We start from the raw sequence: 288358 nt of genomic DNA on the forward strand, positions 1-288358 counted from the left end.
GGAAATGTGAAGTTAAGCCCGGATGGGGAATAAAACACATTTTCATTAGGAATGAAAAATTACTAAAGAGTCTCTCACCAGTCAGATGCACAAATGATGCTACATTTAGTATGTCAGGATGAACACAAGCTGCTGAAATTGCTGGCATGATGTCATTGGCCATTTCAGGAGCACAGTCCACTTCAGTAAATATAACAGCATTTTGGTAGCTTTCCCATTCTGTTCCACATTCATGCGTCTTCTGGTTTGGGTTAATATGATTTTCCTCACCCATTTTTGATTGCACAGCAATATTACACATGAGCAACGCTACATGTTTTTGAATCAGAAATTTCAATAGCACGTCAGGCATCTGAGGAGAGGATAAGGAGAGGATTTTTATGAAGAGATATTGAGAATGTATTACCTTAATTTTCATCATTTCTGTTAAAAATTACAGTCCACACAGTGATAATTACCTTGCAAGTTTTGAACACGCTACCTTTCAGTTTGGAAAATGAGCAAGGTCCATATTGCACACAGGGTCCCTAGCACTCCACGTGCAGCTTGAGCACTCTGAAACAACAGCGAGTGAGTTCATCTCTCAGGCAGAAGGTGGAAACTGCTTTTTGATTTTTAACACTGTATGTAGAGACAGCTGAGTTTGCCTGTACTCTGACTGCATGAGAAGATGCTAAATGTAAACTCCAGGATGCCTACAGAAGCACAGTAGTCAGCACTGAGGTGAAGATCTTCCCTTTCTGTGCTGTGAAGTCACCATATGTCTAGTTACCAGGTGGTAACTTCGTTAATTTAAACATTGTAGGTTGTATGAAAGTTAATTGGTAGGTGAAAGCCTGGAGCCACTAAAAGTCCAAGGCAAAACTCTTCTATAAATTCATAAAAATGGGATTTCTTTGCTACGTTGGAATTGGGTATAAAGTCACCACACAACAAACTAGTGATGATTTGTTATCACTGGACAGTGTAAAGCTATCACACGAGACTTGCCACGTGTGAAATCAGTACACATCAGTTACTCTGGTGATAGATTTGTGTGTCCAACAAGTGAAAACGATGCATACCTTCTTTGTATTTACAGTACCTGGTTAGTCAAATTTGGCCTGGAAGTACCTTTTTCATAAATAGCTGTGGTACCAGCTTTTTGTTGTTTTTCAAGTGGAGGAAAAAAAGTGTTTCTACTGGAATAGGAAAAAAGGTGAAACAAAGCCCTTCTCAAGTTCCAGCGTCATAACATTGCCTGAGAATATCAACATAAAAGCTGTTATAAAACAAAAAATTGGTATGGTGAACTATCTTATTTTTCTTTTTTTTTTTTTTTTGGACAAGTCATAGTGTTATTTAAATGCATGAAGTAATATTATTTCTCAAGTTATTTGTTCAGCTTTTCAGTGTTCTTTTCTAATCAGATGTACGAACAAACATTAGGCCAGCAACAACCATCAGTTCTAATAAAAGGTTTGCAGTGCCTTCATTGGAGTTGTGCTTAGCTCTCTGTGGCAGGTATGGCTTAATGACTGTATTGGACTTCTAGAGAGGAGACGGAGGCAAAAGGAGGGAAGTTTTACAGAGCATGACAAAGTTCCGTTTTTAGACTGGATTCTATGTGCTACCATAGCAGAAGTCAGTTATAAAAATAAACAATCCACAAAAATGTAAATCCAAAGAAAATTCAAGGATTTAGCTCAAAAGCCGTTGCAATGCTAAAATTCTAAAGCAAAATTTCAGAGCACAAATACTCTCTTGCTAAGCACAAATTGTTATATATCTTTAAATAAGTGTAGTACATGCCTGCCTGGTAGAGAGAAATTACTCTGATACATTTTCCTGCATGAACAATACAGAGGAGAAAATAACCAAGGCAGAGACATAGTCACGCCAGACTGTTCCAGACGGGCCTAAGTGGATTAAACTGAAGGCCAGTCATTTTGACATTGAGTGCATTTTAATTCGACAGCATATGAATCAGAAACTGCCTTCCCTTCAGCCTCTCCTCAATAACCAAGACTGAGCACAATATCATGTTTGCACGTATTTTGGGCAAATGAAGTGCAGAATACAATGCCTTTTGCTGATACTCTAGCAGTTCTCAGTCAGCACAGAACGTGAGTGTTCATTAGGATTTGAATAGTCAGCTTGCAGAACACAGATATGGTGTGATCGCAGTCACAAGGTAGTATCTTAAATAGATAAAACTCAATGCAGTTCAGTATATCGGTAAAAGAAGACAGGAAAAACTAAAAAGGATGCTTCTTTTTAGATGCCTGTGGAGATTGCGCACAAAGATACAGGTGGCAGCCAACTCCCAGATCTGTTTTCATTAGAAACCACTGTGAGCAGCAGTGTTTGCATCTACAAGCAGATGCAGAGTGTGTTCCAGTGTAAGCACTGATGAGGGAGATGAAGCCAAATCAAAATCCTGTATACAAGAACACTTCATCTTGGGGCAGATGAAAACCTGCAGCCAATCGGAATTGCAGAGTTTATGGAGAATATGGGCTTGGCCCACAATAGGAAGACTGGATTTTAGCTGTGAGGTTGTATCCGGATTCAGGGTTTTGGTTCAAAAGTCATCTCTGTTTTACAAAGTTGACACCAGGCATATGGTCTAAATGAATATGGTATTTAGAATCTCTGAAGAGGAGCTGAAGTGACATGAGCCAAAATCCCAGCAATAGCAGCGTTTTGGAGATATAATTGAAGCCAAGGGTCTCTGTCATGTATTAGCAGATTATAGTTTAATAGGGCTTACGTAATTTAAGAAGATGTAAATTAAAATTAAAAGCTTGTAAAATTATGTACATCTTTACTATTTCTCAATAAATACACTTGGAAATGTCATTTTCTGCACTATACCATGTTGTAAGATGTTTGGTTTGTGGTTGAAATCCTCTGTACACAATGTCTCTTATGGGAACTCAGCGTGACCTTGGGATCTTTTTAAGTATGCCCTCACTGCCTTTGTGGTTCATGTCTGGAGCAACACGGTGCCCTGTGGTCTGGTAGAGACTGGCTCACCTGCAGGGTGGAGCCCCTACAGGGAACCTCACCAAGAAACCAGGTGCCGCACTCCATATGCAGCCTGAAACAACTAACGCCTTTGTTGCGGTGTCCTTGGGGCAAAATACAGATCAAACTGGAGCCGTAGCGTATTCATTTAAATTCCCTTACGAATTCAGTTACTAATATTATACTAATATTATTCTTAGGGACGTGGGTTGTTCAGGAGACAGACTGGGCTACTGAAGGGAATCAGCCATTCCAGTTGAAGCTGAGCCTCACAAAACTCAGAAATGTCTTTGGGAGCAGAGCTTCATGTCTTAGTATTGTGGTTCAGCCCCAGTTGTCAGCTACTCACCACGCAGCCCCTCGCTCACTCCCGCCACCCCTGTGGGAAGGGGGAGAGAATCGGAAGATCAAAAGCAAGAAAACTTCTGGGCTGAGATAAGAACAGTTAAATAATTAAAATAAAATAGTAATGATAATAATGATTATGATAATAATGATAATGTAATAAAAAGAGGGAAAAGGGGAAAAAAAAACCACAAGCGATACAACCACTCACCAGCCGCTGACTGACGCTGCTGGACCCTGAGCCGCGATTGCTGCCTGCCTCCCCTGGCCAGCCCCTCCCAGTTAACATACTGGGCATGACATTACATGATATGGAATATCCCTTTGGCCAGTTTGGATCCTCTGTCTTAGCTGTGCCCCCTCCCCTCACAGCTTCTTGTGCACCTGGTGGAGCATGGGAAGCTAGATTTTTATTCACAGGAGTTAGATTAAAGCACATCTGTTACAAAGATCATAGAATTATGGAGTCATTTAGGTTGGAAAAGACCTTTAAGATCGTCATCCAACCATTAACCTAGCACTACCAAGTCCACCACTAAACCATGTCCCTAAGCGCCGCAGCTCCACATCCTTTTAGATACCTCCAGGGATGTGATGCCGCCACTTCCCTGGGCAGCCGGTTCCAATGCTTGATAAGCCTTTCAGTGAAGACATTTCGCCTAATATCTGGCTCATGTTCAGCCGGCTGTTGACCAACACCTCCAGGTCCTTTTCTGTCGGGCAGCTTTCCAGCCACTCTTCCCCAAGCCTGTAGCGTTGCTTGTGACCCAAGTGCAGGATGCAGCACTTGGCCTTGTTGAATCTCAACGGATAACTGTTCTGTATGTACATTTGCCTTCTACTCCAATTTTAGGAATGAAAAGGGAGATACATCAAAAATAGGGTGGAGAAAATACAAAGGCGGCCCATCTGCTGAGCATACTAACCCATAGAAAACAGTAGTTTTAACACTCTGTCTCCCAGATGGGTTTGCATGTGACTCAAGAGGAACCAATATTCAGTACTATTCCAGGAGTGAGATAAAAGGTAGTCAGGAAATGGGTTTCCTCCCCATTAAAACTGTGGGAGATTTCAGAACTTTTCGCTTTTCACATCAGGATAAAAATTAGATATTGAGGGCTTTTACTTACAAGATTTTGTTGGGGATTTAGCACAATACTAGCTTCATTTCTCATTGCTGACAAACTCAATGCTATAAATGGCTGTCAGTGTGTTCTGCACATGACGATTCACAGCACTGAAGTAAAAACATTACACTGAGAGAAATTATACTGAGAAATAGCTTCCTCATTTAGGTGCAAAAATACCCCTTCCTCATTATCCATTACCTATAGTGAAACCCAAGGAAAACCAAGCAGAAATTCAGTATGGAAGTATGTGTCACATCCATTGTTTGCTGATGTATTATTATCTCCAGAGCATGCACCTTTAGGGTTGACTTTGATCTGTTTTCTTTTTTCCAAACAAATGGATTCAGAAATATTTTGCCAATATTTATAAATTTGGGGGAATCATTTCAGTTGCTAAAAGCCCAAGCAGTAGGGCGAATGCTGAGAAAGTCAAAACAGCTCAATAATTTGTTTTTGCATGTTAGTTTCTCTACCAATTTCAAGGCTTGGTTTTTCAAGAACTGCATGTCTGACTTGAAACCACTAATAAAAAAATTAAGAAGGATTTTTTTTTCTGGTTGGGAAGAAAAGGGAGACAACACCAGAAAGTTTCACGGATTTATTTTTAAGTGGACAAGCAGAGAAAATCCTTTGTTGCACAAAGCACCATTTCTCAATTTGCTGGATGCATTAGTCATCAAACATCCATCTAAACATGGGTTATTAGAAGTTCACATATGCACATCAATAAACATGAAGCAGGAGAGCAGAGAAGCATAAAGGACAGGATTTAAATGAACTATATCATATCAAGGAGTCAGGCTGAGAATGGAGGTTAATTACACTTGATCTTTCTGCTGGGCTCTCAGTGTCTGGGAAAACGAAGGGCTGCAGAGGACCAACAAATGGAAAGTGATTCATGTTTCCTAGGCTACTATACAACCTACTGTGACCTTCACCAGAAAGCACACGCTTTTTGTACATAGAAAAGCCCAACTGGAGCTATTTGGAAAATATTAGAAATTGTTGACTCATTGAAACCAAAATGTGTTTTGGGACTGCATACACCAACGTTGATGAATGGACCATTTTTAGTCCTGTTTAGAGAAAGACTGAATCAGGAGCCCGCCAGATCAGCCAGAAAAAAAGTCAGAGCCATTGCAGGAGTCTGGTGACTATGGCTCTCAGCTGGCCTATCAAGCCCCTGTTCTTTGCTTTCAGATTGTCTGGGTTAGGATCTTGGTTTCTAGCTTTCTGACTCAAAAAGTTCCCTGTTTAGTCCCAGTAGTACAGAGGAATGTTTCTGAAATCAGGAAAAAAAGAGGAAGGGAAGAAGAAATGAAAAAAAATAATTCCCCTCCTTACCCAGCACTAAAACCACTATGCCCATTGTGAAGGGTTCTGGAAAAAAGAAATCTTCCTGGAAAGGATTTTGCAACTGAGAAACTGTGGTTGATTGGTTGGCTGGAGGGTGAGGCGAGGCAGGCAAGACACAGGGAAAGACCAGCAACCAGAAAGGGCGTTTTCCCTAGACAGTGTGTGTGGATCTTGCCTGTTTTACAGCACAGCCTCATCTGTGTTGTCTGTGTTGTGACCTCCTACCCCATAGAGCTACCCCCTCCAACTGTTCCACAAACTCTAGTCCAGGGTTTTTTGCAGGCTGATCTCTCTGCTTCCTTGTTTTTCTCTCGTTTTACACCTTTCTGTTACCTCATTGCAGCTGCAGCCCTTTGCTGTCTGTGAATTTGCTAGGATCCCAAATAATAGCCTTCCAAGCATAGCAGCTCCTCACAGCTTTTGCAGGAAAAAGAAAGAGGGCTCCAGCAGTGTTGTGCTACATGGGCCACAGAGGCAAGTGAGTCCCTGCAGCCCTGCTTCCCTGCCCAAGTGGGATAGCAGGGAAGTAGGAGAAGGAGATCCACACGTGGGACCAGCCACAAGCAGCAGCCCAGCCAGACGTGCCACTTCCCTTGGTGGGCAGGGCTGCAAATGCTTCCCCCACTACTGTTTACAGCCAGCATGATAGGAGCAACTGTCGCTCTTGTAAGAGCAGGCAGGCAGGAGATGTCATATGCTTTTACAGAGCAAAAGGACTCACGGCAAGCAGAGTTGTCCTTCCAGGTGGAAGCAGAAGCAGAAAACTGAGAGCGAAGGCTTGTGCACAAAGATAAATGTAAGGGGTCGTGGAAGAAGCATGCAGAATGGATGTGTCCCTTCGTGGAGTTGGGGGTGGCACACTGAGTACAGCTTGCCAGGTTAGTGTAAGGAGATCATGTCTAGTATTGTAAGCCTCCTGGATAGCCGAGAAAACTCCTGGAACTTAGCAGCAGGACTTCTTTGCAGGGTTTTGTGGGGGGGAGTAGTGGGTTAGCCTTGGTTGGCAGCCAAACTCCCACCCAGCCACTCGCTCACTCCTCCCGTCAGTGGGATGGGGGAAATGGGAAGAACAGTAATGAGAAAGATTGTGGGTGGAGACGAAGACAGGAAGATTGCTTAGCAATTACTGTCACAAAGAAAACAGACTCCACCTGGAGAAAACTAATTTATTGCTGATTAAAATAAATATTGAACCACTGCATTGAGGTAGTGGGAAACAAAAAGGCAAATCTTAAAACAGCACCTTTCCTTCCCCCATTCCCATGCCCAGCTTCACTCCTTCACGGCCAACTCCTCTACATCCCCTGAGCAGCACAGGCGGGATGGGGGAGTATGGCGGCTGCAGTCAGTAAGCACGCAGCAGTTCCTCTCTGCTGCTCCTTCCACCTCACGCTCCTCCTCTGCTCCAGTCTGGGCTTCTCTCCAAAGGCCACAGTTCCTTCAGGCAATGTCCACCTGCTCTGGCACGGAGACCTCCATGGGCTGTGGTTCAGATATCTGCTCCACCATAGAGCTCTACCTCCTTCTCATCTGGCCTCGGTGTTCCCTCTGCTCCTTCGTACTCTTTGTTCCCTCCTCCTCTGCCTGTGTGGTGTTTTCTGCCCCTCCTTACACAGGCTTTCCCAGAGGTGCTGCCATTGTGGCTTCAGGGCTGCCCCACAGTGGGCCCACTGGAGCAGACTGGAACTGGCTATGGCCCACACGGAGCAGCCCCAGCCTCTCCTCACAGAGGCCACCCTGCAACCCCCTCCCTGTGCCAGCACCTGGGCACCTGCACCCAAAATGGGGTGGTGGTGGGGGAAGGTGTATCTCAAAAAAACCCCGACATGTTGCAAATCTCTAGTTCTGCATGGTTTTCGTTAATGGTAGAAGCCTGCTGGAAGAGGACAGGTCTCAGCAGGAGGAGACACACAGACTGAACTGCAAGCAGGAGAGCAGAGGGAGACACAGGGTTTTCTTCTGCTGCCCAAATTACCCACACCCTATGAAGAGGTCCCAGCACATCTTAAACCTGCTGCTGGAGAACTGCCGGATTAGGTCTCAGCAGCTCTAACTCCTGATGTCTGGCTGAGGTAGGCATGGCTACACCGTTTCGCCTCCTCCCCATCATGTATGCCCCCCGCTCACCTGCCCCATCCCCATCCCTTCCCTATCCTGCACCCCAGCCCCGGCCCCACTCCCAGTCCCTTCATGGCCAGCTTGCAGAGGAGCACCTTGTCTGCCCCAAGACACTGAGGCACGCCTGAGGTCCCATAAAAATTCACACATGTCCAAGAGACTTCTCATGCCCTGCACTGACACCAGGGCATCAGGATCTGAATGTTTAGCAGAGAACCTAGCAGGCTGTTTGAAAAGTGCCACCTGAGCATGTAAGAGCCATCCCAGTCATTTGGCAACTGAGCTGTTTGCTTTTAGGAACCCATGAGGGCATGGCAATTCACAGCCTCATGATGTCTGCCACATGCAGACAGTTAAATAAATTAATTCTCCAGAAAATAGTTAGCTGTTGTGTTGAAACCTTAGTAACAATCAGCTGCAGTTGATTAATCCATTGCTATTGCAACACACTAGTGGGCTAAAAAGATGGTTCTCATTTATTTATCTGTGTGTATATATATTATTTTTCTCCTGGAATAAACAGTTTATTTGGTGGGAATGGGCAGTAGTGAACAGGGACTGAAATGGATTTTTTTCTGAGTGTTGTTTTTAACAACGTAAGAATATTCTCTTTCACCCATGCAGAGTGCTCTCCCAGTGATGACAAATGTGTGCATATCACTCTGTGAAACTTGCTTCAGTATAAAAGCTGTTGCTTCTGATGGTTGGTTGCTCGTGGTTCTGCACGGCTCTTTCTGTGTCATCTCCTTCAGGCAGTCCTGACCTGTCACTCTGGGACTATGCTTCGCATAGGGAAGGTTTTGGACACGACTGGAGGTGCTGCTCAAGCTGCCAGTTTAGTCCCTCCATATACAACTCATTCCTGTTGGCAAGAAATGAGAGAGCACAAATGAAATGGTTTTTTCATCCTGTTTTAGCTTCAGGGTGTAGGAGCTGTTAGTGTAGCTCAATGTATCCCTGCAGTACCTGATCCCAACACCTCTATTCAGGAGCCCTGTTCAGGGAGGACAAGGTTGTCCCTGCCACTACCCCCAGCAAGCCCAGGAGCAGCTCTCCTGCCAGAGCAAGGCTGCACGTCTCCATACTGGGGAGGTTTGGTGCCATGGGAGGCCTCTGCCTGTATCTATCTCACCAGCATAGCCCATGAGCAGCCTATAATGCTATCTTTACAAGAGTGCATCAGCTTCAAATGCTATCTTTCATGTGCAACTTTTAGTTTGATTGAGTTTTACAGTACAAGCCATGACTGGAGCACGTATTACACTTCTGCAGCCCATGCAAAGAGGTTTTTACCAGAAACCCACAGTGACATCTGTGCCTCACGAGCACTCATACTTAAAGCAAAACAAAACATGGAAATAAAAGGGGCGGGGTGGGAATGCAGCCAAGCGTGGGGGCTGCTCTGCTCAAACAGCATATGGACACTGATTTATGAAATGCGATCCTATTCTCAGCAATCACCACAGGCCAGTGACGCATGGCGGCTGATGGAGGTAACGTAATTAGCAAAACCTAACTGCTCCTGTTACTCCCTGGGAACTAAAATGAATGGTTTATCACAAAGCCCTGAATAGTCTTGATGAAGAACATATTCATGTTCAACATCAAACTGCCTGGTGGCCAAACTGGAGGCTGTGTAGACACTGGGCCCCCATGGCCAGTTTAGAGGGGAAAGAGCCAAACTTGTCCAGACCCTTTCTCAAGGTGGGCACCCACCCCACTCACCTGGCCTGTCACCTTGCCCACTGCAACCTCACTTGCCACCATCCTAGTGGGAAGAGGGCAATGGCCCAGGCAACACTGCCTCTGGGGTTAGCCGTCAGGGAGCAAGGAGTGCAGCTCCCAGGGCTTTACTGATTATCTCTGAGTGGTTTTTACACCCTCCTTAGACTAGTTGATTCTCAGTGGAACAGGGGTCCCAGCTGGGAGGAATCTATTCACAGAGGAAAAAAACCCAACACCTAATTTGGGCTCTCAAGAGGTCAAGAACTGCTCAGCCCAAAGTGTAGTCAAGCACTTGCTAGTGTTTTTATTTTTTCACTTTACCTAAATGCTCCGAGTGAGTTTTATTCTCTGGTTAAATTCCAGTTCCTTAAAAGCAGTTTATTTATAATGGAAAAGCTGACTCAACCTTCACTCTAATAACCAGGAAAACACAACAGTAAAATGAAACAACAAATCATTGCTCTGACAGTAACGAGGCGCTTGCTTAGACATTTATCTGTCCTTTTACAGGGCAGTAATTTTATGGTTGAAAAGCCTTGTTTTTAAACTTCATGTCTGGGAAGAAATTGCCAAGCCCTGGCCAAAATTGCCTCGTTTAGCAGATGGTAACACTGTACATAATTAATGCATTCATTTTCATTCTTAAAAACTAGTAAATGCAGCTTATTTGAATTTCCTCCTGAAAGCTAAATTTATTAGCTACAAAACATAGAGACTGTGCCAACTGTTTCAATGAGATTATATCCTGTAGTTCCCCCCATTTCCTAACTGTTTTCCACCAATATCACATGGGTGGCTCTTCCCCTCTCTAGCGGAAACTTCAGAGTGGGCGACAGCTTTCTCCTGTCCCTTCTATGCCTCCATATGTTTTCATGATAAAGGTTTCTTTCCTTCACTTCCATTTAAAAAGCAGAAAGGCTACCACTTGTTTGCTGAAAATGACTTTAAATTCATCAGCTCCCCCAGACCTAATAAAGTGACATGTTTACAATGTTAAAGGAAATCAGGTGTTTTAATGTTAAATGAAAAAAAACATATTTATGTAGTGTTATAATAATACCGTTTGCCTGGCCTTTCTCAGTCTATTCATCATGCAGCAATCTCCCCACAAGATGCTGTGGAGCCTGCGTGCTGGAATGCCATGCAATAATAAGCCCAAATTCACTATAAATAATGTATTGCAGCAGCCTCCCCGCTTGCTGCTGGCAGCCGCGGCAGAGGGGCACATGTAGGGAAAGAGTCGGCCCCCAGGCACATGGCAGCATGGAGGGAGCAAAGGAAACTCACTGGCAGGTGGGTACTGCTGCTATAGGCCCCTTGTGCTGCTCAGGCAAATGCCCTTCATGCTTCTGGTCCCACCACAGACGTGCTGCTGGTCCCTTCTGTGCTACTGGTCCCTTTCACGCTGCTGGTTCCACTGCAAAGAGCTGGAAGCCGAAAGCCTGGACTCTTGTTGGGCTCCTGGGTCACAGCTGCTGCTGCCCTCTTCATTTTGAAGGCCAGTGTCCAGTGCTGCCACTGGAACAGGGGCAGTTTGCACAGGTGGACCGTCACATTTTTTCTGGCATTCAGCCATGCCAGCCCAGCTCCATGTGCACTGCTAGCCATTTTGTTACCTAAATCCACGGTGCTAAATAGCATTACTGCCCGAAGTGAGAAGTGTCCGTGCTGGTAGAGATCCTTCCTTTAAAGGACAGAAATCTGTCCTGCCCTGGACAGTGATGTAGGTGATGGGAACCTCCAGTTTTATGATGGCTTTTTCTTGAGAAGAAGAGGTTTTAATCTCCTAATCCAGTTTGTAAATTCAGTGGTTAGGTGTGCACATCTCAGTGAAAAATCAGTGGAATGCAGTCATTGCCATTAAAGTGGATAACAGCAGACTCTCTTTGGCAAGTAACGCTTGCCAGGCTATGGTTTATATGTGGTTTCCCCAGCCAGCTCCTACCTCCCTGCAGCTGGGCTGAATGCACTGCTCTCCGGGCGTAGCTTTGCAAGAGAAATGCCTTGTTTACTTCTTACACGTCACTTATTCCCACACTCTGAAAATACAGCATCACCCATCACCGTGTTCACGGAGGTCTGCTCAGAGGTGTTAATGGCATGGGTGAGTTTAGCCTTTTCCTGGCCCATTTACTTCCTCCTGGGTTCCAACATGGTTATTCTCACAAGTCTTGTAGAAAAAAGCAGTCAGAGTAGGCAAGTAGAATCTTAATGTTTGTATTTAACCTCCAGAATTTTTCCTTTCTTTTCTTTCCCTTTGTATTAAGTTACCCTAAAAGGAAATCCTCCAGTTTCCCAACAGGCTGGAGCCCTTCATGGGACTCCCTTCCAAGAGGTGTGGTGCTCTACTACTGAGCAAGCCTAGAGAGAGAGCTTTCAGGGTGAGAGGCACAGCTTGCTTCTTCCCTGCTGAGTGGAAAGGCACTGTTATTCTGTTCTAACACATAGGTAACTGAGGCACTAAGTGATTTATGGTGGCACAGCATGGCAGGATATGAATCACATGTCCCAGACTAACCTCATCCCTATGTCCTTGCCTGTTGCTAAATCCAGTATCTATTCTTCTCTGGCCAAAGCCCCATGTAACTTCTTTTATCCTGTTGAACTTTACTATTCTGCTCCATGTGCAGAGATTGGCATAGGTCTATAATAAAAACATTCTGTTTTTTAAGAATTGCTGAAGGAGATACTGAATTTCTGTCTAGTAATCCAACCACTTTCATAGAGGTAGGTAGAATATGTGTCTTTAATTGGTAGCCATCTCTTGTTCCCCCACCTGCTGAACCACCACCAGACTCTACTCTGTGGTTTTATGCTAGAAAACATCTGGAGAACAGGTAGAACACTGGTGGTCCTGAGCTTAATGTCTTTCCTTGCACCTGTAGGTCTCAGAGCCAGCAGTTTCTGCATTCAAGTATGCAAAGCCACAGACACTTGGCATTCAAACTGACTGTGGGGGTTAGTAAAGGAATCTTGTCTCTGCTATGAAGACTCTGCAGTAGTGATCTTTGCAGTGACACAATAGCAGTGATCTCTGTGGTAATGCAATAACACCAGGGAACAAAACATCTGGCTATAGAAAGCAGCCACTAGACTCTGTGACAATAGTTCCTTTTAAATGGTTTTAAGAAGATGGAGTGTGTAAAGAAGTAGATGACATTTTTTTGGCATATTTCTGAGTTAAAAGAGGGTGAACCTCTTTATCTCTGGTAAGCATTGATTTCAATACTGAGATGTACTACAAGGAAAAACGTGTCATGATAAATCATCCCATAATACTCCTAGCCTTATAACTGGAAGCCTTTTTTGCCATTACATTTTCTTTCTCAACTATCGCAGTAGTAAATTCACAATCAGTCTCCATGACACTTTTTTATATGGAGAGGCAAAGTTTTCAGAGCTTTCAGGATAACATAATGAGTAGAAGAAGCCAGAACTCTCGTCACATTGTTGGGATTTATTAGAACGGTCAGGAACACACCGTCATTAAAAACTGCAAACTGAATAACAGAGCATGCAGACTCTGTAATGTGATGCTGGCTGATACGCTTCTTTCCTGTTTCTCCACCTTTGTACTTAATCCAGAGTTCCTCGGTGGTTTTCAGTGTATAGATTACTTCCAAATGCAGAGAGCTTTTCTCATGGTCCAGCTTACCTTTCCATGACTGATCACATACCTCCCCTTTCACAGCAGCTTACTGCTATGTAATGTTAATGCCTGGTTTGGAAAAGCCACATTCAGTCATGTATGTTTGGCTTCTTCAGTGTAATAAGGCTGACCGAAGTAAAGACGACTGCCTTGTTTTCTACAGATGTAAGCAGATGCTTGGAGCACCACCGGCACTCCCAAACCAGTAGTTGCGGGAACGGCTGCTCTCCACTTGCCTACTTGAGGCCATTTCTTCAGATAAACTGATCTCCCCTGTAAAAGATTCTTTCTGTTACTGCTCTTAAAAACAGAGAAATCATTACATCAGTTGTCCATCGAGAAAACCATCTTTAATGAGCCTAGCAACAAGACAAGTGAAAGGCCAGTTCTGTGGTTTAAAACCCAGGGCCAGCAATACTGAGAGCTGCACTTGCTCACCAGCTTCTTGCAGTCTGCTGTGGCCCGGGTGTTCTAAGCTTGTCCCCTGGGCATTTTCCTGCTTCAGGGCTCTCTGGTTGCTTTCACAAGTGGAAGTCTTTTCAGTCTTTGTTCCAAAGTTATTCAGGAGAACCTAGGTAGGTGTCACTTGTTTTATGAAAAGTGGTATCAGATCTGATTAGACCAACTGTCCATCAGGTCTAGCCTGTCTCTGACAGGGATGAGCACCAGGTATTTCAAGCAAAATGAAAAACTTTCAGGAAAGATGAAGAGTCTGTGCTCCACCTCAAACAGGTTTATTCCAGTCTTTCAGCAGCTACTGGTTTAAGAAAGCAGGCGGGCAACTTGTATAACTAACTGCCTGCACTGATGGAATTGATGGTATTATTATTCACCATCTTAATCCCCAGCCTTTTCTGAAACTTCTCATGCTCTTTCCTTCAAAACTTTTCTCAGCAGTCAAAATTCCAGGTCTGCCATAACTGTTTTGAAAACATATCTCTTCCTGTTATGAATTTGTTGCCTTGATTTTATTTGGTATTGCCTGCCCAATATTATGGGGAAGGAAGAATTGTGGAATGTAGAGAAAGTAAAATAACAATAACTATTGTCTACTTCTGTCACGTGGGCATGGCAGGACAGTAGTACTTGGCGATGACACTGTGTTTTTTCTGGCCCCTTCTTCCTACTCCCACCTTTTTTGAGGTTAATTATCTTGTATAGTCTGTAGTGCATAGCTGTACCTTCAGCAAAGATGCCTGGGATAGCTGAAACAACATTTAGATATTTCACCATTTCTCTGCCCTTGCTGATGGAGCATTTCTGTTGATACAGTATTTTTACAATTCATTTTGTTGCTAATCCATAACACACTTTCTAATCTGTTTTGTAACTATTGTGCATTAAGCATTATCTTTCTACTTAATTCTAATCAAGTACATGTGTTATTTCTGAATTACTGTTTTCCTTTTAAAAACAATGCTAACCATTTATTTCTATTGATGTGTGTACTAGCTGCTTCCAGTCAATAGAGAACATTAGATCCAGGGATTTAAACAGAATTCCAGCTGTCTGATGATGGCCCTTACAGTCTAAGTTTGAGGGACACCAAGGGATAATACAATGGCTGAGCAAGTTTGGGGGCTGAGGGATTAAAAATCCATTTTGCCTCGGAATTTGTCCACCTTTGGGACTAGGTGGACATCTCCCTAGGATGTGGCAATAATGTTTTGGAGGCCATTTGAAGAGAAGATTATGCTGCATGGCCCATTTGCTGAGAGGTAGCGAGTGTCTGAGAGAGTTACTTGAGAAAACCTCCTGGAATTGCTATCTCTAAAGCTGAGGGTCATCCAATAAACTGAGGTCACACATGTGTAACATTACTGAAGTGTCAGCTTCGTAGCATGCTATCTGCAGCGAAGTTTTCTCAGAGTTGTGTAAGCAGTCTTGTGATTTGCTTGAGAGATGAGGGGGGACATGTGCACCATAACATTTGGCCTCGGCCGGAAGACAATGACTTCAGTGATGGTAGACAATCCAATAAGTACATTTGTTGTTACAGTACACCTCTCGGCCAGGCAAACACTTCTGCTGTAAGCCAAATTTATGTCTCAGACGAATCGCATAATTTATCAGCAAAACAGACCAGACCTATTATTGCCTACAGAAGTAACAGAATGAGCCTTCAGAGATGAGAGGAGTGTGGTCCAAAGAGTTTGCACTGCAGCGTGTGGGGCTTTTCCAGCTCTCAACGTGTTAGAATAGGCAGAGATAAATGTGCAGATTGGGATCTCTGTAACTTTATCACCCCATGCTTAACAAGGCAACAAGTTGGCCACAGAGACATTCCCAGGAGACATTCCATAAGATCTCTGGAGCCAAGACTGGATTTTCAAAGAAGCCAGGAGAAAACCAGTATTTTCACTGAATGAGTTTCCTTTCTACTGAGGTCATAGCATATTGAGAGAAGGTAATTCAGCTATCTGCAAAATGTTCCTGCACTCTCCCTGGCTTAAAAAAAGAACCAGCATTCCCATGCTCTTCCTTGTATAGAGGCTTTGTGCAAAACAACTTGCCAGCAACCTTAAGCAAGCTGTGTCCCTCTCTTCTTTTAGATGCCTGTTTGAGCTCACAGATTTTCTCTGTATTGATTCATTCTAGGAGAAGCAAGTGAAATGGAGCTGGTGTGGCAGTCTTGTAGGAATCTGATACCCTCAAATTCCCTTATGGGAATGGACCTCAGCCATTTAAATAGTAGGCTTAGTCATAGCATTATTCACAGTAGTTGGCGGTCTCCAAAAGGCTTTGCCAGTGCTATCACATCTTTCAGCATACTCCAGTTCAATTGATTGAGAGCATCTGTTGGTCTGAGGAGAGATGTGGGGCTAGATATATTCATTTCCTGAAAAATAGGGTATTACTGAATGCTCTTCTCCAAAGGTTTCTAGCTACAGTGACTTCTTGAAGTCTTTCCTACTGCTCAGCATTTCGGTAAAACTGGTGGAAAGAACAGCAAATGAATGTGGGCTGCAAGGCTGCAATGGCAATCCTTCCAGGGTTCCTTAAAAAAACTGATACTGTTGCCGCATTTTTCCATTGCGTATTTTATTCTCGGAGCTGACTGAAACTTACTGGCAATAACAGAAATCTAAATGTTCTGAAACATAAGATAGAATTTGTATTTGTAGGCTATAACAAACTTTTCAACAGCTGCCTCAGTGGAAGACATGCAAGCTTTGGATGAATGTTTTATGTTCCCTACATCCTTTGGACTCACCGCTGTTCGGCCCCTGACAGAAACAGGTTGACACAAATGGCAAGCAGGTTATAGCTTTTCATTTTGGAAGTAGGACTGATCTTAATAACATGATGCTTCAGCACAGGAATTTGTGAAATGCTTCACCACCTCTGACACCAAAATCATTAATGGAAGCACTGCCTAATGCACCCATTCACTTTTTGGGTGGACTAGTAGTCTCAGATAGATGCCTTATTAATGTTGGTCAGAAAATGCCAGTTCTCTTTCTCAAAGGTGATTTGGACTATCTGTGGAAGAGTCCTGAAAAATCTGGGGAGAGAAAAGGGGCAGATAAAAAAGACAAATCCAGAGATCGTTCTCCTGCTTTTGAAAAACAATTCCAGGAAGGAAGGAAAGACCTTTGCAGATAGCTTTTTTTGATGTTGTTGTTAAAGAAAAGAGAAACTAGAGGGTCACAAGGACTCTCCCACCTTCACCCTGGATGTCCCTGGGACCTGGGGGTGGTGGAGAGGAGGAGATGTGATATGGGACTGGCTAAGGGAGGAAAGATGCTAAGAGGGAAGAAGAGGTTGGGAAGTGTGGACCCTCCTCACTGCCAAATTGAACCGGGTGCACTGGGCATGCAACTGGGATGAGAGAAGCACAGAGAGGAGCCGGGGCAGTGCTGGGGGCTGATACAGATCAGGGCTTGAGATCTGTATAGTGGTTATTGCAGCAGCACTCAGGGTGTGAGCTGCTCCTGAACTGCTGTGCCACTGGAAAGTAGTCATCATCTTCTCCAGCCATGGGCTGGTGCTCAGATGCAGAATGTTGGCCTCCCTTTCTGCCTCACATTGAACCCCCCTGGAAAAACCTAAGTTATCTCTCCTATCCCTCAGCTCCTGGTAACAGAGATAAACCATTACAGGTGAAGGTGAACAGCTATGTGATTGTTCTGGCCTGCAATAGTGATGCCCATGAATATTTACAATGCACTATTTGTCCACATTTCCCCTTCTTTCATTTAGGCTGATCCCAAGCAGATATTGCTGCGATTGCTGAAACTGTGATTCTCAATACCCGAACTATGGGAATGTTTGGATGGAAATGTGAAGCTTCTGCTGCTTAAGCGCTTATCTGGTTGTATGTAGTATTTACAACCAGTTTCATTTTGCCTGCTGCGAAAGACAGGAGGTACTGCCCGTGTGCCCGCCTGCCTTGCGCCAGCTTCTTGTTTCTTGGTGCCGTGTGCAGCAGCAATTGCTACCTTCAGCTCACCAGCCAAGGGGAATTTCTAAAGCTCTCTGCATTGGTCTGACAATCAATACCTTGGGCAGACTGGTGTTACCAGCACACAGCTCAGAAGGAGCCATTTCAGCCTGGTTTTGGGCCTGTGTAGGTCCATGAGAAAAAATTTCTTTCCTGTGAGGGTGACAGAGCAGTGGCATAGGCTGCCCAGGGAGGTTGTGGAGTCTCCTTCCCTGGAGACATTCCAAACCCGCCTGGATGTGGTGCTGTGCCCCTTGGTCTTGGTGTGCCTGCTCAAGCAGGAGATGATCTCCAGATGGTCCCTTCCAACCCCCACCATTCTGTGATTCTGTGATTCTGTGTAAGGAGCAGGGAGCTGAGGGTCCCCACGCTCCAGCAACCAGCCCTTGCCCCCATCCCACAGGCAGTGGCAGCAAGGTGGGCAGGCAGCCTGAAGGCTGGAGAAGAGCGAGAAATGCTCTGTCGTGTGGTGAAGCACAGGCTGGTCACTCCAGCTCAGCGGGTGCCATAGGCTGGTCCCGCTGCCGCTCCCCAGGCTCCAGCTACCAAGTTTCTCCTCCAGCGCCAGCTTATCGAGCATGGGTTGTCCAAACGCGCAGCTGAGCATATTTCAGGGGAGAGCAGGACGAACGTGCCCTGTGGCTGTGGTTTGTGCTGCCACAGCCGTGTTTGATCTGGCTGCTGTTTGAGACACCGTGCAGCTGGAGGCTGCAGGGCAGCCGTCGGCAGGGAGACACTGCCATCTCCCGACACCGGGCTCCTGGTGTATGGAGCACTCTGCACGCACATCTCCTGGGGAAGCAGCAGGTGGTAAGGTGGCTGGGGCCCTAAGGCTGGTTCACGCTCACGTTTTGGTTGCAGGGGAGTTCTGGAGACCTGGCCACAGGCAGCCTGGTAGCCAGCAGTGGGAGGTCACGCTCCAGGCTGCCGAGGCAGTCACGGGCTGATGTAAAAGTTAGCACGGTGAGCCAGAGGTGGTACAGGGAGATAAGCCCAAATGCAGCATGGAGCTTGCGAGACATACAAAAGTGTCGGTTGATGAAAACTGAGTAAGTTGTCCCAGGCCATAGCTGGCACCACGGCTAACAGCAGGGTAGACAGGAGTCAGTAAATGGCCTGCGCCTCTTCCTGTCTGCACCCTCTAACCACACACAGTGACCACTTTCCTGAAGAAGGAAGGTATTTAAAGGAGGCAATAGCATAATTGTTTTCCTCCAAAACGACCCTAATATGGGTTGGAAATCAGCAGAAATTCATGCACCTCTACATTTAGATGCTAAAAATACCATTCCCAATCAATCAAACCAAAGCTTGGGAGGCAGAGATGCGAAAGAAGTTCTGCTTTTCCTGTGTGTGCAGCCTCTGTGCCTGTCGCGGCTCCAACACACTGGACCATCTGTGGGACACCGGTGGAAGTGCAGTTCGGTGCTAATCTGAAGACCAGTAATTCCCAGCCAAAGCACCAGGGGTCATTCCACTCTTTATCTCCACTTTAGCTCAGCTTCTCAGCACAACAGCGCTAGCAATACCTCTCCCCTTCTCTTCTCCCTTCCGACTGCCTACGATAAACCTGAACTGCAAATAAGGTTGTGTTTAGACAGGAAAGTGGTGGGAATTTTGTCTGAGTAAAGACAGGAGGATCTGTCCCGGTGGAAAGGCTTTTGAGTGGTTTACAGTATTTGCCTGTAATTGTACACATTCCTTGAACAAATCACGTCCACTCATTTATTATCCATGCTAAACAGCCCAGTAGGTCTAGAACACAGGTGTGTCACTCACCCTGCTTTAGGCTAGAGACATCCACAATGGAATGTAATTTTTCCACCCAGAGATTAGTTATGTTAATGCAACGTCAGAGGTGACTGCTTTGGGGAGATGGGGAGAGAAGGGAATACGGGAGGAAAAATAAGTTGAACAAAATGTTCACACAAACTTGGAATAAAATTACCAAGAACAGGTGTTCGCTTTCTCCCCTGACATATGCAAAATGGTGATGGATTTTTGGTTTTAATAATAATCCTTATTTAAAATTTAAGTAATTCTTAGCTGGTGATGATTTGGTCTAAAAGGCATGGAAATCAATGGGGACTTTGCCCGGGCTTCAGATCATGCCACATGTGACAGCTGGATTTAATTGTCACGGGAGTAGTAATGAGGAATAGGTTGTTTGAGGCTGGAATACCTAGGACTTTGCTTCTGGTTAAAGCAGGTTACACATCTCATAAATGTGCACCTCCTGTCAACTACTGTGAGTGTTTTCTATGTTAAATGCAAGGTGTTTGAGGCATAGAATCCCACAGGAACAGAGGTGCAAGTTTAGAGGAAAGTAAAACCTGCACACACACACGTTGTGTGCCAGTTTTCTCTGGCTGAGGATTTCATCTCATGCACGAGCAGTGCAGTACCCAGGACTGATGTGCTTTCGGCAAAGAACAAAGCCCTAAAGCCGAACCAAACCCACCAGAAAGTTAACCCCTTCCTTCCTGACCTTCCTCTGTACTTCACCAGGTAGGAGTAGGTCGCTCTTCACTCTTCCCATGAACCTTTTTTTTTTTTCCCAGGGAGAATGGCTAGAAAGAGACAGAGTTTTGCTGTTCTCACAGCCTTAATATTTATTTGCTATAACAGGCTCTGGTGCCTCAGTCCATGTCTGCCCAGCACTTACACAGATAATGTAGCCTGAAACCTTTAATGCATGCCTAAGATTGCACCATGTCGGCACTCACTCCCTGGCTTCTCTGAAAGTTTTTCATCATCTTGGCCAAGAGTTTCCATTCTTTTTAGCCCCTAGAAACAACAGGCAACCCCTGTGCAATTTATTGCAGTTTATAGTTTCTCCACATGGACGTAACTTCCAAAATATTCATTAGAAAAATTAGTCATTTACAATAAATGTTACATTTTTACAAGAAAATGCAGCTATTATTTATTAAGCATCTGGACTTTTTCAGCACCACTTCATAATGGGGATGAGCCTGAACTGGAACACCTGATCTAAACCCTCTTCTGGCTTTTGGAGAATTTCAGATCCAAGTTCTTGAGGGCTGGGATTGTCTTCAGTTCGAGTCTTCTACAGCTCTGAGCACATTGTTGGCACTTAACAAATAAACAATAGTAATCCAAATCTGGACCAGAAATTAATGGTTAGGGTGTATCTGTACTTTATAAAAAATGTATACATCTTCCACGTTACCCATGCTACATCAAATGCAATGCCTTTTTTTCTTTTGTAACCATAAATGATCGCAATTAGGAAATACAGCCTCCAGCCCACAGCTCACAGTGTTGCCAGGGAAAAACACAATCCTTCATGGTAGCTCCAGCCATGATCCAGAGGTGCAAACTGGGGTGATGAAGTGGCTTTTAGACAGGTGCCGCAGGGCAACAATAACTTGAACTACGGTAGCACCAGCTGCAAAGTCCACCCAGGCTGGGGCCCGGCCTCTGGCCAGCAGGCACACCTAGCAGGGAAGGAGGAAGCAGCATGTGATGGCACGAGGGAAACATGAACTAGTGGCTGTGTCTCATGACAGAAACTGAACCAATTCTCTCATTCACTCCCAGCTCTCAGAGAGGACAGAGAAGGTGGCTCACTCAGGCTGGATTTACAGGGATGTACCTTCACATCAGCACTCCTGAGACAAAGAGCACTTCGTATACGGAGAGAGATCTTGGGGAGCTGCCCCTCACAAAGTTATCATCTGCCAAAGCCTTCCTACTAACATCACCTCTGCTTTACATGAACAGTGGACCTGGGGTTTAGGCCACTGTCTGGAAGTGTTCAGGTTTGTAAACTAAAAAAAGAATGACTGAAAAGCATCTTACATTGTCCTCCCTCAGGAAAGAGAAATGCCTTTATTTAACAGGGACAGGCCCAAGTGCAGTAAGTAGTACAGTAGCATTTGTTGTAATCAGTATTGCTTTGGTCCAAAAGCTATGCTATATTTTCCTTAGTGTCTGCTTTTGGATATTTGGCCTTCTATGTGCTTCACAGTGGAAATGAAGAAATGGTGAAAACTTCTGGCAGTTTGCAGAGAACAGAAGGAGAGAACATAGATGGAAAAGCGTTCCAGCAGAGGTGGAGTAATGGCAACTGATATGCAAGGGGAAGTCATAGGAAACAATGCAATCTAACTTGTTCCAGCTGCCTAAGCAATCACAGGGACATTGCCAGATGTAATATAGCTCTGGTTAGCATGAGCTGAAATGTGGGATAGCCTCCAAAAACAAGGACGGGGAGAAAAGAAGCAGCAGCTTGTTTGTGAACAAAAGACTAAACTATTTGGTTGCTAAAATACATGCAAAGGAGGTATCCCCTCCCTTTGTCCTATGTGCAAATCGTATCTAAGCTGGGGAAAAGACAAAAGGAAAAAATATCCAGTTTGCGGTTGTGCTGAATTCATACAGTAAACACTGGTGGCCATGCTAAATGGGGAGGAGAACTTGGGGAGTGTTATTTTGGTTGTGCAGCAATTGAGTCCAATGTTTCAACAAACTACTGCTGCTCTGTTAGAGAAACTGCATTTTTAAAATGTGAATCAAGAGGGGCAATTTACAACAAAAAGCAGCTCTGAGAGCCTCTCCATTAGGTGTAGGCTATGTTGACAGTCAGCCTGTCCCATGATTATGTTATAGGATGGAAGGCCTGAGTTACCTTGGAACTAGTTACCTAAGGACTATGGTAACTGAGCCCAGCCTGACTGACAACCAGAGCAAATATGCTTATTCCGCACTCCCTTCTACTGATATTTAATCTAAATCCATCTTAAATCACTTTATATTATGTTCAGTCATGTCTATGTTGAGTTTACCTTTCCCCCAGGACATTAGGCAATGAAGAAAACGCAGGAGGACCATCTAGATCAGATTGCCTCGTCCATCCCACCGCCTCCTTGAAACTGTTCCCCAACCTGCGAGGGCATGGGCAGAGCACAAAGTGGGCCAGACAGGCAGCAAATTCAGTGCTTCTCTAAACAATTCTTCCTTGGTTTCCACAGCACATTAAGAAACACCTTCAAGATGTCTTTCCATTTTTAAATTCCTTGTGTTTTCCCCATGAGGGGAGGATCCCGCTGTCCAAATTGCTCAAAGTAGCAAGTCACTCTCTATAATGTGGTTTGAAGGAACGGATGCTGTTTTGGCTCCACTGAATTTCAAAGCAACTTGGCAATGATTGCAATTATTGGTCTATATTAAAGTGACAAAATAGCAGAAGACAGGAAGCATTATTATCCCCATTTTACAAAAAGAAAGGAGGACACGGGGAACTCAGACAATTTACTTACTCCAGGGTCTTGGTCCAGCTCCATCCTTTAACGCAGGAGTCACAGCTCTAAGGAAGGCAGCAGGCGCTGCACTAGCATGGGCCTGCCACTCATCACCATTCTCAGCTAGGAAAACAGGGCAGGACCAGATCGCTCAGCTTCACAAGACGGTGAAAAAAACCTGAAAAGCAGAGTTAATCCTTCAATTTAACAACAGAATGAGCTTCAACAGCAAAATCTCTACTCTGTTCGCAGTTTTTGAGCACTGCTGTGGTTGTCCTTCCTGCAAATATGATCCATTATCATATACTTGTTAACATTTATAGATGTTGCCACATAATGTAGATATGGCTGTTCCTTCCCCCACAGCCACAGTTTATTTGAGGGATAAAAGCTGTTGCTTTCTTACAGTCAAAATGCCATCACTCTTATGAGTATCAGATCGGCGTTGAGTTCTTGTCACAGAAATGCTTTACATTTATCACCTGGCATGTGCCACCTCTGTGCCCTTTTTCCCAGGGACACCACTTCTGTGGAAATATTAATAAATGACAAATTGCTTTTGTGTAATCTTGTGAAATGTTTTGACTACTAAAGTCGTTCCATAGCAGTTCATTAAAGGACACATAAAGTATTTAAGTTTACATTTTATAAAAAGATCAGGAATGCTCTGGCTGATCGCTTTCTTTCTATTGAGCATCTGTTTCCTATTTTTGTAACGGCTTACAGCAGTGGTTGGCCAGTTCTGTACTAATAGTTGATCTTAAGTGGATCAAAACATTGTAATTTCTTAACAAAGGTTAGAGAGTGTCCGTCTAACACAGCTTCCTATGGCTGCAACCAGCATTGTCTGTGCATCAACATCTGGTTTCAAAATATTAAAAATTATAAACACTTCCAGATACAAACCATCTGGCCTCCCAAAATTCTACATCTGCATAATTTTGCTTTCCTTTTAAAAACCAAACACAGACTTAGTTCGGCCCTGCTACATTACTGAAGAATCTTCCTCCTTCTAAGTGCAGGGCAAAGCCTGTGGTCGAGTTTTGCTGGAAGCAGCCATCTGTATCTGGCCGGCTGTTGTGCCTGACGTTGGCTGTATTAGTAAGTGATAAGCCGAAATTCTTTGCTTGGTTAGCATACGGTATCTGATTGAATCACAAGGGAGGCTGCAGTGAAGAAATCATGGTGAATTGAATGAGCAGTGAAGTCTGCAGTGCTGGCTGCGATCAGGGTTTTGAAAGCTGTTTGCTTGCTGCCCATCTGCATTGTGTCAGTCCTCTCCAAGACAGCACCAAGCCTGCGGTGTTGCTGCCACTGCAGATGCAATCATGGTGTGTGATTCACTGCTTCACTCCAATGTCTCGGGCTTTCTTGAGCCACACATTCCTTGGCTCTAACACCTGCAGACAGGTCTGCAACACTGCAAGGGTCAGAGCAGTGGAAGGAGAACCACCCCTCTCCCTTTTGGCCAGAGAAACTTCCTGTGGGATGGCTGCTGCCGCTGTGACTAAACAACACCGAACTACTTCCTCTGGCCTCTTTCCCCTTCCTTTTCATTTTCCATGCCAATTCAAGGAGCTCTGTACTGTTGAGTCCCTGACTGCTTTACCCAGATGGAAAGATCATTTGTATTTCAGATGCAGAGAGAAATAACAAGTCGTTCTTACGCAGATAGCTGTGTGCAGAGTATGAAATGTCATTGGTTTCATTAGCTTTTAATTAATGATGCTACTTATTGTTCAACATTGTGTATTTAAAGGAATGGTGAAATTAATAATAACATATGAAAATTAATAGAGCTGTGGGAGATAAGTATTCCAAGTTCAGTCAAAGTCAGAAGTTCATCTTATCATTTTTGTGTCCTTCAACGGTCTAATTTGCAATGAAACAGTATTTTTCCCTGAGCTTTTCAAAAACTGAACAGGTTCCAGTAAGCTCTGAAGGCAGGACACTGAACAGGCCTTTCACCCCAGCTGGAGTGCTCCAGCTTAAAGCTGAAGAGGTAACCAAGATGGGAATTAACACTTCTTTCACTCTTCCAAGATTTTGCGGGCTCTAATGAGAGCACCTTTATGATACAAACAGAAACAGACAGCATCTTTCAGACCAGGAGAATGTCCCAGAGAAGTCACTGCAAGGACTCTGCTCTTGGTTCATAGATACCTGGTATCCCACACAGTCTGTTGCACATTACCCCAACCAAAAATATGCTGAGGATCATGGCCAAATCCTGCATGGGATGGTTGATTACAGCAGCCATGAACCACATAGATAACAAGATCAATTACAGGTATTCATTTCACTATGGAAAAAATTCCAGTAAGGCCAGCCAGTCTAAATGTTTAATTCCATTTTTATGCTCATTAGTTGCATATACTTCTACTTTCAGTTTGAGACCAACTTTTCTGCATCAACCAGAGACATCAAATACCATCCTAACACTGTACCTGATCTGTCATGACTGATGTGGCTTTTGCTAATGTTTCCTGTAGTGATGATGGCTTGCCAGGTGGTGAGGAACAAAAGCACAGTCAGACCATATAGTAAGCTGAGTAAAACAAAGGTCTATGGCTGCACTAGTTATATATGCTGCTGTTGTCATGTCTTAAATGTAACTGCATCTGTAAATACGTGCCAAGTGCATCAGCCAGAAGATACCCTAAAAGGTTTGGGAATGTCAAATCAATGAGTAAACCCCATAGCAAACTACTAGCAGTTGGTGTCAAACAACCCCCCAGTCACTTGCAGCAGACCCTAGAAAGCCAAAGCAGAGAAGGCAACTCATTCCTCTCTTGGCTGAGATCTGAGGCAGCTCCTTTCTTCACTGTTCACAGCTAAAGCTTCCTTCCTTTTCCGTCTGTATATTGAAAGAAATTCAAGCAATGTTTACCCTCATTCTGAGAGACATGATAGTTTTTTCTTTATAATAATTCTTTTATTTTCAACCTAAGCAGTCAAAATAGAGTTTTCTCACCAGTCAAAACTTCTCAGGAAAATATAAGTGCTGTCTGTGTTTCTGAATGACCCTGAGCTGCCAAAGTCACAAAAGACAACCATCCCAGCAGTATCCTTGCGCCACACTGGAATTTAATTAATTCAATCACTTGATAACCAAACAATTTGATAACCATACATCATTCTAAGGGTGGCAAGTAACATCATAGAATCATAGAATCATTAAGGTTGGAAAAGACCCTTAAGATCATCGAGTCCAACCCCTAACCTATCACTGCCAAGTCCACCACTAAACCATATCCTCAAGCACCACGTCTACCCTTCTTTTAAATACCTCCAGGGATGGAGACCCAACCACTTCCCTGGGCAGCCTGTTCCAATGTTTGACAACCCTTTTCGTGATCATCACGTGCATCATCCCTGGTTTTCACCTCCTTCAATGAACACCTTTTAATGTTAGTCTTCAAAGTCTCTCTTTCCTTCTTTCCTTCTCTTCCCTACTTGCATCTTCCCTGAGTTCTTTTGTCTCCACTTTTCTCAAAAAGAACTTTTTCCTCCATTTCAAAACCAATAATTTTCCTGTGATAAGGGCAAGTCGTTATACAGAGATGGTCATGACCCTTTTGTTTCCCATCAGCAATTGAGGAAAAAGAGCTCTGGAGATGCCTGGATTAATTTATTAAAAATTTTCTGTAAAAGAAATCAGAACCAAATTACGTTCTTTGTTTTGGTTTGGTTTTTTTAATTTTATTTTATTGTAGGAGGAGGGAGTAGCTAGCCAGTATGCTCTTAAGTTGTGACTGCTGCTTCTAAACACCTGCTATCCCACCTCGCTCCCACTGCTTGGAGGTGCACAGGGCTCCACTCTCTCTGGCTTGGATGTGAAGCCATTTCAATGTAAGGGAAATTTCTTTTCCTGAGCAAAACTCCTCTGGGCATGAGAGGCTAGCAAGGAGTGCAATGGCTGTCAGGGAGGGATGCATCAAATCCCTAAAAGGGACATACAGAGGGCTGAAGCTGGGGATGAGGCTGTGAGATGAGTCAGGGTGCAGGATTCAGAGGAAACCAGATTTTTAAGCAGTTATTTCATTATAGCCATGAGGCTGAAGAGCCTGTCTTCCCAGGCAGAAAGTAAAGGTTTCACCCCGTGATTCCTGAGAAATAACATCGCAGTGGTGAAATAGTTCTTTCCCTTTCTTTAAGACACTGTCACTCACTGGAAAGAAAAGATTTCGAGAAGCATTTAATGAATCCTAATACTTCTATCTGTTTTAAAATATAGGTAAAAATATTAAAAATAAAATAAATAAAAGATGAAATTGAATAATGTAGTCTTACCTCAAAGTCTGCCTCACAGACACCTTTATCTGGTTGGCATGAGTTCAACAAAACATGATTGACCTGCATAGAGGCATATGCCCTGTGTTGAGACAGAGGGAGTACTGCCTGGAGCTACAGACTTACTACCAATTAGTTTGCTTGTGTAGACACTTAGATAAAACTGAACTAATTTGAGATTAAGTTTGGCCGACTTCATGGTCATGGTTTTTCAGCTGAATAAATCTGGATTTGAATAAATTTGCTACCATTCACCGAGAAAAGGATGTAAATGCAATATTAGATATTTTATTTGATATCAGAGAATAATCAAGTACACTGCATATTTGATTGTGTCAGCCGTGGAAACAGGAGTCCGAGAGTTATTCATTGCACCAAGACAATGAAACTTTGCATGATCTCTGTAAGAAAAATGTTATCAACACAACTTAAATACTTCAAAGAAGCTCTGAGGCATAAATAATTGCATAATTTAATGTAGCAAACAAGCTAAGAAAATAAAATAGCCTCAGCAAATAATTTGTTTTTCCTAGGCAGTTCACAAAAAGGAAAAGAACCAAACCAGATAATTTGCTGTGACTTATTCTCTAGCCCTTAAAAGGTTTTTTCTCTTTATTAAACAGAAATAGTTGAGTCAGAATCTGGTTTTGTTTCTGTTGAGACTAATAGAAATATAGCATGATTTCCATAGTAAGGAAGCAAATCCATTTTGCAGAGCAGTGCTGCAAGAATTTATCCACGCTGTCTGACATGTAGATAACATTAGCATTTACTTTTCCTATCTGATAGCATTATTTTAATATGAACTTCTTATTGTTTTGGAAGGTTTCATGGTCTGACCTCAAGATCCCTGAAGAGTGATGGCCTAAAACTATTTCAAATAAGGTTGCCTGAAAATATGAGCAAGGGAAAAGAAAATTATACTGGCTTCAAATTCATCTGCTCAAGTGCCCAGGTTGCCATAAATCAATTTTAAATTGTGCAAAAACATTTTAAAAATAAATAAATTGCCTCTTTAGTTTTGATTTCCACAGTCTGCTTTCACTCACACTTTAGTCAATAACTAAAGGCTGGGAGGCAGAATAATATCAATATATATCAGAAAAAAATATTTCCAAGCTATAACTCAGAAGAACAAGTTGTAGATGCAAATGTATAATCCAATTGCTGGGAGACTTTATGGATGCTGATGGGTATGAATGCACAAACCAATATTAAGAACTTAAAGGCCTTAGTAGTTCAGTGGCGCACTTAATTAAGCTCTCCAGTTCCCATTTAATATCATTTTTCTGTTCATTCCATTTGTATTACATGTTCCTTCAATTGTACACGTTCAGTCTTATAATAAAGGAATGTATTTCCTCCTCTGGGTAAATATGTAACCTCTCAGGGAGCATTTACATTTGAAAATTAGCTTGGCACAAATGCAGGTGGGAAACTAAACACACTATTTCTGTGTAATTCCACATGTAGACCTTGTTATTGCACATTAAAATTGTCTGCTTATGGGATTATTTAGGAATGCTGATCCAGGATTGCTGTTCCAGAAAAACTATTCAGGTGCAACACCACATTTGGAGAAGTCTTTCTGATCTATATTCAAGTCACATAAACCAGAAGAGGAGTCAAGACAGACAGAAGAAATTCTGATGCCCACATTGGCTAGGCTGGCAGAAAATCATTAACAGAGATGCCCATAGCCCAGCCAAGTCTTAATGCTTTAATTCAAAAGGATTTCACTCATTTTTGGAGATTTACTGCAGCGAGCATGTACAATGATTCCTTGAAACCAACTCTGCCCTTGCCTACTTGCATGTTATGTCTCCTCAGAATAGCTAACAGAGGCAGATGAGAAGGTAAAGTGCTTGTACCTCACACAGAGAAATTATATTGAGCAGTAATCAAGGGCTGCAATTTGATCTCATGTTTAGAGGCAATTGCTTAGAAAGGTGAGGAGGGAATCATCTTGCAACACTCAACTGGTGCCAATTGCCCGTCATCTTGTCCAGAGGGAGGGCTTCCTATTCCTTCCCCCCAAAACATTGGATGCTGAACTTGTCTGAGGGCAAGACAGCTGACTTAGATCAGCTCTCTGCGATGGGAAAAGGGTTGCTGAATCTTGATCATGTGCTTGAGTTCAACACCTAGACCAGAAGAATTAATGATCCCTTCTGATCTTAACCACTTGGAAACTATGCAGCTCTCAAAATGCTCCTTTCTTACAGGGATCCCAGAGGATGGTGTGTTCCACAGTGTCTTCTTCAGCTTGTAGCCATTCCAAAAACCTAACACGGACTTTGGGCCTGTCCTGGTGACTGCATTGTTTGCAGACATCAAGTTAACTACTGAGAAGTCTTGAAGAGTTGCAGGACTGTGACAATTATGGAGGCACAAGCGTTGAACTGAATGGGTTACAAGACCATGAAGTAACTACTGGCAGTTAAGGCTTTACAGCTTATTGATGGTCACATGTACCTTTCTTCTGCCCATTTCAGGCAGGAAGAGTAACAGGAACATTTATGTGTTTGCTTGCCTAAAGACAAAAAACTCTTTGTAAAAATATAAAATCTGGAAACAAGCTGGCTGGTGAGGTCTTAAAATATTGGCTACAAATCAAACACTAGAAAGGTATTGGTGAAGGCCATGTCACACACAAAGAAGAATGCAGTGATATTCAGCTTTGGAACCTTCCTTGGGCTGTGGAAACAAATCAAGCCACATTTAGTCAAAATACCTTCACAACTAGACAGAGTTATGCTTTGTTTTTGTATCTTAAATGTAAGCATCGATGTAAAAGGCCATTGATGAATAAATGAAGCTGTATATTTGTTTTTTGTACAAAAGGACTGTATTTTCCTAAGGCCTATCCCAACCACATCACTCAACAAAACCCTTTACAAATACTGTCTCCTCTTAAAAATAAAAAAGGATGCAATAATATTCATATGGTCACTCTTGCTGAAGATACTTCTTGCCCATACAAAGGTTGGACTACATGATCCCTGAGGTCCCTTCCAACCTGTGATTCTGTGATTCTGTAATTCTGTGATAGACTTATAAAGCTAAGAGTTGTATAATAAATTGACCTTGACCTCTAAAGGTCAAATTCATCATCAGCTTAACTTCTACAGAGAACATGCTTACACCAGCTATTGTTCTTCTCACTGAGTGCTTGCCTAGGCTGAGACTGTGGCAAATCTTTAAACATCAATGAGGTGACTCTAGGATTATTACATCTCCAAATATATGCCTGAAATGTCATCTTTACTCTCCATTAAGAAAGAGTTAAACAAAATGTTTGAATGGAAAGTTTAATAACAAAAGGCATTTATGATGTTTACTTAAATTTTCTGGACCATTAGGTCTAAATGACATGAGTTATAGGATGCTATATCTGGCCAAAAAATCTTTTTGACCAGTCTAAGTTTTACTACATGCTAGGCTGCCAGCATCCCTATTGGAAAAAAAATAATAATAATAATAAAAATAAAAAAATCTGTGGTCAAATCCTAGTTTTCTCAGTGAAATCTGGATTCAGAATAGCCATTCATGCCAGAAAGTACCTTTTGAAGTTTACATTAACATGGATATTTATTTATTTTCCCTCTGTAACAATGACAGTGGTTGAGATAAACTGTTTAATTCTAAATAGAAAACACATCTGCTGTTTCTGCATTGTTTGTGGTTGCTGGAGGGGTGACAATTTAAACCAAGTAGCACACATGACATTTTAAGTGAGATGTTGTATGAGGATTTGCAGCTGCTGCACTTTCTTATTTTCCTCTTGCCTGACAGCACTGCTCCATTGCAGGGCCTGTAAACCTTTCCATCCCCAACACGGCTCTCAAAGGGAAAGTTTATACATATCCTTACATATGTGCATGCATACCTGCATGCATGTGATATTTCTGACACACTCATTTCAATTTCTTTTGAGCAGAAGAGCATTTTCTACACCAACTGAGATTTTGGTGGCCAGCACAGCCCCGAGATGATCAAATTAGGCCAGACTTTGCTAAAAGCTAGGTGACGAGCAGGCATCTCAGGTCTCCAAAATTAACCTTCAGTTGAGTCCTGACCCACTGGCATTAGACATCATGGCCCACTTAAGGACCCAGCGTGTTTGAATACGGAGATTTGTTTGGTGCTGGAGAGCCCCGAGGCCAGGCCCAAGCTGGCCCCGTTCTCTCCAGCAACATCCCCATTATCTCAAAGCTGCTGGAGAGCATTAAGCAAACAGAAAGGGCTGTGGGATTGGACTGAGCAAGGTAATTGGAGGTTAGAAAGGCTGGACCCGCTCCAGCCAAGGGAGCTGTGAGAGTGGATGCAAGTGCTGCCCCAGCTCCCCGCTAGCATTCTCTCCTGCCTGCGGAGGCTTTAGTGCAGGGCTTTATCTATTCTCCACCCCGGTAAATGCTGGCTGAGTAACAGACTTCATTCATGCCCAAGCAACGCAGAACTGTAAGCCCTATTCACAAAGGTGGGCGCCGCTGAATGGCATGCTGCAGTGCTGACACCTAAGCTAGGGTTAAATTATCTTTTTTTGGATCCCTATAGTGGCTTACTCACAAGGACACGCTGCTCCTTTCAGGTTAATCAGCTTGGCCCTAAATAAATGGGGGTTACATTTCTAAATCATTTTGATAGTTTGGCAATTTTGCCTGCTTACTAGGCTGAGACAGTGAAACTCCCTGCTTCCTTCACTTCAGCATTTCTACACTGCTTTAAGCTATATAAAGCCGTGGGGTTTGACGTGCAGCAGTGCAATCCATTAACCACAAAAACAGTGTGTGCTGATATTATTATGGTGATATTATGACTTTAGAGACTAAAAATCTCCTGAGCAGTGTGAAAAGCTTGGGTGAGCGTCTGAAGGAGTGATAGGGCCATGAGCTCTTGGTACACAGCCTCCACTGCATTTCCACTGACTTTTACTCTTCAGTTCAAGCAAGGGTGCTGTTATTTTATTTTGCTATCGCTTGCTAGAGAAGAGGCTTCCTCCTTCCTGTCTTGAAAAATCCTGCCTTGGATCTGAAGGGAAAGTTATGACGTTCTCTCTGCCATTGTGTGATATTGCGGTTCCTACTCTCTCTCATCCCATCAAAGCAAGAGCTTCTCTTTGAAGCTTATAAAATGCATTGAGTAGAGCAAATTATTTCCTTTGGGAGGGACCAGATTACAACAAACTGCAAATATTAAAAGAAAAAAATTCCCAGGGAGGAGCCTTGGTGTCAACCTCCAGGTCATCTTCCCCCACAGCCCTCTTTGCATCGTACAAACTGAACTTTGTCCTGAGCTAGTAAAGTGCCCAGTGCAGCTTTCAGAAACAAAGCATAAACACACCCAGCCAAGTGCAAGGTTAATATAAATGTGCTGCCTCTTCCTCTGGTTACAGTTGTGAGAAATTGCTTGTGTTTTAAGAGGGAGGATGGAGAAATCAGTTCCCAGGTTGGGCCTCGCTGCAGCCACGCAGGCAGGGAGGAGAGAAGCCAGATACAGTGCCAGGTGCGCGCACACGCTCGCCTTCAATTGCTGCTAGCAAGCCACATGCCGACGGGATGTGCAGGCCAGTGTGCTTTCACAGGGTCATAGCATGTTTGAGTTTTCTTACAACCATGTGGCAGCAGCCATGGAGAGTGAGGCTGTGGTTTTCTGTCAGTTCAGGGAATCACTGGGCTGCCAAAGAAACCACATAACAGCTATTCAGCAGATGAACTCAAATAATGCCACAGCACTTGGGTGGCCATATTTATACTGGGCTAGCCAGGAATGTCAGGATTTCAGCATTCACAAAAAATGCACTTCTGGCACAAACTACCTCTGTCATTTCAGCTCCACTCCTCAGTCTCAAATGATCCATATTGTTAGAAGAGCCTCAGTGTTTGGACTAGCATGTGTTTCCCCACTCCATAGGCTTCGGGAGTAAGGAAACAAGCCCTTCCCAGCCGTCCTCCTCGGCAGTTCTGCTTTTCTCTAAGTAAGCAATGGCAAACATGAGATGGGAGAGAGATACATCTGAACTCATGCAATCCGTCACAGCACAGCATCTCCCAAGCACAGGCTTTTTACCCTTGGATCTCTCCCATCTCTGTCTGCACAGCCATATTTCAAGGATTTGTCATGGGTCACATCTGCCAGCAATCATGTGGAAGAAACAGAAAAAGAGCAACACACATTAGCTCCACTCTCTTCCTCCTGCAGCCCTCCTGTGCTCTTGACAAATGGACAAACTCCCATCCCCAAAACAACCAGCCTAATCCCCACCCCAGAGAAGTGACTGGGAAGCTACCACGAGCTTCAGCAGCCTTTGACCACAGGATCAGAAACCTGTGAACCCCCCTTACACAGGAGGAGGTGAGGAGCTGAGGCACAGCCCCACAGCTCCCCAGAAACTTCAGTCCAACAAGGAGGTTCTGAGCACTGAAGTGGACAAGGTCACCATGAAAACCATTTTACCACTCAGAAGTGTTGTCTAGGAAGAATAGTAGGGTTTTTTAGACTTGTTCAGGATTCCTGGGCATCTGGCAGGCCAGGGGAAGCAGCTCTGTGCTCCTTCCTACCTAACTGCTACATGCTTCAGAGCTCTGGGCCTCCTTGGCAGTGGAAGAGCAGATCAGCTGCACCAGTCCTCCCTGTGAGTCCAACAGCTCCCGGCAGTATCAATTTAATTGCACTTGAGCTATACAGTTCATTTACACTTAAGCACAAAGACTGTTATAGTTGGAAAGCCTCAGATTTAGTGCACATGTGCAACCTACCTGCAGATCAGACATCTCCTGGGAGGAGCATATTCACCTGTACATAGTTCCTAGTCCAGGAAGTCCTAGATAGCAAGATAGGAGCCCTGACTGTGCTTAAAATGGACAAGTAAAGATAGCCCTGTGAATTGAAAGAGGAGTGGCAACAGCCTTTCAGAAGCAAAGGTAGATGAGAGTATTCTTGTGGATCTTCCAATCTCAATGCTCTGTCCACTTGGACTATGGTCCCAGGAACGTTTTTTCAGAATTATTCCAGCTCTCTATGCTGTCCATACACTAGGACTATGGGACAAAATAACCAAGGAAGATCTGTTAAAAAAGAAAAAAAAAAATCTAAAATCCTGCTTTAAAAGAACTACAAACTTAAATATTGGAGTACCAAAAGCAAGCACTTCCAAGTTAGGATTAATTAAGACTTTATAAGTGAAGTTCTACTATTACATAACACCAGCTCCATAAAACAGTACTGATGTTCCCTTTGATCATTTAGGAGCAGTAACCACATCTGCAGAAATCTTTCACTGCAAAGTTTTCTAAAGTATTAGAGGACTTCGTAGGATCTTTTCCTATGTGTGATCAATGAACCACCAAAACCAGGTGGTGCTGACACAAAGATATTTTGAAACCTGGAGGTCTGACACACAAACCCGTCTCTCTTCAGCCAAGGCAGTGGGCCAGGTGTTTAAGACACAGGATTTGCCAAAGTGCTTGGAGCTGAAATGGGAGCAAGACCAGTGAAACATTCAATCTGTTTGCAGTACTTTAGTGTCTCTTTTACAGGTTTTCTGGTTTTTTTGTTCTTTGATTTGGTAAATTCAGTGCAGAAGAGAGGCTTGCACAATTTGCATTGAACACCTCCTCAAAACAAGCAAGAGTATCTTAAAGAAAGCACCAAGGCTTGTTGAAAGATTCATACCAAGGCATTATTTTCTATTAAGACATTCCATAAATATGCTATGAACAGGAAATATTGAACAAAAATAATATACAAATAAAAAACCCACAAAATCCCAGCAATGGGAAACTGATCCCAGTTCTATTCAAGTCAGTGGAAAGTTTGCCAGATATTTCCAAGGAAATCCAGATCTCACCTGTCTCATGAGGGGTCAGTCCTGAACTACAAAGGATAATTCACTAAACACTATGGACATGAGGAATAATAAATGAAAATCAGGGAAACCCATACACTGTTTGGTGTCATGTTTACAGGTGTTATTCTGCAAATAGGGCAAGGATAGGAAGGCTGATTGATTCATTCAAGCCAACTATGTTCGCTAAAAGCCAGTGTAGGTGTGCTCAGTGGTAACAGTCACAGGTCAGCCACCCATCTGATAACTGACAACACAATTTGTAATTTGTGTTGTTTGCCCCTTTGAGGTGGCTTCTTCCAGTCAGTAACAGTATATTCAAAGAGCTGGTGGGCAGGTGTTACAAATAGGGACAGAAGCACATCACACACACCAGGAAGTCCCTTAAAAATCAATCCCCAAGAGCATTCAGGGGCTGTACATGTTACCCAGCCCCACAGGCTTCTTCACCTGCACATTTCAAGCTGCTCTAAGCAGAGCCGCACCACTAGTAATGAATGTGGCATGCAAAGCTGGAAGATTTTTGAAACATGTGAATTGCTATCAAATCTTTGATGATATTTAGATTAAAGCCCCTTTGAAGTATGGACAATATCCTGCTGTATTTATGCAGTACCTATGAGAACTTGGGAGGGAGTGGAGAGAAGACTGAGACTGTGATGACTTCCCTGGGTCTATTTCAGTGAAAATTTCTATTTCTGTTGCTCCTACATCTAATGAGGGTGACTCAGACTATGCTGAAAAAAGCCTAGGAGCAAAACTGGTTATCCATGGTCCTTTTCCATATATAGGTAGGATACTAATATGACCTAAATTTTACAAACTCCTCTGAGTAAAGAGGTATCAAACAGAGTGGCTGCATGGCACCAGGATTAGCCACAGGAACTGCCTCCACATGCTGCTTTTCTTTTCCCAGGGCCCTGTAAATTTGGGGCTAAGCCAGAAGGACCTATTGCCTCTTTGCACTGGATCCACAGTGCTGGTGAAGGCAGAGAAAGCCTTGGACCTTCTTTGTGGTGCTGCTCTGGTGTAAGCAAATTTCATGTAGGACTGCAGTCAGTGTTCCAGGTAACTTGACTAGGATGCAAAAAACCCTTCAGCTTTCAGACTCAGCCTCCCTAGTTTGGTACTGTGAAAGTGGGTTCCGCTCTGTGTTACAGAGGGTGAAAAGAGGGGGTGCAATCCACCTTGCAAACTCCTCTGTGCCTGCTGCTTATGCGTCATGAAGAGAGCCTTGCTGAAAGGATGGAGCAGTCGTATGCAGCCCCATGTAAATGGGAGCTCAAGGCATGCTATGGAGCAGGCAGGGCTCCTTAGCCTTTAGCCTTTCAGCTTAATACAGAGGGCTCCAAGAATTATTTCAATACACCCAAATGCTTTTAATCTCTTCTCACCCTAATACCTCCTCCTTAAGAGCATGTCTTCTTTGAGGGGTGTGGAAATACACTCCTCGAAGTCACATCAGTTGTTCTAGTGATTTCATAATTGTTGTAGAAGCGGTAATCCCCTCTCTTACAGATGATGAAACGTCTGAGTGGTACTATATGATTGGGAGGATTACTGGATTAAGAAGTTTGTAAACCTCAGATTTTCTAAAGCCCTTCAGTTTTACCTACTCCTGCCTCTATCCATTTCAGATGATAATGTGTTTTTAGGCTTGGCTGGATGAGTTACTGAGGTGGGATTCGTGGACAGCTGCAGTGTCATTTGTTCAGATTATCCCCAGTCCTGTCCACTTGTCGCTTGTTCTGAGTTTTCACATGTACATTACACTAGAGACTGTAGAGCCAGTGAGACTCAAAAGGTGTATGCAATTGCTTGGATATTATTTGCATGGATGTGCGTATGCAATTGGTTAGAAACGTGCTCCCAGATCTAGGCACTGCCATGATGATTAAAGGGGAGACAAGACTCCCAACAGTGGGGTTAGCTACCCATCATTCTTTTCCCTGATCTGACTTATGTCACAGCAAAAATGGAAAAATTCCTTTGCACCAAGGTATTTTCTCTGGTAACTACAGCACTTTTACTGTACAATATACATTTCCAGTCAATGGAAGACATTTGCTCCTGGATGGATGCAGCTGCCAGAAAGAAATAATGATACATGGAGGTCTGGGAGAAGACTTTAAATCCTAACAGAACATGCCCAGGAAATATCAATCAATTCATATAGCAACTGATCATCTTCACCCTTAAAAATCAAGCTAACAGCTGTGCATTGTCTCTTCTTCCAGAAATCAGTCCAGATCCCTTTTGACCTGGTGTACACTATTTATTTCTATTGTAGATTTTGGCAGTTTGTTTCATCGTTTCAATTATACCCTCTGAGCAATGAAAGTCATCCTGAATAGTTTACAGCCCATGCCTCATCTGCAAGCTGTAACCTCTTTCTTTGGAATTAGCAACAAGTCACACAACTTTTTATTTGAAACAACCCATTCCTTTTCTGCTGTATACTGTACTGTATTTCCTGAAAATTCCTATCCCTTCCAGCTGCAGCAGAACTTCAGTCTCCATTGACTTGAATGCAATACAGTCATTTACTTCATGGTTCCCAGATTTTTAAGGCCTGAAGGAAAAATTGCAAACTAACTTCCTGCAAAATTAAGGCCATAAAATTTCATTTAGTTACTGCAATGTGAAGCCTAACACATTGCACTGACTAGAATGTATAGTCTTCTATTTTTACTAAAAGTTAATAGGAAATACAGTGGTCCTGACTGCATTCCTCAGTTTTATATTCCCTATACATGCCTGGAAATTACTCTACAAGCTATTAGGCAATGAAGAATCAGAACAAAATGGTCAAATGGCCGTGATCTTTCCTGATCAGTTTTCATATACCCCTATGCATAACGATTTCATTATCTCGTTTCAGGTTTCAGCAGTGTTTTACTGCAATCTGTATGTACTTTCTGGAAGAGAAAATTAAATAGTTACATAATAAATATGATTATCATACTATCTATGGAGCTTGGAGGGGATCTTGCTACACCTCATTTTCAGTAAAAAACTATTTTAGATGGAGATTATTTTTCTGATTCTTTGGTTAAACCAGTTGCTGTTTATTGATGAAAATATTCACCTTCAGATGGCAGAAAGCATAAGAAATAAATAAGTTATTGGGTGTGAAAAAAATTTAAAATGGTTCCAAAATTAGAAAAAAATATATTGGAGTTGCTTCTGAGGAGGAATTTCATGTCCCTCATCTGAGACCTTGCACTGTGAACAGCATCTACAAGGGTGGCAGCTTCAGATTCTTGGGCTGACATTACTGACTTCATGAGAAATTTCAGAATGGCTTTTGAAAAGCTATCTCAGTGTGAAATATCTTTTCCTAAAAATGCAGAGACAGTTCATGTGGAAGACAGAATTGAAATATGAGAATGATCACTCCCTGTCCTGTATTTAGATCACAGTTCTCAAGTATCCAGATTGAGTGACAGAAACAAGTCAGAGGAAAACAGTCAAAAGCAGGTTCTTGTAGGACTTGGTATTTTTGCGATATTTGCCATAGAATTAGAACATAAAATATTCTTCATCCTCCTCTATCCCCCACCCCTGGGTTGTGTGTCCTACTTTTGTCTAAAAAACAAATGCTTAGATATCTGTTGAAGTTCAAGTTTGATGTTAAAAGTCACTTCCATTTTAAAAAATTTTCAATGCTTGAGAAAGTTGTCCCAACACACTGGAACTTTGGAGATTATCTCCAGCACAATTTAATACACAGAACCGCAGCATAAAAACCTGCTTAAATCTGCAAGAGAAGTAAATACACCATTCCAGCGGAGGGACCCGGAGGGCTTATTGGGTGTGATCAAGGGAGTGTATTGCACAATCTATTTCTATATCTGAAAGACACGCTTGTCCTAATTTGTTTAGGAAACTTGGAGGGAGTAGGCAGCATTTTGGTATGGATTGAGGCATAAAAACCTTTACAATTCTCTCCCCAAAGCTGTAGAAATCTGACACAGGAGTGGCTTAGTCATGCAGTGTTAGAGCATTCTCTTCCCCAGAGGAAGCATCAAAAACAGCGTAATCCCATATAAAGATTCTGTAGAACAACCATTTGCAGTCCTGTTATTTTTCTTCTTCTTTTCTAGTACTGATATGAACTGGTTCCCCAAAATTATCATGTGATTAAAAAAGAAATGTAAAGAATTATACATTATTAAATGATTATAGACTGACTCTTGCCCTCTATCTTACTTGTTGTAAGCTCTGTTATGCAACCGAGTGTAGTGACATAAATAGTATATAGGCCCTCTTTATCTTTTTGGAAGAAGTTATAGTGTATTCAAAAGATTTTTGGTATGTGTGTTACTTTATCTTCATTGGAAAAAAAAACTTGGATGTGGGCTCTGGGGAAAATTTATAGTCTCTCCATGACACAATTAAATTACAAATGTCTCATTAGAGACTGCCAGTGTACCTCAGATAATGACTCTAAAGCATTCATCTCAAAGCTCATTTCCAGACTGTTTTTTTCTTTTGAACTCATTGTACTTGAGGATTGTACTAACTTTATTAATATGTTTTTAAGGGGCACTGTCCTTTAGGGCACACCATAAATACTGCTGTGCTCGGAGTAGAAGTTGTTAATAGTCCAGAGAGGAGAATAAGAAGGGAGGCTGCAGAAGGGAAGCATAAACCCAAATAAAACAGCTAAGCCCAGTTATGAAAACTTTTATCAAGCACATGATCAAGAGAAAGAAGTCTTGAATACACAGATACTTTGCCCATTGCAAACTACAATGAAACCACAATTTCAGAGGATGAAACAAGTACGAGAGAATATATTTGCCGGGATTCACTTCACAAAGGACGTTTGACACTGGTTATTTCCGATACTGGCCAAGCTTTACAAAGTAGCCCCTTTGGTGAACGCTTTCTTATACTTTGGCTTTTTGCCTTTGGCGCTAATAACACACTTGATTACTGAAAAAGTAAATATCAATGAATTGGAAGTTATCTCTTTTCTCCCAGCTCTGACATTATGTAATAAGTCTAAACATCTAACGGGATGAATTTAGATTACCTGTTGGTCTTTTTTAATTTTTTAGTTCTTACAAAATACCAGAAAGCTATATTATTCTGGTTTTCATGAATTCCAGGAAATGGAAAAATCAGATCAATGCATTCTTTGTATGAACACTCAAGAAAGAATTTCTGTCTCTGTTCATGTAAAGCATCCTTTTTACAAAAACCAATGCCTTGTTTCTAAAGAATGAACTACTGTTTAACATTAAGTAGAGGTAACTTACTTAAATTTAGTTCTCTTTAATGACTGCACTGGTGAGGGAAGACACTGGTCATGCTGAGCTGCTTTCCCTTCCTGTGTCTCTCCAAAGAGAACATAACGTATCATTTGTGTAGAAAGGAAGAAAGTGGTTCTGGCCTCTGTAGTTCACCTGGCAAGTGGAAGAGGTTCTTTATGTCCTAATGTCTCTGCTCCCTTCCTCCTGACATCAAAGACTTGAGCCCAGTAATAGTAAACTAAAGCTTCAAACACAGAGATGGAAGTGCATTTCTCGTTGAGAAACAAAACGTAGCAGCCAACAAGAAGCCAAAAGACTCTTCTGCCCCAGTCTTCCAAACAAGTGATCCCCCTTTATTTTTGTCATGGTCTCATGAGGTACAAACAGAAGAGTGTTTGGCTCTTCTCCTGCTTCTGACTTTATCTCTTAAACTGGATAATACTATGCATACTTCCCACTTCGGAAGAATCAATTGTAGCACAATCTATGTCATCATATGTTTCTTGGAACAGTCATAAATGAATGTAAGGAACACTATGTGTTAAAAAAAACCCCTGTAGGGCACATAGAGTTGTTAAGCTTATGATGTCTCAATTGTGTCTGAAATTTTCCCTGAGTTCATAGACTCTTCAGAACTCATGGGCTGGAAATTTTATCAAAATTTCCTACTGTTAACTTTAGGTATCATCTTTTTTATGAAGAATGATTAACTATAGCTGTGAAAGAACAGGCACTAATTTTTGCAGTGGCTTATGACCTCTATTTTTCATCCATCCTTTCTATTTTCAGGAACACAGCAGGACACAAATGTTCAACCAGTGTGCCAGGAGAGCGCGTCAGCATTGCTTAAACTTATCCAGAGTGCATAGATATGAAAATAGAAACTCAGAATACAGATATGTGTGAGTGGGGAAATGATTCATGAATAGCTAATATGCAGCACTCTACTGTCCAGTAACTCTTCATTTCTGGTGCACTCAAGCCCACATGGCTGTGGAGAAGAGCTGACACATTAAAATCTCAGAAATCAGCAGGCAAACGGAAGGAAGTAAAGGTATTCCAGGCTCATAGTCATCTGTGAGCCTGACATATGAATGCTAGAAGTGAGCAATACTGTATCATTATCTCTTAACAAAACGATAGCTTTTCCTCCCCTCCGCTGCATTTGGTAATTCCAAGGGAGGTTGCATGTGTTACATCAGATTGTGGCTAGTAGTGACAAGTGTGATATAGCAGTAGGCTTTATTAAGGAAGTTAGGAATGTTTAAAAGTGCTAAGCAGGCCAAAAAGGCATTTAGAATATCCCAAAGGCAAGCTAAGAGAAATGGCCTTTTAGACGCTTCAGACCAGGTACTCCAAACAGCTCAGTATCTGACAGCTCCTTCTTAGGCACTTAACAGCGAGGCTGGGGTTTCAAGAGTACTAAGTTCCACAGCCCAATCACTGCAATTAAGAGCCCAGCCCAGGTGGAATTGGGACTTTAATTTTTCAGCCCCGGATTTCTTTGCAAGTCCAATCTCAAAACCTCAAGGAAATCTTTTCCTAATTTGTTTTATTAAAAAACAAAAAAAAGCCACTGTGTTTCCTGGAAGTCTGGCAGGTCTCACCCTGTAATAGTAGATAGCTAAACATCTCTGCAGCTCAGGTCATTCACTGTAAAGTAAAACTAGATGAGGTAAGAGTTACCTATACTACTCACGGCAGTTTGATTACCTGGATATTGTATTCAAATATTCACATACAAGCAAAAAAGTAATCATTTAAGTAAAGGAAAGATTTATACAGCTATAAGTGAAACCATTCTTCTGGAATGAATATGATCCTGAAGTTTAGAAATCCTCAGACTATTCTTTAAACAAAGATGTGGGAAACTATTACTGTTTATATTAAATATTCCCATGTGGATCTTTTGGTCCTTGAGGAATATGAATAGTAATCTTTTGTAAAATCCCTACTGGAGCTGTCAACACTTTTTATATGAGGTATCCCAGATACAGAGAGGAGTGGAACATGCATGTGGGTGGGTGGGACATACCTGTTTCCTTAGGAATTGCTCACTCCTCTGGTGGCAGACAGGTTTTCTGAGGCTACCTGGATATCAGAGCAAAGACACTGAAGTGATTCTTCATAGGGGAGAGAATGATACACTCTTCCTATTACCAGCCTGGTGAAACAGGTTCTTCATCAGAACTGCTCCTGATTTAATGCAGAGGAATTTGAAACTAAAAGGATGCTCTTGTGCCACAGAGTGACTCCCCATTCTCATAAGCCCCATCTCCTACAGTCTGCACACACTCACCAGGCTCCACCTTGAACCTTCCCATTTTTACCTGCTGCCTTCAAGGAAACCTGACCTAGAAACAACCTTCTGCCTTGAAGTTAAAATTAATTACTGGACTGTTTATAACTATTTCTCCTTGTGACAATATTTCCCATCTGTTTAACCTTCTCCTCTTCCTAGTGTTTCTTCTTCTATTCCTCCTTCGTGTATTTATGGCAAGTAACCTTGTCTTCCCTCAGGTTTCATTGTATTGCTGAACCATGCCAAGCTCTTCTGGTCTCTTCTTCTAAGATGGGATCCCCAGTGGGCACTTTGGTAGACCTGTTCAATGAGCTCTTAATCACAACATGAGGTCTTCTCTGATCTTATCTCCTGTGTATTAGTCTGGTTACAGATAGTAAAAAAAAAAGATGGGTTCAAAGTATAACAGAGAATCTCCTGCCACTACCTTGGAGAAGGCCAGTGCCTATCAGAAATCCTTCAACCGATAAACTGCAAGCTTGCGTTCTTGTGGTCAAGACCCCATTACAATTTCCACAGTATATTTTCATTCTTTTATTATTTCCAGATGATGAGATCTGACTTTATCGCTTATAGCACTTATACAATTAAGTGAGAGGTGAATCAGGGCCAGGTTGTTTGCCAAAAAACAAGTAAAACCCAAACACTTCGCGTCACTGTTTATTTTCACACTCCTCTTGAAGAAATATCTAGGTCAGCTACACCAAACTTAGACTTCAAGATGCTTTGAATAAGGCTTATGCTCAAACTAGCTTGTTTACACCTTTCTGAATGATTTCTCCAGAAGTATTTGTAGTTCAAAGTATACTTACTAGTGAGAGTTAAAATAAAAATCAAGACTAAAAGTTCTCTGTTGTTTCTGTATATGGAGAAATGAAGCAGTAACTATGCATATCTGCGACTAGGAAAGAGATGTTAACTTTATTTTACACCTACACAAAGAAAAGTTATTATTTTATAGAGATACAGTGAAAATGTTGCTCCCTTGAAATCAATGGCAAAATTCCCACTGAGTTCAATGGACTAGGATCTCTTTTACAGAGTCTCATTTACTACTTTGCTGCATCAGTTGTATGCCAGGGTAACTCTACTGAAATCACTGTAATTCCCTGGGCATGAAAGAACTGAAATCAGGAAAAAGCTGAGTACAAAGAATCATAATAAATTTATTGGAATAAAAGGATTGCAATTGAGGGATAACTGTTTTGGTAAACACCAATTAACTGAGATGTTCTCGACTGGCTTGTTAGACAGTTGCATACTGCAATAAAAGCCAAGTATAAATACATTTCATGTATTCATATTGTTTTATAAAATCAGAATCTTGCATAGACAAAACAGGGAAACTGCAAAGACTTACATCACTGCTAAATGAGTTTCTTTTTAAAAACTGCTCAATGTGTTTTAGAACAAGAGCCAAATTCTGCCCCTTGATATACACATGCAAATTCCATTGAAGTAGCTGGAACTGTGTATTCATACTTGTGGGAATGATTTGGCTGTTTAAAGGCAATTCTGGGAGCATTGACTGCTAGGGCTGCTCAAGAATTTGCCAGTGAAATGCTTTTTTGTTTTATTTTGTTGTCAAAAACTGTTGATTTGTCAAAACTAAACATTTCTGCACAAATATATATAGCGTGTCTGACAACGATCGTATTTCTGGTCAAGGAGAAAGAGAAAGCTAATATCCACAGCACAGCCAACAAGCACTTACGCCAAACTGAGGGCTAGTGTTCATATTTATGTTTTCCCAGTCCTAATCCTTTCTCTCCCAGTCCATGATGAATCCCTTGACCGGAATAAGTCATCATCAGTCTCCCTCACTGGAGCTATTTCACACAGTTTTATAAATTCAATATTAACTGGGCAAAGAGACTGCCTAATCATCACTTCCCATCTGGTAGCTTTGTGTTCCTGTCAGGAAAAGCAATTACTTGAACCCCTCCTCCTTTCCAGGGGATTGTCCTCTTAACAGACACTGTTGTTCTTGATCAAACAAAGCATTGACTTATCCAATGCCTACCATGAAAGAAGTAGTGGGAAAACTTTTGACTCATCAGAAATGGTCATGAGATAGGAAATTTGTTTTCCTGTAAGCTCCGCCCACCCCATAAAAATACTAGTGAAATAGTACTTGGTTTTGGTTTTACTTTGAAAATGCATATTTTTATCTGTACTAGTAACTTTTGATATATTTCCTTCCCACCTCTAGTATTTCAGACGTGGTATTGATACTTCATTAATACTCAGCTTTCAAGGTACCTGGGGATACAAACTAAGTGACAAACTTTACATGCATATGTGTAAGACCACCAGCAGGAGAAACACCATGCTTCTGCTATACTGTTTGCCAAAGCAGCTGACGACTTAGGTAGGAGGACAAGTTGGGAAGAAGGCAATTTAACACTAATAGTGCCTGTCATGGATGGCTTACCTGGCTGGCTTTTGGAAGGCAGCATGATAGAGTAAAACACAACTTGTCAGAAGTGCAGCCGGTGGCTTGGGATCTAAGTCCATCCCCACCTCAGGGAGTGAATCTAAAACAATGCCAGTCCTGCTTAGTCCTTTCTGCGGGACTTTTCCAGTGTCTGAGCCTCAGGGTGGTGATTTTGTGCCCTGCAGGTGGGAATGCCCTCGGGGAAGTGCAGCAGAGGTTGTTATGAGACATGAATATTGTTGTACATTGCAATACTTCTTTGGCATGAGAAATAGTGGTGCAATCAAACCTGCCTCCCATTTCTCAGTTCTGGCAGCTTAGAAAGGAAGTCTTGGACCCTGTGAGCAGATTTTGCTGGCTGGCAAACATAGGGGACAGGGCTTACAAGATAAACAAGCTTAGTGCTAGCTCTTTGCTCAGGCTGAATTTCATTCCATGCCATTAAAAGTAGCACTGGTGACTTCTGACTACCATTAACCCCTTTAGGAGTCACTCCTTAACTGTTTTTTGACAAATCCTTACTGCTTGTAAATGAAGTTCAAATTAAACATTTTTCCCCTCTCTGTTTTTTCCAAAACTATTCTCTTGCTCTGGAGTGATGGAGCTGCTCTTTTGTACTTTGAAGTTCATTCATTCTTCTTTCATTCTTTCTTTCTCTTTCTAGCTTTCTCCTTCTGCTTGTTCTTTTCTTTCTTTCTTTCTTTCTTTCTTTCTTTCTTTCTTTCTTTCTTTCTTTCTTTCTTTCTTTCTTTCTTTCTTTCTTTCTTTCTTTCTTTCTTTCTTTCTTTCTTTCTTTCTTTCTTTCTTTCTTTCTTTCTTTCTTTCTTTCTTTCTTTCTTTCTTTCTTTCTTTTCTTTTCTTTTCTTTCTTTTCTGTGTGTTTTCAGTATTAGCAGTTTTACTTCTAACCAAAGTCCAGAGCCCATAGGGAAATGCTTTCCCTTCAGCTGGGCCTCTTCCTATCTTATCAAATAATATTAGCTTGCACTCCATTTATACCACATATAGCCTTAGAAACTCTCATAGCTTTTAACCTGTCACATAGATTAAGACCTCATTAAATTCCATACTACCTTCAGCATGATCATGTTACCTAATGCTAAAGATTTTGGGGCAACATAATCAGTACTGATACAGAATGAAAGCAGAGGGATCTTTCATCATATGGCTGTTTGTGGCTTCATTTGCTAGAAAGAGAATTTACTGTATGGTAAATTCAGTTCAGTCTGGTCTGCTTTTCTGCATGTGCCTTGTCTGGACAAAGCATGCTTTGCTTTTCCCCTCATGAACTGATTGTGTGACCTATGCTTCTGAATTTGAGTGAACGTGTCCATGCTCATAGATTAAACATGGATATTTGAGAATCAGTGAAGTCTGTGTGTATTTACATATACAGAAGTGCATACACCTATGCATGTTTATATAGGTACAGGACGAAAGAGCATGAATAGGTACAGGAATAATGTTCACCTACATTTTTTCTGGCACTTCTCACATGCTTGCAGAAAAAGTTGTTCAGAGAGGAATAACTGGAACCAAAAGAGGGAATACACTCTTCAACTGCTTCACTGTTTGCAGCACAACAGCAGCTATAGGTGAGTTGTATCCCAGAGGCTGGAATTTTTTGGTGTGAGCACTGTATACACAGTGTATACACCAGCCCTGCCGTAGGACCTTTACAGTTGAAGCAGGTTAAATGATAAAATGCCGTTACTCCACTTTTATTGGTAAGAAACAGAAATACCAAATGACTTGTTCTCAGGCATGTAGGAGATCAATGATAAACTCCTGTCACAGCTAATGTCTCTGCTACTAGTCCTGTCTCTGAGCTCTGCTGTCCTGGAAACATTTCTAGTCCCCTTTCACAGAAATAAAAAATCCTGAGAAAGAGAGAAAAAAAGATGTCTCGGTCTTACACAGCACACGTCCCTCGAGAATACGAGTATCTCACAACAGTTTTGTGTTTGCCCTAATAACAAGCCCCTTTACGGAGATGTAGCCCTCTGCTGATGTACAGATGGGGAGCGGAGGCAGGAGCTGCCCATGGCAGCTGAGGGAGTGCAGAAGCTGAATGCAAGTTTTCCCCAGATTTGACCTGGAGATCTAGCATTTTCTTCACCCCTTCTTGCCTGGGTGCCTACCTAATTACCCAGAAGTCCTTATCAGGGCATTACAAGACCTCCCTACAGGAAAGCATCAATTTGCAATCACTTTGATGAATTTTTCTACTTATTTTCTTTCACTTTTAAAATTGCACTTGCTCTTGCAAAGTGCCACACAATGAAGTCGTATCATTTTCCTCTCAAAAGTACACCTTGTTGTTCTGTGGAACTTGTTTAGGGAGAAGGAAGGGTGGGAGAGGAATAGGAGCAACGCCAGCTCTCTCCCAGTGCTTGGTGCAATCCCCTTTCTGGTAGAGGCAGGACAGACTGCCCCTCTTGACCTGCCCCATCTCCTCAACATCAGTGGCCTTTGGACCAGGCAGGATGAGGCCCTCCCTCTGCCAAGCCCAGATAGCTACTCGAAAGGCTTCCCCATGTCACGTCTGTTGTAACTCCACCATGCTTTTCCTGTGTCTGCACAACATCTCAGCTCATTAGGAAGACATGAGATAGGAGAAGGCCCGATACGGCGCGTTTCGGATCCCCCGAGCCTGGGAGATCCTCCTTCCTGTACCACGCATGGGACCCTTCACTTTAACCCAGCCGTGCCTTTTGTCTGAAGGGGAGAGACTATTTATGGGGAGTCATACAAAATAAACACAAAGAGTTCACCATAAAATATGACAACCACTTTAAATAATGTTGACTTAATTAAACTTTAAACTTTATTTATATATTTTATGGCCATAGTGTGAGCTCTTCTCGGATGTTTACTTCAGTGAAAAATCCATCATGTGAGGGCCTTGAAAGGAATTAATCCCCTTACCCCTGGCACAGAACTCAGCTCCAACAATTCAGATCTAAATATTTAGTGATGGATGATACATGTTTATAGAACAGAGGGCAGCATGACATTTAAATGGGATCCGGGGTTGCTATAGTGAGCGGACGTTGTTGAAAAGAAACTGGAAGCTGAAGCTATGCCAATTATCGGAAGCCAATAAGTCAGCCCCTTTTTGTCTGATTTTTCCCTTCCGTCTATCCCTTCTGGGTTTTTGAAGGCTTCTTCACAGAGGGTTACAAGCAATTTTCAGAAGGAAAAGTTCTGCTGACTCTTGTACATTTGGTAGTGCATCCCATGGTTAAACTAATAGCCTCGTTGGGTGTCAGCCAAAGGTTACAGGCCTCTCAAAATATTCTTGGAAAAAAAAAGAGTTTATCACTGAACTGAAGTTTCTCATTAGTAACCCTGTGTTGTCTAATCTGTGAAATTACATGATTAACTCTTTTGCAGAGACAGCTTCAGCCAGAGTTTGCAATCCCACAGGAAGTTATTAAAAGTATCACCGAGATAATTTCCCTGCTTTGTACTTGGCCCTTAGGGTAAAGGAAATACATCATTAGATGAGTACTTTATAATAAAGCTATAGATCACTAACAATTATTAAATGGCTGTCAAGAATGATTATTATTTTAAAAGTTGAGCACTGTGCAATTTGAAAAACAAATAAAAAACCTTGAAAGAAATTACTTCCTTTGTTTTTGTATAGAAATTAGAAACATGCCTTCCCCCCATTCTCTTTGAAGTGATTATTGGAATATCATCTTTCTCTGTACACAGCGATCTTACCTTCAACATTTCTTTCTGCAATTCTAAAAACACTCTTACAGAAAGCAGCCGCTTGCTATTGACAGAATATTCCTTGGTGACCCAGAGGACTGTGGAGTCTTTTTGCATGCGCTGAGAATGACACCTTAACACATGAGCCCCTAACCCCTGATGCTTCAAGTCACTGAAGCAGAGGTGGTGGTCTTCACCCGGGAGCAATCCTTGCTTTTGGTGAAAGTTGAACTCAGGGTTATCTGGGACACAGAAAACCCTCCCATGATGTATTTTAGCTGAAGTCACTTGCAGATGTTTTCCATGATTTGTTGCGCTTGGTTTTGGCTTCCTAATGAGTTCCTCCCAGATCAATGGGTGGTTTAATTTGCATTTTTTGGGAGGAGAGGTAACAGTTCAGATCTTTATTAGCTTCCCTAGCTAGTTACCAAGGCTTTCCCCTCCACCCCCTTTTTTTTTTTAACTGTTAGTGAAAAGTGGAGTAGTGAGAAGAGGGAGACACTAGCAATGCCTGCATGATCAGCCAGTCTGTGAGCCTCAGCCGGTGACACAGTTACTCTGCAGGGATGGCAGTGGAGCATCTGGCTGGATTGTCTAAAAGACAAATAGTCATGAGAGGTTTGACAAAGGTGAAACATGGGGAAGCAAGAGTCAACAAGCACTCTATTGGTCCTCAAATCATATCCAGCCAAACAATTTTGCATTATAGGGTTCAGCTATAAGCCAGCAGAAAACGGAGCTGGAATTTTTAAAATATCATCAGAATGTTCCTCTGTGCATTCAGAAAAGGAACACTGCTACCAGACACCTGTACAAAAGCTTATTTGTGTTCCTGTGATAAAGCCAGATCTTTCAAACAAGTTGGTTTTACAAATTAACCACGCAGCTCTAAAGGCCCAGCCCTGAAGTGCACTGTAGGACCATCCTTGCAGCACAGCTTTTGTGATTTCATCTCATTACAGTGCTTCAATATGACTAATGCTGGTTGATATTTAAAACTTCAAACAAAATCATAACAATTAAAATATGACTAATTCGGTACAAGCTAGGAGTTAAGAAACAGTGCTTCAAATCAGGAGAGCTGAACTCTAGTCTCAGCTGCATAAATCTGCTACCAGGTCAAGAGATTTGCTCTTTCTAGGATGCTTTTTTTCTTTCTCTAATAACTTCTTCTTGACCTTAAATAAGCCATGGTCTCCTAGGAGACAAGTCATTGAACTGTATAAACATGATACATTTCTACATTTTCAATAAAAATGCAGTTTCTGAAGAATAAAGCACTTAGAGCTACCTTGTTGCTCACTGCCCTTTTTCATTCTCTATCACTTGCACTGGTTATAACTGGTATCCTTTTTAAGTGTTTAGAATAAAATTCACTCTGATCTGCTCATTCTTATTTTTGAAAAGTGATCTGAGAATGGCCTGGATTAATCCTTAATCCTCTTAATGCTTAACCTAAGATCTACATGTCTAACTCTTTTTGAAAAGCTTAAATAGGGGAGGAAAGTTTGTCTAAATTGGTGTATGCATATGATAATATTCTTATTCTAGTTCTAGTTTCTAAGAATAATATGACTGGAGTCATTCTGAAGTGCAAGATAGGATAACTCAGTCTCTGCAACCTTCCATGATCCACAAGTGACAGAGAAATATTTTTTACTGTATTTTGTAGTTAGTTAATAGCATTTTCCCTAATGTTTGTTAACCAATCAAAAAGTGACGACCTATTCTTTCCTCAAAAACTTCAGACACAAAAGGTTCTGGAATATATTCAGACTCATGGCGCTTAAAAAAGTGCAACCTAAATCTTTTGAAGTTTGTTTATTACTAGTGTAAGGCCTGAGTTTTAACGTGAGGTCAGAAAACTCTTGAAGACCATGGTGAAGAAGGTTACTGTGGGATCTGCAAAAGGTAGCTACAAAAACAAGCCTATAGCCAGATAGGAATAGTTTAAGCTGTGCATGCAGGTACCCGCGTTTCCATGGGAAAACTTTCAGGGGTCCACAAACTGGAAAACATTGAAAATATTTATGTACATGCTACGTGCATACCTTCAGAATGGAAAAGCATTGCAAGACAAAAGGCACAAATGTTAACAGAAAATCTCTCATTCATATCTCTTACTCTGAACTGGGATTTTATAACAGAGAGCTCTGAATCTGCAGGCGATAACCAAGCATGTGCTCCAGAGCTGATCGCGAAAACAGTATCAACACAATTCTGACTTGGGAGATGACTGCAGAATGCAGTGTTTTTGCTGTAGTTTCTCATTCTCAGGAGATGTATTCTGGCTGATATTAATGATAAAACACTGATTTATACAACCAGAGAGATCTGCAACTGCATATAACAATCAATGCAATTGGTGACCAAGAAAATGCCAGTTCTTGCAGAGACAGGTTTGCCATCATCGCACAGAATGGCAAGTACCTCATTTTGCCATTCATACCTGCTGTGCATGGGGTATGTCCAGAAGATATATGAGTCTTCCTTTGGTTTTACTGTGGATTCTGTCTTTACACCTCTCTGAACAGCTGTCATTTGGTTTTCATTTGAAAAACAGCTTGTCACAGATAGGAACTGAGCAATATGCTCCTTTCCGCAGTATTGACTCATTTTCCTTCTTGCGCTACTGATTTTTCTTATTTCTGTCATCCAAGAAAGAGATTACTCTTTACACATAGAAAATATAACTCTAGCTTCTGATCAAAGTTGTATTTTAAATCACCACTGCTCCTTTTTCAGAAGTCTTGTGTAACTGTCCTTTCATTAAATAAAGTATATGGCCCTATTAATTTTAAATTGCTTTTGCTGGTCCCCATTCTGTTTTAAGAGATGTTGTCCCTGGCTACTCTTGTCCTAAATGCAGTTTTATCAACCAGTGAAGAATCATGTTCTGTTTGTGTGCAAGGCATTTGCAAAAAGTACTAATATCTCTCTGTTTCTTCTGCTGGAAAAGGAGGAGGAAAGCTCTCCTCTGACAGGGATGGATGTTTCCAAAAGCATTTCCTTTTCTTTCACCGAGTGGCTCTTCTGCATCGCTGGAGGCAGCAGGAACACAGCATATCCCAGCTTAGGGTGATCCTCCCATATTCTAATCATGCTGCTTCAGGTAAAGGTGAAAATGTCATCACACCAAAGGCTCATTCCTTAAAGTGTCAACATCCTCAGTCCCAGAGATGTAGGAGTGGAGGGGCTTTCTTCTCTGCTAGCGTGTGCTCGGCACTTTTTAGTGCCATAATTTGAGTGAAACATCAGAGATGAAGAGCAGTGGAGGAGGAAGATTCAAAGAAATAACAGCTAGAACAGATGTGCAAAAACCTCCCTTCACCAAGTATTTGTTTTACATGCTACCCATTTTTTAAAGCAAAAGTATCAGTTTATTTCTGCACTTCATTGCCAAATCGGGAAACAGAATCAAGCAAAGCATTATCATTACTTGTATTCATATTTGTAATTGTTCTTACACTTCAGATGTGGGGAAAATCCATTCATAATACTATGTTTTAGTTGGTAGAGCACCAGACTCACGGATGATTAGTGATAGCTGATGAAATGAACTTTCTGTAAAGTTCAGGGGTCTTGCATTATATAAAATTGAATTTCTAAACTCAGTGCCTTTGATGTCTTCCCAGTACAAATATTTTAGTCACAATTAAGTACTTGGGACAAAAGTCTGAGAGAAGGGGGAGAGAGAAAGGGGATGGGGAGATGTGGTTAAAGGCAATCCTCAGCAGGACAACTTAAAAATATAACTATGATTTCTCAATAGCTGCTACTGACTTTCCGGTTTATATGAATTTGCCAAATGTATTTTCTTTGGGTCAGAGCTTACTTGTCTTGCTTGCACAAGTATTCTTATTGACTACCCCGGAGAATAAAGCAACCCAAATTTTGCTTACTCTTTCTGTTTTGCTAATTCCCTTAGGATCAGTTCAAATAAACTAGGGTCCTATGTTACTGGATCAGTTAACAGGCTGTGAAACTATACTAATGTTCATGTTAGCTAAAATTTTTCAGGGGAAATACTTGTGCTATTTTCCTTGGTTCTCTCAGAACAAAAACAAGAAAAGAAGAAACATTTGCCTGTATTTACAGTGGAAGCCCTGCTACCCACAGGCCAGGCTAATCCACACACTGTGATTAGCCCAGCTCTAGACAGATGCTGCCTTTGCAGTTCCTGCCACTTTTGCTGCCATAATTTTGTTTGGAGTTTAACAGATTTTTTTTCTCTTTTGTTTAGTCTTTGGCCAAATTTTTCATTTTCAGTGCGAAAGCCAACAATGGCCTATCTGAAAGCTAACGCTTTATGCTGACAGCCACAAAGGTGCAATGAATTGAGTGTTTGCAAGTCCCAGCACTCATGCAGCCTCACAGTGCACTGAATAGCTATCACTTGCATTTATACCTGAATCTGTATGTGCACCTGCATGTCTATCTGTACTTGTATTATCAAAGCTCTTTTTCTACCTCTCTATGCTCTATTTTGCACATAACACCCATCTCAGATAGTTCAGGCTATACTCCTGAATCTCTTCGGGGTAAAAAAAGAATTTGTAAGGACATAATGTATAGCCTTCATTGCAAAGTAAATTAGGAGCAAGCATGATGGATGAATTACAGTGTAAGACTGCAGAAAGCTGTGAGTCTGGTCAGGAGGGAGCTGGGCTGAGATTCCCGCACACGGGTGTTATTTCTAGTGCTTCTCGCAGCCTCCTTGGGGAGGCTGGGTAAGTGGCTTCCCACATTGTTTTAAATCTTACTTCGCATGGGGACTTGACTATCTCTTACTCTATAAGCCTAAAGTAGTGTCATGAACACCCAAATTCCAGTGCGTGTCTTAAGTGACGCTATGATGTAATTTCTTCCCCTCAGTATCACCACCTTCTTTCCAATGCACTGCACAGTGTTTTCAGCCCCTGCTGACTCTTCACTAAAAACTTGTGATTTTTTTCTAAAACTCAGTTGTTTTCCATGGGTTATAAAAGCTCATTAGCAGGAACTTTTCCTCCTTAGGTAGATATAATGCTGAACTGGTTAAGACATCTATTTATTTCAATTTATTCGTCACTACCTGCAATTGGATCAGACCAAGGACTTTGACCTTTACTTGAACATGCTGCCTTGCCCTTGCCTCCCTTGGCTAGTGAGTAGATCTGCTGCAGACGAGTGCATGTCTAGAAGAAGGCCTCTTTATCTTGGGTGGTAGGAAGTTTTCCCTTGACATCACACGAGTGGCCTCATGGACATTGTCAAAATCCCACAAAACTTGTCCTGCAGAAGAAATTAGTTCAACTCCCAATCTTTCTCCTGGGGAGCTGTTACTGAGCTCAGGGCAAAATAGTTTTCAGTCTATAAACAGAAAGTTTGACCTGCTCATCTTAGCCAGCTTGTGTAAACAGATCAGTTCTTCAGAGAAGTGATGCAGGTTTCAGTAGGAAACAGGGCACCCTCTGCACATCTGGGACAGATCCTGCCTTGATGCCCTGCTCTTCACCAAGCAAGTGACAAAGCCCTTGAGACACCTCCTCCTTCAGGTCACCTGGTGCACAGTGGGAGGGGAGAAAAGAGGACTCCCTGCGGGTGTCTCTGGGTCAGTAGGCACCAGCTGACTAATGGCAGGCAGGGGAACTACCTCAGGGTACTTGGCTTTCAGCACACTCAGAGGGGAAATAGTTACAGAAGATGGAAGAGGGGGAGTACCTGTTGCCAAATGGCTGTGATTCCAGCGGTGGCAAACTTCCAGGGAAACAGAGCCTTGGTTCTGTTTTATCAGGATCCTTTGTAAATTGCTATTAAGAACTATTTTTCAACAATTTCATTTTTATTAGCCGTTTGTGCCCATTACAGTTTTCTAGTTGCTAGTTTGTTATGGCTGTAACATAAATAAAGTTCTAAAAATGTCTCATTTGAGGAATTGCAGAGCTGGGCATGCCATGTAGACACAGATAAAAGCAGATGCAAAGGGCTTTCTTTGTAATAGGTCTATTTTATATTAAATAGAACTGTCATATAAACCTATACTAGCATTTAAAATGCAGTTTCTAGGCTATAAAATAAACACCATTTCTAATATCGCTGTTGGCTTTCACCTATGGGACACAGTTCGTTAAAAGCTCTACAAGGCACTTGTGTGGGGCTGCTTTATGATTTACAACCTAGGAGCCACCCCAGGCAACAAATGTATTTCTCTCCCACCTTAGGAACCAGTTCTTCAAAAATATTAATGATACCTGCAGGATCACCCAGCCAGGCAGGACCGGTGTGATCGGTGGTGCAGTGTTGGGGGGGAGGGGCGCACCTTCTACGGCAGGAGCTCGAGGTACAGATGCCTCCTTCACGAAGACTGTGCAGTTCTTCCTCTTTGAACTTCTGATGTTAATAGATTTCCTCAAATCTTCAGGGGAAGGAAGTCTAGGGAAGAGGAGGAGTAATCTGTGTCCCAATTCTGTGTGGAGTGCCTTGATTGATCCCCAACGGGTGTGAGCTGGCACGCACTGACACCGTGCTGCTTGCCACTACAAAGCAGCAAGGAAATACCTACACTGACACATGCCTGGAAGTTGCTATCCCCTGTGGGGACAGCCCACCTGTTTGCTGGCCTTAAGGGGAGCGTTACTGTTATCAGAGGCGATGCTGTGCATCTCCTGTGAAAGTTCCTGGGATCTCTAACTCTGTCCCTAGCTGCTTATAGCTTTGTCAGACTTTAACAGGCTGTATTGTTGTTTTCCATGCCTCAAGCCGGTCTTTATTTAATGGAGCAAAATAATTCAGCCATTTCTGAGCCAGGCGCTGGGGGAAAAAAAAAGCATTGTTTCATTCTTTCTTTCTTTTTTTTTTTTTTAATGTTGACAACCTCTTCCCCAGATGTCCCCATACTTTCCATAAAGCACTTTAGACTTGGTAGGGAAGGGGTCCTTTGTGCTGATCAGGTGTGCACCATTTTCTGTTTCAACTCAAATCTAACTGGATTATATTGCTTTGAAAAATCAGACTAAGTGTACTGAATACCTTGATTTTAGCAGCTAAAATTTTCTAAGAAATCCATTCTCACTAAGTAGTCTTAACCTCTTCCCAGCAAAATGGTCACATACACCCATGCACCTTGCCCAGTAATACCAGGAACTTGCCCAGCAACGCTGCTCCATGCCTGGTGTGACCTGAGCTGCAGGTGGGATCCAGATCTGCAGGGTGGCACTCAGTGTCTCGGGATCTCACTGTCACAGAAAGACAGGGTGAGGACCTTGGAAAGGTAGCCTGAGACTCAATGGACAGAAAATTGGCTGATGAGGTGGGGGGAGCAGGGCCTGACACAGTGCATGAGGACTATTTAGGCAAAGAAACTGGGAAGCGAAAGGAAGGTCTACAAGATCTGGACTGGGCAGGTGCACAGAATAAACCTGAGAGAAGGATGCAGGCACATACAGGAGAAAGAAGAGTGTCTATCAGGAGGGAAGTGGCATACAGGAGGAGAGGACTTCAGCAGCTGGGGTGGAATCCAAGCAAACTGAGGTTTACTATCCTACTGTCTTAGATAAATATTTCTGAAACCCACTGACAAGGCACTTGTCTCATCCTCTGCTAATAGTGGTCCACAAGGAAAATAAAAAGCAACAAGTTCTGTCTGTTCCTCTGTTAACACAAATAGCTTAAGTATACACAGTGAAAGTAGTCTCCAAAAGCAGACACATGTCAAACTATATTGGTCTCAGTGCGGTATTTCAGCGGTTTTGCAATTTGAAGTAGGAATGCCTCCCTACTTGAACTTTATAAAAAGACTTAGAAAATTGTTACTGTATCAAGCAGTCAGAAAGTAGAAAATGCTAGAAGTAAGGTGGTCCATGAGACTTTAGCTAGGTTCCCCTGTGCTTGCACCTTGTAACAGGTTGTTAAATACATGGTAGTGTTTTAACAAGCTTTCTAGGTGAGCCTGGTGGGTGAGTGCTATGTACACGTGCATATGTGTGTACATGTGCATATGTCTGTGCGTGTGCATCTGTCTGTCTTTATGCAGGTCACTTACCCTGTTACCCAGTAACTTTCCAGTCCCTTGGCTTATTTGAGCTATATTTGCCTGAGGGCCAGTACCCCTGAGATGTTAGCTTCACACACATTTTGTGGTAGCATGTGACTTCTGCCCTAGCCTCTAGCATAGGACTGCCTGAGGAGACACTGCAGGTCTAGCTACAGGTGGGCTGAGCAATTTTAGTCTGAGGGAACTCTGCTGTGACAGTAAAAAAAAAAGTGAGAAAAATTAGGACTCAGGTATTTCACACTAGGCCCTGAAGATGAGTGGAAACTCATGAGTTTCATCCCCTGGGGCCTCAGTTCCCTATCTGTCCATTAGGCCCTGTCACTGAACAGGAGTGTTGCAAGAATAATTTAATATTTGTGGGACAATAAACAATCAAGACAATAAGGATTTAAGTTAATTCACAAAGGAAGCCACAAGGGGAAATTAATAATTTTCTTTCCGTAAGAGTATTCAGTGTATTCAGATGTGGAGATAAATAGTTAAAACGCCCATTCACTTAATGTTAGACACTTCACAGCAACCCATACGTTAGGATCCAAGTTGTTTTCAGCTCCCTTTAAAGTAGGTGATGATCTCAAGTGGCCAGAGTCACCCTCTGGAGATATGTTTCTCCTCCAACTACAGAAGGAGCCTATGGTAACCAGGCACATCTCTGGAGTGCCTGAAGTGGATGGAATGAGCTCAGGATGCAGTGGCCGCTCTCCAGGCTCTTCTTTTAACATCTCGCAGTGGTATGGGAAAAGCCTGGACAGCGGTATTCGCTACCAAGCGAGAGGGATGCCAAAAGGGTTTCCAGCAGTGGTATTCATCCTGCCACAACTTTTAACCTTTTTTCTTGGAAAGGATCTTCTAATGCCATTTCTTTACAAGTGATATTTATATTACAGAAGTTCCTGAAAGCCTCCAGCTTGGTCACACCAGGCATTGAACAAACAGAGTTGTGAATTATTTTCCATTCAAGACAGCTGCATAGAAGTCTGAATCTGTATTTGGATTAAGTATCTTAATCAAAAATGGCATAGAATTCACTATATCAAGCACTGTGAAGGCTCAGAAAAGTTAGCTGTCAGGATCTTTCCAAAATCAGGCCACTTTTATTAACAATTATATATGCCAGGAAAAGAAGCACGTGTCACGGTTTTGGCATATCCTTAAGTCACATTGAAGGCAATGCATGATTAAGAGCCGTGCTTGAGGTCTAACGCAGGACTGCCTGGCAACCAGGACAAATCGTGCAGAAGCCAGGAGCGCTCATGAAACCGAGGAAAGCTGTAATGACTTCCTTATGACCCATCTCCAAACTGCACTGAGTGGAGCTCTGGCACAGGAGAGAGTCTGGCCTATGGCGTGTAAATAAATAACAAATGAGCAAGTCAAAGCAAAGGCAGAGATGAATGAAGTGGTTCACACAGCACGGCTATAGTTTTACGCTGTTTCCTGGCTATGGAAGGCAAGCCATCATACTTTGGTTCAGGTTCTCAACATAATTTTTAGTGCCATAAAGGGTGACTTTTTTTTTTTTTTATAACTGACAGCCCATATTCTGGAGCTGTTTTCTGAAGATGAATAGAGCCAAAAGGGATAGTACTTTTCAACAAAATCATTAATAATTGACTATCTCTACATGGATAAGTGTAGTTTTGGACTGAAAGCAAAGTATAATTAATTTTAAATCTACAGGTTAATCTTTAAATTAATTAATAAACTTCAAAACCAGCCTGCACATTGGATTTTTCTAAAACCTATATGAAAGTCCATTTTCTATCTAAAGAGATCAGGAATACAATTGCCAGCAGGATGAAAGCAACATTTATAAAATGGTAGGTTTTAAAGCAATTACAAATCAAAGTTGGCAAATTGTTCTCATGGGTTGCATGAATTGCTTATCATATTCAAAAATTAAGTTCTTGGACTAATGGAATTGGGGTGTTTAACTCTCACTTGCCAGCAATGGACAAACTAGGTCCAGACACCTGCTGTAATCTCACCAGCATGTCCAGAGAGAGGTGATGATCAAGGAATACACTTCATAATGTTATGAGCAGGCTGAAAAATATGGCTGGGGACAGATGGCATAGAGCTCAGATGGCAGATGGCTGGTATCCTTCAGTGTGGAAAGAGGGAATACATGTAAGTGTCTAGGAAGGTGGATGGTGGGTTTCTCTGCATAAGAAAAAGTCAATTTAAGTATGTGTTACCTCAGTAAAAAAAATACTGAGAGAACATGTCAAGTCTTTTAATTCTGGCTGAAAGAGCATCAGGGCGATATGGTGCTCCACTGAGCATCTAGAAATATCTAATCTGGGCTCCAGGCCTTCCAATGTGGAGTCCACTTCGGTGTCCCTTTGGCTTGCCATGCCACGTCTGCTTACTGTGGAAAACTGGCATGTAGATGGGAGATTACAAGGACAGGGCTGATCCTGCCCAGGCCTTGCCATCCCAATCGGGAAACAAACTGTCAGGCCAAGGACCCAGTCCTTGAACTTAGAACTGACCCAGTAACACACAAATAGCTGCACAGAACCACAGAAAACAAAAACGTGTGTCATCCAGTAGTCAGAGGACCCCAAATAACTGAGACCCCTGAAATGTCAGCAAGTTATTAAATTTTGCTGCCTGGTGGCTGGACAGTGAAATAACTCAGAGAAAACTATGATGGACGGGGTAACTCTGGGGACCGTGTTTATAGATCTTCACCCTAACAAGCCAAAGCTGAACAATGTTTTCAGCCTCTACCAGTTAAGGCAGTGGTGACAACTGAAGCCTATCTGGCAGTAATAACTGAAACATTGGGTCAGAAAGGAAATATCCCAATAGAGAGATTAGCGAGGCAGCGTGTGCCTGCTCAGGACATTGCCAATCAGTCTGCTGAGGAAGATGGCTAGGAGGATCCCCAGATCACGATGCCCAAAAGAGACCCCCCAGCTGTTCCCTCAGCTCCCCCAAGCCTAATGGCAGCTCGGTAGCAGAGGCTGCCATGGGAATGCCACGTGATCACTTAGGAAGCAAGGGACCTCAGGAAGGCTCTGGTCCCACCTGCAGCTCAGAGCTGGCTCAGCCAAGATGCAGACCAGGCTGCTGGATCTGCTCAGACTACAGAAAGGACTGTCTCCTTCTAGAGGGAGGACATGCAAACTGCTGTCTCCAGGGAAGGCTGCAGATGGTCTGGACAGGAAGAGGAAAGCACAGGCACCAGCTGGCAAGGGGATGCTGATGGTGGGACTGCTAAATTCAGGGGGAAAGGGAATTGCCTACTGGCATAGTAGATTAACATATTCACGAGCACATATTTTGTGTGTTTACTGAAGCATTACAATCTCCTTTCCCAGACTGGGTGGAAGGCAGAGAGTTTATATTTTCACCTGGGCTTTTTTTGAGGAAGACTAGGAGAAATTATGAAGAAGCTTAAAAAGACCTTCCTCTGTGAGCTGAGGAGTGAGGATGAATGAAAGGCTGGGCTGGGAGAGGATGTCTCCTTACCAGAAATAATAAGAATAATGAAACACTAATCTGACTTGTCTGTACAGATGGATTTCCAGCATAACATAGCAATGAAATAGCATGCACCCACAACGGGAGCTCCTGAGCAGTGAAGCATAATTCTTGCCTGAGAGTTAAATCTTAGTATGGCTCTGTGCTGTGAAATTACTGTGCTGCTGAAAATACACACACAGGCACACATGCATACTGACACTGGAAGAAAAGCTGTGTTGGCATTTATAAGATTGTAAGGTCAAAGTTAATTTTGTCAGATTTACTAATTGTTTTCAAACCATGTCTTTTGTTTAACCTGATTTAAAAGTAAACTCTGACTTACTGTGATTTGGTTTTAAATACCTTTTGGTAACAGTCATTCTGAATTATAAATAGCTTCATCCTTCTTCCTTCTTATCAAACTTTGACATTTGCAAGATAATAAGAGGGATTTTAGAAATATTGATGCAAACCAGCCACCCCTGAATCATGTTAAGTCAATAGTCCCTAAGAGTTAATGTTCAGATCACAGAGGAAGTGTGTAGTAAGGGGTTGGGGAAGGAAGAGAGACTTCTGTGGTTTTTGAGCCTGAACTGATTCATTATTCACTCCATTTAAAATTGTCAAAGACAATTCTTGTAAGCATGTGTCCATTTCCCTTCTGTTTAGAGAGGTATACGGTAGTACGACTGCAAGTGAGCACAGTTAAAAGAACAGTCATGGCTTAGTGCATGCTGTAAGTGGATTGCTGTCATCACTAAAGCTAAACTAGGGGGACTAGGGGGAAGATGAGATTTCGTACTAGCATTTGTCCGCACTTGTGTTCCTGCGGGTATTTCTGTGCTCTGCTTTGTTCCTTGAGATAATAATGTTTTCATTCTCTAAATAAAGATTAGTTAGATTTGCTTTCCTGCAAAAAATCTTCCAGGGAGTGGATCAGGGCCTCCCTGTCTGCTCATGTCCTTGCCCTTAGATATACTACACCAGATTCAGCAGAAAGGGGTGGCACAAGAGGCAGGAAAATTCCAGACTCCCACTTGGGTTTTTCATGGTGTTTTCTCTGAAGTAGCTTGGCCCAAATCCTTCAATCACCAGTTATGCAACCAAATTCTGTACGCGTGAGCATGATCATTGACTTCAATGGGAATGCTCCCATTGGTAAAATAGTTCATATAACTTAAGTATTGGAGGGACTGAATCCTGTGTAGTATGTTTCATTTTCCACAACTTCTCTGCCCTCTGTGTGTTTTCAAGTCATGCTCTGTCATTTTATTGGTATGTCAGGCTTTTCCTTCAAGAACCAATGGAGCTATGAGACAGCAAGTTGATTCTTGTCTATTGCAAAAAGATGTGACGTATCTGCAGAAGTGTAGTCGAAAAGACATGTAAAATAATTGTCCTATGCTACCTCAGCACTGATACAGTCTCAGCTGGAGTACTGTGTCCAGTTCTGGGCATCATACTTGAAGAAGGGTACAAATCAAGTAAACAGAGAGTCCAGAGGTGAGCAAGTAGAATAATCAGAAGTCTAGTAGACATCACTATGGATGCAGAGGATGTGGAGATGGCACAAAAGGATTTTCTTTAATCTAGAGAAGACAAAGAGGGAGACATGACAACAGTCTGCAAGTATGCAAGGGGCTATCACAAAGAGGGAAGGCTTAATCTATTCTCCACGCGCATATGACAAAAAGAGACGAGCCTCACTTGCAAAATGGGAGACTGATATCATTTAATACTTCAATAACTTTCTAGTTTTAGAAATAGGACAGCAGTCAGCTTTTTTGCCTGGAGAAGGAGGGAGATGGTGGAATCTTCTTCACTGAAGGCCTTCAGACAAACATCTCCAGCTATGAATAGCTAATCCTGTGTACTGGCAAGGGGTGGTTAGAAGACCTCATGAGGTCCTCTCCAGCCCTATCTTTTACTAATGTAATCAACAAAATTCACAGCTACATTCTAAGAGGGCAGGAGTCCTATTACTGGGAGTAGAGAAAGGGCAGAAAGGACCAAAACATTGTTTTCAGACCTCAAATAGAGCTCGTAAAGCATAGCTAATGTTCTCTTTTGACTAGTGAAAGGAGAAACAATTTGAAAAGAATAAGCACAAAGCTGTAATATGATGCTTTTGGGGAAGGATTTTCTTCTTGCTCCAGTATCCCTTTATAATTTTTCATCCTGATTGTTGGCTTTTTTCTCGAGGTGGAAAAATGGAAATGTCATCACCAAGATGACAGTAAAGCAGCTTCTTACTTCAAGCCCTTTTTGTCAAATTCATTTAAAAACTATAATTTGTAACAACGATGTTTATAAGGATGAAATTTATATTCTTTGCCATGTCCAAAACACAAGTAACAGAGCTGAGAACAAGCAATACCCACTTTCATGCTGTACTAATTTGACAGGAATAATATTTTGCAAATTCCAGCGGAGCTCTTCTCAAAAGTGAATGGAAATGGGATCTAATGACATTCAAGTAATCCACTCAGGTTGCTGAGGCTGAGTGAAAGACACTTTTCATGGAAATCTGAGACTGAGTGAGTATATAATAATACAGAAATGAAAATGTAATTTTCCTTTGTTATCATGTGAAACAGCAGCCCCATATTGCTTATGGAGGAAGAAAGCTGTAAAAAACTAGGGAGAGAAATTGATGCAAAAGACTATAAAGAAATGAAGCTGTCTTTCTCCTTAAAAAAAAAGGGGGAAAAAAAAAGTTCAGCATGGATCCATATGGTGTGAGATTTCTCTTCTGTGACATTTTTATTAAGGTTATGTATATGACCGTTCATCTTCATTCTGCTGGTGCTAATTGCTGTCTATTGGACCCTTCGCTACTGTGTACAGAGAACACATGCTTCCCCTCGACACTGCCATCACTGCGAGTGCACTGGATTGTTCTGCTGTCCTCAGATAGGAACCTGCTGCTGCTGCCTGACCGCAACAGCTGGGAATATTCTGCTTTTAAAAGCTTATCTTGTTGATACTTGAGTTGAGCTATTACACAGTGGAACAAGCAAACAGAATGAATGGACCCTCTGCGGGCAACTTATGGTAACAAAAAAAGCTTCCATGTGCTTTTGAATGTGTCTCTTGTCTTGGAATTGACAGTGATGTTTAGCATAGATGTTTCCTGCGAAGAAAACATGATGGTATAGAGCCAGGAACAGGCTAAAAAGAAACATGCACAGAAGACATGTTCAGCACTTAAGCTTCTTTGCAACTCTAAGCAACATTTAGAGACCAGTTTTGCAAAGGTTTACTCATGTGTACAGCCCCACTGAAATGCAAGGGGCTGTTTTTTTTCTCTAGAATGGCTAATTTGATTAAGAATTACTTCTATGCACAAAATGTGTATGTAAAGCACATCCCCTCGATCTTCTATGGAGCTTTTAAGCAGACTGAGAATAAGGTTATTTATTTATCAGCATTAAGTCCATGCGCATACATCTATATTGCATGTACAAGCAGATCAGAGCAGAGAAACACAAATATTCCCATGTTACGGATGGACCACCCAGAGAAATATAGAATCTATTAATTTTGCTTATCACTTAGGCCTCAATTGAATGAAACTTCTAATAGCGTCATGAATTTTTCTGTCATGAAGGAAGTGTTACAATCATCTAATCTGACTTCCTATAATACGCAGACTTCCCCAAGCAATTCTGACTTGCACGTCCATGCATTTTAGTTCAAACTGTAAAAGTTCATAGCAGCAATAAGCATAATTATCAGATTTAGGGTCATGCAATTAGTGAATCTTAAACTGTTACCTTCTTAACACATCGCCTTTTGTGAATGGTGCTGTGCCTAGCCATGCCCCAAACTACACACCAGCCTGACTAGAGACTCCACATGACCTCTAGGCAGGAAAATCTCTCTTCTGAAGCCTTAATGGAGGTGTTGTCTGAGCAAGCACAGACCCTGAATGACATGTGCATTATTCTGTGCGTGGACGAACATCTGAGAAGTTGGCTTTCAGACCACACTGGGCAATCTGTGAGAGTTGAACTTGACACCTAACAGCCAGACTTACTTGTAACTTTGGTCTCACAGCGGTGGTGATTCTTGCTAAACGACCGCTGTTTTAACCCATTAACCTTAGTTAAGTGGCCAGTTCTAGTTGGTGTAGGTGACCTGTGGATACACGGTTCCTTGTGCTGCATTCTTGGTGGCAATTCTGGCTTAAGGAAGAGCTATTCTCTTCCCCTTCCCCACCACTTCTGCTTTGTGCCACTTTCTCATTTGCACTTATGCAACTGCTTAGAGTGTTATGAAATAAACTGGATGAAGCTTAGGAGTAAATCCATCTATTTATATGTTCTGTTACAAAAGTAAGAGACCTTCAAGGGGCATTGATACATTCGGAAAAAGAATGATTATTTGGAGTCAATACAAAAATAATTCCTATTTTCCGCCTTTTTCACTGTAATGAAAACTTGAAAATTATCTGCATCTATTGAAAAATAATTTCAGTAGGTGTAAAGCCTGCTTTCACTCCCTGGCACTATCTAATCACTTTATAATTACTATATTTAGTTGATATTTGAAATGAAACTGTTTCCAAAGAAAGCACTGAGAACACATAATTTTGAAAATGGAACATCCTGATCATCCTGCAATTTCTTTTCTTAGCTAAAAAAATTACTTCAATTCAATGAAAAATTATTAATTCGGTTGGACACTTTGTCTGAAATGAACCCATTTTCTTCATTTATATGATTATTATGACTACTATTATTTGCGTAGACCTCATTAAAGTAAGTAGCGCCTCAAGTCAGCAGTAACAAACAAATAAATTTGTGCACATGCATATATAAAGTCAGGCTGGAGATGGCTTAACAGGTTACTCTGAAGAGGAGCTTTCACTTACTGGTCAGAGAGATAAATTTCTGAAGGATACCAAGGTTACTAACAACTCCAGAAATAATTACCAAAACAAAAAAACCACCCCAAACAAAATAACAACAACAACAACAACAACAACAACAACAAAAACCCATACTTTCCATTTTAACTGAGAGATAAAACTGCCCCGGTCAAAAGACTTCCTTGTCACTTTCTGAGTGCTGCTGTAGGGTCCTGGCTAAATTCCTTGAGGCATGTTTTGATTTTGGGGCTGTAATGCTGCCGGGATGGGGCTAGATGCAGCATCCCACACATTTTTGCCAAAACCAGTTGTTTTGTGCACTCTCCATCTTCAGGTTTGCCCCAGAGTTGGCTGCATTTTAGATGACCAGGGAAAGTGGTTCTTGTGTTCACCTTTTTATTTAACTGGTCAAAATTATTTGCTGTTTCTCTAGGACAATGCTATGTAATCTTTAAATTTTCGGGGCTACAAATGCACCTAAACGTTAAGCTTCAGTAATATTTTGCTGTCCTTTTCTTCATCATCTTTTCTTTCTGGTCCCTACCATAACTCTGCCTTTTGTTCTTATTTGAAAACTTCTGCCCCACAGACTTCTGGCATGACAAGTCAAATTATTACCTTTCTTTGTTCCCATGTACAAGAAAACAAGGATGGTGTCCTTACTTGGGGAAGCGAGGACCAGACAACACATTTGGATAAATGCCTTGCCAGCTTTGAAATGTCTTGTAAAATTCTGTTAATGTTTCTCTGCCATGCATGAGGCTTGCATCAAGTGCCTTTTTCAACAGCATCACTGTAGACAACCATTTATCAGGTGTATATTGTATGGCAGCGCGGTGTTTGGAAATTCCATTTGCCATATGTTATTCATGATCCTTGCTCACAGCCTTCATTTGTCAGGGGATTTAGATCTCAGCTGTGTTTAGTTTTTGGGGCTTGAGAACAAGTTGACCCACAGGCAGACACCTAATGATATAATTTGTTCAGTGCAAAAGGTTTGACTGCCCTCTATCAACCTTTATGCAGACAACTCCTTTGAATACAGTAATGGATGACAATATCAAAAGCATAAATCTCGGCAAACTTCAAGGTTTCCTGGAAAACATGACTCTTAAACTTTAGGCACATAGACATTTGGCACAATGTCAGAAACTTTCTGGACTATTCATTTATCCAACCCTGGCCAAAAATAACCAAAGACTCTATGTGTCTGTTGATTTGTTTTGAAATCCATTCAAAACGGCAAAGAAGTTAAAAAGTAAGAGACCGGCAATTGAGAAACAAGACTTCTGAAGTATGAAAGATCCTTTTCTGTATCTTACAACATGTGGTGCTAACAAGCCAGGTCATGTCCCTCGTACAAAATGCTTTCTGTGAACTTCGTGTGGTTAAATTAGCAAGCAGAAATGACACAGTTCAGGTTCCTTATGGTTTTAGAAAGTAGTAAATAAAGGCCTTGCTGGAGGAGCCGCTGCAGAGAACAACGCGCTTACGACTGTGGGCTCGCCCCCGTGGGCAGGACAGCACATCCAGGGTAATGGTCATCTTCTTAAGCCCTGTTGACTTCAAAGGTGCCGGTTTCCCTTTTTTTAAATCTGTCCCATTCTTAACTTTATGCCCTCTGTGTGACATCCCCATGCTTTTTATTCTTCCTCTTCTATGCATGCTGCTGCTGCTTTCCCCTGCACTACCCCTACTAGTGGGAGGAGGAGAAACCCATCCTCCTGTTCTCTACTCAGCCCCCTCCTTGTTTTTCTCTTTGGCAGGTGTCTGCTTCTTCTAAGCAGAGGGGGTGATCAGGAGACACCACAATGCTGCACTTTCTTCTCCCATTTTGTCTTGCGGTTTAGGCCTTTTGTTGCCCTGCCTGGCAGGGCCTGTTGCTGTGCCAATGAACATCCTCAGCTCCAGACTGGAGACATGCCCTTGACAGCACAAGACGTGTTGTCACTGGTTGGTTGGACCTCAACCTTTCCATCACTATTGGGTTTCATTTTAAATTATACGGAAATGGGAGAAAATTAGGCTTTTTTTTTTCTCTCTAATTTTTGTCAACACATTCTCTTTAGGCAATGTTAGTAGCATCATAGACACATGAAGCTGGCTGCTCTGTTCCTCATCTTTCCTGCTACATACCCAGTATCTCTTTTAACAGTTTGAGGTTTTCTTCATTAAATCCTTCTTCACTCATGCCAGAATGCTTACATATCCCAACAGGAGTGACCAGAAAAGAAGGGCAATTATTATAATTTATGAAAAAGTAATTTGCTTTGTTACTGCTTCATGTTATTCCTCTTGTTTGACTAGATGAAGGATTTACAGTATTTTGCATGTACATAAGCCTTTTTAATTTTTATCTGTGTAATGTCTACTGAAGAAAAAGAAAAGCCTTTATTTCTGTTTGGAGCCCTTGTATGCACTTTATAATCCCTGTAATAGCACCAATAGCAGGAATAATACAACGTAACATAGAGCAGTTTTCCAAAAAACAAAGCACACAGACTGCACAAGTTCTTGCAGGAGATTTGTGACAAACTGGCTGGCAAAAGGAATGGTATCTTCTGAGTTTCAGCTGCTTCTACAGATGCAGATCTGAAGATGCAACAAGGCCCCTCTCTGAAAGCCAAGCTGCCTGTGAAAGAGGAAGGAAGAGAAACTGTGCTCTACTCTTGGACAGAAAATACTCTGTACACTGCAAACGTTGGAGTATGGTGTTTAGGTACCTTAAGGGAAATCACACTTTTTTCAGCGTGACTGTTCTACATACATGAAACAAAGGTGGGCAAGGAAGGCCAGCTGGCTGTGAAGAATAGACAGTGGAGAAGTAGTAAAGACAGGAACAGAACAGATTGGAAGGGAGATATGGAGAGAAGAGGGAAAGCAGGCAGCAGGTTTTAACTTTCAGAAGACAGGACAGTAACTCCCAGCCTGTACATAGCTTGTAGACTGCTGTGTCTGTCTCAGAAATACATCTTCACACTGCTGAAGAAGAACTTCTGTGTTGGAGAGTTTTTAGTTTTCTCCAGCTATAGGAGCTCCTTTTCTAACATTCTAATAAAAAATACTTATTATTTCTCCCAATAAAAGGTGCTTAATGTTTTAAACAAGCAATAAAGGTTATATAAATAAACATACAATGGCAATACACATGAATGAGAGATGGCTACTCTTACTTTTCCACATCAGGTGCTTACTGCAGCTGCTATAGCTGTGTTAAAAATTCACGAACATAGCTGGGCTTGTGCATGAGGGTGACACCTTCACTAAAGAAATGGTCTGGTACATTAGGCCCAGAGAAGAAGCATCCTGTTGCCAAACAAGAATATCCATCTTGCTGTGTGGTCCTATCAGGAATTCACTCTTTTACCAAAATGTCAGGTTTTGAGGTGGGAAGATAGTGAACCCATCAGCCACTGTGAGAATAAATCAGTTGTCAAATGCTTTCAACGTGTAAGTGGCTAATTAAGAAAAAGCATCATTGCTGCATTTTGACATTTGCAAATGGGAGATGTAGACCTCCAGAATTTGGCACATCTGAAACTGCAGAACATGTGTGTAGTTTGGCTCTGCTCAGTGCACAAGTTAGCCCAATCTTCTTCTGTGGATTATTTGGCAGGCCTCCTTCCCCTGCCCCCACAATACTGTCTATTTTCAATAGTAAATCTCAGCTCTGAATCATATACTCCATCCTAATTCTACATCCAGGTCTGATATAAATTAACTAGTTTCCTCCAGTGGACCTATGGTAGTTTCTGCCAGCTCAGCATCCGGCTCCAAGTATTTCATCATATGCATTGTTCTTTCTGTTTTGACCAGCCCTTGCTCCTCTCTCTAACTAGGCAGAGTGATAAGTTGTAATAGGCATGCCCTGATTTCCTTATTGCAGAGAAACCCCTTCTTTTCCTTTCAGACTCCCTGTACAGTCTGGCACCCTACCCTCATTCATCTCTGTCTCATCCTGAAACCCCCACTAAGGCACGGTATTGCCAGGCAGTTTCATATGTTATGGGGAAACCTTAACCCAGAAAACAGATGACACTGTGGTAATTGGTTTTGGGTAAAACAGTTCTCCCTAATCAGTGTCAGGGCAAACCTGAGGTACACCGAGGGGTCCATTGCAGAGCAGTGGCTGCTAGCCCATTCTCATGTAGAAGGCTTTGGTCTCTTCCAGAGGGAAGGGGAAAACTCACTGAGAAAAAAACCCCATTTATTCTTGTAAATGTAAGTGGGAAAGCTCTAAAGTGAATCAAGATGAGAGCTGAAAGACTCTTACAGTATCTGGTTCATGAAAGGTATTAGAATGTCATATTCATTCCAGATATCAAATACTGAAAGCTGCTGGAGTGACAGCTGGCAGCAGAAGGGATTGTAGCTACTGCCATTTATGGAGATCAGGCCAGATCCTAGCCCCAGCAGCACTTTCTTTGTGTGCTGACTACCTTTGCCTTCAAAGAGGAATGATGGAAGTTGCCACCTGCAACCTATAAGAAGTCAAAAGAAAAGAATCTTTTTCTGAAACAACCTTTGGGAACCCCAAAGTGAGGGGAGTGGGCACAGAGGAAGCAGAGGTATGAAAGACAAGAAGTACAGTCCTACTCAACATTTCTGCTCTGGACTTAGTCTGGTTAATAGGCCTAAAAACCTTGGGTTAGGGCCTATTTGCAATTCTAAACAAATATTTATTCGGTCTTGTCAAGTTCATTAACTCTTCACATACGTATCCTAACACAGTGTACAGCCAAATCATCAGAAACTGTTGGCTGAAGACTGATAAAATGAAGAAAAAGCTTGTTTTTAACATATATTTATATATGTCAGGAAAGTGTAAAATTTTAATTTCACCCAGGTTTTATTTAACAGATTTGGCATCTTTGGACTATGGTCTGTAAGTTGGCACACCAGCACTGCAATCAATGGACCTAAGCCCAGAAGTTCTTCTGAGTAATGCAGGCTTTGGCTATTTACCTTTCACTGTGTAGTTAAACAATTTAAACTCCTGATGCCTACTGTGTAGTAAAGCCCATCAAACCTTCCTTTATTCTTCAAATCGCTAGGATTGTTACTTTAGGTAAAAATCATAAGTCATGACAAAACAGAAATGCAGTAAATGTGCCATTATAAAGTAATCTATAGAAAATCACATGAAAATATTATAAGAGCCAGAAACATGCAAATTTAACACCTATACATTGAATGGGAGTGCCTAGTAATGGACTATTACATTGGAGCCTAATAAAAAAGTCCTCCAAAGGAAAGTTTTCATAAATCGTGCCCTACCTTAATGACCTGAATCTGGGAAGAAGTGAGCATCGGGAAGCCTTGCTTCAGTTGCTAGCCATGAAAGGAACTCAGCACCTCACCCTGTGGAAGGACTCTGTAACAGAAGAATATTTTTTTTTCTATGTACTTATCTAAATATTAATTCAGTTGCACGATAATTGTGTGCACTGTGGAGGGGTGAATATATTACGCATTTAGTATCTATTGACCACTAGCATCTTCTGCCTTTACAAGAACCCTCAGCTTCAATTTTTCTTCTGATTCACACAAAACCGAATAATTCTTTCCCTCAGAGGTTTGCTGCAGGAAGGGTGCTGAGGCAAATCCTCAGGGCAGTGATACGCAGTAGTTTAGAACCACCTTTACTAAAGCAATGAACTATGGGCAACTTAGATTTCATATCCTTCCAAGGAAAGTTTGGAGGATATTCTGTCTGGATGACTGATGTTTTCTCTGTCTCTTTTGACACAGAGATCTGAGCTACTTTTTTTTTTTAAATTGCTCTTCATTTTGTTTGAATTGGCTAATTCTGTTGGAAACTGCAAGGATAGAAGATGCTCTGTCTCCTGCTGTCTCCGAAACCACACAAGTAACAGGATATGCAGACAGGCTGTGAACAGTTTTTGAGCAATGGTTGTAGCCACTCTAGGAAATTTGGTGCGGGTTCCCTCATGAAGAAGACTTTCAGTGGGACATATAATAAACAACTGAGCTTTTGTGATCAAGCTTGCTCCTCTGCTGGGAAGTCCCTGTCTCTCTCTCCAGCTGGTGCACCCCGCTTCTCCTTCCCTCACTTTTTAGAGGACAGCAAATGCACTTTAGCACTAGTCAAGCCTGTAAGAGGAGATCTGTGGGGAAACGGGGAGGGTCTGTGTGTGACGGGACAAATGGCTGTGATTCTTGAAATGGACCAGTCCTCCGCAGAGGGAGAGGGAATATAACCAGTGCAAAGGTGAGTAACCATAACTGTGTCCTTAGGCACCTTAGGCAAGGCGGATTTTTTTCCTCATGCCTTCCCCTAGACTCTGACTGCCCCCTGTATCCTCACAACCATCCCACAAGAAGGGCAGCCACCCTGCCCTGCCAGGCAATGCAAGCACCACGGGCTCTGCCTCCTCTAGACAGACTGAAGGGGTGGGAGCTGGGAAGACCACATGCTGATCCAGGGGAAGCAAAGGAAAACAGAGGGAGAGAAATGTGAAACCTGATCCATTTAATAACATCAAGACTGATAGTGATTTTCCACTCTATCTACTAGGTCAAATGATCTTATACTGCAGTGTTAGAGAGAAAGAAGATGGAAATATTTTCATTTTCTCTCAGAGTCAATATTTCCCTAGTTGGAAATTAATCACTGTAAAAGAAGTTTAAGGGGAGTCTGTCAAGGTTTATTTAGGCTTCAAAATAACTTCTTAAAACACTGGCTTTTGTTGTTGTTGCAGGTTTAGAGGTCAGAGTTTCCCTCCACAGCATTCTTCTCTTGACAAATTATCTCGGCAGCAGCCAGCCAGGTATTTTTTTATTTTAAAGTGACTTCTTGTGTGTCCTGCCATAAGCAAAACCATGCAGATACAGCGGAAAAGGTAAAGCATCAACAGCCAGCTCTATTAATGTCTCATGAATCAAACAAGATGTCTTGCTTGTTTCAGATTTTTTAAAAAAAAATCGTTGCAGTGAATCTTCATCTACCAACCTGCCAACTGATTTTGAAGCAACTAAATTTTGAATTTAGGTAATGCCTTCTGAAGTTACTGTTATTAACTCATGGAAAAGTCCAGCAGAATGCCTGGATTAATGGCAGCTGGCCGTTACCTGTGGATGTGCAGGTTATTGAAGTTTGTCATCTGGAAACTAGTTGTAAATTGCAAGCTGAGCCTGAAAAAATAGATCTCAAGAAAGGGTGAGAAGAACTTTTCTATCTATGAAATAGTATTTTTCAGTCTTTTCACTAGACTCTTTGCCCCTTTCAGACACAGAAATTCTAGAAGAAAAAGATATACCAAAACAATTAGTCTCTCCCCATAAGTGATGTCTAAACTAGATTACTCAGGCAGTTTGGGCTCCATTATATGGCTACTTTTAGAAGCAGCCTGGACCTGAAAATGAAGGGAGTGCCTCAAGGAAGGACCAAATAGTGCAGCTTTCCCTCTGTCACTTCATTTTCGAAGCTGAATCAGATTCTGCCCCACACCCCAGAAACAGCCCCCAAAAAAATGTGAACAATTCACCAGGAGGGCTGTTGAGATCAACAGTGGGAGCAAAGCTGGCTGCACCTCCCTGTGACTTAACCACCATGGAAGGCAGGAGCCTCACTGAGGGCCTGGGACTCTGAAATGTTATTTCTTCTTATCATACATCAGAACACATCTGTAGAAGCTTTCTGGCAGAGATGCCAGATGTTTTGGTTCCCTTTATCATAATGGATTGTTTACTTCTTGTTTGTTCAAGGCTTGTTTATGGTTTTACATTTTGTTTCTTCAGTGGCGACTTTAATTATTCAGTGATAGGCACTTGTTATTTTGCTATACACTTTTAATATTCTGCTGTTATACTCCAAGGGAGCTTTGCAAGTTAGTAATAACAAAAATATTAATGAGTAAATAACATTTTAACTCCAGCTATTGTTGCTGCAATTTTTTGGCACTCCTTATTTAAGGAACAGCTTCCCTTGAAAATCTACCTAAGAACTACAGATTTTGGTCCATGTCTATTTTAAATTTTGTTCACTGTAAACATATTGACCTTTCTTTATCCTATACACACTGGAAGATAGTAGATGTTTCTCTGGGAGGCAACGGGCAAATCACTACGACATTCTTATCTGGAGGCTCAGAATCAAACCGGGACACAAAGTGCCTCCCAGACTGCCAGAGGCTCCCTTGACAACAGCACTGGGCAGCTTCATACAGGTTGATATAAAACCTGTTTTCTACAACTGACAGCCACTGTTTTACGCTGAGGGCTTAAAGTCTAATCTACCAAAATCCAGACACACAAAAGATCATTGCCTGTGCTTCCGTGTGTGTCTTGTTTGTTTTGTAAATATTCATCTATCAGTGAGTTTCTGACACCCGGCAAGGAGGGCTCTCTGTTTCATAGACTTCAGCAATTATTGACTGCACGATGTATGGGTGGGCTGTTTGCCATAAAGCACCATTACTCTATAGGGAATATGGTTTTGCCTCTCTATAGTTGGATGTGGGCAGGGAAGGGTGAAATGGGGAGCAGGGGAAGGGTTGAAATGGAGGACCAGACTTTGAGTTCTCTGGAAACCAGGGATCACAAGCCATGAATCATGCAGTAAATACAGAGCCAAACGTTTGGATGAACAGAGCCCTTAACAATTAATTAATTGTTGACTTTAACTGCCTGTGCTGCAGATGTGCTATCATTTCTACAGAGCAGTCCCTCACCAATCTCTTTAAGTTGTTTACAAAGTAATTGGTAAATGCAAAAAGGAAAAAAAAATTCTTGTATGAAAGTCACTTCCACAAATGCACGGATGCGTAGGCGTGCACACAATGAAAATAGGAGAAAGGTTGAAGTCTACATGACGTTTGGTTTTATGAGAGTTTATGAATGTCCCTTGGAAAAGATTTCATGTCTTATTCTCCCATGCTTCTTGGATTTTGATGTTTCCCATAAAAAAAAGCAGAATATCCCTTCATTTACAAAATGAGTTGGATTTAACTCTATAATTTGTAAATATTTATACATATTTCCAAAGAATACATGGGCTGAACTGCATTTTTTCCTGATTACTTATATGCCTCAATATATCATCTTAGCTCCCACATCTTGTACTTGCAAAACTGAACTTTCAGATGAAAAGTCTGTACAAGATGACAACAAATTGGCAGACTGTTGCAAGAGGAACAATCTAAGTGGCATGCAATTCAGACCTGAACAAATCTGTTGTGAAGTTATTTTCCATTACAGTTTCTCAGGTTTGTGGCTGCAAAAGAACTTTCTAATATTACCCCCAAGTCCTACAAACACTAATGCACACGCTTAACATTTCACACTATATTTAGAGATAAAGCTGTCCCACTGCATTCAGCAGAATTACTCTTGTGCAAAGTGCCTTCAAGATGCTCAGGTGATTTGAAGCTTACATGCACACGGACTACAGAACAGTCATTTCATTATTATAGTATACATTTCTTCCATTGATATTTCCTATGCCACTACAGCATTGAGGTATAATTGCTTTTTTTAACTTGTAACACAATTATGCAAACGAAAAATGTTACAAACAATGGCAAGAGGAAGTTGAAACACGCAAAACTCTTTGAAAGGAAGCTGAGGAAGGTGTTCAGAATCAAAGACATCATGTGTGCTCAATCCAGGATTTGCATATAAACTCTGTTACTTGAGACAATGTCCGCTTACGGTACTGGGTAACCTCACCCTAAGATCTTAAAGTACTTAATTCCTTTTTCACTCAGTCACTTTGCAAATCCTTCTGAACAGGATAGGATATGGTAATCAAAGCATTTACTGAAATGCAAAATCATTTCACTTTGATTTTTACATCATCAACCTATGACTCTTCTTTCACTCCAGGCTTTCTGTTTCACTGCATTTGTGTGTTTTCCCTCACTCTAATCATTAAAAGGGTATCAGTGTACATGTGCATAAATGTGCATTTCTGCTAGATTACTAAGAAATGCGTAGAAATCTGAGGAGTTTTGGTTGTTCAGCTTGAAAGGTGTTCATGAGCCTGACTTAAAGGAGGTGTGATTTAAAGAATGCTCATGACATTTGGAAAGTGAGATCATATTTGCTAGTCAGTTTGAAGACATTTAAAAATAGATTAGGACCCTACATTTGTAACCATTTCAGAGAGCACCCATCATTATCTCCCTTTTTCTCCCCCTTTGGTACATGTGCGCAGAGGAGGACACGTCTCATGACTCACCATGCTTGCTCCTGCAGCTCTGGACTGCAGAAAAGTTCACTGGTGTTTATAGGATGTTTGTGGTGACCCCTGGGATACACTCTCGTAATGAATTTCAGACTGTCTACCCAAGCCTTTCGACTATCTGTCCAATCTCACTGAATTCTTAACCTCACACTTCCTCCTACTGCACATCCTTCTGGGAGACACTGGATACTTGGGATGAAACATTTTAAAGCCTGGGCCCGTGGCCTTGTCAGTACGTCCAACACAAGACCCTACTTTGTTGTTTATTTTAGAGTAAATCTCCACCCCCTTCACTTGCTCATAGGAAGTGCTTTTTCTTACAGATCGTAGCTCTGCACTTGAGAGAAATATTCCTTCCTTTCTTTTTCTGGGTCTTCTTTTTTTTCTCACCAAAAGAAAGAGAATACTGTGTAAGAACAGTTTCAGATCCTGTTTCACTGGGGTACAGGGATAAATATACTTTTTCTGCCACTATGTTCATCCCAATGTCAATTATTATAATTTGAAAAAGGAACAACCCCTGCAACCTTACTTATTCAGAAAGCCAGCCTTTAGTAAGCTGACCTAACAGAAACTGGAAGCCCTAACTAACCCCTTGGTTGATTCATGAGTTATCTATGCCAGGGTGAAGTGCTCCACATATTAGCTGGAGGAAATACACTTTTAGTTTGTAATCTTGATGAATAGTTACTGAATTTATTTATTTTTAATGCTCATTTTAGCCATTAATCATTATTTTGAAGACCTTTTACAAATATTGCCTTGAAACTTCCAATGAGTGATGTATCTGCAAAAGGAAAGCTGCACAAATGGGCAAAGTTAGAAAGAAAACTCCCTCAAAGAAAAGAGCTGATGCCATCCCACCAGACAAATGAACACTAGCGCTTGACAAAACAGACTGCACAAAAAATACATTAACATTGCAGGTGGTTTTCCCTGGTCATACTTCACGCTACATGCTTATTTTGCAAGTGTCTTATGAAGGGTTAATGAGCTACATCAACACCAAGCCAATGTAGCTTCCCCCCAAACCCAAAGCCAGTGAACAGGAGGGTCAGTACATGAGAAGGGAAGGTGAGTGCCTCTGGCTTTATAGAGGAGACTCATGTAGAAATTGTTAAATGATTTCTATACCCAGAAATACTTTTTTTCCTTAATGGCTTTATTAATAAACATTCTTAGAGCATAGACCAGCTTCACCTGATTTCAGCAGAGTACTATAAGCATCAGTAATCTGTGTGATCAACTAGCAGGTTTTTTGAACCCTTAGAAGTGCATTGTCTCAAAATGCATAGTTATTTTCCTGTAGAAAAACACAGATTTGAATCAGGTCTACTACCCTGTTGCTTTTAAAGCAAATAATGCAATGTGAAAATGCTGAATGATCCAGCATGATATTTAGGTCTCTGTCAAAAAGTCAAGCTTCACCTATTTCTGGATATGAGACACAGAGTTTCTAAGCAGAAAGTGGTGGAGGGGTTCTCCAGCCATTATTTTCAGGGAACACTTTGCTACCTGATATTTAAAAGGTGGTGGTAAATAACTCTAAATCATTCTCTTTTAATCAACTCTGCAATAATAGGGAGAGAAGCTTAGATGTTAGGAAGGACTTTTTTCTTCTCCTCCGAGAATAATGAATTGGTGGAATGACCTCAGGGGCAAAGTTGTTGGGACAAGGCAGAAGGTCAGTCAAGGAGCAATTAAATGCTGTCCTGTGGGAAAACAGTAAGTGCAATCCCAAAGAGTGGGCTAAAGAGGGGCTAAGAGGAACAGAGGTAGAGGAGAACATCCCCCTGCCAGCACCATTATGTATTCTCATGATCTTTCAGGAAGAAGCCACAGAACAGAAGGTCTGTTAGGACTGTAATAAATACTGAGTTATCAGAGTAAAAGGGGATTTGGATATAAACTCCAGATGGATTTAAAGCACAGGCTCATTACTCTCACCTCTCACAGACTGTAAGAGGCCAATGCACATAAGTCCAGGGCATCAGTCAGCTCTAACTGTTCACATCAGCATGCCACAAGCAGGTAGCTGCCTGCGGATGCTTGGTCCGTCACAGTCCCTTTAATCTCAGTGACCCTGCCAAAGACAGTATCCATAAATCCAGAATGAAAAACCATAATGTAGTGGCAGACACTGCTTCTGCTGTGAGGAAGAGGCTAAAGCAAGTCAGCCTTGTTTACACTGAATTTGCTTGCCCCGTGTTACACACCTGTGCAGGGGTAAGGAACACCAGAGCTATACAGACCAAGCACAGGAGGACTCTGCAGTCTCTGCCCTCGATTATGCAGCCATATCTATATTAGTAAATCAATGCCAAGGACGGTTCCTGCAGACATGAGTCTGGCCAGCCAAGCTGTTGTTAGAGCTTTTTCTGGCCATTTGCGGGAGCCTGATCCAGCTAAAGCTAGCCCTCTCCTCTCGTCTTGGGCATTACCTGGAAGTCAGTATGTCGGAGAGCACTCCCAGGTACCCTGGGGGTGTGTGCGTGCGTGAGGGAGTTCAGACTTCCCAGTACTCCCTGTTGGCCCCATTGCCAAGGAGTGGGTTTGCACACTTATAATCTACCTGTGCAGGCACAGTCAGAGACTTTCTAGGAGATAAGGCATTATGAATCCCAGTCTGAAGGTGAGATTAACCTCAGTGAGAATGGAAGGAGTGCTCTATCTCTCTGTGATGAGAGACACAGTGCAAGACCCAAAACTTGACCTGGTCTGGTTTTTTGTTTTGGGTTTTTTAAGACTTTTGAACCACCTGCAAATCTTTCTGACGGGTAACTCTGGTACAGCACTGTCTTTGAAAAAAAAAAAAAAAAAAAAGACAGCCACACAGCATTACTTTAAAGCTAAGGGGTAGCAGGGGGGGTAACACCATAGCCTCGTACCACACCGTACCACCTCTAGGTGGACAGCAAGTCTAGCTCAGTCAGCCACCAAGTCTAGTTAGATCCACAAACCAAGATTTAGGTTAAGAGGAACCTGCTACCCAGGCAAGGTAGTACACTATGTTATCCCCAGCCTAGCATAGAGACATTGGTCTAATAAATAGCTGCAATAGCATAAAGCTTGGTATAAGCTGCAGAGCCCACCTGGGAAGAAGCACATACACAGGAGCTGTGACTAGTCCACATACGAGCAGCTACCAGGGCCTGAACCAATCTGTGTCAAACCAGGTCAAGAACATCTCCATTAAACTGCAGTACTGATATGCCTCAAAAGCTCTGGATTTCATCAAACCAGTTGATACTTGGATGGATGAGTATAGACACACATTGGATGAGCAGAACCCTGACAGCATATTTATCTATGCAAATATTAACTTCCTTCCCATTTCTCCTTCCCACCCAAATAAAAACTAAACAAAAATACATGGCTCAGTGTTCCCAGAAGGCTTCTTCCTTCCCATGGAAAAGGATAAGGTAACCCAGGTGTTATCCAATTTAACTGCTCACTAAATTTTCCCACTAGAAGTTCAGGGGCAGACAGGCATCTGAAGAGGTACATGATTACCTACATGCTGTTAAAACCCCTGCCATGTTCTCCATGGCATATGAAAGCAAATAGAAGAGAGAATAAGAGCTAGAACCTCCTCCAAGCACAGCTGTGGAGACCTACCCTCAACACCTTGCATTTTCTTTCCCCACCATTTTTCTGGTGAAGGACATCTCAGCCCATACCACTACAATCCTTCTATATCAGACCACCCCACTATCACTCCCACATATGACCTAGAAAACCCTATCCATAAGATTTACCTTCATACTTACACACCTAAGTATACATTTGCCAAAGCAGCTTCAAATCTCTAGCTCTTATAGATTTCTGGAATTTAAAACCAATAAAAAGATTAGCACAGAGAGCAGTCAACAAACAAATCCAAACTACCTCTATTATCTGAAGTCCCTACGACAGCCTAAAGAAGAGTCCCCCTAAACAAAAATCCAGACTCTCCCTACCAGCACTCAATCTACTTCCATCTATTTCCTTTTCCTTTTTCTAATCCTCTTTTATGCCCATCAGCTGGTCCTGTTAGTCTAACATGGCCCAGCTGCATCTGCACCACTGCTGTTTAACTCCTCATTGTCTGGTTCCATACCTCAGTATGTACAGCAAAGAGGACAGAAATAAAAACCTGTGGGTTGCTATGGGCAATCTTATCTGAATTATCATTTTTTAAAAATATGCTGAAAGTATAGGCTATTTTCTCTCACATTTTGGCATTTATAGGAATTAAAAATAAGCATTATATTTGGGCATAGATAAAAATCACCTTAGGTCTGAACCAGGAGCATAAGAACTGGGTGCCAACCTCGCCAGTGTTTACTCCCGGGCTGGTGATGCCCTCAAAAACGGGAACTTAATCACAGATTTTGCTGCTTGAGGTTATCGTTAATTCAGTTTGTTAGTCTTGATGTGCTACATACTTGCTTACAAATTTCTGCCCTTCTTTGTCTACGTTACAGATTTAACAAGTAGAAAATAATCATAACCAGTCATTAGAATATACTTGGATAATGAATTTTAGAGCTTTTCTTCTCTTCTGAGGATTCACTAGGAAATTTAGGTCCAGTTAGGCTCCTTCCTGGGAGGAACAATTTGAATGGTTGTTTGAAGCATCCCTGGATTTGACAAGTTAGTGTGTCCAAACTAACAGGGAAGTAAACATTTCATATATTGTTATAAAAGATTGAAATCTTCTCATATAATTATTGCTTTATCATAAGGATTTTATTAGTAATTTAGCAACACATGCTACAGCTAACACATTTAATACCTGTATTTAATTAACATAACAACCAAGTCATTAGGTGAGGTGAGATATGAGGTTTTCTGGGATATGAGTATTAAAACTGATCCCAGATACTTAAGGGAAGTCTTAGGTAGTTATGTGATTTGGAAATCTTTACCACCAAGTCACTTCACACCTGAAAGTGATTCACTTTGGCTTGCAGGGTTCATGCAATCCCAATTCAGGGAGCAAATTTTCTGGGTTTTATCATTATCCCATATTGTACCTCTGTTTTTGTATTTGACAACACTAGGATTCCATAGCACAGTTTAAGAAACATTGAACAGAACCAGAAACACAGTCCTGGCCCTGGGGGTATTAGTTTGAGCTCCTCCTTGTATAAAGATTCATTCATTTGCTTAAGATGTGGGATATGAAAGGTCATTTTTGCTCACCACAACACTTCTCCTAACTTGCACAGTAAATCCAGGTTTGAATATAAGCAGGACTCTAATAAGGTAGCCAGAGCTACTGACTGGACTGAGCTCTAACCAAAGATCGGTGTTGGGATCTGCATGTTTTTAACCATCAGGCTATCTGAAGCCAGGGATTATTTTCATCAGATTCCAGCACCGTTCTCAGCAATCTAAGCTGAATGTTCTCAAATTATTCTGAAAGCTAGTCAATGCAAAAATGTGTTTCTCAGGTATAGGTCCTGACCTACTGATTTTTAGGCACGTGGGTGTGATTTTTTTCACATGATTTTTCCCTTCTTTGCACTGTACAAGACCCCATACAAACAAGGGAGAGCTGATCATCTTAACATGTATAACAGTGACCTTTCTATACACAAAATGCTCTCAAATGTATAATACAAAGAATTTAAGAAAGATATTTCTTAACTATCTAAATTATACTTATCAGCTTTTTTAGTTGTAAGATAAATGTTATGTTTGTTATGTTTATCTTGTGTTCTAGATAACTAAGGAGTTATACTAAAACCTTCAAATAAACTAAATTTAATCCCAATCAAAAAGTCATGCTTTGAGTCAGATGTGATGTCAACTTTGAAATAACAGCGTTTCATTATGAGGTATTGTTTACGTTTTATAGAGTTCATAGGATCTTTGTGAAAGCAAAAATCATGAAAGCTCCTTTCTGAAAGCATTTATGTGTATTATATATATTTAGAGTTAAGCTTTGAGTTGCTTTCCGCTGCTCTTTTCATCAAAAAGAATAGCATGCTCTGATTTGAACAGCAAAAATACCATGTTGCCTGAAACGCAGGCTCTAGTTCTCCGTTTGGTATGAGTAGGGCAAAGTCTGTTGCAAATGTACTTGTACAGAGATTTAATCAGCTCTTTCACTGTAAATTATGAAGAAAGATATTCTCAACAAAGCTGAGATACAATATTAGAGTGTGATCCACCCACTCACAGCTGTCTTTTAAACCATGTTTCCTGTCTAGAAGCTACTGTTCCAGTGAGTTAGCATGACTTGATGTGAACTACCTCTTGTTATTTGCCTTTTGTGATTTGTTCTGCATTAGAACAGAAGTGGAGATAGCAGAGTCAGTGGAAACCATCCTGAAGCCCGCAAGACGGCAGTACTGCCACTGCCCCTGTGTTAATAAGGACTCAGTATAGGCAGGACTGTTACAGAACTAACATTTCCCTGAGTTTCTGAAACAACCGTCTCTTTAGACAAACCTGAGTGTTACTCTGTAGAGGCAGTGAGTGCCCAAACAGTTGTGAAATCTGAATGATTTAGAGCTATTTCTGAAAACTAAACCTTGAAGAGAAGGTGTCCTGGAGGTTCTTGTAAGCAGAACGGTATTACATGCTATGCTGCACAGAATACCAGGCTTTGACCAAAAAAATCCCACAAGATCAGCATATTTTAAGGACTTTTTTTCTTGCTCCCTGTTTTTTTTTTCCTTCTAGGAGCAGTAAGCCAACCACCAAGCACTGATATTTTCGCTTCTCTGCCAAGGAACGCCCCTGATGAGGAGCATAGAAACAGAAGAGAGCTCTGAAGATCTAAAAAATAGGTGAATTTACTTTAGATATTTAATGAGCTGTGGTTGACTGGGACTTCATTCCCAGGCCTAATTAATCCTCCTCAAGAAACACAATGTGTTTGTTATGCTCCCTCTAACTACCACTTCCAAGAAAGTGAAAATAAAAAAAGCAACAGCATCCTCAAAGGGAGGACTATTACGTATTTTTGGCACTAATCTGCCTCCAGATTGCATCTCTTTTTTAAGTATTTTCAAGGTCCAAGAGTATGGGGACTCCCAGATCCCACATTAGTTCAAAGAGTTAAAACATTCAGCAAGCTCAACTCCTTGCTTTGGCATGTCTATCAAAGTCTTTGAGCCTTTAATGTAATTGAAAACAATTGTCCCAGTGGGGAGGTCTAACAATCTGACCAGTTGCAGTTAAATGCTTGAACTGCCTGAGAAAACTAGAGGGATTATAAGAATTCAAGGGTAAACTACATGACACGGTTCTGGTGATAATAATGTTCCAGAATTTATATTTATTAATATTGCCTTCTTTTGGTCAGACTCCCACAGGAAATCCTGAGGAGTACATGTCTCTGGCATGTTTTATCTTAGTTAGTCCCGTCGTTGCGGTATTGCGTGCTGATAGCAGGACAGAAGGATACCTTTGAAAATCTCTGGTCTTTATAGAAGTTGCAGATGACAACAAACAGGACCTTCAACACTCTGGGAAGACAATCCATCTACTTTCCTTAGTTATCATTAAAATGTCTTTTAGACATAGGTCATAACTGGAAACCTATAAAGGATGTCTGTGTATTAGGCATTTCCCACAAAGCCTGGTCCCTTGCGATTAAAATTTATCACATTGTTCTTCTGGTTACAAATACTGCTGATATGTGTCATTACTGCAGAGCACTGCTCATAACATTTTGACTTAACTCCAAACATTTTTTTAAATTCTGAGCTTCCCATAAAGAACCCACTCCTGAAGTTTCTTAAAGACGCCCATTACTTTAAAGTTTTTAAGCCTATTTTAAAGGTTGTTAACTCTTTCGTTTTACTGTTAAACACTCACTTACATTGACAAATAGCTTGATGGGAAGCTTCACGTTCCCCTTTCTGGTCCCTGGGATGTAGCAAAGAGCAATTATGGTGCATAAAATCATACAGCCTTATCAGTTTATAGGGCAGTTTATAAATACTCCATCTTCTTAAAAGCCCTGTCTTGACTAAGACCGGTGTCACTAACATTGTATCTCAGTGGTGTTCTCTTTGAAAGACTTGTTAGTTTTGCTCTTTTAAAGAATTCAAACAAATTTTTCATTTGCATGTTTACTGGAGAGGAAGCACAGCATAGTTATTGTTTTACTCTAACCTTCTTGCTAGAGTGAGCTTCTTTGCTGTGAGCAATGGTAGATCTTTAGCTGTGGGCTCTGAAGACCATTTTTTGCCAGTCTTTCTGAGAAGAAAATGTTTACAACATCACACCACATGTTGCTTTTCTGCCTATGGGCATGTTCAAGTGTGTGTGCCTCTGCCCAACCCCTTACCCTTAGCTGTTGAACAAAATTATAACAAAAATTAATTTTAACAAAAATTGACCAGGCAACAACAGCCTTAATAATAATAATAATAATAATAATAATAATAATAATAATAATAATAATAATAATAATATCACCCTTCAAGTTTCATGGAAATAGTCATCTAGGTAGAGAAAAGAAATTGTGTTATGCTCTTCCTGAGGGGAAGGCTGACACTTGGCCTTGTCTCTTACGGGACATGGAAGAACCCACTTCACAACACAAATCATCTTTCTCTCTGCTGCCCCAGACCTTCTCCATCTGCGCAGCTGGAGCATGTAAAGAAGCAACACAAGTGTTCCCTTCACCTGGTTTGTTCTGCTGGAGACAGAGGGGTGTATTTCAGTATTGTTTACTCTAATTAGTACCAATTTATTTAACTGCACAAGTGGGTCACAGATTTCTACACCCACGCTCTGGCATTAGAACAGGTTAGGCCTGGATGCTATTAGCATTCAGACTATGCTTCTGCATCATGCAAAGCACAGATCTTCACAAAGCCACCCCTGTCCTGAGCTCATAACTGAGGCATAAAATACTTGAGCATATGCTCAGGACTATGCATCAGGATCAGCTGGCTTTAGGGGCTCTGCACCAACGTGTCTCAGGTGGGGATGTGGACAACCGACACCTTGCTTCCTGGGACCTTGTTCCACAGGCCACTCTGTAAGGAGTAGCTGAGTCTGCCAAAGAACAGACACAGGACAAAATAAGGACTGACACTGAAAGGGAACATTCATTTCAAGAAATATCAGTTTGCAGGCATGAACAAAGCAATGTTACATACCTGAAAAACTGATGTAGAAACCAAGTGAAAAAGGCCATATTTTGCATTCAGCACTCACCATGTTATTCTGAGAAGCACTATAGTCAATTGATTTCTTAGAAAGCTAACTTCTTTACTTGTCACTCACCTTCTCCTATCTGCTACTTGCTGTCTTATCTGTCTTTTCTACTTCTTGTTTTCCTTCCTTCGACCAAAAGAAGTCACAGTTCCCATCAGAAAGACATCTTGTCTTATGCAAGTTAGGGGGTACTGCACGGGAAAGAAAAAAAAAAAAGCTGAAAATGACAATGATCTCTGCCCCATCTGTCTGATTCTTTTCACCAAACAATATATTTGAGAACTAGAAAAAATGAAAAATGAAAGAAAAAAACTAAAGATAAGCTGTGCTTTCAGATATTCGAGCAGAGAGAGAACTGTCTCTTCTTGCATCTTTGGATTTCACAGCATCTTAAAACAAACAAGAAAAAAAACCCTTCACCTATGCTCAGGAAATGGAAATATTCCCTCTCCTTGTTCCCAGATGGCACTGCAGCAGTTTCTGTAAAACTAGTGACAGTAAAAAAAAATCGTTTTGTTGATGCGTGAATATGCTGAAGCCTGATCCAAAGAACTTTAAAGCCCCTCTGGCAGGACTGCCAGTGCCTGTAGTGGGCTTTGGATCAGGCTCCACAGGATACTCGAAAGCACTCAGAAGGAAATTATTTTCCCCTGTCATGCCCTCCTGGCAGCAGTTCCCACAAAGAGCACAGCTCGCTGCCTATTTTGACAGAAGCCCTGGAAACAGCATGTATAGTATTAGAAAGCCAGATGATAGAAGGTGCTGGATTTTGCCCTTTGATACATTTCCAGTAGAAGTGTGTTGGTTCCCTTCCCCTAAATGTTTTTGGACCAATTTCATGTAGAATTGGGGGCCTTTACAGGGACAAGCAGCCCCTCTCCCTTTACACCAAAGGTGCTCCTGTGCCATGGCTGTGCTGAGCTCCGTTGAGAAACGCGGTGGATGGTGCCTTGGGGACAAAGGCTGTGTGATGGCCAGGAGGTCCAAATTTCAACTTCACCCAGAAACTCTCAGGACTTCCAGTAACTCAGGCTGGAACAGGACTGCTTCAGAGGGAGAACAAAATAAGGTGGATGTAAAGAAGAGAGGGAAACTCAGATCCAGGCTGGGTTGCATGGGGGCCCCCAGCACATGAATACAAGAATTCCACTGGCCTTGTGATGTTTTGAAAAGTAAACTATGGAAGAAAGACTAGAAACTTCAAAGAAATTCCTGATTTGGAAATTGTCTGATGTAAAAGGTGTTAGCATAGAGGAGGGCAGAGAAATAGCCTGTTCTCAAAAGCACTCTACAGGAGGTCAAATGTTGGGCTGGCTCATATGGCCATTTTTTCCAGTTGTACAGTATATTGTGTAAACTAAATATAATGTAAAGATGCAAAAGCTTCCAGAAATGTCATCTTACAGACATTTGCTTGGATGCAATCCATGATTATGTGAAAACATTTACTTTGAGATCTAAAAGCCATGGGTTATGTGGGTGTTCTGTACATTTTGCGCTAGAACTTGCACTATAGAGCCAGAAAAAGTCCAAGAGTCTTAATTTGAAATTACTTGCGTTGGTACACTGGCCTGTGCTGTACCCGCATAGTAAATGTGGGTGAATATATGTGACAGAAGAGGATAGTTCATGACCTATTGGAAAGAACTGACAGAAACCTTTACATGGGATGGGACCTCAGTCAAACCTCCGCTGCCAATCTCATACTTGCAACTGCCCTCAAGAATAGGCTACTAGGAAACCTCTAGAGCAAGATACAGGTAGATTTTTCAAAAAGGGTGATACTTTCTGTCTGACTTTTGAGCTGGACTTACCAATAAGTTCTCATACGACAGGGCATGCATAACATTAGGCTTAGGTGAGGTTGTGCTCTTCAAGGGACAGAGGCTAGGAAATGCCTTTTTAGAGACCACAAATTAACGGCAGAGTTATTCTATTAAATCATTATCTTGCCTTTCCTGCAACAAGTACCAAAACAATCTGCAATCCAGACTTCACTGCTTTGCAGTCTTAAGCATATACTTGTGATAGGCTGGACCAAGCAGCTGTGCTGCAGGGACAGCAGGTTGCAGGGCATGAGGTATGTACGTATCAGGACTCAGTGACTCATCTGGCTCTACTCTTGAGACTATTGAATTTCTCACTTATAAAAGTACCTTAATATCCCTTTACTGTTTTTAATTTGCTTTATGTTTAATAAAAGAAAAAAATAAGGAGCCATCCTCCCCATGCATTCAATACAGAGGTGCCCTAGAGCTGACTGTACTAGTTCCAGAATTGCAAGCTGTACAGCCACCTGTTTTAAAGCTCAGCTAAATAGATTGTGCCGTTGTGGTTAAACACACTCTCCGGGGACCTCACCTAGGGTGATTATACAGAGTTGTACTGCTCTAGGTAATGCAACCGTTCTCTTGTAGCCAACTGGAACATCTACAGCATCTGGTGTAAAGATGCCCTGAAAAGCACTCAGCAGTCTTCCACGCTGGACAATAGTATGTCCTTGGTTCCCCAGTGGTTTTGGACCTCAAATATTCTTAATGTAATAATACCCACAGATCACCTGTGCAAATCCTGAGGTCTGCTCCTGTGACTGAGAATAAAATGGGTCTGAGGGCAGTTTGTACGTCTCTCATCTTGAATGAATACCAGAGGTACTGGGGAAAGAGAAGATATCTTCGGACAAAATGTATTTCATCATTACATCCTCAGCCTGGAAACTCGCTGGATTGCTATGAAGTCACTGTACCCAGCTGTGGCATGGGAGAAGAAAGAGTTTAGGGTTCTGGCAGTTTTTTGAAAGACTTCAAATATAAACAGAATTCCCAGACACAGATTTTGGGAGTAAAATTAGCACAATAGTAATTATTGAAAATTGAAAGCAATTAAAGAAATGGGAGGATTGAATTAATTTGCACCCATAAAATATCCAGAAATCTCATTTGGATGAGGTTTTGAAGCCCTTACTGCTGGTGTCAGTGCAGCTGTGTGTGGGATAAGCTGCTACACAAATTGAACCCAGGGTCTGGGTTCTGGCCCTTTGCTATCTGCGTGCATGGGGAGATGAAGTTTTAGCAGGATTCAGAGTCCTCCAGGCATCTGGACACAAAACAGATTCAAAAACTGCAGTCTCAATATCCTGATAATTGAAAAATTAAAAAGGTCACATTTAATCTATTTATTGAAATAATAATATAAAAACATCAGGAATAGATTTTGGCTCTCTTCCAGTCAAAAGATTCTTACCATTTCTGTTAGTAGATAGGGATTCACACAGGAACTTATTTCAACCTAAGAAAGTCAGTCACATGGCTTGGCCAGTGCATAGTCTTTCTCTTATTATTGTTTATGCCAGCCAATTATGAACTGAAACTTATGCACTTTGTTTCTTTCAAAATCAGAAAATATATTTTCCAAACAAAAACCTGAGCAGCCTAAGGAATATAAAATCAATGAGCCAATATCTTTCCTGATGTCATAGCTAGTATTTATATTAGAGGTATGAATTTAGCCAAATAGCTTTTCTCAAGCTGATGAAATAAATTAAATAGCATGTGACATAGTAGAGAAATTTACTGCATAAGAATTGATCACCTCTTCCAGTGCTGGTTGTCAAGAATTCCTATTCACGTCTTACTTTTCCCTTAAAAAAATGCCACTGCATTGCAGATCTCATCAAAAGCACCTCTGCACTTACTGGCAGTGCCTGTACTGTATTACAGATATCTGTTTGTGGAGAAGGAGGTCAGAATTAATTCAAACCCCACAGGCATTGCTTTAATGCATTAACCACTTATCTTCACAACACACTGGGGCAAACATTGTTTACTTCACATCCTCAGAAATGGGCCCGGGATTTCCACTGGAGGCTGTGAGAAGATTTAATCATAACTGTGAAAACTGGCAGCACAAGTGTGCCCTTCCATTTAGTGAATGGACTTGTGACAGGGAAGGGAAAAAAAAAAGGGCCCAACTGGCACAAGTGAATGTTTTGAACTCCCATTACACTCAGGCATATATGGATTTGGTTTCTAATAGAGCAGGCTAAAATCTATACCGAGGCCTTCGTTTTATGTTCACTTCAACATATTGAGCTAACATTAGCTGAGGTCGCAGCTGAAAATAAAACAGTCCTGTTCTACTTCTTCATGTCCCAAGAACTTCTTCACCTTTTGTACGAAAGATGCAACAGAAATCTAATCAAAATTAAAACTATTGGGTTTTTATCAAGCAGCAGGGGCAGGACAGCACAGGACTGCTGGCTTCTGTGGTAGTTCTGGCTTATTTTGGTTTGGTGTACATGCAGCTACAGCCTCTGTTTCACCAACTTGAAATCTCTTGATGTCACAGTGCCTGCAGGGTACTCTCATTTGCTGCACACTCTGGTCAGGAGCCCTCCTATTTCAGGAGCAGATGACTGCTTCTCAAATTTGATATATGCTGTGGAAAACGTTCTATGTAGGGGAAAAATATATTACCTCTAGAAATTAAGAAATTAATTAATACCTGAAGGGCTCACTCACTCTCCACAAGGAAAATAGGAAACTGAGAAATAAAATTTGATCATTTGGACTAACGCTAGCAACACTGCTGACGGACATGAATCTCAGAGGGAAGTCACTGCACCTCTATGTCTAGTCAGGACCACTGGTAGCAACATACGAAAAAAAAACAGGGGGAACTGGGTGTTATTAAAACTTTGATTAGTTGAGGGTTTGTTTAGTTTCAGTTTTCCAAAACCACAACCCCCACTTGGCTTTGAAATTACATCTGGATCTCAGTTCTGTGTAATTTCTTAGCTTCTTACTGGTGCCAACCTTGTGTTTTCACTACCGGTATTGTGAAGTTTGGCACTGCTATCAAAAACTCAGTTCTAGAGATAGCTTGCAATAAGAACAGCTTACATTAACACTAACCAAAATAATTCTTACAATTGCAAAGAGTAATTTGGAGTCCAAATGTATCTTTGAAGCTCGAAGACCTCAAAGCATATAAGGCAATGCCACCTAGTTATCACAACCAATATTTCCCTACAAAATACAGCAACTCAGATAACTAATAATGTTTCTAAGCTGGATTGTCTTTCTAATTTAAAAGTGGAGTAGCAAGATTACTCTTCATTTTGCAGTTGATCCTTTTTAAATACTATTAATTAGGTGTTTTTCATGTTTATTTTACAGTTATATATAAACACTACTACTTTGTGCTTTTAATGATCTCTTTGCAGTTTCTATATTTTCATGCATTTTACAAGATTTCATTCCTGGCATTTCTATCTGCTTCCAGACGTACACTTCTATTACTAATGCTAATAAATCTTTCTTCTTCCATTTACACCATGGACAAGTAGTAAATTCCTTTAAAGTGGGCAAGCCCAAGACCTATGGACCACCTCTGTTCCCTTATTTTAAGGAAGCTTTATAGGTTATGCAGTCTTGCCCTCTGCCTTGACCCTCTGCCTAAGGTTTAGATCCACACCTAATATTCAGCGCAAAAAGGCTGCATTCATGTCAGTCAGCACAATCCCACTCATGTCCACACTAGCTGATGAATGCAAATGTTCCCTTTCTATGATGGCATCATTATGCTACAAAAAAAAAAACCCACCAGGCTTCTTTCTTATTCCTCAGTTACAGGTCTAGACTTACAGTTTACTGCAGGCCACTCAGCTATGAGAGCTCTCTGAAAGAATGACTAGGCTATGAACTAATCAACGGCTGGGAGATGAGGTCAGGGTGGGCCCCTGATTATCCATACTGCTTAAACGCTTGCTCAATCCCTAATTTTACTTTTCGACTGCTCCAGGGAGTTTTCTGCTGGGCTGTGCTCTGGTACAGTTATGTCATTTCTTCACTCCAGGGACCACTTCCAAATGCCTCAGGATATACCACCCTCACTTTTATGCTCTAAAGCACCAGTCAGGTGGCCATCACAACATTTTGGACACCTGAAATGAAAAAGCTTATTAAAAAGGACATTTGTATTTTAGGGCCATAGAGGACCCACAGAACTGTTACATCATGTGGATGTGGTCTGTCTAATCCAGAGCAAGTGAGCCCTGAGCAGGGCAGACACAAGCCTGTACATACTGCCTGGATCCCTGACCCTCTTTTACTTAGCAACATGGATATGGCCTACAGATGATACAATTCAGTGCTGAAGCTCTCACCTTGGACATTTGCAACATTAAGAACTAAGATTTCTTTTTGCACCGCGAAAGAAAACATTTTTTCCCCCTTTCACTGTTTTTTCAAAATGGAAACGCTCCCTTTCTATCTACTTAGGACTCTTCTACTCCAAACCCTTGATTTCCATGACTCTGATGGATCATGTTTTTCTCAACTCTTTCCTGAGCTTCTGTCTTATCAGGCTTCAGTGCAGGTCATTAGTGTCTAATGAATTTTATAGGTATTCTGGAGAATGTTTCTAATATGCTACAAAGATTCTGATAAGCTCTTTATTCATTATCTATCCTAAAGCTTGACTCTCCAGGGTTGAAACCACTTCTCAAGGTTGTTCAGTTGTTTAATGTCCATGTATTTATTTCTTAAAGGTCAATAAGAGCAAGCAGGCTAGCCTGTAAAGAAGTAACATAATTGCACCCATTGTTTAAAACCTGATGCAATGCTGATTGTAGTCAATAGAAAGACGGAAATTGCCAGCCCTCTTTCAGTGAAGATATTCTGAGAAAAATAATGAGCACAGAGAGCTTCGCCTAAAATAGTAACTGCTCTCTTTTCAGTGAGATTTTCACTCCCTTGTGTTACATGCTGTACAAAATTGACTGAAGCAGTCAAACAATCCAAATGACAATAGGTGATTTTTCCCTAAGTTTTTTTTTTCAGAACAATCTACATTGAAGTGGGGCGGCACCACTTATTTTCGACCCTATCCAAGAAGCTCTCTCTGTGACTTTTTTTTTAGAAATGTTCTGAAGCTTGAAGCTGTGAATTGGGGGAAAATATAGTTAGTAACAAAGAGTCTCTAAGTGATCTTGGTTGGGAAAGGAAAAGTTTTACAGAGTTTGTTCTAGTGAGACATCTAGCTGCTCTTGTGTGCTAGTATCAGTGTGAAGCAGAAAGAAAATTGTTGCATCCAAAGCTAAAAGTTTCAGATGCAATTAGGAATAATCATATTTTTATTTATCAGTGAGAGTAAACTGAACAATCACATCACTGTTGGGGGCCCTTTAAGTCTAATACATGCCTAAATTCAAATGCACAGGTTCCAGCAAAAATAATCAGATTATTCTCATCCTTAAGAGTTAAGTGCTTTTCTGGAGTAGGATCTGTGAAGAGAAAAAGGGCCAAGTCTACCCAGCTGCAAGCCTAGTGAGCTTACGCCAGGTTTGAATCTGCTCCAGGAAAGATAAATGGCTGCATATCCATAATTTACAGGACTATAAATATCAAGAACACTGCTGATGTCACACTGGAGCGCGCAGTCCTCCATCAGGTAACATTTCCGTTGGCTATGAGTGCCTTTTAGAAAAGGACTACAGGACTGAGCTGCCACAGCTTATTTTAAAATCTTCTCTTTAAAACCCCATATGTCCCAGTTACTATCGGTTTTCCCATTGATGGGTTTTAGTTTATTCTAGCGGTGCTTTTTTATTAAATGGTGTGACTGTACCAGCTTTAGCATTCAGAAGATTAAATGCTCTCTATCCTATTATCCACATGGATCTTTGCACTGGACCCTTTATTGAGATTGCTAATGGCTAAATTTTGGCCGGACCCATTAAGTTGTTGGGCTCACAACAGAAGCGTGGCACTTGGAGGGGAAGACAGGCACAAGAGGTGCAAAGGGGCAAGTAATATTTTGAGCTCATTCATGGTCTGAAGTTACTAAATCTTAATTAGTTAATGACTGCTTTGGTTCCAGTTCTTGGCATGTTCAAACTGTGCCTCCAAAAGAGAACATAAGAGGTCAAAAACCTAGACATTACTTCTTCATTGTAAGGATGAAGTTTTAAAATGTCCAGGGCTTTTATTCTGAAATTTATTATGCATTCTTTATTTTGGCAGGTCTGAGATAAACCAGCAAACATACTAATGAAGACAAGAACTGTCCTGAGGAAATACCTCCTATTAGTTAATAAGCAGACACAGTGGCCTGGATTAGGAAGGAACATGACAGCATTGTTGAAAATGAAGATGTGTATCCTAAGTGAAGCCAATGGGTTCACAGAAGCCAGGGCTGTGTAACCTGCTGCTGCACATCAGGATTCCAGGAGAGGAAATGAACATTATGCATGGTGAGAGCAATAATACACCAGGGTGAGATAAATTTACGTCTTAACTGCATTTCATCTTAGAAGTTTTAAAGTAGCATTTCTGTACTGAAAGAGGCCTCAGAAGATCGGCTGCCCAATGCATGCTGCCTTCCAAATGGAAAGATGATTGTCAGCTCTCTGGTTCGCTAACTTTTATCTTCACTGATAAATGAATGTTAAGCGGTCAGTTGTTGACAAAAGCCCTCTTTTTAATTGGATATGTGAACTGGACCTTACATAACCTGGCAACGTACTATCATCCCTGGACCTTGTCACTCAGATAAAACCATCTTGGCTCCCTCAGGAATGTGGGTGTTCAGTGTCTACATTTTTGTTTTTTGGAGGGGAAGATCACAGATATATATGCTCTGATCTAAAGACAAAAAATCTTCCAGAGTTTTGGTTCAGTAGGAATTTGACCAAAATAGGCAATAATGAAGGAAACCACATTTGAACCCAACTAGATAAAGTTGCATAGCTCCCATGTTGTCCCATTGGAACTGATTTGTCCATAGGTCTGACCAAGCACATGGAGAGCTGTTTGTAAGAGACCAGGGAAAGGCTAAGAAGCCCCTTAGCTGGAGAACGCTGCTGTCACTCAATCTCTCCATAGGCCTCCTGGGGAAAAGAAGTTCAAGATATCCCTAAAGAGACTGTGCCAACAGCTGCCCAATCTTTCTTCACTTGTGGTGGGTCCACTTGTAGAAGGCACTTGCCAGCAGTGTCTCTTTTTTGAACAGAGCTCCAAGATATATTCTAAGAGAATCTCAACTGCTGTGAAAGCTGGAGTTCATGAACTGCATACTTTATCTTCCTTTTTGTTGTGTCTTCTGGATTTCTTTTTAGCTGTTGATTTATCTCTAGCTGGTAAATCTCCCAGTCTTTTTAAATACTTAAATTTTTGTTGTGGAATTGCTGCAGGTCTGTATGAGGGTCAAAGTCCCCATCACAACAGATAATACTGCAGACATTCCTCCTTCAGCCTCAGAACAGCTTCAGCTGTTCCCCACAGAGATGACAGTTCCAACCTAGCCCCAAGTTGTTGCCATCACCCCACTGCTACCAGCCCTCAGCCCCTACACAGGAGGCAGCAGGCTGTCCAGTGAGCTCTCCTCACCCAGAACTACTTAGGACAGCCAAAATAAAACTGCTAGTTTCACTTATATGTCATTGCTAACTTAGCTCATTTCATGGGAAGCGTTCACACAAGATGGGCCACCAGAAGACCTGAAAGAAGCATACCTTCTAGCAGAAGGATGGTGATGAGCAGCTGGGAGATAGTAAGGGAAGATTCCATCTCCTTTAACATCGCTGGAACTGGAAAGGACCTACGACCATGGCCAAATTGTCCCCCTGTTTGAAACAATGCTAAGCATTCACTAGAGAGAGCTGAGCCTGTCCCTCACTCACAACATGCAGTTGCCTTTTCATGCCTCGTCACGATGTTTTTGAGCTCCTCAGTCCTCTATCTGTAAGATATACTTCACAAATTAAGAAGGACTGAAATAGAACCTGGTTTATGGTTTGTGTTTATAGTCCATGGAGTTCTGAAAAGACAGCTTCTGGGAAGGAAAAGTTACCAAATTCTGCTCATCAAGAGTGCTTTCCTGGTGTCTCTTGCGTCATACCATTGCTTGATGCAGTTCCAGGAGGCAAAATCATCATAACCAGAACAGAGTTCAAAGAAGGGAGACTAAAATAGAATAGGAATTAAGCAATGCAGCTATCAAATCAAGACTAGGCCAATTATCAATGTTAGTTTTAATGGCCGAGACTGAGTGATAGTCTGGGGTTTCTTTGCTGGGTGTTGATGGATTTAAGTTGTTGGGTTTTTCTTTTTGTTCTTTTTATCTATTTTGTTATATTTCAGTTTGTTTAACTAACATATTAAAGTTTATTAATAAAGTTTAATCATTTCTGTCATTGAACAAAACAGTCCAGAACCTTTAAAGAACTGAGTAGATATCATCCAGCCAACTTAAAAGCCTATATTTAAATCTTACTTCGTAAACTCATTTAAATCACATGTTGTTACATGTTCGGTTGCTTGAAAGTTGTTTCCTTTGAAACTTTCCTTTTTATGCTTCCATGCAGGAAATATGATAAACTTGTTTATTTCATTTGTCAGTTTTGTGTTTCTGAATTTCTTCATCAAATCTGTTATCTTCCTTAAGTATCCAATCCTTGCCCAAGTTATGTGCAGAGAGGGGAATGGTTTTACTGCTGTACTTGCAGTGCTAGAAAGCAAGACAAGAAAAAAGCAAGCAAAGGTGCTGGCTTCTGAGAACTACAGGAAAAAGAAGACATTAAATAGGCATTTTATTTTGAGGACAATCTTGCAGGATGAGACAGCCAAATGTTTTTAGGATCATGGGATAATTCAGGTTGGAACAGACCTCCAAAGGTCAAATGGTTCAACTTTTACAGTCCAGTGATGCACCGCAGTCAAATACTTGCTTTTTACTTACTGCTTTTTCTGGCCTTTTATTTTCTTAGTTAAGTCTACCTTCTATAAATTTTTAATTTGCAACTTAGCAAGTCATTAGCATTTGCATAACGGGAGTACATTTTATTTATCAGTGAAGTGGAAGCAGCTAATTAGAAACAAACAATCTGTAGGTTAGAAATCTGCTGAAATCACCAATAAGGCTAGTTTTTAAAATGTGCTTGTGAAGGGGATCCCAACACACATAGAAACCTCTCTCTTCTTGAGCAGTGTGGAGCTCTTAAAATTCTTCAGCATTCACAGAGGGGAAGCGGGTGGTAGGACTCACAGTAACAAGCCCAGATGAAGAACAACAGCAGCAGCTTTTCATAGCTCCAGTTTGAAGGGGAGAGAAGGCTAGAAATCCCCAGGCTCTCTTCAAGCAGAAAGAGTTAGGTTAAGAAGCAGTAGATGACAACTGGTGGAGAAATATGCAATTTCAGAATGGTTTTATCATGCCATTGTTCTCTAGCAATGAATCTCTCCACTTACTGCCCTGAAGAGGGGAGACATTTTCTACTATGGAAATGTGGTAGGGTTATCCATAACTTTTGTTCTTTGGAAAAGACAAGAAATGCTATGTATATATTTTAAAATGCCAGCCAGCTGATGCTTGGTTTTCAACAAGTATAGGTGCCCTTTCTTTCCCAAGGTCTACTTTACTGGGACCATTTCTTCTGCTGTAACGCCTCTGGTGAGTTTTCAGAGATGAATACCAAAGTTATCTCTATTTTCATGACAGTAGCAGGGAGTGGGTACAACTATAGTGTAAATGAAGTTATCAAGCTTACTGTTGACCAGCGCTAGGAAGAAACGTGCCAGCAAGTCTGTGCTTGAGCAGTCTAGGAGCAGATGAAAAGGTACCAGAAGTGTTCAACAACATGCACTGTCCCTCAGCTAGTTAGTGAAGCAAGGCTGTCAAGCAAAACTGGACAAACAGCACCCCCATGATTTTATTTTGTATTGTGTGGGTCAACCTTGGTGCTACTGTTTATGTGGCTAACAGCCAAAAATGTTTAAAAGGCCTTTTCAGACTGTAGCAAGGAAAAAATATTCCCTTCCCTGCTTGAATGTGGGGGTCTAACAGACTCACCCTTTTTGTCTAGATGGCAGAAATTTGGGATTAGGACTGCTTGTTTCCTTAGTGTTTGTACAGCTTGTATCGTAAATACTTATTGATTAATGCCTAGGACTCTACACACAGAACCAGTCCAAATTTAATAATGATTGTAACAGGATTTTAACAGTCATTAACCATGAGTATTTATTTCTACTATAAGTTTTCTTTCCCATGCAAAACATACATACATGTGGATGCATTCTTAAGAGGTTGGGAACTATTCAAAACAAGAGTTATTTTGAGGGTTAGGAAATAGCTTGTCTTGCAGCTGCCAAGTGATTTTGGAATAACTCTTTGCATGATGGAGTGGAGGGAAAAATGGAGATAAAAACATCAGTCCTTCAGTTCAAAGAGACTATATGCTTAAAAGGAAAAGAAAAAAAAAAAGCAAGCAAGCATTTCACCTTATGCTTCTGCATCCAGTTCCCCTTTTCCATTGTGAAGCTGGGCAGAAGAGGTCCAGCCACATTCTCCTGACTGTGCCCCTCAGCAGGCTAGACAAAAAAGGCGGGCAGACTCTCTCCTCTATTTTTCCCTCCTCCACCTTGAGCAGGTTTGAAAGAGAGAAGGAACATGTTCAACGATGGGCATGTGGAAATGTCATTAGTCACATTTAGATAAGTTTATAAATGTATGAAGTAGTCTCAGGGCCAGACCATAGGGTTGAGGTGAAACATCTGAGCCTCATCCAAAACTAGGGACCTTCAGCTGGTGTAAATCAGGAATCGTGATACATCCCAGCTGAGGCTCCAGTGCCAGGACTCATCTCCGCAGTCGGTAAAGTTCCTGACTTAGATTTAGGGTATTATAAAATGTTCATAAATAGCTGCAATGTGTGACGACTGAATAACAGTGAAATGCAATCCTTCCTTTGACTTATTTTCTGCTTGCTCTGTATTCTAAAGCAGGAAAAAAGGATCCTTTACCTTCAAGCGCACTTTATTCTTTCTCAACAGGGTGAGTAGCTATCAAATTGCTCACAGGGTCAACTGAGAAACGAAAACTCTTAGGATGAGCAGTGCCATCCATGCTGAACACTTGCTGTCTCCAGCCTTGCACACCTAAGTTTTCATAAGCCTTGATGCTGCTTTAACTTAATATCTTAGGATAAATTAGGAGATAAAACCGCTCATCACTCTTCCTTTCCTTTCTTCACCTTGAAAACCAACAGGCATTTTTGAGAGAAGGTATGATAAAACTTGTGCTTTAGTGATTCCTACCTGAGGCCAGGACAATATGTTGGAACTTCCCCAGAATAATATTTTCATCTTAAAACATCTAAAATATAAAAAAAATCAAACATTAATACTTATAAATATTACAGTATAAGATTGTTAACAGTCAAAGTCATGCCATCTGTAAGTCTTTTCCCTTCCAGATATTATTATTAAATCTGAACAAAATCTTGGTGACTTCTTATCTTGATACCTGATATGGTATCAATCTTGTATCCCAAAATTATCCTTTTCTCCCAGACATAAAAATATACTTTCTGAAGGTGGATGATATATTTAGGATTGTTAAGCCAAGCAATCCTGTGGACAGGTTAATTTTGAACTACGTTTTTAGGCAGTCAGATTTTCATATAAATTGGTTTTGAAAACACTCTCTCTTTCCTCCCCCAAAATCATCTAGAAAATTAAGCTCTGGGATAAAATTTATCAGTATAAATTTTCCAAAGTTTTTCAAAGGAGAAGGGAAGAGGAGGAAGGAGAAAGAGTATGTGACTGAGAGAAGAACAAGCAAGCAAGCTTTTTAAAATTGTGCTTGGGTGTTGGGTGAATGGCCACTGCTACATCTCTACTGGTTCTTGATATCAGGGTGCATAGTTTATGGTGAAATTAACTCCTTTGCTTTGCCATTAATGGGAAACATTATCAGTTTACCTGGATGTTGCTGCAGAGCCAAAAGTTGGAGAAGAGACATATTCTAATTCTGCAAGCACATAGGAACAGGCATGTAGGGCCTCAAAAGAAATCTCACCGAGTCTTTTCACCTGGCATTGTGAGGCCAGGGGAAAATGATATGCTGTGGGAAGCCCACTGCATGGCATTTCATGTTTATCAAAACCAGGCCGCACATGTAAAATCTGACCTGTGCCAGGCAGAGCCCTGTCAGAAATTGTGGGGACAGGCAGTGTGGGGTCTCACTCAGCTCCACTGTGCTGCTTACACAGTGAAGCACTCCTAACCTTAGCAGCTGCAGCCTATTTTCATAAATATCTGATAAGTTTCTTTGGCTCCCTGCCAGTTTGAGCTGTACCCAACACTTCTTCTGTCCTTCCCTTATCTCTACAATCATTTGTAGCTGCTGCTCAAAACTTAGACATGTACCAAATGAAACTCCTTTCCTCCCCTTAATGTGCAGGCATCCCACCCCAATTAATTAACCCAACAGTGGCTTCACTTCTACGAAGCTGTGACTTCCCACACTTTATCCCCCTCATTCAGCTTAAAGACATCAGCACATTCCTGACTTCATCACTTGTTAACTCCCTTTTGCTAATGGCCAGTGCACCCTCTCTCGCTGGCCTGCTTTGATTTGATATGACTTGAACTCTCGCGCAAAAAGTCTTGAAGGCTGTTTATGTGCCCGATTGTTATGACGGCACACAAAAATCTCTAAAGCTGTGTTTTAGCACTACTTCTGTATCCTGAATTCAGAGGCTTTCAGACCTTCTCAGACTGTGTTGCCATGCTGTCCATCTTGCAAGTACCTGATAAAAAGCAGCAAAGCCTGAGCGAGAGCAAGACCTCTGCTGTTTTCTGTTTGATTACCAAAGGTTAATCCTTTGGCAAAGTGCCAGAGGATTTAATGAAGGTGGTAACAGCATCATTATACAAAAACATCAAGTAATAAGCTTTCTTCAGCAGCCATTAACAAAAAGAAAAAAAGAAAAAATCATGCAATGTAGCAGAATTATGTATCTCCAAATAGGTTTTTAGCTATGTAGCTATGCTACCAAATTCTAGAAATTATTTTTAAAAATACTTATGGAATTTAAATATTTATATTTTAGAATGATAGAAAGTATTTCAAGAATCAAAGGGATCTTCAGACATCATCTGCAACACTCCTCTGCCTAAGAAGAGGTTCAATTACATCTGTTTCATTCCAGACACTTGCTTGTTCAACAGCTCCTTAAAAACCATCACTGATGAGGCTCCAGTCTTCTTTTGATGGAAGTCCCCCCTTCTCTTGCAACAAATAGTAAAGTGTTTAGCATTGCATTCAATAGAGGGATTTTAAGCTGTTTGCTTGAAGAAGCTAGTGTGGAGGTAGACAGAGAGCAGCAATAGCTGCTTAGAAAAGAAGTCTGGAGGACAGGGAGCTAAGAAACTGTAAAGCCATCAAACATTGAAAAAAAACAAGGTAATAGCATTCTACAAAATGTCAGGCATATCCAGCTTGGAAATTCAGAGGAAACACACAAATGTCTAGCTGTTTGACTTGAAACCTCTTTGACTAAAAGTACTTAGATGATCAGACAATAACAAGCATTCCCATAAGATTTCTTTTAGCAACCTTCACATCCAACTATACAAAAAAAAAAAAGTCACCTGAAGTATTCAAAATTAAAGTTCTTGGAATCAGGAATGTTTTAAGGTAAAAAAATGAGTTCTTGGTCCTTTCCCCACTACACAAAAATATTCCAACCATTTCTTCAACTGATATAACCAAGCATATTTTGCTCTGACTTAATGCATACATGAGGTTGTTCTAGGTGATTTTTTCACCTGTTCACAGGAAAATCTAAAGAAGCCATTGTTTGTTTCTGAATCAATAACCTTGAGTTAGCACAGCTACACAGCCCTATAGTCATTGAAGGCTGTACTTAAGCAACATGCTTGCTTATCTCATTTTCTCTTTTTATAGAACTAATTATATTCACACTTGAAAGTCACTTCAGAATCAATTGAATAGATGGCATTTTAAAGTGGTTGCTAGAGCTTAGGTTTAATAGGTATTTTAGTACACAACCTGTTCATCTCCAAGCCAAATGGTCCACGCTACTCCAGTGCTTGTCATCCCTCCCTGAGTTCACAGGACTCTTCATTTCATACAACATCACTCACTGTATTTCTCAGCTCTCAATATTCATTGCCATTTTGCAGGTATTTATCACATCAATGTTACCAGGTGAAGTTGGTAATGTTATTAGCCTTCCTTTCTGCTGTGGGATCTCTAGGCTGCTTGAGGGGGAACAAACTGCCTCTGAACAGGATCACCTCAAGCTCTTCCCCTTCTTTCCTTTAAGCCTTAGTTTCTGCCAAGGACTGGATTGGAAGGAGGAAGAAACACATATGGGAAAGCTAGCAGTCCTGCCTGCTGGTTGCTAGTAAGCCTGCAGACAGCTGTAAATTAGAGCAGCCTCTGTCTGTTGTATATTACAGCAATATTCCTTCGAGCAAGCCAAACCACTAAGATGAGATGGTGCTGCTCACTTTGGGTTGTGAATAGGGGGGCATCACAGAGCTGTAACCTAAAGACCCCGAGCCATTTTTTTCTCCCTTCTTTTAAGACAAAAGATTGCCAGGACAAAGCTGTGAGGGTTGAGTGGTCGAACATTGACACCTTTCACCCCAAAATTCCATCTGTTTGTAGCATCTGCTGTGACATATCTCAGAAATGGTTGTACTCCTGGTGCCACCAGTTGTGACAGGAACTAGGACTGCAGGAACAGGTCAGGAGCTGCCATGCAGTTTGGGGAAAGCTTCTGAAATGGAGAAGCTATGTTCAGACTGAGGTCCACATCTCAGCTCCTAGACACTAGTTTTCAGGCATTGAACATGGATACACTTTGTTTCATGCTCCAGGCAGCCAAGGCATTTACCCCTCCAGCCATCCCCCTTTTTGAACTCCTGGAATATTCAGGTTTGTATGTAGTTGCTAAAACCATATCTTCCATGTGATACTGCAGAGAGCACCAGTCAGAAAGCTTTTACTGACGAGTGTTTCACATCTCTAGAGTGAAAATGAAGCCCATGGCCCCAAAATGCTTACTTACAGTCGAGGTAGATTTTGCCCTATGAATAGTCCTTCCCATTTGTACTTCATTCTTCCTTCTCTGGAACGAACAGCAAAACTTCTAAATAAATGAGACCTGCATACTATTTGTAACTTGTGTGCCTTCTGTCAGAAACAACTGGGCTCAACAGTAAGAAAAGCTTTCACCATACCTGTAACTAATATATTTGCTAGGAAGCAAAAGCTGAGTTTGACTTCTGATGACCAGTATGTTGCCTTTTCAATGTAAAATGTAAGTAACAATAACATAAACCAGCCCTGTTTAAACCCTTGTTTATAAAATTCAAGTAGTATTACGTTTTTTTTTAATAGCTGGCCTAGAATAAGCATTAAAGTAGCTTTCATACAACCCATAATGCCAAAAAATAAATGCAATTCTGCACATTCTTTCCTGAGAGCATCCACAAATGACGTGCAAGGCATACACATTGGCTGGAGGCCATAAGCAAAAGCATTGTGTTAAGACTTTGTATGACATCAAGCCAAAAAACTACTTAGCATTTGTATCTCAGATCTCAACTGAATTATGAATTAAATAACCAAATCAAAACAAAAAGCATAAAGCACACTACATCGCGCAACTTTGGTTATATACACACACATGCGCATAAGTGGTGTGGATCTGTGGTGGTTGATATAACGTCAGTGTGTGTGCGCGTGTGTGTGTGTGCATGTGCGTGTGTGTGCGAGAGAGAGAGAAAAAAAGATCAATATTTGGAGGATATATTCAGAATAAAGAACACTCCCTTTGCCAACAAGTGGATGATATCCCAGATGAGCTCCCTCTGGTGTTGAGAAGATTATGTATTTCCCCATTCAACCTTTTATCTTTGTGTCCATCAAAAAGGGTATTAAAAAGGGCCAAATGTAATCATGGTATTATTATGGCAGAGTCCCTTATTCCACATAGGCTCTTATGGATGGGATAGTATAGCTTTTCTATTACCTCTCATCCAGTGGTCATGAATACTATATATAGCGTATGCATATATATACACACACATATATGTATATATAAATCTGTGCATTTTATTACTCTCCAACAGCTTTCCATGCATGTGCAGATCACTTCTAACCCTGAGAGACACTGAAACATCATACTGTGAAACTTGTAACCCATAAATTGGCAATGTAACTATTCACAGTTAAAGATGAGAATCCTAATGCCCAGAGAATGGCAGGCCTCTCAACAGCCAGGATCCGATTCTCCAACGTGTGAAGCATTTTTATAATGCCTCTTAAGCTCAGATCATGCCAAGACTCTTGCTGAGATCTGTGCACTTCTGCAAGTCCAGCCTAGGAACCATGAGTGGCACCCCGGCAAATGGTGGAATACACAATTATCTATTTAACTTTTAGATTCTTGATTTTGGAAACCAAGGATCCAGCATTTCTTAGGAGCATTCTGGCACAGGCAATGGGTGGAATAATTTTTGTCATGAACATTAACTAGGCACTTTAATCTTCTCCCACCTTATTTACCACCCATTTACCACCTTCTGCCACACTAGGTCCTGTAGACTACCCTGTCCTGTGCTGCAGAGCTATCATTCAAGATGAGAGTGTACCATCCTTTATGGTATTTCCTGGATGGAAAATGCTTAAATTTGTCATCTGGATGCCCTTTTAACATAAGTCTCTTTGGTTTTTGATGCAATCCCTTCCCTGGAAAAATATCATATCTGTTTTTGTCCTGAGATGCCAGGAGGTGGAAGAAGGGTGACCCCAGCTTGGCCTGCTGGAAGAGCATGACCCCCTTGCAGTCACAGCGCATCTCTCCCCTGCTGAAGTTCACAGTAGAGCCGGGAGACTCTTTGCAGAATGAAACAGAAGGGAGAAGGAGACGAGAAATACACATTTCCAGTGGGTGTTTGCAGATGTTTACTGACAGCAGAGGAGTAAGGAGACCATCCTCAGCTCCCAGCCAAAGAGATAGTATGTCGTCATGGTTCCAAATCTCTGCTCCTGCTCCCAGCTTGCCCAACTTCCCCTCTCTTCCTCCCCAGTTCCTGCGAGCCCTCCCTCTCCAATTTTTTCCTCCCTTCCAGCCTGCGGTTCATTCATTGCCACCCACGCCCTGGCTCCTGCCTCCTCCGTCCTCACACCCTGAACTGATACGTGTTAGCAATACAACGCTTGGGCCAGATCCCAGGCCTGGTAAAAGCAGGAGAAAAACTCACTTTTACTCTTGTGGCCTTCTTGGACAGGGTCCTGAATGCACAAAAGTAAAGCTGGTGTTAATTTTCCTTTCCCTCGGACAGTGCTGTTAGAGTTGGCACGTTCTCCTTCGACCGGTGAAACAAGAAGCAGGGGGTGGGAGCTGGGGGAGCAGGAGCAGGGGAAGAACAGAAAGCATACGTAAAAGGAGGAATGATTGCACACATGTGCTCTGAATTCTTCAGCCCAGATTAATGTTTTCCTGTGAATTTAATTGGCTGCCTTCTGGTTTCAGCCAGATGACCAGTTACATTTCAGGACAGCTATAAAGTTGACTCTAAATGAAATATTTGGACAATGGGAGCCAACGTCTGTGAACTATTCCAGAAAATTATTAAATAAACAAAAAACACTGGAACTTCTAACTGTAGAGCATAACAATTATTATTGTTCATTCACATGTAGTATTAATTCCTACTGCACCAACTTGACTGACAAAAAAAACCCCAAACCATCCCATTGTAACTTCAAAAAGTAAGTTGTCCTTGCATCTCTGTCACATCAATGGCAACATGGCATTTCTCAATGGATGATCAAGCATCGTTAGCTGGAACATCTACAGGGTTTCATTGCAAATTAGCTATATTTAAATTTGCTTGTTATTTAAATGTTCTTCACCCCAGCACCAATCTGTTGTCAAGTAGCACTGAAAAAAACCCTATACTAATGGTTAGAGTGGTATGACTATATTTCAGTCCCAAGGGTGACAACAAGATATTAACTGCTGTCTTCACTTGAACGCAGATTTAGTCCTTTTCACCAAGCTGTCTGCTCAGTTATGCTGGTGGATTGGTTCTGGTGTAGCCGGTTTCCTTCATGGAAGTAGCACTGAACAACCTGTGGGCCAGGTTCTCCCCTTCCTCCCTACCCCTGTCTGGGCTGATCTTAAATAGCTACTGAGAATTCATCATCTGCAAAGGAAAACTCCCAGTTGGCATCAGCCCAGTACAGCTCCCTCCTAGGCCAGCAATTCTCCTTGCTCTGCATGGGAGAGGACACATGGCACAGCGCATTTTCTCATGCCTTGCCAATTCTTCACTGGCTTGTGGCATAATCCACTGGGGAAAACTCCCCTGATCCAACTCACAGTCTGTCCTGGCCTCATGAGCTAGCAGGACTAAGCAACACAAGAGAGAAATGTGGACAGCAGCTGTTCCTACCTGGGGACAACTATGCATGGGAGTAAAGAGGTCTGAATGCCTACTCCTGCATCTGTTATGAAACATCCTATCTATCTACCCTGCATGCTATGTCCCCAGCAGTCTAGCAACCGAGGCAAGGCAACTGACCCCTGACAACTCTTTTGTCCCTGCTCTGGCCCTCACAGGACTGTGGCTTTTTGAGTTAGGAAAATAGATCAGAAGAGGTAGTGCCATAAAGGGTTATGGAATTATGTTTTGCTGCTTAAGTACTCACACTACCACTTCTGTTCCAATACGTCTTTTGAAAACCTGTCTTCAATTTCCAGATCTCCTCCCCCAGTGGAAGATGCACCAGTGCCTATAGCAGAAAGCAGTTCAGGGATCAAGCACGCATGCTTTGTTTCTTTCTCCTGGTCTTTGATCTTCGAGTCCCTCTTTTTTCAGATTTCTCAGGGACTTCCCATCCAAAGACTCTTAAAGAATCAAGTCTCAAGAAATACTCAGGGAACTCTTCTCAGTGCCAGTTTAGTTTCTGTTACAGGAATGATACACTGCAGGCTCAAAACTTTGTCTTCCCTTCACCTCAGCTGAGGACAGAAGTAAAGGAGCCTTCCCACAGAGGAGATTAGCCAGATCAGTCACCAGGCAGTGGAGGTTTCCCTGTGTTCCCCCAGATTTCCCAGATTACAGGAAAAAAAGGGCAAGAGTATTTGTGATCAAAGGGGACAAGGCTCAGGAGAGAAATTATTGGTGTACAATTGGTGTACAAGATGCGGCAATAGCCAAATCCATAGCTGAGGAGCAGAGGCCAGGGAGCATAACAATAACTAGGCAATGAAAATATTATACGTAACTAGAAAATTAAAATATTATATGTAATCAGATCAGAAAGCATCATCTGAAGTAAATATGGTTCAGTGCCAGTGGATGTTCCCCTAGAAAGAGTAAGGTTACATAATACTGTCAGAGAGAATAATTAAAAAGGCAAATTATGGGTAATTGGCTGTTCTGGATCCTCCCAATTTACCTCTGCCATCTTCTCATGCTTCCCTGGGTATGGACAGTGTTTGAAAGAGCATCCTTGGGAAAGTGGTCATCACATCAGAGAAACATCTTGTAATATCATGAAAGCACCTTTCAGAAACAGATCTCAAGTCCCTTTATCAACTGTAATTCATACATTCATAACACCAGAAGTCTGATAGCTGAATTCACTTTGGTGAATTCACTTGCTGAATTCTCTTTCCAAATAAAATATTTTGGTCTAATTCAGCTGACAACAATGGCAAATGTGGGTCCTCTGCAATTCTGGGTAACAGGCCACTTCTCATTTAAAAATTCACCTAGCGATCCTTAAAAGCAACTGCTGGGAGTTACATGTCCACAGATATTGGAAAATCATATGCCTGTAATTCAAATGACAGCAAATGTAAACAGTATTTGGAATGATAATAAATTCTAATCTATTTCTCAGAAAACCTTTAAATTACTCCGTTCAGACCCCATTGCTGCTCAGGAGGCAGTCTGACTGAAAATATCTCTAAGTGATATATATGTGCCTAATTACCACCCCATTCTCTGAGCTGACTCCTGATGGAAATCTAGGGTTACAAAGGCGCAGCAGGGATGAGAGCCAATGGCTGGGAATTGAAGCTCAGCAAATCTAAACTGAAGTACATGGAAATTTTTCTAACAGATGGGGTAACTGACCATAAGAACAGTTCAGAGAGTTGTGATGAATTCTCTCCACCACTCACAATCCTTAAATCAGGACTGGATGTTTTTCCAGTAGATAGACCAAACAAGAATTAAGTCAGAGAAAGCTAATGGCCTGGGTTGTAGCAGAGGTCAGACAAGAGGATACCAAAGGCCTCTCTCGGCCTTATAGTCTTTGAGTCTCCTAAATAAAGAGTTCAGGGTTTGCAGATCATAGCATAAATCCTATTCTATTTCAGGCTGCTTTCAAACTTGGGCAATGAAAGAAGAGGGAAAATAAACAGATTCTGCAAGACAAAATCATCTGAGTGATGAACAAAAAGCCCTATCCATGCATCAAGTGTGGCAGAACATCTTCCCAGGGGTCTGTCTTATCAGTGATCTGGTTTACTTTGGCCTATTTGTCAGTGGCAGAAAAAGAAAACAGCCCCAAATCCTGATAACTATATAGGACTGATTGTATCATGCAGTGATAATGAATTTGAATAGTTCTATTAGAATAGCAGTGTGGCCTGAAATATCCCTCCCCTTTTCATGGACTGTGGCTTTTCTGGGTTGCTCCTTATCTAACAGGAGGGTGTTTTTCCAGGGCATGAATTCTTTAAAAGCAGAGAAGTGTTAAGGGATTCCTTCCTTGCTTGACAGGGGTTACCTCCCCTCGGTCAAGCCAAATCGATGGCTGGGGTAGCTGAACTCCAAACCAGACCTGGGGAATGGTCTGTTTAAAAAAAAAAAAAAAAAAAGAAGAAGTAAGAAAAGAGGCATCTTTCTCTTCTGTTTTGAAAGCAGACACTATGACGAATCTGGTTGGGAGCACAGCCACCCAAACAGTTGACTCATCACAGTGGAGCAGACCGTAAACTCCAGCACTGCAGGGAGGAGGATGGGAAGAAGCAGCAAAGACTCTCGTCTCTTGGGGATCTTTTCAAGTGGGTCTGCCACCACAGGGTTTGGCATGTGGAAGAACCACGTCTGGGGTAGCAAAATGCACCGCTTTATAAGAGCTCCCTTGGAGGAGGACTCATTTTGGACTTTTGTGGAGCCTTAACAGTTGATGTGTCATGGCTTGCTTCATTGACGTTTTCCCCTCCTAAATTCCCTGCCATGCCTTTTCCAAATGAGAAGGACTTTCTCAGAAATGTTAAAAAGGCTGGGAAAAGATGTGGATGTTTCACCCAATTCCCTGACATCCTCTGTTATTCTGCCCCTTGTGTTCCCATCTCCACACCACCAGCATACACAGTGAGGAACTGTGACATTTAGGGGGGTGTTTGGGAGGGGACCTCTTGGAAGACAGCTTTCTGAATGTCCCTTAAGTACCTGCTAGAATATAAGAGGGAGAAGGAAGAAGGAGATGGAATTTTACACTACATGGAACTGCATTTTCAGGATCGTTTTCACTATTTCATCCCCAAACATAGTGTCTTCCTTGAGCAGTGAAGACATTAGTAGATTGGTGCCACAAACAGGCTGGGCGTACCTCTGAAAGTCTTGTAAAGATCAAAATTAAATGAATTGATTGCAATGGCGAGTTGCATGAGCAAAACCCAAAGAAATTCAGGATGCAAGCTGTGTCTTTCTGTCAGATACTGTATAAAATTACTATAAGAGTCCTCACCTAGACAAGCTAAGATGGAATGGATGACACAGAAAGACATTGGATGAAGGAAAGCCTATTCTTACACTCATTTTGAGAGGGGAAGCTAATGTGTAATGCAGCTATGCACGATTTACTCATGATCACATTGCAAATGTCTGGGCATTAGGATGTGAACCTATATTCCTTAAATGCCAGTGCAGTGCCAGAACCACAGCACTCACAATCAGAAAACTTTATAGGAATAGTAGATCAACCTCATTACATTTTCATTACAAAAATGACAAATCACAACCCACTACTGGCACCAAACCTTCAGACACGTCCACAGGAAGTTCCAGTTCACATCAAACCTTTGAAATATTGCCATGGTCTTTGGTGGGAGCAGATACAAGCAAATAGTCTGGTATCCCATGTCTAATGGTGCCCTGTCTCTTAGGTGTCTGAAGAAGGATTAAAACCACCTATCAGCTAACTAGGCAATTATCTGGTCTTTCCTGTGTCCCAAAGGGGTTTATTCCATGCTGTAAAATATGAGGTTGGATTACCATTATAATGATCTTCATTTGCATAGTTACAGATATTGCTGATGATCATAAAGTTATCTAGCTCTTTTAAGAGTCCAGCCACAATATATTATCTTGATGACCACTTCTGGCAGTGAACTCCACAGATTAGATAAATATTGTGAAAAGTGGGGATTTCCTTTTATAGGGACAAAATTTACTACCTTTTAATTTTATTGGGCAGGGGTATACCTCTCACAGTTTAGATTACATGAAAAGGTACGTCTCATTTCTCTGCTTGATCAAAAATAGTTTCAGAAATCATAAATGCAGATTGATACTTATCAGACCAAAAAATGCACTCATTTGCCAAAGTACAAACCAGAATGAGACTTACAGCTCCTCACATGCTGGTGGCCTCCTGGAATGGGTTTGCGGCTCTGACACCGCAGCCCCCCTGCCCTCTTCCCCTCACCGCCATCCCCCCCGCCTCCAACCTTCTGCTTGTCAGCACTAAGCTCTGTCCAATTATTCACCTTTTTGAAAGTGATTTATTTTCAGGATAACCTAATAATGTCAAAACCAACACTGTTATGCTCTATCACCCACCAGGATGGGCCAGAGAGGGAAGGGGGCAACTGTATTGATTCGCTTTGCCTTGCACTTTTTACCTGATAGGCTGATGAATTGTACGGCCAACAACTTAGGAATCATTTGGTCAGGTTATCGTAAACAACTCCCTTCTACTCCTTCACACTTCCTAATAACATCGCTCTATAGCAGTTGCAGCACTGTTCCCTACCTCCTGTTTCAGAGGTAATTATTTTTTCATGCAACTCCATGGCAGCTGGTAAGGCATTATAAAAGCTGACTAATGTTTTGTGCCACTGTAGCAATTAGGTGCAGTTTGTCAGATTGTTTGCTTGTCTTCCAAAGGTTTTGTTAACAAAAATGAGAGCCCTCTTGGAAAATTCTTCTTTTTCATCTTACAAGGGACTGGTCGAGTCTCAACTCTAAGATGTGCAAACTGAGAGTTTTACCTCCCAAAAAGGTGATTCAGGAAAATCAAGGACTTGCAGAGGCATGGTGCTGTCTCTGCTCCTGTTTTCTTCCTTGGAAGGAATAACTGCCACTGCTGGTACAATCTCTGTCCATCTCTACCATGTGCATTACCTGGCTGATACTGTCAGAACCTAACTCAAGGCTGTTTACTTCTCTCTTTAGTTTTTCAGCCAGTGCTCACCCAGTTGTTGAGGGGTGAGCTGCAGCACAAATGATGCAGCTCATGCTCTCTCTGCTCACTTCCCAGCTCAAACGTGGTACACAGAGGAAAACTTTGCTTGCCCCCTCCTCATAGCTGTGTTAAAACCAGGCAAGACTCTGCACAAAGATATGTGTTGCTTTTAAAAAAAATTGTAACTGCAGCTGAAGGAAGGCTGGGAGAACTTACTAATGTTACATTCATTTATATACACAGGCAAAATCTCATAAACTCTTGTTCCCTGGCTGTTAATTCCTTCTTCGGTGCAACAGCCAATTCACACAGTGGCAAGAGTGTCCTTAAGACTGCATGTATATAAGGGCTTGCAGCTCCTGGGGAACATGGAGAGATCCCTGTGCTCTGTTTTAAGTAGGAGTCAGCAGATGAATTGGGATAATCTAATTTGTGCAAGGAATATATTTCATTTACATTTTGCTCTCAGAAAAAGCAAAAGCACAGTAAACAACATCTTATCTATACCCATATATTCAGCTCAATTCCATGGAGTTTTGCCATTGACTCAATTGGAACAAGATCAGTCCTTAATCATTAAAAAAACACATTTTTACTCTTGTTCTCCTGCACTTTATGCAATATATTATGTCAGGATGGAAGAGACTTTTTAAGAAGTGAACAAGCATTCTGGCATATTCTCCAGGACTTTGGATGACAAATTTCTAGTGCAATAAATTGCCCACTCCATAGCAAAGTCTTACATGCAGCCATTTTGTAAAAATTTCTTTTATGGGTTCTTTTTTCAGTCAGGGACAAAAGAATATTTGTTTGTGTATTACTTTTTATTTAAAAGATTGAAAGGAGAAAGAAGTCAGCTATTCTGTTTCCTTCATGACGAAAATTTAAAAAGACAAAGTTCCTTAAATAAAATTAAGTTGCAATCCAATTATAGGGTCCTGAAATGAGTCCTTGTTATTTTATCCTTGCACTTAGCATCATTAAACTTACATAAAAGGCAAGATTATCTATTTTATTTAAGTAAATATCTTTATTATTTTTCCAATTATTATCCTGGAGGTATTGCCCATATTATGTATTATAAGGCTAAATGAGGAAATGAGCACCTAAAATGACACTTTAAAAGAGTGGTTTTTTTCACTCCTTCCTGAAGAACTCCTTCTCATGTATCCCATATGATGATTAACAAAGCTCATTATATTGCAACACATTAAGATAAAGCAATTTGCTCATCATTATATAAAGTGTATGAACAGCCAGAGAGCACAAATAAAAACCAGAAGTAGAACGGGATAAAGTGTCGAACCAAGACGTTCCTGATCAAATTCCAAACACTGACCCACTTCTTATTGCCAACACAATTCCCTAAAAAAGTGATGAGGAACCACCACAAATGAAATGTCTCTGCCTTTTTGTTTGCACGAGTGATACTGAAACCTGCTTTTTAATTAACTCTTTTACTTGGGACTGGATCCTGATGCACTCACTTACACCCTACCACTGAAAGATGCTTCTTAACGTTGTCAGGCCTTCATATTAGGTATTATCCTATCTGAAAAGGTGTCACCAGTCTGATCATTATGAACACTTTGGGTCAGGTTAAATTACTCTCTTTCTCTCTCTTCGCTGAGCTGTGAGCAGAGGTATCTACCCAGCAGCCTGTTAACCTGACATAAATTACTGGACGAGGCTACCACAATGGGAGGAGGAAGCTGAGGAAATGTGTGGGCTAGCAATCACCAAGTCTATTAAACCGCTCCGAAATCCCAGCCTTCAGATTCCCGATTTCTCATGTTTTGGCTTGACCAAGAGGCAGGTTGGTGAAGCAAGAGGATCTGTGGGGGTGTGAAAGGGATGACCCTGGAAACAAAATATTGGTTTTACATCGCAGGGTATCCGTTACAGGAGAATTTCCTCTGGCGCCAGCAGGTATTTGAGTAGGCATCTGGATGGATCCCAAAGGGGGGAAGGAACTGGAGAAGGAAGTTTTTAGAGGGGATCAAGATGTTAAGCCTTAAGACTGTTTGAATGACCCACGATGACTACCCTGCAACGTTTTATCTGTGTGATGAGTTTTAGTGGTGGTGGGTTTTACAGTTGATTTCTTTTCTTTTCTTTTCTTTTCTTTTCTTTTCTTTTCTTTTCTTTTCTTTTCTTTTCTTTTCTTTTCTTTTCTTTTCTTTTCTTTTCTTTTCTTTTCTTTTCTTTTCTTTTCTTTTCTTTTCTTTTCTTTTCTTTTCTTTTCTTTTCTTTTCTTTTCTTTTCTTTTCTTTTCTTTTCTTTTCTTTTCTTTTCTTTTCTTTTCTTCTCTTCTCTTCTCTTCTCTTCTCTTCTTCTCTTCTCTTCTCCTCTTCTCTTCTCCTCTTCTCTTCTCTTCTCCTCTTCTCTTCTCCTCTTCTCTTCTCTTCTCTTCTCTTCTCTTCTCTTCTCTTCTCTTCTCTTCTCTTCTCTTCTCTTCTTTTCTTTTCTTTTCTTTTCTTTTCTTTTCTTAAGTTGGTGGGGAGTTCCAGCCAAAAGTGCAGAAGGGCACTAGTAAAGGAATGCGAAGTCCATCCCCGATCACTGATGAGGAAAATCAGCTCATCCATTGCAGCCTCTTTTTCTCTGCACTGAGCACACTGATCATTCAGATACTGAGAGCTCTTTGCTGAAATCCCAGTGCTCTTGAAAACACTGTTAGTGGTTTTGGTAACTGCAATCACAAAATATCACAGGCTGGATTGATAGAGTTTTACCCTGTAAGCAAATTTTGGCACTTATTTGTTCCCCTTGGGCTTGGGAAAGAAAATCTTCCTTGGGGGTCTGAAGGCTGATTCATTAAATCTGAGCTGTCTGCTGAAGTGCTCAGTAAAAGTGACTCTGATTTATTTGGATTTGTCACTATAAAGGTCTCTGGAGACAGCTATTTATCCTATGGGATTCTTGACAAATTGGCTGTGCGGTCTGGGCAGTCCAGAGGGAGGATGGGCTTCTCTGACCCCTCACATGGCCAGAGAACAGGTAATCACTCCCCCGATCACAAACATGCACAGAAATCACATAGTTGCCAAGACTTCTCTACCCACCCAGGAGCTGGTCATCTGTGGCTTAGACAAGCACTCAAATCTATGCTTGGTCTCACCAGAAGGCAAGTCTGAGTCTATAGCTATAGGAATAGGCAGGTAACAAAGAGCTCATGGGACGGATTTATGCTGATGAGGGTACGTCCCACTGAACTGCAGCCTGGCAAAGGTGTTTGTCAGTAATGCTGCAAGATCGATTAGGACCCTAACTTTAACTCCCTCACAGTAATGCAGACTAGTTAGGCATCCCTCCAACTGCAAAAGAGAAGAGATTGAGCATGGAAAAAAGCAGAGGAGGGAACCTGCTGCTGTTTTCTTCCGATTCCACCTGTGTGACTTCCCCCGTGCCGTAGTATATAAGGTGGTGTAGCGTCCCATGTCAGTTCTTCCCTTTAATTACCCGCTAGTCTGCCTAAGAGCTGTATAAACACATTACGGTCACCTGCAAGTAATAGATACTGCAACTGCAACCATCTTTCCCTTTTAACTCTTTCTGTCTGTCCTGCCTTTTGTGCTCCTCTGAATTTTATCACACAGTTCAATAATGTGCACTTTGGCCCAGTTTCTCTGGAGCTGACTTAAGCTACGGATCCATTTATAGTTGTCACAGGGAAATAAGCACCATCAGAGCATGATTAAGGCCACTTAAGACCTATGTTGCCTCTCAGATGTAGATGGAATAAATTCAGGATGTCTTGTCCGGAAGTATTGTTCCAAATGACTGGAATGGAGGTGATATAAGAAAAATACAACTAAAGGGAAGTGCAGGAAAAACCTGGGAGAATGACAGCCCACCTTGGAGTTAGCTTGCCATTACATAGGGATTTTCTCTTCTGGCACACAGTTCCTCTCCCCGTTCACACCCATGTAGTGAAAGAGAGGTTTGGCTGATACCAGTATAGTGGTGCTGGCCTGAAAGGTGCAAAATGGAGGAAACCAAGTTCAGTGGCAGCTGAAAGAAAGTAGGGGGGAGATTAAACACAGCACAAGTGGGGATTCTGTGGCAGTGACTGCCGTTTGCAAGGGATGCACAGGGATGAGCTGGTCTTAGCCTAACAGCAGAGGTTTCGGGCCCCAAATGAATCATTCCAGGTTGCGTTGAGCAAAGAAATTGTGTGAAAGTAACTAAAGTTCATGTTACAACCTCAGAAAGAAACACCATAGACTTTAAAAAGGCACTGGGGGTGGGGGTGAGTCCTAGAAAGGTAACAGCAATGGTCTCTTTACTCTACTTGGTGGTTGGATGACTTCAACCCAGGGGTTTTGTCTGGCAATCTGTCTTGCTAAAAGTCAGGGTAAGATAAACTGTACTCTGTCTCTGATTTCTGCAAGAAAGAAAACAATTGAACGACTGGTCATTCATCACTGAACCACCCTCCCCCCTCTCCAACACCTTGTATAGGGTTGTATATCCTGGAGCTGTTTAGCTTTCCTCATCCATTTCTTAAAAGGAAAACAAAAGAATTTCAAATAGAAAGATATGTATTTTACAGCTTTCCTGTAATAAAGATAGGTCAGAATTGGAAGGGACAAATCAATAAAGAAATTACTTGGGTGTTGTTACAGTTGCTATATTCAACAAGTATCAGCACATGCCACTTACGTTAAAGTAAGTTTAATACCAAAGGGCCTCCTTTTTTAGCCCTGCCTGTACAATTGTGCTCATAAATACATTTACCTATTCATAAAAAAACGCATTCTTTTTTGTGTACCGAGGAGCTCAAACTCAGCTCAGATGCAGCTTATGGATTTACACATGTGTGCTTTTACCATTCAGTTGTGGAAAATAGAGAATATTATTTGAGAAGTTCCTTTAAGAGTGCAAGTTATATCAGCTATTTAAATCACTGAGAAACAACCCTACACGGAAGAAACCTCAAAAATTTCAAATCTGCTGTGAGACAAGCAGACTGAAAAGGGGAAGGGTGGCATACAGAGATGGGAAACAAAAGTAGTCAGTACCTCGGGTGAGAAGAAACAGCTAGACTTCCCCTGAGGAGCTGAGCGTATGCTCTGCTATCAGGGAAGAAAATGAAGCTGAACTCCTAACAGATTCAGCTACATGCTGCTTGTGGTACAAAGCAATTTGCTTTGGGTACTGAGCCTGCCTGGCTGCCTCACACGCCCGTACAAAGAGATGCTTCAGAGCATGTTATCCTGCACACAGCTACTGCCCAGCTAAGTACCGAGGGAGTCTTAGAAACCAGTGAGGTGAAGCGGGGAGCTAAAAAAGAGGACACCGAAAGAAGATGGGCTTAAAAGATGACTTTTCTGCAGCCCCAGTGCACCATGACAGTCCGCAGTGGCTCTTGATTCAAGGAAGTAAGGCCCTTCATGGAAGAGACAATCAGTTACAAAAAGGCATAAAGAAGCCTAGTAATGGATTTTAACTCTCCTAAGGGAATCCTGTGTTTTTACTGAGGAAGGATTACAGGAAACTAAAGTAACACTTTATTTTTCTTCACAGAGAGCCTGGGGACTTAGGAGTAATTTAGTCAATGGTGATTTGCTACGTGTGCTATAGTGGATGGTACTCATGGTCTGTTTATTAAACTTTCGGTTTGTCACTCATTACTAACATGATCAAAACTCATTGTTTTTCTTCCTATAAAAGCAACATTTCTGTCTTTCAGAATTACTATGAGGTTGAGGGACAAGCGCTTTCATCTAAAATCAAAGTCAGGCAAGTATCCATTTTGTAAGACATGTGAGTGTAAAAATGCGCCAATGTAAACATCAGGTATCTGAGTGAAAAATGTTAATTGGCATTTCAAGAAATGGGGAGACATCACAAAGATATTTTAGGCTTTCAACATATTTGTAGTATTCTAACATCAATCATTTTCTTGCAACTATCAGGTTATTTATCTTAGCTACCCTCGGTATCCATTACCATAGTGCCTAAGCCCCTCATAATGTTTCTGTAGGGCAGGGAAGTGTTCTCATCCCGTTTTCACCACCGAGGCGCTGCAGCAGAAAGGATCCCCCTTTTATGGTCACCTAGAATGCCAGCAATATAGCAGAAAATCAGCCCAGATACCCTGGGTCTCTGGCTGGCACCTTAATCAAAGAAGAGTCTGTCTCTTTTAAATTAGCCCAGTTTGCACTTCATTAATTTGCACCACAAATTGTAGAAGCAAGGCTGTGTTACATGTATCAGTGAGCCATTAGCTGTAAGACTCATTCCACTGACATCTAGAAACACAGGAACGACGTAGCGCTTGCAGCCCAGAAAGGGCTCTGGCTACATCCTGCCAAGGAGAGGTGAAAGATTACAGTGAGCTAGGGCATGGGGAGTGGAGAAATAGAAAGATGATGTGATGTATTGGCATGGGTGCTGCACCAGGCAGTTCACAGAGGATTTACCTGGAATTTCTTGTTCTTCAGGACAGAACATGGCTCTCGTCCTGGGAAGACCAAGCTGGGCCCAGATGTCCTGTGTGCATTGGCACCCTGTGGAAGTTTGCATTGTGAATCCCCTTAAAGCCCCTGTGCTTGAACAGATTGACTAAGCAGCTCCTCAATGAGGGTTTTGCATACATTGAAAGCCTTTCTGAGGAATCCATCCTCAGTATTGAGAGAAAACTTGTGGATTCTATGTCACATATATATGCCATCTTTTCCACTCTGTGGAAGTTACAGTCAATACAGCTCATAATGATCATATGCACATCTTTGTTCAGTCCTTACAGAGTACAGATCAAGATAGTTCTGCCACCAGGTTTCAGTGTATGGTAAATGGCATGGTATATGAAGTCTGGTAAATTTACTATGTAATCCAAATGGCCCATGTGCAAAATTTGGCTAACAGAGACCTATTGTGCATCACAGAACAAGCTGAAATGATATGGAGATTGAAACAAGGCAGCAAAACAAAAATCCTTCAGCTAGACACAAAATCCTTTGTTACTGTTTTAAACTGGGAGGTTCTGGATAACATATCTCTCTTCACACCACCCTCAGCCATCATCCCATCTGATCTTGAAACACAAGCAGGTACATATCTGAGTCCCATACCATTCTTTCTGAAAAGAAGAGGCTGCTTTAATGGTTGGTCCCTTGGAACAGAGGCCTTATCTTGCCAACAGCTTTTAAAAACTTGGCCTTTCTGCTTTGGATGGACTCAGAGCAGCTATTAGGCATTGTTTTCCATTTCCCCTCACCAAACCGCACAAGCATGCAGGGCCTGCTAGTCCTGGCTAGCAGCAGGCCTGATGGCTCGTCTCTCATTTTTCTCCTTTAACCAGCTTTCCTTCTGGGTTAGTCACACCCCCAGTTAAGAACCGAATACGAGGCACCCTGAGCATCACCCCAGATCTTTACACACAACAGAAAAGAGAGGAGTAGGGAGAGAAAAGCAAGAAAGACTGCTTTCACAGTCCATGATTGGGGCTTTTTCTCCCCTCGCTTCTGTAGTTTCAGTTCTTTGGTACCTTCTCAGTCTCGGGGGACTCCACCGCAACCCACGTTTATGGTCTTCTTTTTATGCTATCCCGTGGTTCATTGTTAAAGCTATTTTATTTCCTCCAAATTACTTAAATAGACTTTTATTATGTGCTTTTGCGATACCACTTTCTAAAACAACACCATTTTCTACATGTATTATGAACTACGATACGCACCATAAAACCAGAGGACTGTGCTGTGGCAAAGTGCCATGACCCCACTTTGGGGATGTTCCAGGAGCTCTGAGAGTCACAGTTTGTGAGGCATGTATAAGGCCTGTCAGAGGCAAAAGAAATGCACAGTTACTGTAGTCTTTCTATGTCACTTGAGTAGGATGTGTAATCTGCTTTCTCCCTTGCCTTGCCAGCTAACATTCCCATTTTAAGATTCATCTGCAACACATACTATCTTCAGCATACTACTGTGCTGGGTGAATCCCTATGTGCAATCACACATGTGGATAGCTGAATAGTACCAGTTTGCTGTTTTCTTATATCAGTATTTGTGGCCCAAATATTTTAGCAGCTATGTATCGTCACTCCTTTTGATGTCACTGCAGTTAGGCATATGTATTCAGAGGTTTAATGTGGCCACCTATCAGAGCTTGTAAAGTGCAAAGCCCCCACAACAAATGGAGTGCAGGGAGTCCAACAGCACAAACTGTGGCCAACTCGATCTGTAAGAGCATAAAGCAGCCCACAAAGAGTCTGGGTCCCAGCATGTGATGTTTCATTTGGAGGGAAATGGAGGACACAGGCCAACCTACTGCATTTAATGATGGATGCTGTGAGAACCCAACTTTCAGAAGCTGAGAGTACTTTAAGTGAATAGGAACTTCAGAAAATCTGTCTCTACATGCATGTATATCATGCCATAAACAGTACAAGTAATAAAAGCTCACCAGAATACTTGACATTCTTCCTGCCACTCCCCCACAAAGTGTTCGTCTTTTCCAAATTTCTCTCTGAAGAAAAATCTTTTATTTTTCAAAACTTTATCCAATGTGCTAATTATTGGAAAGCAAAAGAAAACTTATTTCTTATCGACTAATTTCATCTTGTCTGAAAACCACAAAAATGCAAAGGATTAGCCAACAAAGAAACATCACGGAAAGTTATTCAAAATAAAACAGTTATGTCTGCATTTTAATCCTTCAGTGATAACTTTGCATATGATATATTGGCTTTTTTGCATATTTCTCTTTTGACCACTTCATAAAAGAGTCTGCAGTTTACAATGTCAACTATTGAGTAATATTTCAGAGATGCATTCTGGAAGCAGCGGGTAGTAGTAGTCCCTGCAATAGAGATGGAAGAGGATACCTCTCCTCGCTGTCTGTGAGTCTCCTTCTGTATAGGAATAAATGTGCATTATAAACCAAACATGAGTCTGCCACTTAGGTTTGCTTCCTACAAGCACCTAGCGAAAGGAGATTCACTTGCATGTCTGTGAAAAGTTAATTGAAAGTTTGGGCTCAGTGCTCATGTCGAGGATTAGCTGTCTTGTCTCTGCTTCGATAACTTCTACAGCTTCTTGCTTCTGGTGTACTCCACTTCTAGCTGACAGATCCTTTGCAGGACACTGCTTAACGCAGCAGCAGTACCAGGAACCCTCACTAGAGACTTGGCATAGGAGAGGGAAGTGACTCACACCAGGATTTGATGCATCCTCCATGATTAGGACACTGCCCTTGTTCTCTCTCTCTTAGGCATTAGGATATTTAATCATGACTTTGTTTTCACACAGTCAGCTTTTGCCATTCCTGTTCTTACAGTCTGTTTTGCTCTGTGAGCAGCCTTTATGAAGCAAAAGGTACCAGATGGTCAGGGTGGTAGAAATCATCCAGTTGTTATTATATATACAGGTACTTCCTGAGGTAGACAAGAGCACTACTTACATGTGTCATAGACGTTATCATCAATGTGATAAAAAGGATTAAAATATAAAATCTGGTATTAAATATTTTGAGTTTCATAAAATATTTTTTCAATATCCACTGAAGAAATTTTTTTTGGAATTCCATTTCCCAGAGTTTCAATGTTTTGGGGTTTGTGACTTTTCAAGGTTTAAAAAGTCATATGAAATGGAATTATGGTTGCTGCATAACTTTCTACATACATTTTCTTGAACCTGCAGTCTATTTCCTTTTAAATTTTCTAATCTGTAATCAATAAGACTGAAATTTTTTCCGTTCCAGGTATCAGAAACACTTTCAGATATTTCTAAATGAGAACTGAAGGAAATATTGTTGGGTTTTCCCCCCACAACTAACTATTCCAGAAAACAGTTTCTCAAAAAGCTCTGATTTATCAGGGCTTTGAAGCAAGACATTGGGATTTCTTGGGAAGGGGTAGTGATGCTGGTGTCACATACAAATATGTGCCTTTTGGGCCATTTCTCCAGGACAGCTGTTTTACTGTCTTGGCAGTGACATTATTCCTTTCAAACCAAAACTGTGACCAGAAACAGATACACAGCACTGGAAAGGACACGTGGGAGGGTTTCAGTGCTCTGGCCCTTCCGAAATGCTACAAACAATTTTGTACGACTGTTACAAACAACTATGATCCATTTCCCCAGCACTGTCCATCCTCCACAATGGACAAGAGAGAATCCTATTGCAAAAATACCACAGGATTATTATATTATTAGTAGTATTAGTATTATAGTATAAGCTATTATTAGTGTTCTTCATATATAATAGTATAGCATTATGTCACTTCAGGTATGTAAAAGCACGCTTCTGAAGTTCCCCCACCATTTTACTTAGTTTCCAGGTGAGACCAAGAGTGAGCAGGAGAAATCTCAGTGCAACCAGACTTTTTTAAAAAAAAATTGCAGCTTCAAAACAGTAATCTGGTTGTACTTTTATTCCTGATTATTCTCAAACCTGGCTGAACACGATTCGTTATCAGCTTGCTGCCTGTGGGTGACTTCCTTGGTTATTCTCCAAATATAGGAAAACACCTGTATTATACTTGGGCAAAGAGTTTTAAAACCAGCTACTGATTATGTTTTCCTCAGCTGTGAGTGATGTGAGGTTTTTCTTGGGTGGCTCTTCAATGCACAGTGAAAATATGGTGCCTTGATAAATGACAAAGAACATAAAAAAAACCCAAAGCCAAAACAAAAACCCAAGCCATGCCACACAACATCATGAGACACTTGCAGAAATCTTGGCCTCGAGTTCCAAAGCTGCTCTCAAATTACTGTGTTATTCCAGCCCAGGGGAGGGAAGGTTGGAGGCATAAAATGTGGGGCTTTTTTTCCAGGGGGAAATCTGTAACTTGCCATAGACCAGCATAAGCCTATGTGTGACATGTCCCCCATCTGACACCCTTCAGACCAGGCATCCTGAATCTCTGCCCCCAGCAACCCTGACATGTCCTAAATGACCTTATGGCTTAGTGAGCCTCAATTAGAAGTAAAAGAGAGATGCACTTCCCTGCGTAGTCACAGCAATGCAGAGGAGAAAGTCACCTACAGGGCATATTCACACATTTGTACTGATGTTCCCCATGCCAGTATTTCAACTTCCTTTTTAAAACATGAATGAAGAAGTGAATGTACTGGAAAGGCCAAAAGGACTTCAGCTCCGCCTTTCCCAGCCAGTTATTAACCCCGTGGCTGGTCTGTGGTTACAGTTGTTTAACTGGAGAAGTTAAGTGGCCACACCATTGGGCTGGTCTCCACCCCATCGGTCTCTACCCCAAACTGGGGTTGCAGTTCAGAACAAGAGTCAGGAGAACTGGGCAAGGCAATTCAGGTGAGAGGAGAGGGATCGAAACTGGGAGCCAGATCAGAGGTACAAGCCCTGGGCTTGTCAGGAGGGACACAAGGAGCAGGAAGGTTGGAAAAGGGGAGGTTCAACTCATATAACAAACAAATAAGGAACCAGGCATTGCCCAGAGATGAGAGGATACAGTATTTTAGGTCTGCCTTTGCTGGCCCCTTTGGAAAAGAAAAAAGGGATTATTATGTTGTTAAAAGAGTGTGTAATAGTCTGTATGTATGAAGACTCAAAGTACATTATACTACATGCAAGCATGTATCAGGCACACACTCCAGAAAATGAATACAAAAATGTGTCCTGTGTCTCCACAAAGGTGTGTGGTCTGTATTAGATCAATTTTACGGGCTCTGAGGCCTCAAAAACGTATTTAAGTCAGTAAAAGCTACAAATGTGAAGCAATTCTAAAGGCTTGTAATGCACAAGTATGCATACCTTCATTTGCAGAATGTACATATAGCAGCATACTGAAGGTATTTATAAGAAGTCAGATCATTCCTTCTGCTTTTTACAACAAATTTTTAGAAATTACTAAATTAAAGTTAAAACTAAGTGATAGAAATGATATTAGTATATTTGTATTTTATTCTTCTGTGAGCTTCTGATGCTGAAATTTTCATAGGATTTTGTGCTCTCTGGTCATTCATGCTTAGAGACACAAGCAACTTCAACTTGGTTTTCTGTCATCCTTGCTCCAGCAGGAGTCTTGTAGCTCATTTCTAACATCAATCACTTGGACTATAAATCTCTGCAGTGGATATGGCCATTTAAATCTCCACCTGCACAAACAACAATCAAGCCTAGAAAATAAGGAGACTCATAAATCTCTGTGCTGGTGATTAGTAATATTTTGGATCTGCAACAGGGAAATAAGGATCTGCAATAAGGAAAAAATAAAAAATTAAAAAACAATAATAAAACCAAAACAAAACAAAGCTAATTCATTAATTAGGACTGGTATGCTGACAATCTGTTTGGTTTATACATGGAGAAAACACAAACAGGGCACAGTTAACATAACACGGTGCTAGAGGTTAGTGAATTCCCAAGAGCCCAGGGCTTGGAGATATGATATCTTAATGTACCTATCCTATTGTGAGTGGGAAGGTGTTATCTTCCAGCCAAATGGTAAAGAGCTGGTTTAAAGTTTAGATCTGCCCTTTTTCTTCTGGCTTATGTGAGCCAAGGAATCAAGATGGATCAAGAGATGGGAAAGACTTTCTTGTTAGTTATCAAAAAATGACACTCTGCCTCCTCCTGAAACTTTAACCTGCAGATTAATCTGCATAGCACTTGGGAGACATACCAGTTTGGCCCTCCACAATTTTCAGCTTTTTGTTATTTTTTTCTTCAGAGCATGCAGAAAACCTTATTTGACGCTCACACAGATCAGTAGGAGACTTTCCTGTGGCTCCGGTGACCTTGGATTAACTCCAAAGCTACCGTGTGCCACGGTGACATCTCAGGCTGCACATTTTTGTCCAGAGCTATGTGAATCCTCAAGTAAGCAGCTGAATAAGTGGAGTTGCTCCTGCAGTCGGATCAGTCACTGTGTCCAGAAAGGTCCCATGCACAGATCATGCCCAGCCCTTTAGTCCCCCATGTTCAAAACCCAGGTGGCCGGGGGACCTGTGAGGTTTCAAGAAGCGTGTGAGGAGGGAAGGAGCTATGGGAGCAAGTCCAAGCTTCACAGGCCTCTTTCGGACTCTCCTGTGGGTTTAGGAGAAGATTTTATATGGGGACGAAGAAGAGCTAGGCCAAGATTAACTGCTTTTAAAAGCCTCCTCTGCAGAGACTGAATACACGTGTGCATAAAGCTTGTAACTGCGCTGTATGTCTGCTCATTCAAACTACACCGCAGTCTGCTCATTCACACCAGTAGTCAAATGACTGGGAACGTTTGGCTTCAGCAGTTGCAGAGTATGACCTGATGCCCTCACTCCCACCGCTCCCACAGGAGGGGCCTTATCTTGCCTCTTTATTCAGGCAAAACTCCCTGACTTGAGCATGCACAAATCAGTCAAAAAAGTGCTCCAACGGGTACAGCAGAATGAAACACTGACGTCTGCTCTGCAACTACACACCAAGAAAAGGGTTTTTTTCTGTGCTATCTCTACCATCCAATAATGCAACCCCCTTTCCCTTCAATTCAGTGCACACCCTGGGCACCCCATCCGCAGCCTCACTGACCCTCCCCAGCAGCACGGGGCTCTCCCTCGGCTTGGTTGGGCTCTGTGGACCGCCAGGATCTCGGCCACCTGGCACACCTGCGGACAGGGCAGCCCCCGGGACGCTTAGAGCTGGGGGGACTCAAAGAGTGAGAGGGGACTGGGACTTGTCAGAGGTCACCCAGGAGGGCTGGAGGAACCCAGATCATCCTGCCTCCAGCCCCTGGGCTGTGACGGCAAGGTCCACGCTGCCGGTTGGGCAGTGGAGCGCTCCCTTCCTGGAATACACTAGTAGCTGGACAGGATGTGTTTGCAAATATAATCATCCACAAATCTTCCCCAGATTAGGTTACAGGACAGCGTTTCGACAGCATGCATTACAAAGCTCCCTGGAAGGCTTGGCTGGTAGATCCGCTGCTCTCTCTGCTCATGACCCATTTTGGCTTTCATCAAGAATCATGACACCAGCTGCCTGGGTCATCTAGGAGGCAGGGAGGGGGAGAGCAACCCTGGGCTGGAAAGGGAAGTGGGGAAGGAGAAGAGGAGAGGAGGAGGAAGGGGGAGGATAGAAAGACAGCGTGGGGGGGGAGAGAGAGTTGCTTTGCTCCAGTTGTGAAGATTTGAATCCCAGCTCCGAGCTCTCGGCAAAGGCTTGCTGGGATACCTCATTCCCAGTCCTGTGCAAAGGTCTGTGATTGGGGATGTGGTGTGCTCAGCGGGCAGGGCCCCTCCCCTGGGCTGGATCCGCCTCTCTTATCCCCCAGATAAATTACTAGTGTCCTCACTAAATTCCTCGGCTCTCTCTCTCTCTCTCCCCTTCTCTCACACACGCTCGCTCCCTCCCTCCAACACGGGCAAAGCGGGGTTCAGGGGCGGAAGGGCAGGGATCCTCTCTGGACTGGTATCGTGCCTTAGTGCTGGGGGGGGAGAGGGAAGGGGAGGAAAGTACTGGCACCCCTTCTCTCCTCCGCCGCCTTGAAGTAGATTTGAGGAGCTGCCCTTCCTCCCCACCCCCTCCCCCCTTCCCGCTGGTCCCTTGGCATCTCCAGACCATGTCCACTGGGTCTCTCAGTGATGTGGAAGATCTGCAGGAGGTGGAGATGCTGGAGTGCGATGGCCTGAAAATGGATACTAACAAAGAGTTTGGGGCGTCCACTGAGAGCAACGAAGAGGGATCCAATGGCGAGAATGGCTCCCCTCAGAAGGGGAGAGGGTCCTCGGGCAAGAGGAAAAAAGCTCCCCCCAAGAAGAGCCCTTTAAATGGAGTGAGCCAGGAGGGAAAGCAGGTCCAGAGAAACGCTGCCAACGCCAGGGAGAGGGCAAGGATGAGGGTCCTTAGCAAAGCCTTCTCCAGGCTTAAGACCACCCTGCCCTGGGTGCCCCCAGACACCAAGCTTTCTAAACTGGACACCTTGAGGCTGGCCTCCAGCTACATCGCTCACCTGAGGCAGATCCTCGCCAATGACAAGTATGAAAACGGCTACATCCACCCAGTCAACCTGGTAAGTCACGGCCGACCCGCCAGGGCCCGGCACTCTGTGTGCGTGTGCATGGGGAGAGGCGGGCGAAAAGCTGGGATGGGGCGTGTGCAGGGAGAAACCTTCACTGTGCTTCTCACAGAGAGTCTGGTGCCAGCAGGGTGGCAAAGGGCACTGTGCCAGGGGACGGGCTGCCAGCTGCCCTCCCGCCCTGTGCCCCGAGGGCTGAGGGTCCCAGGCCCCATCCACTGCTCCTGGAAATCCCCTCCAGGGCACAGGCAGCGGCCATGCCGCCCGCAGATAGGCAGGGAGAGGCTTTACTGCCCCAGAAACGCCTGAGAAACCTCAGCAGGTCGATGGCAGCTTCCTACCTGCAAGCGGGCGGGTATAAGAATTTGGGTAGAGAAAGGTATGTTTTAGGAAGGACCCAGGCCAAGGACCCAGGATTTATTCTTATTCCTCCTCTCTCTCCCAACATTTTCTGCCACAATGATCCTCAAGCCCCAGCTTTTTAATGACAGAGCTCTTGGAGCCCTGCGCTCAGCCGCTTGGATTTGCTGGGTCCAGGATATTTTCCCATCCACGTAAACTAGCAAAGGAGAAATAAGCACCAGTGCAGGCTCCCCAAGGCGGGTGTCTGCCCCAAAGACGCTCTAAAAAGCCTCCCTGGGCTGCACGGCGTCCCTCCCGCTGGTCCCACCACCCACAGAAAGTTTTCCTGAGCAGCCTGGGGTCTCCCCGCCATACCCGGCTGCCAGGAACATCCAGTTTCCAGCTCTAAAAATATGTGCGACTGATGGAAACTGGGAGTGGGCAAGAGCTGCCTGGCCTCTCTTCGGACATACGGCCCTTACATTGCCTGAATGTGCAGACCCCGCTGGATAAAGGGATGGCAGAGGGGATCTGGGGACATTTCACTGGGGTCTGGCTCTGCCTTTTGAGCTCTGGACTCTGGGGGAAAAGTACATTACCCGCTGTGTCATCTGGTAAGGGCCTGGGAGATATTTTTTCGGCTAAAACCAAAATTCTCAGCACAACAACATGGTAAAAAAAAAAAGCAAAACCGACACCCAGTCCAGATATCACTCCCCCGTCCCGGGCACAGAGGCACACGAGCACTTGCCCCCCGAGCGGCGGGAGGCCAGGGAGGGCGGCCGGGCGGCTCCTGTGTCCGGGCAGCGCGGCGGGACCCGCGGGGAAGAGCCCCCACGCCGGTCAGCAGCCACGGCGGGGGGCGGCGCGGAGGCGACGGGGTGCCGGCGGCGGCTGTGCCGGGGGGACGCGGACGTGCCGGAACCCCCGGGGCTCCCCCCTCTCCTTCCCTCCCTCCCTCCGTCCTCCGTCCATCCCGCCGCGGACCAGACGGGCTCCGCCGCCCCGGGGACGCCCCAGGGGAGCCCGCCGCGGCCGGGAGGCGAAGGCAAAAGCACCCCCCGCCGAAGGCGGCTGCGACCGGCAGCCCGGGCGGTGGATGGGGGGCTCGCTCCCCCGGGACGCGCCCGGGCTGGAGCCGCCGGCGACGTCGGCGTTGCAACGTGCATTTTTCCGTAATGTAACCCCCTTCCCACCCGTGTCTTTTCCTGGCTACAGACTTGGCCTTTTATGGTAGCCGGCAAACCCGAGAGTGACCTGAAAGAAGTGGTGAACACAAACCGCTTGTGCGGCCCGACGGCATCCTGAGCCCCGGCGGCCGGGCCAGCACCCTCCCGGCGCGGCCGGGCAGCGGGCGGCGGGGCGGGCGCGGCCGGGACACGCCGCCGCCCCGGGCCCCGGGCAGAGCGACGGGGAGAGCCGCTCCCCCGGCGCGGAGGAGACCGAGTGTGCCCTAGCAAAGACTCCACCCTGAGAGATCCCGACTCTATTTAACTTTATTAAATGCGTGTACAGTCGAGTGTCCCGCAACGGCAGCCTTGCTGGTTCAAGCGCTACTAGAGGAAAGACAGAGATCAAACACAACCTACCACGCGCGTATCTTCTGTCTGAGACCTGTGAATTATGTAGATGCCTAGAAAAACCGACTTTGACAGTCATCTCTATGAAGTAATTCACCCTAAAGATATATAGATATATTTTCTTCAAGCAGGTTTTGCTCTATTTCTGTGAATAAACCTTCCTTTCCACTGAACGCAGAGCGGTGTAATCTTCGTTTCCGACCCCCGGGCTCGGCGGGGGAAGGACCGCGTCTCCGCCGGCGCCCCGCGGGCTGGGGGCAGCCCGCCCCTCGGGCCCGGGCGGCGGGAGGGCTCCTTCCCCGCCGCTACAGATTCGGAGCAAATCCCTGGGGAGGGGGCCGCCGGCCCCGCAGCCCGTCCTGCCCCGCCGGGGGAGCCCGGCCCGGCCCCGCAACGCGGGGGCCCCGCGCCGCCCCGCACCGGCCCGCGGGGACGGGAGCGGTTCGCTATCGATGAAGCGCAGCCGGACGGAGGATGCCCCGCTGGCCCCGCTCCTCGGGGCCCGACATTTTGAACTTCAACATCTCCCCGCTATGGATCGGGGGGCTGGGGGGAGACGGGTCGAGATCCATGGGAGCGCGGGGCTCCCCCTGCGCCGGCAGCGGCCGCCGGCAGCTGATGCGCCAGATCCCACCGCCGCTGTTTAATGTTCCAGGGTTATGACCGCACTGTTTACAAGACGTCTTCGGTTATTTATACTGTTATTATTAGCAGAGGGGCTTTAAATTTCCGCTTCACTTGCTCTTTCAATACCGTCCCTCCGTTCCGTTTGATACCTGGGTACTTTCCGGAGGCGAGCGGCGGAGGAGCAGCCTGGCCCGGCCGGGTTGCGGGGGGCGGCGGCGGGGCCCGGGGCGCCGTCACGGGCAGTGCGGGGGCCACGGCCCCCCCCGGGACCTGCCCCGTTCCCCCCGCAACCCCGGGCACCTCCGCGGGCGGGCGCTGAGCCCCCCCGGGCAGCCGGACAGGCTGGACTGTGTTCCCGTTCCCCTCCTTCCCCCCGAGATAACCGGGAGAGGCCGCGCGTCCTCCAGGCGACCCAAATTCAGCGGTCGGGTTCATGCGTGGGCTCGGTTTAATTAAAGCAGCTCGCTGTGAGCCGGGGGCTGCGCAACCATCTTCGGCCCTCATTAGGGAGAGGGCCGGGGCCTGCCGTATCGTCCTGATGGTTTTGAAGGGGTGGGCTGTTTAATTTCACTTTTTCACAGCTTTATCTCCATCCTGCACAATTAAAAGCGGCCTGCAACTCCACTGTCGTGAGTGGGGCTGGACTGACTTTACCGCTAAACGCATCACCTTGACCAGCCAGAGCTCTCGCTGAAGAGAAGAGCAACTCTGGTAAGCGCAGCTGAAAGAGCTGAGCTCTTCAGCGCAGGCTTCGGGAAATTCAGTGGGAATTGCTGTTCTCTTAAAGGGAGACAGAACAGAGCCCTCCGACCTTAAGCTACGTGCAAATGACCGATACAGCAAACGCATAAATACAATTTGAACCACTGAATTTACTCACTGAATTGAAATTAAGCATCAGATTTAAGCACTCAAAATCTTGACTTAAATCCCTACTAATGCTGCTCGAGAGTCACAGCCAAGGTGCTCTTTTCCTTCTAGAAAGCAGAAATCCACAAGCATCTGAGCTGCGCGTAAAATTAAGAGTTAAATTCTGAATATTCTCACGCTGGCTTCTTTGCCCCCCTGCTTTGCAATGCTTTCTCCTTGCAGTCAGCCTCCTTCCCGCCCTTTTGAGCTAGCTGTGTTCACTCTTCATTTGCCCCCTGAAACACAGCGTGGAGAGAGGGGAGAAACGCAATAGTCCCCCGTAAAATGTGAGGAACATGGCCATAACTGCGCGCCAAAAGCTGCAATGTAAGCAGAACGGTAAGAGGAGGCTGTAGACACCGTTATTTCTCGTGCTGTTGTTCACTTTATCTAGTAGTCTAGATTGCGAGCCTCTTGGGGACTAAGCTGTTCCGCAAGCATCCTCACCTTCCTCAGTCCTTGCCTCTGAGCAACAGTTCAGCAACAAACAGAAAGGCAAAAAGCTACAAGCAATAAACAAAAGCAACAGCAGTACACAGAAAGGTAAATAACGGCATTACTCCGACCGTAACACAATCAGTGGCTTTATCTCCATTTTGAAGACAACGAACATATTTTTCCAGAGGTGGTGTTATGTGGCTGGGAGCCCTTGGTCTACTGACTCCTCGTGTAAGGGTACAGCCCTGACAGTACAGGCCGTTGGCTTCAACCGCCCAAGTTTCTTAGATGAATTAAGAGTCCTACCATGTATCTCAGGAGAACAATCAGTGAAATCATTCTTCCCCTTGGCTGAGTGCAATTTTACAGAAAAAGTATTTGCAAACTGAAAATGTATGTTTAGTCTGACTGACGCGATTGATGATTTTGAAAGGAACTCGGCAGCGTGCTAATGGAAAAAAGGGAACCGGTTGAAATATTGGTGTCAATGATTTTAAAGAAAATATTTTCTTCGCTCTTTTGCTTTTTCTGTACAAAGTGATGCATTTTAATATTTACTGAAATACAGTTATACCCCTTCTCCATATGGAGACAAAGCTGACTTGATTTATCTTTCTGTATCTACATGGATGTAGATGCAGCTGCATGAGTGTCTGTATACATTCCCTCCTAATAATGTTTGAACTCATTGCCTGATTTCAGCTGAATTTGACAGAGGTCTCAAAGATAACTAAAGTGCTACAGTTTTGGTTTTTCTTTTTTTTTTTTTCAAACAGGCAGCTGAGTAGAGAAAAGAAAAAAAAAATCTATAAATTCTGCAGTGAAAGGAAAGGTTTCAGCATGAACTCAGCCCTTATCAGATACTAGAGCATACAGAGCAGAGCAGCAGCTGTAGATGAAGCTTCAAAAGCTGCTTAAATCACAGGGTACACGTTCATAGGAAACCTGCTTATGGACCTATGTGCTTTAAGATAAGAATTCTCTAAAAATAGATTAGTCCCATCTGATTTTAAGACTGTTTTTTTTTTTTTTGGAAGGAAACCCAGTTCCACCCATCTACTTCATGACCATTTTTCAGTTCAGCTAGAGACTAGAAAAACCCTTTATTTGCAGAGCTGCACTCAGTGCTCGGGCACTTGGGTTTGGTGCTCGTGTTGTACTGCTTAGCAGCAGTTTTCAGAGTCCGTAAGGTCTTTAGGAGCAAGCATTTTTCCATCCCTTACAGAAAATACATTTTAGGCTTATCTTATCCTCTCAATGGGAAGGAAATCCGCTAGCCTGAAACATCAGCATAGCAAGAAAGCCGCTTTGCAGACACCTGCACAATGCCTTGCTGTCCTGGGCACTTGTCTGAGGCAGCGAGGCCAAGGCGATGGCTGCGCCCCCAGACTGCAAGGTGCACAAGGAGAACATATGCTAGGTAGCTCATTTTTTTAAAGTGCCTCCAAGGTTGAAATTCCCATGGGAAATCTGTGTGGTTTCTTCTGTAGGGAAGCGGGTTTGAATCGCGGATATAACGACAGAATCACACGCACAGCTTTTGTTGGAAGCATCGTATTGGTAACCCCACAGTTGCTTCGGCCTGGAAAAACATGCTCCCCTGTACATGAATCGCATATCTTTTTTCAGAAGGTAATCTTTCCTGAAACACCATTGCCATTCGTTATTATTTGTAGTAACAAGAAAATTAAACATGCAGAAGACATGAGGTAATTGCAGGCAATAAGCTGTCTAAAAGCGAACAAAACTCACATATAGCTGGTGTACAAGTGGAGGGCATAATGTGATAAAAGTGCAGGGTATTTCTAATTTCTGTCTGGATATCTGAATGTAGATTATCTCTCATAGTCTCCCAAAAGGGGCAGGTTTTCAAAAGAAATTTCAATTACATTCAAATGAAATTCTGTTTCAATGAAATTTAAACTTGTGACAGCAAACAAGAGCATTCCATAATTTCCATATATAAATGTACACACACCTAGAAAAACCTCCATACAGAATGCCTCCCAACAGCCAGCGATTCAGACTGTCCCTGTCCATTGCTAGCTCTGTAGCACTGACTATTCCAGTATTAAGGCTGTGCTGCCAAGTGCAAGCCCACGGGGTAGATACAACTTCGTGCTCATTATGCAGCCATGGACTGCTTCATGCTCTTCAGCCCAGTGTGCTTTATGTATGGGAAGTGGCACAACCAGGAATAATGGCTTTTTTTTGTCTCTAGTGCTGCAAAGCTACCGGTGTGTTACGGCTTGGTGAATTTCTTCAACCCTGAGATGTCATGGGTCTGACCTAAAACTTACACTCCAGGAGGGATGGGGAAAAAAAAAACATGTTGGGGAAAAAACATGATGGGAAAAAACCTTTGTGAGGACTGCTGCCGGCAGGCTCCGAACCCAGCAAAGCTCTGCAAGTAACTGACTTTTCTTCAGTTCACTTCAGACACTGGTGTAGCTGAGCTAGCTGTATAAATACAACTTTGAGTAGGCCTAGGCATGCAGTCATCACATTTCCCAAACGCGGTGTGGACGTACCCTAGGGTCACAACAGTCCTGAGATGACGCATTTTCTTGCCTTAGGGTTTTGCCCTTAAACTGAAACTTGTAAACAGATGAAATGCGTTTTCAAGCTCATGCGCATGCGTTCACGCAGCTACACCGTCCTCGCCATGGGGAGCGGAGAGATACTAACCTTCCTTCAAGGAAATGAAAAGATCATAACAAAAGCAGAATAAAACCCAGTGCAAATCCTTCCTTCACTTTAAATTCTAAGAGGCCATTTTCCTCAAGGAAGGAGAAACACCCTATCCCTTATTTACATCTCAGGCTGCTGTGTAAACTGTACGACTATATCCAACTGTAAATACAGATTATCTACATACTCAAGTTTTCTCTTGGTTGTTTACATGCTGTTTAAGAAACAGGGATCAGACTCACTAGGGGAAAAAAGGGAAGAGTACAGCTACACAGCAGGACACAAGAGGAAAGGGGGGAAAAAAGTATAGGATAATTCCTCTGACTCCTACTGCTCAGTCCTTATGAAAGGATGGGCTGGGAAAGGGAGGAACTATCAGCAGCTCCATCACCACAGCCGGGTGGAGCCAGACCACCAGGGAGATGGAAACTGGGAGGTTGAGAGCTGCAGCTGCCTCCTCTGGGAGGAACATCTGCGAAACCCTGTGCGGCAGCAGCAAGGGGAGGAGGAGTGGGCACAGGCAGCGAGAGTTCCCAGGGATGCACTCACACAGATAACTGTCCCGCTGGATGGCTTCCCAGGCTGCTGCAGCGGCACTTCCCTCCCCTGTCAGGGAGGAGGCAAAGCCCATCGTGCGCGACAAGCAATCCCAGTGTCAGCGCGGCCTCTTGCTTCAGCATCCCGGTTCTTGCGATGTTTTTTGATGGCCAAGCTGACCACAACGGGAACTGTCCTTCCACACCGATAACATGTTCTTTTGTTCTTACACAGGGACTTTTATACTGCTGGCACCTCAGAGTCAATGCAGCAATTAAACAGAAGACGGCAGTTACCTCGGAGCATTTGCCATCATCTCATGATCTAATGGTTTTCTGTAGGAGGTCACTATCATTATACACATGGGAAGAAAAAGAGGCACAGAGCTGACAGCTGGATGGCTGAGGGTTCACACGTCAGACTGGTACACGCTTAAGGGCGCCAGCTCTTCTGGTGCACAAACTTACGTGCTGTTCTCCTATGCACGCTGAAATCACCAGGGATCTTTGCTCTTCAAATTCAGTACAAAGATAGGAGTGAGAAGGGTGCAGGGAAGGATCCTTCCTCTCAGCCTGTGTATCTATAGCTACACTTGCTAGTATAGATAAAACAGGCTATGGACCGTTCTCTGGCTCCGACAACCAGTGCTGTGGCCAGGGGCACATCCACACATACCTGTGTTTTATTCCACTCTCACCAAAGGGTGAGAACAGTCCCTGGCACACGCTATTCCCAAACTGTGCTTGGACGCTTTCTGGGAGAAAATTAGTCAGACAGGCCAAAGGTGTGCCAAGGATCCTGCTAACAACTAAGCACTCTGAAAAATAAGCCTTGGCCCTGTATTATTTATTGGTGCCACTGCAGCCTTACAAGCTAGAGCAATAAAGGTACTTGATGCCTCTGTCTCACCCCAGCCTCGTGCTCTTCTCACTTGTTTTCTAGGTCAACCTGCTATCTTCTTTTATGGGCCAAAAATTCTTAGTGAGGACCCTATTTTATGAGGTCATAACTAAATATAAATTAAGACTAGAGCAGCAGGGATGCTGCTGAGGAGCCAACGTTACTATCTTCCCATAAACTTTTCTCACACTCAGTCTTCTGATTCCACTACTTTCACCACGTTTCTCTATTACTGCCAGCAAGGGTCGGTATGTGTAGTCTGTAAATACGGTGTAGTTGTAGAGGCTGGAACTACAGATACGTATTGAATTATTGTAAAGTTTGCTAAAGGAAAACCTCACCCCAACCATTTGACTTTTATTTTGGGGTACTTCACTGCTGTTTTCTTCATATACTCATATTACATAGTATATCTAGCTATATATATTAAACAATATATAGATACACACTATGTAATATATATACACTAAACAAAAATATGGCATAAATATTTACGTATTATATAGTATCTATAATTTGAATATAAATACAAAAATATTGAATAATATATATTGTAAAATTAAACAGAAAGTTTGAATATTGTGGAGCTGGTTTAAGTGCCACTTACGGCAGGGAGGTAACACTTAAACAGTGCTGGCATGAGTTCTCGTACTGTAACATCATCAGAGAAGTGTGAGAAGGCACAGTTCAGTTTACAGTTTCACCTGACAAACTAAGCCCTGGAGCAAAGGATTCCCTCCCTAACTGATCTCCTGCCACAGGTTTAAGCTTGTTCCCTGCTGGCTGCCAGCCTGGGAGATGTCTCATAATTAACCTGCAGGATGATATGCGTGTAGCTGACGACCATTCCACGCAATGCCGTTTCTATCGAACGTGTGAGATACAGGTTGCTCCCAGGTACCTCCTCTTCAAACACAAATACTTCATTGTAGTCTTCTGCACAGAGCCCACGGTACTTAAGATGCAGCTGTATAAAACTCTTCATCTTGCCTTCACTGTGGGCTGCCTCAAGGGGCTATCCAGCTTTCTTCTCTCCCTCCTACACTTTCCCACAGTGTACCTTGCACTGGATCTTCTCTGATTGAAAAGTACTCCTGTAAAAATAGAAAAATCCCGATAACAAAGAATTCACTTCAGTTTGACAAGTCATTTTTTTACAGAAACCTGCAGTTACAGCTGATTAACAACAGAATGAAGTTGTATCTTCATTCACTCTCACTGCTGTAACTACAGAACAGAAATACATGCAGTGTCCTGAAGTTTGGTTATCCTTCTTTTTCCTGCACTAGTATGGATGGTCCCAAGCAGCCCACAATTCCATGCTGCAGAACATCCAAGCAGAGGAAACAGGCTCCCCACACCTCCATCTCCTCTTTTACTTCCTAAACAAGGGATTCAGAAACAAAGGCATAAGAAAATGACATCACATAGTAAGGAAGCGACAGTGTTCAGAAATGGCCTCTGTGCCTTCCCTGTTTGATGTCACTGCAGCATCTGGTAAGTCAGAACAAGCAACAGCAGGAGGCAGGTGAGGACAGAGTTACTGCAGGTGGGAAATCCTTAGCATCTCAGCCATACTCGTGGAGGAAGCTACAGAGACAATGTAAGAGTTGCATGGAGGGATGGAGACCAGGACGGGGGAGAACAGGAGGACAGGATAACCAGTTTTGTAACTTGTAGGTGTGGAATGCAATTGCATGCACAACTGATGAACTTACATGCCAAATGAGGTAGGTGTCCAATCACCTTATTTGCATTCCATGTTAATGTGATCACTGCTACTGGCATACATTCGCACATTTTCCAAATATATATTTAAAGATGCAATCTTCAGAACACGTCCTAGTTTAAATGGGAAAAGCTCGGGCTGAGAAAGCAGCCAAAACTTTGAAATGGTAAGGGTTCACCTCTTCATCAGTAAAAAAAAGGATCTTATGTCCAGTAACGACTGCATATTTCTGTGGAACTCCTGCTAGAAAAAGTTATAGCCTGAAAAAAGCAAGCACGTGGAGATAGGCAACGGGTGTGCATTTGCTTGAAGACATTTTATGTTGGCTTTATGTAGACCTTTATGAGTATGCTAAAAAACCAGATGCTCAGTCAGAATTCAAGCAAAATCAGGGTTTATAAAGCTTTTCTTCCTAACTTGCCTATGCGATCAGCTATTCAGAAAAAAAAAATCAGCATCTGTGTGATACAGCTATACAGAACCTCTAAAGAAGACAGGGAGAAGACATCACAAGAACCTACCCCACGTTGGCAGTGTTAACTGCAGTGACTCAGAGAGCCTTTGGGCTGAAGCCCGTAAAGAATTAAAACAGCCTTGAGGCACTCCACAAAAATGCTGGAGATCCCGTGCAGGGTTACTGGAACTGTGGTAACAGCTGCTCTAAATTCAGAATCCTTGATCCTAAAAGCTCGCCTCGCTTGACCATCTTCACCGAGAAGCGGTGGATCCGTTTCTGTAAGAAGCCGCAGGGTGGCAGCGCTGCCGCACGCCGCCGGGAAGGCAGCCTGCTGGGAGGGAAACAAACCCGCATTAACAAGCAATACTGTCACTGGCGTGCTCGCAGCCGATTTGAAGTGAGAATCTGAAATAATTAGTCTTGACAAGTGAACCTGGTAACGAATTTCAAGGATTACACTGAATCTAGCTGCGGAAAACACCCCAACTCAGAAGACTTCAAAATTTAAATTTAATACTGTTCCCCCTCTCCTCATCAAAGCTATTCTGCTATCATGCCAGATGTGGAAAGCACATAACTACAGAACCGCAGTTTCAAAAAACTGTCAATCCAGTGAATACTTTGCACTACACTTTGCACTACATATAAATATACTTACACATACTTTTCATATAAAGACTGATGTGTCTTTATAAACCTAAAGACAACTTTATTTCATTCTTCAATCTGGGTGCTGGGTCCTTAATTGGCCACACCACAGCCACATTCATTTGTTCGTGGGTTCCCAAGTGAAGCACAACAAACAGCTCTTCCAAGAGAAAATGTAAGCATAGCTGAAAGGCAGTTCATCACAGTCTTGACTCCCTGCAGACAGCATAGGTGGGACAGTGCCAGATTTGGAGGACTGTCCTAGACAGAGACAACCACTGCCATCCCAGCCACCAGGGTCCCCTCCCATCTCTTCCCAAAGCATGCGCCACATGCCCACTTTGCAAAGATTAAACAAGCTGCATGTTGGAAGAGTGCAAAGCAGCAGTCTTTCTTTAGTCACTTTAACATTAAAACCACAAAAAAATGCGGAGGGCCACAAAGCCCTCAAGGGACTTGGAAATATTCAAGGCTTCTCAGTCTCCTGCTCATATATTTGTTTCACTTGGGGCCCGTAGTCTGCTCACACACCAAGGCACCAGAGTTTACTGCTGTGGATTACCTCTTGAGCACTAAACAACATTGCTTTAGATTAAAAAAAAAAAGTCTTTATGAAGCATTTTTAAGACAAGAGGCTGTGACCAGAATCCTGCCACACAACAACATGCATATATGAAGCGGCAGCAGCAGCACGTTGTTGCTGTGAGTCCTAACTAACGATGGCTGCGTCAAGAGCACTGCTGACTGCTCAGTTCAGTCAAAGTGTGCACAGGGCCACCAAGCCAGCAACCAAGGCGCACGTAGCAAGCTGAAGGGGTCTGAGGGCAAGCAGCCTCACAGAAACACCAGGTAAGTGCCATGAACGCTCACATCATCTCACCCACAAACCACATGTTGCCCACTGCAGGGATGCTCTTTCCTCTATAAAGCTGCCATGTGTTGGACGGACCAAGGCAGAGCCAGTTGCATCAGAATAGACTGGAAAGGCACAGTTCTGCTTCATAAATGATGCAAAACACTAACTTCTGAATAACTTCTCTAATCTCCTTCACTGAAGAAAATTACACTGGTTCTACGTTTCTGTAGCTAAACCTGCCGGTTTGCTGGCTGAGGTGTTACCCCTGAGAAGGCGTCTGCAGTTGAGCCCCTGCCGATTGGCCAAAGGCCGCCGTGGCACCCGGGGCCTGCCGGCGGCAAGGCCTTGCAGGGTGGCCCACGGCGAGCCCCGCGCTGCTCAGCCGGGAAAAAAAGTCATCAGAAGGACCGGAATCACCAGGGGGCTCCGGCTCCTCAGGGGCCTTTCGCGGCGGGGGCGGCGGAGGACGGGCCTGAGGCGCCCAGGGAGCGCCCACACCGCCGCCACCGGGCCCCAGGGCCGGGAAGCAAGGCTGGCACGGTAACTGCCCGACCAGCCGGCGGCGGGGCGGCCCGGGGTGACCAACACCACCCACCGGCGCCACCGCCCTCAGCCCGCCACGCCTCAGGGGACAGCAGACGAAAGCGGAAGTGCGCTGCTAGCGCAGCCCCCTTTCCTCCCCTCCCGCTACCGTGACTTCCGGTGGCCGCTCTAGCCGGCGCCGCGTCTATGCCCGCGGCGCTGGGGGATGTTTATTGTCGCGGGGAGTGGGCCCAGGACCCGGACCGCCGCCGGGGGCCAGCGGCGGGGCGCCTAGCCACCGCCACCCCGCCACCGCCCGCTCCCGCCCGCTCCGACAGACCGACTGCCCGCACGGTAACGGTTGCCGCCCGCCGGCGGGCCGCGCTCCTCCTCCTCTTCCTCTTCCTCCTCCTCCTCGCCACCGCCGCCGCCTCGGGGGACCCGGCCCGGCGGGACCTGCCCCCTCGTGTCCCCTCACCGCGCCCGCCCCTTCCCGGGGCCTGCCCCGCTCCCCGCCGCTGCCGAGCCGGCCGTTCCCCCCTCCCCCGGGGCGGGCGGTGCGTGGCCGGGGCCGCCGTGTCAGGGACGGGAGGGAAGGGGGGGGCCGAGCCTCCTCCCGGGGAAACGGCCCCTTCCCCGGCAGCCGGGGAGGCGTCCCCGAGGGGCGCCGGCCGCCCTGCCCTCGGGGTCCCGAAATAGCGGACCAGGCCCTGGTGGGTTCGCACCAGCGACGGCCGCTGCTGGGAACGGGGCCCGCCGTGGCCAGGCCGCCCCTCGCCCGCGCTTTGTTCCCCCTCTGTCGTCCCGGGGAGCTTCGGAGAGTGTTTGGGGGGTGGGGGTAGGGGCAAGAAACCCCCAATAATCTGTTCACCTGAGCGTTGTGGCAGTGGTGCGTGTCGGGCTTTGAGCGGGACCCCCGGGTGCGCGCATAGGAAGAGCGCTTCTGTTTCCTCACCCGGGACGCGCAAATGGTAAACGTTTGGCTGGGAGAGGGATGAGAGGCTTACCCACTGTCTTAACGTATTTTGTAACGGCAAAACGGATTTTTCTTGCAATGTTTTATCAAGGTGGAGTGGCCGCCCTAACCTGTTGGTTCAGATTTTTACCATACCTATGACCATCTTCCACCTATCATAAAGACCTAAAGGATTGTTCTGAATGCCTGGCGCTCGACGGTAGCTGGATCTTATGAGAAAGAGGTGGCACTAAATTGGATGCAAGTGATTCTTGCTTTGACTATGACTGGATCTTTTTGACGATAAAGACTTGAGGAAAATGGCCTGTTATTAATTATTTAAGAATGCGCTTCCCGGTGTTGTTCTGTACGCTGTTTGGCTTTATTCCCGCAACTGGATTTGTGTTGAAAGACCCCAGGTCTGTGGGGATGCAGTAGGCTTATCCAAGAGATTTGACAGCAGGATTGGGCGTTTGTGTCCTACTTGCTTATGGCATAGCCGGCATCGTCATTCGGTTTGTTAGTCTAATTGGACAAGTTCCTACTTTGATACTGGTTTTATGCATATTTGGAAATCTTCTCCTTCTCCAAAATATATTTGTTTCATTTCTGTAGGAAACAGTCATGACTGTGCAAATCTCAGAAGGTAAAATATTAGCTTCAGGAAGGCCTTTTGCTTTAGGGACAATTTAACTTGCCTGTGGAGCAGGGAGAAAGTAAAAATGCACCTCTCTAGCTCCGTGACTGTAACTAAGAAAGTTGCTTAGATCAGAGGATTTTCTGTACAGACAGTAGTAGCTATGTTGCTCTTGGTTCTGGGGAGTCATCCACCTACCAGTGGACCGTATCATATCTGAGAATTCAAAAGATTTCAGAGATCTGTCACCTCCAGCGTTTCATATGGACCCGTTTCCTGAGGGATTGAACACAAATCTTAAAAAAATGCACCTTCAGTGGAAGGATGTACTCGACTCTGTCCTCGTTCCAGCAGGGCTTAATTTTAAGCGTTCTCTGTTCTCATATGGAAACCTCATATAGAAATTCCTGCTACTACTTAAAAAATGGTTTTCAAGCAATAGTTAGATGAATGCCTACTGGCGCAGAAGTGTCAGCAATCCCTTCAGCTGGGCTGTTGGAACTCTTTATGGGGTCAGTCAGTGGGTGACCTGCTTCGGAGCAAGATTAAAAATAACCGGTAGAAGTTGCTTATACTTAGGCTGCTGGTGAAAAAGGTGTTTGTTAAACTGTTCTGACATTAACGTAACCATTGTTAGATACCCCCCATCTACTTTTATAGCTCTGAGATTCTTGGATCAAAGGTAGCCAAAAGCTTAAAATAATACTTTGTTTATATACCCCCATCCCAAGTGCCTTTCCTCTCTCTTTCATGATGATGGTGTGGTTGGTTTGGTTTGGAACTTTTTGAAGACAGGCAGCACTGGCTTTTTTTAGATTGTAAGATTTCAGTGCAGGGTGTTTGTCTTCATGTGTGTTTATATAGTACCTAAAATAGTGTGGCCGTGGTCCTAACTGGGGATGTATGGGTAATGCTTTGTTTAAGAACTTCAGTGCTCATTCCTTCCTCCAAAGTATTTCTTATTCTGGGAAGTTTCTTTAGTTTCACTGTAGAATACGTTACTTTACAGTGTCAAATATCCCTGAGTTAGCTTTTGTTGGTTTTATTTTTATGTTCATTATCATTCTTTACCTATTTACTTTTTCTTCCTTTCTCTTTTTTTCTTCTTAGCATAATATTCCAGAGGTATCCCTGAAATCTACATTGAAAAGAAAGAACAAACTCTTACTATTTCCTTGACAAATTAAAATAATACAAACCTTCAGAGAGATGTATTTAAGCTTTTTTTCTGTGTCAGGATATTGTGTTACTCTGGTGCAACAGAACACGAAATCAAAGTTGGCTAGGTTCTTGCGCTGGAGAAAGCTGAATGAAGTACACAATTTAAAAGAAATGCTGCACGTATAGAAAGTAAATGATTTTATTTTCAATTTTAGCCTATTACTAAATTAGCATTAACTGGCAAAACGTAATTTTGGAAATGAGATTTAAGCTGCTAAAATTTTAATGTTCAAATGAGAACAACTTCGAGCAGAACTAATCAACAAAGCCTAAGCTGAGTTCAATAAAATCAACTTAGGTGTTTGCAAGTCTAGAACTGGAATGAACCAGATGTTTGGTTTCTACTCAGTCTCTCTGTTCTGCAAGTGTAATGGCATTAATATGGGATGGTAACAGGTTTATATGTAAGGCTGTTGCTTGATCTCAAAATCTTTGTAAAAGCATGGGAGCATTATTTTCCCCATTTTGAAGATAGTGGACAGGTCAGAGCTGCACAGCAGGGGTACGGTAGTATGTATCAGCTGCACACAAGATGAGAAAACTGGGAAAGGGGATGTTGCTTAGACCTCCTGTATTCCAGCTAGTCGTGCTACTGGATATATGTATAAGTAAGAACAACTGCTCTCGCTCTCTCTCTTCCTTTTCACTCCCTGGTCCTTTCTCTCACTCTCTCCCTGGTCCTTCCTCTCCCCTCCTTATCTCTCTCTCCCCCACCTTGCCCTCTCAATCGTCCTTTCTCCCTCTCGGTCTTCCTTTTTTGCACTCTTTTCCTCTCTCTCTTCCTTTCTCTCTTTGTAATTTTTTAAAGATAATGTTGTTGTACCTTTTTTATTAGTATTTTTTTTTTATGTTTAGCTTGCTTCTGTTCACATGGTTCCTATGAATTCAGATGTCTTTGAGACTTCCCAAAGAAAGGTAGCAGGACACCTCTTCTCCAGATTTTTTTTCTTTCTTGTCAGTACAGTGTGAGGCATTAGAATGAACGCTTAAGGCAGAGGTTGTAACAGGTTGTGTGCACGCACTGCTTGGATAGAAGTATCCAAGTCTAGAAACATTTTGGTTTACCCAATATTTCTAAACCATTACTTGGAAGAGGTTAACATTGTATTTGTACACCAAATGGGAATGCGTATAGTCAGAATTGTTGAAACTTAGATTCAGGTTCTCAAGGAAGATGGGTAGTACTTGGCAGCAGCAAATAAAAAAATTTGGTAATTAATATTTGAAATGCTCAGTATTTGAGTGAAAAGTTTAATAATGAAGTGCTTCTGTTAATGTAGAATAAAGGCAGTTTCCAGTATTTTTACACTTTATTCAGATACTGCTGCTACAACGGATTATGGCCTTTTTTAACTGATTGTCACAAAACATGGTCTAGAATATTAGCTGCAGCTCAAATTAAATTTCAGATTAAAAAGCTCCTCCCTAAATATCTGTTGTCTTGAACTTTCAGAACATGGCTAATGAAAATGGGGGCACGTTACTGTAATGTTCTGTAATTTCTCTCATTAAAGTCTATGCAAGTAGATTGTACTTCTAACCAAGATACACTACAACTGCTGAAAGCATCCTTACTGACAGCTCCACAGCATGTTAATGCTCTGTAGATCCCCCTTTAATGATAGATCTTTTCCTTTTGCATTGTAACTGTCCTCTCTTTCGAAGACTTTTTCCTTTGTCCTGAATGAGCACGTGTCTTTTCTCCCCGGATCTGTTTAAGACAAGCCATCAGAGTTTTATGGGGACATTATCGTACAGGATTATGGTTTGCTGAGAGGTTAGCAGGGGTGTTATGCATGACGGTGTTATTATTCCAGAATGTAGAAATTGAGGATGCCAGCAGAAACTTGCTGATAATTGGGAGACACTCTGATTGGGGATATCTTGTTTTCTTATGTGGCAGTCATTCCTGTGTTCCAGTAAGTGAACTCGGCGAGAGCCAGGAGTTGGAGACGGAGTGGAAAACAAATGCCTTTCTGAAGATGCCATGGGTTCCAGCTCCTTGCTCTGTGCTGGCCCTGCCTGCATGCCATTCAAAATCTGTACATGTGCTATCTTTGGATCTGGTGCCATAAATTGCTAACCCAATCTGTAGTAGTCCATCAAAACCAGATGGGATAAGTCACTTCTAACTTTGAGGATTCATATAATTTTTCATTTAGAATTACCAAAAAAAAAAAAAATAAAAAAAGGGATCCAGGAATACTAATGAGTTACTGTTTGTTCTCTTCTTCTTTGCCTGCTTTCCCCCCAACCCCCACACATAGCCTTTACTTTTTCTGGTTTTTCTCTTGCTGTTTCTTCATCTCTTTTTTTTGTGTTATCACCTGTCTTGCCTTGTCTTACATTGGAAAAGCCAACAATTTCAGAATAATTCTTTCAGCCGGGAACAAGTGGTACAGTGGAAGCAGCAACCATCACAGCAGTTGACCCAATACATTATGCGCATCTGCCTTGTAGTTTATTACTTCTGTATTATCAGTGAGTTGTAGTCAAAGATGCACCTTGAGTGCGTTCTCAATTAGAATCTATGGCATGATGATTAGGAAGTTGTAGTCAGATGAAAATACTGATTGTAATGTTAACTTGTATCTTGAAGATTTCTGATACAGAACGTAAGGCTGAAACGTTTAAAGTGATAGAAATGCATTAGAGTCTGATACGTATATTGTTGTTCTTGATGCATAGCTTCCTGCTTCTTCCATGGCAATGAGCATATAAAGCATTTCCTATAGCTGACTATTTTTCTTCGATTTTGCTGTTCACTTTCTGTTGTGTTCATTTTGAATGAAATTGAATGAACTAAAATTTTAGACTAATAGGTAAAGATAATATCTTGGTCTAATATATGAATATAAGCCTCTATCTCTTAGGCTATGCTCTACTTAAGCTACTTGTTCTCTAGCAAAACTTAAGATTTTTACATTCCTCTGCAATGAAAAATCCCTTAATGAACTACAGTATTTTGATGTAAGTCCTTTTCACTATACAGCAATGCTTTTCCCCTTTACCCCTCTCCCCAAATACTTCACATGAGATTTATTAGAGACGTCCGCTGTCTTGGCTTTGGTATGCTTAGAGAAGAGGTGTCGGGCAGACTCAGGCTGGGCCCATCCTTCTCCCCCGGTTGAGATACGTGTTAGGAGTGTCACCTTCAGTGTGCACAGGCAGACTGGGCACTTCTTGGCTGCCTTAGGTTTGCTGTGCATGCACTGGGCGGCTGTCCTGTGCCTTCACGCTTAGTCATGCTTTTCCTCAGAAACACTCAGTCTTACTCTGCACATACAATACATTAATTCTGTGCGGTTCCTGTGGGCAGTGCAGAAGGGGGTGAGAAGCCACTGCAGCTCAGCCCAGGCTGTTGCTGCCACCGGGACATTTGGTATAGCTCACGTGATGCTATTGTATTGGGAGAGGTAGGCCAAGAGCGCTGGTTGAGATTGGGAAGGCTGTGGTAGCAGGCTGTCTACAGGCTGCAGTTTGTGTAACCCATGTTACTTCAAAGGTATTCAGCAGGCTCACCCGTTCCAACACAAATGTCAAGCTGTTCAGAATTATCAACTTCAGCAGTAAGAGAAGTGCATTTTCCTGAGGTGTCTAGTGACATCCTCAGATGAGCTGAGGAAAGATTATCCACTGGAGCTATGGAAAAAGTTTCAGTAATCTTTACTGTGTCCTAACTTAGTGGGTGAGAGTTGTAACATATTTAACCGACAAGTTTAAATATTTTTTACATATGTATGTATGTATATACACTTTATTTCTGTGAAGACTGGCAACATGGCTTTAAACAAGTAACCTCTTATTTTCTAGCGTACAGGATGCATACACACATCCCTCCGTACGTGCAGTTACCTTAAATGAGTCAGAGCATAGTCACTTCTACTTCTTGTCTCGTTTTAAGGGACGGATGTATGCAAGGGCGTTAATAGGCAATTTTCTACTGGTATGTTTAACTTTATCATTTTCCTTTCTCAGGATGTGATCTTCATGGTGAGCTGGTGGGAGAACTGAGTTGTAAATCACCCCAATGGATGCGGACAGTGATGTTGCATTGGACATTTTAATCACAAACGTAGTGTGTGTTTTTAGAACAAGATGTCATTTAAACTTGAGAAAGATTGCATTAGAGGGAGCAAATGTGATATACAAGCGTGATGTTGGGGTAAGAAATTCAACATACCTCAATTATCTGTTTTTTATGAATGTTCCTTAAGCTAAACATATTTTGGCTGATATCTGTGTATGGTGGATGGAGGAAAACATAGTTTTATTTCTGTATTTCTGTTCTTGATAGGCATTTAGTTTGTCATACGCTAAATGTACAGTGTGGGCAGGGGGTAGATATTGACTGCAGCTAGAGAGGTGAATATTGGGTATAAGGTATGTGATGAGACCTCTTACACCTCACGGTAATAACATAGATGGTTTTGTCAAGAAAATATATCCTGATAAGGAGTCAGCAATATAGGAGTCACTATAATAAGAAAAAAATTAGCACAATGCTCCTGGCTTTCAGCTTTTTATTTGGAGGAAAATACCTTCCTTTAATCTGTTTTGTGAACACTGAATCAGTGGCTGAGATATTCCATACTTCTTTTGCTCTTCTCAGGAGCTGATTTTTTTTTAGTTACTGAAAGAGATGAAGGAATGGTTCAAGGCTATAAAAAATGAAGTATTATTGGTGTAACAGTTGATTTGTCTAAGAGTTGATATCCCCCTCCCGTTTGAAATTGAACTCCCACTAATTCCCAATTCTTTCACTTCTGTTTTTCTTTTTAGAAAGTACTAATGAAGCTTAGGAAACCTAGGATTACGGCAACAATTTGGTCCTCAGGAAAAGTTATTTGCACAGGAGCCACAAGGTGAGTTCATGAAGATTCTTTCTGTAGTTGTAAATTCTTGTGTATTTTAAAATATAATGTTGTAAATGAAGAAGATGGCAAGAGACAGTACTTGCCACTGTTAAGATCACTCACACTGCATCACACGTAGATCCTTGCCAAACTTATGTATTTGGGAGGAACTTTTCTATGTGAAGTGTCTGCCTCAGACTGAGTTGAAATCTTAAGCAACACCAGTTCAGCCTTCTGGGACAGCAGCAGGGAAAACTACTTGATGAAGAAAATCATAAAGATTTCATTTCAGAACTCTTTAAGAAGTCTATGTTTTTAGCCAGAACTTGAAACTTGGGAAGGGATGACCTTTTCTGAGGGATATCTCTTACTGTTTCACGAAAACCCACGTGAATTTAATCAAGTTATACAGTGTTGAGGGACTGGAAAGAAGCAGAAGCAAACTCTCAGTTCAGATGCATGTGAGACTTGCTAAACTCTTAACAGCTGAATTCCTTTAAGATATGTCTGCATTGTGGAGTAAGGTTAAGGTACAATAATACATTTGCATACTTTCTGTATATGGTCTCTGTTCAAAATGGAAGATGATTGTTCAGGATGTTAACTCCAGATTACCCGTGATCATATTTGTCTCTTAAGAGTATTTAGTATCATGTATGATCAAAATACATCTTCAACTTCAGCTGGACCGAGTGCCAAGATATTATTCAAACAACGCATAAACAACTCCATTTGAATATCTAGATAGTTAAAATGTGATACGTACAGTAGGATAAAATGAAGGCTGTCCTTTTGATCATGGTTCATTCATTACATAATTTCCCGTTCATTTTGTAGCTGAGTAGCTATTGTGGTATGTGTGCTCACAAATAAATACTCCATGTCTGCTAATGCTAGATTCTTTTCTTTCTTCTTTATAGTGAAGAAGAAGCTAAATTTGGTGCCAGACGATTAGCTCGTAGTCTACAGAAACTAGGTTTTCAGGTAATTCTAATGAAAGAGGACTTGTATGACTCAGTGCTGGTAGTCCATTTTGTAGAAATAAAGGAAACTAAGGGAGGATAACAGTTCTGCAGTAAGCATGTTTTCACTCAGATGCCCCTTTTGTGTCAGCATACGTTTTCCAGATGCTAGTTAAAGAGAAACTGGTTTATTTTGCAGATTTGAGTTTCATTTGGCAGCTCAGAGTAGCGCTTCTTCACTGGCTAATGAACAACAAAATTTGCTTAATAAATGAACCACCCACAGATGTTTCTTGGATAGAATTTACAGTATCTTGAAAGATTTATTTGGAAGAAGTGCTGAAGACTGTAAACCTAGCTGTCATTTGATCATAATTTTCCCTCATTTCTGATGGAGTAGCAGATATTTGTCCATCTTGTTAAGGGCAAGTTTGAGCCTCTTTAAGGGGGGGGAAGTGCTTCTACGTGATCAGGTTGCATAGTGGGAAATAAACCAAAGAGAATACTTAGGACATGAAACCCCTCTTTTTTCTGGGTTTGGGTTACCATTACCAGTCAAAAACACCACTTGCATTTCATAGTAAAGGTTGAAAAACAGCAATGTGCATGACTTAAAATGACATGTTGATAATACTGGAAAACTTCCTGGTAGTCAGTTGCACTGTTTACCCACAGTTTCAGTTTATGGACAGGCAATTAAATAAACTCAGTGGCTGTCCTTTGGCAGGGAGAGGCTCCCTTTGATTGTAGTACATAAAGGCAGTGGTGAAAGGCTATCCTGGCAACGCTGCATCAGACCCAAGCAGAAATTGGACACTCTTACTGTTACAAATGCATACGTTAGATCCCGCCTCTGAGAGTTGGAATGGAACATTGAATCAGCGAGGTAAACAGTGCTTCCAGGGTGGACGCACCAAGTTTTATAATGAAATGCAGTTTGAGTGGAATGTAATTTGAAGAGTAAATTGACAGTTGACCTTTCGTACAGATAAGTTGCTTCTAAAAAGTTTTGACTGAGGAATGGTCATTTTAAGTTTAGGCAACCTCAGAAAATAAGTTTCTCCAGTGATATTGGCCACACTGACTTCTCAGCAGTGCATTTGTTTGTTTAGGAATTGTCTGTTAGCCATTTTATTGTCATCTAAAACGGCTGTGGTAAAGAATAACTGAAAGCCAGTAGTTGGAGCTGGGTTTCAGAAAGTAACAGAGTAGAAAAACAGCTTGCCATACTGGCCACTCGAGATTTGAAGCAAACCAATTTTCACCTTTTTTCTTACTCTTAGCTTTAATGAAAATGGTGTATAGCAACAGGGCATTAAAGACATTTCCAAATTGCATACAATTCTTGTAACAATGAAATTTAAGCTTTTTCTCTATTTATTTTGGTGTTCCATAAGCTATTTAATTTAGTTTATTTTCAGTTTGGAGGTGTTTAGTACAGCAATATGAGTTGGTTTCATGTCTCGTTCTTAAGCTACTATAACCTTATAATACAACTCTGAAGTATCTAGTTCAACAGCTACTGTACCAGGGAAGGATAATGTAAGCGATTTGAGCCCATTAATACTGTTTAGATTCCTATTTGAAATACATCAATCCCAAGGTTTAGTACTGAAATCACATCAAAATATTCTAATTAGTATTCTGTTTTTTTGCAGTACATGAATCTGCCTCGCTGTAAACTGGATTTCTAATGCCCTTTTTCCCCTCTTTTTTGAAAAGGTAATTTTCACAGATTTTAAAGTTGTGAATGTTTTAGCAGTGTGCAACATGCCCTTTGAGATCAGATTGCCAGAATTTACGAAGAATAACAGACCTCATGCGAGGTACGGTAGGATTTTAAATAATTATAGTCTTGGTATATTTCTTAAGTTTTTCTTTTTCAGCTCTAGATCTATCTTCTTTACATTTTATTTTGTTTTCTAGTTATGAACCGGAACTTCATCCTGCCGTGTGTTACAGAATAAAAACTCTCAGAGCTACCTTACAGATTTTTTCCACAGGCAGTATCACAGTTACAGGTATTTTGATGTCAAAAATAAATATTTAACTTGTTGGGAATATTTAACTTTTGAACCAGTAGGTTTAGGAAAGGAAGACATTTAAAACTGTCAAAAGATGCTGAAGGGATCTCATTTTCCAGTGCTAATGCCTAGTTTGTTTTTGAGTGAAAATGCCAGAAGAGTTGTAGAGAATATGTTGTTATTGGTAGATGCAAAAATTACTTTGAATATACAGTCTGGTTTTTATAAAAACAAAAGTGAGACAGGACTTGAGAATGCAGGTGTTTATTGTTTGTGTCAACATTTGAATTTTCTTCCTTATTTTTTTCATCTTCATAGTGCTGTAAACTACACTGCATGTAGCATTAACATCCCTTTCATCAATACGTGTTTCCAAACTGGAGATTTATGGAAACGTATAGGATAGCGTAGCATTTTGTCGTAACTGAAGTTGGCCAATATTTGCAGTTCTTCAGAGTTGTGTTCTCTTCTGTTAAAGCTCAACTGAGAGGGAACCACCATCTGAATCACAGGCATCAGTGATTTTTCCCATGTGATCAGAGACGTGATTGTCCCAGATCTTGGAGATGCCATGCCATGTTTTTTCCTCTCTCTTCCTTATTTTTGTTTTCCATTCTATATTATGTTTTCTTGTGAGGTGTCCACCCCATGTTTCCAGATACGAGAAGTCAGTTTTTTAGATAATACCTATTAAAATGGTACAGAACCAAAACCTATCACTTCAGCAGGAATTCTGTCTTGTGGCTGTTAGAGCTCAGCTGCTGGTATCAGAAGTTGGGTAGGGATTTTTATTTTCACATCTTAATTCCTCAACAAATACCTACGCTTTATGGGGAACCTTTCTCACACGGTACTGGGAGAAATGTTTCTTAAAGAAGACAAACTCCATCAGATTCGGTAATCTGAAAATACAGAGCTAAAAAGTATTTCAGGATTACAGTATATGTTCTGAACAGAGCAACTGGTCTATCAAAAGCTAGAAACCAAAATAAATAAGAAGCTTGAGTATCACTGCAGTAATAAAAAGCTCTCAGTGTGTCTTGTCAGCCTCCTAATGAGATTTAGCCTTTCTGTAAGGTTATTATTACTCCATATATGGGACAAAATCACTTTCATATTTCCAGAATTGTCCTTTCAAGTATAAAAGCAAATATGGTAAACACCAGCGTTTTTCTTCCTTCTCGTTTACTTGTTACAGTGAGTTTGAAATATCTCAGACCTCTGTCGGTTTTGTCTAGGCCTTTCTTCTAGGGAAGAAGAAATGTCCGCAGTCTTACATTTCTTGTCCTAAAAATGTTTTAAATTACTTTTCAACCTAACTGTGCTCCCAGAGTACACAGGCATCAAAGCATGTGATAATTTGCTATTCTCATTTATCTGCATCACCAAACTTTTATCCAGAGTGAATTTCTTCTGGTATGTTACTGCTCGCTTATTTATAATATTCATGGCATAAAATGGTCTAGTACCATTAGAAGGCATCGCTAGTTCATTCTTCCTTTTCTTTCCCCAAATGCTCGTAGATCATGTTAGATAACCTTCAGATGCTTCATCCTGAGACAATAAGAGTTCCCTGGATTTCAGGTTTTGTCCTGAGATCAATGGTGGAGCCATCTGCAAAATCCAGACTAGAAAGTAATAATCTGTAATTTTCAAGCATAAAATAATCTTGCTCAAAACATACTTGGGTTAAATCCAGCATTATTTAGCAGTCGTTCTTGTTTGTAGGTTTTTAAAGGAAGAGATGACAGTGGCTAGGCTTTGAGTAATAGAAATTCCTAGAAAATTAGCATAAGTATTTCTTTTACCTCTGCCACTCAGCCTCTGCCTTCTTCTCTGGGCTGACTGTTTAAGCCAGTAAATCGAAAAGCACCCAGGTTGTTAGGAAATTAAATAATAGTATTATTTGTAGTCTAGCCGTTGACCAGTGTAGAACATCTTGCAGATTTCATGCGAGAGTCTCTTCTTGTAAGTAAAAGTGATCAGAGGAACACCTTCTTAAGTTGGGAGAAATGGGGGAGAAATTATTTTTGTCTACAGTATAAAGTTGTGGTAGCTAAAAATATTAAGGTTATTTTAAAGATACTATTGTTGGTTTAATTTCTGACTCCCTGATTTTTCTCTTCCTACTGCTTTTTTCTTTTTTTTAATGTGTCTCAGGGCCAAACGTAAAGGCTGTTGCCAGTGCTGTGGAACAGATTTACCCATTCGTGTTTGAAAGCAGGAAATAAATTTTATAATTCACCACTTGATGGTTAGGTTCCCTAACCAAGCACCTTTAAAGACTGCTGCACATTGGACTAAAAGCAAAAAGAAAAACTGGACCAACCGTAGTAGAGGAATACAGACTCTCGTACTTGCTCATGGCCACAGTATAAACTCCAGTTCCTTTGGATTTTACTCTTACAGTGCTGTATTGTAAAAACGGAAGTTTACAAGATATGAAATTGCTGCTTTTAAAAAGACATTCTATTTATTTTTGCAGTAATTTCTGTGTATTCATAAGCAAAGCTGTCACGATGTGCACTACCTTTAAAACATTTTTTTTTTTTTTAGTTTGAGCTTGTGTTTTATTTGTGAATAGTCTTTTACATTTTTGTATGCTGAATATTGGGCACCAAAGAAGCTGTAAAACTTATCTTTTTCACCTTATGAATGTGCACAAATAAAAGTTTGGAAAATATTTCTCTTCATACCTGTTCTGTTATATTCCTTTCCCTTTTTCTATTACAATTAAAATTGTATAGTTGCCAATTAATTTGAAACAATGTAAGAATAGTCTTCTGCTGATACCTTCTGTTTCTATTTGTAGTATGTGTAAAACTTTGTGCGTGGGTTAGACTGAAATCTATAGTAGTTACGTATGTTTATCGGAGGATGAAATTTGGTTTGTTCCCAGTTCTCTTAAGTACATGCCAGACTTCAAGTATTTTCTTGCTGTTACACGAAGAGAAGACATTTCTAAATATAAAGGTCTATGGCAAGTGTTTTCCCGTAGATGATGAGGAAATCTTACCAACTAAAGAAGCTACTGTAGAAAAACCAACTGCCTTGTCCACCTACTGGATGCAAAAGGAGAAAAGTTACCGTGTGAGCTTCGGTTTTCAGGAAAGCGGTGCTGTGCTTCAGCTCGAGAAGATGGTACGGTCATGCTAATTCATCCCCAGCTTATTGCCGAATGATTAACGCAGACCTTTTCTACACTCTTCTTACTGTATACTATTTTCATGACAGGAGCTGCCAACAAGCGATGAAGCTTGGTTCTGGCATGTATTATTATTGGTATTAATCTTGGACTTGGAAGCCAGTAGATGTTTCTCTGAATAAGTGCACATTTGAAGCAGAAGAGAGGTGAATGCTTAAAAGTAACTGCAAATGCTACTTTTAAAAAGATACAATAAATATGTATAAATGTATGTATGTCTTTTTTCCCTATCTCACTGAAGAGAAGTGTAACACTACCATTGTGCGCTGCAGGTAATATACAGTCTTAGTGGGTGCTAAAAATAGTAAACCGTGAGTTGTTACTGTACCAGATAGCCACAGGTGTGAAAGAAGGGTGGATGAATATCCTGAAGAAGCGAATGCCTAGCATAATGTATTTAACCTGTCTGAGGGGATGGTATAGAAGTTGGGGCTGTCCGTAGTGACTTCTTGCAGAAATTATGGAAAGGAAGGAATAGTATGGGAAATGCTCAACCGAACTCTTCAGAAGAAAAAGAAAGAAGCAACGATTTGCCATGAGCCTTAAGTGGTATATTCATAAAACGTCTTTTAAGCTCAGTGTAGGTAGGAAAGAGAGGACTTATAACCATGAAATTACTAAGTTGAGTTCAGCAATCCCGGGATTCATGATAAAGAGCAGAGCAAGGGATGCCTGCTATATGCAAGCTTTCTGGTTTGTATAGAAGATAATGTGGACCTCAGCACTCCAGACACTAATGAGGATTTTGTGAAAAGTCGCAGAGAGCAATGGACAAACCACCATTAGGGAACACTAGTGTATTGTTATTACAGTTTAAAAAAGAAGAAGGTATTTGAACAATGAGCAAAATTGTAATGGGTTTTCTAGGAGCAAAGTGCAGTCCTGAACTGATGAACGAGGATTTGGCCATTATAATGACAATAGCTGTCTTAGATTAGGCTTGCCTCTTTTTCTTTTGGATCAAATTACAAAGCTCTTGAGAGCTACCAGTGAAATTCTGGAGCTTTTATCAAGCATATGTGTCTCCTAAATTTATCTACGGAGAAGGAAGAACGTTTTGCTTTTTTGTTAGCCCTGTCACGTAGCATGAAATCTGCCTGTGAGAACAAAAATGAAAGGTAATTATAAGCTGCAATGTATTAAAATGGGAACTGTTTCTTTTGAAGTGCTGCTTAGATCCATGCTCACGGTCTGAGGCCTTCGTAACAATCCGTAAGGGAGCTGAAAAGCACACTACTAAACTTGCAGGTAGTATTGAGAAAGAGAATAATAGCAAATGAAAGATTTCTTGAAATGTGTGCTCACCCATCCTCCTAGCTCCAAAGGAGCCTCAAACCGTTTGCGACAAATATGTTTTAAAACCTCTGATGCTGAAGGGCATTTGGCAGTGTAGGCTTGTACGCGGGGGTATCACTCTATTTCCTGTAGCTGCTCTAAACCAGTAGGTCCCTGCCTCGGTCTGCGATAAGCCTTGCTGCTGCTCATTTCAACATGCATGCGTATACACACACGCCCCTTCCCCATCTTCACGAGTTTGTCTTTTCTTTGCTGAGCCACGCAGCCTCTTCCTAGGCTCTCGCTACCAACTCCTGCAGTCACGATGCGGACCCTAGGCCAGACAGCGAGCCCCAGCATGCTAGCTCACGCCTCCAGTGTGGGGAGTGGTGCCTTGGATTAAATTTAGCCTGTCAGTCAATCAACTCTTCCTCTGTGGCCACGTTTTCTAGAGCACTGTTCATCTGTCCCTGCATTCTCCTGGTGGATCCCATGCAAAACTCCGCAGGGTGCTCAGCTGTGGCACTAGCCGCACCATGAAAAGTTTATTTCCTATTCCTCGGAACGGTTGGTTCTATTTATATGACCTGTGAAGGGCTCCTTTTTGCAGTAGAATGATAACTCTGACTCATTGCTAGCTTGTGAGTTGTCATAGCCACTAGATCTTTTCCTGCAGTTTCTATCTCCATTTTATCATTCTCTGACTTGTAATTAGCATTACCAGAGAAATTTGCACTTACGCCTTCAGAATTATATCCTGCTTTTTTCAGACCCTTCACACAGATTTGTGAATCTCGAATTCCAACCCAGTCTCTCCCAGTTTAGGATTGCCTGCAAATTTAATAAGCATATTCTGTTCTGTAATCCAGTCCATCAGCGAAGACACTGAATAATTTTAGATGTGGGACAAATTTTTTTGTGGAGTGCTTCAGAAATCCAGGGATGCGATTTGTAAGACATGTCTTTTTTTTCCCTTGTGTTTTCATAGTTGATGAGGCTGTGACTGCCAGTCCTGTGTCATCAGGTGTGCAGGCTTTGTTACAGAAGACCAGTACAATCAGGGCTACGTTCGTAGGGCTATATAGGGCTAAGTCTGTAGGACTACAATTAAGACTATAGCTATAATGATGTCAAAAGCCCTTGACTATGGCATCATCACCTTTTGGAGGTATCTGAAGCTATTAGGGTCTCTGCAGTTAAAGCAGTGTTGGAACCATGCTGTCTTTGGAAAGATGGTATTTTTATTTATTTGTTTCTGCTCTAAATACGTGTACGTGGAGAAAGTGTAGAAGAGCTGGGAATGAACCCAAAACCTGTAAGGTGGGGAGACTCTGTGTGGTATTTTCTGAGTTAAATTTGTTTTTGTAAGAACACTCACAAAATTTATTAGAGCAGAGGTTTGTTTGGGCAGCTGCAATGCTGAGAAAGAATTTGCAGAAGCCCCTTTCACCAAATGTGGTGTAGTAGAAATTGTAAGGCAGTATGGGCTTGGACTGTGTGTGCCAAGGTCTGTCTGGGGGCAGCTGTCAGAAAACAGTGCCAACCAGAGCAAATGGGGATGCTATTGGAAACGTGGGTAATCCACTACCGGCTAAAGTTGCAGATCAGGAAATGGATGAATTTCCTGCAATATAGTCGTACTAAAAATACATTATATTACTTGATTTAATCTCAGGCACTTGTTAGTATATACTAAGAATGATGTTGATGATAAACTAACAGCATATTTGGAAGACTACCCAGAGCCACCTTAATATTTCCTGTTCTGAAGCTGATTTAGCAGAACGCATGATACAGATAACGGTCCTCCAGCCTAAACGTGAAGCAGGTGGAGAGACTGCGGTAGACATCAATGCTACAGAACTGAGGAAGGTACTAACAGAAACCCAGAAAATGGTGGGTTCAGACTCTGGTTATTGACAAGATCTTTTTACAAGTGTTCAGAACTGATAGTGGAATTTGTAGATTTTATAAAAACAAAGTATCACGGTTGATCTAAGAAAAAACAGGATTAGCAGGTCTGGCCTGCAGCCCTTTGCTGGCACTTGAGTTGTTCTCCTAGATCTTTTGCTTTTCTTCAGCAATTGCTTGCCAGGCTTCCAGGCTTGACACCTACTCATTAGGCAACAGATGGCATCGACCATGTATCCCGTATTTTATTATTCTTTCAATTTCAGTAATAGAATGTGTTGCTTTCTCTAGCAAGAAGATATTTATATTTTTCAAAATTATTCTTCACTTGAGCATGTTATCGTTAAAAAAGTTAAATTTGGGCTGTGTATCACAATGTGAGCTGATCCCAAAAGTGCAAAAATCAGGATGCTGAACCAAATATTCAAAATTTAAAAAACAGAATAAAACAAAACAAAAAACCTACCAAATCTTGTAGGTTTTGGCCATGTTCAGGTTCTTGAATTCCTCACACCTCCAAGTTAATTGGGAAAATTTAAGTTAATATATTCAACCTTTTATGCATGAAACATCTATCCTTAAAAACTTCAGCTGCCCCTTTTCCCCAGCCGCCAGAGTCAATCTCTGACTTCACCTGCCCTTGTATTTCATGTCCCCTCCTCATCCACGGCTTCCCTTCCACTGTTCCAAACGCAGCTCTCCAGCTCTCCCCATTTCACACTGCCATGAAACTTCTTTGTGGCTGAGCTCTGATGCATTTTGCATCCTTTTTTTGACTATTTGTAGAAGGAATGCTCTTAGCTTTGCCAATTCCTGCTGCTTCAGTACGGAGTAAACTGTTACTGCTGAGATCAGGGAAGCGCAAGGAGACTCTTTGCTCTGGGCTTTCATGCAGGGGCAAAGGGACCTCTTCTCCTAGCCTCTTGTGGTCGATACGGGAACTGTAGACCTCAAACAAAATTCTAAGAAGGTCTTAAATTTTTATTGGAAAGTTCAAAGTAATAGAAACCAGAGTTTTCCATGTCTGTGGAAAAGGTGGAAGCACCTGAGATCCAGATTGGAATTTTAGCTTGGGATGGGAACCTCCTGATTCCCCGTAGGGAATGAGAGCAAAAGGCTTTCAAGCTTACTGCTTCTCACGGGGCCTCCCGTCTGAGTCACCTATGTCTCAGGTGCACACCCCTACTGTCTGTCCACGTGTCCTGGGTGCGCTTGGCCTCGCGTTGTTTATAGACTATGTCAAAAGGGCTCACATGGGCCTTACCAGAAGATTCTACTTAATCTTTGGTACGTTGTGTAGGCCAAAACCTGCATCTCGCTGACCCTTATGCATACTATCATAAGCATCCCTGAAAGCAACCTGGTCTCATGGCACCCAAGAGGTTATTCTGAGGACTGCTGGCTCTAGAATCAGGACAGAAAAAATGAGGCAGCCATAAGCTGACCTGCTAGCCAGTGGCCTAGAAATTCAGAGTTTGCCTTGTTTTGGATGACATGGGGTCTGCATAGTTAAAAATCCTGCACTGTGAGAACTACTTACCTGACCTTTGCACCAAAAGTCCAAGAGGGTTTTGAGATTGGTTCCCTTAAAGCTTACAACGCACGAAACTTGTGGTACAGATTTGGCCAGTAGGTTCCCATCCCGAGGTAGCTAAATTTCCAGTGACTTCTGGCAAATCATGCCCTTGGCTTCAACAGTTTCTTTTCACGGTTTTGAACACATGCTCACTGGCTGAATAGAGGTGCTCCTATAAATTTACGACGTCAGTATGTGGAAGCGTGACCATGTGAGAATCTGTTCAGAACGGATCCACTCTGCTCGGAAGTAAAACTTTACCTAGATCAGTAAGTTACTGTTCCTTCAGTGCAGGACACAGTCAGGTGGTTTTAATGCTATGAGACAGCAAATAAAGTGGGATCATGTGCTTAGTTTGAAGTAGGATCTGCACTCCAGCTGACAATGTCAGTCTTGCTTCCTCAATTAAATGCTGGAAGAAATGCCGCTCTGTGGCTGCTGAGACAGCCAGCATGCTTTTAAAGCATGCTTTTTTCTTTAAACAAAGAACCATTAATTTATTTGCTAATATTTGCCTACTGATCATTCTAACAAAATGTATTAACTTCTAAGAAAAAAAAAAGACCTATGTTATTTTATCGGAGCCATATAGCTAACCCTTTGCAGAGGCTTGTTGAGTACTTCAGGATACACTTGCTAAGCAATAACCAAGAATTTGATGTAATTTATGATTTGCAGTGATTACAGTTTCTGAACTCCCTTTGTGCTGCCCTGTACACACGATTCTCCTTTCCAAAAGTCAAAGTCTAGCGTGCCCTGTATTGAGAAATAAAATTATTTTGGCATCAGCTCTGGTACTTTCCGTTTCCCACTTTCCTGGGACTGGGAAGCCAAAGAAATCCTATATCCTATTCTGTAAGGACATCCTTAATTTAGAGTAATTGATTATGCAAATGTATCCATTAAATAATTTGACTATGTTTTCTGAGGAGTGTTTCCTGGGTCACTGAATCCTGGCCCTCCCAGGAAACTGTATGTAGAGTTCCTCTTTTGAGCTGAGCATGCTCTGTGTTATAAATAATTAAGATCTGGTGAATGAGATCCTTTTTCAAGTCTTGTTAAACTGAAGCCTAAATTAATTTATAAGCAGTTCATACCCAGTTGTTCTGCACTGACATCATCACCCTTTACACTGTATACTTGTCCGTTTGGGTTTCAGTGTTGTCTTCCCTAAGTGCTGACAGAGAGCTGTTAACCCTTTACAGCCCTTTTCTTGCTAGACTAAACAGACCTGTCTTTGGTGGTCTCCTCCTTTGAGACTCCTCCTTGGCACCCTGGTCATTCCTTGCACCTCTTCCAGGCTGAACTCGTGTTGAATACGGGTAACTAAAATCGTGCATAACATTCCACTTGCCGTTCACCTCCTGTATATAAGAGGTGAGTAACCCCAGGGGAGGTGAGGGATGGTGGTTTGAAACAGACGGAGCCCAGATTTCCAGGAAGTTATAAACTACAATCTTCAGTGTTGGCTGTAAACTGCCACTGAAAGAAGCTCTACTAAGACATGAGAGAATAGCTTGTGTATAATAAAGATATCATGCGTCCCATCAGAGTGTGAGCATCGCTGAATTGATTTTTTTTTTCAAATCAGTCTTTTGGTGAAGGCTGCTTTGATTGCCCTGGGTCTAGTAGAGCTGCTCTTTCTCTCTCTTGGCAAGTTCCACTGGCACCAGTTTCTCTCTGCGCTGGCTCATCCAGCACAAGGGGGTCTTCACGTATTTCCTGGAGAAGCGAAGGGAAAAAAAAAAACAAGAAGGTTTGCCGTTGAACGCAGCCGGCAGAGCGCTCTCCCTGCTACCTACCGCCTGCCGCCAAGGGCACGGGCGTCCGGCAGGGCAGCTGCGCAGGCTGTCCGCGCCTCGGCGGACCGCCAGAGCACCCCGGCCCGGGGACGCGCCGGCCGCCCACGGCGCTTCCCCGCCGGCCCGCGCGGGGGCGGCTCCCCCCCGCCGGCTCCGCTCCTCCCGCGTGGATTTATGCCTCCCTTTAAAGAGGAGGGAGAAGGGGGTGCGCGGGGGGAGGCTGGACCAGAACCGCCAGTTTCTCCGTCCGTGAAGTCCCTGACGGCTGCGAGGGAGAGCCCCCGCGGGGGCTCCGGCAGCACAGTCAGCTCCGAGCTTCCTGCGCTGGGATAATGCCTTTTTCCTAGCCCGTAAACGAGCTCCTTCAAGCCCGGCTGAGTTGCAGCGTAGCTTTTAGAAGAAAAAAAATATTCTCTGGTAATCTAAAAACCCCAAATATAGGATGACCCATCACACCAGGCTCTTCACACGATAATTACTTCCACTGTCAGAAAGTACATGTCTTATTTTCAGTTTGACTATTTCCACCTGTGCCTTCAAGCCTCTTTCTCTGGGTGTCATTTGTCTTACAGTCAGGCAGCAGCCGGCTGGCAGGCTGTCAGCAGGGAGAGAGGGAGGGAGTCTGCATGGCCCCGTCAAGCCTGGCTGTGTGGATGAAGCTGGGGATGCTGCCTCACCTGTAGCAGCATGCCACCGGCTGTGGTGAGGGCTGACTCTCCTCCCAAGCCATCAGCCCTGCAAAAATGTTGCCCACTAAATTGCTTCCACTACAATTTCTTTATCCTTTAATTCATTATGCTGACAACTTCTGAGATTACTCCAAAAAAGCAGGCAGCTGCTGCAAAGCGGCTCTTCAAACAGATCAGAAGATTGCTGCATTCCAAAAACCAGGGCTGCTTAGTTTTTTCTATAATTTTTATGGCCAAAAACAACTGAAAACAATGGGGGCAGTAACACATTGATAGCAAAAATTGCCAGTCAATTTATGGTCAATGACACCTGGCTTCGGAGATTGTAAGTAAGCAGCATGTGTGTGAGCAGACCATTTAATTCTGTTCTCTAAATTGATGTGATACTTCTGTTGAACATATGTAATTCCAAGGCCCTCTCTACCTCTGAGGGATAAGAAAAGATGGGTAGAGTCAAAAGACACAAAACCAGCCAGAATGGGTTATATTAAAGGGGGAGGCAAATGGCATTCACATCACCAACACACTCTCCCTCTCGTTGCTTTTCTACCCTTTTTATGCAATGAGGTGGGGACCAAAACTCATGCTGAAAGAACCGTTTTTGGGTATGAGGCCAGAGAGCCATAGAGTCTACAGAGCCACAGGACTCTGTAAATGCACACAAAAAATGCCCATCTAGAAGAGTTATCAAAACTCACATGGAGCCTTGAAGTATTTGAGATAGGGCCTCTCTCCTTCCCTTTTTCTTCGTGCAAGCCAAGACACACAGCCCTAAGTGGGAGAACAGAGTCACCCTCCTCTCCAGAACACCAGTCAGCAAAAGTGCTGGGGAGCCAGGTCTGGCTGCAGGTGTTCCTCACAGGGGTGCTGGTCGTCTCCAGGCATGCAGAGGAAAAGAAGGTTATCAGAAGTGGTCAACATGGATTCACCAAGGGGAAATCATGCTTGACCAACCTGATAGCCTTCTATGATGGTGTGACAGTCTGGGTCAATGAATGGAGAGCAGTGGATGCTGTTTATCTCGACTTTGGTAAGGCGTTCAGCACTGTCTCCTGTATCATCCTCATGGACAAGCTAAGGAAGTGTGGATTAGATGAGTGGGTGGTGAGGTGGAGAGAGAACTGGCTGAACAGCAGAGCTCAGAGGATCACAGTCAATGGGGCAGAGTCTGGTTGGAAGCCCGTAACTAGCGGTGTTCCCCAGGGATCTGTGCTGGGTCCAGTCCTGTTCAGTATATTCATCAATGGCCTGGATGAAGGGACAGAGTGTACCCTCAGGATCTTCGCTGATGATACAAAACTGGGAGGAGTGGCTGATACGCCAGAAGTGTGTGCTGCCATTCAGCGAAACATGGACAGGCTGGGGAGCTGGGCCGAGGGGAACCTCATGAAATTCAACAAGAGCAAGCGCAAGGTCCTGCACCTGGGGACGAACAACCCTATGCACTAGTAGAGGTTGGGGGCTGAGCTGCTGGAAAGCTGCTCTGTTGAGAAGGACCTGGGAGTGCTGGTGGACAGCAGATTGATAATGAGCCATCACTGTGCCCTTGTAGCCAAAAAGGCCAACGGTATCCTGGGCTGCATTAAAAGGAGTGTGGCCAGCAGGTTGAGGGAGGTTATCCTCCCCCTCTAATCCACCCTGGCCACATCTCACATCCAGGTGTGAGGCCACATCTGGAGTACTGCATCCAGTTCTGGGCTCCCCAGTTCAAGAAAGACAGGGAACTGCTGGAGAGAGTCCAACGGAGAGCTATGAAGATGATCAGGGGACTGGAGCATCTCTCTCATGAGGAAAGGTTGAGACACCTGCATTTGTTCAGCCTGGAGAAGCAAAGACTGAGGGGAGATCTTATCAATGCTTATAAATACCTAATGGGTGGGTGTCAAGAGGATGGTGCCAGACTCTTTTCAGTGATGCCCAACAACAGTACAAGGGGCAATGGGCACAAGTTGGAACACAGAAAGTTCTACCTGAATATGAGGAAAAAAATTATTTCCTGTGCAGGTGACAGAGCAGTGGCAAAGGCTGCCCAGGGAGGTTGTGGAATCTCCTTCCCTGGAGACATTCAAAACCCGCCTGGATGCGGTCCTGTGCCCCCTGCTCTAGGTGTGCCTGCTCAAGCAGGGGGTTGGACGAGATGATCTCCAGAGGTGCCTTCCAACCCCTACCGTTCTGTGATTCTGTGAAACCACCATCCCTTTAGGGCCAGCCCTTCAGCACCAATAAAATATTTGCTTGGCCACAGTGATCAACATGTACAAGCTCAAGCCTTGAGAGAATCTGATTTTTCCAGAAAAAAACAATGCAGTTTCCTTTTTTGTAGCAAGCAGCATTGAAAGACTTTATCCCTCTGGCACCTGGGGGATGTGCTAACATGCTTGGTACTTACTGTTTAGCTAGTTCCATGGATATTTGCTCCAAGGAGCATCCTTTCGTCTCTGGTATAAACACAATAACAAAAGCCAGGGATGCTAGGCTCATTATTGTGTAAATGAAGCACACCCAGGACAAGCCAATGAGCTCTACAAAGGAAGAAAATGTGTCTTTTTAAATTTTAAAATAATGTAACTTTTTTCTGTTGCCATGTTTTTATAGGACACAGCCCCTAATGCACAAGAGATGTTAAGAAGATAGGCTGTTATTCTTGTCTCACATATTTGTGCCTGGCCATAATTTGAAAAGGAGTGTTTCGCTTTTTCGCATAGTCCTTATGAATGAGAAGTGATGAGCCCAAACTGACCCATTTAGCACGAACCTATTGATTTATTTCACTTGTGGTCACTCAGGATGAAAACTCTGAGTAGCCATTGTTACTGGGTTGTGCAAAGGCACCAGGGGTCACAAGCACCTCAAATTTCCACCTGTGTCTGTTTTTGTTGCACATTCTTTCATGGAGCAAAACCAAGCTTTTTTCACACTGTGGTAGTTGTCCCAGCTAATCCTCCCCACCTGTCAGTTCCCAGTATTTCCACTGCAAGTCATGGATCCTGTGCCGGAAGGGGATCTAAGAGTGAACTCCTAATGGGGCTAGCCAAGAACTAGTGGTTTTCTGAGCCTACAGTCCAAGGGCAGGTAGGTCCTCAGGCTGAGGGATGCACTTTGCAGTCCCTGGAAAGTAAAGCATATATAAACCCAACAGGCTGCTGCAGCCCCCTTAGCCCTTTTGCCTGCTAAAACTAAGCCAGACAGATAGTTGAGACGTTTGTCAGTTGTGTTGTGAGCTAAAAATTGCAGTTGAAGCTGCTAATCCAGCCGGTATCTTCTGCACCAGATAACCTAAGTGCAAGTGCTGCTGGCCACTGTGACCTACATAGGTATTCATCTGAAGACAGAATTTCCAGTTCTCCCCTTCTGCTGTAGACTGGGCATGAATATTTGCTGGTAGTTATATACTTTCATAAATCCAGATTAGACCCAGCTAAACCAATAGAGATATTATGGCTTTGCATTCCTTGAAACTGAGACCAGAATAATGGCTAGGTGTGCATTAACAAGCAATGCTGCACAATAGGAGGGGGCCTTTGGGTGAAACAGTTAATGCTGAGGACCTGAGGTCTGCCCTGTCTGTTTTCAGTGACATTTCCTTAGGAATAGCCCTAGCCTGGTCCAAGGACTGAGCAAGTGTTGGCAGCTGGAGTGCATTCACTGTGCATTTTCTGGTTTGGTTTTGTTTGGTTTTTAGAAGAAAATATATGCTGATCATCACGTAAGTTACTACATGGTAGTCTACTTTCTCGCATTAAAACATGAAACATTTTTACCTTACCAAGACACTTTTTTCTAAGTGAAATTTTCTCAAAGCCAGGACGTTCCTGTGAAAAGGAATTGTTTCAGTGGGATTGTCTTTAAAAACATTTGATCTGAAAAGCTGTGGTCTGATCTAGAGCAGAACCTCCATTGACTTCAGAAGATGCAGGACTAAATCCTAAGTAATATATATGTTCAACCTCCTAAGGCAGTGGCATTTTTAAGAGCTGGGGTTCACAACCTATGGCATTGGTGTGCAAGGTGTTCTGATAGCCAGCACTGTGAGGCTGTAATTACTAGCATAAACTTAGAAAGTTGTGCTGGAAACAGTGGAGTTACACTAACAAATAGCACCTAAATGGAGATCTGAATTGGCTCCTGGGGCACCAGGGCTGCAATTTTAGCAATGTGGTTTGTATAGGAAAAATCCGTTTTGCCCACTAAAAGAATATTAACTTGGAAGGACACAGAGAAATCTTACCAGTTACAGTCAAAAATGTCAAGGAAATAAGGAGATTTATGCCCCAGTTCATGCTAGATGTCAAAGCCATGGCCCGTCCTCTGATCCCAACAGGGAAAATTTCGCTCAAGACCAGCCAGGACACTGAAATAGAAGAAAAAAAAAAAGATGTTGTCTTTGAAAGGATGGCATTCCTTGCTGTAAATTTAGGTAGTCCATGAATTCAGGTGAGGCCACCTGAAAGAATAAGGTGAATTTCCAGGATGTTAGGTTTGTGTGGGCCCAAGCCCCGGAGGACCACCCATCTCTGCAAGCAGCATGTGCAGCGGTCAGCGTCACCCCAGGGCATCATCCCTGCCTGGTGCCCTGTGAAGGAGCAGCAGGTGGCACCGACAGGCATCCCCAATGCACACGAATGGGGAAAGTGAGCGCTGGTTGCACATCTGTGTATGTGTCCTGGTTTCAGCTGGGATAAAGTTAATTTTCCTCATAGTACCTTGTATAGTGCTGTCTTTTGGATTTAGTATGAGAATAAAGTTCATGTCGATAACACGCTGATGTTTTAGTTGTTGCTAATTAGTGGTTACACTAGTCAGGAACTTTTCAATTTCCCATGCTCTGCCAGGTGCACAAGAAGCCGGGAGGGGGCACAGCCGGGCCAGCTGACCCCAACTGGCCAAAGGGATATTCCACACCATATAATGTCATGCTTGGTATATAAACTGGGGGGGAGTTGGCTGGGGGCAGCAATTGCTGGGCTTTGGTCAGCAGGTGGTGAGCAATTGTGTTGTGCATCACTTGCTTTGTATATTATTATCATTATTATCATTATTATCATTATTATCATTATTATTACTTCTTCTTTATTTTATTTTATTTTATTTCATTTATTAAATTGTTCTTATCTCAACCCACGAATATTCTTTTTCTCTTCCGATTCTCTCCCCCATCCCACCACGGGGAGGAGCGAGCGAGCGGCTGTGTGGGGTTTAGTTGCTGGATGAGGTTAAACCACAATAGTATGAAAGGGAACTCTTGACTAAATAACTCTGAAGTGATGTAACGCTAATGGAAGTGGGGCAGCAAACCAAAGTAATCTTCAGCCTTGTAGTGGCACTATGTGTTTATGCCACCTTATAAATCAACCTGACACAAAGAAGCAAGTTTGCTATTCCAGCTCTCTGCTCCATATAAATGAGATTGCTGAGGTATAAATGAAGAGAGAGGGCCTGATTTTTGGCTCCTTCATATCACACCACACCACAGATGATCTAAATGCTGTTGTTGCTAGCCCAGAAAAACAAATTCAGACATGAAGAGCTGGCTGTGTAAGCACATTGATAGCCAGAGGAAAAAAAAAAGACACCACATTTCTGCACCATTCCTGGTTATTTGAAAACCAAAAAAAACCCAAACCACAATTGTCTGCCCTTCTTCTGTTCATAAACAAGATGCATTAGCAAGAGGTTGCTGCATGGAGAGGCTGTGGATTAGCAGACAAGCAGCACAAGAACAGGGAGGCACACGTGGATGAACAGTGTCTTCAGACCCTTGGACATAGCCATTATAAATTGCTCCTCTTTGATGTTGTTTCTGCAAAATGACAGATTGGAGTTTCCTCAGGACACTTGCACTGGACAGTTTTAAAGTTACATTTTAAAAATAGGCTCCTGTATGTGCAAATGTGTCTCACACTGCAATATCCCTTTGGATGCTTGTAGGATTCCGGTATGGCAGTACTGGTAAAGGTAGAAAAGAAAAAAGGATCAACTGAAAGGGGAAAAAAACCCCTGAGCCTTGAGTCAACAGAGCAGATTTAAGCAAACTCTAGGTTTCTTTGTACCACAGATTTGAATTCAATTATGTTTTCTGGAGCTGGCCCAGTTGGTTTTTTTTAATAAGGAAAAATATAAAAAGCTTCACTCCCACAGTGGGAGTGACCTGGCAGAGTGGTGATTTTATTCCAGAGAATCAAGACCACACTGCGTAATGGCCTAACACTGTAGCGCATAGTCAAGTGGCACACAGTCATAACACCCATGTCTAACAGCAGCTGTAGAGAGGCATTTTTCATTTTTTTTCTGACTTGGATCACAGCAAAGTTTAATACAGTTGCTGCTGACAAGACAAATGTTGCTCTAAAGAAATGCCCTGGGCACGTTCTGGGGGGTGTCTACTCACGAGGGGGGAGCAAAGAAGAACAGGATTGGCTTCTCAAGTGGGTTATTTCCCTTGTCAGGCCAGCTAGCCCTGTGCCCAAGCAAATCCAGGCCCTGCCAATGCATGGGGATCTCATGATTGTATTTTGTTCCTCCTCAGTATCAGGGCTGTTGAAACCAGTATTGTTAGTCACAGCTAATACAACATGTCACAACAGGTAGTGATAGCCAAAATGCAAAGCAGCAAGAAAGGGGGACACCAAGGAGCCCTTCTGAGCAGTGTGTGCACAGCCCATGGAGTTTTTCTCCATACGATGGCCTGGCAGCCAGCGGCCAAGCGCTGCTGGAAAATGGTTATGCACCAGGACTGGCAAAGGAGATATTCATAGTCATGTTAGACAAGATTAAAATAAAGTTTGAAATAATTCAAACCTGCTTTCTGCTGGGCATAAAGCAGTCTCCAGGAAGAAACTTTTTCTGTGGGTACTTTGGTCTGTATTTGCTTCTTCTAGAATCTTGCGTTCAAGCAACTTGCATCGGCTGCTCAGGAAAGCGCTGTGTGATGGGTATCGAGTCCTACGCACTGACATGGCAGCCCTGCCGGGCTGGGCGAGCCCTGAGCTAGGTGACCTTCAGCAGCATTACAAGCACTGGGCAATGGCTCATGCTACAGCTGAAATATGTGGCACTGCAGCAGCTCCAACACCCTACACTTTTCCAAGGACAGACTGGCCCTTTCAGGCAAACTACAATTTGTCTGGAGGTTTGAAACATATTGTTTTCCTGTTAAGAAACCGCAATAGTTGAGAATCTGCATCAGCCACAATAGTGATTAGCTGCTCTTATTTCAACCAGTTATTTAGTTCAGACAGATCCCACCAACACACCAGATCTGTTCTTCATGTCTGCTAATGGTAGCTACTTCCTCTGGCATGGCCCTGACCTCGGCTTAGCTGGCGAGGAGTGGATAGGCTTACTCCCTGCAGAGAAAGAGCGGTTGTAGAAATCTGACACCTATTACAGTCTGTTTATCCCTTTGCCCAAGCTGAGGCAGTGATAACGATCGATTCTTTGCTTTTAGCACCTCTCTGGGATTGTTTTTACTATTTGTACCTTTGCCAAAAAGCAGCAGTTGCTGTAGGTACGGTGGGGATGTGGCTTTCTCTTGGGGAGCCAGTTACTAGGTTTGGGATCCCATTCAGATGACTACTGCTACCTTGTACACTGTGTGCATGCAGCACTGCAGAAATTTAACCTGCACACTCCCAAAGTCACAACAAAGTCAACTATAGGCTCTGCCTTCACCAGCCTAAGCAGTGGCATTTTACAGGGGAAATCAGACTAACCTTAAAATAGGGTCCAAATAACTGCCCCCCCACCCCCCACCCCCCAGCATCTGCTGTGTAATCTAACATTATTTCAAAAGGATGCTGTGATAGTAATCACATTGCACACACTCAGTAGTTTTCAGTGTGTGCTCCAGCCACCCGTGGCTGGTGTTAGTGGAATGGATGGTAAAAGAGGTGGTGCTTTCCATGTCAGATGTGAGTAAGAGACAAGGCTAAGGGCTCAGCATGAGTCGCTGCGCTAGATTCAACAACGGCAGGATTTGTTCATGCAATGGCTGCAGGTAATGACTCACCTTTGCTGACCTGCAGTGCATTGTATGTGGACAGCAGTTAAAAAAATTGTACAGTTGAATGGTCTTTTATCATAGTATAATCTAGAGAAAAGAGCCCCCCACTACAAATGCAGAAGAAAATGTTGCATTGGAACAGAAAGCTTAACTGCTTCATTAAATATCTCAGGAACTCGATGCCCTAATAGTCCTTGCTCAAGTAGGAAGAGCAGAGGATTCAGGTATACAAACAACCCCTTGACCAGGATGGTGTCATTCACCTCTAAACAAAGTCACAGGGGCTGTAAAGGCAGAAAACATAATAATAATAATGGAAGATTTCAGCTGCTCCCATTGAGGCAGAATAAATTGTGTAATGGAGCACAGTGCTGTGACTATATTTTAGGTGCCATAGAAGACGTTTTCTTTTAGCACTTTGCCTGATACTTAATGAGAGAAAAAAAGGTTAATCTCACTTCAGTGCTAAGCAGGGGTAGTTCAAGATGTAACTGTCATGAAGATGCTCTGTTATATTGGTTCAATATTCTTGTAGAAATGGAAGACCCAAGAGCTATCCAGATTTTGTTTCAAAAGAAGAACAATATTAGAAAAAGCCTGATTTCTATTAAGAAATTAAAAGGACAGTCAGGGTCAGTGGTGTTATGGAGAATGTTTGAATTACCTCATTAGAGGCTTAAATTACACATATGACCAAATAAACTAAAAAGAAATAGCTCAGCACACACAAACAACTGAATGAGGAAAGGTATTAGAAATAGAAATATGCCTTCCGTAAAGACATATACTGTGTCCAAACAGATGAAACGCAGTATAATTGCTGAAAAGTTATTTGCAATACCATCATCAGGCAGCCAAGTGTTTGGAGAGTTTGCTGGCTGAGGGGATGAGAGGCCAGGGACGGAGGAGGTGACACATACCAGTATTGAAGAAAATGTTCCTTGGAGATGCAGGAAGGGGTCACCCTGGTAGACCTCTGTACCGAGCTGCTGGCTGGAGCTAGGATAAAGCTAAGTAATCTCAGCTGGAAGAAGGAAAGGAGGATAAATACAGTGTCTTCAGGAAAAGCTGTCTGGTTTTTGTTGAGGAAAGCCATGTCTTTTTGAAAGAGTAAAGGAACATGGGGATTGAAACAAATGAGCCACTGTTCTTTTCAGTTTCAAAGAGCTTTGGTGAAGTGTCTTGGGATGGAAGAGAAGGTATTCATATAGATCAATAACTGTTTATAATAGGAAACAGAGGACAGGGCCAGTTTTCACAGTGGAATGAGATTACTAGATCTGCTCAGTATATTTCCAGATGTCTCAGGAAAGGGAGGTGAATGCATGTGCAAAACTTACTGATGGTACAAAATTATTCAGGGTAATAAAAATGAAGAAGGATCATAAAGAATTGCAAAAGGATCTCAAGGTATTGAGTACTTTGAAAAAATGACTCATAAAACTCCTTATCAGCACACGCAAGGTAACACATAGGGAGGAAACCAGCCACTGGTACCCACACCAGCATGCCAGCACTGCTGAGGACAGAAGTGCTGGAGCCTCTGTGGGCGGTTCAGGGACAGCATCAGCTCCCATAAGGCAGAGGTCATGGATGCGAACAGAGGCTTGGCAATTATTAGGAAGGGAACACAGAATGTGCCACTGAGCATGCCTGCTGTACCTCTGTGTTTGTCATGTTGCATGCAGATTTGGTCAACTCAGAACGTGTGCCACAGAGGAAAGTGTGTAATGGGCTCTGCAAAGAGCAGAGGAGTAACTCTTCAGCTTAAATAATGTACAGTGGAGGGAAACAGAATTGAAGTGGAGATGAACAGAGGAGAGGTTTTCATTACATTTTTAAAGATGCAAACCAAGAGAATCCAAGTGGAGTTGCCAAGGACAGAAGTTAGGTGAGGCAGGAGGACGTGCTTTTTTAGACAATGCATATTTCAACTATGGAACTTACTTTCAAAAGATGCTTCAGATGTGAAAAATGTTAGTGGGTTAAAATGATTAAATGCCAGGTGCTAAAACATCATTTCTCTGTATGGGTGGAAAAAAATACATCAAGAAATATTGTTAACGATAGTAAAAATAAATCCCCAACATTTTTCTTGAAGTTCCCTAAACTACAGGTAGGCAGAAGGACAAGCTGTGCATGCTGCATGGGCCTTTTCTTATGTATTTTCCCTCAGCATCTGCTACTGCCGATTGTTGGTGGCAGGGTAACAGACTGATTCAGTGGCCCTTTTGTTTGAGCCAACACGGCCAACTTAATGAGCTTTGTATTTGGGCCATAAGCAAAGAGATGTCTCAAACCCTTGTGTAACTTCTTCCTTACTTCCTTACTTCACAGCTGTGCAGTAAATTAAAAAAAAAAATTAAAAAATCAACAGACCTACATCAGAGAAGCAGAAAAATCTGACCATATCTGAAGTAGCATATGTTAGGACAAGTGGGATTTAATCCTTTTATCTCTGAGGCTGTATCAGAGTATATAAAAATTGTTGTCCAGTGTTTGTATGGTTTGCATCACTTGCTTCAGGGTACTCAGCATTCAAGTAGGCACATGTATGAAAAAGTCCTTGTTTTGACCTTATTCCTGCCAGAAGGCAGAAGCAAGTTGGAAGGTGCTCAGCAGCTTTCATTAATGAAATATTAGATTCCATTGGTATTCATTTGCTGCTTAGCATTTTTTCCTTTCCTATACCTGTACTGTGTGAGCTTAAGTTCTTTATGGTGAGATTTAGTAAGTGGCCGTTGCAATACTTGAAAGAATTCAAGTTTCTGAGGTATAAACTCTGGAAAGAGATTAAGTGAACTTACAGCTTAGGAGGGAAGTAGGCAGAAGTATGTAAGACTTTGAAAGGGAGGACTGGGTTGCTAGCAACACAACATCCAAGGGAAGATAAGGAAGGGATTATCCCACCACTAATGCAGGCAGACCATCTAAGAACATGTAAGAAATGATCAATGTTGGGAAGAATGCCAGCAAGTCACTGAGAAGCTGCCACAAGAGGAAGGAAGTCAAAGGACATGGCTAATGACTGGCTTTGCCAAGACCACATTTTTTCCAGGCTTATGAAACCCCACAGGTTTTTCATGTACCTGGTTTCTGGCTCTGCTGGGTATTAACATAAATAGCCAGATGGCCAACTACTTCTCACAAAAGGCCAGCTTCTGCGCTGGTTTGCCTTGATTTCAAAGGGCATGTTGCAGGGCATGGCACAAGTCTTTGCGGTGTGTATGGTGATGAGGTGTGTACCCACGAGGGCATGCAGCACTGGGGCAGAGCTGGGATTTGGGGTGGGGGGACCTGCTGCTATAATGCATCAGCACTGTCCCAGCACTGTCCCAGCACCCACAAAATGGAGCCCCTGCAAAGGCTTTCACAATAGCTCCAGTGAAGGAGAATTTGGTGGCTGGCAAAAGTGAGGGATGCTTAAACAGGAAAGAAGAGAGAGCAAGGAGGAGTTTGTTTTTTTCCAAAGCAGGTAAAAGAGATATGAAGCATGAAAGGTGGACTGAAACTCTGCCTATGGTTTTGTGCAAGAGGCCAAAGCAGACGATCGTGACTGGTATTAAAAATCAATGACTCCACTTAATGAGAGCCATTTGTCTCTCTGGCTCTGCCCTGTACTATGAGACTGAAGTGGCTGCTCAAAATTAAAAACTGGCAAATATGGAGCAAATGAGCAGCTATATTGCTTTGGAGACCATGTAAGCTGCCAGCAGAGTGCCAACCTGCCAAGGGTCAAGTCAAACACTGTGTACGCATATTAAAAGGAGTGGAATTGCTGTATTGCTGAGAGATAGGGGAGTCAGCGGAAGCCTCAGTTAATCTCATGCCTCTGGCTGCATCCTGTTCTCTGCGGGCGAAGGCAATATGTACCTCATTCTATGGCTTCCGAGGCGCTTCTCTCTGAGCAGCCTTATGACTACTGGTTGCAGGATGCCTGATACCACTGATGATCTGAAAGGAGCTGAAACGGTGTGGCAAATCTTAAATTCTTTTTCTTTTCTTCTGGTGCACTACATTTCCATTTCTAATTGTTAATCCTTTAGACTGACTCCTTTGAAGTAGTACATGTTAGGACAAGTGGGATTTAGTCCTTTTATCTCTGAGGCTGAATCAGAATACATAAAAGTTGTTGTCCAGTGTTTGTACTATTTGCATCACTATCTAATAGACAGGCTGAACGCTCACATTTACTTTTTTAAGGGACCTTGCAGTGAACCACAGAAGTCACTCTTCACTCACGCCTACTCCAGTTTACATTAGAGCAGCAGGAGAGTTTTGGGAGAACAGACTGTGAGACCAGCGCATTACCTACTTCCCCTGTTTTTTGGGCCACTTGAGAAGGAGGGCAGTGAGATGTAATTCACCTCTGATCTTCCCCAGCCATCCTTCCTCCCCTAACCTTCTTACCACTGTAAGCCTGTATTTTAACACTGGGGTTTTTTTTAACTGTTGGAATTTTCATCTCCATGAACTTGAAAAAAGTGTAGTGCCTGGTATGAGTTTTCCTGTTTCATGCAAGCTGTTCAATATATTCTTAAATCTATTTTCAGTGATCTTCAATCACCATCAGCTTGAAAGAATAGTCAAAACAAGAAGAATTTTCTTATACACAGTGATTCCTATTTGAATGATTACTGGGCAAGAGGCGATAGATGTATAAAGACCTAGGAATGGTAGAATCGTCTTAGTTAATATGATTTGTGGCCCATCTTGTCCAGTAATAGTACTCAGTAGCACATGTATCGGTAGGATAACTTTACTGTAGGCAGATATGTAATAGTCTGTACCTTTTTACAGGTCCCCTAATAGAAGTTGATTTGAGCTGACGTATGAGATGACAATTCTGTTTGCAACTGGATTTCACAGCCACTGGCACGCTCTCTCTCTCTCATCCTTTGTTATATAGAAACTTAAACTGTCCCATCAAGACAGAACAACTTGCAGGGCAAGCAGAAAGGAAGAAGGAGAGAGAAAAGAAAAAAATAAAAGCAAGCTTTCAAGGGAGAATGTGCTTCTTATAATGGATCACATACTGCCATCCAAAAAAAAGGCCTTTTAATTAAAACCTGAAATATGTATTCCTGTTTGTAGGTGTTTATTTATTCAGAATATTGAATCCAGGATAATCCTCTGAGGCATTTGCAGAGGAATGACTGCAGAAGCCAGAGGCTGTAATCCACGAGGAAGCCACGCGTGAATTAGTTCAGATTATCACATATTTCACTTCTAAAAAGTACGGAGAGGAGAAGTTACTGGGTGGGGTAAGTGAACCTGTTTTTCCAGTATCTAAGGGCTAGTGTTGGTCCCCGAGGGGGTGCACAACAGAAAAGAGCTGTTGGGACACATCGATTGCAGGCAATTTAAGCCTTTACTCTGGCAAAATAGATATTTGTGCATATGCTTTACAAAACTCCCAGTGGCAAGGATAAGCAACCTTTTACAACAGTGACTTATTTAGTGAGAGGCTTACAGTGATCCATTTTTTTAAGTCCCTCCCTGGTTACTGCTGTTCATGCTTTGATTTGGTTGCTGCTGGAGGGAGGAAGCCAGGAGGAAGGTGTGAAGGCTCTCGGTCCGCCTACCACAAAAGGCCTTTTAGTTCTCCTTCTTTCATAAGAGTTTTCTGCACTTAGGGTTGATTTTCAAAGGCAGCAGAAGCTGGGTGCCCTCCTGTGTCCCCTTTCGCTTTGAGAAAATCTTCCTGGCTTTCCTCCTAGAGCTCAATGTGACACAGAAACTCAGATGCCATGGGGAGAAACAGTCTCCTGACTTCATGCACTGACTTAACCATCTGGCCATGCTCTCTGCACTTCAGCTGACAGTCTACACTTTCCTCAGCAGTGCCACTAAGTTCTATGATTGCACATTTTTACCTTTCTGGCATAATTGATATGATTATCAAAGGCCACTATTATTTACTGAATGCTTAAATACAACACTTGACCTACAAAATAAGATGGGCAAATTTGGCTTATGAGAGGCAGCCTTGATTATCATAGGAAAGCTTGTATGAGATGGTATGTTAGGCTCACTTGACAGTGCACCACTTTACAGAAGATATTGTCCCTGTGGAACAAAAGAGGATTGTTAGGCCCAATTACTATTTAGAATCACAGCAATATTAATTGTCTAGATTTTTTAATAAAGTGGATCTGGAGGTAAAATGCTTCATTTTGGCCAGCGGCTACTAATTAACCTGAGTTGAACCTTAAAACTATGCTTAATCTTAAGCATAGGACCCACTCCTCTTAAGCAGTGCCTTTGTGTCAATAGATTTAGCATACAACTATTAGTAGAGAGATGCTTAATAATTCAGAGCACCAAGATCAGAATATTGACTCAAATCGCTGTTTAAGTGGAACATAGTATGGCAAAAACAGAGGTAGTCCCCTGCCTTTTCTAGGTAGTTCTTGGAGGGCCAAATTTTGTGCTCAGCAACAGCAGATTGAACCACTGTCGTTGCAGAGACATGGGAATACTGGCTGTGGCATGGTGTTGTCACTCCCTCTTTTCATAATATCAAGGGATCCGTCTTTCAGAAGGTGAAGCCCTTGGCCTGATCTGTCAACACTTTCCCTCATCCACATGATTAAAAGTAAAGTTATGAACAGGAACACAGATATCAGTGAAAATGATGTCCCAGATTTCAGGTGGGTACCTCAGTATATAGTTTAAATTCAGTCTCGGGGTTAAACGAGGCTATTCTGCTCTCTGCAAAATGGAGTCCTAAAATGATTAAGGAGACGCCTCTACTGACATTGCCATGTCTCATTACTGCAAAAGCATTTTTTTCCTTATTTTGACATTTTTTACACCTGAAATAGTCTCCCAAACTTGTAGTTTCTATCACGTTAGATAAGATTAACCTATTTGGCTGGTATTTTACAGAACACCTCCTGCAATTTGAAAACCTGTAATTCAGCATCCAGCTATCCAAAAATATCTTAAATTGGCTTGCACTTCCCTACTACCAATCAGCCTGTGAAAAGGCACAATGATTCCTGGGTTAGCTGATGTGTTAACAAGGGGCTTCAGATAAACCTTGCCCAGGGCAAGGACATAGGGAGTAGTAGGCAATTCACAATCCTTGCTTTATTTTTCATTTTGTCATGCCTTGCCTTTCTACTGCAGCTTGGTAGTACAGACAGTGTGAAATAAAGGCCACATGAGGCACCATTTGAATAGCACAGGAATAATGAACTAGATAAATACTAGGAGTGTCACATTCAAACCACATAGATGCATGCATTAAAAGATGATTCAGTACAAACGAACAGTGCTAGGAACCTTGTCATAAAATAAAAAATCCAAGATAATTTTTTAATTAACTAAAACAGGCCATTCTCTACTGATCCTCCATGAACATACACATTTCCAAGGTTTATTGTCCTGGTTCAGATCCAACAAAGCATTTAAATACTTGCTTATTTTTGAACACTTGGTTTAATCCCCACCACTATCTCCTTTTCCTGAGTAAACCACAAAACAACATAAGGTCAATAAGGTCATTGCTTCTCATTTCTGTGACTTTTAAGGCCAGGACACAGCTGCTCTGCAAAATGTTGAAGCCCAAAAATAAAACATTGCAAACAAATGTAATGCAAGGCAATGCTGAGCATGAACGCCTGTTCACATCAAATTCCTATGCACTACAAATTAATACAATAACCATGTTTTGTAAAAGCTTGAAATGTTGCTCTGGTGTCAAAGATATTGATGCGAATTCTAGACACCCCTATCTTTTACGAGTGTTTTCCAAGCTAGTGCAAGGCCATACAGTTTACAGTATTTCATAACACAGAAACAACCAACTAAATCCATGGAAGGTCAGAATTTCCCCACTGACAGTTCTCTTTCACGTAAGATTTTCCAGTTTTTGGTAGCGCATTTGGTGGCCAAGATTAAGTCCAAAAGCATTTTGGGGCAGAGAAAAAGCATGCCTATGCAATCTGGATCATAAGGGTGGCAAGAGATGTGACTTCTGTGATCAAGTCCCTGGGTCTATTCAGTGTCATATGTGAAACCAGCTGTTCTGGGTTTTGTTACAGATGTATTTAGTGACTGAGGTGAAAGACACAGAAATGGTTCTTCATTTAACAATTCTAATGAATCATGCTTTAACTCAGGCAGTCAGTTAACCTAAGAATCACAGGAGCAAAGTCAAGGGGACTAGATTTGTCTCCAGTGTAATTCCTGGGTTTTAGGGGAGTGTTCCAGCTCTGGGTTTTGGCTTCCTAAATCCAATAAAATACATAAAGACAGACAGCAACAGATCACATAAGAAGGACAGTGATGGATTAAAAGAGGGGCTTATTTCCTTCCTCACCTCCATGGATTTCACTTTTCTTGTGAACCTTTGAGCTTTCTTTTACCCTCCTGGATCCTTCTCACCTGATCCTTCTTCCATCTTCTCCACTTTCCCCAACATGGGTTTAAAACTGCATTTAAATGACTTCAACCACTCACAAAACAAGTGGGTTTTTACAGGGGAATAGAATAGAATAGAATAGAATAGAATAGAATAGAATAGAATAGAATAGAATAGAATAGTTCAGTTGGAAGGGTCCTACAATGACCATCTAGTCCAAGTGCCTGACCACTTCAGGGCCAACCAAAATTTAAGGCACGTTATATGTGGAACGCTACCACACAGCCTAATTTAGCTTCCTAATCAACCTAAATTCCCTCAATAGCCAGTGAGGAAAGGAGGGCTGCACCAAAGGAAAGGTTAGAACACAAGGGTTCTGAAAGCCCCCATTAGGTGGGGAGAATATTTCCTTTTGTTGATTATCTGAGGAATCTGGCTCCCACATCAGTTAAATCTCCAAACATGTTGAAACTCTGATATACTCAATATGGCAAATCTGCCCAGGTTTAAACTAGAAGTGGACATCCCTCATGCCAGACTAGTCTTTCCCCAGTAAAAATTTGTTCCTAACATTTGCCCTCACTAGGGGCTTGCCTTCACTGGCTTTGCTGCATGGGTTTGGTTCCTCACAGGGCCAACGACCCACACAGAGAGCTCCCACAGCAGAGAGATAGTGCATCACAGCAGAGCTTGCTGGAGAGCATAGTCACTGCCCTTTCTTGGGGGGATCCAGGCTAGGGGGACATGAAACCACAATCCCAGGTCCCTCATGTGAGAGGAATTTAATCAGTGTGAAACTAGTAACCCAAGGACGGCTTGGTAGCCTGCCCCCCTTCCTTGCGCTAGGGTCAGATGGGTGCTCAAACCTGGGGCCCAAGCATCCAGGTTAAAGCTGAATGGAAAGCAGAGACAAAAAAAGTCTTTAGCAACAGGTAACTCAGAAGGGAAGCCTTGGCTGTGAGACCAGGTTTCCTGATGAAGAAAATGACTGTAGTGACCACAAGCTGCTGGTCTGTTAACCTGTGTGGGTGCAGGCAGGAATTTGTCTCTCTCTTGTGCCTGCCCCAAGCTTTGAATCTGCCTGCTAACTTCAGCCAGGCAGTTGTATGTGCCTCTGCACCTTCAGACAAAGAGCAGGGAGATGTTAGGGCTCTCCAAATGCAGGAGGAGCTTCAGTCTGAGGTGGATGTGAGTCAGTGGCTGAGAGTCGATCGGGGAGACATCCTGGGGGGAACTTCTGTCCCCAAACTGCCCCTCATTTTGTGGGTCCTGTCCTCACCCTCCCCTAGTACATGCTCCTCAGATGAGTTTTGCATACTCCGCAGGTCTGGACTTCACAATCCTGGGCACTGGTGAGGTGCCTCCACAGCCACCTGGTCCCCTAGTTTGTGGGTAATGTGCTCACTTCAGAAGTTAAAAGGAAACACTGCTGTGAATGGAGTGATGAACGTGCAAATTTTTTTCCCAGTTTTCCAATCAGAAATATTCACCTGATGGGTGAGGCTAGCAGACAGCGACAGAGGGCATAATATCCCAGTCTGAGAAGGCTTTCCATGGATATTTGACTCCACTATTCCACAGGTTGTAATCAATACCAAAGTACTGCCAGTCCTACAAGCACCAACTCACGGGAGCTGTCCTTCAAAGGGACTGTAACAGCTATGCGGAAAAGCAGGGTTTGCAGTAAGTTCTAAATCTCTCCTCCAAGACACTGTTATGCTCTATTTGTTGGCCACAAATATGTTAAAAATATTTTTTAGATTTTATAATTATGTGGATGGGTATATCTGGTGCTGAGCCCTGAAACCCAGAAGACATTTTTCCAGCTGCAGACACTGATCTGCCTCGCGTGTGTTGTGGCCACAGCTGTGTGTGTGCCAAGCAGGCTCTGAGCACTTGGGGCCAGGGCATCCCTGCAGCTCTGAGAAGTCCCCTGGAAGAGGAGCTTGTAATAGCCTCCAAGAGAAGAGCTCTGAGAGTTTGGCCTTTGGCTTTGGAGAGCTGCACAAAGCTGGTGACTGCTCTAGGACATGCAGTAATAGAACATCTTCAGTCCCAGGTTGGCAGAGATACTAAGGTTGGCAGAGACATAAATACCTTCAGACTTGATGCATCTAAGTGTTTTTGAGGATGATTCACATCATGAAACTGCCCCTCAGTCCCACTTGTAATGTGCTTTTGCTGATATGCATCCGCACGCTCAGCATGAACTGCTGTGATGTCAGTGGAGCTGATGTGATTTGCACCAGCAGATTATCCTGAAGTTCACTGGCCAACTGCCTAAACGCCTTTGCAGTTATACAGAAACACATTTAAAGGACTGCTGGAGGAGGAAGAGCTCTTTCGTGGAAGGCACCGATGCCATACATGCAGTCCAAATGCACACATTCGACATCCCCCTCTCAATAAAAGTGACAGCGAAAAGTCCCTGTGATGTGCATGGATCCTCTTGAACAGCACTTCCATAATAGGTGTAAAGAGGTACTACCCAAGTTCTGTTTTGTTCACTTGCTTTATATTTGCTAGAACAAATTCAGGCTGGGAAAACAGATGGTTTGTTGGGTCCAGACTGAGTTTGCATTATTTGCTTCTCAGCCTAGAAATTGTTGGAGCCCCTTTGATTTTTGTTCAATAAAGAGGACTGCCTCCAGACCACAAGGTGTCCTTGTATTAATGTGTGTAGTGCTACTGTCTCTTTCAGCTACTTATTGGTGAGATCACCCAGTAAGACCTCCTCAGTCAGGAGCTACATAGGAGAATATGGAGTGAAGTTGTCCCTAATTAGTCTTTGATCCTAAACACTAGGATCAACACTAGGGAGGTGATTCTGCCCCACTGCACCACTCTGGTGAGACCCCACCTGGAGTACTGTGTCCAGCTCTGGAGCCCTCAGCACAAGAAGGACATGGAACTGTTGAAGCAGGTCCAGAGGAGGCCACAAAAATGACGCAAGGGCTGGAGCACCTCTCCTACGAGGACAGGCTGAGAGAGTTGGGATTGTCCAGCCTGGAGAAGAGAAGGCTGCGGGGAGACCTTATTGTGGCCTTTCAGTACTTAAAGGGGGACTATAGGAAAGATGGGGGCAACCCCTTTAGCGAGGCCTGTTGTGACAGGACAAGAGGTGATGGTTTTTAACTAAAGGAGGGTAGATTCAGACTGGATATAAGGAAAAAAATTTTACAATGAGGGTGGTGAAACACTAGCAAACACTGGCACAGGTTGCCCAGAGAGGTGGTAACTGCCCCATCCCTGGAAACATTCAAGGTGATGTTGGACAGGGCTCTGAGCAACCTGATCTAGTTGAAGATGTCCCTGCTCACTGCAGGGGGGTTGGACTAGATAGTCTCTAAAGGTCCCTTCCAACCTAAACCAATTTATGATTCTATTCTATTCTATGATTCTAAATGGTGCAAAAGTAGACTATCAGGGCAGAGAAGCAGGTCTTTAGTAAAGGGTGCCATTTGACACCTGAATCTGAATTTTGTTCATCAGATCAACGAGAAAAGTGCTCTGGGTGCCCACTGTTTCAGAAAGGCTAGAGCTGCCTTACAGTTGTAACCAAGAGAACTCTTCTGCACATGATGCATCCAACCCCAAGAATCCCACATCTGATACTCCAGGAGTTTGGCTGTCCTGGTTCCTGCATCTCAACATGTTGTACCACACAACAGCGATGAGAGAAGGAGGTGACACCTCTTTATAAGAAAGGACCACTATTTTTTGCCCCCCAAGTGGTTTGAACAGAGCATCTGGCAAAGGAGATGCTTTGCAACTATTTCAGTTAACTCTGTGTCATTTATTAAGTGGTCATGCATGGTCATGGCCATGACTAGAATTTCTTTCTGTGTCCTTTGTGTTAAATTAATTTCCAGGGTCACATAGAGCTTTTAGCTTGGGTGACGAATGGGTGATCTACCTCCACACTCCACTCATTAGCCAGCACTCACTGCTCCGTGTGCAAGGCATAGCAGCATTTCTGTGAGGCTCAGATTTTGTATGCCCCACCCCCACATACAGCATACAGCAGTTTCGAATGCCTCTTCTTGCCAATAGGCACTGAAAACAAAGAACGCCTCTTGCACTCCTCACCCTTCACATGGCAGCTAGAGAGAGGTTTCTCTTGGACTCTGCAGGCATCTTTCCCTGCTGGGAACAGTGGGTCCTTGTTTGACCTTTCTAATATACAGACAAAGGTAACTCAAGACAAAGATGGGTGTCAGGTAAGTCCCCTTAGCTAATAACTGCCTTGAAATGCCTCTGTAAACACCCCTGGAGAGACGGCACGTGCTGTTCTGCGACATGATGCAACGCTGATTTGTTGCACCCACAAAACATCCTCATAATTGTGTGAAATTGAGTGTGAACAAGCAGTTGAATTGCAGTTCATCAAACATAATTAATCCAAAACTGAGCAGCAGCAATACTTCTTTTATCTTGCCTAAGGGTTGATGATATAAACACAGAGCACCCCAGAATTCAAAAAGTGTCTAAGCAGATGCTTGCTAGTCTGTGAATTCTTTTATAATGCAAAATTGGCTTTTATCTCTCACTGTCTATTTTTGAGTGCTCATCACTGTGCTGCCTGGGTGCTTTGATAAATGGCAATAAATATATTTAGCATATGTTTCATTCATTAAAAAATCCATCTACTTCATGTAATTTGGAGACAAAAGAGAAATTATGGAAAAATACAACATTTATAAATGTCTGCTATGCAAAGGTGGACTGTAACTTGCTCTTTGACCAGAATCCCCAAAAAGGAAGGGAAAAAAAAAAGACAAAGTAATTTAAAAAAAGATGACAGAGCTTACGTTGCGTTATCTGCCCTAGGAAGAGTGTGCTATTTTCCTAATGGCACTATGTAGACTCTCCTTTATTCCCACAGAACGTAATGCAGCATGGTCTGAAAATAAAGTGGGTGAATATGCTCTAGAAATGGCCTTGTGGGGTGGAGGGAAAAGAGCAAGATCCTGTCTGTCCAAAAGAGGCTGATTTGATCCATAGGTTACAAGCAGACACATCCCCAGCACTGACTTCAAATTAGCCAGCAGGATGGGCAGACATTGCACGGAGTATGAGATATTTTGCACTGAAAATATAGTGCTGTGGGAGTTACAGTGCTTCTGTGCCCAGATGCACGGGCATCGTTGGCCATGGCAGCCAACGAATTAAGCCTCGATGCCTCCCTCTCGTTGCAGAGCAGACGATAGCTAATGGTCTGGTCCAGACCACAGACCAGTTTTAGAGGTGAATAACATAAACATATTAAAACTGAGGGGCTTGGTTTTTTTCTTTACACTAACAAAGGCACACTGAGGATAAGAAAGCTAGGCTTTTAAAAATCATTCAAGGATTTGGACTCCAGTCAGAAGATGTTGAAGGCTGCATATGAGCCACAAATTATAACCTCATGTCCCAACCCAGGCTATTTAACCACAATAGATCCTTTGCAGATTCCAGCAATCTCTTGATTCTCTGACCCTTGCATTTCCTATACATTGTCAATTTTAACTGAATAGTGTACTTTTAAAGGCATAAAAATGTCTTGAAAGTACTTACTTGCAATTTGAAATACCTGTATCTCTCCTAGACCTGGCCTTCACTTGCTACAGGAATGCATCTGTCAGTTTAAATTGCCTCATCATGGCTTTATCATACCTGATTTCAACATGCTGGAGCTGAGTTAGTGCCTGTTCTTTCCCACTTGCTGTTTGAGAGCATTTGTGCTTTTAGACAAGAAAGACATCAGAAAACAAGCATGGGCCTCAAAGACATCTCACATTAGCCTGGCAAACACACTTCAGTTTCTGTAGTCCTCAAGGAAGTAGAGGTCGTTATCATTAACTTCACATTAGGCCAACTCAAATGACCAGCAATCCATTTACAGCCAGGTGAACAGGAAAGCAGCTTTCAACAGGAGGCCAAGCCTGAACACGTGCCCCTGCTTTGAGGGTCATTAAATGTGTGTTTGAAACACCCAAGTAAAAGCTCAAGTAACATTTTCTTTTCAGGGCTTCTCCCCTGGTTTTGAACCTATGTCATCGAAAGCAGAATTCATCCCCAACAAGGTCTACAAGGGAGGGAATAATGCTACAATAACACAGTCAAGCTCGCTGCCCTGGCAATGAATGCTTATCTCACGCTGCTCTCCCAGTGAGTAATGTTTAAAATAAATAAATACTTCAGGGGAGTTGCTGTTACTGCAATTGTTGGGTTGTATTCTGCGGCAAGCTTTTTATCATAATAGTGCACGAGGAGTACAGTGTGTTTGCAAGGCAAGTTTGAGCCAGGGCACAAAAGCACATGAAGTCTGTTAATAAATAATGGACTCTGTGCATGTGGGTTTTGCAGTGTGGCTTAGAAAAGCAACCTCTTTGAAGTACAATAATATGCAAGTGCTATTGAAACAAAACAAAACAAAATGGAGAGATTTAATTGCTAGTCCCTGGGAATGGCAGACATGTTCTCCTCTGGAGAGAGTGGGAACCATGCAAATGCGATGGCAGCTGCAGCAGTACCTTGGTTGTACAGCCTTTGCATTCTTCTACTTGTGCTGTGCAGCACAAGTAGTGTTGATGATACTCAGTTTGTTCATGGACTATATGATACCTTGAATGACTTTTCTATATCTGAAGAATATTATATAGTCAGGGGGCCAGATCCTCAGCAGGACTCTGGCATGCTGGCATTTCACGGATTTGATGATGTCATACCATACAGAGGTGTGGAGCTTATCATTATCTTGGGTTTATGAGTGAGCAGCAACAAATGCCTACATCTTAACCTTCCCAGTGTAAGGACACAATAGACTAGGAAGAGGAAAGATATCCAGGGGCCCCATAATTTTGCTGTACAAAGCTCCCAGCGGTTCTTAACTTCACTGAAGATGAGCAGTTAATTTCAGCTACTCAAAGGGAGGTTAGGCCATTGACCTTAATGGGCAAGACCTCTTCCCAAATGGTACACCCCAGCCCCACCTGGATGGTCTGAGACAATACCAGCACATATTAGCAGAAAACACTGCTTTGCCCAACTTGGGAACTGCCAGATGCCAAGCTGGGCACGTCATCTCAACACCTAATCCACTTGTAAGTAGATCATTACAAAGAGTTAGAAAAATGAAACACTTACTTGGTCCAAGACCTATGGAAAATGCAGCAACATAAACAAGGAGGCTGGCCAGTGAGAGCCATTTCAGGACAATGGGAACCTCTCCACTTTCCATGTGAGATCCTGCTGTGCTTTTGCCTCCTGCCAAGGCAGTCCTGTTCAGTTCTCCTGTTGTGGCAACATTTGGGCTTCTCTGCGCATCAGATGACAATCTTTCTGGTGAAGCCATGCTAGCAAAAAGGTCTTTGAGACTCCCATTGGACACATCAGTGAGGTTTCCTGGTCTCTGGAGAAAGAAATCCTCTGGAGACTGGCTTCTACAGATGTTGGTGAAATTCACATGTATGTTGTGGTTCACTAAGCCCATAGTGACCAACGATACTGCCATAACAGAAGAGCCAATACACAGAAAAGTTTTACTTCCAACTTGATCCACAAAAACTGTGGCTGGGACTGTGCTGACCACTTTAACCACTCCAACTCCAGTAGAAGCCAAACTGGCAGCTTCATTGCTCTGGAACCCAACTGACTTCAGAACAGTCGATGCGTAAAATAAAATGTTGGGTTGCCCAGTTGTTTGCACAAAAAAGACTAGAGTGAGTCCTACCAACATGCGGGCCCTCATGTTGTTTTTTGAACGAAACAGGTCCAAGAAACTATACTGATGTTCATCTTTCAGGGAAGACTTGATCACAGTAAGTTCTTCAGTAGCATCTGATGTTTCCCGTAGCCTCTCCAGTACTTTTCTTGCAGCTTCATCGTTATTTTTCATGACAAGAAACCGAGGACTTGGAGGAAGGAAATACATGGCAATAGCCTGCAAAGTACCTAATGGAATCACAAGGCCAAACATGTACTTCCAGCCATGAGATATGCTGGCAAATGCATAATTTGAAATATAGGCAAAGAGAATGCCTATCACAATCATGAGTTCATTTAACGATACAAGGAGGCCTCTTCTGTGCTGTGGGGCGATCTCAGCAATATACACACATGTTGCAATTGATGATAATGATATGGAAATACCTATGGAAATCCGTCCTACAATAAGTATCCCATATGATTCATAGGGCAGTAAAATCAGACTCCCCAGTACAAGTAAAGAAGATGCAATAATAATAGCAAGTCTCCTTCCAAATCGGTCTATCAGGAATCCACCAGTAAGGGATGCAAATAAGGCCCCAAAAAGCAGGGAACTTACAACGACTTCCTGCTCTTTGCAAGAAAGTGCTAATATGCTGCTCATCTGAAGAAGAGCTCCAGAGATAAGGCCCAACTCATAACCCATCAGAAGTCCACTTACGGCAGCAATGGCAGAAGACAGAAAAGTAAATGTTCCACAGGCTGAAATAAGAGAAAAAAACACAAAAACTTGAAAGTGTTACTTCTGCAACATTCTGGCAACTAATAATAACTTTATTTGATATACCAGTCCAAACAAATTTTTTGTAACTTCTAGGCAAAGCAGTTATGTGCATACAAACCCATCAGCAGTGGTGACATAAAAGGCTATTTTTGAAATGAAAAAAAATTAATCCATATAAAGCCCTGTTTAATTTTAATGCTTTTGGTTTCCTTATCTTCCTGATCAGAAATCAGTAAGGTTTTGATCAGGCCCTAAATAATTAAAGCTTCTGTCTCAGAATATCATTGCAAAAGGCAACACTGACAATACAGCCTTTTGGTAAGAAAGCAATTTTTGCCTTGAGACGTTCTTGGTGTTTTTCCTCTACTGAACTGAGGGAGTCTTGTCCACCCAACTAGTGTACCAGGGGTAAAGAAAACAGTAGTTTCCCAGCCAAACTGCTTCAGTCCTGACTTGAATAAGTGTCAGGTTTTCCCTTGCCACTTACTAATTCCCTTGCTTCACCTGAGGATGTGATGAAGGCTGTTGATCCCAGTGTTTTTACTTTGCCAAATGGAAATTTATCCACTGAGCACCAGGCTGATCCAGATAGCTGGGATATTCTAGGGAAACCAATCTCTGAGGTACAAATTCATTAATTTTCTGGGCTTTGCTCATCACTAATCTCAGTTTCTTCGGAATCTCAAGATCAAATATTTTGCATAGTTTATGACAGCCACAATGTCAGGAATAAAAAACAGATGGCGAAAACATAAACCAAATGGAGTTTATAAGCCTTTGAATGTCCACTTTAAAATAAACTCATTTTATACAACTGTGATTCGCTGTTTATTGTTACAAGATAGATTCAACTGATTGTATTCTACTAACTGTGAAGCCTTTTGCACCCTAAACCTTGAGGAATATATGATTTTGTTATTGTTGGTCTTGTTCTTTCTCCCAGCATGATTTCCCTCTCATCATGATGTTGGCTGCCACACAACTAGGAAAAGAGTAAATTGACTTCTGATTTTCCTGTTAGTTGGAGATAGGACATGTCTGAGGAGAGGTAGCTTTTGCAGCATAACAGAGTCTGTGTTTCACTTAATTCTCCTGGAACAAAGTACTTGGAATAATCTTGGCTGGAGAGTGATATATGGTCTCATTGAAAATGATACATAGAATTTGTTTATTTTTAGCTTATTTTTCTGAGGCATTAAGGCTCTTTGATCATGCTGACTGCCTGGAGTTCCTTGCCAATAACTTTTGAGCACATTGGTGAGATTCAGTCCCATTTGACAGAGCATATTACATTTTTAAAGCAAGTCATGAAGACAGGGGAAGAGGGCAGCCCTAGCAGTACATCTGCACTACTAAAACAAACAGTGCCAGAGCCCAGGCCTGGACAGTGGCACATGGCCATGTATCCTATTAAATTTCTGGTGTCGTGCCTGGCATGGTTGTGCCCCACGCCACCTCACACTCTCCTAACAATTCCTGGAGGCAGTTTGGCTCATGGTGTGAACACACCATCATGCCCTGGAGCCACTCCACAGGAGGCTGGGTTATTTTTGAGGGCAGCAGAGTATAACTGTGTGAATATAAGCTCTGACTCCAGGGTCAGGAGAGATGTGTAAACCCATTAAGTCTATTAAGATAAGTATTGCCTGTTAGCTCTCCTAGCTGGCTCTCCATTCACTCCCTTTGAGCCAAGTAGAAGCCAAGCGGCAGCAGCCCCAAGCTATTGAGTGCACCCAGCACGCCTCAGCCCACTCTGCCTCTGGGCTCCAGGGACTTGTAAACCAGAGATAAACAAGAGACAGGCAAAACCCACATAGTTTTATATGGTGGGACATAAGGGCATTGGGGTAAATGGGAGTATTGTGAGAAGTCTTTCAGAAGGTGGGGGTGGATGGTAGGTTCACTCTGGTGGTGGTGGGACAGCTTGAAGAAAATGTCACAAAAAATTTGCAAAATGCTCCAGTGATGGGCAATCTTTTTTATATTGCTTTTGTCCATGTCTGTATTAAGTCCAAAGTTTTTTTCTTTCTTTATGTCTGCAGTATCCGAGATCATTGCAGTTATTTTAAACAGAGGTTAGTGCATGGGTTAGGGCAAGGTCCTGTTGTACTTCTTTCACACGCTGAACAGCAATTCAGTGGAAGTACTACTGACTTCAGTTAAGCTGCTTTGTGCTATATTGACTCCATCCTCCAATGCATGCATGCAATACGTGTTTTATTGTTGCAAAACCTGATTTCTCCCTCCCCTTTATATTTTTGACTTCCCTGCTTGGAAAGTATACCCTTCCAATGAATCCTGGCTGGAAAGCAGGCTGGTAACAACACAGCGTTGTGCTGAATGAATGAGCTTGGGGATCAGAAGCTACGCTGCAAATTTGATCACAGTGCTCTGCCCAAACTACTGCTAAGGGCTGGTATTTGTGCCTTCTTGGATATCTCTGTATTTTACGTCATTTAGCCATGTAGATTTAACCACAGATTTTGCTTTAACCTAAATATTATGAAGCCAAAAGAGATGGTTGTGGTCATCCAGTCTGACACTGGTGAACAGCACGACATAATCCTTCAGACATGTTTAAATTACTTTTGATTTGACCTAGGCCATTTCAAATATTCAGCTTTGATTTAAAAATCGCTAGTAGTTGAAAGCCAATGACTTTAAGACATAAGTTGTCCCAGTGGTTAATTGCTTTCACTGTAAATTATTTGTAAATTTTTTCTAGACTTAATTTCTTCAACTTCAGCTTCCAGCCATCAGATCCCATTCTCCATTTGCCTGTATTTAGCTGTGTTCATTAAGTACAGAATTATAGTCTGTCATCAAGTCATCCCACAGACCTCTCCTTGATAAGCTACTTAGCCTGTGAGGCTTTACAAGTTTACCAGTCCCTTAAGTATTCAAAGCCCTGTTCTCAGAACTCTATTCAGATTATCAACTTCAATAAATTGCGAGCTGGACCCAGTGTTCCTGCAGTGGTTGCACAGTGCCAGATAGGAACTTGATGTAATTGTCCCGCTCCTGGTGGATGTTTCCCCCTCTGCTCACCTAAGGACAACCAACTAATTTTCTGACTGAGTTCTTTCCAAGGCACTGTCTTTCCTTTAAATATGGCCTGCCTTTTTGCATCCTAGCTAGGGATGCAAATCACTTAACGTTTGTCTCTACTGAAATACATAGGATGGGTTCAACTTAGCTAATTGTGAGAGATCTACAGCATCTATAGATTTCTTCTGTAACCACTTGTGAAAAATAGGCACTTCTAGATGTCTGAAGTAGGTCAGATGCCTATTTCTCTCCATTGCCTATAAAAGGAATATGTGTCGCTTGCTCAGATGCAGATGTCTAAACTTAGCAGAGAGGAACCCCAGACAGCACATTCACTTGCAGTCAGCAGGCCAAGCTGTCTGAATTGCATTCAGCCAGCAACAGATCTCATTTATTAATCACCCATCACCTTTATCACTGATGAATAATCTGTTATTATCTTCTTCCAGGAAATTGAGAAAAAATGTTAAGTTACAGAGGGACAAAAACTGAGTTTAAGGCTCTCCAGGAGAAACACAGCAGCGTGGGCAGTACCTCCTATTGATATTTTGAGGACTGTGTCCTGCATGGCTTTCAATTCTCTCTGTTTGTATGGTTCCAGTTTCTGATTCAAAGTCACAGTGCCAAATCAAATATCTTGACAGAGTCCACCATCAGCATTGTTCTTTACAGTCCAGACTGTACCCTCCTCAGCCTGTGGTCCTCAGATCAGAGCAATCAAGGTGATTACTTATTTTTAATCTGAGAAGCTGTACAAGCTGGGTGTGGAGTTTGGACACCTGGGAAGTTCCTAGGGAAGCACTCAAGCCAACATATTTCTTGCTTCTCCAAGTACAGCAGCTTGACCAAAGTCTTTATGTTTCTTTTGTTTGTTTTTACTGGGTCAGCTGCTATCCCTGGTCATGTGTCCAGCAACACATGCCTGCAGTCGTATAGAAATAGCAGAGGGCTGTAACTAAAGCAGACCCCTGAATGAAAAGCAGTTTCTGATGTGATGCAGAGGGAGACACATTGTCTTTCTGCACTAGCAGCAGCAAACTCAGCAGTTAACTCCGTGTCTTTTGTCCTTCTCAGGCGCTATTCTGCTGAGAAACATCCTTATATCGCTATGAGGTTTTGTTGTGACTGGTGTACCTAAGACTTGCCTGCTCAGAACTGCCTGCTGAGTTAAACCCTGAAACCTCTGCTCCGTTTTCCTTCATGGTCTTACTCCAGACAAAATTCCCTCTAACTTCAGCATATGTTTTGCTTTAACATTTCCAGATAAAGCATGTTGCAGTAGTTGTACTCACAGTCCTTTTAAGTGTCACTTTTAATGATGTTGCTGGCAGTTCTTAGGCATTCCTTTTAAAAGAAAAAAAAGATTCTTAAAACGTATATTCCTCTTATTTTTATGAGATGCCTGCAAAATCCATGGCAGTGCGCAGCCCAGGGGAATAAAATCTTTTAATGACGGCTTCCAGAGAAACTTCTCCTTCTGTCTGCAGCAAACACCATGGCTAATGAGTGTGCGGCTGGTATGTGACATGTGATTGGAAAGTCTATTCTCTAGCTTCCCCACATAAACAAAATGGTTTCTCACAACTGTTACTCAGGTCAAAAGCAGCACTGCTTGGCAAAAAACCCATATCTTTAAGAACATTTGCTGGAAATATTTATGCTTGGTTCCTGAAAAGGAGACCAAGCACAGTTGTAGCAGAGTGTACTGCTGATGAGACTGGATGGGGCCAAGTAGTAAGGTTGTGCCCCTTTACTTATTTTCAAGCACATATTTGGGAAAATACAGTCCTTCCAAAGGCAAAACATTTGGTCTGGGTATGTATTTTGTGGGCATTATGGATAAATGACTTGTGCTGGGGAAGATCTGCAAGCAGACTGAGCGGGGAAACACCACTCTTCCCCCACTTCATGTGCAGGAGAGCTATGGGAAAGGTGCCTGGGAGCCCTTTCCAGCTCATGCTGGCAGCACCACACTCCAATTAGTTCAGATACTGAGATTTTTGTGATGTAGTTTCTCTTTCCTTTCTCCCAGAAGGACATGCAGTGTGGGGGGAGATCACTTCTTTATGTGACCTGTGCAAATACATCTATTTTGATAGGAGGGGACTTGACAGTCTCTCCAGCATGATGCTTTCTTCTGTTGACTTTGATTTAATCTGAGGTGGGAAATGTCTCAATTTGGGAGGGAAGTATTTTACTGGAAGCTTGAACATATGTTCTTTAAATCCTTGGGAATTCTTTGATCTATTTAGATACTTGGAAGGTGAAATCAAGCTCTCTCAACCCTTGGTTAATAAGCACAGGTTAGAAAATCATGATGAGTTGAGTGCATTGCATAGCTATGAGTCCACAGCATGGAATCTCCCTTTTCCAATAGAACAGGGCATCTACTTTTATCCATGATAAATCTCAAAACTACAACATCCGTATCTGAAAATTTTAAGCTATCTTTAACAACATATTTTTTCTCCATCTGAGTGCTGTCTGACATACAAAAAATTTGCCTTTACAGAGAAAGAGTTTTTAAAATTCCCCAAACTGTCTTTAAGGAGCATTTTGCTGAAGTGCATAGCATGTGGATCACATGGTTTTGTAGGATAAATATTTAATGGCATGTGTTGGGAAATGCTGCATAATTAAAGCGTTGTTTTGCTTCTCATAAAAGGTGATTATCCCATTTTTATGCCATCATGGTCTTTGTTGCACTGTCACAGTCATCTTCTCTGTCTCATCCAGTTGTCTGGTGTAGAGAGATATGTTTCCCTGTTGATCTATTCTAATGCCTGAGGTTTCTTTAGATCCAGTAGCTGCTCAATATGCCCATTTCCCCTATTATTTAGGATACATCTGATCTGACTGTCCATCTAGAAGTCTGGCATGGGATCTAAAAGAGTTACCCAACAAAACCCTATGGAATGAAACAAGTGGTGGCTTTGGGACAAAGTTATGTTGCAAGCAGAGCTGGAAAATCTCCGAAAATAGGAAATTTACCCAAAAATAGTGTCAGGGACATGTGGCATCATGACTATTTGACAAATGTGACTCCTTCTACCCAAGTGTGAAAGGCAAAACCAAAGCAAATGTTTCGTAAATTGAACTAAAATAGAAGGCAGAAGGAAGATAAAGTATCACACATTTTCACACATCTAAATTCCTGCAATGGTGGGAAGCATTGTATAATTTGTATAGCATAAGCCCCGCGAATATGATGTGTGAGTAATATTCAAATTTCATGAACAAAAGCCCCCTGGCACTGATGGAAAGACAGGGAACACAGATCCTGGACAGACCCACCCTGGTCATCTCTCCATCTCTCTTAGTTCTCTGCCATGTATTTTCATTATGTCAACAGGTAGTGCTTCATGACGTTAAATGGGATTTGGGTTTTGTTTTGTTATTTTCCAGTAAGAATCAACAAGTTCTTTTAAGTGCTATCTAGGTAATTACACATTCCTCAGGTTACTGCTTTAATTTCTGAGGGTAAAGCCAAGTGTGTAATTTGCGCCTACTCCTCTAATTGTAGCCCTTGTGTTGCAGTAACTTTGCTGTCTGTTTATTGCAACAGTTGTGCTTCCCTTTGATAATGTTATCTTTTAACCATCTGCATTGCTTCCTCCATGCCCTAAGGTAACATTAAATATGGCTGCACACCAACTGGCTTTCTGTTCTTTATTAACCTCTTCTTCCTCTGCTTCCAGATATCAGTAGATGTTGCTGGACTGACTGCTATCACACTCTGTCAAAGCATTTCTGTATGTGGTATCTGAACATACATGGGTTAGTCAGTTCATTCATTTTTAAGTGAACAGTACCTCCTCAGGACATAACAATTTCTGGCTTACAATCGTGCTTTCCTGTTCGGGTAAAGCTGTCTTGTGGGTGGGAAATGCCACAATTGTGGGTCATTTTCTCCTTGATCTTATCATCAGTGAAAGAGGCTCAAGATGCAAAACCGTGCTGTATCTTAGAAAACCTGAGTAGGAAGGCAAAGGTGAGGAACTGTGAAACTCAGCTTCAACACTCAAATATCTTTGCATAAGAAATTATACAGCTGATTTTTCAGGCTGTCAGCACAGAAACCCTGTTTCTTCATGAAATGCTAGGGGAAAAAAAGACAGGAAGGAGTCCCCGTTCCCCCATCCTGTACTTTCCCCCCACATGAGCAGGTGCAATGCTTGCCTGGCCTCCCTCCACTTCAGTGAAAAGGGCTGAATTGCTCTGAGCATGCAAGGACCAGAGCACTGTTGTTATCTTAGACAGCAGTGGGTTCTCTGATTTTTCAGGTGACTGGTCTTCATAAAGGAGAGGGATTTACACAACAGACAGCACATGCATGAACAGTAGGATTGAGGCCTTTTGGGAAAAGTATCACATAAACCTTCATTCAAAATTCAAGCTGGCATTTCCCGTCCTTACATTTTCCCCTCTTGCACTTTTAGAAACTGAGACAGTGCCCCGAGAGTCCCTTGGCTTTGCGGGGCTGTTTTCCCTGAGCCCCAAGCATTAGCTACGTGGGCATGCTGCTGCTGGCTAACAGCTGGCATTCAGCTCCTGCCGCTTTACCTGCTGCAGCCGGGAGCTTGCGGAGGTGGTGGTGGCTGCTGCGGCGGCTGCCCCGGCTGCTTTCCTCATCCTCCCCTGCTCTCATCGCCTGGCTTTGCTGGCCAAGGTCCTCTGTGCTCTGCCCAGGTACCATTGCCACCGTCTTTGCACCTTGGGGCAGGAGCACTTCAGAGGGCAGCGGTCCTTCCCCGGCCGCCAAGGAAAGTGCAGGTTATTTTCCTCATGGCAACAAGTTGCTTGAAGCAGGGCTGAAACCAAATGCAAACCACAAAGTGGTTTGTGAACAACTTTGTTGCTATTTCAGAAGGCTTTGCCCTTTGCAGTGACACAGGCTGTTGCTATTCTTGGGAGCCTATTGCAGGCGAGGGGAGGGCCGTCTGTCGGAAGTATTGCTTTTGCCTTTTAACAAATAGTTGGAGGCATCAGGCGTCCACGCACAGCTCAATGCACATTCCTTACCCATTAGCTTAAAGGGTCTCTCTTTCTCTTGTCTCTTTCAGGCTCATATGCACAGGTTTTTAAGAGAAGGCACATGGAAGGGGAGGATTTGAACTCTTTGCTGCGTCAGCTAAAGTTAGGGCACCGAGCACACACACGTGGCACCCCTTCGTTCTGGTAAATTGTGGACAAGTTGTGGTGAGAAATAGCAGAGAGGGAAAAAAGCCATTGCAGCCCTTTGCAGTCTGCAACAGTAGGAGTCAGGATTTTTCACAGCATAGATGCATGTGCCCTTTTACCAGCAAATGAAAGGGAAGCCACCCTCTCTCCTGTGACAATTATTCGTGGGAAAACTGAGACTGTCTCAGCTGTATTGAATCAAAGGCTTGATTTTGAGAGCTGCTAGGAGTCACTCCATCCCTACTAGCTTCAGCAGAAGCAATGGCCTGAGGTTGGACCACAGCAGCAGGAAAAGCTACAGTGGTTGCAGGCGAGCTGCCTACAGGGGCTGCCTGCCCTGTCCTGGTCCTGGCCCTGGTCCTGGTCCTGGTGCAGAAACCTCTGAGTGTTCTCCGCAGACCCCCTGGCCTCAGTGAGGCAAGTTGTCTGAGCTATCCCCAGTGGGAACTGATGTTGTATAATTTGGCAGTGCTGTGGGCTTCATCTTTCATTACTTGCTGTTTCGCCTTGGTTGTTTTTGTTTTAATACACTAATGCTTGCAGATAGCGTGGGAGGGAAGGCAGAGGTGGAAAGTTGGTAACTTTTGCACTATTTCTGAAAGAAGAATTCTTAAACGTTTTTTCATTAGGTAGAGCAGGCATGATACACCTGTTATCACTGTTTGCTTAACAAGAAAATTTGACAAAAGACACTGTAACTGCCCTGTCTGACAGCTGCATCACTGTCAGCTTCAGAAGCTGGAGCGTCAGGGATGCCACAGGGGCACAGGTTCCAGCGGGGTGCTTGGTTTTGGCAGTGCCTTTGGTGTGGAGTTAAATGAGTCAGCCTAGCTCTGCTCTCATGTGTAACATATTTTCCATGTCAAATGTCCACCTGTCCAGTGGTATGGGATGCTATCAGGGCTGTTAACATTTTCTTGCCACATGCAGAGAGGTGGTGTTTCCTCGTGGAGTATGTGCAAAAAGTAATGTCAACTTTTAAAGATATTATTTTGATGTTATGGGAAAAAATAAGTGTCTGTTTAGGCTGAGGAAGGAGAGGAAATCTCTTCAAAGATTGAACTCAGCTGTGACAAGATTCCTCTGTTATGATGTGGTGTGTAACTGACCTCCTTTAACAGCCCACACCTCATTAAACCACAGCTCTGCTCAAGCGCCTGCCCTCTGGAAACTCAGCTAACTCCATAGCTATAGACTTGTTACCACCTCCCAAATACCTTCATATGTAATGGTCCTGGAGAAGCCAGAGAACTGCCGAGATGCCCGCTGCAGCTTGCCAGAGAGCAAAGCTGTGGTCCCAGACATGTGCCCTGGAGGATGCTCTGGAGTCACTCCTGCCCAGAGCGGCTGCCTGGGGAGGGCAGTGATCCCCACTGCCTGCTGAGGAGCTGAGAGAAAAACAGTTCAGTTCAGCATTCAGTTGAAGAGCAGGTTCAGTTCACAGAGAATTGGTGAGAGGCTTTCCAGGCTCCCAGCAAGGTCTGGCAGAAAGAAGGGATGTTTTTAAGGGGGAATGGCCAGTGGGAACTGAGGTGTCCTGAACAACCTGAACAGCTGATGGGCTTTCCCCGTCCCATGCTCTCTTTGCACCAGGGTTATTCAGATATTCGCAATTTTTAAATTTGTCCCTGTGGAGTTACAGAAGGTTTCGTGCAGAAAATCCGTCCCATCCTTAGGTAATCAGGTATGCGAGACTTGGATACTTGATTTTACTCTTAGCTTTTGTCACCCAGCTGACAGGATGCTGCTTTGCTGAAACAGGGCCTGCTGTGTGAAATTATGCAGGCAAGCTTGCAGCACAGCATTGGTGGGACAGGAAGTATCCATCGCTCCTTCTTGCATTTATGAAGAACTACTGCAGCCTGTCTTTGCCCCTCATTCCCCCAGTTCCACCCAAAACTGATTCTGCAAATCTCTATGAAGACAGCTTGGGCAGGCATCTCCAGTCCCATCACACTTGTAGAGTGTCCTTCTTCAGCTGTGAGCTGAACTGGACTCATCAGCTATAGGGCATTACTAATTTTGACAGAAGTGAGAGATGTAATGCAACTACAGCTCTTTCTGTTCAAAACCTTCCCTATAATGTAGTCATTCAACTAAATATGCTGGTTTTGTATAACTGCTGGAACCTATGTACTTTGGGAGAATGTAAAAGCTTGTCAGGAACCGCACCCTTCCTCTGAACAAGAGGCATACTACCCCCAGGTATAAGTAATAAAAAGTAAAAGCTGCTTTTCAGAAAGTTCCCAAATCTTGTAATGAACAGATTTTAAGTGATAAATGTTAACTAAATACACCAGTAAATTCCATTTTTTTTAAATAGAAAAAAAAATCTTTTTTAGACAAACAGTGGGATTTCTTTTTACTGTGTTTAAACCTGGAGTTCAGTGCTGCCTACATTCCCTTCAGAAGCCAGAGCTTAGCCTGATTTTTAAATGTTTACTTACTTGTTTACTCAGAAATCCAGCAGACTAATCTTCTCCTGAAAATAAAGGCCAAATAACCCATTTTCCCTTCATAGTTCTGCCTTTATTTCATGGTATCTATGCCAGCTGCAACACAGCAATGGCTTAACTTTGCCCCCTGTGGTAACCACAGGAGGTACCTAGCTTTCATGCACAGTAAAGCAACACAAACCATAACAGCCAGACAAAAAAATAAAGGAAGATATTGTTATTCTGGAGACTTGTGTTTGGGCTACCCAGAGGGCAGTGTACCCTTGCCATGCTGAGCTGCAGCTCTGCAGAGGTACCAGGGAGCTTCCGGGGCTTCAGCCTGTTCCCTGAGTTACACCCCATGCCAAAAACACTGTATTAGGGTGGTAAATATTTCTTTACATAAGGTCTTGGAGAAAAATTTCCCATAAGTAAAAACGTGAAATATTTTATCCTGAGATCTGCTGCTTGGCATGGCATTGGTATAAGGGAAGTTTTGCGGTGTCATCAGTAGCCAGCTGACAGTGAAAAGCCACAGCTCAGCAGGTGCAAGAATCTGTTCTCACAATTGTAGCTGAAAAGCTGAGGCATTGATGTTGTTGGTGTTAACTGGCACTAACTGGCATCCCAGAAAAGGAAGGAACTGGAAAAAGGCTAGTTCCAGCCAATGAAAGCAAACAGGGGGAGGGAAACCAAACAGCCCGTGCTGGTTCTGCAGCCAAGGAGATTTGTAAAGGCATCTAATCAAATGCAGTGACTGTGAAACACTCGCTGGTGGCCACAGGGTCCTGGTCCCAGAGCCCTGTATCTGTTTCCCATCAGAAATAAACAGGCAAGCAAACAAGCAAAACTCCAGTACAACAGACATGAACGGGATAAGGAGGGGAAAAAGGGAATGTGCTTCACTACTTTTAAACTCTCTATTCTTTTCCTGTTACTGCCTTGCCAGTGTATGCTGTTAAAACAACCTCTTGGCTCACACTGTGTGCCTGAGAGTGAGAGGTGTCAGTCAGAGCAGGGGCAGGGGGCTGCTGGAAGGTTTGCTGGGTGGGAAAGGATTGCACCCACTCTGCCCCTCTCACTGCCTTCTGGGAACGGAGCCCTGCTGAAACTGGGCAGTGGGCAAAGGTGTTCCAGAAAGCAAGAAATCCCAAACACTAGGATAGGCAAACCACATAGCAACTCACAGTACAAGCCCTGGCTCCCCAGCTGTGCTGTTTCAGGCTGGGCAGAAGATCACATGCTTCAGGAGAAAGAAGAGTGGAAAAGATAAAAAAGCCAAAAGCAGGAAAGGGTCAGTAGACAAGCCAGGGGTATGAGTGTAACACCATCATGAGACTCCCCTACTGCTTTTGTCCATGTGCAGTTGGCAAGAAACCATCTTTTCTGGTATTTTCTCAATTCCTTGTTTTCAAAACTGACCAAACAGTTTATAATTAGAGGCATGATTAGGCTAGAAAAAGAATGTAAGGTAAGGTGAAATATTCACATGAAATTGCTCAACAATCTGCCTGGAAAATTTGTGAGGCTGAGGTGGGTATTTCTTCTAAAATCTCTGGTTATGATTTGTATTTGTCTGCATTCCAGTGATCTAATAACAAACTTGGGATTGTGGAGAGCCAGGAAACTTGGCATTAGGCAACAGGAATGAATCAAGAGCCAAAGGGCTTTCTGATTCAGTTTTCTTTGGCCATTTTTATCATTGTTGGAGTAAAGAAGGTCATCTTCCTTCCTTGTAGATTTTATGACTCTCAGAAAGAAGATAGTGGAACTCTCCCAATTCATTTATTCTAAAATATGGAAATAAAGCTTTTCAGCAAAACTATGATGAGGCTTTTCTGGATATATTAGCTGAAGTTATGTTGCCTACATCTGTGATCACTGAGCTTTGCTCTCGGAACTAATAGTTCACAGTTTGCAGAAGAGGTTCATAAGATAGCAAGCACAGGACAATGTGAGGGAGCCTGAGCGGATGAGAGAAGGAAATATACATGGAAAGAAAAAGTAAGAAATGGAGCAAACCCCCAGAAAAACAGTACCAATCTAACAAAGCACAAGTAACCTTTCCCATTAGTGTTGATGCAGTGACACCCACACAGAAGGGGAAAATGTGCCAAAATTCCAGTCACGGAGAAATGAAAACTAGATGAAAAAGACAGAGCTATCTCAGGAAAGTGAAGTGATCCATCCTTGAGAAACTGTGCATGTAGAGAAAATAATTGTTATAACTGTTGTGCAGCAAATTAATTGCAATTCAGGAGTCAGCTTTGCAAAGAAGCTTTTCATAAATGTAAGATAAATTTCATACATGCAATATTTAGGCTATGCCATTTGCCTTGTTTTGCAAATGAATAAGCTCTAAATACATCAATAAATGGGTAATACTAAGTAAGTATATAAATACAATAGTCTGATATCATATAACAAGCACATGACAGAACTGACAGCTCAAGTTTCTTCAGTCCGAGTCCTGTGGTTTACTTAATAAGTAATTTTCTTTGTGTTATGTTCTTAGTCTTTGAGAGGCACTGATTTATGCCAATGTATTTTTATCTGACTTTAAAAAAGTCTTTTAGAGAAGTTCTTGACCTTGTTTGATAGAACAAATAATAGATACAGTCCAGAGCTTATGGCACTTCACAACTTCCTCCAGGGCCTGCAAAACACCTTCTGACTCACTGCACAAGTATTTATTCCTGCTGCTCTTCTGTTAACTTCTTCTTTTAAAGTACTCTTTAAATCCAATGTGGCTAGGGTCAGCAACTTTAAGAGTTACGTCTTGGCAAAAACTTAAAATCAACCTGAAGTTAAGAATGGGAGCTTGGAAAATACAATACGAAAAGAATAGAGCTCAGAAAATGCAATAAAACCTGAATTTTACTTCAGATCTTTACTTTTGTGACAGTGTAGCTTTTCCGTCAGATTCAAGGGAAGGTCTTCTAGCTTCTGGGTAACCTGAAGAGTCACTTGTAGTACTTACTGAATAACACGTCTGTGTTCTGCCATTGCACACTGTTCGTTCTTGTTTGCTTCAGATATTTCACATGTACCTATTTTTTTTACCAAACCATAGAAACAGCATCTCCCTATATTTGCAAGTAAGTTGTTCATCTGAAATAAAATCAAGAGGCAGTGATGAATGAAAGCCAGGAAGTTTAGTAAAAATGCCTGTACAAATTTTATCCAGTTCATTTTCCTGTGGAAAATGGCAAACGAGTTTCTCTTCTCTGACTAAAATTTTTATAGGTTTCATTTCTTTCTTACCTGCTTTTGATGATACAATTTTCTGGAATCAGTGGAGAAAATCCAGTATGAACCAGCAAGAGTTGTACCAGAACTTCATTTCAAATGTCTTATTAGCATCCAGTACACTGCTTTGTGTGATTGGAGTAATTTCAACCATCTACTTCACTAGCAGAGGCTGAACTCGAGCCTGAACTCAGAGGAGGTGTCTCAGATGGCAGGGGCGAAACAGCAAGCGTGTGGCCCTGATTTCTCGCTCTGCTTCCACGATAAGTGTGCTGCCACCTATGTGGTGCGGTGCCTGCCCGTGCACAGTCCCAGACCATGGACTGGGCCTGGTGCAGCCAATTAGTAATGTCACCCACTGCCTGAAATCAGGCGGTTTTCAGGAATTTCCAAATAAAGTGCCAAAAATGGAAGCCCTTTAGATCACTGCACAGTGGAAAAAGGGTTTTGGGCTTTCCTCATGTGATAAATTGTTAAAAATATGTAAGCTGAAATTCCCTTGGCCTGTTCTAGTCAAGGAAATTGATGTACATTGCTAAAAAAAATGTGAGCTGCTGAAATTTTTTGTTGTTGTTGTTGCTGGGAAACATTTTCTCCAGCATGGAATATGTCAGTCACACAGGAAGTGCAGTCATTTTCATGGTTTTAATTATTTCCACTAAGAAAGTGTTTTGTTTTCTCCTGAAAATCTTCTTGTTGCAAAAATAAACAAGTAAATGTCATTAATGCCGTGCTTCAACTTCTTGCTGTTTTTTGACCACAGTTGGCAACCTGAAAGGAAATTTGCATGCCTTCATTAATACCAAATATCTGGGTAAAGCTTTTCACAGTCCCTCAAAATTTTCAAATTGTTGCAGGCAAGCAGGAAATGAAGCCAGTCCCCAATGCATAGGTCATTTCATGTTCACCCAGTGGGCACGAAGAAATAAGTAGCTTACAATCCTGTGATGTGATGAAGGCTTTAAGTCATCCATTCCCAGAGCCATCCTCACCTTGGTTTGTTAACAGGTAGCAAAAATGGTCTTCAATGAACAGTATACACCCAGAGGAGTCCAGGGGAAATTTGGTTCAAGACTATCATTCCCCTTCACAGCAGGAGACACTGAAAGCTCAGCAGATGGGGTCATGGGTCTGATATCACTCAGGAAAACATACTAGAGGCCACTTGGAAGAAACGGAGAGCTTCTGCCCCAGAATCCTTCCCTGCCTAGGACTCACCAAGGTCCTGCCTTTCAAAATACAGGTAAGGAAAATAATACACTGGCAGTGCTTCAACAGGGAGGTGCCAGCAAGATTTCCTTTCACCCCTGCCCCAGCCCCACTGGCCAGGTAGGCCCTTCACTGGCAAAGACTAGGGAGGAAACTGTTTGCTTCCCATGTTAAAAAAAAAGATGTTTTCTCCAGTCGCTGTGTGGAGGGAGCAAAGGCCATTTGGCCACCAGCTCTCCGGCCCCTTACACAATCTGACATAGCTCCCGGAGGCAGGTTGTGCCTGTGTGGGCAGTAGCTGCTTGGTTATCTGGCAAGGATTGATTGGACATGCGCCCATGGGACTGGTGGGTCTGTGGCCTCAGGATGGACCCCAACATTCACCCTCTGAGAATGCGTGGTGCTGGTTGCAGGCCACTGCAGTTCAGGGTCTGGCATTTGCTCTTCAGTTGTTTGCATTTTTATTTGCCTTTTTAAAAGCCCAAGGTACATATCACCTCTGGCAAAGCTGATTTAGTGATCTCCAGGGTAGGAGCAAACCCTCTCCTGTAACTTTCTGTGTGGTTTAACAGCATGATTTTTCAATGACTTCCCTGAGCCACTGAGGACTGCAGCCTGGGGGTTGACGCTGACTCCATCCCTGCCACTGGCAAAGGCAGACGCAGCCCTGCGAGAAGGCATCTGCTGCCCGTCACCAAGATCCCTGCCACCCCAGCATGGCTGCTTGGATGAGTTACTTCTGTGAAACAAGAGACATTAGCATCAGGACTTGGACCTCTGTGAAGACTACAGAAGTCCTGGTGCACTCATTTGGCTTCTCCATGGCTTGGGCTGCCAGCCTGAGGAACTCCGTTCAAGTAGACGCCCTTCTCCCTCACTTCTCATTCAGATTCAGACTCCGGGCTGCTCAGTTTGGCTTAAACCTCTCTGTTTCAGACTAATCACTGAAGCATTGGTTGTTTAAATTCACGCTGATGAAATAAGCTTTGGCAAAGGCCAAGGGTCTGTCAGTGGTACAGCATGTGTTTTGCGGGAGGCATGCAGTGCCCTGAAGAGCCACCGTGCTGCCTCTGAGCAGGAATGCCCCTGAGAAAGGGATCTCTGAGATGGGGTTCACAGCAAACAGCGTGCACGCAACTCTTTAACCTTCCAGTACAGCTTCTAACTTCAGCAAGTCTTGTCGAAGAAATGTGGGCAAAACATGGTTTTGTAGTTAGCTGTCATAAAGTTTAGCTCTCAGTAAGGACTTTCCTACCATGGACATAGTGCATGAGAAAGCTTTTCATGCATATGGAGTCAATAGGCAGGAGTTACTGACTTGGCTGAAGGTTATTTTCATACCACAAAAAGTAATCAGAAACTCCAGAGCAGCACTAGGGCAGCTGCTTAGTTGAAGCTACTTTTATGAGAGCAAGAGAACTTGTTAGTCTCTTTCTGGCTTCTTTGGGATGGCAAAAGACCTGTTTCCCTTCTCCATCCTCATCACAGGGGGATCACACCAATCTCGCTGACTTCTGGGGAAGCAGGTGAGGAGTTTTGGCACCACCTTCAACTTCCCCCCAAGCAGACAGGAAATTTTAAACATTTCCCTCATACTCCACCTTCTTCTCCAGATCTTATCCTATCCTATGTAGTGACCAATACTTACTCCACTGCCCAAAGAAAAGTCTCTCCTCTTCCCTGTCTGTGACTCTCATGAATTGTACCTTGGCTTTTTGCAGTGGGGTCTGTCCTCTCCTTATGGACAGCTCTGAAATTTCAGTTGTAGTCAGTGAACATGCCTTCACACCCTCCGCCACATACACACTCATGCTTTCTTATTCCTAGCTCTCTGACCATGTCTTCTCCTCTCCTTCAGCCCACCCAAGGGGGCAGAGCAGCTACAGCAGCGAGGAGGAAAACTCAGACCTTCTGTTTCCTTCTGAAGAAAGTCCCAGTTCGCTGCAAGGCATCTGACTCTCCCTGTGGTTTAGAGTTTTTTGTGACTAACAACATATTTAGACATGTACACCCATATTTATTGTTGTAGGGTTTGGCTCCCTTGCAAATTCTAAAAATGAATATACTTGGGCCAGCTCTAAAACTCTTGGACGTGTGCCACTGAAATTAGAAGCAACACGTTAAAGTGCCTAAGTCCTGGAGTCTTATGATTATCACATCTACACAACCCTCCATCTCAGTTGTAAAACCTGAAAGCCTGAGTTAGTTAAGCTTCATTCACAGAAACCTAAGAATGAGAACATGAATGTAAATAACTCAGCATTTTTTATTTTTAAAAGCTATGTTTTCTAAGCCAGTCTTTTGATTTTGGTTTTCCAAAAGGTGTATGAAGTGTTTAACATTTCGTCTTCAGCTTGAACATACATGATGTTAAAACTGAGGAGGAGAGCAATTTTATGGATAGAAGAGATTTAATCCTTCAGGATTATGACTGCAGGATCATTGGAACAGTCCAGCCCTTGCACCATTGACATGGATGGGGCAGTGTGGGCACACACCCCAGGGACAGTGCTCAGATGCGCAGCTCCTTTGCAGTACTCCTGTGATAGACCAGTTTTCAATTTGCTAGCGAGAAGGCCTGAGCACAGCCTGAAACCACTTCATTCATCTTAAATCCTCCCTGACAAGTCACAGCCATGCTGGTGGCAAGCAGAGTAGTGAGGGCTCGGGGACACAGATGCAACGGTGTCCTCCTGAGTTGATCTCCTACCTGTGGCAGTTTGGAGGTTTTGGGAGCTTGGGGCAAGAGCACAGCCACCTTCCTCATCAAAGTCTCATCCTCTTCTTTGTCAGATCTGGCTTCTTTCCAGAAAATGAGTGACATGGAGCAAGTGGGATTTGGAGGGAGCCTCCTGGAGAAAAAGTAGTGGAGCTACACTGCACTGCATTGCTCTGCATGGTAACTGCAACTGGCCCAGTGCAATGCATGGGCCTGCACCCAGCCCATGGGCTCTGCAGCCTGCTGGAGCTGCGCAGGCTGGATTCACAGCAGGACAGTGGTAACTTACTCTCGGATTTGGTGTGGCTACTTTCAGAAACTTCCCGCATCATTCCATCCCTCCTGCTTCGTTTCCAGCTGAGTGGCAGATCAAATAGAGATTTAATCACTGTAGGTTGCCACAGGTTCGGAGGGAAGAGACCTCTGGGCAGCCCATTGGGCCAGGGGCCACCCTGCCTCCCTGCAGACATGGTTCCTGCCTGGGCTGCACTGCTCTGGGAAAGAGGAAGGGGAGGAGCAACTCACAGCTGTCCCAGCAACGGCTTGTGTTGTGTCCCGTCCTTTGGCCCCCTTAACTGAACAGGGAAAGGAAGCAAAGAGCTTCTCTTGTTTAGGCTGAGTCTCCTGATGATAAGACAGATTTGTCTTGGTGAATCTTATCTATATGTTCTTCATGTCTGAGTACCGCATAGGTTTATTTCATGCACAAGGGCACCTAAAAACACTATTACAAAAGGCAGTTACGCAGAAGTTGTGAAACTGCAGAAATGGAAAGTGTTCATGCCTCTGTAACTCAGCTCTTTTGTGCATATGCGTAATACATTGTTTAATATCTTTATTGCATACAGTTTCTTTTGCACGTCCTCACCTTCTTTAGTACACAGAGCAGGTAATACTTAGTTAATAATCAGAGCTCAAACTGCACAACCACAGCCTTTGCTGATGCCCTTATAACCTGCAGTGCTAGTCAGTATTTTGATTTTGTTTGGTTTGTTCCAGACTATGGTCCTAATCTTGGAAATGGACATAATCTGTCATGGAGATATAATTAACAGTTTCCCTATAAAATGCTAGAAGGTACTGCAATATATAAAAATTTCATAAGCCTGAATTAATCCACCTTCACAACATGCCAATAAGATGAGTGGATAGCATTATGTCTGCACTGAGGTTGAGGAACTGAAAAGTATAATTTTAAATCCAAAATAATCCCTTAAATTTGGATGCCTAGTCTGAGAAACCTAGGATCTGTCCTTGTCATTTAGTGTTAAATAAGTCTTAATACATATGAAGGCAGTTACCATTGATTTTGTTCACACCTGGGAGTCTTGAAGACAGCTGAAACTAAAGCTTCAGGATCTCAGATCACTCAATGAGGAAAAATAAGGCTGATGACAGCATCCTCCGTAGGCCATCTAGTCCATCCTCCTGCCCTAAGAAAAGGTTAGCTATATCAGCCTTCTCTGGGTAAGCCTGTTGCTAAATTGCTCCTGTCTAACCTGTTCTTAAAAATCCCTAAAAGCAGAGATTTCACTGCCTTCTGAGGCAGCGCTCTTCCAGTGCCTAATTATGCTCCTGTTTAGACTGGTGTTTAGACTAAACCCTCTGTACGAAAACTAGCCCATCTTTCCTTGCTTTGACCACAGAGGACATGAAGAACTGTAGATTCTTCTGCTCCTTGAAGATGTTGGATATCTGCTGCTGGCCCCTGGAGTCCTCACTGGCTCGCATGTCTCTTTGGGGAACCCTGCTCAGAATGGGACATGAAACACCAGTGGAGGCCTCAGGGGTGCCGGGTATGGCAGAAAAATGTCTTCATGCCTCTTATGTGTTACTTTTTCTGCTTATATGCCCCAGATGCGATCCTCACATTTCTTCACAACAGTGTCAATGTTATTGCTGATCAGTAACTTGGGGTATGCTACAAGCCCAGTTCCTCTTCTGCAGAACTATTATCCACCCTGCCCGGTCCCATTTCATAATTTCGTAATCAATTACTCTTACTTAAATGTAGACCTTTGTGATCCTCCTAACTGAATCAGTTCCCACATTTTCCCAGCTCACTACACTGATTTGTTAGTCTTTTGGCCTCCCGTGTGCCTGCAGCTCCCCTCCCAGCCGGGTGCTGTTTGTGGTCTCCTACGCAAATTTTATAAACACATCTGCTAATGACATGAGTGATAGAGCAGAAAGCACAAAAGAGAAGCAAATCCAGGACAGACCAATACGGAAGCAACAGTAGATTTTCTTCCAACTTGACAATTATCTGTTAATAATTCTTGATTAATTAAAGTAGAGATCCTGCTGTGATTATTTTCCATGCATTTCAGAAACAAGGCATCTACAAATGAACAAACTACTGTGGAAAGTCTGGTGTAAGTGACTGCCCCAGCATCAGGTACAAAGTCTGTGTTACAGGCTCAACTTTCATCTCCCTGCAGGATGGGGCACATTTTTGGCCCCCGTTCAGTTCAGAGCTGCCTGGGGTGGCTGGATGGCAGAGCTTTGCTGGAGGAGGGCAAGGTGCAGTCTCTTGGGCACTAGGAGCTGGGAGGGAAGAACATATTCACTGAGGATAGCACCTTTAGAGACTTCAGCTTTTAAGCCCTAGCAAGCCTGTAAATGTCCTAAGTCCAGATTTAACCATCCCTAGACAGGTTTTGCAGGAAGGGGGAAGCATACATTCTTGGCACAAAGGTTACGCTTGCTAAATTTCAAGTGATTGGCATAAGGCAGAAGGGGGAGTAATTACGACATTAATGCTTTTGAAAGTAAATATATTTTTGAGCACGGGCAAAAGCACATTTTCCTCCTAGCATTGTTGGCGGAAAGAACACTGTTTGCATTGAGCTTTGCTGCAAGAAGATCTTAAATGCAGTGGACCTGCTGATCACAATGGCTGTGGCTGGAGCCAGGATTTCAAAGCCAGGGCAAAGGGAGGTCAGGGACTGGTTAAGTCAGGTGTTGTACCAGGCTGCTGTTCTGTCCAGGAAACATGAAAAGGACCTGGGCAGGCAACCAGAGAGACCAGGGCAGCATACTCAGGTAGAAGGAAAGACGGCAGGAATTAGTCAGTGCTCAAAGTGCCTCAAAAAATCAAGGTGCAGTTGTACAGTTAGAGCCAAGTAGCATTTTTGTAGCCATGGGCAGCTACTGAGATTCCTTCATACAGTTATGAATGGAGGGAAAAAGGCAATCCCTAACTCTTCAGTTAAGTATTTTAACCGGGTTGGTGTGTATTTAGTCAAAAGGAGCCCTGCCCGTTGCCAGCTGCAGCGTGGGTACTTGCAGCAGCTATTGATGTTCACCTCAGGACAGCTCTTACTTTTTACAGCTTTTACGTATTTTTTTTTCCCTTAATTTCAACCAAAGCTGTTGAAGTTTAGTAAGATGACAAACATCCTGAAACAAAGTACCTAGGACAAAGCAGCGGGCAACTTTATGAATACGTAGCGCCACTTACTGGGTGTCCATTGAGGGTCTGCCTTTGAGAGACCAACTACCCTCACGTTCTCCACCCTCTGGTGATAGGGATGAACAACGGCAGAGCCGGGGTGGGATTCAGAAAAGGTGTGGAGGGAATTGCTCTTCTACTTTGCTCGGACTCCATGGTTAAATGTGCTACACCGATGTCAGGCACCTCCTTTACGTTAATAAAGATATAATCTTCACCATAACATAAGTCCACGGGAACTATGGGCTCACAGAAGCAGGTTTCGTATTGTTCATTTGGGTTTCTGAGCATAGGTAAGCAAAATAAGCTCCCATTTTATGGGGTTCAGATTAATACAGTTTGGGGAAAAAGATCCACTGCTTTGAACAGGAATTTTTGGAGCTGTTGAAAAGAATAAAATATGTCTATTTTTATTCCACTAGAGGTCACCAGCGCAATATGTTTACAAAGAAGGCTACAGGAAAGAGCAGGATCATTTCAGTTCAAGAAATTCACTTGGGACTTACCTATGTGATGAATTTCGCCAGCTAATCATTCTGGAATAACTGTTCATACCCAGCAAATTCTCACACAGATTCCTGCTTTGGGAGCTGAGCATTTTCCGGGGGTGATGGGGGGTGGGAAATAACTTTAATTCTGGACTAGAGTGTTCACACCATGAAGGATAGCTTAGAAAAGTTAGATCATACCAAAATAAGTACACTGAGCAGTTATCTTGAAGTGGTTAGACCACAGTTAAAAGGTGCAATATTCACTAATAAGGGAGCAAATTAAACTAAGGATTTGAAATTAGATTCTGTGCTCCTTCTTTCCTGTGGCCACTAAATGTGGACCAGAGAGGATGTTTTGTGGCAAGATACATTAACCTAGACTTGGGACTAGCCCTATGGCTACTCCAAAGTCTGTAAGACTTTGCATTATGCTGGCAGATACCCCTGCCTGTGGCACTTCTGCCATCCTCACTGCAGCTGTGTGGGGGTCTAGCCTGTGACTGCAGCAACAACTTAACTCATTAGGGAAACACACAGTCAGGCACCACTTTTGCTGTAGTGCCATGGCCATGGTTATCCTTGCGTTTTCCATGGGGCTTGGAGGCTGTGCTCAGCTAGTGGTTGTCACCTCTCGATTGTGAGCAGTATCCCAGCTGGCTAATATCAAACTTGTTGTGATATGCTATGCAACATACAGATAATCAGAGCCAGGGGTGGCAGCAGGAGTTGTTAAATTGGCCCCATGTCTCTGACACATCTAGTGGCAGGAGTAGCCCAAAGGGAGCTCCATGTTTTTGCAGCAATGTCAGGTTGAAGCCTTACTTAACCCATCATCCTGAGGTCTTAAAATGGTCTGGTCCTGACACATCCTATGAAAGGATAAGGTTGTATAGCAGAGCCACAGGCTTTGTATATTGGTTCAGTTGTTGGAATGTTATATTCTTCCACCAATAATGAAATTGCAGACTTCAGTGTGCTTTTCCAGAGGGGAGTAGGGCCATCACACATCCTGCTGCTCCAGGAAATAAGGGCAGACAATAGCCTGGAGTCATGGTGAACAGCCCTTAGCACATCATGAAGAGCTTCACCTTTGCTGACGGACCGGGTCAGGGGTCAGGCAACAGAAAACAAAACGAGCCTTTTCCCAGAAAGTCATGCATTGCTCATGAATCACCTGATATCAATGGTAAATGCCTCTGCCAAACATTGTGCAGCTCCATGAGCGATGGCTTATGTAAACCGTTCAATGAGTTCATATGCACCTTTGCAGATATTTTCCCCTTCCATGTTCTGCCCCCAACTCTTTGCAAAGCCCTGCCCCAGTTGTGTCCTTGTTCTTCCATCCACTGTTGGGTCTACCCACCTTCCTAACCTCACCTCTTCTATGGGCATCACTTTGGCTGTGCTCCACCAAAGGAGGTCAGGAGACAAGGGGTCATCCACCCGCATGAAACTCGGAGCCACCACAGTCCTCATCAGCTACGGACCAGTACAGCTGCTGCCTGTGAGAGAGCAGGTGGTGGCAGGCAGTGAGTAATTTTTGACAGGGCACCAAAAGTGTTGGCTATATGGTCACTGGGTAATCTGAGTGTTTGCCAAAATGCAAGAAACGTCACTCTTTGAAAGACCCAGCTGTGAGGGGAGCATAGCATAGCACCAGAGAAGGTGGCTGCAAAATTTCGAAATGTTTCTGGCAGCAAGTAGTGGTTTAGAGGTATCAGAGACAGCAAAAAAACCACCACCTGCTTAGCTGAGCCACTCACATTTGGGATGGACGGAGCAGGAACTGAAGCGGACTCTTTCCAGTGCTCCACTACACACCAAGATTTTGGAAGGAACAGCTAAGCTCTGTATATGTGAACAATTTTATTCCTCATGGCACTTGACAAGCATCAGTTGCCTTTAATCCATGACAGCTAGGGCCTCTCAGCAGCATTGTCACTGCAACAAAGTCTGTGTGGTTTAGAAAGAGCACGATGCTCCTCAGTTCTCGTCTCGGTTCTTGCCAACATCACTTGCCCTTTCTAGTTCAGGATCAAAAAACATTGTGCATAGCTTAAGTAAGACTCTGGGATGGAATAAAATTGGGCTTTCACTAAATTGTGATTGTTCACCCCTTGGTAATTGCTTTTGTTCTCCTTAGCTGACTGTCTTATAAATCACAAGTGGCATGGAGAGGGTGAACAGGCATTACTCATTCACCATTCCTTAATACAATAAATCTATGTTATCAAGCTGAAGAGAGATAGGAGAAGAGATAGTCCATGGCCATAGTCAAGCACCACTACTGTCCTCCCACAGCAGGAACTGACAGGCAAGACATGACCTGTGGTGTATGACCTGACACTTTTCTCTTGCATAGCCGAAGAGGTGGGAAGTCTGTTGCCACCAGAAGGTGTGATGACAGGACAGGGAAATGCACTTGGTTAAAACTTAATCTGGTGAGCCTGAATACAAGCGGTAGTGAAGAACGCCGCATGTGCGGTTTCTGCAAAGGCTTACAAACTGAGCACCGTATGTCTCCTGTAAGTCTGCTGAACCAGACTGAAAGCCTGGCTGTCACATCTTGCTTGCTGTTGCTGTCAGAGTTAACTAGGATAAGCATCGCTCAAGCTAATGATGTTCCTGCAGCAGAATTAAGTACAGATTGCCAAACCCAACTAAGAAGCACAATACGTATTTGACCAGTCAAGCTCCCTGCTAGCAGCGCCCTGCATAGGGCTGGGGTTGTTCACATCAGCTACAGGTACCTTAAGTCTAGTTCAAGGATGCTGTGCATTCATGCAGGCACACCCTTGTTGCAAGGTGTGTACATCCTCCCAGGGGCAGGTTCGAGCTATGGTTTAGGAAACAGGTTTTCTTACTTCTGAGATGCAATACCATACCTCCTCCTAAGCCTCCAAAGGAGGCTGTGGGAAGCCTGCACTGCAGCAGGCTCCTGGCAGGACCTGTGGACCCATGGAGAGAGGAGCCCACGCTGGAGCAGGTTTGTTGGCAGGACTACTGACCCCACGGGGAACCCGTGCTGGAGCAGTCTTCCTGAAGGGCTGCACCAGAAGGGAAGCAGTCTGTTCCCGAAGGGGACCCATGCTAGAGCAGTTCATGAAGCACTGCAGCCCATGGGAAGGACTCATGTTGGAGATGTTCATGGAGGACTATCTCCCATGGGAGGGACCCCACACTGGAGCAGGGGAAGAGTGTGAGGAGTCCTCCCCATGAGGAGGAAGGAGCAGCAGAGACAACGTGTGATGAACTGACAGCAATCCCCATTCTCCGTCCTCCTGAGCCGCTCAGGGGGGAGAAGGTAGAGAAATCAAGAGTGAAGTTAAGCCTGGGAAGAAGGGATGGGTGGGGGTAAGGTGTTTTTAAGATTTGGTTTTATTTCTCATTACCCTACTCTGATTTGATTGGTAATAAATTAAACTAATTTCCCCAAGTCGAGTCTGTTTTGCCATGACGGTAATTGGTGAGCAGTCTCCCTGTCCTTACCTCAACCCATGAGCCTTTTGTTACATTTTCTCTCCCCTGTCCAGCTGAGGAGGGGAGTCACAGAGCGCCTTTGGTGGGCACCTGGCATCCAGCCAGGGCCAAGCCACCACAATTGGTAAGCATGGAAGACTGGTACTTTTTTCCTGTGATTTTGGATTAATACAAAAGGGAGAAGCTTCTTATATCACTTACGTGGGGGATAGATATTGTGCTTTTAATGCTGTTGAGGTAAAAGGCTGAAGATAGAAGTAGCGTACGTAGACTGAGAAAGTAGCAGGGTATACCTCTGTGAATTTCAAGATGCCGCTGTTATTAGTGTTTGGGTTTGTGTGTCTACAGGTTCTTTTTTGCTATATTCTGAGCGCAAATTAGCTTGTCATTCAAGTCATTAAGGAGATGTCATTATTAGCTTATTTTGGGAAAACCCATACAGAACAGTTAAATGGAATACTGATGAAGAATTTATAGCATAAAAGATCTATAATCCTAGCTCTGGAATATATTGGCAAGCTGATACTGTATTCAAAGGAGGGAAGGGAAGTAGGTTTTGCATTTGATGTAATCAGCTAGCTTCTGACGTGACTCTTCATTTTAGTAGTGGCACTTTTCCAGCTGCCTTTTCAAAGTGTGAATTGCAATAGTAAGTAAAAAAAAAAGGCACATTATAGAGAGCTAAGCTTCCTGGAAACACCACATTTGCACTTGCAAGCTTCTTAACATCCTTTTAATATCCTGATAGTGTAACCGGTGTATTTTTGTCCTTAGCCAGCAAGTAATTTAGCAAGTGCCTCACCTTATTTATTTAGGGCTGTTGCAAAAGAGTCCTGATTTACGGTGAAGGTAAGAGGAGGATCTAAACCTGTAAAGACAGTCTAAATTTGGGAAGAGTAATGGAAAGCATTGTACTTAGACCTAAAAAGGGAAATGGATAGCATCGTGGGAACAGATTACTTCCAGGTTATTCAGTTCTTCAGCAGGACTTCCCTATCTAATAGTAATAACCATGATGGCCAAATTTTGCTTTCAGTTTTAACTATGAAAACTCATACATCTCTCTGGCCTTATTTATGCTGACATAACTAACAGAAGATTTTTTTACCCAGATTTTTGTAAAATTATTTTAAATTTTATCCTTTTGGAAAACTGAACAGTTTAAAAAATGACCAAGAAAAAGTTTGCAGTCTTTCAAACAGGATTAAATTCCTGTTTGGATTTAGAGCCTCTAGGACTAATGTGGAACTGAATGATTCTGCAACAAGTATCTTGTGAGTCTATGAATTAAAAATCTCATGTTGGATGAAAGCTTTCCTGTAAATAACAAGTGGACAATCAATGCAGGACAAGCTGGTATTACCATGGTGATGTGCAAGCCCCTACTTTCTAGTTCTGATAGCACGTTGTTAGAGACATTGTCTACAATTTTTAAAAATTTGGGTTAGACTGCTTTGGCCTTGCTATGCCTGATTCGTACCTGAATCAAAAGACTCTGAAGGAGAGCTGTCAAAGGTGCACTTCAGTGTCTTATATAGGAAACTAAGGCACTGTTTATGGGTTTAAAAAAGAAGACGTGAGATTTCCTGGTCACAGAGAAAATGCCCTTGTCTGAATCTGACAGGGACACAGAGACAGGGGTGTGACAAAGAGGGTCACAGGCAACTAAGGTGACAGGTTTTCATCTGTCATCTTTGTGAAACCAAATTGCAATTACAATTTGCGACTCTGATGGATAAATAGAGAGGTATAACAGATCCTATTTTTAATATGTGGTTGCATAGCTAGCTGTTGGATTTTAAACTATAAGCAATATGTGTTTTTCTCCACGTGTAATGGGCTTGGGTACTGCATGTGCCTGTATGACTGATACAGTGTACCTAAGTGTCATCCATCAGCAATGAGCACCATGCCAGGAGTATAAGAGCACTGAAAATTGAATTCTTGAATTCTCATCCAGGGAAGAGTATTGATCTCTATTTTTAAATGGTCTCTTCAAAAAGGCAATTCTAGGACCCATGCAGTGTTTTTATTTTCGCACCTGAAGAGGACTTACAGGATAACATGATAATATAAAGGTGTATTTGCTGCAACAGATGAAAGAGCTTAGCTGAAATGGAAGCACTGAATAGAGACCGTATTCTTGCCTACACATGGGGAAAATATCGACTGCTTGGTTCATGTGCAACCATAAAATGCCAGAGGATAGATGCAAATAAACTCTTTGCAATTCCTCACACTTCGTAGATATTTGTGATTTGTTTCATCGAGAACTGTCATATAAAACTGTCCCCAGCAGAAAAAGGTAAATATATTGTCAAAAATTATTCTCACTATAAAAACCTGCTTGTAATTTTAAAGCAGCTGTGGGACTAATTTTTTTTAATTGCACAGCAGAAGCTCAGACTAATTTCAGTAGTCAACCTTGCTATGCCTGAATCAAACTGAGAGAGGTGAGAATCAAGCTTACTTTGTTTTTCCTTACTTCACAATCAGTGATCTTTCCAAAATAACTTTAGCAAATTATATTTATCAGATTTGTCAAGTTAAATGCATGGCGTTCATTAAGCATAGGCAATAAACATGAGGAGTTGGAAGCCGTTGTATAGCAGGAAATCTATGATATAGTTGCCATCACGGAAACATGGTGGGATGACACACAGCTGGAGTGCTGCGATGGATGGCTATAAACTCTTCAGAGGCATAGGCAATGCAGGATGGGTGGTGGGGTAGCTCTGTATGTTAGAAAGTGTTTGGACTGTCTAGAGCTTAATGATGGTGACGATAGAGTTGAGTGTTTATGGGTAAGAATGAGGGGTAAGGTCAACAGGGCAGATATCATGGTGGGAGTCTGTAACAGACCACCTAACCAGGATGAAAAGGAAGATGAATTATTCCACAAGCAGCTGGGAAAAGCCTTATGATTGCTAGCCCTTGCCCTCATGAGAGACATCCGTCTACCAGATGGCTGCTGGAAATACAATACAGTGGAGATGGAAGAGTCTATGAGGTTCCTGGAGTGTGTGGAAGGTAACTTCCTGACACAGTTGGTCAGTGAGTCAGCTAGGGAAGGCACCGTGCTGGGCCTGTTTTTCATGAACAGAAAAGGACTTGTGGGTGATGTGATGGTTGGAGGCCATCCTGGGCATAGCAATCATTAAATGATAGAGTTTTCAATTCTTGGAGAAGTAAGGAGGGGAGTCAGCAGAACTGCCGCCTTGGACTTCCAAAGGGCAGACTTTGGCCTGTTTAGGAGACTGGTTGACAGACTCCCCTGGGAGGCAGCCCTGAAGGGCAAAGGAGTCCAGGAAGGCTGGACATTCTTCAAGGAGGAAATCTTAATGGTGCAAGAGCACCGTATCTTTATCAATTATTTGGATGAAGGGATTGAGCACACCCTCAGTAAGTTTGAAGATGACAGTGAGTTGGGTGGAAGCATTGATCTGCTTCAGGGTAGGAAGGTTCTGCAGAGGGATCTGGACAAGCTGGATCAATGGGCTGAGGCCAATTGTATGAGGTTTAACAAGACCAAGTTCCAGGTCCTGCACTTGCATCACAACCCCATGCAACACTACAGGCTTGGGGAAGAATGGCTGGAAAGCTGACGGCAGAAAAGGACCTGGGGATGTCAGTTGACAGCTGGCTGAACATGACCCAGCAGCGGGCCCAGGTGGCCAAGAAGGCCAACAGCATCCTGGCTTATATCAGGAATAGTGTGGCCAGCAGGAGCAGGGCAGTGATCGTGCCCCTGTGCTTGGCACTGGTGAGGCCGCACCTTGAATACTGTGTTCAGTTTTGAGCCCCTCACTAAAAGAAAGGCACTGAGGTGCTGGAGTGTGTCTAGAGAAGGGCAAGGAAGCTGGTGAAGGGTCTGGAGCACAAGTCTTATGAGGAGCGGCTGGGGGAGCTGGGGTTGTTTAGCCTGGAGTAAAGCTCTCAGGGGAGACCTTCTTGCTCTCTACAACTACATGAAAGGAGGTTGTAGTGAGGTGGGTGTTGGTCTTCTCTCCCAAGTAACAAATGATAGAACAAGAGGAAATGGCCTCAAGTTGTGCCAGGGGAGGTTTAGATTTGATATTAGGAAATATTACTTCACTGAAAGGGTTGTCAAGCTTTGGAACAGGCTGCCCAGGGAAGTGGTTGAGTCTCCATCCCTGGAGGAATTTAAAGGACATTTGGATGTGGTGCTTAGGGACTGGTTTAGTGGTGAACTGGCAGTGTCTGGTTTATGGGTGGATTTGATTATCTTGAAGGTCTTTTCCAACCTATACAATTCTGTGTATTCTGTGTGTAAAATGCATGAACTGCATTCAAACACTTAAGTTGAGCATTGCTGGATTTCCAAAGTGACTGGAGACCTGACTACATAATGGGAAGAGGAAAAACCTAGATGCATGAACATACTTAAGAGAAGATTATCTGGATTCAGTTTACGCTTATCTGGAAGATGACACTGCTCCTCTCAGAGCCTTCCTGTGAACACTATAGATGAAACATAGGAACGTTTTAAAAATATTGCACAGTTAATGACTATTGCAAGTGCATGCTGGAACATTGTTTTTGTGGTCCATAGCTCTGGGGCCTGATACATGGGGTTATACTCAGGCAAACCAATGACAAAGGTCCTGTTGCCCACAGCTAACAACCCACATGCAACCTTGAGTCACCACCTATAAGCTCCAGTTACAATCACACATCTCAAATGGATCAATTTTCCATGGCCCAGCTGAGTGACCATCAGTGGCTCTGACATGTCCATGAGAGTACTGAGCCAAATTAAAGTCTCACTTTTGCCAAAAGGGTGGGGTCCTGCTCCCCCTCAAAACTTCTGGTCCTTACCTCTGTGCTGGACCCTTATACCGTGCCAACCGCAGAGCAGGCAAGAAGGGAGGGGGGGGTTATGGAGCCCTCCCATTTTGTTTAAGTGAACTGCTATTTTGGCTGAGTGGTCTGTGAAAACACACCAGCACTATTGGACTGACCCAGCTGTGGAGTATAACAGTTCTTAGGTAGCTTAACCCTGTAAGTTTTACTTTGCAGCCTCTAGCGAGGACAGTAGGCACCTCAGCTGATGGGTAAGGATTCCTTAAAGCAAGGTTGCTCACAAGCTCTGTCACCACTGTTTCTTACCAGGCTGCTCCAATCAAGGTCACATAGAAACTAACAGACATTGTACATCTGGCCTATCTGTTGCAACACGTGGCACAGTTGGAGTGGAGTAAAGGAAAACAGTAAATCACATGAAAAACCATGCTCACCTGAACACTTCAGCAAGAGCTAGAGTACACGCAGTGGTAGAGTAGGTGCTCACCGGCATTAACTTCTATTCATTTAAGTAGTCCCACTGAAACTAAAGGGAGAACTGGAGTGAATATGCTGTGCGTGTTGTGTGTTGGAAGACTCTATAAGCTTGCTCAGGTATTTTAGCATGAACAGCTGGTGAATTATTTTTGACCCAGGTGGTAATAGGCCCTCATCAAATGTTTGGTTTGATTCATGCTAGCCGAATGGCCCCACTGATGATGCTCTCATGTTGTATGAAGAAATGGTTTACAGGTTTACATGATTTAGTATTACTCTTTGTAGATTTTGGCACTGTTTCACACAAAAACTACTCTTCTGCAAATGATTTTCTAATGGAGTGTCCCACTATCTTATCTGTTTCCAGCTCTCTGCCATTACCTGTCACAATATTTTACATGATGGTAATGTGCCAAGAGATGCAATGTCATGTTAATAACTGTTAATATATCATGTATATTTCAGGGCAGATAGCCAAAGTGATAGTTGCTTTAGGAATAATAAAGAAAAATTTTTTTTTTTGCTTTTCATATTTGTTATTCTCCAGCCCTTTTCATTTTATAGGCTGCTTGTTCTTCCTCTCTCCTTGTTCTCAGTTGTTGAAATATTTCTTTTTTGTGACCAAAAAATAAGAAGCAGTGTATCACTAGTCATCTCTAAACCATAATTCAAAACTCCGTGCTTTGGAAGTATGTTAATCGTCACATCTGATAAGCCTTCTACTGGCTTGCAGTCATGTGTTAAATAAATAGAATTTTTTGCAATTTTTTAATTGCTTGCAGGGCTTATCAGCATCTGCAAAGGTAAAATACTTCAACTCCCTAGCAAGCTGCATGATTTCCAGTTAGTTCTACATCCTTTTGATATCAATCCATGCGCCTATAATGTGCTCTGCTAAACACACATTGACGCTGAGAAAAGTATTCGGCATATGCTGAATGATCACTTGTGGGGGGTGTGAATCTGTTTTAGTCGACCGCATTTACTAGTGGGTAAAAATTCCCTTTACAGGCAATGGAAAAAAACCACCCCCTCCATAGGGCCCACCATCTCTGTTTAAGACAATTGAGATCAGTTGCTCTCCCTGGCTACCTGTTTTTTCTGTGTAAACTGTAAAGTCACTGTAAAGGGAGACTAGGAGGCTGGCTCAGGTCTACCCATACTTATAAAATGATATGATTTAATTAACTTAGCCATAGGCTGTTAACTGAAGTGTGGCTCAACATTTCTCAGTGAGATGATATTCCATGTTCAGGGTTGAATAAAACAGTACTTGGATAACCACTTATTAAGCAGGAATGGTTCTTACAAGGTTTAGTCCAAATCTGCAAATTCATCGTTCAAAACACATCAGTAAACTATAACTTGTAACCGACCTGATGGCTGGAATTTCTTGTACCTACACTACCAACCTCTGTTTCTCGAGTTTAAGGATGGAATCTAGCCGGGGCTATGCAGAGTGATCTCAATCCCAAAGCCAGGTGATCCTGGAGCGCAGAGAAACTTCAGACCCGAATCTGGAAACATAAGTCATAAATAAGACGCCCTTTAACATTAGCCAATAAAGCATGTCCCATAGCTCGTTGCGTGATCATCACTTAAAAGAAGCAAAAGGGTTATTTTGTCCCTTCAGAAAAGCTATATACCCATATATCATCTCTCCTTCTTATCTCAGTGTACCTCAGCACAGTCAGTCATTAACTGCAGTTATATGGCATATATTACTTCTGTTCAAATCCACACAAAAGACTATTTTTAGCATATATAACTGAATTGAATTGATACAGCACAGCTCTTGGCAGGAAACTGCTTTGTATGGCGTATACTTCATAGCTGGGGAGAGATTAGCTACACAGCTGTCTCCAGAGTAGTATGTGCATATGCATTCCCTGATGAGTTGGTTTCCCTGGGAAGAGCAAAAATGGTAACTAACTGACTTACAATATATTTTTGAAGCTGTATATGACTCTCTACTAGATCTCTACTCGACTCTCCAGTATGGTATAATGAAGATTACATCTTTACAAAAGTAAAGATAGATTTATATAGATTTCAAATTTAAAAATACAGATTTTTCTATACCAATATAGAAAATCTCAGTACCAGACCACTAGAGAACAATCATAAATAGAGACTCTGAATTGCAGAAGGAAGGATGTTTATGATTACCGAGAAAGAAGGATAAAGTCTAAGATGGCTTAGACCTTATCCTGTAAACCACTTATTTGTGTGCTTCATATATTACATTTATAAAAGATGGCCTGAACTGTGGGACGCCCTCTCCTCATCAACATGTGAGAGACGATTCACAGAGCACCGAGTTCCTCATATCCTCCCACGTGGTAGGAAGAGATGATTCCATGAACAGACTCTTACCAAATAAATGGGTCAAGGCTGTGGCCCATTTCCTAAACAGTTCAATTGTCCCAGATAAGGAACTACTGATGGACCTCATGGACATGGTGCAGTGTTGCTCTTGCCTGGTGCTTGCCTCTGTTGCTGCTTATCCCTGCCTGCTGGAGGACAGGGAAGCAGCATAGATTGCAGTGGTTGACAACCTATGTACCAAAAAAATAATCTGGAGGACACTCTTGTTCTTAGCTGGGCACACCTCAAAGGCAGGTGGATCCAGACAGGGATGCTACAGAGGAGAGCCCACCTGACAGAAGGAAGGGTTTGTCCGGGCTCATAAAGGCCTGCACAGCTTCAGGAAAGAAAAAACCTCTACCACGGGGAGGTGATGCCTGTGAGGAAGAGGAACTGGAGCTATGAGATCGTTCCCAGCCCTCGCTTAACGGCAGCTTAAGCCAGTTGCCAATGCAGGTGTGGAAGGACATGGCTTTCCAGATGCGTGAGCTTCCACCACGCCTTCCCACTATGTTGTGTTCGTGGCCGCCCCGCTGCCTTCCCACCCTGGGCAGATGCTGAGCGCTGCAGGGCGGTGGCCGGCGGCTGTCTCCCTTGGCCCGGGCTGTCACCCGCCTCACCGTCGAGGCTCTCTGTGCTCCACCTGCCTCCACTCGGGGTTTTTTTGTTTGTTTGTTTTGGCTTTTTTGTTCTCCCCCCCTTTTATTCCAACAGATGGAGCAGGAGGAAACTCCTGCAGACCCCTGCCCTCTGCAGTGCTTGCAAACATCCGAAGTCGGAAAATTCACTTCACACAACCACAGGTGACCAAACAGAAATGTGTAGGGACTATGTACTCTTACTGTAGTGACTGTACCCATACAGGAAAGCCACGAACTACTGCATTTCAGTCTCTCAAAGAAGAGGACTTTCATTCAGAGCCTTACCTGACAATAAAGCAATCTGCTGGCCAAATCGTCTTTGATTCAAAACATAAATGCAGTACATATCTGTGTTAACCTTTTAAAGTTATCTTTTCTAAATACCTAGCTTTTTTTTTTTTAACATCTTTTTTTTTTTTGAAAGTAGTTTTGAAGCAGAAACTTTCCATGGACAGTTCCAGCCAGCATGGAAAATTTTATCCTGATCCCTATATGTTGGTCTTGACAGCAGAAACTGTAAATGTGGGGAGTGTCAGAAACCATCTTTACTATAAGCCATTTTACTAGCTCTACCAGGGAAAATACAGCCGTATGGTATCATGTAAACATCTATAAAGCTGGTACTGCAGTTAAATAGGAAAGTAATGTCGTGGAATATTTCATTTTGCTTCTTAGAAGAGCACAGATGGGCCAGGATCCATCTAACTGAATTCTAGGTACCCCAGGTGAGATGCCCCGTTAGCCCTACCACCCAAAGCTCTTTTCTGAGCAGCCTCTCTCAGTTTTTTTTCAGCTATCTGTAGAAATGTTTCACTGGAGGATCAAGGCTGTACAAGAGTCTTGGTTTTCTCCATTACTTTATACAGGTTTGTTATGAGAAGCGTACAAAAGATGGGCGTAGACTACTTTCTGAAAACATCTTGATGGAGAAACAGGCATCTCCTGCTTAACTTGCTTAAGATCCAGGCTGTCCTTCAGAAGTAACCATCCGCTGACTGTAGAGGGAGGACAAGACAAATACTGTCACTAAGAAGCTTCACTTATCTTTGTAAGGCTCATGAAAACATACATGGCTTATGGTACACAGAGATAAATAACACAGACTAAACCACGCAAAATGTCTGACTTTATGTATTTAGAAGTTCATGTGTGTATAATCAATACGCTCCATCCAAGGGACCTATGAGAGCCCAGGCACACTCATCATACAAAATACAATATAACAAGTGTTTTAAGATTCATTGATTGATGGCTCTGCTAAGTAAAACTAGCCAGAAAATTTGGATTATTACTTCCATTTTACAAATGGGGGAAATTAAACCACAGATTCAGCTCTTAGTCAAAATAATACATAACACCTATGTCAGCTGGGATTTCAGGAGTCCTAGCCCTTTGCTTCTCAGTTGGGAGACTTCTCTCTAAAGAAAATATAGACCTGACAGACAGGGAATTCTGTAAAACAAACAAAACAACAAACAAAACAACCCCCAAAACAGCTGACTGCCACAGACACCCTCCCTTCAGACGTGACTGTAATACATTAAAATCAGGGAAATTAAAATCATGGGCAAGTTTTTCACCTTTTCTACACTAAAAAATTGAGACGGCATGCGTTGAATATTCATTGCTGGCAGTTGCAGAATTTTGCACAAAGCAGCAGCCACATAATGAGCCTACACACAGTAGAACAGTTAAAATCACAATCAGACATGGCTTTTTAAATATAATCCATTAAAATAATACCCTACATCTTGGCAAAGGTGAGGGGCTCCCAAGGTACACCTCTGAGTCGCTGAAGTTCCATACGTCTTCATTATTGATGACTCCAGTGGGTTTTTTTCTTGAAAACGCTAGATAGTATTTAATGTTGTGTAACCCTAGGGCTGCAGTTCTCTGCTCACATATCTGCATGTAGCACCTTGCTAATGCCTGGGAAATGTGAGGCAAAGATAATGCATATCACAAAACTTCGTTGTTTAGCAAGTGTGTTTCATTTTCTCTAGGACCAAATTAGCACTTTATATTTTAACATCTCCAGACTAGAAGTCATCAACACAAAACATGTTTTAGGTACATTACAGCACTGGAAGACTCTGCAAGGCCTGTCAGTACGCTGTTCAAAGATATATTGAACGCACGAATTTGGGATTGTTGGGAGTTTGAGGGGGAGGTGGCTGCATCTCTTTCATATACTAAAATTATCTGAAAGGATAGAGGTTTCTTGGCTGCTATAAATTAGCGTTTTCAGCTCTGACTGTGGTCTCCCAGACACAGTTTATAGCTGAAGCCATACAGGTTTTTTTGTTCCTACATCCAATGGATAATAAAAGATGGAAAGTTACTGCATGCTTTTATCTCAGAAATATACTGAAGAGAAACATCGCACCATGAGACCTTTGCTTACTCTGCAGTTATCACAGTGGCCCGAGCAACAGTTGACTCTGCCTAGGTTTTTCTCAGCAACTGCTCATTCTGATTCTCCGAATTGCTAAGACCACCAACTGCAGTAACTAGTGGATAATGGGAGCTGTAAATAAGGTGCAGACCCTCAGTCCCTTGTAGAAGGAAGCCATCCATCACCGTGCAGAAGAAATTGAATGGGATCGCCTCAGGAGAAGGGGTTATCTTAATTCTTGGCTGAAAGTCCCTCTTGCAGGCCACCCAGTAGTACTCAGTAATAAAGCCCTGTATTTAACAACTCAGGTTTAGATGAGTAGTCTGGTTTACCCCACCCAGGTAAACATATGATCAGTTGGTGAAATCTGCCTCCCCAACACAGACTTCAGCACGCTGCTGAACTCCAGATGCATTACAGTGCCCCACACTACAGCAGCAATGTTTGGTGCTCCAAGACGGACTCCCAGCTTGGGAGTTCCCATCAGCCTTGCACCAACCTGCTTTTAGCATTCATCTGCAGCACAGTGCTAAAACAGCTCAAGTCTTTCTTAGACAGCTGACCCAGGGACATAATCCTTCAAGTGTATGTATGCTTTGTCCACACCAGAGAGCAGCACCTTCGCTTTGCTATCAGTAGAGAAACTCACTTTGAGGAAGTGTTAACCTTTGTACCCACATTGATTCACACCCACTTGAACACCCACATTTGGAAGACCAAGCATTTTGCCAGGGTGTATCCAAGACTTGTATGGGTGCAGTTTGATGGAATAACATCACACACGTAACCAAAATTACCCAGGTATCTTAGCTGACTGGCAGCTCAGATTTGTTAATTTTTTTTTCAAAGCTGGCTAAAATTTTTCAGGGAGAAAACCTTTGTTTTAAAATAAAAAATGACAGCGTTTATAGAAGTATTTTTCAGGATTTTACTGCAAACCAATGGGTTTGGTCACAAAAAAATATCATACATATAACCATGTTAATTATATTACATTACAATGATGGTATACATTACAAGTAAGTCTGTAAGTTTAAATATACATCTAGAGTTACAACTGAATGTACAGATTTTTTTTACAGTACATACAATCAGGAATGAAAAACCCCCAAAACCATAAATAATGCCCATTTTACAGATGACATCTTTTAAACTAAAAAAAAGGAAAAAAAAGGGAAAAAAAGAAAAAAGAAGAAACCAACAGCTTTGACCGACTGCAGCTGGGGCATTTTGGTCCATAAAAACCCTTTCTAAAAATAGAAATCTCTTTTCATAGCAGCAATGCTTTCTTCAAGCATTTGGATACAAGTAATTGTGAGCCCATTTCAATAATTTTAGTTGACTGTATAGATTTACAAAAGAAATTTCAAAATTACACTTAATTTATCTTCCAAATATGGAAGAAACAAACAATGCCCCACATTGTGGTATCCTGCAAGTGTCACATTGATGCTTTAAACTAAGTCCATCTGTAGTACGCAGACCACACGCATACCATTTGTTCACATAGTAAACCCACATAAATGAACTGAGAAACACACTCTGCAACAGGGAAAGCTTTGGAGCTCACAAGATCTCATCAGAAAAAGGCACATTTCATAAAATCCTTATCACGTTCAGACAGATCTTCAGGCAAGGCTTTTCAAAGCACAATTTCAAAATATCTTGTTCTTACTCCTACGATCTGCTGTAGCAGTCTATGGCAGCAGTCACTCTTGTTTTTCTTTCCCAAGGAGACAGCACCACTTTGGGGGAAGAACCAATGAAAATGAAAAGCCTCTAAAGCTCATTTAGAGCATGATGTGCTCTTCAAAAAAGCTTCCAGCAAACAGTGTAGTTGAAATTAAGGCTGCAAAGCTGCCATGGTGGAAATGTGCAAATTCTCTTTCAAGATGACTGGTCAACTGGCAGTTCCACCAGAAGGCCAAACAAAAATAAAAATAATAGTTATTATTATTAAAAAAGAAAGAAAGAAAAATGTTCACAAGAAAGAGTCCACGGGTGGGGCATACGAGAAGCCCAAAAAAGCCTCAGCAGCTTCTTTGACACTGGCTGTGATGAGGATGCTGTCCGGGGACTGGCCGATGGAGCTGGGGACTGGCTCATCTGTAAACTCCGGATCGAAGTGTCGCAGGTCACTGGGGCCACTCTGTGGAAAGGGCAGAAAAGGAAAGACGCAACATTTAGACCAAGATGTTTTGTGAGTGCACAGTTCAATTCAAAATGGGGTCAAGCACCCTTGTGTGGAGACTCAGTGTTATCATCTCAGGCCCACTGTTTAACAGCCTTTGCCGGTTTTAGTTTGACCTTTCTTTTTTTTTTGTGTATCCTGCTGCGTATTGTCTCACGAAAACCAAGATGATTCAATTTAATACGCTACCCTCCAACTAAGTCCATGGAACAAAAGCCAAATGCAAACACAGCACTCTGTCATGCAGCAGTTTGCAGGGGAGGACTTCGATCTCTGAGGCAGTGTCGCCAGTTACTAAATTTAATTTATAAAATGCTCAGAAAGTGAAAGAGACATACAATCACATCTCTCTCTTCAGATGTTAGTATCTGACAAGCCAAATATAACTCTGCCCTTGGGAAGCTACTTGCTTTCTACACCTTACCTTGCCCTTTGGTAAAAGGGGGATGCTGGGGATTGTTTCAAAAGAGTCATGCAAATGAAGCGTTTGTGAGAAGCCAAAAACCCCAGCTAAATTTAGACTGTCCATCAGCAAAAAGCCAGCTAGTGCTTATTTTTAACCTTGCCTGGACAGCCACAAGGGAAGTAAAAGCTGTGTTCCCCAAACACAGCCATCTGGCCAGTTTCTCCAGCTCCCAGACACCCCAACAAAGACAAGAGGGGAAGAGAGACTCTCCATACATTCTATAATTAGAAGAGATACATACCACATTTGGGTTAAAAGGGGGTGTAATCTTCTTATTAATGAGATCATCCCAGTTAATTGGGGAGAAGAAGATGTGATTCTTAATCTCCATCTGTTACAGAGAGAAAAATAGATTAATTCAGACCCAAGCTAATGAAAACAGTACAGCCTAGTCATCCTCCTGTGCTGCCTACAGGTACTGGCCAGTTTGCACTTACAAAGTCCTCCTTGGCACCAAGCCTCTTTGTCCTATCCTTCTGCAAAAGGCCTTCCAGGAGATGTCTAGCCGAGTTGGTAATATTTGGCTTCAGCTGCAAGGGTTTGTTCAAGATGTTGTCGTACATTTCTGCCGTGTTCCTGCTGTAGAAGGGTGGCTGCGGGAACATGAGAAGAGAGAACCAGGTTAACGAGGCTGACAGGCGGGCACGGGGTTTCTTGCAGGGAAAGGATGAGTAAGCTAGTTTGATCTGTCACAAAGCATTTGTTGCTTACCAGGCCATAAAGCATCTCATACAGGACAGCTCCAAGGCACCACCAGTCCACAGTCCGGTCATAGGGCTGCTTATGAAGAACTTCAGGAGCAAGATACTGTGTAAGAGAAGGAACACAGCAGCGTTAGCCAAAGGGATCTTTGTCATTAGGAAAGCCTCCCCATTCTTGAATGAAAGCAGCTTACTGAATCCCAGCAATAGCTAAGCTACCGGAAAGCTACAAGCTCTTTATAAACAAGAATACATCTTGAGAGCTGTTCTCTCCTGCTCAAGACGCTCTACATGTCCTGTCTACTGGCACCCTGACATTACAAGACCCGTAATACCCACTACTTGACTATCCAGCTGTAAATATACATGGAAGTTGCCAGTTTTCACTGATGAGGACAGCAGTTGCTGCTGCTCTGCAAGTAGAGGGCTGAGAGCTGGTCATACCTCTGGTGTGCCACAGAAGGTGGAGGTCGTGCCATTGTGCTCAATGTTTTCCTTGCAGAGTCCAAAGTCAGTCAAGACAATGTGCCCCTGTGAATCAAGCAGGATATTCTCTGGCTTCAAGTCGCTGTAGGAAGAGATGAAAGAAGACAAGCGTTCTTTAGAGGAGTTACAGTGAGAATATTTTAGGTGCAACTGTTTACAGAACTTACACTAAGTCATGAAAAAATAAGAAAAGCAATTCTGAGCTCAATTGAGATCAACTTTTCAATGCTTATTCAACAAAGCATACAGTTCTTTTAGTTCAACACACTGAACAAGGCTGCTTACCGATAAACAATGTTCAGGGAGTGCAGGTAGCCCAGTGCACTGGCAATTTCAGCAGCATAAAATCGGGCTCTCGGCTCCAGGAAGCAACGCTCCCTCTGGAGATGGTAGAACAACTACAGGAGACAGAGAGAACAAAGTTGTGTAAGTGGCGCCAAAGACTGTTAACAATGCACTTAATTACACTCAACATATATAGAGAGGGAGAACAATAGCAGGAAATGGCCTAAAGATCCTTTGGCAGTTCAAAACTTGGCAGGCTGGAAACAGTCCATCTAGTAACTTTCCCCCCCTGACTTTTCCCCTTGCAACTCTTTTTTATTTAAAAGGAAGGGTGAAAAAGTCTACTCTACCACCATGCACATGATAGGAAATACTATTTCATTTTCTTACTGCTTACCTCTCCACCATTGATGTAGTCTAGGACAAAATACAATTTGTCTGCAGTTTGGAAGGAAAAGTGAAGCCCGACCAGGAAGGGGTGTTTCACATTTTTCAGCAGGACATTGCGCTCTGACATAATGTGCTTCTCCTGAAAACATAAGAAACCATCAATGGTTAGTACATTGCTTAGTGATGCCAGTAAAAATCTATGTGATGGACATCGCAACGGCATCATGAAGAAGCAGCTTACCTCCTTCTTCTTCAGGATTGCTTTCTTCTGCAGAACTTTAACAGCATAGAACTGCTCTTCGGCCTTATGCCGTGCAAGAAGAACCTGAAAGAGGATAAAATCCCAGAACTGAGCACTACTGAAATACAGAACAACTTGTAAACACAGCTGGAAACAAGCCTTTATGGTAACTGCTGAGCACTGCTTTGTCCCTCTGGTTCAGTGTGCAAGCCCTTAACACTATTACCACTCTGGTAGATAAACCTAGCCCAAAGTTTTTACATCTAGTAGTTCCCTTCCCCTCCAAAAGATAAATACATTCTTCCCAGCACCACTGCCTCCTCATGCCCTTGCTCTTTTATGACTCTTATGACAGAGCACCCTGCTCCCCCTCCCCGCAGCTAGCAGGGAGGCAGGTGCTGGGCAGCAGGGCATGCTCAGGTCTGGTTTAAATGACCACCATTTACCAAAGCCAGACAAACCCAACCCTCAGGCATTACAGAGAAGAGCTGAAGAGTAAATAAATTACAGCGAAAAGAAGTTAGATTTACCTTCCCAAAACTGCCTTTTCCAATCACTTTTAAGAAATGAAAGTCTGATGGTTTGGCGTGTGGGTTGGACGATGGACCAAGATTGATCTGCTGCGAAGGACTGGGCTAGAAAAATAAACAGACAGAAACCGCATTTATTGAAACAGCTTGTAGTGAGAGTCTCAACAATGTCTCTTTTTTAAAAATATAAATAAAGTGACCTTGAAAGTGAAGATTAGCACTCTTCTTACCACTAAAAATTTAATCTTGACCTCTGCCAGATACCTTAAACTATTAGGTGCTGCCTATGGAAAGTATAACAGTTTAAAAGTTCTTGTTGAGGTCTTAGCCATATTCATAATGAAGTAATGACCAATAAAGCTTCTTTTTTAATTTTTTTTCTCCATGTTGGGAAAAAGTTTCAGTCCTGATAACTCTTGCCCAATGACATCAGTGTGCTATGAGCTGAACTAAATTAGCACTCGTGATGCTCATTTTGCTACACTTCTATTACGGGCTGATTCGATGTTCTAAAAATGCTTCACTGAGTAAGATATACTTACCGGAGGAGAAGGATTAGCATTCATAAGTTCAGGCTCTTGAGGCTGGGAGATTTTCAAGATAGACTGAACTTCAGGGCTGCAAGGAAAAGAGCATGCATGATTAGAAGCGTTACCAGAAGCAGCAGGCAGATCTTTCCACCAGAGGGCAGGCGCGTACCGTGAAAGACTGAGTTCTGGTTTGGACTATTACCGGAGGTAACTGAAACAAATCTATTTCACTTAAGGAGTAAAATTAATCTACTGAAGGTAAAATCCGTCATACAAAGAAATGTATTTATACTGCAAGTACAGTTCAAAATAGGGACAGGGCTCTAGAAATTCCATCCAGCTGATTTCTCCCAAACCCAGCTCACGAAGATCTGTTGCCAAGTGAGTAATACCTCAAGAAGATCAATTAACTCTTCCGTAACAGTCATGCCAGAGGTATTACAGTAAACAAACATTTTTTTTAAACTAGATCTCGCAATTCATAGTGACACTTGCGACTAAAATTCGGCCAAAAATTCTGATACTTACTGCTTGCATGCATAGGAATTGGTGGCTATCTTCTGAATGAAGTCGTTTAGCCCCATTCTTCTCTGCTTCATGAAAGCTATAAAGCAAAAGGACAGGGAAAGAAGAAAGAAAATCGTTAAGCCATCCTGCAAGAAAAAAATCACAGCTTCCCGAGCATCGTCGGAGAAGGCCCCACCGCTCACCGATGAGGATGGCCACCATCCCCCTCATCTTCGAGTAAGTCAAGGTAGGACCAGACGCCTCGGCTGCTTTCACGGTCATTTCGGAGCGAGGGCGGGGGAGATAAATAAGAACCGTACGACGCCACCGACTCTGAGCACCGCACTGCCTCGGCGAGGCACCCGGCGGCTCTTAAGTGGCGACGGTGCTGGGCGGGACCGGGGCGGGGCGGCGATGCTCGGCCCCCCCGACGTCCTCGCAGGCGGCCGCCTCCGAGGACGTTCGGGGGGGGGGGGGGGAGAGCATCGCCGCCTTTGCCACCGCCCTACCTTGCGCGCCCACCCCCCCCTCCGGAGCAGCCCCCCTTTCCCCCCCCCGGCATCCCCACCGTGCAGAGCATCCATGAGCAAACGGATTCAATCCCTTGTATTTTTTCTTTTGCACAGCAAACTCCCTTAGCCCCGTCTCCCCACCGCCCTTCTTTTCCCGGCCTTTCTTTATTTTTTTGCGGTTATATAAAGTTGAAATCTGGCCCTGTCCTGGATGAGCACCTCTTCCTAAAGTGCCCCCCCCCGCAGCCCGCGTCCGCTCCCGGGCCCCGCCGCCCCCGGGTGAGCGGCGATAAGGGACGCTGACGTTTCCTTGAAGGAGCCGCGGTGACTCAGGAGAACAAGATTTCCTGCCCGGTTTTCAATAAAACAAACAAATGTCCCTTCTGTGTACTGCCCTGATCCCGGCTGGGATATTACTGAAAGGGAAAAGGAAAAAAAAAAAAAAAGGTCTTTTTTTAATGCCAAAAAGGGAAGTAAAGGGGGAAAAAAATCTCAGCCCCTTGAACTTGGAAGAGAGGGCAGAGTTCTCTTCTAGAAAAGGCGGAGAGATGACCGAGGACTGGACAAGTGCAAAAGTGGGGGGGGGAGAAAAACAAACCCCAAAACAACCAAACCAAACAAACCCAGGAAAGAGCCCCGCTCCGCAGTTTTTGTTTCCACTGTACACGGTCATTTGGAACACCGTGTACCCGGGACTTCATTGCTCCGTCGCTTCCTTGCGGGCGCACCGGGGGCGCGGCAGGAGCGCCGCTGCATGCACGGCGCGCAAGGTGAAACGATGCTGCCGGAGACCCCCGCCCGGGGAGGTGGGGTGTCGCGGGGGTGCAGGCAGGGACGGCGAAGGGTATCCCGGCCTCCCCCGAATCCTCCCCTCGGGCGCACCCCCGCTCGCAGCCCTCGCAGCGGGCAGGCGCGGCCGGGGGGTGCTGGGCTCCTGCGCGCTACACGCGGGTGGAACTTTCCACCCGACGGGACGTTATTCATGCGCGCATTTCGCCTTGCTGTTTGAGCGAAGGGCGCTGGGCTGCGGCCAGCGGCTCCAGCAGCAACTTGCCCCCGTCCTCCCCCCGCCTGGAGCCCTTTTTTTCTCTTTTTTTTTTTTTCTTTTTAATCTCTCCACCCGCTGCTGCTGCCTCCCCCCGCAAGCCCAGCCGGCCGCTGGGCGGCATCCCTTGGCAGCTGCCTGCAACCGTCTGCCTCGGGGGGGGTGGCTGGGGGGGAAGGTGATGGCAAGCACCCCAGCACAGCAGCCGTCACAGGCTGCAGCTCACCCCGAGCAGCAAGACAGATGACTTGGAGTAGAGAGGTAACCCTTGCGAGGTGGGGACAGGTCCTAAAAAGCGCTGCAAAGGCTTGACAGCGAGGGAGCAAAAAGGGATGTTTGCTGGCTCCGCTGGTCGCCGCAGCGAGCCGCCGGTCGCCCTCCCGGGGCGGAGGGGGGGCCCTGCCCGGGCCGGTCCCGATGCGGGGGAGCGCAAGGAAGCCGGCGCCAGGGAAAGAAGGGGCGATGGGAGAAGCAATGAAAAGCTGGCTGCGGCTGGCGGGGCTCTGGCTTCTCCCACTTGTTGCCTTCCTCGCTCTGTTGCAACAACTGTCACTCTCACTAATGGAACCGGAGACAAAAAAGGAAAAAAAACCCGAAACACTAAACACCAAACAACCCAAAAACGCCAAAACTTGATAGATTGGAATAGGAGCAGCCAGCTTCCTCTGCCCCTTCTAGACTGCTTTCAGATTGCTACCGTTAAAAACTACTCGAGCACCACGGTTTTGAGGGTAACCGGAGCTCCCGTCCCCGCTCGCTGCTCCCCTGGCATCTCCCTCCCGGCCCAACGACGTGGCGCCCGCAGCCTCCCCGGCGCAATGGCAAGCGGCCCCCAGCCCCCGGGCAGGCTCCGGCGCAGCCTCCCCCGCTCTCCTGCACAACCTGCCGCGGGCTGCAACCCACCTCCGTCCCCCCCCCACCCCGCTCCGCCGCGGCCCCCCACGCTGCCCGCAAACGCCCACGGCGCAGCCCGAGCGCGGCCCCGCCGCTGCCCCCGCTCCAGCCGGTTACACCGCCCGCCTCGTCCCCGCTTCCCACCGGTCTTTTTGCAAGGGCTCCACCGCTCTTGCCAAGTCACTTGACCCCCTTCCGTGCCAAACGCTGCCCCGGCTATACCCCGCACCCCGCCTGCAACCCCCGGTGCCCCGCTCCGCTGTGGCCGCGCTGCTGGCGGGGGTTTATCTCCCCCGTGGGGAGCAGTTTTCCGGCCAGAGCAGGGTGTCCCGCCGGCAGAGCGGTGAACCCACCTTTCAGCGACGACTTCTCCTCTTTGCCCCTCATCTCGCTCCCTGCCGAGACCCCGGGGGCGGCGCGGCAGCGCTGCGGCTGTGCCTGGGCTCCCGGCCGCCGCCGTAATCCCAAATAACTCCCCTTCCTGGCCGGGCGGCCGGGAGGCAGGAGGGAGGCGGCGAGGGCGGCGAGGCCGGCCGCCGCTCCTCCTGACCCGTTTAGGGACGCAATATCGAGGCTGGCTGACATGCAGGAGCGTTATAAAGTTCAGCACGGGCCGCCCCGCACACTCTGCCCCGTTGCAACATCGCCCTCAAAATTACTGTAATCAGGGCGCACACGCACACACACGCACGGGGGGGCGGGGGGGGTGTGTGCAACTCCGGCCCTAATTGACCTGCCGGCAGCGCCGGGCTAACCCTGCCCCACGGAAGGAGGCGCTGCCCACGCTTCCCCCCCCGGCCCCGCCACGGCGGCCGCGCACCCACAGCGCGGATCCTGCGCCCCCCCCCCCCCCCCAAAAAAAAAAACCAAAGGCTTCGCGCCAGGACGGGCAGAGGCGGGGCGGGGGCTGCGGCTGCCCGCGGGGGGCGGAGGGCTGCGGCTGCCGGCCGGGCTTCCCCGCCGGCCGGATAGCGCCGGGGCGGGACCGGCGCCCCGCTCCGCGCCGGCACCCAGCACCTTCCGCCGGCAGCGCCCCGGCGGCGCCCCCCGCCCGCCCCGCTCCGCGCCCCGCCGCCGCCCGCCGCGGCGCCGCGCACACCCGGCCGCGCCCCGCCGCGGGAAGCCGCTGTCCCTCCGTCCGTCCCTGCCTCCCTGCGTCCGTCCGGCACCCACCTGCCGGCTCCCGCAGCCGGCAGGGCCCTCGCCCCCTCCCCGCGCCGGGGGGGCCCGCTCGACCGCCGGCCGGTCGGCGGGCGCTCCGCAGCACGGGCGTTTTTCATGTGGAGGGGAGGAATTCCTCCCGAGGGATGAATTATCATTATTTGTAATTCACGCGGCGTTTCAGAGTTATAAACTGGCTTCCCAGCAGCCCGCGGTTTGGCTTAAAAGCCAGAGTGTCCTAAGGTTGCGTTTCAAAAATTTCCTCTACGGCGATAGCAGCAAACGCCTTCACGCCTGAAACGGGCGAGAGAACGCAAGCGAGGAAGAGGTACCCAAAGCTCCCCTTGCTGGAGAGCCGAGTCTTGTAGAAAAGCATCAGACATTGTGAAAATCTCAATAAATTGGAAGGGTTTGCATCGATAATTTGTATAGTCAGTGTTTTGGGATTGTATACCTAAAAGGGAAATATAAGAGAAGCATCAAAAAATTACAGTGATGTTTCACACTCGTGTTACTTTTCTCCCTCAGGCTACAATTTTGACAAATTGTCCTAAACTTCTAAATGAATAATTTTTCCAAGCAAATTTAATAAAAATAAAGTAGAAGGTGGACATTGAAAATAAAAAGGAAAGCGAGACCCTGCACAAAGAACATTAAAAGTTATAGAACTCCTTGCCTCAGGATGTATGCACACCAAAAGCGTGGATGGATTTGAGAACGGCTGGACAAATCAATAGAAAAGGTGTCTGACTTGGAATGTTCCTGGACCACAAATTCCTGGGAGCCAGGGCTGTTTTGGGGCCAGATCACTGAACAGTTGCCTGTTCTTGCCCTCTGCCTTAGCAGTGCGCTGTCAGCTGGTACTGGTAACCCAGGCTGACCATACCTTCATTCTGATTGTCTTATATTGCACTTCTGAATGGCATGATGCTGTTTTTTCAGTCACAGAGTTTAACCAACTCACAAAACCCCAAGAACTTGCCTTCTGGCAAGAAGAAAGAGAAGTGATTTGATTTGTAACCTAATGTAAAGCATTTGACTCTGCCAAATAACTGTATTCCATGTAAAAGTAGCACTAGGTAAACAGATGCTCATCAAGCTCTTCACCATGCCAGCATCCAAACCAGGGCCCCACTGCTGGGCCGTGAGAGATGCAGAAAGGTACAGGCTCTGCTGGAACCGTGGCCGACCAAGGCATAAGGGCAGAGCGGGCACGATGTGCTGGCTCATAGCTATGGGTAACCCCAGGGTCCAGCTGACGCAGAGTTTGGGACATGCCCGACATAAAGTCAGGACGGATGTGATTCAATTCATCTTAAAGAATGAACGCACACACACACACATCGCTAGCGTGGGCCTGTGTTGACCAATGCAGTTCAAAGCAACTTCAGCAGTAGCTGGACTGTGGAAATTTGTCTCCCTGAAGAAGTCTCGCTGTTTGGAGGGTTTCCTCATCTGCGGTGGACAGACAGACGTCAGTCCTGCCTGACAGTGTTTACGAGGCACACGGAAACTTTTCCCTCTTGCCCTTCAGGAAGGTCAAAGGCTTCAGCAGCCCACAAGGTAACTGGAATTTGTGAGCTATCTTCCTCTGATTCTGTCCTGGTCCTCACTGTCTGCTGTGGAGGAAGATTTATGACTGTAATTCTGTGCCTCCATCCTTCAGGAATTAGATTCTCAGATAGCTTCTGAACTTCAGTTTGGCAATGAATTCAGTGCTGAATGAATGAATTCCTGCTGATTTATCTTGCTGAATCAAGACCTTAGGATGAAGCAGGTTGAACTGTTCCTAGAATTACTTGGCTGACTCTGGAAGGAAGCTTCCCAAAATTCTGCAAATATTTTCAACAGTATTTGGCCTTGGGTTAATTAAACAAAGATGGAATTCAAGCCTTGGATTGCAAGAATGACATAGCCCCTAAATACACAAGGAGATTGCACCCCTAGGAGCATCTGTCTTCTGAAGCAAAATCTCAGAAGCTTTTCTTTTCCTCCTGTAAATCCCTAACAAACAAGTTCTTGTCTCTGACCTTGTAATTAAGTTTCACGTGCAAGAGCCAAAACTTTCAGTCAAGACCTTCAAGCTGCCCGCACAAATGATGTCTACTAGTAGCAGCAAATAGATAAGGAACAAATAACAGCTTTAATAACTACCTCAACAGAGATTTTAAATCAGGAGCTTTCAAATGCTGTCAACAGGTCTGCAAGACATTGCTCTGACAGGAGGTTTATTGACTGAAGCCCCTATTGATCTGGAAACGTCTAATTGATTTCAGTGTCATATTTTGCCAAACGTAAATTTGGAACATCTTTTACTTCCCTTTTCTGATGCTTACGGAGCAGGTTTACTGCATTGTCAATAAGAGGCTTTAGTGCCAAGGGATTACACTCACAGGATCACTGAGTGATGCAGGGCTGTACTGAGAAAAAAAAGTCATTCCTGTCCTTGTAGAAAGCAGTGGAAAATTACAGCATCCTTTAGATGCACTGACCTCTGGTTAAAACAGCTGATAAATGTTGGCCCTAACATCCATTTTAAATCCAGCACACTGATTTGAGTCTAACAGAGTTGTTGTCACTGCGACTTTATGAGGAAATGTTGCAGGTATTTTAGCCCGTAGCAGTCAGAGAGGGGTGACTGCGGAAGCAGCACATTTGTATGCCTTCCTCTGAGTGTGCCCCCCGCTCCAAGATTAGTATAAATCCTTGCAATGTTTTGTAGCCTCCCTAGCTTAGAGTCCTCATGAAACCAGGTTGGATGGCAGATACTTGAATTCATTATTGTTGTTATGGGCTCAAAATAATGTGATGTGACTGCACAAGATTTTGGTTTTATCAGAACTGAATAATGCTAGTATGGTAAAGGAGGTGAAAACATCAGATGGAAAAGTCATAGAAAAGGCTCGTGAGAAAAATGAAGACTCTTAGTGATGCTATGAATTCTGCCTGCCTGTCTCCTCTGGTCACAAGGCAGCCTAATGTGAGGAGCTGGTACATGCTCCAGAATGAACAGTGCAAGCATGCACTGTCTGCTGACTCTGGCACTCAGATTTTCCTTCCAAAACTTTACATTTTGAAGGATAATAGCAGAGATGGATTTAGGCATTTTTCTACCAAGGATACAATCTGAACAACTTCCCTTGTACCTCATGCTTGAACATATGTGCTAAAATACAAACGACAGCTGATCTAACCTAGCAATCGGGTCATCTGTCTTTCCCTTACCTCTTAATCTAGCGTTCCACAAGGTGTTTGCTACCATGATATCTCAATGCCTTTTATGTGTATACAAACCACCCCCACACACACCCCCACACCCCCACACCCCCGTCATCACCATTGTAGTTCATTATCTTAAAAGAAAGATCTCTTTAAGCCTGTAAGCTCTCCAGCAGCCTTGGAGGTAAGGCACCAAATGCTGTAAAAAGTGAGCAAATTAGTCAAAGAGAGGAATATTTGCTGGAGAGAGGTTCAGCTGGTTGCTAACTCAAAACAGCAACTTGGATTCTTGGAGATTAATAGGACAGGTAAATAGAGCCCTGCTAAAGGGAGGCTCACACGGTCAGGTCTTAATGCTTTTCCTCTTGGTGATACCACCGTGTCTCTTGCCATGATGTTGACTGCTTTAATATTCCATATTATTTCTAGGAGATTTTATTTCAGGAAGTGTAAGAGGCTTCCTGGGCAGAAGGACGCACAACATGCATGACAAACAGGGCTTTATCTACAGGGATTTCTCTCCAGTTATCTATTATTTTAGGACATATTTGCCACTTAGTTATCTGGGTCCATTGCTTTCAGTAGGGTTGTTACAGTATTTCTGAGGGTAAACTAATTAGTCTAAGCTAGAGGGTGAGAGAAGAAGTGTTAATTTTGTCCTAGGTAACTGGTCCAAAATGGACTTGAAATATGTATTTATATTTTCAGTCATAATATATTTACCCTTCTAAAGTTTTGGTTTTGAGGTAGGCATCTAGGCACCAAAGGTACCTTCCTTGGTCAGAAGAGACAAATAAGCACCCTTGAGGCAACTCAGTGCATCTGTGGCCTGAATCAGGAAGTGTCTAATGTTGAGTTGAAGGAATTTGGGCCTGAAACCCACAGGTAGTTAGAGGTGTTTTTGAACCACAGGTGATTTTGTTATTTCTGAACCTTCACATGTAAAATATGTGGAATTATTTTAAAGGATCATATTGTCAACATACAGTGAGAAAGCTAGTTATTTTTTCCCTGATTTTTATATATTTATATAAAAAAGGTAAAATCTTAGGGCAAGTTTAAATACCACACTATTGGCAGAGATTCCTGACCTGGCTCAGTCCAGTCTAGTCGTGGACCTGGGAGAAGACTTATAACATTGGTATAATGCTCCATAGTGCTCCTCAAGGATGAATTATATATATTGGCTTCAAGCTAGTAGCCCTGCATGGTTCTGTATTGTGCTGGATAGACAAGACATACCAGCATTCTTGAAATTAATTGACATTATTTTGCCTTGCATTGTGCCTGATATCATCTCAAAGAGATGCGGAGGTATTAGTTCTATTTTATAAAAGTGGGCATTAAACTAAAGGGTAGACAATGTGTCTCATTCAAGGGAAGTCTGTGGCAGAACCAGAATGCAAAGTTAACTTTCTCCCATTCTAATAACTGGATTAAGAATACTGTACGGCAATATGTAGTCCATATCTGCCAACATCATTCACGTAATTACATGCATTGTACACAGACAACTTTGGATGGCAAGAGCCAGAGCAGGTGCTGCAGGCATCTGCTGTACCTTGGTGGAATCCTGCCTAGATATTTGATATTACTATAGCCCTGGTTTCCTTCCCAGCAGGAGCTACCGATCACAGAGAAAAATAAGGGACTTGGAAACACTGACACCTAAAAGGTTTTCAGGAAAGGACCTAAATCCAGATATGGGGGGGTGGGGCGAAAGAAGTATAACTGTATCCACATTGAACTGGCGACTGGTAGCTTCACCTGCCACTGTCCAACATGTCAGAAATGCCAGGAAAGTGCTTTTCCCACAGGACACGATCACCACAAATAATATTAGTGTAAGACAAAAAAATCCTACAGCTGTTTCACAGGCAGACACAGAAAGAAAAAGCCACAAATATCTGCAGCATTAATTTCATTTTTCACTTCCAGATGCTATTTTCAAACCTGTTCAGACATTCACTGCACTGTGAATCTCTTTGTAGTATTCCAATTAGTCCAAAATATTTTTTTTAACTCCTTAAGCCCTAAAGTGGATTTGCAACCTTTGATATGAGTTTCATTTACTTTGATAGATGCTGCCTTTACTTTTTTGTAGATGCTTTATGTGATTCCACAAAGAGCTTAACTTCAGGCAGCCATGCTCAAATGTTTTGGCCAGAGGTTTACTAGACTTCAGGACCAAAAGGATCAGCTATAACATATAGCCCATCTGTCTGCTTAACATAGAGCTGGATTTGTTGCTACGTATATCAGGTCCAACAACTTCACCTCTGAGGTTTCTTGACTCTTAACTCAAGCTTGACTATCTCAAAATGTTCATCCAATTCAAGGATAAGAATCAGGAGGTTTTGACAAGCACAGACACCCACCCATGCATAATCATGCAATAGACCACAGGCTGTGAGTATATGACCTTTCCAGCCTTCAGCAAGGGCTTCCTCGCCCCAGTGCGTCTGCAGCTGCTCATCAGCATCCACATGGTGGGTGTTACCGACCCTTGGATCAGCTGGAAGATCTCCATGTGGCAGCTCCCACTAACTCACATTAGTCAGCCAGGTGATGAGCACCTGGGTGCAGCCTCTTCAGCTGGCACAGCTGAAGCTGGAGGCAGATGTGCATCCCAGCCCACTTAGTCAGTGCGCAAGGCAAACAGTAAGCGTAGCACCACTGATCTTACATGCCTTGGCTGCATTGTCATTTTAACCTCGTGAAAAAGGGATATGGATTTGGAAGCGTGCCACACTCCAAGTAGTCACTGATACTTCTGTAGCACTTCCCATCAGAACCTTATAATACCGTGCTTTTTTCAGATAATATTTGCATACAGGAATGGGGAAGAGCAGGTCTAACATATTGTATTACTGGCAAATGCAGCGTGACTGGTACATAATTCTCAGCGTGACACTAATCTGTATACCTGCAGTGAGACGAACGTAACACCTCTCCACCCTGCCTTGCTGAATATTGTGCATTGATCTTTCATATGCGACAGCTTTGATAATGCTGTAGAATATTGTCTTCAGGGACAACAGAAAAAAAAAAAAAGATCAGGAGAAAGAGAATCAACCTTCTGCATGTAGTTTTTAATAGGGCATTAGAAAAATTAACTCCTGGAACTCTGGCATGTTGCAAACGTGTCTCAGCCTGCTGCAATATAGGAAACATTACCAAGCAGTTTGTACTTTGTTGACCGTGGCGTTCTTTAGAAATACAGATAAGGTTCCAGGTGAAGAAACTGAAGCACAAAGAGTGCTGTCCAGTGAGATTAGAGGATCGAAAACAAGACTTCTGGCCTTTGGTGTTGTTCCACTTGTGTAGACAGATGAACCACCGAGGGCAAATACGCAGTTTAAATACAGGAAGGCTATGCACAATGTGGCTGCCAACGGCAGCTTTAGTGGCTTGCAAAGCATAAGGCTGAGGACTTCCCTACAGTTATAGGGAATTGTGTTACTAGTGCTGTTATTCATCATTTTCACTTAGCAATGATTTTCACTTACGCATGTTCTTATCCAGAGCTCTTTAAGTCCTCACAAAGGCAAATATTAACAGTGTTAATTGTTAATTTACATTTTAAAGAATGAAGAGATGGGGAAGTTGGATGGCTTAGGTCATTGTCATATGATGAGTCTGAAGTAGAATAAGCATTTTTTAGGGCTTGTGACTTTCAATCCCATGCTCAAGTCATTGGATATATAGCCCAACTCCTACAAGGCAAAACTTAACAACCGTTTTGCTCATTTAGTGACTGAGCCAGACTGACTGACTGACTCAAAATACTGGTTGAAATCACAGCTATTGGACTTTGAATCAAAATCAAATGCTGCCTTCTCCCAGTTTCCATGAGGTTTGCAAATAAAGCTCTGGTTTTGACCCACTCCGCAATTTTGAGATTCTTAGCGCCTTTTACAGAAATAATGTACAGGCAGACAAGGAGCAGAGAAGGAATGGGAATTTCTCAGAAGGGAACAAAATCTGTTTGTGCCAGCATTTGAGATATGAAAGTATAAAATACACAATGAGCTGCATGTGCCTGATTCCGCTGCATAGTAACTCTCTGCATCTGCATAATGCTTTTTGATTTCGCTTTACCTGCTTCAAAATGGATAGCACATGGTAGTAAAGTATGCTCAGCTTTGTCTGGAGGTAGCACTTGGAAGTATTTTTTACAGACCCTGTTTTTCTCATCTTCAGCGTTACATACACATATATATTTATCGCTCTGATCATGTTTTTCATTTAAGATATATTTATTCTAACTTGTTTAACTTGAACTTGTTTAATTTGAACAGCAGACACAGAACTATAGCTCTTTCATCTAGTCTCAGGTCCCACTGATGAAAGATCTGTAATCACTCAAGCCCCAGAGCATTCATCCTGGTTATTTCAAGTATATTTTTCTTTAGGTGCTGCAACCACAACTAGTAAACTTCCAAGTCACTTTGGTTGTGAGCTGAGTCATATAATAATATAAAAGAACTTCATGCATTTGTGCTCACTGGAACATACGTATATGTACAGTAATGACTAATGAACTAGTGAACACATTTGTTAAAGACAGCTTAATAGGAAAATGTGATTTGTTCTTGGGGGAGAAGGCTGTTGTGATGTTAGAAACTGTGAGAACCAACATTAATTCATAATATAATAAATGTTTTTTCGTTATACACATTTTTATTCTCAGATGTGGTGTTTTTAAATATTGAAGAATAGTATAGGCCTGAGACATCAGGTCCCACTTTGTTGTATAAGTCTATTTGTGGCTACCAGGATAGGAAATAAACTTTCCTGAGCATTTCTTTCTGTGCCTTTCCCTTTAACAGTGTCTCTCAAATCCTGTTAATTCAGGGATTACTTAGGTTTTTGGAAAATTATCCATGGACCACCTTGTACGACACAGCTATAAGGTTTAAATTCACAAACAATTATAACAAAGCTAAGCTTTGAGCGTTCACTCACTTGCCTTCTTCAAGAATATCTTGAGAATATTATTGCTTTTGTCTCCGTGTTTCCTTTGATTACTTAGGAAAAAAAGCGACCATATTTCAGGTCACCATCCGATGTTGAATGACTACCAGTACTGCAGAGGCCACAGGTTGAGAAACACTCTGAAAGATACCTAACACTGACCATTACTGGAGATGTAGTCCTGGGTCAAGTGGTCCTTTGGCTGGACTGAAGTGGCAATTCACATGCTCTTAAAGCAATTTAAAAATGCTAAACTGATGAAAAGCTATTTGATCAATATCTTACAGCTATTGACTTGTAAAAAGGTCCTCTTTCATCACTCACTATCATTTTCCTGGGAGATGTTTAAGTAGATTTCAAAATCACATTTTACTTTGAATTGGCTCCGCAGGAGGAAAAACAGGCTTCCAGGCTGTATGCCATAATTCATGAGCGTGGCTCAGCATCCTGACACTTCTGCAGGGCTAGCTTACAAGAAATGTGGAACCGTTGAGACGCTGACTTCTTTTCACAACACGAAATGTTTAGACTGCTAGGAAAGGAAAATAAAAGGGAACTGGTGTGGGAGTGCGTGGGGAACTCCATATAGAAAGAGGAAGTATCATGTGTGACTGATCGGGAAGTGGGCACAAAGCATCTGTTTTGGTAGTATTTTCACTTGTTTTGGGGGCATTTCCATAGCGAACTGGAATCTGGCCCTGCGCGTAGGTGTTACTTCACTCCGGAGCAAAAGGCAGGCACTAATTTGGAGCAAAACACAACAGCTGTCAGCACGAGCACATAGCAACCTGGCACAACAGCTGAAGGCAAGTTGCACACAACACAACATCCCGCTGAAACTGCAGAGTGTTGTAGAGCCATTCTGGGCTGCAAGAATCACAAACAAGGCTCTGACTTCTACAGAAAGTGAAAGCTATTTTGAACACTGTCTTTTCTGATGGTAATTGGTTCTCTTTGCCTCCAAAAACTCTGGGATATCATCCCATCTGTGCTATAATAACTCCAGGGAGGTATACAAGGCAGCAAGGTGCAAACACCATGAAATCCCTTTGTGATCCTGCCTGGCAAGGCACTTCCTTACCATGCGCAGATTTGACAGGAGAGAAGTTTAGCCCTCATCTGTCCATAAACATTGGTTGGTCTGGAGTACACTGACAACCCCTGTGATGTCAGGGCTGTTTGCTCCTTTGGTTTTGTCATGTGATTTGTTTTTTTTGTTGTTGGGTGGTTTTTTTTCCAGAAGCTGAGTCCAAAATTATGACAGTTGTTCTTGTGTAAAGTGAAGTTCTGCTTATGCATTAGCTCTTGAGCAAGTTGTTGTTAGTCAGATCTTTGCAGAGTTGTGGGGAGGGTAGCGTGCTGCCCTCAATGCAGTGAAGTAATTTTTAAAGGAAGTCCTTGTATGGACAATTTATTAATTGTTTTAGAAGACTTCAGATAGCATTTCCAGGAGGACCAGTTCAAATTCCAGATTTGGTTCCCCTTATTCAGTCATTCCTCAGTCAGCTGGGAGGCAGAGGCAAGCTTGGATATGCTGGTGCAAGCGGGCAGCACAGAAAGCTGAGACAAAATCCCTGACAGAGGGTATTTTGGACCTCCCCCTCCAAGACAGAAATTTAATGCTCCTACAGAGTTATTAAGGGACTGAAATAAATGAAAGGTATATTTCAAGGGCTGTCATGGTAAAGCTCCTGAGCAGCATACTCAGTGAGATGTAGAGCGAGGCAATTATTTGGAGGACTCTTTTTGCCATTGGCTTTCCCCTCTCCAGAGAATTAAACTTGTAAGCTTAAATGATTTCAAACATGACCCATCCCCATTTGCTAAGTAGATCATATTAGTCTACATTTCTCCTGGATCACAGTATAACAATAGTGACAGGGCATAATTTTCTGCACTGCTCCCTTGCTCTTCCTTTTCAGCCTTGTTTTTCCTCTCTTGTCTTTCCATCCTTTCCACTGCTCCTTGGAGAGATGTTTTTTTCCTTAGTCTGTTCCTTCATTTCACTTTCTTTTCTCCCTCAGGTCTTTCTTTCTTCCTGGCTACTTTGAGTTGAAGCCAGCACTCAAAGCAACCTCATCAGCTACAGTCACCTTCAGAGGAATATTATGAGGTCAAAGTCATCTTCAAAATTATTTCATGTGAAGGAGATCACTTTCTCACATTTTTATTTCATGGAGTGCAGTCAAATAGAGTATGGAAAACTGTTCAGAGTTTTGGCCCACCCCCCACTTCAAGAAGGATGCCAAGAAACTAGAGAGAGCCAGGCTATGAGGATGGTCAGGGGTCTAGCACACAGGACCACTGAGGAGAGGCTGAAGAGCTGGGCTTGGATAATCTGATGAAGAAGAGGCTGAAGGCAGTTAACAGCAGCCTACAACTTCATGGCGAGGATGTACAATGACAACAGAGCCAAACTTTTCTCAGTGGTAACAGAAGGTGCAAGAGGAGGCAATGGCAGCAAGGTGAGTGTTCAGCTTGGACATTAGGAAACAAAATGCCCAACAGGAGGATAATGCAGCCTGGGAATGGGCTTCCTTGAGAGCTGGAGGAAACCCCCACCCCTGGAGGTTTCCAAGCCTCAATCAGGCAAAGCCACCCTGACCTGCTCCAGTGCTGGCCATAGTCTGGCCTCGCGGTGGGATGGGCTGAGCAACCCACAGGGCCCCTCTAAGCAGCACTATAACACCGCAAAATCACTTATTTGTCTCAAAACACTTCATGTAGAGTTTGCCATGCTGTCCCTCAGTTAGCCAGTCCCTCCTGAGCTGGAAGAGTAGGAATTTTTTTCTTTTTTTTTTTTAAGCAAATGATAATATAAACCAACCTGAACCATTACCATTACCAGAATGGTAATTCTGGAATAAGTGAAATACTTGTGAATACCTCTGATTCTTGCTTTAAACTGAATGTATTTCATGCAGACAGCGTCCCTTCAGTTTTCACTGCTTTTCAAAATGCTACATTCTTCCGGGTGCTAGAAAAGGTGGAGGCAGAGCGCGATGCTGAGAGCATAGCAAACATGTTCCCAGCAGAGCAGAACCTGTAGTTTCTGTGGTTAAACCTATGTTGCAATTCTGATACATCTGTCATGTAACAATAGACGTAAGAGGAAAAAATTTGTGCAGATGGAGAAGCATCTCTGTTCCCCAGTCAGGCTCCTCCTGAGCTACAGCCTGAATCTAAAGTAGTCCTGCAGATGACGTTATATTTCATCTGAACGGATACGTATAGACCCCAGGGCATGGTAGGTCACCCTGTATGAGAACGTATACTCTCACTTCTAGAAACCAGTGTATTTATTTTTAGGCGGGCAAGTAGCCTTGGTTTTAGTGGGATGATTCACATCCATGTGATGATAAGTACGTATGTTTATAGAATAAAAGGTCTTTATTTGATGTTTCCATATTTATGACTTTCTCCTGAGTTATTCTAATGAAATCTTTGTTCAAATCCCTTACACACACACACACGCCCCTCCGGGCTATCCATAGTCATCCAATGCCTTCTGTGGAGAGGTATTTCTTTCAGAGTTTCAATTCCTTCTTATGAATAAATTAACTTATTTTTACTGGGGTGCTTGAAATACTTTGTTTAGGACATAGGTTGTAAGCCACAATCTTGCATTTGCTACAATTCCTTTTAACATACCTGCAAACTTATATTTTTTGTGCATCTATATTAAAAGTAACAGCAATTTTACATCTGTTTTAATTTGCAGTAAATGAGTTTATGCCACTCTGTTTTAGGCAGACAAGATATTGTCTTCTTCAGTAATTATCTCCAGACAATGCTGTTTGAATGATGTGATAGGCTAAATGAAAATGATAGCGTGTCTCACGTAAACTGAGCAATTTTGTTCCAACATATTAAAGTCTGATTATAATAAAAGGTTTTGAATGAATTAATGTCTCTAACCACTGCACTGATATTTACAAATTACCTTCTGAGGTGTATAGTGACAGAGCAGATATAAGTATCTCCTTGAGACTACAGAGGGTATCGAGGAGCGATACGATTGTTGACATCATTGTAAATTAATCCTTTTTCATACAGGCGACTGGGATCACACCCCTTACTCCACTGGTTCCTGAGAAGTGGGGAGGTTTTTGAGCCTTTAATACAGTCATAGACATCAGTCGTTGCCACATTTTATGTGAAAAGTTTACAACATAGTTTTTTCTTCACATGGATGGAAGCCTTCTATCTCCTGTGTAGGAGCTGGAAAAGCTGTAGGTTTCTTTGAGGAAGCTTTCTCCTTTTCCCTAAATCAATCAGTCTGGGGACAGCTAGCTCTCTGCCTAAGGCCTTGAAAGGTAATTAGGGGATAATGAATAGCAAGCCTCAGTTAGCCCTTCTCTCTTACATACATTTACCTCGGAGTATTTGCATCGGTGTGAAAACAACTAAACATCTCCTTGGCCAGTCTGTTCTGTTATGGGATCCATTTCTGCTGTGTGATGGTAATGGCTGATGAACACTGACATGGTGGTATGTGGGACGCTACCTACATTAGGGTTCCTGCTTCCTGGACAAACCTCACCCTTTGAGAAGTGCGGTCACACAGATTTCTCTTGCAAAATATATTGCAGCAAAATACAATACAGAGAGACCTTGTGCTTGCATTACAAAAGACAAAATTACTGTCTTTTTTTCTTTGTAAGGAAGCAACATGGATGTGTTCCCCATTTCAAGGTCACACTTAGAAACAACAACAAAAAATACAGAAAAATCATAGCAACTGAGTATTTTAATTTTTCAGGGGGAGATAATTCAATATGGCCTTTTTAATGTGTTGTTTTTTTTTTTTTAAATAACCACTTATTTAAGTTTATTTCAATGCGTATAAAATACATAGCAATAGTTCTCCTTGGGCAGGAGCCAAGCAATCCAAATGAACATCCAGGACAGTCCTGACAGAGTGTCTCTTCTGCGCCACATTGTCCTAAAGATTTTCACTATTAATCTTGCAACAACCCATGCTTCTGTATGATTTATTGCTTAGCTGAATAACTGCACAAAAGGGTTGTGGATGATGTCCCTCGTAATGCTCTTCAAAAATACAACACTCTTGTAAAAGGTCTGGAGTTCTTTTCACTGGCAAGATTCCAATTAAAAGGGCTTTCCATTAGGTTTTGCCAGGCAAGATGTGGATCCCTGCTGGGGAAACATGAAGTACATACTGGCTGGAAAATAGATGGCGGGGAAGGAAATATTAGGGTCAGATCTGGACATCCTTCTGGAACCTGGGAGAGCAACGGACATGGTGCCTCCTCGTCACCGCTGTTTTCTCCAGTGGCCTCTTTTCTGTCCTCTTGCCCTCCCTTACCTTTGCTCCCCAGCACTGCACCAATGTATCCATTCCTCTAGAAATCTTATCTACTGCCACACTGGAAGAAAGCCCTCCAGGGCCTGGGCTTGGCTAATCTGCTGCTGGCCTGCTTCACCGTATTCTGTGGTATGTCAGACACCAGATAGATAACTCAACAGAACAAAAAGCAAATAAAAAAAAAAATATTAAAAAATACAAATACATAGCTCTGTATTATATCTGCGTGGTCTGTCTGAGAAAATGGGACTTGAAGGACAATAACATGATGCTTGGAGCAGGAAAGAAAGGAGTAGAAGGACTCCAAGGAGGGACTCCCACCTCTGAAGTTTTTAAGTTAAACCCAGCTCATCTAGTCTCCCTTCATAGTCAGGGGAGGGATTCTTCCCCTCCTCAGACAGAAAAATGGTGGGCTGTTCCTCTCCATTCATTGCCACAAAAACCAGAGTGACAACCTGTGACACCTTCACGCCCTTTGCAGAGGTCTGAAGAAAGGTGAGATTATGGTTTTTGTATTTGAGAAAAACCCCTTCAGAGCTACAAATTCTGGGAACACAATTTTTCATGAAAAATTCAGAATAGGCAGTCACCACAGACCTTCCAAACTGCAGCATCTGAGCTGCCTTGCTTGCTGCCTGACACAGGTGGCTGCAGATCAGTGTGAGGCTGTCTTGCAGGTAAATCTGGAATGACTTCACATGTCTTCAACCCAGACTGTTACATTTCTTTTTTAGTGGAAGTTCAGTATGACACATAGAGAGACATTTATATTAACTGCAATTAAGCTCTATTAGACCTTTGATCTGCTACCATGTTGTAGTGTATAAATGAATACATTAAAAGAAAAATAAAACGTGAAATAATTATCTTCTGTAAATTGCAAAACTGAATTTCAAGCTGTGCCTTTAGAGCAGTTTCATCACATTTTTAATTGTGCTAGCTTTTGTGTCAGGAAAAAGCTTTATTGTAAAAGATGAGGGAAAAGTAGAACAAAAGCTGATGTTTCATTAAACTGAGAAATGCCATGGGCTTGAAATTGTAATCTCTAAAACTTGTGTATCACAGAACCATAGAATGGTTTAGGTTGGAAGGGACCTTTAGAGGTCATCTAGTCCAACCCCCCTGCAGTGAGCAGGGACATCTTCAGCTAGATCAGGTTGCTCAGAGCCCCGTCCAACCTGACCTTGAATGTTTCCAGGGATGGGGTCTCCGCAGCCTCTCTGGGCAACCTGTGCCAGCACCTCACCACCCTCATTATAAAAAATTTTTCCTTATATCCAGTCTAAATCTACCCTCCTTTAATTTAAAACCATCACCCCTTGTCCTATTGCAACAGGCCTCGCTAAAGAGGTTTCCCCCATCTTTCCTATAGTCCCCCTTTAAGTACTGAAAGGCCACAATAAGGTGCCCCCGCAGCCTTCTCTTCTCCAGGCTGGACAACCCCAACTCTCTCAGCCTGTCCTCATAGGAGAGGTGCTCCAGCCCTCGGATCATTTTTGTGGCCTCCTCTGGACCCACTCCAATGTCCTTCTTGTGCTGAGGGCTCCAGTACAGTAATGGATGCAGTACTGTGCATTAGGAAATTACCAAATTGTTAGGTTTTGGGAAGTAAAGCCTTAGTTTTCTCAGAGACACACACATTGGCAAAAAAAAGAAAACCACCAAAACAAAACCAAGGCTGTTTTGGAGATCAATTTTAAAAAATGTTGTGCTGAAAGGACAAAATTAGTCAAGTATGATGGTCAGCTGATGTGGGAAAGCGAGAAAAAAATGACCGTCCTGATAATCAGTTTGAAAAACAAACCCTTATTTTCCACAGGCAGCTGAATCAGACTGACAGTTTCCTTGCACTGACTGACTGTATTGCTCCATACCTGAAGCACCGAGTGATGAGGGAGGGGAGAGCAGGGCTGGGGAGAAGGGCTGGGTCAGTGGGGCAATCCTCTCTCTTGCACTCTGGTGAGGTCAGCTCAGGGAGGTTTGTATGGGATGAAATGCCATGCTTCTGCATTTCAAACACAGGTATGTTTAGGAGTTATGTTTCAGCTTCCAGTCCTCACAGACAGCAAAGAACACTGAATCTAGGGCTATGTGCTCCCAAATGGGGAGCATCCATCCAGATTTCTTCTGTGCAAATTCTACAAGTGCAAAGCAAAGCTTTCTGGCACTCCCAAACAAGAATATCTGCCCAGGACTTCAAAGGACTGTTCTTGGGCTCAAAACTTACACTGAACTGTGAAACAGTGTTGTGCCATAAAGTAAGCGACAGGTTTCATGGAGGTTTTTTTTCACTTCTCAAGGAGGGGAAAGGAGAAAGAATGGTTTTTACTGTCCCTTCATGGTTTCGTACATACACAAAATGCTTTACATCTACAGTGTTTTTTTGGTTTTGTTTTGTTTCTGGTATGTTCTTTTGGGTTTTTTTTGGGGCGGTTTGGTTGGTTTGTGGTTTTTTTTTTTGTCTGCTCTTTGACCATTTAGGCTGTTTTCAATTTCACTGCATATCATGGTTTTCAGCACAAGCTGCAGAAATGTATAAAATGGAACTGCAAGATGAGGTGCAGCACCTAGGGAAAATTTCCAGCAAATGCCCCTGTTATTACATTTCTGTCTCTGTGGCTGCTGTTTCCTTGAGGCACCATATATTCTCATTGCAGAAGGGGACAGTCCATTAGTTCCCACTGCAAAAGCAGATCTCCTCATGCATATGCTCTGTAGATAAACTGTCAAAAATGTAAACCACACCTCAGCCTTCTACACCTCTCTCCCCACTATGTTTAAGGGGCTTTTAACTTCAAAGTGTATTTGAGAGCATTAAATTACCAACGTTATCAAGTGCAATTAGCCTGGAAACCCAACAGACTGATTATCAGTTGGTTTGCTTCTTGGGTAAGCACTGATATCTGCCAGAGTGAATACCACAGTAGGTGCAAAATGATATCAAATCTAAGCAGGAGCATTCTGCAGAGCTTTGGGCTAAGCAGCAGAAGGTCAGGCCCAGCAGATGCAAATACATGCAAAAGACTGTGGGATCTGAGTCTCATAAAAACCCCCTATTTATTTTCTTTCTTTCTTTCTTCCTGCCTTTCTTTCTGCCTTTCTGCCTTTACTTTTCTTTTTTTCTTACTGCCTTCTCTCTAATCCTTCCTTCCTTCCTTCCTTCCTTTCCTTCCTTTCCTTCCTTTCCTTCCTTCCTTCCTCTCTCTCTCTCAGTACTAAGTTTCTAGCTCTCATGGTGATATATGACACAAGCAATTCTAAAACCTAAAATTCAATTTAAAAGTCCACCATTTTGAGTCTGGGGAGGAAGGGAGGAAGGCAGAGAGACAGCAGGTTACCTCATGAATGTTGGATGTCTGAGATGGTAATACTATGTCTAATGTTGAAATGCTGGTTTGAATGAGTACTGTAGATGTAACAATGAGAAATAATATTGGGAAGCCCACTAGGTTTAGAAAAATACTCTGTTTTGAAGGCTGCAGACAAAATGACTGAGAAATAACTTTGGTAAAACTGGTTGAGTAAACACTGTAGGTCTCATTATCAGTGATGAAAGTCATTAATATAGACCTATTCAGTATGAAGGTCAAAAATCACACAGAGTTGAGCTTGGACTGCAATATTTTGGGCAAGGCTGCTTTCCTCCTGGTGTGAACAGTGCATGGCACAAGTAAGTGCTCACTGCTCAGACTACAGTAATCCTGTGCTGGATAGGCAAGCGGCACTGCGATCTCGGTTGTGAAATGCTGTAGCTAATTGAATTGAGCAGACAGAAACAGAGGACTGAAAATGAAATGGCTGCTAATGTGAACAGTGTTGCAAACCTAAAGCATTCCAGAATCATGAGTCCAGACACTGTCCCCGAGTTATAAAATTTGTTTACACACTATTTTAAAATATAAATAATCAATGGTAAGTTTGTTCTTCTTGCTTTCTGGTTTCAGAGCTTCCAGGTGTTTCACAGTCTCATGTTTTCTCTTCAGCCACAAATCTTAAGTACCTAAACACCCTTCGCAGTCTCCTAGGTCAAGCAGGTAGGGATATGTAAAGGAAACTTGAAATATGAGACTCATCATCAAGTTGCAAGAATTGCCAAGACTGCTATAAGCCTGGCATTGCAAACTAGAGGCATTAAGTATCACACATCTTTGAGCTTTATTTAATAGGCACTTTGGATACAAATTATTAAGAACGATTTGAGATAAATGATTTAGAAAAGTAAGAGCTGCTTCTTGCTGACAATGTGTCTTCAAGCTCAATGAATATGTGGAAATGCAAAGCATTTTAGGGACAGTTCCTCACCTCCTGTGATTTGCCTGTTGCATTGGCACTGGTGCAGGGAGGGCATTTCCCCGCCATGGTTTAAGAGCTGGTGGAGGTCTGATGAAGGCAAAGCCTCCTGTACAGAATGGATAGCAATGTCTCTGTGTGTCACTGTTTAACGTTATGCACAGCAATTCCAGATTATGCAGTGGTAGAAGCCATAGATGGCAGGCCTTTGTTTCTGTTAACATTTACTTTTCAAGCCCAAGAGAGATATTATAGGTATTTATATAAGATAAATAATGGGAGAATTTTAGAAATGTTAGCTGCGGTTTGAGTCTGTAGACAATTCACACACTACTTTCAAAGGTCACAGTAGGCTTAGGACAACTGCTCCTTCATTAAGACAGATGGATCTTTGATAAAGCTTTTAAAGATCATTGGGAGAAATTACTTAAAAATTGCTTTGTCGTGGTTATATCCTGCTGTTTCTTGCTCCTCATCCTCTGACCAAGGAATTATTTTGACTGTTGAAATCATTTCCAAGGACACCCAATTTTGTCATGTAAACACAGCACAAAATGGCCGAGTCATAAGACTCGCTCTGCAGCCTAAAGCAACCCAAGAGTTCAAGCTTTTGCTTCAGAGCGGTTTAAGTCCTCTGGCGTAATCAAGAGCCAGTATGTAATTGGAATACAAACATACTTTAGTCCTGACTGAGGGGATTATGCAGGTGCTAAACAAGATTACCTTTGACTGCTGTTGTAGAAACCTGGAAAGAAACACTGCTTTAGCCCTTTAATGGCATTTTTACAGACTCCTAAGAAATGGCTACCACATTTGTTATGGTGAAGCAATTGGGCTTTAATCAAGTTCAATTAACTGGTATCGTGAAGTAGTTGTTAAATACTTCTTAGGTAGGACCACTGGAAAACATTTAAAAATCAAAGGTGAGTTAAGATGTTATCCGAAGGGTCCCTGCCCAGCCAGCCAGTAAAATCTCACATTGAAGAAACCATTTAGGGCAGCTTTGTCAAGGCCCTTGAAGTTCAGCCACGCTGGAACTAGGTCCCAAAGTGGTAAAGCACGTGCACTGTTTCTGCTTTAACTGGAATTAGGCTTGATACCTAATCAACCCAGGTAAGAAAAAGAACAGCACCCCCATCCCATCACCACTGCCAAGAAATAGCCCCTAATTACTGTATTTTTAACTGTAGGCAGCTCTTGACCTAGCTGAGACAACAGTAACTTCTGGTAGCAAGCGGGAGGGACACTGAGATCCCTCACACCACCTGTGCAGCTGGCAGAGGGGTAAGGCAGGCCACTGGCCTACTCTGCTTCAGGCAGAAGAAAGCACCTTTCAAATTAGTTAAATCAGTTGAGCTACCCTGTGTGGACTCCCATAATTTAGAAAAAAATGTATCATGGCAATAGCTAACATATTGCTTCATAATCAGTGTAACCTGCAACATTCATACATCACAGCAAGATCTCACAAAGGAGTGAGAGAATTTAGTTAATTAAATGTATTTCTAAACTTGTTTCATAAAAGTTTATCATCTAGATCAGCATTTAATCTCTATGCATTGAAGCCAAGACTGGTTATAGGTCAGGGGAATTAACCAGGAGCATTAAACATTCAAAATCAAAGCAAGGAAGTGAAAGATTTCCTCCTAATGGGGACAGAGGCTTCTGGGATGTTTCCCAGGGGGGCGGTTGCAAAAATGGCAAAGAGAGAAGGAAGAAAATCCCCAAACCATTGAAGTGAACTCTGCCTCAGCATCTGACACCTACTTGTCATGCTGGAAGCAGTTTATGTTTACTGGGACATTTTCTCTGTGTAGCCACAGCATTTTTGGGGCATTTCTTTTCTTGGCTTAAATGCAGTTCTGACACGTCATCCAACCACGGCACCAACAGTCTAAATTAGTCTGGTAAACTTTTCATTTGTAAATAAGGTCTAAGCTTATGATAAGACAAAAAGAAGCAAAGACAAACAAAGCACAACCCCCCGCACTTCCCTCTGCAAAAGCAAACTCCAAGACAGAAAGGAGACAGAATAAGGATGTGTGTGAGCTCAACATACTGAGTTCATGCTGTCTATGCTGTACATTCTTCCTTCTTGTAAAACTAACGAAGCTCCTGATGTGCACAGCGCTCATGTCCTCGGCCCTTCTGTGTACAGAGCAGGTATCACTGAGTGGCAGCTTTTGCCCTCGGACATATTTGCAGGAGTCTTGCTGGGAGCTCGCAAGAGCTCTGCTCACATAGCAGATCAATGCCAAAACACAGCTGACAGCCTATTAAACAGATCTGTTATAATACTTTTGTTTCTTCTCATTATGCCACACCATAATTCCTCATGAGCCTTTGTGCAGCACATTGTGGACTGTGGCTGTCCTGCACGCGAGTGAGCTGTTGTTGTCATCCAGCAAACACTCAGTGGGTGAGAGCCTACATCTCGTTTTGACACGAAAAACATCCTTCAATTAAGCTTGGCTTGGGGACAAAGCACTTCAGCCCTGAATAAAAGGTCATCAGAAGCAGCCTCCCGCAGAAAGCTCTGCCCGCTCGCCCCCCGCGCCGCCCTGCCGCACGCTGCCCGTACCTGCCTCCTCGCTGCCCCAGAGGGGCCTGGGCTCGGGCTTGGGCAGTGAGTCTCCTTTGCTGTTGGGCTCCTTCGTCTGAAAAACAGAGGGAACACATCAGGTCATGAGAATTTCCTCTCGTGCTGGGTTATTGCTTTACAGCACTTAAAGACCAAAATTATTTTCCATCCAAAGAAAATGTGTCGGGCAGCAGTGCAAGGCCCCTCTCCAGCTGTTTCTATAATCAGGGGCAAACGCATGAGGTGCCAGGTACTGTGATCTTCCAGAAAAGAAAAGTGCTCTGTGCTTCACTATACTTTGAATTGCATTTTTATATTCAAAGTGTGCGTGTGTGTGTTGATTTTACACCCACGGACCAGATGGTTAGCCCCCTTCTCATGCCTTGGCCCCACTGAGGTAAGGGAAGGGAAAAGAAATGGCAGGCAGGGTCCCAGCAGGGCTGTCTTCTGACATGAGGCTGTTTGCAGAGAGCCATTTTGCCCACTCTTTCATGCAGGGCAGGGACAGCCTTGATGGGGATGGGGTTTGGGGTAGAGGATGCACAGGTGTAATCCTTTCACATATCCTTGGGTATGGCCAATTGGGAAGCCACAGACCCCTGTTCCCCTCCCTGATTAACACTTCATCCTCATCCCTGCTATTACGGTGCATCTAACTGCTTGCCTTGGACCTCTCTTACTCATGCAAGAGGCTTGGATGAGACCTGCGCAAGAATTTGGGAGAACCGGGAGTGTGACTGTCCTCTGGCACCACTTTCATAAGGGTACCAGCCACTGGCCTCAGTGGTGCTGCTCTGGGTGATAAACTGAGAGTGAGGGTGATGTCAATCAGCAGGATTAGACATTTGCTAACCCTGTCTGTCCCAAAGTGCTTCCCAGGCTTTCCATCCCACTGAAATGCTGCATCCAGCATCAGGATGGCAAGCAGCAGTCAAACAGCAGATAGGGTGCTACAGAAGAACACGGTAAAGAATTCCCACTGAAGTCACTGCACAGGCTTCTGTTAAAAAGTTCTGGTGTCCAAAGACAGGAGAAATTTCCTTGCTAACATCAAAACTTAAGCGCTTCTTAAGTGCATCGTTCTCAAAGTCTGCGGTCCTGAAGGATGAAAGAGTTTGTCAATATGAGTCTGGGGGTCTGGTGAGTCATTCAAGTAGTTTTCAACTCTGATGTTCTTTGTGTTTTCAGTTTAAGAAATGCTTTTATTCAAAAGATTCCTGACTCAAATGGCAACTTTATCTCCACTGTTACACACACTCCAAACAGGTGTGAAGCTGCCAGGAGGATGCCCAACATTGCAAAGCACTGAAAAGGTGGCTCACTTTTCTGATGGCATATGTCTGACTATTCAGGAGATTAAGCACATGGTGAATAACAAGAAAGAAACAGGCATTTCAGACAGACACTGTTCTAGCTACTGTAAAGCTCTGTGATTAAAGAGCCAGAGGGACTAGAGGAAAGAAGCAGCATGGGAATAGAAACTAAGTGTGGGATGAAGGGAAGGAAGGAGAGAAAGTGCTTAGTTTGATGCATTCCAGGCAGAACTGTGATTATGCCTAGAAGAATACAAGCCTAGAAAACACAGGGAAAGCATTTGAGAAAAAGCACACACTAGACATGGATATGTTCCTACAGAAAAGCACATCTTTACATATATGCAAAACAATATATGGCAGAGCCACTGTGTCAAGGACAGAAGTGTAATGTTCACAATGTCCATGAGCAATAAAAGGCTGAATGCTGAGAGTTGCAAACCCTGAACTCTGTTCCTTAACAGAGTCCAGAAAAAAAGGGAAACTCTTTGTCACCCTGCCATAAAACAAGAGGCATCACAGTCAAAGTTCTGCAAAGATGAAGGTCTGGGAAGACGAGCAGAGTATTTTCTGACTGAATGTGACACAAATATCAACAATATCTTGGCCTTTTCTGCTGCCCCACAGCTATGGTGATTGCCACACTGGACCACATACAACAAGTCCCAAGGAAATAAATTTATGCTAAACTGGTACCAGAGAGGAACAGAGCAGGAGGGAAGCCACTGGTATTAAAAGTAATGGGTCCTAGGAGGATCACATGCATGTCCCTCCCTCACCTCATGCACACACAGTGTCCTGCATGTGCAAGTGAGAGCAATGGAGGCTTTTGTCAAGGGTCCTGAAACACCAGCTTATCCATCAATCAAGAGTAGCACTGGGTCAGAGTGAAGGTGCCTCATTTGTACATTTGTACCCGTCAACAGAAGGAAAGTTCACAGCAGAAGCCCAGGATTGCGCTACAGCAGCATCACCCCTGTGTGTCTCACCTGGGTTACTGCCAGCAAGTCACAGAGCTGACAACCACCTTGCCACACTACAGAGTGTGCTGGTCTGCAGGACCGCAGACACTAACACTTCTGTATCTCACAGCAGTGGTGGGAAAGTAAAAGCATCAAATCCTGTGAAGCACAGAGAACACCAGTGACAGAAGTCACACAAACGGGTAGGAAATCTGGTTTGAAATAGCTTATGGAGCTCCTATAGCACTGGGTATGACCACTTTAACTGTATATCACATTGCTGACAAATACATCCATTCCAATAATTTTGCTCCTCCATCTTTTTTCTCCTTTAATTGCTTCACAATTATCTATATTTACAGTGGAACTTTAATCACACCTTCCATTTTTATGTCTACTCTGCTGTTTCAGTTGAGGTTCTCAGGAAGTGAGACATCCTTAAGGAAAGCCCACTTGTTATTGTATGCAGGATGTTTCTTTCGTATGCTTTCCTGGATTATTTTCACATACAACCCTTTTAACTGAATAATCTGAATATGGGAATTTCACATGAAGTTGTTGATTGTCATGTCTTAACGTGAGAAAAAGTACAAGGCCACCATATCAACAGAATGAAGTGTTTTGTAGGTGCACTTTTTTTCAATTATTTTTCCCCTTTAAAATATTTGCACGGAGGAAGCATTGCTTTTTGTTTGTGACTTAGTGAATATGCTTATCATGGTGCTTGTAAAATGCTGGATTAAGTCTGTTTCCTAGTTGACATTGCTCAAACCTAAAGTTCAATGAGGGGAAAGGAGACAAATACTTTAATGCTAGTGGCCAAGTCTTTGTGCTAGCTGAGTACACTTAAGCCGCAACAGATAAGACCTCAACAGGTCAAATATTTTAAAACAATATCCATACAATAGTGACTCGGTCTAGAAAACAGCGTATTCTTTCATCCCATGAAGCACAACCTCTCCCTTCCCACATTTCTTGTACTCTGATAATGTGACCCCGAAAGGCCAGCTGCCCTGGTGAGTGAGACTGCTCCCACTAAGCCTTGCCCTATGAGTCAGCTGTGGAAAACTACAGCCTCCAATTTGCAAGAGGTAAACCATGTTAGAGGATCTATCTCCAAAGCAGAGTTTAAAGGCACCAAGATATGTTTTGGGATTGCTCTGATCTCAGTGCCATTGGGAGAAGATAAAGTGAAGTAGAAGTCAGAAGTTCATGTGTCAGTGCAAGCAACACTTAACTTGAAATACTGATTTTTGCTAAAATCAGTGCTTTATATATTTTGTGCAAACTTAACGTTAATTGCATGATCCTGCTCTTTCTTGTTTTAGAAACAGTAAAAAGACAGCAGTCTATAAATGCTTAATAAAGGATCAGCTACATCACTTCTTTCTCTACTCCTTTTGACCTAAGCACGCCATTCTTTTCAGCTGCAGCACCTCTTGGTGTGACCTCAGCCTGGAGGCTGCCCATAAAGATTGGAAGAGAGACAAGGCAGGCAGACTGGCTGCCTGTTCTTGCAAAGGCTGCTGTAGGCCAAGGAATGGGAAGGGCTGTTGAGATTCAAGTATTTGATGCAAGACTCTGAAAAAGCTCATCTTCCTCATGGCTTTGGGCATGGGGATTGTTGAGGGCATCCAGACATTTGTCACTCATACATCATTTGGATTCATACAAGTGCCTCTCTGCCATTGTGGGAGGCCCAGAGGAGCTGGGACCTGGGGGAATTGCTTCCTCCATTGCTGTAATGTGGGGTCCATGTTCCTCCACTGTGCACAGCAAGGTGCCATGGGGGGACACCCCACCAAAAAGGGAGAAAGGAGACAGCATAAAGAAGACCTGTTATTCTTTGAATAACGATGTTAGTAAGGCAAGTAACACTTCCAGTCTAGAAACGACCTAATGCTCTAATCCATGTGCTTTTTCAGTGGGACTACTGCTATGTTTAGCATTTAGGCCGTCCTCACCTGCTCTGCTGAACCAACAGCCAGAGAAATGTGATATGCTTCATTCATTGCAAAGGCAATTTAAACTCTGAAGCCTAATTTACACATCAACATTGTTAATTATTTCGTTGCTGAACATCTTAACAGAAAGAGCTCATTAATGGCTGCATATTCTGCTCACTTGAAAGGACATCAATACCACAGTGGAAGCAGAATACATTATCTAGACTAAATACCACAGCTGCTTTGTATTAAAAAGAAAAGATGTTGCTCACAGATACCAAATGATACTCATTTATTAAAGTTATCTGCCTTCATTGCTGTTTTGTGGAGTCCTATAGAGGACCTACCTTATTCAGCAAAAAACAGCCTTGGGATCCAGCATATTTTTGCTACTGCGATGACAATTGATATACTCTTTTCACTTGAGGTTCTCAATTATCCACATAAGCAACTGAATTTTTTATGATACTTAACATATTCAGATTTGCAGCTTCATTCCTGTAGACAATCTCTTCCAATGAAGACAGTGTCAGGATGTGATAGGGTTGAGCGTAAATTAGCTCTGTGTATTGTGTTTGTGAAATGCTCACCTAAAATGAAAATATTCATAAAGCTGGTGGTGGTAAAATGTCTGTAATTGGGCTTTAAAACTAGTTATCCAGTGAAATGAATGGGTGCCGCCCGCATTTCTCTTGGTATGACGGCTTCAGCACTGCTGAAGTCTCAGTGGTGTTATCCAAGACAAGGTCCTAAGTAGCTGCCAAAAGACTACCACTGTGCCTAGTGCCCAGGAAGGGCCACCACCACTTCTGGTGACCACAGTCAGCTGCAGCTTCTGAAATGAGAGTAGACTGGACTGCCCTGTGTTGGTGTTCAAAGCAGGAACCCCAGGTGAGTCTGAAATCTGAAGTTGCCTAGACAGGGACATGGCTATTGTAGCTTCTTACTGGCAGGTCCTCCCAGGCCGGCTGTGAAAGAATATTCAGAAATGTACATAGGTGGAGCTCTAAAAAATGAGAAGACTCTAAGCAATGCCTAGGGGTGGAAGAAGCACTGATGCAGATTTCCGTAAAACAACCATGACTTGCAGTGAGTTTGATTATGCTCTGATGGAGTCAATTTAAAGGGCCATAATTAAGTGAGCTGCAAAGTTGAGGCATGGTCACTGTTTGCATTTTGTGTGCTGAAATATCGTTTCTCTAGCCTTTGTGTTTCTCCACACAGCGCTCTGCATCCTCGCGCAGCATCTCTGCAAGGGACACCAGTCCTAGGCACAATGGACTGCAGGATCCCACAGCTGCAAGCACAGCTTTCAAGGCTATTACTGCCATAAACACACAGTGAATACACTATTTAAGATGCCTGTCTATATTTTTGTTCTTTTCTGGGACTCAGAAGGATTCAGCCTACAGAAAGTCCCATGTTTGTGATATAAAGGTCAGAAACCATATGCTTTACAGACAGGCATCTATCTCCTGGTGTCCTAGTGGAGATCATAATTTCTGAAGAGATTTGCAGCCAGGATGCCTCAAACCATAAGCCTCACTGGCCCCTGCACTGTTCCATGGGTGAAGAGACCACGTCTTTATTTTTTCCACTTCTTTTGGTGCATAATTTTAACCTCATTCCCCCTCCTCACCCTTCAACTTCCCTCCTGCTGCACTACTTTGCAGACGGGATGATCTCCTTTTTATGGGAGGTGCAATTTTTCAAGACCTGGAGATAAGACTGCATGCACCTGTATGAAAAGGGTTCCCTTAGTAACATGGGAAGAAGTCTGGACTAGAGCAGCATAGGTGGAAGGTGGATTTGTTTCTCTCTCAGGAGAAGAGGGTTGTTTACCTTTGCAGAACACTTTTTTTTGTTCCAGAACAGCCACAATATAGATACCCTAGTGGGATCTGAAGAATAACAAGAATAATGTTCTTCAACTGTATTACTGATTTACTCAAATAATTTCTTATCACATCTTTGCTATATAATAAAAAATCATTTGGCATAGGTGCTGGTTATTGGAAAAATGGCCTCCATTCATAACAGGAATCTTTTATCCAGGTTGCAACTTTAATTTTCAGTAAATATCGTGGCTTTGCCTTGGCAATTACCAAATTGTGGGAGACATTATGTGTGACAATGTTTTGTTCTACAAAGATTACCAGGGAAGGGAAGAACAGATATTATTGCTGCCCTAAAAACTCAGTTAAAACAGAGCACAAAAGGCTGGCTTTGCATCTAATAGGAGAATTACTAACTGCATAAGATTTTGTAAAACTTGCAGCTGATCAGTACAGGTCCAAGCTGTTTGTGAGTACCTCCCATCTAACATGCAAAACCATAACCCTCTTCTAGAGCTTCCTTCGCCATTGCCAACTGACAGAAAATGCATTTGTCTGCAGAAGGACAGACTGGGTTAACTGTTTTCCACGTGTTTTTGAACCAAGTAGACTGCATCCCAGCCCGAAGACAAGCTCAGGGACATAACTGAACAACACCTCATGAATCACAGCTTTTGTGATTCATTGCCTTCAACAGTGCAAAACAGAGCTGTATTTAATGATGTTGGGAAACAGATCTGTTTGAATAGGACCGGCTGATGTAACGTGCTGAAGGAGTGTGTTGTGGCTCACAGGACAGGCACCTAGGGACAATGAAACTGCAAACCTGCAGTGCAATGGAAATGCAGCATCAAACAGGTACCAGTCCATTATGGATGAATGGCACGCTGTAGCTATATCACCGGTTCAGTTACTGAGAGTCCTTCCTCTTGTATAAACAAAGTCACGGGGAAGGGTTGGGGGGCAGCAGTGAAGATCCACACTTTTCTTCCCTACAGTTACATGAAATTCACCTGTGCTTTATCTACAAAAGAACTGCACTGGTCCAAATAATGCATATAAATGTTATTTGTGTAATAAAGGCCTTTTGAATTGCTCATTATAAAGCAGCTGACAGCTTTTGTTAAGTGGCAAAAATGAGAAAATATTAGATAATTTTAAAAAAGCTACATTTTTCTCTGGTAAACTCTTACTTTAAAAATTAATTGAAGCCAGAATATTAGATCCAAGGCTTCTTACCTCAGATTTTGACAGAGCTTGAATTAGGATTCAGATTCATATCTGTGTTTTGCTCCATGGGGCTAAATAGGAATTTGGAGGCCAAACTGTGCCGAATGGAGAGGAAATTCAGGTGCATGCATGAATTCGGAGTTAGAGTCACAATGACTATAGAGTCAGAAGTAGCTGGTACAATGATCTTGTCTGATATTGTGCATCATGTGGCTACAGAACCTTGCCAGGTTTACTGCTACCTTACCTCCCTCACTTCTGGCATCATGTCATATCTGGTTTTCAGTTCAAGATTTCCAGTGATTGCAAATCCACGCTTCCTTATATGAGTTATTTGTTCAACATTTCTTTTCCACTTTTTTTCTTATTCATTGCTTTTGCTTGATCTTCCACTCACAGGATACTTTTATGTCTTTTCTTTGAAGAGCTTTGTGTTACAAGTAGCTGCTCCACCAGGGAGACATTTGTAGGCCATGGTCAAGTTGACTCTCAAACTCACTTTTGATGAAGTCATCGCAGCCTTTAACATCTCTCACTGAGGGTTAAACAATCTTGCATTTAGCACAAGAGAAAAACTCACACAGTTCCTACAAAGTAGCAAACAGAGCTATAAACTTGAGCCCTTGCAGTTGCCTCACAATAACATGTACCTATATCCTAAATCGAGTTCAGGGGAAAAAAAAATCCTTTAATTAATATTAGCTGTGTTTTCCAAAATAAGGCAAAGTGTTACAGAAATGGAGCTCTTCTCTAGACTGTCAAACCCAGGATTTAGTGCCATTTTTCTCTTTTTATGTAGATTTTAGAGGATCAATCTAAAGGCTACAATTTAACTATCACAAATGAACTAATGTATCATATCCTATAATAAAAGTGATAAACTGTGCCTGAAACAATTTTGCGTGTGGAGTTTAATTCTCTTAAGTAGCACAGTGGAGTAAAAAAGTAGTTGTATGCAGAGCTGACACAACACTGAAAATGAACGAGGTATGTTGATTAGAGAGGACAGAGCTTCCACAAGTTCACAGGGTCCCCTGGAGCCATGGATATCTTCCAAGGCTCACAATGTACTTCCCTTATTTCCAGGAATCAGCCTGAAAGTGCCATAAGACTGGACTTTCTGGTCCTTGCTGGCTCTAACCAGAGCAGAGTCATTCAGTTGTACATTATCCCACTCTCATGCACAGTGAGTGCAGAGAAACGAACGTTAACTGAATTTACTTCAAGTTTAAGATTTGGGCAAAGGTTGGGGTCAGTTCTCACTTTGCCTGAACTTGTTCTCTGCCCTGGGTGTTAAAGCCTCAGAAATAATCAGTGACCCTTGCATATTCCGGCTTGCTTTGAACTGCTTCTGGCCTGAGCAAGGAGCATTTTTCCATGGATGAGCAAGTGAGATGTCTCAGCAACAAACACGTACCTACTGTGACAATTGTTCTCTGGCCATTCAGTCACATAGCACATATTGCCAGGGAGAAGGCACTACTGGATTTTGCTTCAGATACTAAGTGCACTTACTGTGTAGGCAGTTTACTGACCTCTCTAGACTACACCCTCACTGTCCTAAGCACTAGTATAGAAAACTAGTTACAACATTGTATTGTTCTCTATTTTTCTGTACATGGGAAGAAATAAAAGCAGTGACCACTTGTGTAGGGATGGATGCCTTCCACAAGCCAGAGACAATTGATAATACACGGTATCTTCAAGTACCGAGCCTAAGGATTAGTTGGACAATTATTATCTCCATTTTACAGATGGAAACTATAAATAACAAAGTGTTTCAAGATGTGTTCAAACTTAAATCTCAGTTCAAATTGACTCCAGTTCCAAATCTTCCAATTACTTGTCATGACGAAGGGATATCCCCATATACATTCTTACATAAGTATGACAATCAGTTTACACATGCAGTTTGTTTTATACCAGTAGAGAAGCCCTTTTTCCTGCATATTTTCTTGATGCTCATCAGGCACATGGGGATCCTTTTTATAAGGCTTGTGGTTCTGCCATGTATTCAGGTACACAGAGACCGAACTCAGTTAAGAGAGACAGTGGATCTCAAATCCCACCAGCAGGACTAACAAGCCCTCAAAACTTCATGTATATGGGGTTTGCTCAGAATCAGGGGTGAATGGCTCAGGAACAGGGCTAAATTTGTTTCTGAATTATTACTTCTGTTGTAGCACAGCTCCAGGTCTTTGCAGCTTTGTGAGAGGAGATGAAGGATAACGGCTCCGATTGTGTGCAGGACCCACACTGAGCCAGCTGTAACTTGCAGCTGTTGAGACAAGCAGGAGCAAGCTATCTGAGGGGTGCTGTGAGTCCTATAAGTCTTCCCTGGACTGGTAGTGGTCATGTTTCCAGTTCTGGCCCCAAAAGCCACCATAGCATTACATCTGTAACCCCTTTTACATCCCCTGGGCAGTGCCTATGCTAGCAGTGGTGGGGATTTCTCTGCAGACATCTCAATCCCTGTATACAAGGACGCCGGCTAGCATATCCTTTAATCTTTTCTGAAACACAGATGTATTTATACAGGAAGAGGACCAGATATGCTCGACTGAAGAACAGAAGGTGAGGACGATAGAGGAGCAGACAAGTACCTTGACCCACCAGTAGCAAGTGCACGGTGCAGCCATTGACTGTCCTGCTGCATCAAGACTTCCATTACATTGCCTGAGAGGTACGTATCCCGAGGAAGCCAAGCAGCCTTTGCCGTATAGATAACTTTGATGTCCTACTTACTTTGAAGTGTGGATATTTTCATTTCAGTATCATGACAGCAAGGTCAAGCACATATTTTTAGAAGAAAGGACTATCCGTTGTGCATGAATTAACATGCCATACCTAGGTTTGATCCTTTTTTACTTAGTACCTGATTGTTCTTTCTTTGATTTTCCCTGCTAAGGAATCATTTGACCTGAAGATAAAAAGGAAATGAGGCTGGTTAGAAGCAAAGAGATTTTGGAGAGTCACTGTCTACCTGTACTATACTTTAAATCATATTTCCATTAATTTCTGACAGCTCAATGACATAGTGAAGAGCTGATCCTGTTCTCTGTTTAAGACAACAGAAAATCTCACTCTGTCTTCAGGGTTCACATCTTGGGGAAAGCAAAAATGAAAGGACACATTCTAGCTGGCAGAAGCAATCATTTCATTCACAGAGAATGTGAAAAATCAATTGACATTTTAGCTGCCTGACCTATGTTACAAACATCTGCAGGGAAAGAAAGCAAATTAACAAAATGTGTCCTTTTTTACTTAGGTTCATTTAAGGTTGCGATGATAGTTGCATGTGTGCTCAGAGAAAGAAATGAAGAAAAGCTTTATTTCTGTCATTACAGTTGAGCTGTATAGAGGATATAAATGAATGTCTACATAATGCCATTGCTGTCTGTTGTGTGTCTGCAAAACTTGAAATGGAATTGTATGCAACTATTACAAGCCCATGTTATTCTACACCCACATTTTGCAAGAGGTGGTGGAGGTGGAGTGATACTGGCCTCATAATGAGGGCAGTGATTGTTGTTTGTCATTTAGAAACAGTAATTGAAACTGAAATAACTTGACCAAATAGGCTATGTCAGGGGGCATGATTAGCTCTTATCAGTGGGTTTCTTCTGGGTCTCATGACAGGAGCCAAAAGTGGCTGGGTCACTTGTGTAGGTTAGATGAACTCTGTATGCAACATATGTCCACCACATCAGAGCCAGTCAGGGAGTTTTCCCCTGACCTGTGTAACAATGGCTCGGTCCCAAGGAAGCTCCCAGCACTGGGGAGCGTAATGGGGTTGTGTGCTCTCAGCATTTTGTCAGAAAATCTCTCATGGTGTGAATATGTGCCCACAAAAGCACCTTTGACAGCCTTAGAGTGACTTCTGTATGGACTCACTCAGCATTAGCGTTAGTACTGGGATCATTTTCCAACACTTTCCTGAGTTTGGCTAGCCAGGCAGCACAGGTTCCCAGCATCCTATCCCTCCCTGCTCTTGCTGTCAGCCACCCTAGTTCCAACACAACACACATATCTTAGTATAAACGTACATGTTGGCTTTAAGACGTGTCTTGGGGATATTGTTGGTGTAGGTAAACTCTAAAACTTCATTTTACCCAAAAAATAAATTGAGGGACTTAAGCTATAATGTTCTGTACAAACGTAGTTCTTACCTGGATTGATGTTGTTTACACTGATCAGCCATGCAGCAATATCCAGTTTGGCTGGAACCTTTTTAAAATCAGATTTAAATCAAATTTGTTAGCTCCAGTTTCTACCCACAAGACAGACTTTAAGAGAGCAATTAATAGGGCCTGTGTGGTCCTTGCAGCCTGGCTTTGCATTTGCAAAGGGTCTTATTTCTGAACATTTTACTCTTTGAGATTTGATGGCGTGATTACTTGCAAGACTTGATCTTATACAAAATGGCTGGTACGTGGTGGCCCAAGGTTCAACATAAAGTTTCAGTGCTGTTTAATATGCAATTAACTTGCATGTCTACTGGGCATACATGTTGGTCCTTAGCCTCTGCTGCTGTGGACTTTCTCTAGCCATGAGTTTTGAGGAGTAAGGGAATACAGGGGATGTTTCGCTGTTTATTGCAAATCACAGAAGCACCAGAACAGGTCTTTTGGATGTGTTTATACTTTTTCTTGCAGCTCACTTTATCTCTAGTTATATGAACAAGAAAAAGGGGACTTGTTAAATTGGAATATATTTAACACACTAAGAAGTGTAAACAGTCATTGCAACCCTGGAAGGAAGTTGCAGCTTTTTTTACAGTACAAGAATTCACTTGCATTCAGAGTTGCCTGGTCAGATATGGTAATGCTGGTTGGTTGCATGCACTTTCATAGCTATGTATCTCTCTGATGAAAGTTCCCAGTTGTTCTTAGAGAGATATTCAGCTTTTCTGTTCCTTCAAAAGATATGTACAGCATGCAGGTGGTCTTCTTTCCAGCTGTCCACAAAACTTTAAAGCAGATGTAGCATAACCAGTCTTCCATCATTATCACTGAGGCTGTCAGCAGGATTAATTGATCTATGAATTGTGGCTTTGGTCCAAGAGCCTATGTTTCTCCCCCAAAGTAACTGAAACAGCGTTCTTAGTGAAATGGTAGAATATGATTCTTAACCCACCCAAATTTGGCAACAATCAAGCTGGAGCTTAACAGATTTTGGGGTTCTGACTGAATTGAACAAGTCTGTTACCATCAGCCTCACCGCAAGGCTGCTGCCAAGACACTGAAGAGTCAAAACTAAGTATACACAGCAGTTTCACTGAAAGAAAAAAAAAAAAATTGACAAATGTTCTAGGAAGGCACTGGCACAATTTTTTTCCCTAAAGTTCTTTGCAAAACTTAGAAAGGGACAACATCTAAAGATCTGCTGACAGCTGGCTAAGGAAACTGATATAGACTTGTATATCTACCAATATTCCTATAGGTCTTATTTCTACTCTTCTCAATATTGCTGGAATGAAATGTGAGGAAGAATCAGGCTCCTAATGGGGTACATGGCACTGATACAATCTGAGTTTTCCAGCAAGAGACTTGGAGACTGTTCAGATTGCCTTTTTCCTGTGCTCCTCCAGTTATAGGCAAGTAGTAGGTTCAGCATGGTTTTGAGCATGTGCTAATGTAGTAAAAACACAGATTCACGGCCAACAGTAGCAATCCCATAGCTGAAAGATAAAAAAGGGGCCAAAGACTGCAAACATTGTCACCACAGACAAGCCTGGGAGGACATGCAGCAGCCAGATCTGTTGGTAGAGCATCTTCTGAACTGGGTGTGAAATGCCCCTCCAAATCCAGAGGCAAAACCCTGGACTGAAACCATGGGAGTGGGTTTTAACTACCTCAGGAAATGGCCTGTTTTTGATTGGGTTTCATGTTCCAGTTGTGCCTGTAATTCAGATCCTACAAGAGGCACATTGTGAAGGAAGAACAAGCTGAACATACTTTTATGATGTTTCCATGTCTTCCAGAGATTAACGCCCAGTTACTTATTTTCAAAGAGTCCTCCCAAAACTGTAGAGTGTGGGAAGTATTAAGCAGCACTTATCAGGGTGGAAAGCTACTTTGCAGTTCATATGTGAAGCAGTATCCTGAATGTGGGATGTGTCAACAGCCCTATAACCTGTGATAAGAACTTTGCTTGCTGCACTGTTATATCAGTCCCATTTCATGTGGCTTTCAGAAGGTGATGTGGTAACAAAACTTGTCTTCTTGCATGTGGAGAATGCGTGCAGCTTCTGCTCTGCAGATCACACCGATTGACACAGCATTGGCAAAAACTTGTCTATTTCCTCTTCAGGACAAAATTGCATCGATCAAAGTTGAAGAATTTGAAATTCCCCTCCCCATTCCCCATGCAGTTGCTGTATTGTTTGAAGGGAATACGAACCAAGACATGACAGTGAAAACTACGTAACTTCACTGTAGGACAGATGCTCCCTTTTCATAGTATTGCTTTGTGCAGTCCTAGAGAGATGATACAGAGAGAGTATCTCCCTCTAAAATTTGTCATCCCTGACGGTCACTACTGAATAGCTTCAATTCCAGCTTTTAAAAAGTGGGTACTATGAGACATAATAAGCAAGAGTTCCTAGAGGCACTACCAGCTCTGAGCGCCCCAGTTTCTGAGATCCTGGCCTGAGGTCCTACACAGTTCCTTGGCACGTGAGGGGTGTTTCTAGCTCACTGCATGTGTGGCCAAGAGCCGAAGTGCCTAAAATTGCTGGTCATATCTGACAACTTAGTCAGTATCAATGCACATAATCAAACCAAATATTTGTACAAAATGTTACTTGGATACATTAGGAATATAATAAGCATAGTTTACTGACATGCTGAATTTAAAAAAAAAAAAGCCACCTTCAGTTAGAACTGGAACAGAAAACCTTGTGGCATTTCGGTGATGTATGGCAATATGAAAGCAAAGCTAAACAGAAATACAGTGGAAACTCTGGACTTTCAATTCTGACAAAAACAACTGGTGATTGAAGCAAGGTACATGGATTTCTGCAGTTCTTCCAGTTATAGTAATCAGATTTTAAAGATACATTTCTTTTCAGATATATGATATTTATCTTGACAGAGTCTTACTCAACAGTTCCATTGTTTCGTGCATTTCCCTTTGGTGCTTTGAAAAGAAAGCAAGTTTGTTCTTTTCATCTGTAGCCATTCCCTCAGTAGCTGTCATTTATTATGTAGAAAAAAGGATTGTGTTATATTTCTGTGTGCATTTGGCTTTGCATGCAGCTATATTTTTCTTTCAGTAGATGTATCTTGGGGCTTGGGGAATTGTTTTGATGAAAGGGCTGCTTTTTAATCCAAAATATCTTTATCTCTCAAAGAGCCTTGGTTTCTATGGGCTAGATTAAAAAAAAAAGAAGCCCTTAAGAAACTAAACATCATAATCTTAATAATGCTAACTTTTAGACATCTGTTTTCTAGGGTAAAACCTGTAACTCTAGGTGTATAGCAGGTACCTCTTTAGCAGCCCTAGTGCTTCATAGTAAGAGTAAAAACAGCCAGTATGCTGACAGTAGAGGGGGAAATCTGTTAGCATTAGCCATCTAACTCCTTCCTTTCAAAAGTGGTTTTTGAAAAGCACCTCAAGGATGTCAATCTCTGTTTTTATCTAATAGCTCAGGCCTGACAACAAATATTCCAGTTGTGACGGGTCTTGTTTTAAGGCCTTTCCAACCTAGAGGAATCAAATATCTTTCTCTTACTTTCCATGAGGTTGCCTGAAATAAAGTTGCATGCCTGATGGTAAAACTTAGCCACTCTCAAGATTCAGACCTTTGGGAACCAGAGAGGAGCTATCACTTTCCTTCTCAGCTACAACAGTGCTTCATCCTGCAACTCCTTAACACACAAATAATCCTTGCAGCAGTGAACAGAGCCCAGGAATCATCTGACCAGGAAGGGTGTTCAGGCAGGCTACCCAGGGCTTGAGCAGGCTATCAGGTTTTGTGTGTGCTTTTACAGAGTGATGCAGCTGCAGAAGGATGTATTCACAGTATCATCCACTTTAACCAAAACAAGCTTATTACAGAGCAGTAGTTAGAAGATGCTTTGGGATGGGGACGTGTTTGTTTTCCTTAACTACTAGATTTGAAAAGGTATCTAAATTCCAGTCCCTGCTTTCCTCAGGCTTCCATTTCACACTTTCAGCAATAATATGTGGAAGGTACCCACTCTTAGCAGCTCTTCCTCATATCTTTCAAGGGCAAGGGTGGATCCTATAGCATTCTCTCGAAGACCATTCTTGCAAGCTAATCCTTCTTCCTGTCTTAGAGAAATACATCTAGCCCCTTTTTGTGTTTTCTGCTTGTTTGCTCAGCACTATTCTGTAGCACCTAATTCTGTCTCTGCAATGTAGAAGACTAGACTAGACTAGAATAGACTAGACTATTTCATTTGGAAACTGTGATCATCTAGTCCAACTGCCTGACCAACTCAGGGCTGACCAAAAGTTAAAGCATGTAGTTAAGGGCACTGTCCAAATGCCTCTTAAACATTGTCAGGCTTGGGGCATCGAACACCTCTCCAGAAAGCCTGTTCCAGTGTTTGACCACCCTCTCAGTAAAGAAATGCTCCCAAATGTCCAGTCTAGTATTTAACTGTAGGCAATGGATTCTGCTCCAGAAGGCAGGTGTTGTCATCAGGTGCTATCACACACTTAAAATATTTATTGAATTTGTAGTTTGTTGCTGCGATTTTTTTGTGTGTGTGTGTGTCTGGTTTTTTTAATCTATCTGTCAATCTGTTTATCTGCAAAGAGAAAAAAAAAAATCTTTGTTGCATAGGAAAGAAAAAACCACATGGTTTCACATGACAGCTTACTGCTAAGGATTTCTTAATTACAAGGCTTTGGATTAATTTTCAGTTCCTTAAAGCTGGTCATTCCTAATCTATAAAAGTCCCATGGGGCTGACTCCCTCTTCTTCAAGACTCAAGTGCTTTTATAGATGTCAGATGGGATTACCCTCCTCTTCCCCTGAGCTCTCTATCAAGAAAACATAATGCTTCTTTTCCTCCAAAATTAATTCCACAGCTACACAAAACTAGCAAGGGATGTTAAAACCAGTGCCGCCTTTGCCAGTAAGGCTTCAAAATAATTTTGAAGCAGTGTAAGTGTTACGAGTCTTGGCAGGCTTTTTTGTTTTAATGGTAATGTCAATACGGTGTGATGCAATATAGGCCATACAAACTCTTTGTGCAGCCGCACTGCTGCTTTGGAAATAATTATCTTTCCATTAATGCAAATGGTCAAAAAAGTTGACTTATCATGCACCTCTCAAATCCAGAGAGTACATTACAGAAACTCTTTTAGGACATCCTGTGCTGATTATTCAGAGGGAGAAAAATTTTCACAAAATGGAAGGGGTATAATTGGATACAGAGCAAGTACACTGTATTAAGATAGGAGACACTGAGGAGTCCTGGGATCTGGGAATTGCATTAAATTACCTTAAATGAGCAGCATGCGCTGTATTAACTAACAGTATAACAGGATTTAGATTATGCATGACTTTACTATGGAAGTCTCAGCCAATTATAACCTCGTTGTGCAAAGAGGAAAATTCTACATAAAAGGTTATCTGGAAGTTCTAGGCAGCAAAATAGTGATACTTATCTGCAAAGAAATGCAACAGCTACAGTGCTAAGGTGAGAACAAAATTACTCACTGTGTTACTCATACTGACCAAGACAGTTGGGATGTCTTGTGATATCTGTGGCTCCTTGGGACAGACAAACTGGTGCACATAAAGTAGCTGGAGGAAGAAGCAAGCTTTCCTTTATGGAACATGTTTTTGGGTCAGAGATGCATTTCTTGAGAGAGGAATGACATACAAGACTAACTCTTGCAAGTCCTCAAAAGCAGGGTCTAGGCAGGCCATGAAATGACCCTTGGTGGGGAGGAGGGGACACAAACTGGACAGGGGAGGAACTCTTTAGGAGTGGGCAAGTTAAGGAGGTTTCAGCTCACCCCTCTGCTCCACACAGTCATGCTGGTGACACAGCCCTGGCCCTGGCGAGGTGGCCCTGCAGCTGCTCCTGCCCTCTGCATCTCCCCACTTTTTGTGCAGCCCTGGACTCCCTGACCACGGTTTATTGCTCCCTTGGTGGATGGGCTTGAATCTGGTTTTAAGTCATACTCAGCTGTTTCACAGACCTAGTCCTTAGCTACCTATATATGGTCTTAGGCACGCATATGAGAGAGAGTTGTTTTCTCTTCAGTGCTGTTACCCTTTAAGAAAGGAGTATTAATTGCCTGTCAGATCGTTTTTATGACCTTGTCACACAATGCAACAGACTCCTTTATTTACCTACTATCAAGCACTGAATTACCTTTAAAATGAGCTGAATCAATGATTACAAGATGGGCAATAAACAGATTAAAATCAAACTCCAATAGAGGAGAGTAACACCAGTTTTCCTTGCTAAATATAACTTTTGAAGACCAAATGGATCTAACACAGCATTAGGTTGTAAAAAAATTATGTTCTCTTCAAACAAAGTGCTTTTTGACTGGTTTTGTTCATCTTCTTATTTGACGTCAGGTACGAAATATTGCCAGAAGCAGGATTCCGGAGACACACAGAACATTGTTCCACTCTAGTAAGCATATCTCTTGACTTTATGTGTCTGACCACTTGCTAATCAGAAATGAGCCTTGTCTGTCCTTCATGACAGGACAAAACTAAACAGAAATTTAGTCTACTGTCTCTGGCCCAAATTCCTCACACTCACTGCTCACCAATGTAGAAATTAATTATTTTTTCTGATTGCTATGACTGTCAGCAAAGTAATTTGGATCTCTGAGCAGAAAAGGTGCTAGATAAATGCCACATAAAAGATAAAAATATTTTTTTTAAAAAAGGAGAGATAGGCAGATGTCATTTCCAGTCCAGGTATTATAGAAACCCTGTGGAAAACACAATAAAACATTTACCAGTTGCAGAAGTCCTCAGGGAAAACCCTTGACAATTAGTTTCTTTAATGTGGAAGATATTTTAATTATTTCCAGTAGTGTTGAACCAGCATTCAGAAAGGGCGAGAGCATGTTTTTAGTTTTTGATATTGACTTGTCCAATTAATTTATTAAATGTGTGGCTCTTGAAGAGGCCTGTGATGGATATACAAATGACTGAGTGCCTCACTGCATATTTGTACAGCAGATGATTGATGTATCACATCATTTCTTTGAGTCATGGAACTGATTTATATGCTCTGTGCTATACAGACATTCACTTTGTCAGTTGGGACCATAAAAACCCCCACAGGCAATTGTCTGCTATTCAGTCTTTGCCATTCACTGAAATTACACATAATTTTAGCCTGTGCATTTGCAAACTGTGCCTTGCCATTTCCATTTGAAAACACTTTTGTGTTAAACATTTTTGACTCGTCTAAATAAATATTATCCATAATAACCCCATATCAATCCATTACAAAACCATGAAAGTACGTACTGCATTTAGATTTAATCCCTGAAACAAAGCCTGTTCCACCTCATTCGCATCTTGCTTTCACAGCTGATTCTCACAAATGCTGAGAAATCTGAGCGACAGAGAAATCTAAGACTGCTTTTCATCTTGCTAAAGCTATAGGATCTGCAATAAAATCCTGTTTGAGTAACCAATCTTCAGATATACACACGATCAAATTCCTGAAGTACAGACACCTATTGGCAGATACATAAGCGTGTGCTTATAGGTGGAGATGTGTATTCAAATGTACTCAATTCCAAATTCCATCAAAAACCCATTAGTGACACATTTATATCAATAGCTAAAAGAGCTTTAGTGCAGTCAGCTAGAAACGACTATTTAGGAAATAGCTGTAAGCTATGCTGGTGAAAATGAGTTTTCCATTTGCAACTGTCAGCTTGCAGGATTAAGCTACAACTTTGACTTGTGATGATCCAGAAAATAGAGACTTTTTGCAGCCAGAAGGTGCTGAATGGAGAGAGGTATAAAATACCTTCTTTACTGTTCTAATTGCTCATATCAAACCACTTGCTTCTCTAAAACTCTTTCGTTTTCAGGCAGTGCTGTAATACCTTTCTGGAGCAGAATGTGATGACTGGGTTTACTTGTATGTGAAAAATAGTCAAAGAGAAGCTACGGCGTTCCTGTGGTCAAGGATTCTCAAGTTAAATTTCATGTAGTATACAAATATTTCCTTTTAACATATTTTTCTTTCGGATTATTTTGGAAGTGTACTTGTCAATACAACGTGGAGCATTGAAAACAGGGTTGCCTGACGGATTATGTCTCTGTATGTTACTCTTATGAGTACAAGGTACAATTCCCAAACTCAGTTGGATAATCCCCCATCCTCCAGTCTTAGGGGGTGTAGCAAAATATACTCTGAAATCTGGAGTAACCAAGTGTAAAGGCAAGAACATCCTACACATGAATATATTAAACTCCAGCTGTAAATAAATATGACTTTTCTGTTTTGACAGACAGTTCCAGATCCCTGTAACACTTATGTTTAAAGGCTGCTTATAATATTCAGTCTTTTATACCACATAGAAGATTTCTCATTGTATCTATGCTATATGCTAGCTTAAATGGAAACTCTTCTGTTGTTTTCCATATTTGCTTTCCAGACCTATTCCTACTATTTCATTGTTGCAGTGGAGCAGGCAAATAAAGGGCCATATTTTTTCTGGAATGAGTTTAGGAATATGGTTATTTTCTTACAGCAGCTTTTCCTGCTTGCAAGAACGGACAAATGGGAAACCAAAATTCATTGAGATGATCTTTGCAAGTGTTTCCTGAATCTCTGTATGGGAAGATTCTAAGATGTGCCAGATGACGAGGTTTCTCACGTCAGATGTCAGTCTGAGCTGTAGGCCCATGGGAACACTGGCCTCTTTGCTCTTTTGCTCCTTGGCAATCTCTTCCCAAAGGATCCTATTTACCAGGGCCTCTACCATCCACTTCAAAGTGGATCTCATTATATAGATGAAGGGAAAGAATGATACAGTTTGGCCTGCAAGGCCTTTCCCAGGCATATGTTGTCAAGGTATTGCTGGTCTGTCCTCAGACACACTAAGTAGATTTATTTCAAAACCTTCCCCATGTGTTTCTGTATGGGGCAGAAGTAGATGCAGTGAACGGAGTACGGTGAATGGAGTGAATGTACTCCTCAACAAATGGGTAGAGGGTCTGCTTTTCTGGTTGTGGGACTGGCCTTCTGAGCTACCCTGGGTTAAGGTCCTCAGTAAGCTACTCTCCGTGGCACCCAGGGCTGCCTTCTGGAATAATCACAGTCAATTTAAGACCCTGCAGTGTGTACTGAGTAGTTCTAATTATTCCATCAAAGTACATTACTCTGTTTCTGTCTCTATCAAATATAATCTGCTATCAGGTTGTTAATTTGCCTAGGTTTATTAAAGGGTCTCACAGTCCTCTCCAGATCTGATTTCACTGAACAATTCTGTTACCCAAACTTCTTTCTTTTCCACCTACTTTTCTTTTCCAGATTAAGTTTTATTGCAGCACTTTTCACATATATTTGTTCCAGGATTAATTGTCCCATACTGGGCTTTCAGGATTTCCATTTCCTCTGTTGTGTATGTGCATAAGTTTGTGTATTAACTAGCGCATAACAGGGTGTAAATCACATGGTGCCTCATTGCCAATGCAGATCATTAAAAGCAGGAAGGCTTTTTGTCCAAAATGTGTGAGAACGCTACCTTTCCCTGAAAAGCCCAATCAGATCTGTCACCAAACTTTCTTTACGGAGAGCTAGTCAGATATTTCTTTTTCTCATCCTCACGTTTTCCTAGTCCATTATAAAGGCATTTATTTTTATGATGCCCCTTTACACAATATATTTCACCTAAACCATATTCTTATCCCATTTCAAATGCCAATTTCTAGAAGCTGTATGCTATTTATAGGAGAGATTTATAGGCAGAACTATCTCAAATAATTGCCCTACCTTTGGCTTGGGTATATATTTTTCAGCGTTCCTTATCTCAGAAGCAAGACTTGAAATATTGCAAAGGGCTGAAATCTGACTGAAGTCAAAGCTTTCCTATACACAGGAGCTTTGAACGGGTTTTAATAGTAAAATAAATCCCTGCTATCGATCTAATAGCATGATCCAAAAGTACCTTTGAGAGTAATTAACTTCTAATAAGCTGCAAAGGACTTGTCCAAAAAGGTGGCAGCACTGAATTCCCTGCAGCCCTAAGCAAAATTTTCCTGATGCTCATTCACAAAAGGCATCAGCCATGGATGTACCACAGTAGGAGGAGGAAGATGGGGAAACTCTTTCAAGTAGCCTCCATCTCTTTTCCACCGCCACAGAAGCAGCGAGAGAGTGCGAAGAGACAAAACCCTTTGCCAGATCCACCATACTGTACCTGACATGGGGACAGATTCCTCCTGGGTCTGATGGGGCTCAGTGCCGGGCTCAGCACCCCTGAGCCCCCAGTCACGCAGCAGTGGCTGTGCCCAACACACAGAAATGCTCCCAGCAATTTAAAGTCATGTTGCTCAAATGAGGTAAACGTATTAGTTTGCTTTTTGTCCCTTAGCTAGGGGCAGCACGGGGTTTTTGCTTAGCCTTGGAAATAAAGGACATCTCTAAACATTCAGGGCTCTGGTCTTCTAGATAGAGATGTGTCTGTGGTGCCAGCCAATAGCTAGGGCAGCAGGAGCTTTTTTACGCAAAGAGGAAAGAACAGAACAAGCCTTGAACCTAGCTGTTGGCTTTGTTTGAGAAAAAAAGAGGAAGATATTTTGGGTTCACTAACAAGGTCTGTTATCTTTTGCTTATTACACAAACGTCTGAAACAAGGGCACAGCAATGCAGTGGAAGCGGCATATACAGATCATGCAGAGTATGAAGGATTTTTCTGTGTGTGTGTACATGAGTATAATTTAGCTCTAATAACCCAGCTTGGTAAGCACTCACCTGAGAGATTTAAATCACCAATTATTTTCACCGTGTTCCCCTCTCCCCATTTAATAGACTGCTAAGCAGGTCTAAAAGGTGGTTTGCCTGCTCTTTCGAAATCAACTTATGTACACGCGGTATTCATCATACAGTGTGGCAATTTGTTTTGAAATGGAATTTACTTTCCTCATCAAGCTGGTGAGTTTTATGCAACCTGAAGTATGTAGATAGACATGGAAAAGAGAGGGATGGTTATTGTAAGACATGGAAAAGCAAGGAATGGTTATTGTAAATCATTACCCTGGCAGTGGTCCAAAGGCCTTAGGGCTTCAGCTGTTACGCTGGTAGAGCAGATATAAGCTTCCATAGAACTAATCCACATTGGTTACAAAACCAGATAATATGCCTATGTAAGTCAGTCTTGTGAAAATTAGCATGGTTTTGTGGCAATGCTTGAAAATTATCTGGTCCACTGTATACAATGTAAAAAAAAGTCATAAAAATACAGAGATAATACACTGTCATACAATTAATAGAGGAGACTTAGTAGAGGTTACATCAATAATTATTTATAAACTCCAACAGACACATGCCTTAATAAAAAAGCCTGGAGAGGTGGAAATGGAGGCATATTAGAAGAAAAAAAATCTCATTATTTAAAATACTTTCAATTTCAGTATAATTTATGTTAAGTCAATTTTTAAAGACTCCACTGCATAATTACCATCACAGTAAACAAGCAGTAATTATTTTTTTGCCTGTTTTTGTTTTGGAAATAAGAATAGAAATACAGACACGTGTTCTCTTGGGTGATGTGGTTTAATCAGATTGTTTTTTACAAGGCCTTTTTCAAACTGGTCAGAATAGCCTGAAACATGTCAGAGAAAGCTTGTTGCCTGGAATAAGCCTTTAATAACATTTTACAGATGATTTCTTTATGAATTAATTTGCCCTTGAGCAAAAGGGGAGGGCCAGTAGGACAGTGTATGTGTTGGCATTGGGCATAGTGCAAAGGAACTATCATCACTGAACCTGATTGCTGTACTGAAATCAACAGAGAAGAAAGAGTAATGTCAGAAAAGAGACAAGAATTAACCAGCAGAGACAACTGGCATACCCCAGGCTCTCTGCCGACTTTACAGAGACCATGTTCTGTTCTCCTTGAAATACGAACAGTCCCTGTTCAAGTTCATTGGTTTAAAGTGAAGGGAGTTATTTCACATTTATGCAGCTTGTGCCATTTGTAACCCCTGAACAGAATCTCACCCAGCAACTCTCTTTAAACCTGGAAAAGGTCAGACACAGAGCTCCTTCAGCCTTTATTATTAAAAGCTTCCTGCCTGGTTTTACTGTAGAGAAAGAGGCAGTGACCTTACATTTAATCACATCAAAGACTCTATGCTTTAACTTACTTAAAAGACTCCTTATGCAGGATAGCTTTAGCCAAGGAGTCTTTCGCCAGACGACGTTATTTTTAAAGCAGCGTGCAAAATATCCCGCTTGCTGCAGACTCCAGCTGCTGACTAAGCAGCCTCTCTGCTGCCTGCAGTAAGAAGACTGAGAGAGAGGTCTGGGGGAATCTGCGTTCAGCCAAATCTATCCCATATGCATGTAAAGACTAATGGAAATCAGTCGTGCAGCTCTACGGCTGTATAGGAGTGCACGTGATTTACAGCAAGGCAAAGGATTTGTGGAATCTTCCGTCTTTGGTGCTTTCATTTTTTAATGTTTCAGCCTGAGCAAAGTTAATCTTCTTAATGAAGTAAAATGCAGGAGTAATTAGCTCCTCTGCTTGTTCAAATGTTTCACCACAATGCCTTTGCTGGGTTTCTGAAGTGCACAGGACTTCCATTCTTACCTGCTGTTTGAATTTCCCTGTTTAAAAATGCAGCAGATGTAGCATGGAAAAATGGTTCTGCTGCGAGCTGTGTGCTAAGGCTCTGATAAATGCCTTGTCATATTTGCTCTGCTTTGTACTTGGAAAGAGTCTTATTTGTTTGCTTTTATGTTTCTACAACTGTCTCATTTTTTTGTGCACTGTTTCCAGGCAGGGATGGTTCTGTCAGGGATGACAGGCTCTGAGCAAAACTTTCTGTTCTGTGTTTGCCTTTTCTCCACAGGGATTAGGCGGAGCTGAACAATGACTGAAAGGTCTGAAGTCTGCCTCAGAAAAGCCCCTTCCTGACCATTTCATCTCAGCCCTTACAGCCTTGCCACCTTCACATCTGTGTGCAACTGCCCAGCACTACACGCAGAATGATGTCGTCATTTACAACATACTGGCATGACTTTAGGCAAACCAGGGTTTCACTTCCGCTTAAAAGACCCCCTGAATCGTTCACCTCCTGCTCGGGAAAACTCCCTGAGCCAAATTCTTACTTCTAAAGAGAAAGCTTGATATGGTGTGGCGAAAGGTGGTCTTGTAATTGTGGAACAGAAGAGAAAAAATTAGCAAGTCCTGGTCCTTTTCATTATCTTGGAAGGTTAATGTCACCTCTCTGCACCCCAGTTTCTGTAAAACAGGGAACTACTACTTAGTTTTACTACTGATCTGTTCAAATACTGAGAGACTACATCAAAGTACTTTTGTGAAGAAACCTTTGTTTCTCATGCTGTCTGTGGGTATCAAAGTTCAAGGTAGAAAGCAAAGCCCAGCCTTTGTCAGCAGAGTTTCGGATTTTGGAGAACCCCCTCTCCCCGAGGGAAGCACAGTCTCCTAAGTACAGACCCGTTATCAATGTGAAACATGAAAACAAAGTATGGGGGAGGAAAGAGTGGCTTACTTTGCTGCTTCTCTGGCTCTCCCAGGAGCAGGACTCGGCCTCCTGAGGAGCGAACCCTCGCTGGAAAGGGTGGTCGCTCAGGCAGGTCTGGCACAGCGGAGGCTCCAGCTCTGAATCCCCTGGAGGTAAATGCATCACAGTGGACCCCGGGTATTTGAGGCTAGCATTTGAGTGCTTTTCAACGCTGACCATCGGGCTCTTAATCCACCTTCGTACCTGCCAACACAGAAAGAGGTTACGGACTCCCTTTGCTTTATGGCAGCAGCCTGGATGGCACAGCAGGGTTTCTGATGACGATAAAGGCGCAGATTGGGGAAAATAATCAGATACCATATAGGGTCAGGATCAGTTTTCCATACGAGAAAGTACTAGGCCATGGCAGGGAGTGTGTGTGAACACACACCGTAGACAGGCTCTTTATGTTGAGAATCATTTGCTGCTTTGTGCAAGTCTGCTATAAGTTTGTCTTTCAGGCTTTATAAAGTTATGAACATATACAGTAGATTGCTAAGAAGAGAAAGACAAGTACTCCCAGCCTAGACAGTTCAATTCCCCCCATGCAGAGAAAGCAGACTATTTTTGCAGGTCTACAACTGTAATACTATAAGCTTTCTGCAGTCCTTTTTCAACAGCAATATCTTTTGGTTTATCTCTGACTTCATATACTATCTCAGCCTTCTCTGTGCCTCCCGCCACTACATTCAGGAGTCAGTTTCTCATGTTGGCCTGCCCCAGATTTTGACCCTGACTCCTCTAATCTGCCTTCCCCTGCCTTCTCCTTGTCTCTGCAGCTCCCTGGCTAGGACCTGGTGCACTACAGCAGGACGGACACTATTTACAAGCATAATATGCTGTGCTCGTCAGCCTTGTGTACTTTTTTTGCTCTTCCTTTTATTTCTGTGACTGTTTTCTGCCAAGTGAAGCAAAAGTTGGATTTTCTAACAAGGTAAGTGAGGAGTTAAAGACCTTTCTAAGCTTTTTTTCCAAGTCATTTTGTACTGTGAAAGCAAAGAGACCGCTATATAAACTGTCCTGTATTTGCACTCAATCTGATCAAAACTCTCTCATTTGAATGGGAAGGATAGATAGGGTTGTATCAGGATATGTTTTACCAGCACAGTGGAGGAAGGCGGAGACAGCCAGAGCTGACAGCCCAACCAGCCTCCTACTGACATGAGAAAACCTCTTTGCTCTGCGAGCTGAATCTCCCGACCATGCAGGGGAGTGGGGCAGGGCTACAGGCGTTCACAGTGCTCGTCTCCCTCAGTTTCTACCAGGGGCAGCCAGAAAAAGCAGCCTTGCCTCAGCATTGCCATGGTTCATTAGAAGATGATATTTGCCATTACAGGATGCTTTACATCAGGAAAATAAACATTTTATGTTACATTAGTCATGAACACGATGCCAATTGTTTGATTAACAGTGGAAGTCTATATCGCAGCAACTGGTTACCAGGATCACATATGATAAACAAACAGAATGAGACATATCTAACCAGCCTTCTGCTGGTGACTCCTCCGTGAGTGATACACCCGCAATTGCCCTGCTGTGCTGACCTGCTGGAAATCTCAAGGTTAGGAAAATTTTTCTCTTCTCTCTATGGAAACCAAGCAAATAGATGATAGATGTCCTTCTGTGGGCAAACGAGCCACTTCCCACTGCACTCCCATTTGCATATTTTAGCAACATCAGTTTGTGTGGATGATATTAGCCCCTGCTTCCATGCTCTGGAGCATCCCTGCAGCACCAACCCCCCTTATCGCTCACTGTAGCTCTTGGATGCTGTAGCTGGCATGAGCCATGTCTGCATGCTTTTATAACAAATTTTACGGAAATGAAACCTGAGTACTTAAAGTTCTGCAGGATAATTTTTCAAGGATGTTAACACCAATGTATGTTTTTTATTGAACTTCTCTCCTTTTGTAATTCCGAAATTCCCTACTAGTGCAGAGATTGTTGGCTCACTGTTTTCCTTATCCAGACTTTTTTAGCTTCAGGTTGGTAGGTTGAAGTTGTAGGGGGAGGGGTTAATTTTTTCAGATTTCATTTCAATAAACATATTTCAAAACCGATCTTTTGACTCTAGCAGATTTTAAACACATTTATTTTGCCAAGCATAATTGATTCTATGATTGTTGAGCACATCATTAAATATATTACTCTCCCCAAGTAAATTCATGGTTGTGTGTCTTGATCTAATTCCAGAACTTGGTACTTTGAAAAGAATAATTATGTTCCTGGTAAAGAAAAAAAACATGCTTGATTTTCCAGTACAGTTTCATTACAGGAAGCATACCATGTATTTAATGTGATTCTGAGCTGAGTAAATGACTGTTCATTCTGTCCTTTATAAGTTAGGCCTGGTGATCAGTTAAATGTTTTCTAACCCAGTTCTGCCTTTCTTCCCTGACATCCTGCATCTTCAGTCATACAGTTATGGGTGCACTCAGTATGCAAAATTATGTGTGAAAGAAGAACCTAGCCAACAGCTGAGAGGGGTCTGGGCTGCAATGAGGTACAGGTTCAGTTTTTCTTAAAATTTAAGGGACATGGCCCAGTCTTTTGCTCGAGACTACTCAATTGCATACACCATCAGCTCAGAGAGGAATTCAAATGCAAGCCTGGGTCTGCGGCTTCATTAAGACCCGATGATGTTTGGTTTTATGATTTAAAATTCAGGGTGTTTGCAGTGACATGGTTAATTGATAATTTCTGTTGCAGCCACACCTGTTGTTTCCCTGTCTTTTGTTTCCATTTGCAGGTCTCTAGCCTGTCTGTGTATCAGGAAGCACTCAAAATGTGATCTGGGTACTCCTGATACAGCAAAACCTGTCTGTATCAAACGATCTAGTAGCTGTACCTTTTAATGGCAATGAAATATACATCCAGCAGCATAATGATCATAAATTAAAAATCACCCACCAGTGCTTTCACTAGTGTGAATGGAAATGATGAGAGAAAGTAAGAGGGCATGCATTTTATGAAGCTGCACACAGCCAAGAGTAGGTGACATCATCTGGCTCTAGCATCAGCAAGTGGTCCCTGAGTTCAGGATGAATCCTAAACAAGTTTTCTTACTATTGTCTATTCCAGGCCGACTCCTGGTTTTAACTCAGGTACACAGTCTTTCCTCAGAATGACGTTTGGCTGCTTAAAAATGTTGGATTAAACTGATGATTTCATATGATAGGTACAGCCTGGACTATGAGCTGAAAAAAGAAGCATGATTACAAACACTGGTCTGGTCATACTATTTTTCTGTTTAATGCAATAGGGTTTTGAGGAAACTAAGGAAAATTTCAGGACAATATAGCTTTGAGATTCAGTGGATTAGCAGGAATTTTTTTTAAATAGTTGGGACCAGTTCCAATAGGTTAGCACACCCACAGTTCAAATGCAGTGGCAGAGAAAAGGTTTAAAACAATTCTAGTTTCCCTTCATTGAATCGGGCAAAGTTCAGGTTCGTATATATCCAGCCACGTCTGCTCAGTCCAGGATGCCATGCTGACTCAGCAAAATACACATAACATTTCAATAAACTTAACTGAGTCAGTCTGAAAAGTAATATATAATCTACAAACGTCAATAGAAACCTGAGACCTGCATAGCTAAGCTCAGGGAAGTTGTTTTTCTTCTTTCTGAAGCCTTTGCCTCTGACCGAGGCGCCAAGACGGGGCTCTGCGCTGCCTGCCTGCACGCCCAGACCTGCCCGGCAGCCGCTCGAAGGGAGCTGAGCAGGGGCTGCCACTTCAGTGGGTGCCAACACGCTACGTCGAAAGCCAGTGTGTTTGTTATTTTTAGAACTTGCCTACATGGATGTCCTAATGTCCGCTGGCCCAAGCACAAATTAAGTAAATACACAATCAACCCTTGCGTGGACGGCTTCGTTCAGAATTAAGATGGGCTTAATTCATTCTGTAGCCATTTGCTTCATTTATCTAAGTTAAAATTTCAGGTTTTATTCTGAATTGAACGGTCCATGAGGACTTTAATGACATTTAGCTATTCTCCATTAATTTCACATCTTCAGCTAATTCAGGCTAATGTCCCTCAGTATCCCTCTGCAGACAAACCCTACATTTGCCTTTTGAAATGCATAGATAACACAGAGTAACATGCACAGAAGAGTGTGGTAATTGTTACTAATACCCTCAGCTGAAAATGGAATGACTCACCACTGACTTTCAACATGTATCCCTATCCAAAAGCACTGAAAATATTGATTTGAAACTGGAAGAATGAATTGGCAGCACCTTTGTAGCAGTGAGGCCAAGAGCAGACTTCTGAAGAAAACCAACTTCCCTGGGTTTAGCTATGCAGGTCTCGGGTTTCTGTTGACGTTTGTAGATTATATATTACTCTTCAGACTGATTCAGTTAAGTTTATTGAAATGTTATGTGTATATATTAGTCATTGAATTGTAAGTCTACACTACAGGGTTTTGTCTAGCTTTAACCTTAACAGACTTCAAAGATTTTTCTGTATTTGATATTTACATCTACGCTAGACAAATGCCTTAGATCGATAGCTCTGTTTTTCTTGGGCTATCCTAAATGTCTCTAAAGATTTCAAAGTACAAATCTTCATTTCTTTTCAATTGACTTCCACTAAAAAACTCCCACACTGAATTGCACAAAAAAAGAAAAGTAATTTTGAAGAATTTTCTCACAGTTTCTTCTCTGACTGACAAGGACAGATTAACAAGGAGCAGAGCTAGTTTATTATCTAGGGCATTATGTGATGCTCAAATACCCCAGTGCTAGGTGTATCATTCTTCATGGCGATGTAAGGAGTATTTGATTGTTCAAATACATTATTTTTTTACTCTTGGTATCCATCTACCAGTAAATAAACTAAAGCCTGCTCCTAGCTGCAGGAAGCAATTCTGTTCTGAACTGCTTCTAAAGATTTCCGCACTTTCATTTCCAAAACAAGGCTCTTTAAACTCCCCAGGCAACTTCATCCACCATTACAGAGTATAAACAGCTGACTCTTTAAGGGTGACTGAAATAATCCAAATAGGACCGAGCAGAACAGAAAGAGCTCCCAGTTTCTGTTGCCCCATCACAACTCTAGTTTCTTTATGCCTTTTTCTCATCAGCTCGCATCCCCTAGAAATTGCTTCCACTACATGCCTGTTGTGGAGCGCCCAACAGTTTCTGGTTAAGCTATAGCTGCATTTATGAGATTCGCTGTTCATTCCCACACTATTTCTTTGAAGGTACAACCTCACAGGCCTATGCAGATGGACATGAGTCTGCTTTGCTAGTGGTGTGAGCTGAGCAGCTGCCAGTCAGCCGTAGTGCAGTAGCTCTATGTCAGCACCCCATTGCGCTCAGGGCTAGTGTCTCTTGCTGCTTTCTAAGGCTGAGTAAGAGATCATCCGTACCCATCCACGCAGACAGTCTTGAGATTTGTCAAATATTGCCTTACCGCTATTAGCTTGAAGTTTATTCAAAATGCTTCAGGGAACCTTTGCCTTGCCTTCTTTGGAGAGGAAAAAATTCAAAGCAAGAAAAAGTTACCAAAATTATCTGTGAAACATGATCAGCTGTTAATGTATCTACTAACCTGAATAATTCCTGAAAAGAAAGATTTTTGAAAATGTCAGAGCAACTAATTTCAACTTTTCCAAACAAAAAAGTTTCACAGTTTCAAGTCAAATGATGTTTTATTTTTTTTAGCCTTGAGACAGAACAATTTGTTTGGAACAAATGCAGTCAGCTTCACACTCGCAGACCATCATGGCTGGGAATAAAGTTAGGTACACCTCTCCACCCTGTCACATTTTAGGATTTTTTTTTTACTCCTGGTTTTGTTTGGACACCAAAGGACCTTTGCAGCTAGTCAAAGTTGTTTGGTATTTCTTATACTACTTGCAATGACCACAAAAATTTGATTAAAATTTTCCCCATTCTTTCAAGATAAGCAAGTTCAAAAGAGTGTTGTACACCCTTCTGGTATGTAGGCATCTGTCACTAATCCTAAACTAAATTGAAAAGCAACTGTTCTTGGAGAATAGCTTTAAATACTCTTTTCCCAAACATAGCCTATAACATTGCTGAAATGTGCACAAGTATATTTTTTAAGGCTCTTTATTTTCTGACTCTTATTTGCTCTAGTTTCTTTGTTTGCTTTACTTTCTAAAAACATGATATCCAACAGTGATACTCAGTCTAGAAAATTGCCAGATGTGATTAAAAGAGATTTGCCAAGTTCCAGGGTTTTTTTCCACTCCTGGCTTTTCCTCTTATGTAATAGCAAACAGATACGGCTTTTCATTTCATATGGCTCAGTTGTCAATGGCATCAGTCGACTCAGCACATTTTATACTTTAATCAGGTATTTATAAGCCAGTCCCCATCACTGTAATCATGAGCAATATTTTCCATGAAAGAAACACCAGCCTGTTCTCTGCAGCCGCTACTGATGCAGATGTGGCTTTTGCTGGAGAGAAGCAGGTGCCAATGGCACCAGTGACCATCCTGGAGTGTTCTTCCTGGCTTTGGAGACTCTGGAAAACCTGGTGCTTCTCAGGACACCGACAAGCTTGTTTGCTGGCTTCCCAGCTAAATGCTTGACTCTCAAAAGAGTGCTGAATACACTGGAAAGAAAAAGGCGGCTTATGCAGAGGCCTAACATCTGGCAGGATTAGGCCCTTTGTGGATGTGAGAGTCACTTTATTGCACTCAGTCCCAGTGCCTGCCACAGACTATTGATTTTAGTAGGAGTTAGCAATATAATGTGAAGTCACATATTCTGGAGCCATAAATATTAATGGGAATGAAGGAGGGCATAAACTTCTAGACAAATTTGATAGGCCATCAGAGTATCTAAAATTGCAAACATTTGCTGAGGACTGAGGGTAAACTGAATGCTGGAATGGCTTAAGGGAAATTGGAATTCTGCTTGGAGGTCCAGTATTATCAGCTAGTCCTCAGTGAAACACCATACCCATTAGCACAACAGTATCGCATTAATCTGATGGTCTGTGCAACTGTATGCTCTGTACGGCAGCATTTTCTTCTTCTGAAACTTTGGACAAGCTTTTTTTCTATTTTTGTGTGGGATTGGAATAAACCACCTTGTGTTCTTGAACTCTTCTGTACTTATATTACCAGCCTTCACATGAATGTTCCTGTTTGCATCAGTTCATGGGTTTTTATGGCTCTCAGTCAGCTCCTACTTACTCTACATGTTGCACTACAAAGTCTCTGGATATTAATTTCCCTACCAGACAGTATCAAATGCCCCAACTGTGATCTAGGTCAGTGCGTGTGCATGTGTTTTTGTTCTGCCTCCCAGTGATATCAAATGTGCTTTTCTGTACTTCTCTGGTTGCAGTTCATCCGATCCCTTCTTTCCTTTTCCTAGCGATATCTAATTGCACCTCAGACCAGGATCTGAATTTTCATCCATTATGTAAATTCTAGATGGACAGGAGCTCTTGGAATCATCTCCCCGAAGCCTTGAGGGTTACTGTCAGGAAACTTATTTAAATTACAATTAGGGACATTATGGAATGAAAAGCTCAGTTGTTCAAAGTGTATACAGTCATCTACTTAAATGGGAAGTGGTAAATGAGAGGCAGGCTGATTAATGCCTGGATTGCAATATATCACTACTCTCCAGCTGGCTTCAACATTTAATTAGTTGTGTCCCATGGAAAATGGAACACAGCAAAAGAATCAGTTTGTCAAATCACCTCAAGTTATTTTTTTCCCCTCCAGAGCCTTAAGACACATCAATTTGTTGATTAATAATTGCATTTTATTTTAAAAAGGAAAGTGAAGGGCAACTCACTGCTTAGCCATCATTTGCCGCTTTCTCTACGATCCAAGAAGCTGCTCGTGAAAAAGCAAGCTGAGGTCAAATAACAGAGCACATTGTTTCCACCGAGGCCTCGATGAACATGGCCTAGATTCACGGGGAGTGTGCCAGAAGAAAGGTTGCTTTGCATGTGAGGGAGATCTAGGAGAAAGACGAACTGGCCACAGCTCCGGGTGGAGGGGTGCAGGGAATGACGATGTTGTTTACAGGAGCCCCAGTACACTTTGGTCATGGGCACCAGGTATTGCAAGACAGGGGAATGCAATTCTGGCTGCAACGCTGTTTGGGAAAGCTGTGCCGGGTCTCTGGGGTTCAGTTTGTCCTCCAATCCTTCTCTTCCTTTGCTGTTTCACCATAAATTCTTTAACAGATCTTTGTGGAGAGTTTCCACCTTTGTGTTTGCCTGTAAGTGTGACTCTAACACCACAAAGAACAGTACATGAAGGTATATGCAATGGTCTTGACTTGATGCTTTTCATGATCTTCCTGGCATCCAGCAATTGCTGGAACCATAAGGGCTGGATTAGAGGATTGACTTATCCTAGTTTTGTATTTTTTATTTAGAATGTGTAATAATCTTCTACAGTCTCCATCTGCTTTGAGCTGAACAGACCTATACTGTACAGCCACTGGGCAAACTGGTCTGGTGTATGTGTCCATCACTTCAGCAAACTCAACACATGGTTCCCCTTCCTCCCATGGAAACCAGTGCACAGGGAGGAGGTCACAGCTGTCCCATCATGACAGGGGCTGGGGTGTGCACCTCAGTCTGAGGGCTGGGAAGTGTTTGTGGGTCCCCCAGACCCAGGTACACCTCTGGTACATGCTGAGGATTTCACCTGTCCTGTGCCACATCTCTGCTCAGGTTCATTGCGTTGTGGTGAGTGTCTCAGGGCTTTTGTCATGGTTTTTAATCAGTACTTATTGCTATTTACACACACATGCACACACGGACTTTGTCACACCAAAGTATTTTGCTTGCCATGACAGCATCTGGCAGAAATCAAAAGGATCTAAGCATAGTAAATAGTTCTATATTTGTTGTTGTCATCAGTTGCAGTGTTAACACCTGAAGTAAATAAGGCAGATTTTTATGATCTTAAGTGTGAACGACATGTCTCCATGCCACAGCAGCAAGTCAGCAAAGGCGAGATTCTTAAAAAATATGTCAGCATGTGACTGCAGTCAGGCACCAATCCGAAAAGAAGATGGGTACCAAAATGACTTGAGGAATTTGGGATCCTCTAAGCATGTGCTTAAATATTGTCGCTGAACAAATTGCATCCGTGTAAGTCAAGGCATGAAAAACAGCAGAAATCTTAGGCACACCGGTATCCCAAATAACAAGTGTTAATGAGCACAAAGACAAGCACTTGGCTGATTTTCCTGTACCACTCAATGGGAAAGCTTTTGCCAACTCAAATGGTGCAGGAGAAAGTCTGTAAAATACACATCTCACATTGATAGCTAAACTACCTTTTGCTGTGTCCTCTTATTGACTGGCTGATTTGTTTGAAATGTGGCACCAAAAAATCTAAACAACTGAACAGGCACCACTTAGGGTTTTCCTCTCTTCCTTCCTCCCATGTTGTCCTTGATAACAATTGTTAGTCTCACGAGATTCTTTTCTCTGTGAATAAATAAATAACTGATGTGTTGGAATCAGGTAAGTACTCTTGGATCAATTGTAAGCACTGATGACACTTGTTTCTACAGTAGATGAGACAATAGATTCATTGTCCACGCTGATATATAAACACCCTCTCTCTGCGTATTATGTCAAAGAGGAAAACAAAACAAAATGGGGTTTATTGTGTATGTGCAAGTCTAATCTTTCCAGGCTACCAAGTTAAAAGTGCTTTTCATCTAGATCAAATAAAAACAACATGAACAATACAACCCCAGATTCTATCCAAATAATCCGAGGCTGTTCTCTCATACCTCCTCTATTCTCTATTTTATGTGAGCAAAGCTAATTGTCAGTAAACCTAGGCAATATTTATTTTAACTCTTGTTCTGATAAACACTGCTTCCCACATCTATCAGTCAAAGCCTCAAAGCAGTCTGCAGTATATTGTGAGCATCTGAGCCGGACACAAGAGCCAGAGAAAGCATGTTTGGATGTGGATGGGCTGCAAAGGTAGCTGAATGAAAAAAAGCCCAAGTAAAATAGATATCTTACTGTACTTTTCCTTCCTTAAATATATCCTTCCAGTTTTCTGATGCAATAATTATTTTGCATCCTTGAGTAATCTGGGCTGAAATATCACAGCATTATAATATTTTACTGCAGTACAAGAATAATGGCTGCAGTGGCAGAACACAATAGATGACTGGATACAGCACCAAGTCCCATTCAGTAGTCATACTTAGCTATTCTGTCAAAAGCTTCATACTGTTCAGAGTAGTGAAGCACATTTTGTGCGGCCTCAAAATGAATAACTTTCTTATTCCTAACTTGAACCTGATACTGCACTTCACTAATCTCCTTTTGATTTGGCAAAGGGTGACCCTTGCTTGCAATTTGTTGTACAATATTGCACACCATCCTAACTTTTTATCAGTCTTTAAGGCAGCCAGGACCTATAGATGAGCTGATTTAAGGTGCCCAGTCCTTCTAGCCCTGAAAGATAGACATGCCAATACATTCACAGAGCTGCAAGACAGACCATATACCTCAGAAAGCTGCAATATTCCTACAGCAGCTCCAGGTGGGAGATGACTAGTTTTTCAGAGGTCAGCTCCTCTGCAAGGCAAGGCTAGGTTGGAACCTGGGACCTCGGCAGGCCATGCGGGCTCACCTGCAGTGTGGCATGGCAGTGCCATAGCGGGTAGCACAGCCCCGGTCAGGAGCCCCACTTGAGCACTCAGGAGGTCTGGGGCGGTCCTCTCATCTAGCAGACTTCTGGGTAACACAAGGGACAATGCCTTTGTTCTTCCACTCCTGAGTCAAAAGAGATGTGTTTGTTCAAAGGCACGTCTTCCAGGAAAATATCCACCATTTCTCTTCATAGCTTTTCCTAGTGGCCAGTTTGCCTTTGCTGTTGAGTTGCTAAGAATACTTTGAGGAAAAACAGAAAGTCCTGATCACTCAAATTAGCCATTTTTAAATGGCATCCCAGCTGAGATGCTGTGCATAGCAGTGTGTGAGGCACCAATATATTTCAATCAGGATTTAAAGCATTACTTTATTCTGAGCCACAAATGAACTTATGTCTTAAACCACCGTCTTCAACGGGGATTTAAGCTAGGAGAAGGTTTTATAATTCAAATATTTTGACAAATTAATCCAGTAACAAATATGACCAGTTCTTTTAAGATCTTTCATTGATTTTTTGTCTTAATTTTTCTTAGCAAGGATGAAAAAAATGAACTTATGGGGAGCAGCACCACTTGATACATATCCTGTCACTGTAGGAAAACATATGGCCCTGAATAATTTGAAAAGAAAACATACGTCTTCCTGTAGCAATTGCACAGAATGGAAGTAAAACTCCTTAATACAAGAGACTCTGAGGTTAACATTTATTGGTTAATGATTCAAAATTTTCTGTGCATGATACCTTTTTCAGATATGTGGTGAAATCTAGCTCAGTCTGTCTGAAAGGTAGACCTAATGTTTATAGCATTTCCTGCTCCCAAAGCTGCAAGCAACATTTATTTATAGTGCTATGAGGAGAAAACTATTATTTTCTAGTTACATTTCAGTCTACTCTGAAATTTGTTTGAATTTTTACCAAGCTTCCCTTTGCTCTGTGGAGAATAGATGCCTCATCCACTTGAGGAACATGTCTTAGAGTCCCCCTTGGAGAGTGAGAAATGACTCAGTGCTTCAAAAAACAAAACAGCAAACACAAGACTATCTAACAAATATGAAACCCCATCCCAGTGCAATTTCATCACCTATAAAACTGCAGCTGTTTCAATTTGTGAAACGAAACAATTTCTCCTGCACCTGTCAAACCTGCCTGGCAGTTCAATAAATTGTTCCATGTGTTGGTTTTGCTCATGTTTTAGCATAGCTTGAGAAATATGGTCTTAAAAAAGGCTAAATACAGACAAAAAGTATAGTTAATAAGAGTAAAGCCACATTTTCAAGCTGCCAGTCATAAACAGTCATTCATATGTATAAAAGAAATAAAAGTTCTTCAGTGAAAAATGTAGTAACAGATGCAAACCAGACACACTCAAGAAATATGAAACAAGGGAGGTTTTCTTTCTGCTGTTTACATTATTTCCCTTCTTAGTTTAGTATTTTTCCAGGGGCATGCTCAAACACACAGGAAACATATTGCACAGTACTTTTATTCCTCGTGGTCTTCACTTTATTACAAGACGATGGCAATAAAGCTGAAGTGTAAGTCACCAATACTGACTCATCAGCTTGAGGGCTAGAGTCTCCCAAATGTGAAGATTGTTGTTTTTGGGAAGTCTGTGACTGAAGCAGCTTGTTTGGAGTCTCTTATTCCACATGCTTGGTTATGTGTGGGCTTTCTTTTGCCTAATTCTTGAAAAAAAAAAATCTGAAGTCATTTCGGGTAAAAGCCATTGGAAGCTAATACATTTTTCCTCTGAGCAAGCCAACATTTTTTGAGGATTCAAGGCTGATCCAATGACATCAGCGAAAAGTATCTACTGTTGAAAATACCCTGCAGGTAGGAGGATCTACATGGCTTCAGTTTGGTGTGTAAATCATTTTTACAGGGCTCCTACTCACCAATGTAAATTACTGTGCAAAAGAACAAGTGAAATAGAACAAGAGGTACTACTTTGTTTAAAGAATGACCTTCATTTAAAGCAAACAAAAATTGAAGAAGGGAAGTAGAAGGAGGAAATGCCTGAGACACACAAGTTAGCCAGGTTTTTAGATGGACTGAATAGTTTTTCTGGTAATGTGACCATGAAATAAGGGAAATCAGACCACAGCCTAACATTGTGGAGTTGGCCAGCGACTCCTTTGCTAAAGACAACATTTTCAAAAGCAGCAAATACACCAAACTCTTGGCTCCTTACTGTCCCTGTGGCTTGCTCACCTCACTGAAGGTGTGGAGAGCCTGGGTGCCTGACTCACTTGCCTTCAGTTAACCTGCTAGGGCAAGGGGACTAATTTTTAGGTGGCATGCCTACAACAGAGAAACCCAACATGTGTCTGGATCCCATATTAATGCACAGATTTGCAAAGATACTCGGATGCAGAAGCTGCTGGCATTTTCCAAAGCTCAAACAAGTTCCTCCAACAGCTTCATATAGCACAGTGCTAAGCTAGACTCTGTCCATTTTCAGTGGAGAAGCAGCAATCTCTCCATCTCTATATGGGCCTATTCAGTGCACAGGCTACCAAATGGGGAAGGTCTATGTTAGTTAGACCTTGGAGAGAAAAAAGAGAGAAGTACAATGAACAGAAGACATTTGGTGAAAAGAGGATTTATTTATATGTTAAACTTCTGGAGGACTGCCAGCATGCTTGGAACTATACAGAAAGAGAACCTCATCAGGCTTTTCTCATATCTAATTACAGCTCGTTCAGGCTTAGTATATACTGAATAATTGGGGGATGGAGTGAACAGTCTCAAAGTAGCTCTGATCTTTTTTCCCTTCAGCATTTCTTAATTAACCTTAAATGGAGAAGGAAAGAATTTATTGAGTCTGGGCAAAATATCCCAGAGCAGTCACCTTTATTCCCTCAGTGCTGTACTCAGAAGTGCAGCATGACAGAAGAGCCTTAAAAAATAAAGAAACTTTTGAATCTAAAATGAGACCTGTTCCTCTCACAGGGGGCTGGTGGAGGGTGTATGCATGGAAACCATGGGCTTAGGAAGGAATGGGCAGTAACAGACGCTTCTGACAACATGAATCAAGTCTCAAAATCTCCTTATCAAAAGCATAGATCTCCCATTTCCTCCAAGCGCATCATAACTCCTGGTACTATGCACTGGGAAGATAGTGTCAAACTGAAATGAAGGAGCTAAAAGAGAACTGTCAGGGCCTGGGTAATGAATGGAGACTCTAAGTCCCCTCCTGAGGACTGCGTTGTTTCTTGCCGGTCCATCTCTCCAAGGGGCTTGGTGGTG

General features: G+C 42.8%; 4 protein-coding genes and 3 long non-coding RNA genes across 14 annotated transcripts; 2 read left to right on the forward strand and 5 right to left on the reverse strand.

Moving 5' to 3' along the window:
• Nucleotides 1-20408: 20408 nt before the first annotated feature.
• On the reverse strand, nt 20409-103901 carry LOC142055768 (uncharacterized). Of its 2 annotated transcripts, XR_012660035.1 has the most exons (6): nt 103747-103901; nt 101547-101606; nt 97759-97816; nt 70564-70660; nt 23062-23221; nt 20409-22963 (listed from the first exon to the last, which is right to left on the reverse strand). It is a non-coding gene; the product is annotated as an uncharacterized LOC142055768 (long non-coding RNA). The 2 variants fall into 2 exon arrangements; XR_012660036.1 differs by lacking the exons at nt 20409-22963; nt 23062-23221 and adding an exon at nt 47990-49498.
• Nucleotides 103902-124071: 20170 nt separating this feature from the next.
• Nucleotides 124072-127047, forward strand: TCF21 (transcription factor 21). Its single transcript, XM_075087682.1, has 2 exons — nt 124072-124946; nt 126513-127047. The coding sequence occupies exons 1-2, from the start codon at nt 124497-124499 to the stop codon at nt 126600-126602; spliced, it is 540 nt and encodes a 179-aa protein (XP_074943783.1). The 5' UTR covers nt 124072-124496; the 3' UTR covers nt 126603-127047.
• A 6271-nt stretch (nt 127048-133318) lies between these two features.
• LOC142054743 (uncharacterized) lies at nt 133319-137656 on the reverse strand. Of its 3 annotated transcripts, none has more exons than XR_012659659.1 (3): nt 137529-137656; nt 135227-135490; nt 133319-134070 (listed from the first exon to the last, which is right to left on the reverse strand). It is a non-coding gene; the product is annotated as an uncharacterized LOC142054743 (long non-coding RNA). The 3 variants fall into 3 exon arrangements; XR_012659656.1 differs by having other exon boundaries at nt 134695-135490; XR_012659658.1 differs by lacking the exon at nt 137529-137656 and adding an exon at nt 135827-137311 and having other exon boundaries at nt 134695-135490.
• TBPL1 (TATA-box binding protein like 1) lies at nt 137308-150526 on the forward strand. Of its 2 annotated transcripts, none has more exons than XM_075087680.1 (7): nt 137308-137542; nt 143980-144166; nt 144784-144866; nt 145778-145841; nt 147542-147645; nt 147746-147840; nt 150004-150526. In XM_075087680.1, exons 2-7 carry the CDS (start codon nt 144032-144034, stop codon nt 150072-150074), a joined length of 552 nt encoding a protein of 183 aa, XP_074943781.1. In that variant the 5' UTR covers nt 137308-137542; nt 143980-144031; the 3' UTR covers nt 150075-150526. The 2 variants fall into 2 exon arrangements, with proteins under 2 accessions (XP_074943781.1, XP_074943782.1); XM_075087681.1 differs by lacking the exon at nt 137308-137542 and adding an exon at nt 137609-138159.
• Nucleotides 150527-154461: 3935 nt separating this feature from the next.
• On the reverse strand, nt 154462-191098 carry SLC2A12 (solute carrier family 2 member 12). Of its 3 annotated transcripts, XM_075087678.1 has the most exons (6): nt 190762-190850; nt 187491-187542; nt 181806-183128; nt 162530-162652; nt 160691-160823; nt 154462-157532 (listed from the first exon to the last, which is right to left on the reverse strand). In XM_075087678.1, the coding sequence occupies exons 3-6, from the start codon at nt 183070-183072 to the stop codon at nt 157436-157438; spliced, it is 1620 nt and encodes a 539-aa protein (XP_074943779.1). In that variant the 5' UTR covers nt 183073-183128; nt 187491-187542; nt 190762-190850; the 3' UTR covers nt 154462-157435. The 3 variants fall into 3 exon arrangements, with proteins under 3 accessions (XP_074943779.1, XP_074943778.1, XP_074943780.1); XM_075087677.1 differs by lacking the exon at nt 187491-187542 and having other exon boundaries at nt 190762-191098; XM_075087679.1 differs by lacking the exons at nt 160691-160823; nt 187491-187542 and having other exon boundaries at nt 157440-157532; nt 190762-191098.
• A 4978-nt stretch (nt 191099-196076) lies between these two features.
• On the reverse strand, nt 196077-218575 carry LOC142055769 (uncharacterized). Its single transcript, XR_012660037.1, has 6 exons — nt 218474-218575; nt 215130-215234; nt 213675-213766; nt 206314-206438; nt 197079-197834; nt 196077-196925 (listed from the first exon to the last, which is right to left on the reverse strand). It is a non-coding gene; the product is annotated as an uncharacterized LOC142055769 (long non-coding RNA).
• Nucleotides 218576-220034: 1459 nt separating this feature from the next.
• On the reverse strand, nt 220035-228642 carry LOC142054744 (serine/threonine-protein kinase Sgk1). 2 transcript variants are annotated; one of them, XM_075087683.1, is made up of 12 exons: nt 228252-228642; nt 225469-225544; nt 224953-225028; nt 224411-224515; nt 223881-223964; nt 223647-223778; nt 223250-223362; nt 222923-223046; nt 222489-222584; nt 222215-222370; nt 222019-222108; nt 220035-221269 (listed from the first exon to the last, which is right to left on the reverse strand). In XM_075087683.1, the coding sequence occupies exons 1-12, from the start codon at nt 228481-228483 to the stop codon at nt 221102-221104; spliced, it is 1452 nt and encodes a 483-aa protein (XP_074943784.1). In that variant the 5' UTR covers nt 228484-228642; the 3' UTR covers nt 220035-221101. The 2 variants fall into 2 exon arrangements, with proteins under 2 accessions (XP_074943784.1, XP_074943785.1); XM_075087684.1 differs by lacking the exon at nt 228252-228642 and adding an exon at nt 225651-225959.
• Nucleotides 228643-288358: the final 59716 nt, after the last annotated feature.

The sequence above is a fragment of the Phalacrocorax aristotelis genome, chromosome 3 (assembly GCF_949628215.1).
Source record: "Phalacrocorax aristotelis chromosome 3, bGulAri2.1, whole genome shotgun sequence".
In the NCBI taxonomy this organism is placed as follows: Eukaryota; Metazoa; Chordata; class Aves; order Suliformes; family Phalacrocoracidae; genus Phalacrocorax; species Phalacrocorax aristotelis.

Excerpts from the sequence above, each read along its gene's own strand:
- TCF21 (XM_075087682.1), top strand. The coding sequence starts at position 124,497 with ATGTCCACTGGGTCTCTCAGTGATGTGGAAGATCTGCAGGAGGTGGAG. Across the intron at positions 124,947-126,512 it reads ACATCCACCCAGTCAACCTG|ACTTGGCCTTTTATGGTAGC; the intron begins GTAAGTCACGGC and ends TCCTGGCTACAG.
- TBPL1 (XM_075087680.1), top strand. The coding sequence starts at position 144,032 with ATGGATGCGGACAGTGATGTTGCATTGGACATTTTAATCACAAACGTA. Across the intron at positions 144,167-144,783 it reads TATACAAGCGTGATGTTGGG|AAAGTACTAATGAAGCTTAG; the intron begins GTAAGAAATTCA and ends TTTTCTTTTTAG. Across the intron at positions 147,646-147,745 it reads AATAACAGACCTCATGCGAG|TTATGAACCGGAACTTCATC; the intron begins GTACGGTAGGAT and ends TTTGTTTTCTAG.
- SLC2A12 (XM_075087677.1), bottom strand. The coding sequence starts at position 190,894 with ATGGTACCTGGGCAGAGCACAGAGGACCTTGGCCAGCAAAGCCAGGCG. Across the intron at positions 183,129-190,761 it reads CAAGCTCCCGGCTGCAGCAG|CCTGTGGAACATTTACTTTT; the intron begins GTAAAGCGGCAG and ends CTCTTATTTCAG. Across the intron at positions 157,533-160,690 it reads TCCATGGAACTAGCTAAACA|GAAATACGTGAAGACCCCCT; the intron begins GTAAGTACCAAG and ends TCGCTTCTCCAG.
- LOC142054744 (XM_075087683.1), bottom strand. The coding sequence starts at position 228,483 with ATGTCAGCCAGCCTCGATATTGCGTCCCTAAACGGGTCAGGAGGAGCG. Across the intron at positions 222,371-222,488 it reads ATGAGATGCTTTATGGCCTG|CCACCCTTCTACAGCAGGAA; the intron begins GTAAGCAACAAA and ends ATGTTCCCGCAG. Across the intron at positions 221,270-222,018 it reads CCCCTTTTAACCCAAATGTG|AGTGGCCCCAGTGACCTGCG; the intron begins GTATGTATCTCT and ends CCCTTTCCACAG.